The 226,181-nt window shown below is 32.4% G+C and overlaps 8 protein-coding genes, 1 long non-coding RNA gene and 2 other non-coding genes across 27 annotated transcripts; 5 read left to right on the top strand and 6 right to left on the bottom strand.

Annotated features, from left to right (window-relative positions):
- Window positions 1-1,585: 1,585 nt before the first annotated feature.
- LOC117239261 (putative thiamine transporter SLC35F3) lies at window positions 1,586-51,431 on the top strand. Of its 4 annotated transcripts, none has more exons than XM_033504710.1 (11): window positions 1,586-2,060; window positions 3,767-3,918; window positions 10,126-10,367; window positions 10,986-11,132; window positions 29,071-29,418; window positions 29,526-29,654; window positions 29,795-29,984; window positions 32,050-32,139; window positions 32,216-32,345; window positions 43,748-44,178; window positions 51,081-51,176. In XM_033504710.1, the coding sequence occupies exons 2-10, from the start codon at window positions 3,780-3,782 to the stop codon at window positions 44,169-44,171; spliced, it is 1,839 nt and encodes a 612-aa protein (XP_033360601.1). In that variant the 5' UTR covers window positions 1,586-2,060; window positions 3,767-3,779; the 3' UTR covers window positions 44,172-44,178; window positions 51,081-51,176. The 4 variants fall into 4 exon arrangements, with proteins under 4 accessions (XP_033360601.1, XP_033360602.1, XP_033360604.1 ...); XM_033504711.1 differs by lacking the exon at window positions 43,748-44,178 and adding an exon at window positions 41,823-41,852 and having other exon boundaries at window positions 1,589-2,060; window positions 51,081-51,431; XM_033504713.1 differs by lacking the exons at window positions 43,748-44,178; window positions 51,081-51,176 and adding an exon at window positions 33,234-33,320 and having other exon boundaries at window positions 1,589-2,060.
- A 7,852-nt stretch (window positions 51,432-59,283) lies between these two features.
- LOC117239262 (glutathione S-transferase 1-like) lies at window positions 59,284-73,543 on the bottom strand. Of its 3 annotated transcripts, none has more exons than XM_033504716.1 (6): window positions 73,472-73,543; window positions 61,874-62,015; window positions 61,660-61,718; window positions 61,106-61,247; window positions 59,922-60,039; window positions 59,284-59,664 (listed from the first exon to the last, which is right to left on the bottom strand). In XM_033504716.1, the coding sequence occupies exons 2-6, from the start codon at window positions 62,006-62,008 to the stop codon at window positions 59,423-59,425; spliced, it is 696 nt and encodes a 231-aa protein (XP_033360607.1). In that variant the 5' UTR covers window positions 62,009-62,015; window positions 73,472-73,543; the 3' UTR covers window positions 59,284-59,422. The 3 variants fall into 3 exon arrangements, with proteins under 3 accessions (XP_033360607.1, XP_033360605.1, XP_033360606.1); XM_033504714.1 differs by having other exon boundaries at window positions 73,467-73,536; XM_033504715.1 differs by lacking the exon at window positions 73,472-73,543 and adding an exon at window positions 62,658-62,726.
- LOC117239306 lies at window positions 67,520-67,626 on the top strand. Its single transcript, XR_004494412.1, has one exon. It is a non-coding gene; the product is annotated as a U6atac minor spliceosomal RNA (small nuclear RNA).
- A 5,283-nt stretch (window positions 73,544-78,826) lies between the features above and the next one.
- Window positions 78,827-85,850, top strand: LOC117239265 (probable ATP-dependent RNA helicase pitchoune). 2 transcript variants are annotated; one of them, XM_033504719.1, is made up of 10 exons: window positions 78,827-79,042; window positions 79,148-79,252; window positions 81,171-81,239; window positions 82,287-82,547; window positions 82,611-82,925; window positions 83,000-83,301; window positions 83,378-83,530; window positions 83,607-83,777; window positions 84,842-85,019; window positions 85,609-85,850. In XM_033504719.1, exons 1-10 carry the CDS (start codon window positions 78,949-78,951, stop codon window positions 85,695-85,697), a joined length of 1,737 nt encoding a protein of 578 aa, XP_033360610.1. In that variant the 5' UTR covers window positions 78,827-78,948; the 3' UTR covers window positions 85,698-85,850. The 2 variants fall into 2 exon arrangements, with proteins under 2 accessions (XP_033360610.1, XP_033360609.1); XM_033504718.1 differs by having other exon boundaries at window positions 78,949-79,051.
- A 5,076-nt stretch (window positions 85,851-90,926) lies between these two features.
- LOC117239289 lies at window positions 90,927-91,476 on the bottom strand. The gene is made up of 2 exons (XR_004494407.1): window positions 91,342-91,476; window positions 90,927-91,311 (listed from the first exon to the last, which is right to left on the bottom strand). It is a non-coding gene; the product is annotated as an uncharacterized LOC117239289 (long non-coding RNA).
- LOC117239286 (protein held out wings) lies at window positions 91,305-138,018 on the top strand. 4 transcript variants are annotated; one of them, XM_033504767.1, is made up of 8 exons: window positions 91,305-91,908; window positions 109,590-109,723; window positions 115,547-115,663; window positions 116,522-116,662; window positions 117,112-117,211; window positions 118,756-119,058; window positions 128,002-128,129; window positions 133,667-138,018. In XM_033504767.1, the coding sequence occupies exons 1-7, from the start codon at window positions 91,782-91,784 to the stop codon at window positions 128,082-128,084; spliced, it is 1,005 nt and encodes a 334-aa protein (XP_033360658.1). In that variant the 5' UTR covers window positions 91,305-91,781; the 3' UTR covers window positions 128,085-128,129; window positions 133,667-138,018. The 4 variants fall into 4 exon arrangements, with proteins under 4 accessions (XP_033360658.1, XP_033360656.1, XP_033360657.1 ...); XM_033504765.1 differs by having other exon boundaries at window positions 117,109-117,211; XM_033504766.1 differs by having other exon boundaries at window positions 116,522-116,665.
- Window positions 138,019-138,465: 447 nt separating this feature from the next.
- LOC117239283 (anaphase-promoting complex subunit 2) lies at window positions 138,466-142,470 on the bottom strand. 2 transcript variants are annotated; one of them, XM_033504759.1, is made up of 8 exons: window positions 142,213-142,470; window positions 141,596-142,031; window positions 141,256-141,494; window positions 140,964-141,144; window positions 140,654-140,879; window positions 140,350-140,534; window positions 139,175-139,720; window positions 138,466-139,095 (listed from the first exon to the last, which is right to left on the bottom strand). In XM_033504759.1, exons 1-8 carry the CDS (start codon window positions 142,294-142,296, stop codon window positions 138,656-138,658), a joined length of 2,337 nt encoding a protein of 778 aa, XP_033360650.1. In that variant the 5' UTR covers window positions 142,297-142,470; the 3' UTR covers window positions 138,466-138,655. The 2 variants fall into 2 exon arrangements, with proteins under 2 accessions (XP_033360650.1, XP_033360649.1); XM_033504758.1 differs by having other exon boundaries at window positions 142,198-142,438.
- A 7,768-nt stretch (window positions 142,471-150,238) lies between these two features.
- Window positions 150,239-205,317, bottom strand: LOC117239284 (protein real-time). Of its 4 annotated transcripts, none has more exons than XM_033504760.1 (17): window positions 205,029-205,317; window positions 204,842-204,942; window positions 198,093-198,242; window positions 195,995-196,126; window positions 192,075-192,203; window positions 191,893-191,996; window positions 186,905-186,981; window positions 184,451-184,753; window positions 172,006-172,094; window positions 171,739-171,876; window positions 167,630-167,750; window positions 166,351-166,475; window positions 166,006-166,074; window positions 155,278-155,524; window positions 153,442-153,548; window positions 150,675-150,817; window positions 150,239-150,600 (listed from the first exon to the last, which is right to left on the bottom strand). In XM_033504760.1, the coding sequence occupies exons 2-17, from the start codon at window positions 204,902-204,904 to the stop codon at window positions 150,531-150,533; spliced, it is 2,067 nt and encodes a 688-aa protein (XP_033360651.1). In that variant the 5' UTR covers window positions 204,905-204,942; window positions 205,029-205,317; the 3' UTR covers window positions 150,239-150,530. The 4 variants fall into 4 exon arrangements, with proteins under 4 accessions (XP_033360651.1, XP_033360652.1, XP_033360653.1 ...); XM_033504761.1 differs by having other exon boundaries at window positions 205,291-205,309; XM_033504762.1 differs by lacking the exon at window positions 166,006-166,074 and having other exon boundaries at window positions 205,029-205,315.
- On the bottom strand, window positions 182,363-182,470 carry LOC117239305. The gene has a single exon (XR_004494411.1). It is a non-coding gene; the product is annotated as a U6atac minor spliceosomal RNA (small nuclear RNA).
- Window positions 205,318-205,663: 346 nt separating the features above from the next.
- On the top strand, window positions 205,664-207,854 carry LOC117239288 (calcium and integrin-binding protein 1-like). The gene is made up of 5 exons (XM_033504768.1): window positions 205,664-206,045; window positions 206,118-206,152; window positions 206,783-207,030; window positions 207,101-207,299; window positions 207,383-207,854. Exons 1-5 carry the CDS (start codon window positions 205,995-205,997, stop codon window positions 207,402-207,404), a joined length of 555 nt encoding a protein of 184 aa, XP_033360659.1. The 5' UTR covers window positions 205,664-205,994; the 3' UTR covers window positions 207,405-207,854.
- A 3,544-nt stretch (window positions 207,855-211,398) lies between these two features.
- LOC117239274 (homeobox protein aristaless-like 4) lies at window positions 211,399-218,015 on the bottom strand. 4 transcript variants are annotated; one of them, XM_033504736.1, is made up of 4 exons: window positions 217,756-218,014; window positions 215,207-215,341; window positions 213,628-213,950; window positions 211,399-212,014 (listed from the first exon to the last, which is right to left on the bottom strand). In XM_033504736.1, exons 1-4 carry the CDS (start codon window positions 217,837-217,839, stop codon window positions 211,744-211,746), a joined length of 813 nt encoding a protein of 270 aa, XP_033360627.1. In that variant the 5' UTR covers window positions 217,840-218,014; the 3' UTR covers window positions 211,399-211,743. The 4 variants fall into 4 exon arrangements, with proteins under 4 accessions (XP_033360627.1, XP_033360628.1, XP_033360629.1 ...); XM_033504737.1 differs by having other exon boundaries at window positions 217,762-218,009; XM_033504738.1 differs by lacking the exon at window positions 215,207-215,341 and having other exon boundaries at window positions 217,756-218,015.
- Between the last annotated feature and the right edge of the window lie 8,166 nt (window positions 218,016-226,181).

Below are 226,181 nucleotides of genomic sequence, written 5' to 3'. Positions count from 1 at the left end.
TGCATTTTATCTAAATAAATTTGATACTTTTAGTTAAGCATAAAACTGTCAGAGCAACATAATAATGAATCGGTGAATATGAACAATTGCTTGTTTGTCTTCTTATTTTGATTATACATTATATTAAAAACCTGTACTCTACGTTAGCCTTAATTATAATAAGTTAAATACGTTGAATACAACCAATAGTCGTCACGGAAAATATTTCAACATAATGTGCGTTTAAAGTGATACTTGAAATATAGACTAAGTAATAGTAGAGGTAACAATATAATTTGATAAAATAAATAATTCTGATTTTTGCGTTTTGAAAATTATTCCAAAATACATTCCATTCTTTTTTATATAGTATTTTTGCGTATTTTATATAGGATTATTTAGAGTATAATGAAAAAATATTTTGTCAATAAATATTTTATGAAAATTTGTAAAAAATATTTTATGATTCAAGGGGTGAAAAGAATTCACAAAATGAATTTAAAGAAGTAATAAGAGAAATAGAAAGTGCAATAAGTTCTTCTTTAAAAACATCCAAGACTCAAATACACGAATTTTATGACCATTTTTTGTTATTGTGAGTGTAATAATTACTTTTGTATAAGCTTTTGTAATATCTGCGAAAAATAGTCGTTCTTTAAAATTGATTCCAAGAAATATTCAAGAGATATCTTCTATGGGTAATATGAGATATGTATCATGTACGATGTCAAGGGTGCGTATCATACCGATACACGATCTTATAAACCGTCAGTATAGTGAACATTTAGCAGTAAGTGCTAGTATTCATATGTTCCATATAGATACATACGAGTAATAAGGGGATTAAATAAAAATGTATCTACGATTGAAGAAAGATTAAAAATATTTAATTTTCGTGACGAAGATTTAGTTTAGTTTTAGTGAACAACATATTATTTAGCAAATGTATAGTAATATTCTATGCCTATGATTAATTCTGACAATTATTTGTTGTACAAATGATATAAGTAAAGAAGTGCTGACATTAAATGCTTAAAATTACATTGTGTGACTTGTATGTATGTACATATTTATTTACATTTTTCATTTTAATAATGTATACTCGAAATAGAAAAAAATCACTTTTTAAAGAAAGATCGAATCTAAATTATTTTAAAACTTTTATGTATGTAATAATGCTGAATAAAGAAAGGTAAAACTTAAAAGTATATCATTTATAAATGACTGTATAATTAACATGTACTAATGAGTACATAATTGATTAATAAATGATGTTTTTGCCTTTATTATATTACTTAATTGGTATATAAGATTAATCAATGCTTCTACAATAATACTTTCGATATCATAACTTTTTAAATTAATGCTGCTATGTTTATGCTTAGATGCAATGTATTAGACAACTTGTAAAAAGTGGTTTCATATGTTTCCAGATTAGAAACATCAACTTTACTGGAAATTACTTTTTCCAGCAAATTTAAATTTAATGAAATATAAACACACAATAATTCAGTACACTGAATGGTCTCTTAAACCCCAATGAAGTACATAGATAGAAAGTGAACGAAGCGCAGACGCAACTAGGGTGTTCCAAACGGGTGGTAGTACAAAGTTTACTAGTAATCAATGGCGTGACATAGCATAGCACACTTAAAACTACTTGAAGATCATTTGTATAGGTTGTATTGAATTTATATAAAAAGTAACGTCGATGTGGATATTATACTAATGTTGTGTTTCTTCATAACCAAGTAATCGAGTAACTCAAGTTATTTCTTAATAAATAATAAGAATTATATATTTTATTTAGTCTAAAAAATAACAAGCTATACTGAATGACAGTGGAATACAAATTCTCTGCTAGCTACTGCATTATTAGATTCCGTTAATAGGGCAGCCATAAAACATTTTAATCTAAAGAACTGATGGAGCAACAAAGAGTGAAACGATCGTGTGATGTAATTACAATAAAACTAAAATGACAGTGCTTGTGATATGTAATAGCCAGTTAAATGCATAGTGAACGATGGATACATCAACTTTAAGACATGTTATGATCTCCGATGAAAAATGTAAAGAAGGTATGTCAATTTCTGTGATTTGAAAAAACTCGTTTATAAAACATCATACACGTTTCTATATAATTTTACTAACTTGTATGAATCGCAAGCTTTTATGCTTTTTAAAAGATGAAAATATTTAACGTAGAACATAAAAGTTAAAAAATATTACTTACATATTTTATCAAAGTAATTGGGAAAAGTATAGAAGGTAAAATATTTTGTTCATCTTTTGTTAAACATAGAAATTTTAAAGAATTATTTATACATTATTTATGTAGATATAATTTTAATTCATAAGTCGCAAAAATTACATAAATTCTCACTATTGTTATGTCTAATAATTAATCAGTGTTTTCCCCTAAAAACGAAGAAATTGCTTCATGTATATACACAAAAATATAGATTTATAAAATAAATATTTCGTAAATGTTAAATTTATTAGTTCACAGAAAGAAATTTGTTAGATTTCTAGATCTAATATAATATAATCTATAAAAAGATCTAATATATTCCAATGTAAGTAGTATATCATATGAAATATGTGAGTATTATCTCTCATAAGTTACGTTCTATTCGTTGTCAATAGCTATTTGATATAAATTCTGGTAATAATTAATTTTAATAAGTATATATATGTATACCAATTAATATATGTATGTATGTGTATATTATAAAATTTAAATCATTTTTATTTTCTTTTGGATATTGTACTTGTTAATGAAATATTTTGCACATGTTTATAATGTTCATGCGTTTTAACAAGTTTTACATCTTTATGAAATCAAACTGTTAGTATTTTTCTTAATATATGTATTCTGCAGTAAATTGTTTATAAGCATCAGTGTATGGATGCTAAAAAGAAAAGTAACATAGATTATTATTTTTTAGATTAAATTTGGTTATAATAGCTTAAAATATCAATTATTAACTTAAAATAAATTAATAAGTGTCATTTTTAAGCAATACTTTCATTGTTTTGTGTTTCTAGATATGTTACATTTTCATTAATAAAGATTTTTTACACCTATATTATTTTTATTTCTAATTCCCTCGAAATATTAAATATATCATTATAAATAATTTACTATCTTAAACTAAGTGTACACTTATTTATAATTTTCTACTAATTGTATATGTAAAGGTTTATAAATTTAAGTATTATCATTATGATGAAGTTTAATTAAATGTGATTATTAATAAAATTCTAAAATTTTGTGAATAATAGAGTAGTTATTTTAAATAGATACAGAAGTAGAAACAGCCTCCTGTTTAAAGTTGCTTTGTTAATAGTTAATTTTGTATACTACTTTGTATCTTCCAAGTACAGACGTTAGCAAATAAATTTAGGTAGTTTTACTATACATAACTATAGAAAAAAATGAACTCATCAGTCTATGTTGGGAAAACAATATATTACCTATGTTGGAGAATATTGATATTTTAATATATAAGAGATATTTTAGTATATAGCATAATAAGTATGCTAATCTAAGATATTAAATTTCAAAGTTTAGTAAAATAGATTTTGGAATTACGAAGACTTTGTACTAATGTTTATATTACAGTACTGTGTGTACTAACATTTATACTGCAGTACTCTTTTACAACAGCAGACATCATTAACATTTTCATACGTATATCACAAGTATTTCATATGAATTAATGTAAAATAATATTATACTTTTATATAAGTGTGATGACAACAAATGTTACATGTTTCAAAGAACAAACTTAAACATGGGTAGCAGAGGAGTCGGGGATATTCCTACAATATTTCATCCCCAGCAGACTCATACCTCAAGTATTATTCTTGGTGATAATCAGCAGAACCATGGCTCTCAAAACACTGCTGGACAAATTACTCATGACAATTCTGGTAAGTCCATATTAATTGTCTATTCAATGTACTACATATATTATATTCATACTATATTTTATGCTACTCAATAGAAACACATACATTAACGCATAAAGTTTGTATTATATTATAATTTAATTTGTTAATGTTAATTTGTGTAATATGATAAGGTTAAAAAGTCAAAGAAATTTCTCTGTTATTTATATTAAACGGTAGTAGCTTTGTGTTGTGTTTTACTCTGTTATTTATATTTTATCCAATGATTAAAATCTTTTAACTCCTTGGTGATTGTGTCAATGTTTGTTTTAGGGTGCATTCCTCTTAATACTACTTTATAACTTTTATTTTTCTTTAACTGTAATGTATAGAAATATGCATTCTTCTCTTTCAAGATTAGAACAATTTTACTGTAAATTTCAGTGGTATTAGCTTGGACTCTGACATAATTATTTTTTAGTTGTTTAAAATTTTAAAGTGAAATTTTTATGTAAATATACTGATGGATATTTTGATTGAAGTTTAGTTCTTTTTGATGTAGCATGTTTTAAAGATTTTTTTGTCAATCTGACAAAGAAAGAATCTTAATCTTTTTGTAACTGCTATACTCTTTTGAAGGACTTTTATAATTATTATTTGGAATAGGGGTGACCTCATCGATTTCAATGACTTTGAATTACAATAAAGCAAAATTGAGTCAATAATCAAAGCTTTTGTATAAATTATTATTTGTTATCATCAGCTTCATTCAAGCCGTTAAATTGATAAGATGTGTTCAGTTACCTGTGTATTAGTATATTCGTTATTTTCAATAAATATAAGATCGAGTATATCTGTTATTCAATAAATTTAAATTCCGAATGGCTAAAGCAAAGGATATTGATATATGATATAATTAAAGATCACTAAAATTGGTCAAAATTACACTATTAGCAAAGATCAAGGCAGTAACAACACAACACTATAACAATTTAATGGAAAGCGTCAAATAGCGATCGAAAACATGCCACAACTAAGAAACGTAAAACGTAAGAAAAAATCTGCCAATCTAATAAGCTGTCAATGGACATTCAAGATACAGATAGCGGAAAATAATTAACAAATATATCTGTTTAAAACCCATACTGCCTTTATTTTAAAAAGCTAACATTAAATCACATTCTCTACACGAGACGATTTTATTGCTCGATTTTATACTATCGTGTCGACTTTTACCAAACAAAGTTACCTATTTCGCATTGGGCTCGTTCTCATGTGTCTATATCTGAAGAAAATCACAACACAATGGCTTCTCGGATTTCGCATCGGGTTCGTCTACAAAAACTAAACCCCTTCTGCGACTACCTGATTTTGCATCAGGTTTGTTTGTAATCTATAACTTCCTGAAGTCGTATCAAGTTCTTTGCCGCTTACAATAATCTTAGTGGCTCTCTAACTTCTCGTTAGGTTCATCCGTGTACCAGCTAACAGCTAACACATTTACAACCGTATTTCATAAAATACTCTTGCCGACCTCTCGCGCTTCTTGCAGCATCGGCTTGTCCGAGCACTATGGTATTATAGTGATTGCTGAGTTGAACACGTGGAATTTGGATCGATCGTTTCAGAATGTTTTAATGCGGAAATAAAATATTTACGTAAATAAATAAATAATATACGAACAAAATTTAACTAATCAAAAACAACTAAAAATGTCTCTCGGTACAATGGCTTCTAATTCCACTTTTATGCCTTTTTTACTTTTACAGCTTTCATTATATTGCGTTTTTCTAATTTGCGTCTATATATGTATACTAGATATATACTTATGTTATTCTTGTGCGATATTGCCAATATTTTCAATTACTTTTTCCTTAATAGTAGTGATACTAATAATGTATATGTAAGTAAGTAACTTGTAAGTAACAAGTAAAGTAACTTGAACGTTTATGAGAATTATATTTAAATACATAGTACTTTGTAAAATATTCTATTCCATGTCTTACAAATGTCGCAGCTTGTCGTCGAATGTTTCTTTGTTTTTTCGTGTTTTTGTTTCCTACAACAAGAATCGCCGTTTGTTGCCTGTTTCAATTCGAAACGGTAAAGATTAAAGAAAAATGGGAAATATGCGGCACCACGAAGCAAGAGAAACAGATACATATTCCTTTAGTGTATACGTGTTGTTAGTCTGAAACCGAATAGAACCCAAATATTCCTGAGATTAGGTGTCTCAGTGTGAATAAAAAGTTTCTGTAACGCACTGTTTGATTGTTGGAATTATTTTGCTACATGTAGCAACAAGAAGCAAAAAAAGCACAACTATTATATTTATTCTTCCTTTCTATACTTTATTATAATTGTCGATAAAATAATATGTAGAGGTTTATGGATGAGATTGCTCGTTGTTGAAACCGTCGAATATATAATATTTAAAATGATAAATTAGTATACAGATAATGTTCGCAAAGACGCTCGTACTAACCGATTTGTTAAGACAGTGTATAAGTCGTAAAATAGGATCGCTAATGACTCGTTAATTAAATCGCGGATAATTCGTTGATAACTGGTTGATAACTGATCGACAACTGACTGTAATTCATTCCTTGCGATCGCGGCCGTTTATTTATACTGGTGGAGGGAGAACCGGAAAATTCGAATTCGTCTACATTTGACGGTTGTATGTAGGAGTGACATTCTTTTGCCCGGAGTTTATTTGTTCTTATATTACTTGTAACCTAACGGTCTTGATACTCCGAGGCAAAACAACAACAGGATTTGAATTGTTCTCTAAATCATGTGCCGCTACAAATATATATGTACATGTATTATTTTTTGTATACATATATGTATGTAAATAAATATACAGGGTGGTTGGTAACTGGCGGTACAAGCTGAAAGGGGGTGATTCTACGCGAAAAAAGAAGTCGAAAATATATAATACAAATTTTTCGTTTGAGGCTTTGTTTTCGAGAAAATCGACTTTGAATTTTCGCTCGGTACGCGTGCATTTTATCACGTCTCGTTATAACGGATCTCACTGTAGATCGTTGTCTCGATGAAAAAATTAAAAAAAAAAAGAAAAAAATTTTTATTCTATATTTTCGACTTCTTTTTTCGCGTAGAATCACCCACTTTCCGCTCGTACCACCAGTTACCAACCACCCTGTATATACAGCCTGTTCGAAAATGATTTATCATGAACACTTACAGCATTATTCTATATTTCTGACACGGTAAAAATTTGCAAAAAGTAGCAGCAAGATTGACCTTAACTTTGAAATTCAATTTTATATTGTATCGTATTCTAATTATTATGAAGATAAAAGATTTCAAAGAAACAATGGGTTGCAATTCAATCGTTTTTTAAAAAGAATTTCCAATTCTTTTCAATTCCGTTTTGGAAGGAAATGTTAAAGTTCCATTAGTTTCGGAATTCACTTTATTTATAATATGCTTACATTTTGCAGTCAGATATAGAAAAAATAGCATCTATTATTGCATGTAGATATGCCAGATACATTATTATATATATATGTCGGAGAAGAGTCAGGAACAGGGTTGTGGGCGTTTGATAGACCTCCCTTGGAGTTGGCCATCGTTGTGTTATAACGAAGATACGGCCTGATACTACGAGTATGGACACTGCCGATTCGCCATTCTTTCGAGCCAGTAATGCTCGTATAGTTTCTCGAGCGTTTTATCTCAACCTAAGTGCATAATTGACTGTTGCACATGGTTAATAACGAACCACCTAAAACCTTTGGAGACAATGGCAAGCAGAGGGTTCTGCCTTTTCTCTGTATTTTGCGATGAAGACTACCGGACCGTAATTCATACGTATTCGCAATATGTTCCGTGAGCTCCTCGTTCTGCACTTTACTGACGATCTCAGAAATTCGGAGTTCGCGATGTTGTACCGCTAATAGCCAATCTTCGGGGATTTCGGTCGGATTGATTTCCTTCTCTACGACTTTGTTGATCGTACGGTGATCCAAGTCTACGGGGTTTCGCGAGAAGAAACCTACGTGGGCCTTTCGTTTACCTCCTTGATACATAATGTCGAAAGTAAAAGTTTGTAAGTAAGCCCACCACCTATAAGCCCGGTCATTTAAATTCACCCCGTTACTAGATGCCTTCAAGGAATTACAATCAGTAACAACAAGAAATTCTCGTCCATGTAAATAGCGGCGACAATGTTTAACAGCGTGTAACAACTGCTAACGTCTCTAGTTCATATGAAAAATACCTAGATTCCGTAGGGCTAGGTCCTTTACTATAATATCCTACCACTCTATTTTCACCGTCAACCTTATGCATTAAAGTAACCCCATATACATCCAAATCAGCGTCGGTATGTAACCCTATCGAGTAATTAGGGGCAAACATCATCAACACCAAAGCATCCGTTAGGACAGAAACTAACCCTCGCCTCATCCTCTCGCGTTATCTGTCCAAGTTCGTTTTTGTTACCGGAAGTAAGTGTGCATAGAGGCTTCGTTACCTATGAAAATTTAGAGACGAATTCTCGGACGTAAGGAACTAAACCCATGAACTGTCTATACTGTGCGACGGTCGTTGGTTTAGGTAAAGAACTCAAGGCCTGCATCCCGCCCGGGCTGGGGCGAACCTCTCTACCATGAATTACATGTCCCAAATAGAGTACCGATATGTTTGGGAACGAGCATTTAGAAAAATTAGAAGAAAATCCGGCGTTTACGAGTGTATTTAACGCGGTGTACAATCTTGCCAAAGCTTGATCCATGGAGTCGGCAATTACCAGAACCTCATCAAAATAAACAACAACGTACGAATGGCACGTTGGCTGCTACGCGTGTTTTCAAGGGAATCTCAAAAATGATCTCTCGTTTCGTTAGTTCGCCGCATTAAAACCACTAACTGTTGTTGAACATAACGAAGGAACGTGTGGTACAGATTATTCCGACCAAATGGTTCCTTACGTCACCAATATTAGAAAAAGGATCAAATGGTACAGAAGACCTAGCATGCGACTCCTTCTGAGGATTTCTCTGGTAAACGCCTTGATGGTTTACAAAATTGCAGCAAGGAAGAACATAAACCTTAAAACATTTAGACAAGTATTAGTCGCAAAATCATTAGAGTTGTCAAAAATGCAAAATCCTTATTTTCGATAGAGTCAGCGCAATATCGCCGTTCGGAAAAACCGATTCCGAAAGAAACACTAGACGCGCACGCAACCATGCTATGCAAATAAAAGACGTCCAATGGGCCGAACAAAGGCACAAAAGGATTTGAAGAGAACAACAACTTATTGTGAAAATTGTCCATCGAGGGTAACCTACGCTGTATATTTCCTAAAATTAAGATGAATAGGGATTTGGAGAAACCCGCTGGCCATGTTCAGACTAATAAAATATCTCGCTTTTGCAATCTCGCGATTTGATCCGCAATAAGCGGCAAAGGACACCGATCCGCGACCGCATTTTTATTTAGTTCTCGAAAATCTACACTCAATCTACCTGAACCGTCGTTCGTCTTCGCGAGTAACATAGGACTCGCGAACGGTGAATCACTAGGCCTTATGATTTTTGGCTCTGATTAATTCGCTGATTCTCTCACGTACTATTCTGTGCTCTTCCTCGCGAAGTCTATTAGGATTCCTTGTACGGTCATGTTAGGATCAATTAATTGTACTTCCAACTGGCCTGTATTTACGCGAGTACGTAGGAAACCCGTAACGGATGAATCTCTGAATTTTGAAAAAAGATTAATCGACTTTTTTCACTACCACGTACATCAGTGTCGACTTCATTAACATCGATCTCGTTTTCCTTCCTCCAAATTTGACCTTCAATTGAAGATCAAGATCAATTTTGTACCTATTGTTTTTGTAGATCTTCGCTGCTCCAAAAGTGTAGAATAACGATATGATGCTCGTAACAAAATCATTTGCGTATGTCCCTTACATGAAATATTTTTGGAAGAACTATCTAATTTCGTGAACACAAAATTTCGTGAAAACCAACAACGATTGTCATTTAAAATTAAAAAAAAATGTTTTACTCAGTCACAATATAATAAATATTATAGATAGTATAATGTAAATTTTAAAGAATTTATATCTCGCGTCACACATACTTATAATATCAAATTATAAATTCAGTGTAACTATAATAAGACTGGTTTACATGATGTTTGTTACTTGAATTGTAAGCGTCCTTGAAAAGAATTTTATTTCAATTATAATTATTTGATATAAATGTGTAGGTTGTGAACAGCAACAAGGATGTAGCGTTAGTGGTGGCTGTGGTGATTCTGTACCGAGTTGTCGTTCTTTGGAAACAACTAGAAGCGGAGTTGGTTCTGGAGGAAGTGCAGATAATCAAGGGCACAATACAAATCAAACTCAAGTTCAGCCTCATGTGACAGTACCACCAGTTACTTATCAACAAAGGCCCAACTCCTTATCCACTTGTTACGCATCTTGTTGCGCCGAATCTGCAAAAAAGGTCTATTGATTTCTAATATTTATTTATTTGTCTGTAATAACAGAAGAAAACAGGAAATGTTGGATGTATGTATATGATTGAAGCAATCTCACTTTTTAAAAATGAACAAATCTTTTATGCTGCTCCTTTCAGTTTAAAAATAACAATCTATCATTTCATTTGTTTATACCATTTTCTTACAGTGGTTAAAGTCACTTTTACTATACTGTCAGAAAACTTTAGTATGGATCTTCATATAACAGAAGTTTATTCTAAAATTTTAGCTTTAGCTTATTCTTCCATAATCAATAATCATGTTAATATTATATCATATAATATTATTATTATATTATAATAATATTACTTTTATAGCGCTTTATATATTGTTACAATTCCTTTGTTACTTTTTGGAAACATGTTGACTGCTTATTTATTTCTTCTATCCTGACTGATAAGCACTTTCATTCTTTTTTGTTCGTTCTCCTACATGTTACGGAATTATAAAACTTACAAGAATGACAAAAAAAATCGTTTTGATTAATTTTATACATAAATTGAACATGGATTTTTATGGCTCGTAGAATTTGAAAAATATATCTATTAATTACTTTTCAAGATGTTGGTATGTTATGATTTCAGATATATTTTGGAGTGTGCGTCACAATATGTGTCACAGCAAGTTGGGTCGGTGCGACACATTGTATCAGATATTTGTATTTTTACAAATACGAAACTCCTAATTATTCATCGTTTTCTAACTCATCTATTACAGGGCGTCATCAACATGTAAGTATATCCTATCTTCAAATCACTCTTTTTACATTTTTGAATATGGTTCATCTTAAAATAAAGTTTCTATGAAACAAATAGTAAATTAATGCATTATGATAAGCCAGAATTAGATACATTAGTAATATTAAAGGTAATATAAGTAATATTATTACTAATATTAATTATTAATATTAGTAATATTAAAGTAATATTAAAGTAATATTAAATGTGTAAGAATAGTCTGATAATGAATCCACGAAAACTGAGTTTCGGGACGGCACATGGTGCGTTTAGTTTAGACATGGTTTAGGCTATTCCCTCATTCTAGTAAAACAAAAAAATGAAAGTGGAAACTTGTATTTGTTTATGTCTTTACGGCGTATGTGTCACGACCGGCACACTTAAAATCCGATGGATTGATGATGGAGATAAAGATGTGGCAGCACTCGGCGACAATGTATATCGCCGAAGTGCCTAATGAGCCATCGATATCCCAACGGTCCTTCCGCAGAATGTTCTAGAAGAAGGCGTGTGTGGTGTCACGTAATTTTTGGGGTTGGTTGATGAAATAAAATAGCCGAGTCGTAACACACCTATTAATTTTGTTTTAATTAAACTTTATTACGAATTCAGCAATCACAACGGAATACACACTGAATTAACATAAATCACAATTCACTCCAACCACGTTATGTAAGACTTAGTTACACTGATACGTTAAGTACGCGACTGTTATAAGAGTAGAGACCGGTAAAGATATGTTGACTATTCTAAGGATACAGAATAAGTGAAGTCTTACTGACGATACTGTGTCTGAGGAAAGCTAGGGGTGGGTGTGTCTAAGGACACGTAAGGATTTGTTGATGACAGTTTTGGTTAAGGAAGTGAGGGCAGTAGACACCGTCTCCGATTGGATAATAAGACGGTTGGTGAACCAGGAAGGGTTCGCGAGCCGCCCTCGCGAGAAAGTTGCTAACGGAACATACCAGATGTGAAGAAAACCAACTTTCTAAGCTAACACGTGGTAGACAATAAACGTAAAGGGAAATCTAAGACAGGAAATACTCGCTTGGTCCGAAGGACCTTAACTATGAAAATGCCAAGGCCCCTGGTGGGTACTTAAGACTATTGAGGATGCGCACCAAGAATCTGCAGACATCTCGATGCCATCCTCAGTTCGCTGTGGAGTGCCGAAGCGTGCAGACGTGTCTCCAGTGCCCAGTGTAGTCCGAAAACAACACGTGTCGTCCAACCGTCGAAAGTGAACACAGCCAAGTGTTTCCTACCATTTAGGGAGAAGAAAATCCCACGCACCTAACCCCAACCCGAATATTAGCCTCATAGCCTCACGACTAGTTATTCATTTTGAATTGACTAGCTCGATGATGGCCTAGCAATCGCGACCAGGCTCTCCGGAGCAAACTCGCAACTACCCCGCGCTACCTCCTCCGTGGCAGAAGTGTAGCAGAACTCTCCGCACCAACGACGCTAATATTACAAAGAAACGGAAAATAGAAACATCAAAACCAGACACGATCGACACCCGGAACGAACAATCAACGATACAAATAAACACCCACAACAGGTTCGCCGTATTGCAATCCACTAACGACGCCATGGAAATCGCAGACCCGCCACCAAACCAACAATCACAGAGAATCCCCCCTCCCCCACCAATATTTGTGGACGACGTCATCGATATACAGACAATGATCAAGTCCTTAGAGAGAGATATCTCCAAGGAGGACTACAACCTAAAGATAAATAACAATAAAGTAAAAATACTGCCGAGGAACCCAGAAGCTTACAGAAAACTCACCAAGATACTTAGGACTCTGAACTCCAACTTCCACACCTACCAACTCAAACAGGAAAGGCCTTTCCGGGTGGTCCTACGAAACATCCACTACTCAGCAGACATAGACGAACTCAAATACGAACTCTCAAAACTCGGCCACGAAGTCATCAACGTAAGTAATATAAAGCATAGAGTCTCGAAAGACCCGTTATCCTTATTTTTCATAGACATAAAACAAAAGCCGAACAATAAGGAAATCTACAATATCAGTTGCCTAATGAATGCGATAGTAAAATTCGAACCACCGCTTGTGAAAAAAGAAATAGTGCAATGCAAAAGGTGCCAAAGGTACGGTCATACGCAGAAATACTGCAACCATATTTTTCGCTGCGTTAACTGTGCAGGCACTCACTTCACTGACCAGTGCGCCAAATCACCGGAAACCCCAGCGAAATGCATCCACTGTCAAGGGGACCATCCTGCCAACTACAAAGGCTGCTCAGCCTATAAAACTCTATACACAAACAGGTACCCTAAACTCAGAGCAAAAGAGGTAACCAACCAAACACCCAGCCCGCCGAAATTCACGACTACCCCAATCCCCTCAACCAACCAAACACCTAGTCCTACCAAATTCATCACCACCTCAACCTCCTATGCCCAAGCAGTACAAGGCATCCAAAATAACCCGAATAGCCAAAGGGATCTTTCCCAAAATAGTGTCCCCAACTCACCTAACACAGACAACTTCTCTAGGCTTGAAAAGCTAATAGAGAAACAATCAGAGCAAATAAATAATTTGCTATCGCTAGTAACACTCATCATGGATAAATTAATACGCCCCGACGCAAAATAAAACCAAGGCGCATAGCTCTTTGGAACGCCAACGGTCTAGCGCAACACAAACTTGAACTAGAACTCTTCCTAAAACACCAGCAAATTGACGTAATGCTCGTATCGGAAACCCACTTCACCGACAAAAACTATCTGAAAATAAATGGTTATAAATTCTACCATACCCAACACCCCAGCGGAAAGGTCCACGGTGGCACCGGAATCATAATCAAAACAAGTATTAAGCACTACGAACTTCCATCATTCCAGAAAGACTACCTCCAAGCAACAAATGTAGCAATAGAAGACTGTCATGGCACAATCACCACTTCAGCAGTATACTGCCCTCCCAGACACTCCATCGCCAAAGAAGACTTTGATAACTTCGTGGACACCCTGGGCAATAGATTCATAGCTGGAGGAGATATAACGCCAAGCACACCCAATGGGGCAGCAGACTGGTTACAGCAAGAGGCAAAAACCTCTTAAACAGCATAATAAACAACAACCTCAACTACTTCACCACATACGAACCCACATACTGGCCCAATGACACCAACAAAATACCCGACCTTCTCGACTTCTTCGTAACTAAAAATATCTCATCAAGACACGTCCAGATCAACTCCTCGGCTGATCTCTCCTCCGATCATTCCCCCGTGATAGCAACAGTCAGTTCAACAATCATCGAGAATACACCTAATACAACGAACACACCAACTGGCAGCTTTTAGAGAAGTCTTTACACACTCAACTTCAGCCTTAACTTCACTAAAAACTAAGGAAGGAATCGAAGCAGCCACGGAATACTTAAACACGAGCATAATAAACGCCATCCGCCTCTCCACACCGACAAAGACGTCTATCAGCAAACAAGAATATCCCCAATACATACTAAAAAAAATAGCAGAAAAACGTAGACTAAGAAGAGTATGGCAGACCCATAGAACACCGGATGACAAACGCAAACTAAACAACGCAACTAGAAAGCTATCCAAAACCATAAAAAATTATAAAAACGACTGTTTCCAAAAATACCTCGCCAGCTTATCTCCCACAGCCGACTCTAACTACTCACTATGGAAGGCCTCCAGGAAACTCACACGCCCCCCACAAATAATCCCACCAATCCGCCGTCCGCAAGGTGGATGGGCGCGAAGCTCTATAGAAGAAGCCGACCTGTTTGCTAAATACTTGTCTAAAGTATTCAAACCCCATTCCCCCAAAGCTGCCGCGGACGTTACTGAATACTTGCACACCCCCCTTCCAAATGTCCCCTCCTATCGAACCCCTCACTTCTGCAGAGACTATAGAAACAATTAGTCGCCTAAATCCCAAGAAAGCAGCAGGGCACGACCTAATAGGCAATAAAGCAATCAAGGAACTTCCCATAAAAGGGATAGCACTCATCACATCGATTTTTAATGCTATCCTTCGCCTGGAACACTATCCTGAGGCCTGGAAAATCTCTTTGATTACCCTCATCCCTAAACCCGGTAAACCGATATACGAAACCAGCTCCTATCGCCCAATCAGTCTTTTACCTACCCTGTCCAAACTATTCGAGAAGATGCTCACGAACACTCCCAGATCACCAATTCGGCTTCCGAAAACATCACTCAACAGTAGAGCAAATCCACCGCATAACTCATACGATCAGCCAAACACCCGAAAAGAAAAAATATTGCTCAGCGGTTTTCCTAGACATCCAACAGGTATTCGACAAAGTATGGCATCAAGGGCTACTATACAAGCTTAAAAAGATCCTACCTCACCCCTACTACTCCATCCTAAAATCCTACCTAACCAATAGACAATTCATGGTTAAATGCCTAGACGCCACTTCCGCAACATTCCCAATAGAATCCTGCATACCCCAAGGTAGTGTCTTCGGACCCCTATTGTACTCGATCTACACTGCCGACTTACCTATATCAAACGAGATAACAATAGCGACATTTGCAGACGACACGGCGCTATTAGCTACCCACGCAGACCCGGTAATTGCCTCTTTCACTCTCCACCGAAGTCTCGACTCCATGGAAAAGTGGTTTCACAAATGGGGCTTCAAAATTAACGAAAAGAAATCCTCATATGTAACCTCCACGCTCCGAAAACAAACCTGCCCCCACGTCACCATCAACAATGCAATAGTTCCTAGCAGGGACACAGTCCGATACCTGGGCGTGACCCTGGACAGGAGACTAACGTGGAAGAAACACATCTCAGATAAAACGAAGCAACTAAAGGACAAACTAAAAAAATTCTATTGGCTCACGGGCCGACGCTCCAAACTAAACATACAGAATAAAAAAATTACCCTCTACAAGACCGTAATAAAACCCGTCTGGACCTACGGAATCCAACTATGGGGAACAGCAAGTAACTCCAACATTGAAATACTTCAACGCTTCCAATCGAAAACGCTAAGATCCTTAATAGATGCACCTTGGTATGTCACCAACGAAGCAATCCATCGCGACCTCAAGATACCCACAGTCAAAGAGGAAATAGCAAAATATAGCGACAGATATAGCAAAAGAGTCAACAAACACCGAAACCCCCTAATCACCGGACTACTTGATACGACGGATCAGATTCGCAGGCTGAAGAGGCAGTACCCGCTAGACCTAAACGCTAGATTCATTTAGTTATCCAAATTAAGCACATTCACTTACTTATAATACTTATAAATTATACTTATCTATAATAAGTATTAACTTATTATAAATAATCAGCCATGTCACTGCGCCACGCCAGAAAAATTACTGAAAATTCTCAACGCGAGAATTGATTGTAATTTCAACAAATAAATAAAAAAAAAAATCTCGGTGCCATCCTGTCCGCGGTGTGTGGTCTGATCTCTGATGTGAATTGACGTTACAGTGGCAACGGTCGCGGACGCCTAACAAACTGGAGGATAGTGGGGATATTGAGGGGTGACAAAGAAAAAAGAAACAGATCCGATCGAAAGTCAAATTGTAAGAGCTTCAGTCTTGGAAAGTTATGGCTGGAGTTCAGAACCAAATCGTAATTAGTGTAAACCAAGTGTTCAAAAATAAATTCTCTTTTTATTTTTTTTTATATTTTATTTTTCTTTATATCTGAGATTTCCTTTTTTTTATTTTACGTGACAATTGCTTAAGATGTCGAGAAACTCGGATCAATTATTATTGCTAACTACCAACTATCGACTCGAACGGGCGTCTAACGACTGACTTTCCGTCACGATGATGCTGCAGAGGAAGACTATGATGGGGTGTGTCTAAGGATACGAGATCATCGGATTCGTTGAGGAAAGTGAGGGAAATGGACGTTGCTGTTAATTAGTTAATTTCTGTGTTCGTGGTTGGAGAAGGATGCTAACCGCCCTTTAGAGAAAGTTGCTAACGGGAAGCATCGTATTTGAGAAAAGCAAATTTCCCGTATCTTCTCGTAGTAAGTGGTAGATTTAGGGACTCTTAAGACAAAGACTATTTGTTCGTCTGGAAAATCTTAGCTAAATAAATATTTATAAATATTTATTATAATTTATAAATATTTATAGCGGGTCCTTAGGCTAGCTGAAAATATTCTGTGAGGATGTATCGACATCTAGCAATCATGTTGTCCGCAGAATAGGGTCTTTGTGTAGCGAGCCACGGGATAGAAACTGTTGGAAAGTTGTTACTGTCGAGCGCCGCTACAATTTCTTAAAACTAGTGTAAGTGAAATAACTTCCATTAACACGTTGACTGCCACGCGTGTTTTCAACGAAATCTCCGTTAGGCCACGCGTACAGCAGTACCAAGCGTTCTCCACTAGGTGCTCCCACCGATATTTTAGTAATGCGAGTCGCTCAAGTGGTGGTCTCAAGACTGATCTTTCGTTTCACTTGTTCGCAACATTAAAACCACTAGCTGCTGTTGAATATAATGAAGGAAAGTGTGGTATAGATTATTCCGACTAAATGGTTTCTTTGCCACCACAATTAGAAAAGGAATCAAATGGTACAGAAAACTTGGCATTCAATTCCTTCTGGGAATTTCTCTTGTAAACGCTTCAACGAATTACAAAATTGCAACAAGAAAAAATATAAATATTAGAATAGTTAGACAATTATTAGTTGCAAAATTATTAGGGTTGTCTGAAAATACAAAAAACCCTTGTTTTCGACGGAGTCAGCATAATATTGCCGTTCGGAAAAATGATTCCGGAAGAAGCATTAGACGCGCATGCAAACTATGTTATGCATGAGGTGTAGTTGTTCGTGATACTTGTAGCTGCTGGCTGAAGATGTAGACGTCGCTATAAGCTACTGCTGCTTTCTTCTCATTTATGTGCCATGGAAGAAAAATCGGACTACGGGCGCCGGGATTCGAACTCGGGTCCCGAACATTCGTAATCTAAGGCGCTAACACCATTGCGCTACCGTCGTCCGGTCCTAGTTAGTGTCGAGTGGTGGTATTTGCTGTTGAGTGCCGCCACAGTACCCCCTTACCAGTGATAACGTTTCTTCTTTGCGTGGTAAAGCGTCAGCCGATTGTTGTCAAGCCCGTGTAGATGTTGCGCGTTGTCTTCGATGTGGCGGTGGATACCTGTCGGTACGGTGCGGAGCGTTCCGCGTACGGTCGTAGGCCTCTGTTCCTCTTTTTAGTATGAAGTGCTGGTGGTGATGCCCATGAACTTTGCAATAGCTACATCACTCCTGGCTTGGTCATCGTTTCGTGTCCAGTCACCTGCTTGCGTGGGTCGGCGGTGAGGCGTCGAGTTTTGCTGAAGAGGAAGGGCCGTTCCGTGTGCGTCGTAGCGATAGATCCAGATTGCCACAAGTCCTAGATTCGTGATGATCGAAGTCTCGGGTAGCGCTATCACACAGTTACACTTCTTTTCGCTGTCGATCACGTCAGGGTCACCAATTTGAGGTGTAGTTGTTATCCGTGATACTTGTAGCTGCTGGCTGAAGATGTAGACGTCGCTATAAGCTACTGCTGCTTTCTTCTCATTTATGTGCCATAGAAGAAAAGTCGGACTACGGGCGCCGGGATTCGAACCCGGGTCCCAAACGTTTGTAACCTAAGGCGCTAACACCACTGCGCTATCGTCGTCCGGTCCTAGTTAGTGTCGAGTGGTGGTATTTGCTGTTGAGTGCTGCCACATGCAAATAAAAGACATCGAATGAACCGAATAAAGGCACAAAAGAATTTGAAGAAAACAACAACTTATTGTCCAAATTGTCCCGACCAACCTCAGCTATGTATAGAATGCTTTAAAGTTTTACATTATAAATAATTTTTTTAATAAACCATTTTCATATTTTTATTTTATAACAATTCAACAGTTTTATTATTATGGAATATCTTTTCAATTTGACTATTGAATTGACTATTATAAATCACAATCCACTCCAACAACTTTATGTAGAACTTAATTACACTGATGCGTATGTATAACTTAAGTACGCGACTGGTCTAAGGGTAGAAACTCGGTAAAGAGATGTTGACTATTCTAAAGATAGAGAATAAGTGAAGCTTAGTGACGATGATGTGGCGGAGGAAAGCTAGTAATGGATGTGTCTAAGGACACGAGATGAGCTGATTCGTTAAGGACAATTTTGGCTAGAAAAGTGAGGGCAATAAACATTGCTTTCGATTGGATCATAAGAAGGTTGGTGGACTAGGACGGATTTTAGCCGCTCTCGAGAGAATGTTGCTAACGGAAGATGCCGAAAGTGAGAAAAACCAAGTTTCCCGTATCTTCCCGTGGTAAACAATAAATGTAAAGGACACTTGAAATAAAAGAATCTTGTTTGGTCTGAAGGACCTTAATTATGAAAATGCCCAGATTGATGGTGGGTCCCTAAGACTATTGAGAGTACGCGCTAAGAATGCGAAGATATCTGGTTGTCATCGTACCCGCGGTGTGTGGCCTTGGTCTCTGATATGGATTGATGTCACACCGTTGTCATACGCCGCGTTCGTGGATGTCTGCTCGCGTTTCTCTGGATCCAGTTACAGGGAGAATGGCACTTATTTGCGCGGTCCGCCCTCTCTCCGGCGGGTAGAACAGTATGTCCTCGACTAGCTGTATATACCGTTCGATAAGATCCACGGCGGTGGTGTGGAATTTTGCCTTGTCGTTGGTAATGCGGATAGTCTCGAACTGTGATTCCAGCATCAAGAACTGCAGTATACGGAGCGATATACTGACCGTGTCTACTCTGTCGTTCATGTTCGTCGCTTGCTTAGCCCCGTTGGTGCTAGTCACTTCCAAGACTCTTGACTCGCGGAAACACTGTTTAAGTTGCGCTACACGTGCACCTCTTCTCACTTCTGATCACGTCGGGGTCACCAATTTGAGGTGGAGGACGTGTAGGGTGTTATTAAAGCACTCGGTGTTTAACTTCAACAATGTTTATTTAGATGACTAGTGCGCGTGGTTTTAGGTCGGAATACGTAACGTGATGCACGTTGAGCTCATGCGATGTCGATACTGATCGAACTAAACTGACTGACTGAATTGAACGAAGTGATCTGAGTGATTTGAGTGTTATGTCCCGTGGTCTGCTACACAAAGCGGACTCTGTTCCTCGGACAAGATGGCCGCCAGATGTCTAAAAATCTTTATTGCATACACTCAATAAGCTTAAGGACCCACCATACATCTCTACAGTTTTCTAGTTAAGGTCCTTCAGACTAAACAAATCTTAGAGTTATGGATCTTAGAGTAAGGACAAGTAATGATGTTATATTTAGAGTTAAGTTTAGTTTAATAAGCGATACTCAATAACAAAAGGACCGATTACATTATCGTCGTACGTCTTATTATCATACTATCCCGCTCCTCCACTCGCACTCTCTGACTTCTCGATTCACATTCTGTGACCTCTCAACTCACACTGCGCTTCTCAACTCGCATTCTGGCCGTTGTAGCATCTCTTTTGTCTTTTGCTAGGCCCACCACACACGTGTTCCGCAGACGCTCGTGGCCAGGGTCACGTAGGTCTTTTCAACGAAACTATGCACTTGAAAAGACTGAGGACACATTAATAGACCCAACAGCGCCTCGGCTCTCGCGACATTGTCCATGGTTAACTCGATGTTTCTTAGGCCCTTTTCCCTGGTACTACACAAATGTCTTTTTAATTTGAAGTATTCCTTAAATTTATTGTCTACTCCAGGAAAGTACGGGAAGTCTGGGTTTTTCCACATATGATGCCTCCCACTAGCAACTTTCTCTCGGGGGCGGCTAGCACACTTACCAATCTTGTAGCTAAGCTAATTAGCAGAGATGTCCGTTTCCTAACGAAAAATTGTCATCAACGAATCCGCTTGTCTCGTGCCCTTAGATACACCAGTTTTCTTCCGAGGCATCATCGTCACAGAAGTTTGAATTGCTTTACTTTTTTTGACCAGTCAACATCTTAATTTGCGATCACAAATCTTTGTACACGCGATACATTCGCAAACTTGTCATATTTGAAGCTGTTAGAAATAAAGTGTATATTTTAATTTGTTAACAAAGTGTTAGCATCAATTCAACCATCTCTATTATCCTAGCCGAAATAGGGAATCGATCATTTCGTGGCGTTGATTAGCAAATCGTAACGGGAATTTACGACTCTCGTTGGCGCGCTTCCTCGCGATCGCGTCTCTCCGTAAACGGTCGAACATTGAGCTTCTCCAGGTTTCCTTTTTTATATGCGTCGGGGTCTTCGGAAGGGAAAGTTTTCTTCAGGGTTTATTCTTCTACGACGTCCTGGCCTCGGACGTCGTTTCGCACGCCATGCGGCTAACATATGCGCTTCCACCTTGGAACTTTCTTTACGGCCATGGACCCCTATACTGCTTTCTTCCTCCATAACTACATCTGGCTAAATCTGCTCACACATTTCCTATTATATTTAGATTTTCATTCTGTCGTCGACTGCCGAAGCGTGCAGACATATGTCTAGTGCTCAGTTAAGTTTACAATACAATAAATGACCACCTTCCGTTTAAAGTGAATTGAAACAGAAATAAAGCAAGTATTTACTAAACTTACTCGTGGAAAATCCGAAACTTATAATCTTCAATCCAAATCATAGCCTCTCGACAAGTTATTTCGATTTGAATTAACTAGCTCGAAGATGGTCCAAGTAATTCGATCAGGCTCTCATGAACAAAACTATAACTGCACTGTTCTACCTCTTCCGTGGCAAAAGGATAATCTGTCCCATCTTTCAAATCTCAGAAACAACAGCAAAACACGTAAGCTAGATATAGTCAAAAAAAATGTGAACACTAGTCGGAACGAATCGTCAACAAGTCATGTTACTATGTATAACAGATTCGTAATATTAGAAACTACAGAGGATTCTATGGACGTAGTTGAAACATCAACAAATCAACGTACGCAATAAGATCCTCCTCCCCTATCAATCTTCATTGATGATGTCATCGACATACAAACAATGATAAAGTCTATCGAGAAAGATGTTAACAAAGAGGATTACAAACTTAAAATAAAAGATAATCAGGTAAAAATTTTGCCGGCTAATCCAGATTCCTATAGAAAACTAACAGAGTTACTAAAAACCCTGAACGCAAATTTCCACACATATCAATTGAAACAAGAAAAATCTTTTCGTGTGGCACTTCTCAACATCCACCACTCAGCTATCTTAGATGAATTGAAGTTTGAACTCTTAAATCATGGCCACTAAAGTAGCCAACATTAGCAATATAAGACATAGTATCACAAAAAACCCGCTATCCTTATTCTTTATTGATTTAAAGCAAAAGCCAAATAATAAAGAAGTCTATAACATCAATCGTTTAATGAATTCTGTAGTAAAAATTGAACCACTTTTTATAAAAAAAGAGATAGTTTAATATAAAAGGTGCCAAAGGTATGGTCACACACAGAAATATTGTAACCACAATTACCGCTGCGTTAAATGTGCAGGTCTTCACTCCACAGATCAGTGCATTAAATCTTCAGAAACTCCTTCATCCTCTGTCAAGGAGAGCATCCTGTGAACTATAAAGGTTGCACAGCCTACAAGGCCTTGTACAAAAATAAGTACCCTAAACCCAGAATTAAGGACCTAACCAATAAAGTACTTATTCCACAAAAATTCACTACTCCTCCAACCTCCTACGCACAGATAGTTCAAGAAAATCAAAGCAGACCGAAAATCTATAGTGATCATTCACAAAATAGTGTTTCCAGTTCACGAAACACGGATAACTTCAATAGGCTTGAAAAATTAATCGTGAAACAAACAGAGCAAATCAATAACTTGCTATCATTGCTTACAATCATCGTGGACAAATTAACACACTCCGACGTAAAATGAAACCAATACGCATAGCTCTTTGGAATGCCAACGGTCTAGCTCAGCATAAATATGAACTAGAACTCTTCTTAAAACAACAAGTTTTAAAACTCTTCTTCGATAAAAATTATCTGAAAATAAACGGTTATAACTTTTTATCATATTCAACATCCCAGTGGGAAGGCTCACGGCGGCACTGAAATTATCATCAAGACCAGCATAAAACACTATGAGCTCCCATCATTCCAGAAGGACTATCCCCAAGCTACAAATCTAGCGATAGAAGACTGGCATGGTCCAATCACCACGTCAGCAGTATACTGTCCTCCTAGACATTGTATTTCCAAAGAAGACTTCGATAACTTCCTCGAAGACTTGGGCAATAGATTCATAGCTGGAGGAGACTATAACGCTAAACATACGTATTGGGGCAGCAGAATTACCACAGTAAGAGGCAAACATTTTTTGAAATGCATAAACGCCAGCAGACTTAATTACCTCAGTACAAACGAACCCACTTACTGACCCACTGACACTAACAAACTACCTGATTTATTAGATTTTTTTATAACTTTTTCTTTTGCACGTGGAGAAATCCTCATGAACACTTCGCCGCTGCTAATAATCGGTAATAGCAGAGTAGTGTCAGTCTCTTACCAACTAAAACTCCAGGATGACCATCCACGCGTATGAACCTCTTATGAATTATTTTCTGTTGCACCTCCTTCCCGCGTCCTCTTGTTCGAGCCAGTCCTAATAATTCTCTGACTGTTGAATTTGGCATTAGGGGGGGGGGGCATTGCCCCTAGCGCTATCCCCCTTCTAGTCGTGGTTCATTGGGACAGCGACAAAGCGGCTCCAGGCCGCTTGACCGTCATTCCTCTCCATCGCGTTATCCTGCAAGGGTGAGAGTTTTTTTTTCTCTCCCTTTCTGCTCGCTCCTTTGCGAGCATAACTCGCTCGCAGAAGAGGCGGACAGCCTCATATTCCTGTGACCCGCTCAACATCGCTTCTACGATCATCGAGGGGGTCAATTTTTCGCCTATGACGTGCCCCAGGATGTAGCGGGACAGTTCCCACGCCGGACAAAACTCCAGCGTGTGCTGCGCCGTGTTCCTGCCATCCCCGCAGTGGTGACAGATGTCCGTCGTCTTCTGTCCGATTTTCCTCAGGTACTCGCCGAACACGCTGTGTCCCGTGTGTACCTGAGTCATCCTGTAGGTGAGCGGGAGGCCGCGGCGGCTTCTCCATGTCTCCTAGTTTGAGAGGACCGCCTCCGCGCCTCGATGTTCGCCTCCCTCGTTGATCAGCTGAGATCGCCACTGGTCCCACGCGTCCTCCTCGGTGGTTCCTAGGTCCTTTGGGACCGCCTGCTCGGTCGAGTCCTCTCTCGGATCCTATACTCTCATGTGGGTGTATCTTCTCTTGAGCGCCAGTGCTCGAAGCTTTCACGGGAGAGACGCGGCCAGAACGGTCGCTGACGCGTGGGACACCGTTCGGTATCCCCTGACGATCCTGATGGCGGTTACCCTGTGCAGCCTCTTGAGGAGCAAGGTGTTGCGACGACTCGCCATCAGATTGTCCGCCCATATCGGGGCCCCGTACATCACTTGGGACCGAACGACGCCCCCGCATATTTTTTTATAACTAAAAACATCTCACCAAGATATGTTCAAATCAACTCTTCTGTGGAACTCTCTTCAGATCATTCATCCGTTATAGCAACAATTAACTCAACAATTATTGAAGATCAATCTAGTGACATTATTCATGACCAACTCACAAACTGGCAGTTCTTTAGGGAAGTCTTCAATCGTTCAACATTAGCCTTAATACCCCTAAAACAAATGAAGATATAGATGCAGCCACGGAATATTTAAACACCAGCATAATAAACGCAATCCGTTCTTCTACCCCTACTAAGAGTTTTGTTAATAAACATGAATACCCCCATTATTTAATAAAAAGAATCGTAGAAAAACGCAGACTTAGAAGAGCATGGCAAAGTCATAGAACACCTGACGACAAACGTAACCTAAATAATGCAACGAGAAAATTAACTAAAATCTTTAAAAATTATAAAAACGACTGTTTTCAAAAATATCTTACTTATCTGTCTCCCACAGCTGACTCCAACTATTTACTATGGAAGGCATCCAGGAAACTCACTCGTCCTCCGCAAATAATCCCTTCAATTCGCTATCCGCAAGGAGGATGGGCGCGTAGCCCTGTACAAAAAGCCAACTTGTTTGCAAGCCACTTAACTGATGTTTCCAAACCGTATTCCTCCACTATTGCAGCGGAAATAGCTGAATACTTGCACTCACTCTTGCAGATGCTTCCTCCTATTGAGCCTTTCTCATCTCTGGAAGTCTAATTAATCCATCGTCTAAATCCCAGGAAAGCATCGGGGCATGATCTGATAAATAATAAAGCTATTAAAGAGCTTACCATAAAAGGGATTGCACTCATCACTTCTATTTTTAATGCAATTCTTCTCCTTTAATACTATCCTATATCTTGGAAAATATCATTAATTACTCTTATCCCTAAATCTGGAAAACCAATACGCGAAACTAGCTCTTATCGCCCAATTAGTCTTCTACCTTCTTTGTCCAAACTATTTGAGAAGATGCTAACGAAGCGACTCCTTCCACTCTTAGAGGATTTGAAAACAATGCCAAATCATCAATTCGGTTTTCGGAAGCAACGTTCTACGATAGAGCAAATTCATCGTTTAACACATAAAATCAGTCAAGATTTAAAAAAGAAAAAATATTGCTCTGCGGTATTCCTGGACATTCAGTAGGCGTTCGGAAAAATGTAGCATGAAGGACTTTTGTTTAAACTAAAGAAAATCCTATCATACACCTAGTACTTCATCTTAAAATCATATCTAACCAATAGGCTGTTTATGATTAAATACGCTATAACCGCAACATTTCCAATAGAAGCTGGCATACCCAAAGGCAGTGTCCTCGGACCTCTGTTGTTCACCATCTACACTGCCAATTTACCAACTTTAACAGAGATAACCACAGCGACATTTGCTGATGATACAGCTTTATTGGCATCCCACTCAGACCCGATAATTGCCTCCTCAACTCTCCAGCACAATCTCGACTCTATGGAGAAGTGGTTCCACAAATGACGCTTCAAAATAAATGAAAATAAATCCAGTCATACAACCTTCACGCTGCGAAAACAATCCTGCCCATAGGTGACCATAAATAATGTTCTAATTCCAAATAAAGATTCAGCCAGATATCTGGGCATGATTCTGGACAGAGGAATGACACAGAAACGACACATCTTAGATAAATCCAAGCAACTTAAATTAAAATTAAAAAAATTCTACTGGCTCATTGACAGGCGTTCCAACTTAATCGTACAGAGTGAAATAATGCAATATAAAGCTATATTAAAACCTGTTTGGAACTGTAGGATCCAACTACGTGGAACAGCGAGTAATTCTAACATAGAAATTCTTCAATGATTCCAATCAAAACCTCTAAGATCCTTAACACTAGGTTTACGGGACCCGTCAATTTGACGGATTTCGAACTTCGAAATGAAATATCTCAAAAACCATAGCACCAATTTTAACCATTTTACATCGTAAATTAATCATTTCATCTAAAGAATTTATACACAAAATTATTTTTTTCTAGGCTTTCTAATCTTTGAAATCTGTATGTAGTATACCTATCTCTATGGGACCCGTCAAATTGACGGGTAAACGAAAATACACATTTTTCTCTAAAAAATCGATTTATTCAAATTAAGTCTAAAAGAAACAATATTAGGCTTCACATTTAAATAAATTATTGATAAATAAAGTCTTTTTTTAAATTATCACTAAAAAAATAACAATAACATTAACGGTACAGGGTAAATATATCCATTGAGTACATTTTTTGCAAATATACTGAATGTTGTTCGTGCATTTTTTGCATACGATCTTTTTGCAATATATACAATAATTATTACTTCTATATTTTTTGCAATAACCCACTTGGCAACTTTTTCGCACTTCTGACTTTGAAGGTGACAGAAATGAAGCGTCTGATCTTTGGCAAATGTTCTCCTCGTTTTCTCCAGCTAATTCCTCGGCTAAACAAAATATGAATTCCTTTCTGAATAATTTCGGTCTGGTGCACTGTTTATATAATATCCACCCGTTTATCGCTGCCAAATCCAAAATATTGAAAAAGACTTGAAGGGGCCATCGGAAACTCTCTGCTTTCACACTATATTTGCGTGCCATTTGGTCACCGATGTCCACACCAAACTTTGTTTTATTGTAAAAAGCAATGGCTTCTGGAACACGTTTATAATTATCTTCTATTTGTACATCTGTATGTTTGGTGCTTAAGAGGATTTTTACTTTAGGTTTACTTTTATACACAGTATAAGTGTGCAATTTTCTGATTTATATAAATCTGAGGAAAACAAAGTCATCTTGTCCTTTTTTTCCTTTGCTGGTTTTGCCAGTTCTCTTTTATTCGACCGGATGGTCCCAACCAAAGTTGTTTTTCGTGCTAGAAATTTTTTAGCTAGCGGGATGCTTGCAAAGAAATTGTCTGTCGTTATATTTCTGCCTCGTTGCAAATATGGTTCGGCTAATTTTAGTGTTACAAACTCGCTCAACGGTATTGAGCATCGAGTTTCATCTTTCCCCATATAAGGAAAACCATTCAAAATATACTTTGTTTGGACGTCAACTGCTAACCAAAATTTAATGCCAAATTTATGGGACTTATTCGACATATATTGTGTAAATCTGCACCGGGCTTTCGTTGGAAATAATTGCTCATCTATCGAAATATTTTCATATGGCTTATAACAAGCCTGGCTATTACTTATAAACCTGTTACATATTTCGGAAAATGCAAAATGGTCAAAATTAATGCTATGGTTTTTGAGATATTTCATTTCGCGAAATCCGTTAAATTGGCGGGTCCCGCAAACCTAGTGTTAATGTTCTTGTTATTTTTTTTAGTGGTAATTTAAAAAAAAGACTTTTTATTTATCAATAATTTATTTAAACCTGAAGCCTAATATTGTTCCTTTCAGATTTAATTTGAATAAATCGATTTTTTAAAGAAAAATGTGTATTTTCGTTTACCCGTCAATTTGACCGGTGCTCGTAGAGGTAGGTATATACGAAACGCCCGTAAACCTAGTGTTAATAGATGCACCTTGGTATGTTACCAACGAAACAATACATCGCGATCTTAAGATATTTACAGTTAAAGAAGAAATATCCAAATTTAGTAATAGATATAACACAAGAATTAACAACCACCAAAACGCACTAGTTACTCAATTACTTGACACGACGGATCAGATCCGCAGGCTAAAAAGACATTACCCTCTAGATTTAAACATTAGATTCAGCTAAAATCAAACATACGATAATCACTTATTATTCACGTTATAGTACCACGCTAAAATAATTTACTTATAATTCTCAATGAGAATTGATTGTAAAATACATCCAAATAAAAAAAAGAAAAAAAAATATTCAGATTTGGTAACCCGATGAGCGAATCCAGAGTTTTTGTATTCTCTGAACAAAAATAATTTTGTACAGTCTTATTGTAGGTGGGTATAATGTTCTGCTAAAAATCCAATTTTTTTTTGGTATAATGCGAATAGCATGTTTTTTCAATTGCTCATCAATTAAATCTATACATATTTGATCGTTTATCCGATCTGATATAGAATTTATATCTACATTATTGTTACTACTGTACGTACGTAAAATGTACGAATATATTTTCTTGTATAGATCTACGAGTATTCAGAAGTAAACAAAAATGTTGAGTGGGTACCATATTATAAATTGGCAGAAAATGTTTGTGAATTGCAGTACATATTTTTTGAGTAAAGTATGAATAAAATGATAATTATAGTATACAAATATTGGTTGCGCATTTATTTTCTAGCAATTTAGGAATTATAGTAACTAATTTTTTCGATACGACGTTACCATGAAATTTTTATCTATATCTTTTCAGACAGCTTCATACAATGCTCCATTCTTCACAACCTGGTTTTGTACGAATTGGGAAATTCTTTACTTCCCAGTTTACTTCATTTGCCAATCTGCAAGAATCAAATGTAATACTCCATCTGAAATAATTGCAGAGAGTTTACGAGGTTTCCGCGACAAAGGATTTACCGGTGGTCGTTTTTTGATCAGATGTAGTCTTTTTTGTGGTCTCTGGGTAGTTACAAACTATATGTATATTTATTCGCTCAGGATACTACTAGCTACCGATGTAATGGCACTTTTCGCAACCAACGTATCTTGTGTATATTTGTTATCATGGGTGATCCTTCATGAGCAATTTGTTGGAGTAAGGGTTAGTAGATGTTTTCATAAACATTGTCTGCAATCTGTAACTATTAATTGTCTAATAAAACTAACACTGTTGATGAAATTGTTATGTGACAATTATGAATATTGCAGATAGTAGCAGTGATTTTATGCAATACTGGAATTGCACTTTTAGCGTACATGGATGGCATTACTGGAAGTCCAACGTTAGGTGGCGTTGTTCTGGCAACATCGGCAGCAGCTGGTTCGGCAGTTTACAAGGTAAAAGTTAATATTAAGAGATCGATAATTTTGGACAATATCAGTTACATCTAATTTATAATTTGACAATATACATTCTAAACAAACGCTGAAAATAATTCGGTGGAACATATGAGGAAGGAAATATAATGTTAAACTAGGTGCTGTTTAAGAAAGTCATAGGAGAAACAACATTTGGTCAAATGTCTTTATTCTTTTCTCTTATTGGATTGTGTAATGCGGCGTTGTTATGGCCAATTTGTTTGGCTCTTTACTTTTCGGGAGCAGAAAGCATACACTGGGGACGATTGCCATGGACGGCATTACTTTCAGCAAGCATTTTGCACTTAGGTTAGTATCTTTACTAATTTTAATCTTAAACTTCTATCCAGAATACACCACCAAATCAAGATATAGGTTTGATTATATGAATTCTTCGTATCATAATAAAATAAACCTTTTATGATTTTGCAACATAAATATTTTTACATACTTGCGAACATTTGTTTAAATTTCGCCACTGATTGAGCACTACATACAAGCAAGATACAGTGATTATACAGGGTATATCATGCAATTGGGGTGGGTTATATCTTGTATCTCGAATTTGGTAAGAGACAAAAACTGTTAAGGAGAAACTTAAATAGTATAGTAATATAGTATTAAATAGAATAAATAGTAATGCTTTGTTACTTTCCCTTGGAGAATACAAAAGATCTGTTTTTTATATAATCGTTCTTATTCTATAGTTCTTTATCTATATTTAAACCAACCTATCTTATGTTATTGTAAATATATACAGGGCGGTTGGTAACTGGTGGTACAAGCGGAAAGGGGGTGATTATACGCGAAAAAAGTCGAAAATATAGAATAAAATTTTTTTGTTTAATTTTTTTAAAAATCTACAGTGAGATCCGTTATAACGAGACGTGATAAAATGCACGCGTACCGAGCGAAAATTCAAAGTCGATTTTCTCGAAAACAAAGCCTCGAACGAAAAATTTTTATTCTATATTTTCGACTTTTTTTTTCGCGTAGCATCACCCCCTTTCGCTTGTACCACCAGTTACCAACCATCCTGTATACATTATGTTCGGCTACAGGTGTGAAACAATTTAAGGGGTGACTCTTGAAGCTACAATAAGATGAAAATCAAGAATAAAAAAATTGTGTTTTCAGTATTGTTTTTAGTTATTGACAATTAAAAATTAGCCGAAATATCCCTGTGTGCGAAAAATCCTCCTTACATAACTGAAAATAGGTCAGCCTAAGCACCGGTGTGCACAGGGATATGGGTAGCAATTTGCCTCGTGCAAGTTGTACAGAAAATTATGACATTTGAAGACGTGGACCATCCTGCACGACGTTTTCTAAGAAAAATCGTAGATTAAACATTATACCTGTCTACTCATTAAAATTCATTACAGCATATCGACAGCTATTTCATTAGTATTTCTTCTAATCCTTTGCTTCCAAAAATAATTAATAACTAACAGCCCATAAACAATGCTTATACAAATTTGGTACACGCAACGCGATCGTCCCGTCCGCAAAAATCGTTTGCGTTTTATTAATATATTAGTATTTTTTGGATTATCTTTTATCCTTTATATCAAGCTTTTATATGTGATTCATTTGCAAATAAGTGTAATTAATATGAGTTATTAATCGTTTTAAGTATGACCATTCAAGAAGATTTTGTAGTTAATGAAAATTTTGAAATACGTTTCACAGATCTAAATGTTCCAATTTAATTATTGTTAAAAATATGTTTAAGAAATTTGGCATTAACTGATTTGCGATTATCATAAGAAGTGTTTCACAGTAACTTTGAAAATGTCGATTCCAAAGTTGTAAATGTTCGAAAATGAAATGTTAAAAAAATAAGATTCTAATAATATATTTCTTATATGTTTTAGAACCAAAGTACATGAAACGTTTATAACGACTCATACGTATTTAAAAGTCTCTGTCTAAACAGTTATTTTCAGTCCTTCATATATGAATATTATAGATGAATATCTCTAAAAAACGTGCATTCTCGGTACTTAAACTCATGTTGATCACGGTATATAGTCTTATTTATAAGAAATACAATTTGCAAAAGCGCTACAAGATACTGAATTTGTTTCATAGAGAAATTATTATAAATATAGATTCTTCGTTTTACTCATAATTGATGTAGTATGATTGTCTCTACGGTTTCGCAAAACTTAAAAAAAGCTCGTGTTCTATCCCGATTAAGTGATCACGAGTAATCTTATTTCGCGATTCTTTATTCAAACATTATTATTCATACCTTTTTATGTAATAATTCGAAGAATTGGTATGTTTCCTAACATTGAGGTATTCTGGATATATCAGAAATAAGAGTTTGAGATAGATATTAAGGTTACATTTTGTTTTTATTCGATAGTTGCAAACATGCTTGGTAACTTCAGTATTGCTCTGACCTACGACCTGTTCATTACGCTAGGATTGATCACCGCTGTACCTGTGTCTGCTGGTACGGTAAAAATGAGACATTAATTGAGCTAATATCTATAATTACTCAATAATTATGTAATATTATGGTGTTACAGCATTGGATGTTCTTTTATACGGAGCCCATTTCATGGGGATGAAATTGGCAGGAATGATTTTTATAGCAGTCGGCTTCTTTCTCGTGATGTTTCCAGATAATTGGCCAGATTATATAACCAGGCTGCTTCGGTATGCACTTTAAATATATTTCTTAAACGTAATTTTATGGTATGTTTATTACTTCCAAGTGAATTTTTTTCTTAGTCTTTAGTTTTTGTAGATATTCTAAGCGTCCTATGTTTGCTACCTTCTTACATCCACGTGTGCGCACGTGTATGTGTATGTATAATATGTATACATACATACACGTATTTATATATTTCTTCTTTCCACTTTTGCAAGGATATTAAAATGTCATTTATCTTGTTTTGCACCATCATAGAGGCAGCGTGTAGTCTCACTGATGTAGGATATGCTTGATATATAAAAGTGGCCTATATAAATATCTATCTTTCTCTTATTCACTTCTGTATTTGAATCTTTTTAAAGCATATTAAAGTTCATATGTTTCTTTCTGGGAACAGCTTTTATGACAAAAATTCAAAGGCAATCTATTTTTTAATTATGTATGTAAATATATATTTGTACATAACATGAATATTATGCATAAAATTATCACGTGTAGTGCTTCTTCGCATCACATTGACTCTACCAATAATTTAAAGATATTTAGAAATATTTATAAATAATATATTTTCTACATCGAAATTTTCTATTACGTTACATCCTTAATGAAGATCACTTCTTATTCTTTTCTTAAAAATATATCGCAATACTATACTTGCGTACATATGCGCAGGTAAATTCGAAAGATTGATTCGATTAATCGAAATGGTTATATCGCTTAATCAAAATATCAATTGAACATTTGATAGTCCGTTCAATGGTTTTATATTTTTGCTGTGTAGATACAGATCTAAGCAAACTGTAGAATATTTTCTTTGCCATTTAGAGGTACAAACTTTTGTGTTTCATGAATTGATAAAAATAAAAAATAGTACTCATATTATTTTACAGGATGCCGGAAATATGCAACAGGTTTAAAGTATAATTAAATGAATATTTTTTTATATTTAAGAAATAAATCATGATTACATCAAACATCAAATATATTGTATTAGTCGTTATTTATGTAAGATGATATACTTACATATAACAAGTTTCAAAGTCATTCATGCAATTAAGTAAAATATGCTGTCTCGTTCTCGCAGGTTTTAAATATGTAAATACGAATTATAGAAATTATATAGTATTGTAGTTAGTATTTAGAATATGTTACCATATTAATCCTATCAAAAATTATTTAGAGGGCCGTTTCATTTGTTTCCAATTCAATGAAGAATTTATTAAGAATAGATTCTATTTTTAATGTGAACAATGATAAGTAATGAATAGCCACTAATACAGTAATTTAATAAAATTAAGATATACATACAACGATATATGATCTTCCAGAAAACAGTCATCTATTAACTAGTTGCAGACTAGTTAATAGTATTTTATTGATAGTGTGTCGACGACTTTTCAATTCTATTGCCAAAAACACTTGAAAGTATAGACTATTTCCTTAAAACACGTTGACGCCGGCGCCCGAATTCACTGTTTGCTTTTTGGGGCGGCGCTGGGTCACTACCCATTTTGTGAAATACATGTGTGACCCATCGCCGACCCTCGGGACAGACACGTGTGACCCGCCGAAGGGGCACGCCGGCGTCAACGAGTTAAAGAGATGAGTAACTAAACATTTAATCAATGAAAGTCAATAACATGTACCAGGTCACATTTTAGCAGCTATATTTTCGTACAAATCTATATTTTTTTGTCATTATGCAATATACATTGGACTATTGAGTTTGATATGCCAAAAACAAATAACATCTACATTATATGAATTGTGAAAAATTGGCATATATAAAAGTTGTATGTGTGTGCTAATAAAAAAGACGGACGTATTTACTTGTCTTATAGAGGAGATGCTTAAACAATTTTAAAGTTAATTTACTTTTATATTTTTAAATGCAATGTTGTATTTTTTATGTTAAAATTTGGAAATATATGTACTGGGTATATCTTCTAAGATTAACTACCATTTTTTAGGCATTTCTGATAATTTGCCAATGAAATGTTTTGAACAAAAGTTAGTCAGTTTTCGATCCTCTCCAAAAAAATTTTCCCGATAAAAAGTCAAGATCATCTTGGCTTTTTTAAATGACACCACATATTTTCGACTTCCCACAGTTGTACCTGACGTCAAAACAAATTCAACGATTTGCTACACTAGGATCCATGAAATGATCTTGAATTCTGAAATTTAAGTTTGATCATCATTAATATGGAAAATTATTTTATTTTGACCAAATTACGTATTTAAATACATATATGTACATACATATATTTGATGCTTGTATTATAAACAAATTTAGCGGTTCTATAGATATATACAATGTGTTCGGCTACAGATGTAAAAAAGTTGCAAATATTGTTTATATGTGGCATTATTTATTAATTACTTATGGAAGCAATGGTCTAAAGGAAACATTAATCCTCTTTACTTAAAAATTTCATAAGGCGGTTTTCGAAATGCTGTTATGAATTTTAATGAGTGGACAGGTATAATGTCTAATCTACGATTTTCCTTAGGAAACATCGTGCAAGATGCTTTACTTCTTCAAATGTTATAATCTTCTCTACGACTTGTATGAAATAAGTTGCTATCCATATATCTCACGAATTGAGGATCCCTGTACACACCGATGTTTGGACTGACCTATTTTCGGTCGTGTAAGATTTTCTCGCACACAGAAATATTTCGGCTAATTTTTAATTGTCAATAACTAAAAACAAAACTGAAAAAAACAATTTTTTTTATTCTTGATTTTCATCTTATTTTAGCTTCAAGAATCACTCCTTAAATTTGTTTGTTTTAAATTTGCACCTCTAGCCGAACACCCGTATAGATTACACATAGGTTATAGGTTACATATAGCTGCGGGAAATAACATACTTGTAGTGTTCAGGAAAAATTCAAGGAAAATTTCAGGAAAAATCTCTTATTGGGTAAAGAGAGCTTAGAATTAGATCATTTAGAGAATAATAAAAAACAATGTTGCATTTTTTGTAAATCTTATGATATAACATTTATTTATATTATGGAATAATTTATTAGCTGTACACCAGTCCTTGAGCCTATACATATATGTAGGTCTTGTTGAATTAATAGAGTAGATATAAGATGGATTACCGGTGCTATGGAAGATCTCTAATTCATCAACATAAAGAAGGTATTTACAAAGTTATGAACTTCAGATATATCACTTATAAATAAATTAAATAGAAATGGGGCTAGATGGGAGCCCTGGAAAATACCAGAGTTAATCTTGATAATTCTAAAAAAAGAGTTATTAAATTTGACTATTTGAATCCTAGTCCTAATGAAGCTCCTAAATCGCGAGAGTAGATCCCCAAAGATGTCCAAGTACCTAAGTAATTGTACCTAATTAAGTAATTGTAATTTAGTCGTGAGAATTGAGTTGCTAGCGATATTGAAAGCTTTACGAAAATCGGTATAAATCGGATCGACCTATGTGCCTTTATCTACATGATCAGCCAGCTACTGATAGTACTCCACCAAATTAGTTTTAATCGAACGTTTGTTAGTGTTCATATTGTTGATTGATAATTATATTTCTACAAAAATAATATAACTTATGGGTCGCCAATCTTTCCAAGATTTTAGATATGATTTTGAATGCTAATAGGTATCAAATTTTTAACATAGATAAGATTATCATTTTTAGGTATAGATTTAAATAATACATTTAAATAATTTCCATGTCTCAGGAAAAATTCCTGAAGATAGGGATTTATTGAAAATAATCCAACGAATCCTGGACATAATGAATTTGCAGCATTTAATAAGTAGAGAATGGCTATCCATCAGAACCTGAGTTACAATTAGTGTCAATATCATTCGTGCTATCAAATTTTGATCTTTTCTTCAGTTATTATTGATTTTATTACATTAACTTTCACATTAAGAAAATTGTGATCCGAATTAGACTAAATTATCACATTACTATTATATTATATTATATCATTTGTTGAATATGATCAACTCACACATAGATAATAGATATCTATATATGTGTCGGAGTCAGGTTGGCATTTTGGGGTGTTCGATGAACCTTTACTTACTCTACCGTCGCGGACGTAGCTAATATTTATCGGTACAAATGTGGGCTCTACAAGAGGCTATGAGTAATAGCGGCGATAGGATGGTCGAGATGATGGTGACAACGAATTCAGGTTCGATTGCGAATCCACGGTCCACGGGAGGACAAGTATCAACGTAATACTCGATTCGGGTAACTTCTCGATAACTCAATCAGCAATTCGTCCAACGATTAACTAACCAACTAACTGACTGCCCCTTGATCCAAAAGAAACTGCCCTTATATACTCCTGTCCCCACTTCTCGGGGCAATCTTTGTTTTTAAGGAGAGTCATATAATCATTTCATACCTCTGTCAGGTACACGTCCATCCCGTGACCGTGACTACGTCTAGTGACCCGCTATGTCACTTCGAGCCCGAACCCATCGTCATAAAGTCAGATTGGAACATTAAAACTATTTCTTATTTTTATTACTTAAGTGTAGCTATAGTAAAAGTCTGGACTAGGGTATTGGGGTTTTTGCCCACATTCCGGACGGGAAATCCCGATGTTCTTTCATCTCCGACATATGTATGTTGGAATCCCTTTGTTCCAGAATAGAACCTCTTCATTTGAATTTGTAAAGAATTCGTATCTGTAACATACACAATTACACTTTATACTATTTTCTTTCTGATACTATATTATTCAGCATTATCGTTAATTTAAATAACTAATCTACTTTTATATAAACAATAGCACCATCTTTGTGTACTCACGTTGACTACAAATTTAAAAATCCATAAAAATATATGAATTTATTCTATATTATGAACAATTCTTCTTCATGAAGCAAGATTAATCTTCATATTTTTTTTACACGTTTACTTATTGTTCGAAGAAAAAGCTGTTGACTCAAGATTATACCATTTTTGATATCTTTTCACTTGTTTTTAACCAATTTTCAGTGTATATCCGTCAGAAACATAACAAAGTCTGTATCTTTTTCTTGAGAAGTAACACTACATAAACAAAAGTACATCAAACCAATAACTATTATTGCTATATCACGATCGCGACTTTATCTTCAAATTGATGAATCAATGAACTAGCTTGCACTTGTGAAGTTCTGTATAAATATATGTCGGATTAACACTGGGAGTAAGGTTGTGGGTGGCAGATGATCTTCGCGGGAATTAGCCATTGATGCGGTACAACACAGGTGTAGTTTATTGCAATAATGGGGTTGTTACAATCTTGACATTTAATCGCGAAGCTAGTGACAATGGCCTCAGGTTCGTTAACGAATCCATGGTCAACGGAATGACGAATGCGATGCGTTACACGTATCTCCACGTACAAGTAAACTTATCTGCAAGAACTCCAACCCCAAATCCAAGTGGAACTGCCCTTATATATTCTTGTCCCCACCTCTCGGGTAAGTCTTGGTTTTTAAGGAGATCCATATAATCATTCCATACCTCTGTCAGGTATCCTCCCGTGACCGTGGCTACGTCCAGTGATCCGCTATGTCACTTCGAGCCCAAACCCATCATCATAAAGCCAGATTGGAACATTAAAACTATTTCTTATTGTTATTCCCAACATTCCAGACGGGAAGTCCCGATGTCCTTTCATCTCCGACATATACATATGTGTTGATGCCATCAAATACTAAATGCCATTAAATAGTATATTCTGAAAAAATAAAAATAAGATGGAATCTTTCTATATATGTACATTGTACATGTATGTTTTTCTATAGATCTATACAACTGTATTTTATTATTTCTTTTCTTATAATTAATCCCTATTTTTACTTATGAGGATTTTCGTCAATGGAGTTTTTAATTTTTTTGGAAGAATAGTGTACAGTACGTTATATGATTGAATTATCAATTCAAAACTCATTTAACTTGATTTTTTAAGATTTGTCCAAATTAGTTCTTCAGTATACTTAAACGTACTGCTCTATATATGCAGTATTATAATTTTATTGTCTTTGTCTTTTTCTAATGAAAAGTATAGAATGCAGAAAGCCATTTACCAAAAGGATATTAAATTTATTCCATTCAATATGCCAATATTCCACAATGTATCACCGTAACCATATGTGAAAAGCATCTATTGTATTTATAAGCATATCTTGATTGTCTGCATAGGAATAATGAAAAAGTTCCATTCAATTTTGCATAAAATTTTATACGAACAGTTCAGGAAAGTGCTTTGTGGACAATATTTCCTTAACGTATTTTTGATAAAATTTATTAAAAAAACATGAACAAACATTTTACATTTGTTAAAGTTGAATATTCTGTTAAATGAAAAACAGAAGGATTAATTATTTTCATATCTGTTATAAATATATACAGGGTGATTGGTAACTGGTGGTACAAGCGCAAAGGGGGTGATTCTACGCGAAAAAAGAAGTCGAAAATATAGAATACAAATTTTTCGTTTGAGGCTTTGTTTTCGAGAAAATCGACTTTGAATTTTCGCTCGGTACGCGTGCATTTTATCACGTCTCGTTATAACGGATCTCACTGTAAATCGTTGTCTCGTTGGAAAAATTAAAAAAAAAAATTTTTATTCTATATTTTCGACTTCTTTTTTCGCGTAGAATTACTCCCTTTCCGTTTGTACCACCAGTTACCAACCACCCTGTATAGAGGCTGATTCATAAATGTTTGTCAATACTCCATGGAGTAAATCTACACATGAAGATAAATACAAAATGTCTTATGAATATATGCCCTAAATACTTTAGATTTCGAAGTATGGATGTTTAAAGAAATTGTTCGAAGTATCCACCTCTTACCTCAACACATGCTGTTGCATGTCTTTTAATGTTTGAGTGCCAAACAGCACGATCGCGCTGTGTAGCTTTTGTGTCGAAAAGTCCCGGTACATTTGAACGCTACGGACGACTGACGGTATTTTGTATTTCATTGTTATCTCCTCAATAATTTCTATTGAACAAAACTTGAAATATTTATAAACTAATAGCACGCATATATAATAATATATATGTATTTCATAAAAATAACAAATATGACGAGCGCTATTGCGCCGCTAGTTTCTCTTCGCAATCGATTAAGACAAACGTTATCGCGCTGTTCGGGATTTTTCGATCCTGTTTTTTCAAAGACTCCTGGAACTCAAACGGTTAATAATGAGTTTCGTAGTCATTCGAAAGAATACCAGATATTCTTCGAGTAGTTTCAAATCCATTTTGTATTTTTTCTTGTCGATCTTGTACATTGTTCACTTGCGTTGAATATATCATAGATTTTAAATGGCCCCAAAAACAAAAACCTAAGTGGATTTAGATTATGGTAGCTATATAATGGATCTATCTTACCCTATCCATCGGTTTGCGAAGACGTTGTTAACACTTTCTTTAATTATTCGTAACTCGAAAACTAAGGACGTAAGACATATGTCCATAGGGACGTTTTTTACTTATTTTCCTGTGTTTCTACATTATCTTCTTGAAATATTGACATGCATTTATAAATCACTCTGTACATATACGAGTATATCTGTTCGTAGTATTAAAAAGGAGAAAGTGGTAATTAATTAGAAACCGTTTCTTTCCAACTATTCATATTTGATTTCGCATTTTCTCATTTCTTTTTCGTTCTCTCAGTTTATTACATGTCAAAATATCTTTAATATCATATCTTTTGCTTTCTGCCTCATTTATACTTTAATTTCTCAATTATCAGAAATAGCGATGATGAGAAAATAATATAAAAATATGAAAAAATAATGTAACTCCAAGTATATTTTTCACGATTACTTTTTGTTTACTTGTTCTACATATAAACATATTTCTTACTAAGAAAATTCACGAGAAATATTGATTCTACGTTCAAGCTTTTGAATTGCACTAAAAAATTGTTGACAACTTAAGAATATGAAAAATTTGTTGTTGGGTGTATTTAAAATATGTGTATAAATTTCAGAATCTTTATATATTTTTAAAGAATTTAATTATTACGAAAGAAACTTTAATTTTGTATTACGTTAAAATTGCCGACGCAGATTTCATCAATATGGTTTCCACTGATACAAATTCACCAACACCAGTCTTAATCGATGTATGCTTTCTATCAATTATACACTATCAATAACGCATGACGATAAATAAGTTAAAGGTAAGTAAATAGAAACATTCGAAAAAAGCAAGAAGGATGAGAACAAATCTTTAATAAAATAAATTGAAACGTAATGCTATAATATTTATATAGAAATATAAAATATAGATATTCTTTTATTTGTACATATTTAAAAAATAAAGATACAGATTTTTAATTAGTTAGGTTTGGGTTCGGTTAGGTTGTGGTGAACTTAATAGAGATGGAGGGCGACAGCGGGCATAGCGATGTTGACTAGGGTGAAAATGGAGGGTGAGAGGAAGAAATAATCCAAGTAATAATCCAAGAGCACCGTAAGATCTGCTTTTACAAACGCAAATGGAGGGAGAGGAAGGATTGGCGGTGGTTGTTGAAGCACCAGCAAAACAGAAGGGAGATGGGTGATTAGCGTAAACAGCAAAGCAGTAACTATGGTTATGGATGGGAGCATAAAGGTGGATAAAATGGAAAGAAAGAGGAGGCTGTAATAGTAGGGAACATAAAAGGAGTGATTATAACGATTAGCTATTTTTTGCCGATTACAAGGGTTGATGAGTTCAGCGAATATTGGAAGAAAGTGGTGGATTACATGAGGTGGTTTAAGGGAATAGGGATACGGATTGCTGAAGGCAATTTTTGCTCTTTACTGCTCATACCCATACATGGGGACGTGCGAGGTGACAGAAGGAAATGATAGAGAAGCCAATTAGCTCAGAAGACTGGATATGTCTGAATGAGGGTAAGGCATCTTGGCAGACGGCCAGCCTGCGTTCCCACAGGAAAGTTGTACCAACTAGGAGCTTGCCGGTTCCAAGTCTGGCTGAGAAAGGCGGAGAAGCCAAAATCCCAGATGCCATTGCCAAAACATTAGGATCCTTATAACCTAATGCAAAGACATTTACAAATTAATGTAAGGTCTTATATTACTTAACGTTGTCGGTTAAATATTATTATCAATCAAATTATTGTTGGTCGGAGCTATTGTCGATCAAGATTGGTGTGATGAATCATGTCGGTGAAACCTTTGAAGAAACCTATGTCGGAGATTTTAACGTAATCCTTTAATTTTCATTGATATTCAATTGTAACAATATATATTTCGACATTTCTTTTCTTATTTTATTTCAACTTTTAATCTGTACATTTATACAGTCACAGTTTATTATTAATGCTATTTTCAATATGAATCAAAACATTTAATCACATAAGAAATACAACAAAATTGCTTGAGCTGCTTGTTGTGTTGTGTGTGAATCGACGTCAACACTTCATCACTCGCTTCCAAACAATCAGGATCCATTATATGCTGTTACAGAAATATAGTCCTCATGAGTCACAGTTCGAGGTAAGAAAATACATCGCCTTCGTTTTATGTTACTTACGTCGAAAATTCATCTGTTTATTTTATCTCAATGTCACAAGTTTACAATTTAGTAACATAAATCATAATTGCTGCACACTATCGACAATAAGTAAAATAATAAATTAATAATACCAGATTTATTGCTAAAATAGATGTTTCATTCAATTATAGTGTATAAATATTTATCTCTTCCGAAAACATTCGTGCTCCGATTTGGACCAAAACTTTTGAAATATGTAGGTTCCATTTAGATAAAAACAATGTTTAGGAGAAGAATGTTTGGCAACTCGAAGGTAAGACACCTTTTTAACATTTTTTTATTTTTCTTCTATAATATATATCGGCCTATATATCTATGTATGCACGATGGATGATGTTTACATTGCACGTTGGTTACATTGCTTATGGTTACTTTAGTTTGTAATTCAGGGTTAATTCGTCGGTAACGAATAGTGACAATAAGTACAAATGTATTTCGCAAATATCTCTAAAATGTTGCATCGAATTAATTTATTTTCTCTCGCCAAGAAATTGAGTAATCATTGAGTAACAGTCGAGTGGCTAAAGAAACATACAATTAATTCTAAATGAAAAATGGTGTGCAGACCATAAGAAAAAAATGATTTATGTCGAAATATGAGGAAGTTTCAGTTATGTTTAGGAAAAATGGAAAAGTGTTTCAATTTACGAGACGCTAAAAATCCTCCTTTTAAACATTTTTTTTTTACTTACGAAGAATCTACTTTCAAAATTTCCATCGTATCGGAGCATGGACATTTTCGGAAGTTTCGGCCTTATGTCTAACTAATGGAAAAGTTACAATCATTTAACCCTTTGGATTTCTGGATATTTTAAATTTACAGCACAATCTTTAGCGTTTTCAGATGAATTTTCTTTTCTAAGTGACAAGTAAAAAATATGAAAAAATGCATGCCTTGTTGCATGCCGTGACAGTTTTAATCTTTATGTTTGTGCGTGTGTGTGTGTATGTGTGTAAAACCAATTATTTTTTAAGGCATTTGCTTCTTTTAACTAAAAAGCATGCCGTGCACACTTGCTTCTGTATATATAGTAAATCTTAATGTTCACACTAATCCTAATGTATCATATATTTTATTAAACGTGTCCTTTGATAATAAAAGGTGATGTAAATAGATCAATTGCAAGTTCAATTTTTGTTTCGCGTATAACCAAAACAAAATTGTGCATCGTAAGTGCGCTGTAAATTGATACCATTCTGCAATATTTTCCAACACTATACAAATTTTAATGTTCATTGTACGCCAATCAATATTTTATCATGACAATGAATACTTTAATCGACGCAGAAATTCTAAGGATATAAATTGCACTGAAAATCTATCAATGTTGCGATCATTTGTCCTATATTATACGTACAGTATCTTTTTGCCATTAATGAATGTGTCAACAATTCATACAAATGTTTGTGCATATTTATAATTACGTAATTGTGATGTAATTAGCGGAAATACATCGAGTAACATTAGAAATAAACAAAGCATACAGTATTTTACGTATAATTAGCACGTGATTGTGATTCAAAAGTATGCGAGAAATATAGAAAAGAATAAATATTAAAATAAAATAAGTATTAGAGAAAAGTTCGAATTTCTGCGACGACAATTAATTTCAACCCGTACAGTGGTAAATCATGGAAAAGAGCAAAGAGTCAGGTAGCTTAACGAACGCGTATAGTTTGATCTAATGATACGTACGAGTTGAATAGAAAATAAGAAAATGCCGCTACGTCAGAGAAATACCAAGGCAAAGGCCAAATGCTGTCGAAAGAAGTCGTGTACAGGTCCTTGCAGGAAATAATGAAAATACTGATGATAGCCTGGGATTAATATACGCAGTACCACGGGTGGGCAGCAACGCAGGAGTACTTTTGCTAGAGGCCGCTGTCCCTCAATGCAACAACGGCAGTATCGGCTGCGAAGTTACGGTGTGCCGTCGACTCATGGCGATGGTCAAATGTTACTACCAATGAACAACAGTAACAGCAGTCAAGTTAACAGCAACCAGTCAAGCAGCGAACCACCGATGACAACGACCGCGAATCTGACACATCGGCATATTAACTCATCCCAGCAGAACAACACGGCTTCCGAATCCCAACGTCGCCGAGTCCCTATTTCCATCACGACCTCAACCTTGACTCCGATTTCAACTTCCATCACAACGACTATCTCGACTTCGACCTCGACCTCAACCTCGATCACAACCTCGATCACGACGAATAGTCATCAACGTTCCCATCCTCCTGGCCTTCAGAACTAATTTCAAGGTATGGCTGAATATCAAAGCCGCGACTCGAGGTTCTCCGCTTACGTGCATACGATATATCTACTCAAAAAAGTTGCTAAACTTGTTTTCAAAGTCAATTTCACTGATTGATCTTTCTTTTTCCATTTTTTTTTTTGTTTTTTACGTACCATCGTTATAAAAAATAAACTGAAATTACATATTGCAATTAAAAATAATTCGCAATATTCTACAAGAAAGTCACAGCACATAATTATTAATATTATTTCTTAAAAATTGTGTTAAATAAGAGCAAGCAGTAATTATATAACTTTCCATAATTAGTGTAATTAATAGACATCAAACTTTACACGTCATAGTACAGATAAATAATTATAAATTATAGAATGCCTGAAGTAAGAAGCGTATCAATTTTTCATTCTGAAAGGTCTGCCCAATACCCAATTGATATTAATTTAACAAAAAGTTACCCATACACATATTTTTTATTATTTCATAAAAGAATCATTATTCCGAGAACAATGGAAATAACACATGTTAATTTATGCTTACCACTCTTATTTTCAGGTTATAGGAAATTGTAAATATATGTTCTGCAAAAATTTTTCTCGACCATTTTTAACGTAAAATATGTTGTTGACTATGAATATTTATAAAGACAAATTTTTAAAATGAGATAGCAGACGATGTTGACGATATCACATTATGGTTGGCGAGATCAGCTTTTTCTTACTAAAATTATCGTGTTAATGTTATGAAAAAGTGATTGAAGAAGTTATGAGGTTTGATATTATGCTTGGCAAATTATTTTTGTATTCAAATCATCGATCATTTACATAGAATCATATATTTTCAGTCATATAAATTTATAAATGTAAATTCAATAATCTGAACAATATAACCTCCAATTAGGTTATATTATCTTAACACATAGGTCACTTAGGCAGAGAAGACAGAAGAGAATATTAACTTTCGATGTAGCAAGTCAAAATTCTATAAATTTTGCACATTTATGTAAAAAGCTCAAGTTTTGATCGTAGAACAAGCAAAATAGAACAATAACAAGGAAATGCACTTATATTTTGAAGACATAAAGTATGATACGCTTCCATCTAAAAGTGCAGCCTCGTTTAAAAACTGATAATTACTAAATGCATCCAAATTTAGAAGACTTGGAAGAAGGAAAAGATCAACGAAGTATTATATTTTAATAAACATTGTTTTCACTGAAAAAACAAATTAGATGAAAATGTACGTGAAAAGAGCATTTTTGCATTACATACTGTACTCCATGAAAAGGTTTAATTAATCAAACTTACGTGTCTATAGGGTAATCAGTAAACAAGTGTTACGACCACCATAACGCAATTCTACATACACCTTCGGATCGGCTGAGATTTGTTAGAAAGTATTGCTGCGAGATTGAAATTGAAGATTAAAGTTTTGCTTTGCTTATGTCGTAGTACTTTACATGTCACGGGAATCAAACTTGTCAAAGAAACCCCGAGTCGTAACAGTTTACTTAAAAAATAATGTTAAGTTTTCGTTGATTCATACATTGACATTTACAATACGTTTACAATTCGCAGTCAGGTAAAAAGTAAATAACGTGATATATTAATAAGAAAATTGGTAATTATCTCTTAGCATGTGAGATAGTCCATTCTAAATAGAATGAAGTACCTAACTCCATAATTTCAAATACATATTACAAAAATAGTCACTGTATGAAAAGACCTTTCAAACAAGAATCGAATAGCGTTGAGGAAGACACGATTCACGAAGAACACGTAGAGGACATATTAGAAACACCGATATTATTATTTTTTTTTAAATATTTATTAAAGTTACCCCAACCTAACCCCAATCAATTCTCGCGTTGAGAATTTTCAGTAATTTTTTTGGCGTGGCGTAATAACATGGCTAATTATTTATAATAAGTTAATACTTATTATAGATAAGTATAATTTGTACGTAAGTATTGTAAATAAGTAGACGTTACTTAATTTAAATAACTAGTTGAATCTGTCGTTTAGGTCTAGCGGATAGTGTCACTTCAGCCTGCGGATCTGGTCCGTCGTATCAAGTAGTCCAGTGATTAGGGGGTTTCGGTGTTTGTTGACTCTTTTGCTATATCTGTCGCTATATTTTGCTATTTCCTCTTTGACTGTGGGTATCTTGAGGTCGCGGTGTACCGATATTATGTGTTTGTATTTAGGGTGGACTATTTCACGTACTAAAGAATAATTTCCTGTTTCCTCATTAATATTACGCTATTCACTTTCTATCTAGTTGCTAAATATAGACAAATTGTAAATAATGTCAATGGTACCATACCATCATCTTTCAAAAAGGCGGGTTGAGTTACGATTTATGGTTTCTTAGACTAGTTTGGTTCTCATGACGAGTAGAATTCTCAACGCGAGAATTGATTGTAATTTCAACAAATAAATAAAAAAAAAAGAAAAAAAAATGACGAGTAGAATACGATACAAGCAAACCTCCAAATCTCCATCGATCCATGGTGGTGATTGCGAATACAATCAAGAATAAAAGATGATTAATCAGGTTTAAACTTTGATGCCAAAATCGTTTCAGGGTCATATTGCTATAACAAGGTGAATTGAATATCTTAAATAATAGAAAAGTAAATAATTCTACATAAAAGAATAATAAGAGATTTTGCATCTAAAAAAAAAATTTAATCTCGACAAGAATAATTTGACAACCATAATATTCGTCCCCAGCAAATCCTATCTTTTCCTGTTTAAAAATTTGTTTATATTAATAAAAATCAGGGACATTTTGTGTAATCATGTTAATATGTTTCATCTTGTATGTTAAATATATCGTATTCTTTTAATACGAAGTATAACGTATAAATCATTTAACTTGACAACTTCAAATTACTTGCAATCTGTTCGTTGTATTATAATAATATAATGATATTGCAGTACATGGTATACATATTTGAATATAATTAATTTTTAGCTATTCAATCAGTCTTCGGGGCTTAATTGATATACCAATATAAAATGATTTCAATCATTTTTCAATATTTCTGTATTTTTTTGTTATTGGGTGGATAACGACTGTATTGTCGGGGCATGATTCTGAGCAAGCTTTTTCTTACATATAAGTGGCGAACGGTCCTAGTTTCTCAGATATTTGCAAAAAACTATCGATAGCACTACCTGAATGAATCCTGCCTATAATTGTGCGTCTATGGCAGCATACGTCTTAGTACTGGCAACCAACTCTTATCTGTTATATTTATATAACTATATTATACAATATTATATACAGGGTGTTTAGCGACGATTGCCGAACTATCGACGGCAACCCAATGTAGTAATCGAAAAAATGACAATCGCTGCTCAAGCAATGTTGAGTTCGGCGCTCACTCCATTAAGTCGCACACCTCGTAATCAGGCATTGTATCACCTATAAAGAAGTTGTATTTTTTTCTCATCCTTGTGTTTAAAAATTCAAACGTTAGACACACATACATATAAACACATCGCAGTACGTGCATATACGGGGTGGTTGGTAATTGGTGGTACAAGCGGAAAGGGGGTGATTCTACGCGAAAAAAGAAGACGAAAATATAGAATAAAAAATTTTTTTTATTTTTTTTTTAATTTTTCCATCGAGACAATGATATACAGTGAGATCCGTTATAACGAGACGTGATAAAATGCACGCGTACCGAGCGAAAATTCAAAGTCGATTTTCTCGAAAACAAAGCCTCGAACGAAAAATTTTTATTCTATATTTTCGACTTCTTTTTTCGCGTAGAATCACCCCCTTTTCGCCTGTGCCACCAGTTACCAACCACCCTGTATAATCACATGTCCGTAAATTGTAAATAAACCGTCGTAAGGTAGCCGGCAACTTATAGTAATGCGTACATTGTTACGGATGCACAATTATAGGCAAAATTCAACGTAATAGTATCGGCAATTTTTTGCGAATATCTCGAGAACTACATAGTTATGATTATATGTATTGAGATTACACGTATCATGTGTACACCAGGAAAAAGTTGTTGTTGAGGAATCGTGCCCCCGATAACATACTAAGAAAATCATTGAAGTCACTCTATGTTGGTATATCAAATAGTAACTGAATTTTTTTATTACTTTTACCTTGTTATTCAAATTAAGAAAATGTTTATTCATTCATTGTTAATTTACGTATGTCAATATACATATGTGTGTAGATACATTAATGCATTATATACGTTAATCCTGTGCTCTGAACACTAAATTAAATTTCATGAAATAAGTTAAAAATGCTTTTAACTTTGCGATAAATCCTGCGCAAATTCCAACGTTCAAACTTATTGTTAGACAAACTCTATACATTTTTTGTTCTCAGAAAGCCATCCACGTTTCACCTGTCACGGTATCAAGATCTGCATGGGAGAAACCTTGAATATCGTACACAGTTTTGTCGGTGGTTTCATTTATCAAATTAATATTTATTTGTTAGTACGTAGTTTGACATATTACTCAAAATGTAACGTGTTTTATAAGTTATGATATTTTGGCTTTCGTGCATTCGTCTTTCAGTTGGCTTTGATACTTCTTTCGTGTTTGTCCGAAAACTAGGAATTTTATTGAAAAAATAAACAATATCGTAATTTATGTATCGAAACTTATTTCGTTTATAGATATAATTTATATTAAAACGAGTTTATCATGCAATGAAAAGCTGTAAGTACTTTAATGTTGTCGAGTTAGATAAAAATTATTTTGTGTAATATAAATTCAAACAATTAATAATCAAAATGACTTCCTAGAATTTTATCGAATAATGATGTACGTACCCTTATATGTATCTATTATACATGCATTATACATATAGGTAGTACATATCGTTAATTTTGAAATGCTAGTTTCTGTTTTTATGAAAATTCCTACTTAGTATACGCAATATGCCTGGCATTTAGGAATGAGTGGAAACTTTTTCCCGTAGTTAATAGATAACTTTGTTATATAGCCTCTTTTTGATCCTATTCCTTAATGTATTATTCATTTATATGTATGTAAATCATTTTATGGAATGAAGCATCGTGACTAATGTCATGCTGCTTGACGTTACGCGTAAAAATTTTCTGTCTTTGATTTAGTATAATGTAACGTATTATTAAGATTTGCGGACTTTTCCATAAAATGTATCGAGATACAACTGTACGTATATATTTCTTCTAAAATTTCGTTACGTTGATCACTTTGAACTTTAAATGAAAGCTAAAAAAATATGATTTCACAGAAGTTTAGATTGCATATATTATATTTAATCCATTATATACAAGTTATACCAGGAAAGAATATTAAAACTTTACCAGTTAACTCAGAGGGTAATCCTTAATAGAAAATGCCAGATAGAGATATCTTGCAAAATCAAATACAATACATTCGATATGAATACCATCTAAAAACGTTAATTCTTTGCGATTTCGTCGTGTTTTCAGAATTCAAATGTATCCTTTATTAATTAGCCAAATATGATTTTTATTTTCATTCTATCCTTGGAAATAAAGATCTTTCCTAAGCACAATTGTGTTTACTGTAGGGATTTTCTAAATCATATCTTACTTTTAAGGAATTAAAGAGCTTTTAAAATTTTTGCAATTTTTATCGGGAAATAATGTTTAATGAAAGTACGATGATATTGATAAACAGTACAATTAATTGATTTTCATTGTCATGTTCGTTTTCAAACATGTGTTGTTCGCGTGGAACCGAACTATACTCGCAAAACGTTATTACGTGTAAGAGAAACAACACTTATATCAAAAAGTGAAATAATGTTTATTTCTGATTTTTAGGACTGACATAAAGACGTAATATGGCTAAAGATACAAAAAGAATTATTTTTAAAGGTTAAAATGGATTCCTTAAAATAGCTTTAAGTAAAACGAGAACAGAAATCATATACTTATCAACAGATTCGAAGAGAAAATTTGTTTAAATCGATAGAATACTTCATTAATTATGGAACTGGAAGAATTTTGTACACTATTTTTTTCTCAATATCACGTTCTGAATTATCTTCGATCCATCGTGTATCGATATCACTACTCAGAATCTAGAAAATGATGTTATATGCAGGAACAAATAGAAAATAGAAGTAAAATTTCATTTTTATCAAATAGTACGATTTACTGTATTGTAGATTTCGATATAATTGTTTTCGGTCCACTTTCCCAAGTAAGGATAAGATACACAGTTATTTTTTGAAATTTGTTTCACTGGACTTACTCAAATCGCTACCATATTGGTGCAACATCATACATGTAATATCATGTATGTTTATATCTTTTTTACTTTCAATTATTGGATGCTTTTACTTTTTCATAGAATATTTCTCTGTTAGACTACTCACTATAAAATGTCATCTAACTGTATAATGTGATATTACCCGTTATATTTAGTAAAGTTCTCAAACGTATGAAAAATTGACACACAAGTAAGTTAGACCTTTCGTGAGAGAGATTTACATTTAACAAGAAACTTATATGAATACATGCAGTTATTATTATCATAAGATACTTCTGTACATGAAGAAATAAGTAGACTTTTACGGAAATGTTTGAAATTTTGAGATACCGTTTACATATTCAATTCATCGTATATTTTCTTCTCTCTTTTTCATGGAAAAAACAGTCCGCAAATTTTAAAACAGAAATCATTTAAAGCTATCTCTGTAAAAATTTTCTACAATTTATGTTAACTTACAGGAATTCTTGTTATGATTAGAATCATATTTCATGTGAAATATTGTTCTGCTAGAAAATTTCTACAATTTAGCTACTTAATGTTGAAAAGAAAAAAAGAAATATATACTTGCATGCAGACAAAAATGCTAGTCTGAAAAACCTGCAGACATCTCGAATAATCTAAGATTTAATTGCAGATGGAGTAGAAGACACGGACACGGCGTATCAGGAGGCACGCAACGCGACGTGATCGATTATCGCACGGGTTACATAAAATCACACCTTCGTTCACCGTCGGGAAGAGTTCGGTGACTAGGTGTACTATCGCTTCAATTACAGGTAGAATTGATTTGCCAAAGAAATAATGTATGGACTTTCACAACGTTAACATTTTAATCGAAAAGGTCCCAAAGAATGAATGCCGGTAATAACAAATACGGTAAGCAATATCGGAAGGGATTCTTCGTTGCAATAAAAATTCGTTCCAATTTTTTTTTATTGCATTTGTCTTTCAGAATACTAATAAAAGAAGTTAAAAGAAGCTATTATACATTTTCTCTTTCAATAATTCTAAAATAAGTATGCATATATTTTTATTGAAAATCTTAAACCAAATAATGTTCAGATAAGCGATTCGGTAAATATTACCTTTTTTCTTCTCAAGCTGTACGACATTCTTCAACATATTATTTAGATTGTTTGTTTTTGATCAATTAATCCGTATTATTAAGTAAAGATTATAATTATGTGTAAAAGTGAATGGATCCAAATCGACAAAAGTTCTTATCGAAGCATTATAGCAAATCATATATTTTCTATTTGATAAGTATGGAATACCTTTAGAAAATTTGTTATAAAGAAACGTCGTATTTGAGTTCAATAATATTTTTATCGACTTCGAATTTATTTTCAGTTATACAATTACTTCATATTTTTTTATAAAATTCAAATGTATTCATGATAAATCAGTTGATTTTAGTAATCAGTTTCAGTGCGTCTCAAACACTAATATTGAAAAATATTATATTTTACATGCAACGTTTTATCATTTTTCTCATTTATTTCTATATGGACGTGTCTGTTTCCGTCAATCCCTTGACGTGGACACGATCGTTGTACACCGAATAACTGTATGTTATCAGCTACGATGTACGAATCCGTGGGAATGAACTGAAGCGAACCTCTTGTTAATTCAATAATAACAAGCAAAGTTTGAACTTTAACAGAAACATGTGAGAATGAATATAGCACGTGTATATGCGTATATGTACGTTTCTTTTGACTGAGTGTATACCTATGTGTGTTTGATCGATGATTACTTTGAATATGTAAATGTTTAAGAATGTCTGTTTCGTACGAGGGTTGAAAAATGCTGTGTCGAAAGTTGAAACGTATCTGAACTGCTCGAACGTTAGGAATGTCTCGATCTCGGCTCAATCTTTCACATTGCCGTAGCGCATCTTTCTCTGGCAAGGCTGAGGTGCTATCCGAAGTAATGAGAAGTATCCGGGTTTTGCGGAAATTGTGTTTTCTGGGTTTTCTTAGAAACTTGTATCCTTACAATATGCTTCCAAATTACCCTTTGGAAATACCGAATTTATAACATATCCGTGGCTATTGAGTGCGAAATAAATTAAAATTCTAAAGAGCGATTTGTCTATGACCTCCTTAGATTCCAGCTCAAAAGTAGCCCCCTGTATAATCGTTCTATAAGCTTTTCTGACAAAGACTTCGCGTGGCTCTTTTATGTGTTCCAGATAGAACAATTTCTAAATATAGAAATAAGAATTATCAATCATGTATGTGCCACTTTGATCGATGACGTTATTCCATGTTTCTGGTAGTTGAAAGATCTTCCCCTTGTAGAATTCTTGAGACTTAGCGAAAAACTGACCTACGTGGTTTTAGCAGGAGTTGCCATTTCCTTCCTGAATTTTCGAAATCATTGCAGAAAAAACGGAAGAAAGAAAAGAAGTCAACTTTATGAAAATATCGATAATGTATAAAGATTAAGTAATAATTTCGCTTGTGATGCTTCAATTATTGATTTCGTTAGCCTTTCACATTTTGGTGACTCTATATGACACTAAGAAGAGTATATGAACAATTTTATTAAAAATCTTTGTAACATTTTAACATAAAACATTTTAAGTACATAGCACTTTATTTTGGATACGATAAATATCTCAATCATTGAAAAATAAACCTGTCTTTTTATGGCATTCGAATAGTCTACTATCTATTTTATATTTATTATTCTGTTATAGAATAATGAAATTATTTAAAATGAATCTGTAAAAGTGTTAATTACATAATAGATATATTCTGTAAACGTCAAATTGTATGCTTATGTAATACATTCAAAAGTTTGTAAGTACATTTTTTACGTGATATCACAATAATTATACAGCAATTATATGTTATATCTTATTAAATCTATCGTAAAGTAGGAAATTTTGCTTAATAATGCAAGTTATTTTCAGTTAGAGAAATATAATAATAAGAAACACTGTTGTGACAACACCGAATGGCTGAATAGAATTTTTATATCCAATTTTAAACGAAAAGAAATTTTATCGAAATAATTTTCTATAAAAAATGGCAACAACTTGTTTTACTTTACAAAATGGATTTTCGGTTAAATAAGCAAATTATGAGTTCCGTAAAGGATTATTATACAACAATATCGTTATTATACAAAAACAATCCATTCGAAAAAATACCGAAGGTTATTAATATATAACACAATCATAATTGTAACAATTATAATATTAAAATTAAGAGTAGATTATAGGTTTGTTGATCGGAGAGCGAATAAATTTTAACTTGTATTTCAAGTAATAATGTCTTATGTAGAAATTACTATAAATAACTACTGTTAATATGTATTAATTAAATTATTATTAGTAACTACCTTAAATATTATAAAACTATTTAATTGTATCGTATTACATTTTAAACAGATAAACTATTTTCATTAACGTCGTATATTGAACTTTGATAAGCTAATTTGACTATAATAAAATTATATTCGATTAAAGTAATATTTTATTTAATTTTCTGGTATCTAAATAAACAAAGATTATGACATTAACCACCTAGTCAAGTGTCTAACTGATTTTCTAAATGTTGAGTGGAAAGCAAAGTTGGAAGTTAAAAAACATTTTCTTACAATTAGTGTCATATTTGAAAATTGGTTATTTAAATATGTATATGTAAATATATATATTTGGTATTGGTTTGGATTCATAGCTTTTGTAAGATATAAAAATGCTTATGTGTTCGATGTAGACCGTACTAAAGTCTAGTTCAGATTCACATACAATTGCCGCAGAGAATCCGCTGAAAAATATACTTATACTAGTATATAAGTACTTATATACAAACATTGCATAGCGAAATCGTGCTACAGTCGCTTGGCGGACAATTTCTGTTAGTCTGGGCTAGGTTACATGAACCAGCGTACACACTCGTATATGGGATCGTCTAAATATCTGTAATGTATTACCTATATTTAAGCATATGAAAAAATATGTGTATAGAAGGTATATTAGCTTCTTAAAAAGTTTTACATACTTTCAGAATAAAATATTTTTAGGTTAAACGATGGGAACACTATTACATTTCTGTTTATATTCTTTATATGAATGTAAAATAGGATTATGGGATAACCTTCCTTTTGAGCAATTTAATTTGCTCTAAATAGTTTCTTTATGTACTGATAATTAATCAATTAGAGATATTTACGTGACCCCATTGAAATGCTCTACTTGGTACACACATATAATACAGTATGTTTTGTCTTTTTTTAGCAGTATAATCGAAGAACGAAGTTACTTATGCGAAAATTGTTTGATTTGAAAGAGAAAATAACGTAGTACTTCTAAATCTTACAATCTTGTTAATTGGATCGGATGGAACATCGTAGATTACTTTTGTTCTTTTGCATTAAAAATATCATAGCATGAAAATTCAAATTACATTGCATTCATGTTGTACTGTACTTTAAAATGAATTTAATGAGTTAAACTTAAACAGTATTTATTTATTATGAATTGTATCGTTATTAATTGACGTTCAAGTAATGTAATAAAAATAAAACAACGCTGGTAGAAAATATTTATAATTCATCATATAAATCATTATTTAAGTTTATCGTTAGATTTCTTCAAATAAAACATTTTGAATGCTGCATTCTTAAAGTATTATCAATTCTAAATGATGTGAAATTAACAAGATTAATACGGGATTTATATTTTGTAGTAAATTTAATACATTTAATATGTTTGTAACTAAATTTAACTCATACCGTTGGTTTTGTTATTTTATATTTCTAAATTTATGTAAGTAACGAATTACAAATAGTTAGAAATACAGAAAAATAAATCTGTATATATGAAAGTATACAAGTACATACATATACATACGTATACTTCAATTTATACGTATTGTTAGTGATTATACCGTAAAGTGGTTAAAAATCGTTTCTATTAATGTTAAGTACTCGCTTCATCCTTGCTAGAAACTATTTAATTTTTTTATTTATGACAGAAATTTGTTAAAATGCTTTACTATCAGAGAAACGTCGAATTTCGTTTTCTGTCTAAAGTTTCCCATTGACAGTATTAGTATACTGTACTATAGATAAAGTTTATAAATCTAGAAATACGTGATTTATATGTATACTATGTATAAAGACAATCAAATATCACAGCAACAGATAAAATAGACAAAAAGAATTTTTCTTTGAATTATCGCATGTTACAATTATCTTATATGAAGTTGTTATTCCATTATACATGTAAAGTATATATATAGTATCTTGTTATCTTGACGTGATTTGTTGTCTGACTTAATATTTTAACAGTTTAGTCTTAATTTATTAAATAAAATAAAAAGAGCATTACCAAAGTTCTTTACCAAAGTGTTCTTATCAACAAATAGTATCGTCGACTTTTGTTTTAGATGGTAAAAGATTAGAATATTCGCTCAATTATCCATAATCAATTATCAATTATCAATTATCCATAAGTGAATTTGTATTGTACTATAAATATATTTGGATTTTACTTCCATATAAAAATTCGTTACTACTAATAACTAGAAGTAGAGGGTCGCAAAAGTTTGCATGCTTTTGTTTAGTATCAGCGTAATATATACGCATTAAACAACCTATACATAATAAATATATACATATGTATGTAAATTGATAATATAGAATGAATGCCAGATGACTACAAATACATATTTGTAGTGACAATACATTTATCACCTGCAATTTATTAAGTACATACAATGATATATCGCAATTATAAATATATTAATATCCATTTTCTAAAAAACTTCATTACATTTATGTTGTATAAGTAAAATCCACAAATCCGAAGAATTGTCAAACCTTTATAGCAAATGAAGTTGTGTATTAAACTAATTGTTTTTATTACGGTATTATCATATAATCGCATCCCTCCACTCTGAAATTAGATGCAAACATAGTTATAATATCATATTTGTTCGTAATGATACATTTTGATAAAGTTTAAATAACGCTCTTAAATTTTTTCGAACTTGAATGTAAACATAAATTCGTTCAGGAAAGACTTTTATCCTCTGCTGCTACTTTACGTGTTGTAAATTCATGAATATGTATGTTTACAAAACTACCTATATAATAATGCTTAAAGTAATAGATAAGAGCATATATGTATGCATATATATATATTCTGTGTTATAATATCAATACATGTACCTACAAGTATGTGTATATCTTGTAAAATATTTTCTTCGTATTTAAAATAACTAACGTAGGTATCATTTGAAATTCGGCAATTCCACTATTTGTAGGTAAAAATGCATTATTTGTGCAAGTGTTCGTAATCAAACTATGCAAATTTATAATCGATCTTTGTATATTTATCTATTAATAAGCGTTATTTTTTTAGTAAGAAGAATTATGTATTTCTGTAATGAGATTAGTGAAAAATTTGGTACACACATATATGTCGGAGATGAAGAGACACCGGAGCCTTCCCTTTGGAACTTCGGGAAAATCCGTAAAATTGTAATCTAAAGTCTACCATAGCCATAATTAAACAATTGTCGTCATTCTATCCAATTGTATTTGTTTGAGATTTGTAATAATGAGCTTGGGCTCGAGGCGACAATCAGTCGCCGAACGTAGCCGCGGTCTCGGGATAAACGCTTCGTCTAACAAAGGTATGGAGTAATTCTATAGCTCTCCTTAAAAGAAATATTTGTGGCGGCACGCGACAGTAAACATTCCAACGGTTTCTGTCCCGTGGCTCGCCACACGCAGATCCTATTCTTCGAGTATGATGGTTACTAGATGCTGACGCATCTCCTCAGTACATGTTCAGCTAGCCTGAGGGCCGTTATGAGTATTAAGATTTAGTTACCTAAAATCCTTCGAACAGATAAACAGTCTTTGTCCCAACTACGGGAAGATAGGGGAGACATATTTTTCAACGAGCGGCGTCTCCCACTAGCAACTTTCCCTCGAAGGCGGCTAGCATCTTTTTCTAACCACCGATATGGAGATTGATCAATTAGCAGCAACGTCAATTTCCCTTACTTTCTGAACGAAGGCTTTTCTCGACGAATCCGATGATCTTGTCACGTAAAATTGATACTTGGTTTGTAAGAGAAAAAAAGGCTGAGTCGTAACCCAACTATTAATTTTCTTTTATCAAACTTTATTATAAATTTTAGCACTTACAAGAATGACACTGAACCGGAGAAAAGGGGTTGTACGAGAACAGCGACTAGAACAAGGACAAGAACTGCCCGAGCTGGGTGAAGTCTCGGTTTATATACGTTTTGGATTTAGGATGTTGAGGGGCTAGGTGTAGGTTATGATGTGGAAAAGTGTCCGAAGGTCGGGGGTCGATATCCTATCTCTGATGTGGACTAAGGTGTCACAGCCTTGGTGTAGGCTATGATGATAAGGTGGTGATGTGTACAAAGGAGTCCGAAGGTCGGCGGTTGATGTCTTATCACTGATGTAGGTTGAGATGTGATTAATGTCACAATCTCGTGTCCTTAGACACATCCCATCATAGTTTTCCTCTGCAGTCATTCTCTTTTGAGATCGTATTAGCGAGTTACTTAGCGCCTTTACGCTCGGTGGATATTCCACGTTTTAACAAAGAGTTAGTTTTAGTTATACTTCCACCGTAGCCAAGCAAGTCGAGTGCGATGTAACGTCAATTCACATCAGAGACCAGGCCACACAACCCAGATGTCTGCACATCCTTGGCGCGTACACTCAATAGTCTTAAATCCCCACCAGAGGTCTTGGAATTTTCATAGTTAAGGTCCTCCGGACCAAGCGAGTATCTCCTGTCTTAGTGTATCACGTGTTAACATGGAAATTGGTTTTTCTCACACCTGGTATGTTCCGTTAGCAACTTTCTCACGAGGGCGGCTAAAACCCTTCTTGGTCCACTAACCGTCTTGTTATCCAATCGGAGACGGTGTCTACTGCTCTCGCTTCCTTAACCAAAATTGTCATCAACAAATTAGATAGTCCCGTGTCCTTAGACACACCCACCCCTAGCTTTCCTCAGACACAGTATCGTCAGTAAGACTTCACTTATTCTGTATCCTTAGAATAGTCAACATATCTTTACCGGTCTCTACTCTTATAACAGTCGCGTACTTAACGTATCAGTGTAACTAACTCTTACATAACGTGGTTGGAGTGAATTGTGATTTATGTTAATTCAGTGTGTATTCCGTTGTGATTGCTGAATTCGTAATAAAGTTTAATTAAAACAAAATTAATAGGTGTGTTACGACTCGGCTATTTTATTTCATCAACCAATCCTTAAGTTTACGTAACAACGACTTGGACTTTGGAAGGAGGCGCATTCTGTTATCCCGTTGACCGCGGATTCGTTATTGAACCTAGGATCGTTGTCATTAGCTTCTCGAGTGTCTGATTACCACGGTTACTTGTCAAATTCTGTAATAATCGTATTTGCACCAGTCAATGTCTTCTCTATTGCATAACGACAATGTATAATCCAAATAAAGATTCGTTTCACGCCCCTAACCCTAATTCTAATGTAAACCCGACATATATATGTACAAGGCATATGTATAAGACATATATGTGTACAAACGTCTAGGGGATTGTTATCATTGTAACTCGTTTATTTCCATATCAAATCGATTGTACTATACATATAGCTCAAGTAGAATACTTTTTAACTTGTGACGCATGTGGTCAATTATATACATACAAATCATGAACTAAACTTTGTATCTATATAAAGAAATATATATAATTGTCGTTAGAGTATATATTACGTATGTGTATGTAAATACATCATAGTTTTAGCTGGGTTGAAACTAATATTTAAAAAAATATCACATATGTCAATATCAGTAAAAACATTTAATTTATTAGAGAACGTAGTAATATACGTATATTAACATTTAATTTTAAAAATGTGTTAGCATTTCATATATGTAGAACTGTTATAAAATAATTGCATTTTATAGCTTATATGTTAAGCTATTTATTGCTTTTGCGAACTGGATAAATCGGATGATCCAGATCAGACAAATCAGGTGGATTCTTCTCGTAGTAACTAATTTCTCGCATACCTTCTGCAGCGATTTCCCATAATTCTGGATGTTTCTGTTTATAATTATTATACCATTTTTCTATGTAAGGCCACGAATTTAATTTGAAATCGATCGCTTCTAGACACATAGTTGCAGTAACTAAGGGGAAATCGGCGATGGTCAGCGTATCTGTTAAGTAAATGTAATAATTAAACTATTGTACTTTAATAATACGAGCGATATGAAGGGAAAATATAGAATTATCTGTTTTTGTAAACTATATCGGTATTATTAAAGAATATTTAGGTTATTTTCACATTAAAAAAAATAAATCTTATAAGTAAACTAAATTTTTGTGTAACTTAATAATCTAATTAAGTTTCTATAACTGTTACAATACCTGTACGGTTTATAGAAAGTATTCATATTAAAATCATGATACTTACTGCCCGCAACGTATTCTGTATGTTCACGTTGTAAATATGTATTAAAAACATCTAGTGCCATTGTCATTTTCTTCAGATTCAGAGATGTTCTTTTACAATCAAAGAATATAGGAACCAACTATACAAAAATATTTTAATACAAAGTAAAAATTTGTTCAAACATGTTGCAAAATAATTGCATACAATAGATCATGAAACTATAATACTTGAGCATTTATCATAGGAAACTTTTATCACAATGACTAACTTATATCCTATTTGTTCCATATGAACCATAGAAAAAAGATAAGTTTCAAATGGAAAGTAAATATGAAAAAATGCATCGAGTGAGGTAAGTAATGTAAACAATTTAAATGTTTTCATATGCATTAATATCTATATCTTGTGTATAATATAAATATGTATTTATGCGCTTGCAAATGAGCACGGAAAGTAGAATTCATTATTTCATTGGCAATAAACTAAATACCATATGTATCATTTAAAAGCATTGTAATAAAACTTGTTGAGAAAAGTTAAGTTGGCATGATCGTTAGTTACTACAAGCCAACTTGGTACGACTTCTAACGACGCTCTTTTGTCTTAGAAGTCGACCACGTGTTAATAGACTAAGTGTATCATGCGTGTTAAGACGTGTTGTACGAGGCGGAGAAATATAGAAGGAAAAGTCGAATCTGTGTGAATCGATTAATTATCAACCCCAAACCTACATCAATTAACAAAAAATGGTTATTTAACTATTTACTTTATATAATTAAATCGTCATTATTAAAGTTGAAAAATGCAGTAGATGATATCACTAATTGTAAGTGCTAGATATGGGTAATGGATAATAATCAGTAATTAATGGTAATGGTAGTACAATCAGTCTTGTGAAGTATTTGGAAGTAGACATATGTGAAATTATTTGGCTTCGTTTAATTAGTCAATATTGATAATGCTTTAGTATCCAAAATTAATGTACAATTATGAAGATTGCAAACATTACTTGTAGGAAGATATGATTTATTTGTGCATTTTTCTCTTTTAAAGATCAGATGTAGTTCATGATGTACAATTAGGTTTATAATATTTTCGAAATTCTATTTTTTAAATATTTAATTTTTTTAAAGCTCATTGATAACAGCATATTAGAATTTTTAACGTTATATGTGTACATTAAGTTGTGTTTATTATTTACTCACCACATAGTCACAAATACTACGGTAATACATAGCCAAATTAAAGCACAATCGATGATTAACTCTTGCACGACTCTCTGGATCCTTCGGGTATAGTTTTCCTACTGTGTCATATTTGTCGCCAAGATATTGTAGAATAGCATTACTAGCATACACGTGTATTAAAACAGAAAGAAATTTTCTTATTATTTTAATATTATCGTGTCCTCAGTCTTAATATAGTTTATGCGATATAATTATTAGATTATGGATTCAAAATTTTGTTTAATTATCGAATGTGTTCTTCCAATCCATTGCATTTAAGATAAAACATAATTTTTATTACTATGTTCGTATCGACATAATATTTATATATAATTTGTAAGATTGTAATTTAATTTAATTTAATTTATGAATTAATGCATTACTTTAATGTCGTTTTAATATTTAGTAATCAGTGGGTATAATATTATTTTCATAAAAAATTTCATAAAAACTACCCTTTTATAGTAAATCCATCAATGTTTTTCTCTTTACTAAAGTAGACGGAATAATTTATGTTTTAAGTAAATTTGTACCTTTCTCCCATTATAAGATCGTCGTCGACTAACACAGGTATTTCTTTTTGTGGATTTAACTATAAAAATGATTACATGTATGTAGTATAAAATAGATATATTATTAATGTTGAAAATAAGTATCAAATTTAAAAAGTTTTTTACATATAATAAAAATATTTATTAAGTAGCCTTAATTATATTAAATAGTAGTGTGTCATTAATAGAAGCATACTTGTGCATATTCGTTTGTCATGTGATCTCCTTTGCCAAAGTCCATTTCGATTAATTCATATTGAATATTTAAAGCTTTTAATGCTTGGCGACAGGCAAGAGATGGTGGTCCATCGGAAACGCTATACAGTTTCATTATTGACCTGAAACGAAAGATATTTGCTTTACAATAAATATATAGGCAAATGTTTTGTATAATAATTTATTTTTATGTTAATGATATAGTTATTCATACTTATGGTACTTCTTTCATACATATTTTAGTAGTTACATATAAATATATAGATAATTATTATTAAAAAAGTTGGTACAATATCACCAATTTCAATGATCTTGAAATATGTTATTAAGCTCAACGTTATAAATAACTTTTTTCTATACATACATGTATACATGTATGAATCGCCATTCAGTTATAGTTTCTAAGGAATTTGTTTTACAGTCAACGATTCTTGTAATTTTATACGTAATTTTGTTATTATGTATTTATCTTTTGCCACTTTTGCGTTTTCGTGAATAAATAATACTAAAATAATATAAAATTAGATCACAATATCAATAAATAACGTGGAATAACTAACATTTATTGAAACTCTTATTAAAGAGTGACTATATGGTACATATATTTTCCTAACATTTCTATAATTATATATATTTTTTATATTGGATATTCCATATTGATGTATCATATCCATTATCTGCAATTCCTTTGATTATATTTATATGCAAAAATAAAAAATGTAAATAATAAGAAACACTGTAAGTTTCACAAAAATAATACTCACTGGAAGAAGACGTACAGTTTGCAGGATCTGAGAATATAAACTGGCGTAGTGTTCAGGATATATCTCGAATCATACTAACATTTCATGAAACAGGTTACTTGAATTACCTTTCACTTTAACTGTTGCTCAAGGTTTTAATATTGACCTTTAATAAAAAAATTATTCTACGTATAGTAAAGAGTTATCTCGTTGACCATGGATTTGTTTGAACCCAAGAACATTGTTAATAGCGTTCATTAATCTCATTATTCGTTAAACTTATTATTCGTAAAACATATTATTCGTTAAACTTATTATTCGTTAAACTCAATATTCATTATACTTTGTAAAAGTCTTGTATATACGCGTAAATATAATCTCTGTTTTGTAAAACGATGGCTAATTCAAACGAAGAATCGTTATGTTCCCTAAATTCTAATGATAACCCAACATATATATACGCAACGAGCGTAATCATATTGTCTACAATTGTTGTTGGAGTAAAAAGTACGTTATAACCTGTTACCTCAGCGTTATAATTAATTTAATCACCTCTATTATCCTAAACGAAATAGGGGATCGATCAGTTTCGTGGCGTCGATTGTATATCGTAACGGGAATTTACGACTCCCTTTGACGCGCTCCTTTACATCGCGTCTCTCCGCGGACGGTCAATAAAACAGCATTTATGTATGTATAAAGTAGCATTAAATTTAATATATGTACATATGCTGATTTAAGCAGCGCCGAGCACGGGTAGTACTCGGTGGGGTTCGGGCTAGGGCGCTGACGGCTCAGCGCCTCGGGGCCGCCAAGCAGTCTGGTAGGGGAACCGGACTGCCTGGCACAGCGGCTCCGGCGACGAGGTGCGGCGTGACATGGCCACATATCGCTCCATTAGGCGAGGTATTGTGCGGGGGGGGGGGGGCTGTGTGTCGCCCTCACCGGTTCCCGGGCCTCTCTCGATCGCAACCAGATAATTATAATTTTTGCCTAGCGTATTGTACTCATCCGATGTTAATTCATACACGTAACAATTAGCGATGTTTTACAATTTTGTTCATATTTTCAATATAATATTAAATTATGCGTATCAGAATTATTTATACTACTATTATTACATACTGTAACTACATATTATTTTTATATTAATTAGTATGTAAATTGTAAATTGTAAAATATAGATAGATACATTTCGTTGCAATATAAAAACTAGCGTGGAACTGAATAGGTTCTCGTCTATGCCTGTGTGGAAGTGTAGTATCGCAATCATGATATAAACAGTTCTCGATACTCGTATACCGGTGTTCAGGGAAAATCGTCCGAAAATTGAGTCCTGAATAGTTGTGAAATATCAACATGCAAGATACGAAGGTTCACTTTCTGCGCATGCGTAACATGCTATGAGTGTCTCAGACAGAGATAGAGACACTCTATTCAACTCTGTTTGTCTCGCAAAAAACCCGGATTTTCTTGATCTTCCATAGTGACGTTTTTAACTAACGATTAACGACTGGATCACTCAATTCTATAGACGGTCTTCCCTACCGAGTGTCGAGACTTATTTACATGATCATCATATTGCAATTTGTTCTCTGACAACAGCTGATCCAATTATATGGCTCAATTGTTTGGTGTTCAAATGCTTTCGATAGATGTCGGCATTGAGAATAGTATTCCGCGGCTATATTTTTCACACATAGTTGCAAGTGAAACGTACGTACATGTGTTTTTTGACTCCTGTCATATGCTGTCAAAAGAAAAAATATACGTGATTGTCTTACAGGATACAGAATTTTATTACATGGGAATAACAAGCAGATCATTTGGAAACTTATTTGCTTCTTTAAAACATTTGAAATCCGCGAGGAAAATACCACAAATGTCCCTTACGCAAACTAGGATGTCTGAATAAAATCGCACGAGAAAAGCATGACAGGTTGCTAATGGAAAGAGAAATGCGCTTAAGAGAAGAAGACGTTTCGAAAGATTAGAAAAGAGAAATGAGTGAACGAATGTTATTAATACACAGGACACATTACTACCAAACAACTATGTGGCAGCGATAGAATCAAAGATCGTGTCTCACTATTATGAGACAGCACACGAAATGGAGATTAGTGCAGCACGAAAAAGAGATAGAAACGATAGAAAGCAATTGGGTGTACAGTCAGAAACATTCGCAAGAAGGAAATATAAAGTACAAAGCAAGATTATTCGCAGTAGGACGCAACTAGAAATCGGAATAAATTACGACGAATCATTCGCTCCTGTCAAACGATTGGACACAGCAAGGACTATGCTGGCTCTAACATCGATTAATCGAATGAAAATCAAGCAATCTAACGTCAAATCGTCATACTTATACAGAAATATAAAGGACATGGCATATATGGAACAACCACTAGGATTTATAACCGACAGTAACAAAGTATGGGAGCTAAAAAAACGCACATATGGATTGCCTTAATCTGGATACCATGGGATACTATATAACACAATTTGAAGGAGAATCGTGTGCATATAAATTAAGGGACAGAAGCAACCGATCGTTGTAATATACGTAGCTGACTTTTTATAGCAACAAATGATAAGATAGTTGAAGAACTCGCATCAAAATTGAGATAACACTTTGAGCTAAGGGAAGAAAATAATTCCTTAAATATAAAAATTATAAAAAATAAGGATGTGATATAATTATCGGAAATATTATACAAAGAACAAATTTTAAGGAAATACCGCCTAGAAAAATTTGCGATCCAGTAAAATAGCCAGTAAGAAAATTTAAATGCATTTAAAAGAAGATTTAGATGCATATAAGGTTCGCCGAAACCGGTGTCACGTAAAGTGAAAAATGAAATCGAAGGTGAAAATAAAAAAAGAGAGAATTTATTTGCTAACATCTTGTTTACACTAATGACAGTTTACTTCCGAACTCCAGCCGTGACTTTCAAAGACTGGAGCTCTTACAACTCGGCCGCATCCCTACACAAGTGGTTATCTTATGAAGTAGGGAGGACCCCCGGGTGTTGGGTCCGGGCCCTGGACTCCCTCTGCCAGGTGCATTCCCTCGCCGTCCTGTGGGTGTCCGTCATTAGCCTATCGGTTTTGAAGCGTGCCGGTCGTGACACCGGATAAGACCGAATACCAACAGTTACCGAGACCACTGATTAGTGGTAGTAGATTTACTGCATTGGCAACTAAACGATTGCGGATTTCGTCAATACCACCTAATGACAAAATCCGCAATGACTTAGTTGCTAACCCAACATATAGCTATCGGAACGAGACCTGATATTTTTTACACGGCAAGTAAATTGTCACAATATAATCGGAACTCAAAAGCAATACATTTGACCGCTGTGAAAGGGGTATGTAGATACCTGAATTGTAATTGAAAATCAGTAGACGCCAGTTGTATGGAAAACAAAAAATTAAATTTGTAGAAAGAAAGAGAGAAAAAAAAGATCAGACAAGATCAAGTCGTGCTTTATTCGTTTTACAATTGAATATGTTTGCAGAACAGCAATGAATATTTCAGTATCAGCATTTTACAATCAATTTAAAGGTGTCTAATACAAAAATTGAAATGTAATATATCGTAATAGTAAAATAATTAAGAAATATGATAAATACAGGCATGTATGTATGAGTAACGTTTTGTATGTAAATTAATTTTTAAGAAATGAACAGGTGCTATATTTTAACTTTTCAGTTTCGACAAAAAAAATAATTCCTTTAACAAATTTTGTAGAAATTCAAATCAGAAAATAAAATAAAAATGTATACAACTTTCTATTAACTTTCGAAATCATTTTAAAAACAATTACAAATAACATATGAGTTTGTACGAATGAAAATACTTACATCAGAATCATTATCCACGCTAAACCCTTATTTATTTAGTATCAATTCAAATTTTTCTTATAGAAAAGAAATGTAACGTGAAAGTATTTAATGCAAAGAGTTTAATTAAGAATTTTCATGCTATTGACCATTCATTTGCGGACACGTTCGAACGTCCCTTGTGATAGGCTCTTCTTATTATTTTATTTACATCATTCTTAACAATATGAGTAAAACTAACATAGAAAAAATTAGTTATTCGTAAACTACTTGTAGCAGACTGCAGAACTAAAAAGATGGCAGGAAATAGTGTGAAATTAAAAATTTTGGCGGGTTTAAAAAAATGTGTTTTTTAAAAAGAAAAAATATACTTTAAGGTGCTATAACAATTATTTAAATAAACTTTTTGACGAACCTTTAGGGCACTCAACATTACTCTTACTACAAGAAATGTAATAGCAGCAAAAATATATTAAGAGCTTTATAATAGATTTAATAATAATAGTTTTAGCTAAGGGAATTATTTACCTTTGCCCCTGGTATTTTGAGAGGGCTATGAAAAAAGTACATCTGCTTCAAGAGGCTAATTAGAATACTTCCTATGATATACATTGCCACATTAAGAATTAAATACTTTCCAATCAGCTATAACCTCGGCGAGGCAGCCAGCTACGCTCGTTAAAGCTCAGAACTAAAAACGATGCGTCGCGAGTTCGAATCCTCGGCTTCAAGGCTACAAAAAAAGAACGGAAAAAACAAATTTTCTCTTACAACATTACAAACAGGCAAGCGGCCATGCCCCCTCCCTTGCTTATACTGTGAATTTACTTTCTGAGAGTAAATTTGGTTTAATAACGTGCTTGGTGTTTAAGCACCAGGGGCCCGACGATCAACTCGCACAACACTGGCCTACTGTCGGCCCGCCCGTGGAGGTTTTAGCCGGTAAGAATCCGGCACTACCTTCTGCCCAGTGTGTAGGTTAGTAAGGTGTCTATGAAGATTTCCTCCACGTAAAAAAAAAAAAAAAAAAATTTTTTTTGTAGTATGAAAGGAGAGAAATTTAACACTCCCGCAAATAAGGGTGGAACACATATATAAATGGTAAAGCACTGTCGCCTTTCGGCGGCACTTAGCAAATCTTTTTGGAAGAACCGCGGAGGGCTTCCGCTATCCTTCCGGAAAACGCAGGTGCTAATAATTTTTCCTTTTGAGCATTGGATTTCGAACAATATATTAGATGCGAATCTAGATGTTTGATTCATTGACATCATGTAATCAAAAACGAAATAGATAAAAAAATTTGATATACAACAGAATTACTGAGTAAACTTACACTATTAATTACCAAATTTCAGACTTGAACAATATAATCATAGGTAAAACTTGGATACATACTGGTGGTTAGAAAGTGGCGCCTACCGACATTCTGCATCAACTTCAATAAACATATTTCTTTGAATGATGAAATTAAAAATGTTATACGAGTAGCGATAATACCATAAACAGTTTAAAATGTAATTAGACATAGTGTTACTTACAAGCTTGTAAAAACTTTCTATTTGTAAATTGATTCGTTAATTATTTTGTTTTATTTTATTTATATTATCATATATTACTTTATTTCTTTTTATTATATTTCATGTCTTTTATTTCATTTATTTATTTTATTTCATCAACCTAATTTTTGTATGCCCTAAGAAAGCATAAAATAGTCAATGCTGTTATTGTCATTAAATATAAGAAACTATAATCTGTGAGTACACTAATTTTAAAGATTGGATTCGTTATTTACTTTAAAAACAATTTTTTTGTATTCGTTAAATATATATAAAAGCATGCCTCAAAATTCAATAACTTTATTTCTTTCTTTACATTGTAAAAAAAATCACAAAAAGACGCTGTTTTAGAACGTTGTAATTCAGGGCACCCCCATAAGGTCCAAGGGCTGTCTTCGACGAAGTACCCTAATACCAATGTGACCTAATCGCATTCTCGGGGTTACGATGTATCGTTCGATTACCTTGAAATCAGTTGTTTGAAGTTCAATAGTATGGGAACTGTTTGCATCTTGTTCTTGTAATTATAGACTGAGTATGAACAAACAATCAACAGGAAGTTACTTTATCTGCGAAAATGGCTTCATTTTCATGAAATTAGAATTTGAACATATTTAATTAAAAACTGCCCTGGTATACGAGTAGGATAAACTTCTGAATTTATTTATCTCATAAGCGATGTGTCTTCTGAAGAAATTGTATTTTTTTCATTTTTGACTTATTTTCACATGTTGTATAACTTCCTGTCGATTATTTACACCCGTCCAATCCGGAATTAACAATATTCAAGTATATATATTTGATACATTTTCAAATTTGATTTTATCGAAAACCAAGATTCTATATTTTCTTCTCATGTTTTCATAAGGAATGACCTCATCTGCATATCGATGTTATTCAGCCGGGTTTACATTTTTACGGGACTTAGAATTTTTATGAAAATTCATACTTTTGTAAATGTAATTAAGAAAATTGAACTTAAGCAGAGATTTACTTCACCCTCTAAACATCGTAACAACTATTTTATTTCAGATATTTTATTGACAAGATGATTCTAATAAAATAATCGAAAGGGACTAAAACTCGATCCTAGCTGAAGTTAACACTAGAACTACCACACCAGTGAAATTGACTGGTTTTACAATTTTATTTTAAAATTCCTACTTCATGTTATATTTTCTTTCCGCAATGATGTAATGACTTTCGCAACGATAACTAAAAGAATAATATAGTGGATTTTATTTCGTTTTTATATAATCAAACTCAAAATAATTTCGTATCGAGGCTACTTATACCAATACCAGTCAAAATGACCGGTACTTGTCAAAGTATAAAAGGATCCTGCAATCTGTTTATCGAACCCCAATTAACCAATTTCCTCGTTTTCTACAACTTCCCACACGTTTTTCAAATTTTTACCGCGTATCATTCGATATGATGATTGTTGGGTAGATGATACATTTACACTGTACATATGAATGCGTGTGTAAGCGTTAGAGGGTGTTCAGGTCTTAGTTGAGACAAGAGACTGTTGCCAGATGTTAGAAGAATCTGGAAGAGTCGGTTGAGAACAAGCGTGCGTGCAAGAAGGTTGTCGTGGTCTTCAGAGTGTAAGATATATGTATAGCTGCTGTGTGTGAAACAAAGTAAACTATTTGTATTGCCGAACGATTTTTCAAATGAAATAGAATTTTAAGATTTCAATTTCTTATTAAGCTTTTATGTTAATACGAAGATGCCATTTTATTTTTTGAAAAAAACTCTCTCGAATATTATTCTAGTTGATTTCAAAGATATCCTATTACCTTTTGGATCATTTCGTTATAGAATGTTGCAATTTTATCTTTTCTTCCATTCTTAAATATTGGCAAATGGAGGATCACACTCTTTGTTTTTTGGTTTTTGAGGCAACTATCACTAATCGCAATAAATCAAATATGCCGATCAAGAGAAATAAGAAATATCGTCGTACGATGAAATCGAATGTCCAGAAAACATTCCACGCACAAACATTCAACACACTGCCATTGTGATGTGCAAAGTTGTATTAGGTTGTCCGAAAAGTGTCTTTCTTTTACAGACACGTCTTTTACAACGACGCATGAAACCTAATCTGTCGAACGTTGTGATCTTTATTTTGCTGGAAACAAAATGGATCATACGTAATTCGATAAAATAATATAAAACGGGAAATGCTGTGCATTCATTATTTCCTTATAAAACGAAAGGAACTTTTCGGACGATCTACTACCCTAATGGGACCATACAATGTTCAAGTTGATGCAATTGTGGTTCCAAAGAATTACACAGAATTTTCACATAGCGGTTTTATGTCACCGTAACAGCATAGGTTGTCCTCAAAGAAGAGGCAACGATACCAAACAATGCTGCTCCATATCATACGGTAATTTTCTGGGTGTGAAAACCTGAACTTCGTGAAGATTTTCAGGAAAATTTTATTTATTGACACAACCAGATAATACAAAATGAGTCTGGTCTGACATAAGCAGAAAGTTCAGCGCACTATTTACAGTCAAAATTTCAAGTAATTCTTGAGAAAAATTTAGTTGACTTCAAAATTCTACGAAGACTTCGACTTGAAAATAAAGCGCTTGCGTGTCTCCTGGTTGAACAGCGCTGATCTTGTTGCATTGCTATTCTCACACTTTCAATGTCCACCTGTAGAACAAATTTTTTCATATATTCTTGCTTCTGTAACTTTTCTTGCTTTTGTAACTATCCCTTACTTTACTTTACTCTATGAGTTAATGCTAGGAAACTGAATGTACGTGTCAAGTCACGTGTATGCTTGTAAATACAAAGAAGGAAACACAATTATTTATAAGCGTATTCTACATTATTACAAAATAACAAACACAAGTCCATCAAATAAACATAAGTTCTAAAACTATACCTATATTTATGTATTATTCTACGTATATATACTCTCAATTGCAATTATACGTATAATTTATAAATATGTTTCATATATGTACAATACTTGTTTGTATATTCGCTGGTGTAAAAAATTTAAAATAGGATGAAAATAAGAAATAAAAAATTAAGTTTTCGGCTTTGTTTTTTTAATTATTGAATAGAACGATACATGGGCAGCAACTTATCTCGTACAAGTCATAGAGAAGAAGATTATGACATTTGAAGACGTAAACCATCCTGCGTGACGTTTTGTAAGAAACATCGTAGATTAAACATTATACCTGCTTACTCATTAATTTTCGAATGAATGAATTTTCGAATAGAGAGGATTAATATTTCCTCTAATTCTTTGCCTTAATAAATAATTAATAAATAATAGCAAATGTAAACAATATTTATACAAATTTCATACACACACCACGATCGTCTTTTCTGCAGGTGTTCATAAAAAAATCATATGGAAATGTCCAGACTGTTCACAAAAAGTCGGAACGAAAATAGCAATCGTTTTATATTACAATAAATATTCAATATAGCTTATATACGATATAGCATATCGGCGTAACATACATCCACTTAATTCTGAACCTGCGCTCGCGAGAACATTGAAAATGGCAACAGTGTACATGTATACTCACTATGCAAAATATAATATAAGTATAGTGTATACTAATCCAGATCCTCACTTTTACAGTGTTACGATACAATAGAAGAAACCATGATAGGGAGCACGTTCATATATTTATAGCAAAAGACATTATCAAAAAGTTAACCTTGTAGCTCTAGCTGAAAGCTACAAGAAACAGCAACAGAAATCTATTTATAGCTCTTTTGTTTCTATACCTTGTAATCCAAAACATAATTTATATTCAAGGGCACAATAATATGGATCTCTCCTTATTTCAAATTTTTTGTTTCACTAAATTCTATTTTCTTCGCAACAGCGGTCTCCAGGTCACAGATATACAAAAGTAAAGATGTAGATTTTTTCTTGAAGTAATTACTTCAACAATATTAGTACCTAGATACCTTGTCTCGGCGATATCTGACATTGGATCATGTTACACCACTCGATCGTGACGAACCGTTGTCACACGTTCAAAAGCATTAAAAAAAAAAACATAAGTAGACAAAACATTCTACATGCCACAGCCATCGAAACAATAACCAGATAATAACAGAATAGCCGTGTCTGATAGACACCCGGCGACAACCTAACCCCTCCAGAGAGACTAAACCTTAGTATAAGAACGCTCCCAAATTAGCACTCAATACCTATTTTGTTATAACTATCTGAACCGTTACTCTGTTGGATTCGTACAATAAATTTTACTATCATATCTGAAGTTCGAATTTTTACCTTACTTGTGAAACGATCGAACTACGACGCGAGGAGATCACCGGTGACCTACGTGACAAAATTGGCGACCCCTGCCAGGATCCATTCAACGCATCAAGAGGAAACTGTTAATTGATGTAGGTTTGGGGTTGATAATTAATCGATTCACACAGATTCGATTTTTCTCTATATTCTCTATATATACACTGATGGATACATTTGAAAAGGCTTTCAAGATCTAACACATAAAAACTACCTCCTTCCATCCGCAATCTAACGGATCCCTTGAACGAACACATGCTGTAGTAAATGATCTTATTCGAACTTGTACGACCGACCGACAAAACGATTACGACGAAAATTTAAAACTAATATGTATGTGATATAATATTTCAGTACACGAAACGACCGGACATACCCCATTTGAACTAACATTTGGACGACAAACTAACATGCCATCCTTGATATCACCCAACCCCAGCCTAACTAAAGAACAATTATTTAACCTCCGGAAAAATCGACATAACCAAACCATAACCAAAGCAAATTGCCGAATCAAACAAAAAGCGATATCAGAGAGATCAGATACAAAAAGTTATTAAAACACAAACGATATTCCAAGTAAAAGATAAAGTATGGGTACATAACGATCACAAAACCAACAAACTATACCACGAATGGCTAGGACCAGCAGAAATCCTTTCATCCAATCATCTATCTTATATATATTCTATCTTATATTCTATCTTATATTCCAACGGTCAAACTCAAAGAATCCACGGCAATAGACTAAAACCTTACTTCTCAGGAAGAAGACCATAACATTGATAATTCTGTGAAGGGATCATTCAAGTTAGACGACCTACCAGAGCCATATGCTTCATCGAGGTAAAGCGAAGCTAAGGGGGAATGCCACACGCTCAGAAACGGTAATAGGGTAGACGAAACATCCTGCATACCACAACCATCGAAACAATAACCAGATAGTAACAGAATAGCCGCGATGATAACCCCTCCAGAGAAACCAAACCTTAGTATAAGAACCCTCCCAAATCAGCAGTCAACACCTTTTTATTATAACACTCTGAACCGTCATTCTGCTGGATTCGTACAATAAATTTTACTATCATATCTAAAGTCCAAATTTTTTACCTTACTTGTGAAACGTTCGAACTACAACGCGAGGAGATCACCGGTGATTTGTTAATTTCGTGATTTCTTGTGTCTCCCACATGACACCGTCGAGCTTCTCGATGTATCAGAGGAATAGCACTCCTCTTCGTAAAGGTGACGAGTACACTTCGAGTATGCAATTATGTAAAGGATCTTTTTTACAATTATCGAATGTTTATTGAATTCGATAAATGGAAACACGATATAGCGATTTTGAATCTAGGAATTTGAAGCTCCGGAATCCGTTTCACTTGTTCAAAAATTGTACATTGTTAAAGTTTGGTATTTTCTATTAGATTATTCAACTTACTCCGCATGACTTTTTTTCTTTTATGCGTTGCTCGTCTTTGTTGATACTATGAGCGTAACTTGATTGTATCCAGTAGTCTTATGGAAATAGAAAAGTACAAGTAATATTGATTGGGCCACGTATACAACCTTTATTCGAAATGTTATGTGACAAGTCGATTTATATATTGATAGTGAGGCGATGTTTCGTTATTCTGAACACAATATGTGTTTAAGTAAATGATCAAATTTATCGTTTAAATGGCTATCACGTTAAAGTAAGCTATACAGTAGGTTAGAAGTACCAAATTGTAAAAACCCAAAGATTTTAAACCAATGGATTCCTATATTAGAAAGATATAGAAATATGTCGTCCCTATTTTCGTTCAATTCGTTTCAACAAGCATCATCGTACTAATAAAAAGGAATATTTGATTCCATGCGACGATGAAAAAATATTCCTGCCAGTACAATTGACATGTCAAATGCCAAGGATTAATGTTAAATCTAAATGATGTGTGAAAAAATAAATTATTGCATTAATCCATAATTGTTTGAAAGGAAATATTCTCTTTTCTTCTCTAAAAAAAAATATAGTAAACAATCAATTTCTTTTCCTTAGACAACTTACAATTAGTTTCATTATTGCTTGACTTTGTCATTCTCATATTTGTCTATCTCGGATAGAAAAGTAGATATGAAATTTTTAGTAGAACCGTACAATTAAATCGATTCATTCGAACATGTAACTCAATCGGTTCTTGTCTATGCTAGTGTGCAACTAAACAGGGCAGATCCCTAGCTTTAAATTTAAATACATAGATTCTAATTTATATACTAAATTACGATCAAGCAAAGCAGATCCCCAATTTTATAGGTTTTTATATATTCTAATCTTAATTAAACTCATCAATTGGCCGCATGGTGCAGCACTAGTCCGAAAACAATCAGGTCCATAAGCGTGAGCACTCTCATTTCCTCCCTGACCGAACTTCATCGCGTAATTTCAGTAAAGGCACAGGGCCGTGTCTTATCTTCCGATGATCCTCCTTGCTAATTTCGAGTGTCCTACGGGTTCGCAATTTCGCACATTCGTTCTCTTGTAATGAACACCTGAGTCTGGTCATTAGAATCGTTCTTAAAAGTTCCCAAGATCACTTCAGAAGTCAGTGGACGCTCGAACCGCACTTCGACTCCCCGATTCCGAAGGTATCGGCGGCTGCCAATGCCTTGTGCGGCCTGCTGCCGAACATCGGCGGTGCGAGAGTCGCGGTGCGCCGACTATACGAGGACGTCGTTCGGTCCCGAGTGATGTACGGGGCCCCGGTATGGGCAGACGATCTGATGGCGAGTCGTCGCAGCATACTGCTCCTCAGGAGAATCGTCAGGGGATACCGAACAGTGTCTCACGCATCGGCGACCGTTCTGGTCGCGTCCCCCCCGTGGGAGCTTCGGGCACTGGCGCTCAAGAGAAGATACACCCACATGAGAGTATGGGACCCGGGAGAGGACTCGACCGAGCAGGCGGCCCCAAACGACCTAGGAACCGTCGAGGAGGACGCGTGGGACCAGTGGCAATCCCAGCTGATCAACGAAGGAGGCGAACATCGAGGCGCGGAGGCGGTCCTCCCAAACGGGGAGACGCCGTGGCTTCCCACTCACCTACAGGATGACCCAGGTGCTCACGGGACACGGCGTGTTCGGCGAGTACCTGAGGAAAATCGGACAGGAGACGACGAACATCTGTCACCACTGCGGGGAGGGCAGGGACACGGTGCAGCACACGCTGGAGCTTTGTCCGGCGTGGGAACTGTCCCGCTACACCCTGCGGCACGTCATAGGCGAAAGATTGACCCCCTCGGCGATCGTAGAAGCGATGTTGAGCGGGCCACAGGAACTCGAGGCTGTCCGCCTCTTCTGCGAGCGAGTTATGGGGAGATCCCAAAAAATTTTTAATTTATTCATCATCAAATAAATATTCCTTCTGGTGTGCGTTTGCACAATGTTCAAAACAAACAACAAAGGAGCTTTAAGAAGAAAACCAACGCGAAAACTAGAAACCGGACTAGGATCCATAAAAACCTGAAATTTAAAAATTAAATTAAATCTTAGTCTAATAATAATTCTATATGGGGCACTGCCTTATATATATATACACACGCAACACAATATATATGCACGCAAACACACACACACACACACACACACACACACACACACACACACACACACACACACACACACACACACACACACACACATATATATATATATATATATATATATATATATATATATATATGTCGGGTTCACATTATGATTAAGGTTAGGGGCGTGAAGCGAATCTTCATTTGGATTGGACATTGTTATTATGCAATAGAGAAGATATTTACCAGCGCAAATACGATTATCACAGAATTTGACAAGTAACCGTGGTAATTAGATACTCGAGATGCTAGTGACAATGATCTTAGGTTCAATAACGAATCCACGGTCAACGGGATGACGAATGCGATTTGATCCACGATTCTGGTGTGACTCAACGTACTTGTCCTCAGTACAAGTAGAACTTATCTGACTGAACAGAATCTCAGCCCATGTGGAACTGCCCTTATATACTCCTCTCCGTACCTCTCTGTACCCTTTGGGTCAATCTTTGTTTTTAAGGAGAGTTATATAATTACTCCATATCTCTGTTAGATACACATCCCTCCCGTGACCGTGGCTGCGTTCAGCGACCCGTTATGTCATAAATTTCGGGCACCCATACTCGGATTAAAACATAAACAACTATTTTTTTCAGTTTTATTATTTAAGTGCAGCTATAATAAAAGTCTGGATTAAAGTATTGGGGACCTTCCCAAACATTCCAAAAGAAAAGCTTCGATGTCCTTTCATCTCCGACATATACATATACATATATATGTGTACATCAAAATTTTCGACTTTTATTGTCCTGAAAATGAAAACTAATTGCTTATGATTAGAACTATAATAATTACGATTAAGAGTTAAACAAAAAGGCAAGAGAATAAAATGAAATATATGCCATATAGAATTAACTACTACATAATATATACCTTCTACAATACCTGTATATAGCAATTCTGAAATGTGATAAAAATATGTTTAGAATTGTAGTCCCAATTGTTACGACCGTTCGCGGAGAGACGCGGTCGCGAGGAAAACGCGTCAGCGAGAGGCGTAAATTCTCGCTACGATTCGGTGAATCGACGCCGCGAAGTAGTCGTTCCCCTGTTTCGGTTAGGATAACAGAGGTGGTTGATATGAATATGACACAGTAGTAAGTTATATTTCACCGTTTATTCCACAACTTATAACGAGGATAGTTACACTGGTGCGTATGTACGAGATGAGTGACTGAGTGATCTGCGGGTGTGTATACCCGCTCGAAGGATGTTGACCGTTCGAAGGATGCAAAAACAGTACTCTTGGAAGACGATGCTGTCTCGGAGGAGAGCTAAGGATGAGTGTGTCTAGCGCACGGGACCATCGGATTTGTTGGTGCCGATGTTATTTAGGAGAGTGAGGGAATAGGCTTCGTTTTTAATTGGTTAAACGAAGGGCCTTAACCGCCCTCGAGAGAAAGTGGTTAGTGGGAGGAAAGTTGCAGCGGACGTGACAAAAACTGACTTTCCCTTGTTAAGCCGTGGTAGACAATAGTCTCTAGAAATTCCTCCGAACCAGATGTTTGTTTCGTTTGAAGGACCTTTTCTAGGAAATCTATGTGATTTATGGAAGGTCCTTGAAATCATGGAAGATACGCTGCGAGTATCCGAAGACATCTGGTTGCCATATTGCCCGCGGTGTGTGGCCTCGGCTAGGTAGAATGTTACGCGACGTAACACCAATAGTATATACAAAAAACATCAAAATCGGTGATATGGGCGAACTTCTAAATAATTACCATAAATTTTACTCAGTAATGGAAGTAAGATGGATGAAAATCGTAAAATTAATCACAACGTCAAATCTCGTCTGCATTTAATTTGTTCTTCTGTTTTTGTCGTTTCTGTAAATGAATACGCATGCAAAACAGATACATTATCGTCAGAAATATTATTCACAGCCTACCAACTATTGAAATTACTATCAAAATGAAATTTAAGTTTTATTATAACAAAAACATTATTGCGAGAAAAGTAAATTTAATGTTATATCTAAAAAGCTATTGTATATGGAGAATATATTAAAATTATTGCATCATTTTACTGATCCATTATCGTTTGAAAGGAAAGATTTTCTTTTCTTCGTTAAAAAGATATAATAAATAATTAATTTCTCTTTCAAAGGCAACTTAGTTCAATTATTGCGCGATTTTATTATTCTCATATTTGTTTATATCGAATAGAAAAGATTTCCATAGAACCATACAATGAAACAGGCTTTGATGACGTGAACCACAGCGTCACAGCATACCACGTTTTTGGTGGAACTAAATAGGTTTTTGTATATGCCAGCGTGAAACTAAATAGAACAGATTCCTAACTTTATAAGTTTTCATATATTTTAGCGTAGAATACCATCAGTACTTGGTTGCTGGGAACAATATTAGCTCGAGAACAATTAGAACTCATTTCCCCTCTGATGGTACATTGTAAAATAGTTTAGACATTAATTTTTTTAGGTTACCTTTTACTATAAGTAGTTCCATAAACAAACCTATAAAAACGGACAGAAGAGCGCGGTCCTTCAAATAATAAAGTTCAGTTTGGCGTTTAACTTAATTTCATAATATTTGTATTTTTTAATCTGTGATTTCTAAGTTTGTTTAATTCATTTTCTAATAAAAGCTCTGTTTTGGTTCTTATAGTGTTGAAGTTTTAAGCTATTGTTCCTTCATATAAATTAAAAAAAAAGTAATAGGGAAAGATTAATGCGGATAGAATTCCCACCTCCATCTTTTGGCTGATATTTCTAACATTGGATTAAGAATGTCCACTCTCACATGTGTTCTTAGCAACGACTTGAAGCAGGGAGAAGCCATTGATATGTCAGTGAGAGAAACGCTCTGATTGGGCGACCGTAACGCCCACTATCAGTTATTGCAAACTAGTTTTAAAGAAGACATCAATTTTCAATTTAGCACATGGTTAAAACGTGTTGAGATATTTTATTACACTAAAATAAGCATTTGATTTGTTAAACAAATATGTCAGTACCTAATAAAGTTTTAATGCGAAAAATTAAGAAGAAAGAAAGGAAGAAACTTGAAGTATTGAAAGAACGGGAGAAGCAAGTACAAGGTTATAAATGTAGTCATAAAATATAATTTATTATTGTTATATTATAACCTATCTTTACATAAAATTATTAGCTCTTACTGATAATCTATTTTATATTAATGGCAGGTGAAGCCCCAATTGAAAATTTGGAAGATGATATTCAAGAAAATGAGACAGATGTTATAAATGAATCGAAACGACGTCACTCACAAGAAAGTGTGCCAGTAAAAAGTAAGTTAAAATAATTATTTATTTAATTTCTACAATTTAGATTATATTTATTAATATTTTAATTTTCCTCAAAACTGAAAATAGACTGTGTTTATGTTTGTTATATTTCTAAGGTACATATAAAGTATATACAATAGTGAATGCATTGCTATGTAGAATTTAATTTGTTAACTGAAATTAATATATTAACATCTGTTAGAATCAAAACAGATTTATTCAAAGTAATTGCTTTTTATAATTTCCTAATTTTAATTTAAACCATGTCTGGAAAAAATTCTTTGATATTTAAGTAACCTTTTAATGTTCATATTCTTTACCATCTAACCATAAAAAAGTAATAACATAATAGAATAGAAAGTGTAATGTAAATAGTAAAAGAAAGTAATTCTTTCTGTAAATGTGAAATATATCATTTACAATCAGCGTAAAAATGTTCAAAGTTTAATGTTTTATCTTATTGGATGAACGAAAATAATAAATTGGATATCTCTAAAATTTGTATTGTTTTCATACTAATATCCATATAATGAAAAATATATATAATATACAAGATATGTCAAGGAGTTAATGGTAAACCTTAACAGCATGTAGTATTTACTAACACAAGCAAAAGAGTTTTAATGAACATGAATCCAAATGTCATTAGTTTTCAACTTATGGAATGTTTCCATTATTTATCTCGGTTTACATTAATCTACAACATATATTTAACATGATGGTCATTCATTTCATCACATGCTTTGACATGGTATGTGATATGCACAATCATTATTTAAATTATTTAAATTATGATTAATTATTTAAATAGTATAAAAGTAAGTTGAGAAATAATAGTAATTATTTAATATCAGACAATCCCATTGATTCCAATGAGCTTCAAGTGTGTTGTCCAAATCAACATCACGAACAATTTTTCCCTATGCATGTTACCATCGCTTGGCTTTAGTTTCCTAGATATTCGCAAGAAACCTCAAATTTACAGTACAACCATACTTCATTCTGGCATAAATGGACGCAGAGATGGCATAAAGTTTCTATGATCACAAATTTGATCATTTTATCATTGATCATGTTGTGTCCTGGAGCTTTCTTTGGATTTATGTTGAATTAAGAATAAAACCTCCAAATAAAATAATCAAAATCTTTCTTCAAAAGATCGTGCCTAGGAGGGCAGTAAATAATAGATATTGCAGACTATACCAGTCTTGAATCATAACATTAGATGCCTGGAGATAATTCTTTTTATATCATGCTTCTAATGGAGCTTATAATGTTTTATATTTGATTTTATATTAATATCTGATTTACCTGACCACTGGGATGTTGAATGTGATGTATTATAGACATTGATATTGAAGTGATTTTTGTCTGTGAAATGAGTTGCAGAAATGAGCATTATATCTATTTTGTGGCAGCCTAGGATGATTTCCAGTTTGTTTTTATGTTGAACGAATGCAATAGCATTCCCTGTAGTAATACATATCAGCTTCATTATTTTGTACTGAGCATTATTTTATTTATTACCAGTGCTAACAGAGATAATAAGTTGTTTATATGTCCTGTCTGTGTTTCAATTAATTTCTCTAATCTGCTGAAATTTTCTATAGTTCATACATTAGTAGTATGGCTATCGTTGGTATTATATCATGTAGATGTTTATTAACATAAGACTGCAAAGCGACTGAAACATGAGAAATTAAACATAGCCATATGTGCTATTTGTATATTCGAGAGTATGTGACTTTTATTTTATATATTTTTCATCTGCATAAACTTGAGTGATCTGTTTATATAGTATAAAACAACTATTTGTATGTGATATTAAAAAATTTCAAATCTAAATCTTGTTTCATCAACTCAGGCGTTTCCCTTCATAGAATGTGTTTATTGTATAACATGTAATTATTATATGTTACAGAGAAACGAAAAAAAAACGAAGATGATCAAATATCACAAGAAAACAATACTAATAGTATAGATGAAAATTGTAAGTATTTTAAGAAAATTTCACTAATCTTTTAATTACTGTAAATTTCAAAACAAAAACATTTGCTATAAGTGACATATTATTCGGAAGTTAACCATTAAAGTGCATTAAAAATATTTTTATTTAAAAAGTTTTTTTTCATACAATTTTATGGTTTATCCCCTTAAATAATCAGTACTAAATTATATTTAAGCTGTATAGTTCAATGGTATTTACAATTTTTGAACCGCATCAAATAATTTTTTGAAAAAGCTTGATATATAGAGAATTTCATTGCAGGTAATACAACTCGACATGGTTGGATTCCTTATGCAAAAATTAATCGAAAATATAGAACAGTTCATGCATTCATACCTCTACTTTGTATTAATAATTTAGTTTCATATATACAACATTAATTTATAACTATTGTATCACAATAAATGTGTTTTCCAATAGAGAGTTTTCATAACATGCTATTAGAGTTTAGTGAATGCAAAAGAGATACATGCAAATCAGTAAATTTCCATAGACAACAATACTCAAATAGACTTTATCCCTATATAAGATCTTTTTTTAGTTTCGAACAATTTTTGGTTATGTGTAATAAATTTCCTTCAAAAGACTTATTACAAATGATATTATGATATTATCTAAATATTAAATCACTTTCACGTTAATCGTATTCATTTATTTGACAAATGACTAAAGAACTGGATATGTCAATTAAAAATGTCAATACAATGAAAAAAATGATTATTATTAAATATGTTTAATATTCTTTTAGAATCTAGGAAGGAACTTTTTTATGGAGAATATCATATTTAAAGTATATGAATTCATTTAAGAGAATTAAGATCAATTCTTTTTTAATACAGAAAAATATATATATTTAAAAAATCATAATTATTGCAATTTATTATTAATTAACAGATAGATAATTCTATATGCCAGTTCTTTCCAAAAAGACAATTGGCGAAGTTTAGAAATTGTGAACATTATTACATGATACATGCTGTGTATTATATATATATGAATATTAACTTGATTTATCTTTCATTCTTGCAGTACCTGGATCTGCAATGGGTCTAACGATAGCAAATGATACAAATTTTAAGGTATTAGCAGAATCTGTTTGTGAAAATACTTTAAAAGCAATAGAAGACATGGGTTTTACAAACATGACAGAAATACAAGCAAAAGCTATTCCTCCTTTACTAGAAGGAAGAGATCTAGTGGGTTCTGCAAAAACAGGATCTGGGAAAACTTTAGCATTTTTAATACCTGCTGTTGAATTAATTTATAAATTGAAATTTATGCCTCGCAATGGTATGTTAATAATATAAATAAAATATTTGGGATGTAAATATTTCATTATATTACTATTTTTAGGCACAGGTTGTATTATTATATCTCCAACACGAGAGTTGTCTATGCAAACATTTGGAGTTTTAAAAGAACTAATGAAATATCATTACCATACATATGGTTTACTAATGGGGGGTGCTAATAGACAGACTGAAGCTCAAAAACTTGCAAAAGGAATTAATATTATCGTAGCTACCCCTGGTAGATTATTGGATCATTTACAAAATACAGCAGACTTTTTGTATAAAAATCTTCAATGTCTGGTTATTGATGAAGCTGATCGTATTTTAGATATTGGTTTTGAAGAAGAACTGAAACAAATTATTAACATTTTACCAAGTTAGTTCAATCTTTCATATTTTTGTAGCAGAAATAATGATAATGATAAAGAATATATACATATTTTATTATAGAAAAGAGACTAACAATGTTGTTCAGTGCAACACAAACCAAGCGAACGGAAATGTTAACAACTTTAGCTTTAAAAAAAGAACCAGTTTATGTTGGTGTTGATGATGATAAGGAAAAGGCAACAGTAGAAGGTTTAGAACAGGGTTATGTTGTGTGCCCCAGTGAAAAGAGATTTTTACTTTTATTTACTTTTTTAAAAAAGAACAGAAAGAAAAAGGTTATGGTTTTCTTCAGTTCGTGCATGTCAGTCAAATATCACCATGAACTACTAAATTACATTGATTTGCCAGTATTAAGCATACATGTACGGTACAGTGTGGAATACTTTCAATTATTTGACACCTAACAGTTTTATATTACATATTTCAATTATTTAATAGGGGAAACAGAAACAAACGAAGAGAACAACAACATTTTTCCAATTCTGTAACGCGTCTTCTGGTATACTCCTTTGTACTGATGTGGCTGCTCGTGGTCTTGATATACCAGCTGTTGATTGGATTGTACAATATGATCCTCCAGATGATCCTAAGGCAAATTAAATTAAATGTAACATAATGCAAACATTATTAGATTGGTAATGAATATAATAGCTAAGTGCTGTTGCAGGAATATATTCATCGTGTTGGTAGAACAGCTCGAGGAGAAGGTAGTAGCGGTCATGCGTTACTAATTTTAAGGCCAGAGGAACTTGGTTTCCTCCGTTATCTTAAACAGGCTAGAGTACCTGTAAACGAATTTGATTTTTCATGGAATAAAATTGCTGATATACAATTACAGGTAAATATACATATTTTAATTTTTAACTAAAAATTTATAGAATTGGAAATATTTTATGCAGTGTGTAAATCCATATTAAAACTTCACAAAATGAAGATAGCGAAATATAATCTCTAAATTCTATTCAATTTTGTAACAAAGTTAATTTGTAGAATTTGTCAAAACAAGAATGATTATGTTCCATTTTAGGTATATGTAGGAAGTTAATAGTTTTTGATATATTCATAATTAATGAATCATGCCTTATATTTTAAAATACACAACATGTGCATCATGGTTATTACTAATATATGGTGTCTATAGACCAAATATAAAAAATATTCTTTTTTTTCCAATTTTGACCTCATTTTTATGGTAGACTAATATATATACAATATACATATATTATATAATATATATTATTAATTAAATTAATGTATTGCAAGTTCTTCTAATACATCGAAATATATATATATATATATATATATATATATATATATATATATAGGTAATTAGAATAATATAATTAGATGTGATACATATTTGAATAATATAATAAAATAAAAAATAATATAATTATATATATATCTGTATTACTCTAAGTTTTTTTGAGTTTTCTTTTTTTAAAAGTCATGGGTAAAGGATATGTAATAATTGTGTGTGCAAACATTTTCTGTAAACTATAAAATGCAAAGACGACTAAAAATGTAAATTAACTACACGAATTGGATACCTTAAGTATCAGTTACAATATTTCAGATTAAAATAAATTGAATTTTTCTGTTATTTCCATCTACAAATATAAATCATTTTTACTCTAACATTTTGAATGCACAGAAAAAACAGAATGTGTATAACGAAAAAATGAGTTCCTTCTATATTTGTTTTACATTAAACCGTAACTTTCCATAATAAAAATTGTAAAAATTTAGAGATATCTAATAATGTATGATGCTATTAAATTTAATACTTATTATTAATTTCTGTTATTTTAAAGTAATTCTAATAATTATTTCAATATAGTTATGACTATCTACAGTGCTCTACATTAAAATAATTAAATTGTGTTTCTTCATCTGTTTTAGCTTGAAAAATTAGTTTCGAAGAATTATTTCTTAAATATGTCAGCAAAAGAAGCCTTCAAAGCATATGTGAGAGCATATGATTCTCATCATTTGAAACAAATTTTTGACATTGAGACCCTGGACTTATCGAAGGTCGCAAAATCTTTTGGGTTCGTGGTTCCACCAGCTGTGGATTTGAGTATCCTTTAAAACATAGTCTTTTATTGAGATTTCAATAATATTTGGTATTTTAATACTTCATTTGCGTATTTACTATATTCATTTACTATATGTATATGCGTACAATGCACAGAAAACTAGATTTCGATTATATAAAATGTTAAAAATGTTCTTCCTTTATTTGCTATATTTTTATAACGTGCAGAAAATTTTTCATTCTTTATACAGGGTGGTTGGTAACTGGTGATACAAGCGGAAAGGGGGTGATTCTACGCGAAAAAGAAGTCGAAAATATAGAATAGAAATTTTTCGTCTGAGGCTTTGTTTTCGAGAAAATCGACTTTGAATTTTCGCTCGGTACGCGTGCGGTACGTTATAACGGATCTCACTGTAGATCGTTGTCTCGATGGAAAAATTAAAAAAAAAATTTTTTTTATTCTATATTTTCGACTTCTTTTTTCGCGTAGAATCACCCCCTTTCCACTTGTACCACCAGTTACCAAGCACCCTGTATATTTTTGTACGGATTACATATATGTACTTGCTAGCTGCATTTATATATACAAATATTGTAGAAAAATTGCTTCCTTAACATTATTTCATTATAGAAGTGGGAATAAGTAAAAATTCCCGACCACGAAAAAAATTAGGTGGGGGTTATGGATACTCTAAATTTAAATCACGGTCTAACTTTTAAATTGATTATCTTATATAAAATGCAAAATACAATTTACCTAATTTTATGAAGAAATAAGATATATTTCATAAAACATAATTCTTTATTTACCTTTTTAAGGTATTGTACAATATGCAAGATTTGTATAAAATATTACAAAATTTATAAATAAGACATGTGTGGATATTTATTTCCTGGAACAGTTGTATTGTTTGTAAGAGTATTTTAAATGGTAACTAATGAATTATTTATGTATACTGCAATTTGTAAAACTATATAACAACTATTGCTGTATGTAATTATTTTATTATCACAGTATGAAGTATAATATAGAGCTATAGAATCCATCTAGATATATTATAATATTTTTTACAGCTGTATTAAATTAGGTTAGATTTAAATAAAGTTAACTTTTTCAAGGAAAAATTTGATTCATCCGTAAAGATCTTATTTCATGCTACACTAGCAAATATTTAATTATGCTATATTAATATTTCATTTTATTTTTTTATTTTTTGTGACTAAAAGATAAATAGCATACTAGTTAATTATGCTATGATCCATGAAACAGTTTTTAAAGTAATTACACAGAATATATTCTCAAAAAAAAGTGGTAAAACTTGTCTTGTGGCACTATAGCTTATTGATATAAAAGTAATGAAAGACTGTAAACAGATGTAAAGTATCTCACATAAATATATTGTAAAGTACTCAGCGTCACTAAAATATGGTGGCAATAAATTATATATTATGTTATTATATATAGACGGTGCTGCTTAAGTATTATAAAATAACCAATATATTCTTTTAATTATTTATATTGCCTGTCATTTCTTATAAAATAAACAACTAAAAAGAAACTATTGATGGGTGAAAAATGACAAGAGGAATACTTTATGTGTGACACCCACGCTATTTCTCAGTAGTACCATGTATGGCACATGGTGTATGACGTCAACGCTACTTTATACTAACCAATACATATGTGTAGGCGTGTTGGATATGGCACAAAAGGTAACGCTCGTGGGATAACACTAAGGCGACAGAATTTATAATCGATCGCTGTTTTTGAGTCACGTCTTTATAGATTACTATTTGTAAAATTCCTCTTCTCTCTTTTCTAGAAATAAAATTACGATATATATTTTACTTTTTCAATAAGGTGTATACGTTTTTACTTTTAACTTTTATTGTTATCGCCTATGATCCTTTAAACAATTGTAAAGAAGAATTTATTGTCAATAACATCAAATAATATATATTTCCTCCATTTAATAGATATCTATGTTTTTATTCTATACGACTTAACGTACTAAAACTTAAAATAAATTTCAAACATTTAAAAAAGCTACAAAAAAGGTTTCAATACTCAAATTTTCCACATGTAACATTATGTAATAATGTACAGAATTGGACATAGATTTACAAAAATGAACCTTTCATATTTTTCTTATTTAAAAATGGGCACATTTTTTATAAATAATTTGAATGAGCATTTTTGTACAAACTAATCAAGGACAATGTTAAAATTTCCCAATATTTAACTGATATATTATACATCTTTCAGTCCTTGTCCAAGGACTATAATAAAAATTGAAAGAAATTATTGTTTGTGAAAATTATTTTCTAAATAAAACGTTTTTTCATTATCGTTTGATTACTTCAAAAGCAAGGGAATATTTTGAACAACATAACTATTTCAAATAATTTAATCTTGCAAGTTCAAATAACTCCATCCTCCATGTGGCTGTATTTTTAGTTACATTAAATTCTATATATACTAATAGTAATAATTAGACAATAATAAAATATCAACAGAATTTAAATACTGATACGTAATGCCAAGTTTGAACAAATATATTAATCATACATTTATTTCCGTGTAAACTTGCGATATGAATGTGTACAAAAGTGTAACTTATGTTAATGTTAAGTATATTTTGTGTATTTATCACGTAGATTTAAACATTGAAGTAATGTGAACACATCGTTTGAAAATCGAGAGAATTATAGAATAAAAAAAATTATATAAAAAATACAATAAAATTTATCCATTATTCATTGTATTTATGAGCGAAATGAAATTTTCAGTATACGAAGTTCCGTTTTCAATCAAACTTATTTTGAGAACTTTTGTATATGTAACTATTGGTTATTGCATTGTGTCATTTAATAGTAGATTAAAACTTAAAACAAATGCAATTATATACAATATCGAAAATATTACCTTTACGAATTTAAAACAACCCTGTGTAACGATAATGCAAAAAAACATTGCACGATCATAAAGAACTTTAATCATAATATAAAATTTTGTTTAATTCATTCATTCACGGATTTTAACTTTTTCACTTTTATTACATTTTCAATGTTGACTTTCTTCATATCTAAAATTTCCTTAATACAAAATTTTAATACAAAATTTTGTTAAGAGAACTATAATTATTTTAAAGAAACATAATATAAACAAACATCAAGAATAAACATAGATGAGAATAGTATCAAGCAATCAAGCAATATTTTTAATTATAGCATACAGGGTATTAATTCTGAACTTTTTTTCACGCAATTGATAAATTTACGGTAGAAAAAGATAAAGTTACCTATCTTTTATATTTGCCATGGTTTACTCGTAACGACATAGCTATAACTATTTTCAAATGGATAGTTGTAGTTGTTTTTATATTATAAATATATAAAAAATGAAAGCTATGAAAGTTGGGAGAATATTTTAGAGATTTTGTATCACTGCATTTATTTTACTAATAAAGTATCTAAATATGGTTACGAAATTCTCAATAACTGCAGCGGTATCAATTCTTTTTGGATACCAAATCCAGTGAAGAGAGACATTAAATTCCTTCATGTTTATATTTCAATAAAATATAGAATATTATTGAATCATAAGTTGTTCAACCTGTTTCATTGACATATCGAAAAATAAACGTAATGTACTTCCCTATAATGTAAAAAAGATTATAGCTAACTATCGATTTAATAATATTTCTGGTGTATCGTCTTTACGTGAAAAATCATTGTGCAATATTAAAAATAGTAAAACCTTGTTCTTTTGTATTTTTCCTCGCAAATCTACTATTTATAGAAAAATCGGTAGCAACTAACAGGGTTGTTATGGTGTATATTTTAGTGGGAGTCTTACTGGAAAAGAAAAAATATATATATTTTTAAAATTTTTAACGACAAGATAAAATCACATTGGTAATTCGATCAATTGGCAGTACCCTTTCTGCAATGACTTCATACAGTGCAATGTTAATACGATGCGTAATTATATTGAATATTTGATTTCGAAAACTTGTTAAAATTAAAGGAATACGTCTCTTTTGGTAAAACTAGTGTCAAAAAGCGAAAAAATTAATAAATATTTATATTTAAATAATTACTTTTATAATTCATTGTTTTGAATTACTATATACATATGAAGCAACTAACAAAGATATGTTTGCGAGAGTAGATTATCATATAATAAAAATAACGGTAAGGTAGTTGTTATTTATATTTATATTACGATTGTTAATTAAAGAAATTTATATGTTAAGATTAATAAATTTAAAATCACGTTTCCTTTATTATCTAAAATTATCATTTTTAAAATAATGTCTATACATGAAAAATTTAATAAACCTGTTCAGGAAATGTAGTTATTTGTTAATCGGTATTACATTATTATCTCCTATGCGATACATCAATCAATGCGTAGTTCGAATCCATGATACGATACATTGCGTGGCTGCAAATTGAAAGTAGGTAGAAGCATTAATTATACATTCTAAAGTATACTGCTTCAATATTATAACGTATCTAGTTGAGCGCGTTGATACTTCGTATTATTATAATCGGAAGAGTTTTGCATATGGTAAAATAAGTCATATATTCGTGCTATATGTATATCCATTAACGTATAGCGTTAAAACATTTTTTGAGAATTCATCTAATTTTTACGCTCTCTTTTTTCTTAAATTACATTACAATATAGGAAGAGAATATTTTAATTCTTTTAAAACTTAATATATGTGTATTTTATACAATCAACGATAACTCTTTGTTACTTACAATAAAATACAATAAAATTCTTAAATAAATATTTCTACTTGATTATAATAAACAAATTTTTATTTTGTTGTTTGGCCGTTTTAGTAATAAACACGGAAGTTCTTTTAGAAGTAATTGATTTATATTTAAAATGCATAAATAACGTTGCATGAATTATATCGAAACGAATATGTATCTTTTCTGTAATAGCTTTATTGATGGTTCATACAAATTTATAGAATTCATGAAAGAACATTTTCAATAAGTTAAGCATCCAGATTAAAATACATTAATATATAATAATATGTTACATAATCAATTTCTTGTTATTTGGTTTGTAAATGAACATTATTAAACACATACCAACACTTAATACTACGCTCAAATATACTTGTTCTAAATGTCACTAATTAAACGATTAAAGAAACTATTTGATGCAGTTTATCGTCTCGAAAATTTACGTACAAAATAATTTTCAGCTGACTCTAAAATATCGAGTTAAAGTCGAAATCTATATTTAGCTTGTGGTTTATTTAAAGCATTACGTGTGTTTCGTTAGATGATCAGCTAATTTTATTGAATTTAGAAAAGTTTGTCGTAAATGGCAGGCCAGAAATAAGTTAGAGTACCAAAGAAGGTATATAAAGTTAGTAAATACAAATGTTTGATACGAAGAGAATGAGTTTCTCATTTCTCTTTCAGTAATGAGCACGTAATTAAGCGAATAAAGCCTATTCAATAGATCGGTCACATATAGATCAACGTCCTTGATTTTGGTAGTCCCTCACACAACGGCAGGATATACGAATAAACGTGTTTCGTGATGTTCCGTTAACAAAAAGAATTTCATGAAACGGAGTAGCGTCCGACTCATGAATCACAAAGATCGCAAGAGGCAGGGTATGTTAGTAGATATCTACGTCCCTGAATTATCCAACTTGTATGCGGTGATGGTATGGCGCGTACCTCACGATCACGATCAGTACTCGCGCGTACGCAGAGGCCGTATATGGTAGTGGGCGGTAGAAGCGCGCCGATAGAGGTACGCAAGACCAATACACGGACGACGCATGCGCAAAACAAGTGCTGCGCATGCGTTCAAACTCAGGAATCTACGGGTAGCTCACCGCGGCACATGCACGGATAGTGCAGTAGAGCCGAGAGTCCCGTAGCGTGTGTTTGTTTTTAATTTCGCGATCTACGATCTAACTTTTTAACCTTAACAGAATCCAACTCGTGAGAGAGGCTGTATTCTTCTTCTCTCTCTCTTTCTCCCCCTCTCTCTTTCTTTCTCCTTTCTCTCTTCCTCTCAGTGTCTAATTTTCCTGCCTTTCCCTTCCTCTATCTCTCTCTCCTTTTTCTCCTTCCCTCCTTCTTTCTTTTTCTTCCCCCTTCTCTCTTCCTCTCCTTTCCTTCTCCTCCTCTTCCTTCTCAACCCTCCTCGTCTTTCCTTTCTCCTCCGCTTCTTCTCCCTTGTTCGTAATTTCGCTCTCTCTCTTTCTCGCGCGTGCTACTTCTTTCCCTGTCCCACCTTCTATCCTCCCTGTTTCTGTCGCTCTTACATACTTCTCTCCCTCTCCTCCTCCTCCTCCACCTCCTCCTCCTCCTCCACCTCCTCCTCCTCCTCCTCCTCCTCCTCCTCCTTTACCTCCTCCTTCTCCTTCTTATACATAGTATACTGACTCCGCTATTTCTAAAAACGTAACGCAATCGTGGCGACGTATGCGAGGAGCGCGCCAGAGAAACCACGAGTGAGAAGGCGCGACGCACGAACAGCGAGTTGTATTAATTACGAGATAATTGTGCGAAAAATAAAAAGGCAAAGTGATATAATAGTGAATAATTGAAAAATCAGCGTTAACGTTGTGCAAAACCAAAACGTGAAAGGACTACTGTTGTTTTGAATCTTAATTGCAACGTCGTCTGTCTCTTGCTCGTTTACGTTTAACGATCACTTTTTCTTTCCGTTTCCCTCTCTTTGCAATACCTTTTTTGTTTTTGTATCTTTTTCTATTTTCGCGTGACCGCCATAGGAGTAATCAAGTAATTGCGATGTGTGATAATACTAACACGACGACGCAGAGTATAGCGGACTACCTGTCACAGTTACTAAAAGATCGAAAGCAGTTAGCTGCTTTCCCTAATGTCTTCATACATGTAGAGCGCCTACTAGACGAAGGTAAGCAACCATTAATCCACTAATATCTTCTGTACCTTCGGTAATGCATCATTTCACTCGCGACACGCCTTACTTTGGTTGCATGATTAACGCCCACAGCGATTCATACTTGGAGTTCGGTCCAAGCATGTTCTACATGCCTGTGAAACTTTCGCCATAGTTTCTGAGATCTTACGGATTTCGCTACGGCATTCGCGCACGCGAAAAAAATACGCAACGTCGCTTCGCGTCGTGTCGAGGAACGCTGTTCATGCCTGAGATACCGGTTCTTGTTACCTCGTAGTTTCCCATAATCGGCAACGAACTGCTCGCAAACATCGTATCTCGATCATGTGTCACGTGTTACGCGTCCCGGTCTGCTCTTCGTGTCTTCGAGCCTGCCGTTCACTTTATTTTTCCAATTTTCTACGTCGGAGCGAGAAGGACAGGAAATTAACTTATACAATGTAAGTTGATCAAAGTAACTTACAATTTCATGTGACTTACGATCCATATACATAACTGATCGATTCTACTAATCTTGACATAATTCGATTTAGTCTATTCGGCATTCCGCCAGCCTGGCTCAGAATTATTGCATACGGCTGAGGAAACAAGATATGAAATAACGGGCGGGGAAACTGTCATTCTGAAAATCAACTATACAAATCTACTAATGTCATGGATTATGGAAAATTCGTAGTACACAGTTTGCTCACGCCCGTATTTTATGTTTGCGTTTCTCTTGCTCGTTAATATGTGTTTTCTCTATAATCTGCTTCACTCGTATCAACCATTCTGGAGAATAGTTTTTCACTCTCTATTTTTAGACAGTCTTGTGCGTGCGTCACGTACGTGTATGCACTGTACACATGCAGACTTTACGACACGTTTACGGTGCTTTCAGTTTTTTTCTAGACAAGAAACGTAAATTCGTAAATTTTCATATAAAATCTAGTAAAATGTTTAATATATCGCCGCTCTATGTAGTTCTCAACTATTCTGTCTCCACTACTTTGTAAACTGAGAAAACTCAGTCTAAAGTTCATGATGTTTATATTATTGTGCGGTGTTAGGGCTTAACAGAACTGAATATTTATTGCTTTCTAACTGGAATTTTTATTGTATTATCACCAAATTGTATTCTTTATAATAATGAGACATACGTACTTATATGAATTAATCAATTCCTTGTTTTCTTGAAAAATGGAGTTAGGACTAATTACGAACCAGGGCGACGATATATTAAATTTATCTTGTGCATTGTACATTTGAGTATTATTATATGTCATTGGGAAACAAGAAAAGTTCGCAAATTAAAGTTAGTAATTCAGAAGATGAAGAAAGAGATATATGTAATATCCTGAATGCAGAAAGTTTTAAGCATCCAGTCTACATATGAATTATTTCCTATTTTTTGTTTGTAAATTGTGTCTCTAAATTCTATCATCACTTTATATGCGCGATTTTGTGATATATACTTGTTCCAATATATGAACCACTTAAAAGGGAAACTGATCAATTTGGTTTTTTGCAAATGTCAATTTTCATTATCCGGATACACGATTTACGTTCAATTCTCAAGTAGTAAATGACTTAATTTCATAAGCTCATTTTGCTCATGGGCATGGCGTAAATAATATTATCTACGCTCTAAGGCAAATTTTTAAAAATTACGTTCATAATTCTAATTGTCAACTTTCATAGTTAAACAATGTGGCTTCAAGACTATTCATATTCATATATGTATTTTTTGTTCTTTCGTACAATGTAATTTCAGAATATATATATCATATATAGGGTTTGTGTTGAAAACTTGGCATATTGTATTTTTGACTTCTCTTTAAATTACTGAAGCATGAGTCACGTGGAAATACATATAATTTAATAGCACTGTTATTACAATAAAGCACGAATTATAAAGTAAAATATATATTTTTTGTATATCTGGTTAAATTATTATTTGGTTTCTTTACGAATTAATTTATTTTAAGTACCTAAAACTTGAACAAAAACCATACTTTGGAAATAATACCTTCTAATTATGAAATATCATTTTATGAAAGAGCTGCTATTTATATATTTTCTAAAATACTTTAATATCGTTCGAAATATGTTTGTCAATATTTATTTCATGTTTTTAGCATTTTTACTATATGTGTCATTTTGCTATGTATACGCAAACATATTCGCAGTGAATCTAATTGAATAATTTAATACACAAGAAATCATAAAATGATTTTTCTATCGCGACTTATTGTCAGTAGTAAAATTATACTTAATAGGAGCATTTAACTCTCGGAAGGGAAATACATAACCTATATCTAAAGAGCATATTATTACTGCATCGAAACAATCACTTACTATATATGTATTTATGGTTAAAGGGTATATATATTTATTTTTATACTATAATTATATAATAATTATGTAATTGGTAATATTCGTATTTATTTAACACAACTCATAATGATTAGTGTTTAAAAGTAACTTTGTAAATAATAGTTCTGGTAGTGTCTACAATCATAGATTCCTATTATTTGTGATTGTAACTTGTATTTGCATTTGTAAATAACAGATACATAGTTACTTCGTAGTATGTGATTTACATATAGAAAAATAATAAATTTAAAAGTAATTTTTGTCATTTTTGCAACTAAATACGTGTTATTTTAATAACTATAATAAAGTTCTAAATGTATTATTTTAGTAACTATAACAAATAAATGTATGCATAGATTTTTTTACTCAATATTTGGAAAATCAGGTGAAAGCTTCTCTGTTATTTTTGATTTGCTTGAAAATAACATTATTTAAAGCGTATGTGCATTTTAGTCGTCTATACTGTTTCACAGGAAATGTGTCAAATGACGTTTACGACAAGAACCGGTTTTGCGAAAGCTCTCTGATCTCGCGCATTCCTACAAGGATATAGTCCTGTTGATGCAAAGAAATTCATTTTATTCTTCTCTTCTTCGATTAAATTTAGTATGATATTTCATTGATTAATGTTCAAAATTCAGTTTTATGCATTTCTTATTCCTTATATTGATTTATACTTCATACATATCTTAAGTATTATACGAGTATATCAATTCATAAACGAGAAACCTTTCGTCGATAATTTTGTTCAGATATTGTGCTTGTCATATAAGTATACTCGTTATGTTAACTAAATTATATTATTAAAAACAAATCGACACACAGCGCCTTGCTAACAGCCTCAGAATATTAGAGCCTTTAGCAAAAATTAGGATATTATATATCCTTATATTATTATATATTGTCTTGTTTTAACACAAGAAGTTATCGCTAATATCTTTGACAGTTGGTGCGACTTTAAGTAATACAACATCAACTCCAATTAACAGGATTAGAAAATCTGGTAATACGTACATGATTTTGACGCATCTATCTGTGCTCTGGTGTACGACGCCTTCAGACGAAAGTACGGTTTGCATTGCACGCAGTTAGTCTTCTGTTACATTCTAAACGATCTTTTCGACAAGGATTTTAACGTATACGGAGCTTCTTTCCGACCTAAACTTCTCTTGCCTGTTAAAAGTTGAACTAGCTTACAATTGAGGACGGACATGTAGTATTAAACGTAGTGAAAGAAAATTAGCGAAAAACTGAAGAGAACAAACATGTCATAACACGTTATGATGTAGACCTGGAGTCTCTGCACAATGTTGTTCATCGTAATGCATAGTTCATGATGGCTCAACCGTATTGCAATCGTGTTCGAAAGATCTATTTCGAACACGACGTAGCAAGTTTTCTCGGTGACCTAGTGGCGTGAATAGAACTCGTTGTCAAGCGCGTCCTTTCGAAACTGTCTAGCGAAAACTTGGACAGACACGAGGTCTAGTTTTCTTCTGCTACTAGGTCGTTGTGCTTAATCATTTCAAATGGAAACGTATGAAATCATACACGGTCTCAAATATAATAGATTGATTAGTGTCGTATCACATCTCACGGAACAATTCATACATACTTCAAGGAAATCGAGCTTTTCCTATCTATATGTATACTGATAATCTCATTTAGATCAAACATATCTATCTAGATTTTAATGAAGTATGTAAGCCAGATATAAACATTAAAACAATGCATTAAGAATAATTTCTTTAATCTTCATTTGCTTTTTGTTCATTTTTAAGTAACGATTTAATTTCAGTAATGATTATAAAGGGCACTGCTATATTTTGCTATTGCATCTTCGATCAATATCTTTTCGCGTAAAATACATTCACATAAAACTTTTCAAGCAAGTGAGAAGCGATAGTTTTAGAGATTAACAATGGTGTGTACTTACATATATTGAGGTCGATTATACCAATAATATTTTCATATTTTTGGAACTTTTGTTCCGTTTAAAGCTTGTCGATAAGTAAGCTTCCAGTAAACTTACATATTTCACATTCTCATTTTCACTATTCGTTCTCTCCGGTAACTGTTTCCCTGTTATTCAATTTCTTGCTTGCACTTGACCTGATCTGTTTACAAGTATTCAAAACATTAAAACACGACCATAATCTGCCAGAATATGTTACAAATGTAAATAGTCTACTTATATGTATTTCTAAGGACTGCTACTACTAACAATTACTAAATGTAGTAGTGAAGAACTTCCAATGTTTTCAATAAATTTATTAAAGAATTTATTACATCCTAATTTATGTTTAACTTTTTGTGTAATGAAATTTTATGAAATTGTCCTTATATTTGACCAAATTTTTTTTTGTTTGCGGCTTGCATAGTACCTATATTTGCGCTCATTACTATTAATGAAATTGACATAAAGTTTAACGAATAACACTGTAATATCCGGTTGATTTGATTTTCAATATGCATAGATTTTTGGTATAATCTAAATAAATAGGTATATGTGTAATGTTTCCAAGGTTGATATACGACATTTATACTTATTCGATTAAATAAACTTTAGAAATTGTTTCCATATATTCACAAAAATTATATTCTTTTCGCTATAAAAATACAACTGGTGAAATCAGTAACTAGAATTGATATTTATGTGTTACTATTTTTATTCAAAAATATCTAAATTATTTCTCCTGACTTTAACCGAACGAACAAATATATAAGTATGTATATACATATACTTAATTTTGTGCGTATAGTGAATTTGCAGTATGTGACAAGTTATTAATTAGCTTTTAATGAAAAAGACGCTGAAACGATGGTTTGTACGTAAAAATAAAAATACATACACGAGCAAGTACAATTTCTCGTAAACACATCCAATGAGAAAGATGGAGAGAAAGAGTGTATGTGTGTGTGTGTGTTATTAGTCGACAAAAGGGAAGTAAGGTGGGTAAAGAAGAAACGATTTCCTCGAAAGCAGAGAACCACGTGTTTATACTTTCTTCGTTTCCCTTTGATAATCTTAGCATGTTGAATGGCAAATGTTCGTACTCGCAGCTATCACTAGAGTATCAGAAGATAATTGCAAAGACTCTACTCTTCTTTTCTTTTCTGATTGTTTTCTTTAGTATGTCGTAATGATAAGTAGCAAGGCGACAGCAGCAATAGCGACAGCAGTGGTTGCAAAGGCGGTAGCGGCCGCATTCCTTCTTTCTTCTTTGTTCCTCTTTACTTCTCTTCCTTTTACTTCAGCGAAGAGGTTACACATACCCGTTAGCGATCGCGGTCGATATCGTACGTAGGCACAGTTTACATAAATACTTACCGAAACGGAAAGATATTATTATTTTTTCCACTGATATATTTAATCCCGTTCATTCTTAACTTCTTCTAATGTCGTTGGATTACCTAAATACTTAAGGTTTTCGACCGTAATAGCGATTTACATTTAAATAAATTTTATCTGATACGATAACCACTTTATAATGTGGAGATTTCAAGTGTACCACGCGCTTAATGTCAACAGTACATAAGATCGTAATCATTTGATAACAAGTTGTTGTGATAAATCTTCGATAACTGTTAGTGAAGTATTAAATTACAAGTGGTGGATCTATATAATATATTAAATGACGATTAGCAAACTTATATAGTTTACATATAGATATGTACGTTGTACTACACTAATGCGTTTTAGATCATTCTAACAAGTTATGATCGGTTTTAATATTATCGATACAGAACAAAAGCTTAAATCAATATAGAATCATAATACTTTTTTTATAAATGAATATAACTAAGTTTAATATTTTGTAATATTTAGAAAGGTACTATTTCTTTATGATCGACATTTACTTTTTAAAATACGCCTTAAATGAGTGAAATTTTATTCGTAATATGTTGTACGTAATTAGAAAATTTTATACAAAAATCCTTCAGCGAACGCCGAATATTATTTTAAACGTAAGAATATGAATGTAAAATTATAATCAGATAATCAGAAAATTCCTACAATTAATTTGAATATTAACAATTAAATGATATGTAATATGAGAGTTGAACTTAGACTGCACCCAAAATAAAAGTAGAATTTTTATTTTTTCTTTCATATACATAGGTATATAAGTGCAATATCTTTTCCAAGTAGCTATATCATTATATCTTTCTATAATATTCCCTTCTAAACGTCATTATACTTATTCGACTTAATTAATTTCTCTTTTTAATGTTATCTCATTGTTATTATAAATAAGATGAACAATTTTCTGATTTTTTAATTTTTCGAGAAACATATTTATTTTACGTAAATATAGGATGAAAATTGTTTGCTTAACGTGAACATTAAATTCTTCCAAATTACTTGAAACCATGAACGAGATTTAAGATATGTTAAACATAAGAATTTTTTATAATATTAAAATTTAATACATAAGTACATATTTTAAATTTAATCATTAAGTATATCTATACTCCTTATCTGAATGTACGAATGCGGATAATAGTTATTTCATTAAACATTACAAATATTTTTTTTCAGATTCATTCATTTAGAAAGTCATTATAAACATGAGTATAATATCTGAAAACATTAATGCAATTCTATCTATAAGAGTGTATTGTATTGTGAATGAAATTACTATTAAAATGTAGTGGATTGAGTAGTGCAGTGAAAATTGAAAGTACATATATCTGACATTCTATGTCTATATACATATTTATAGATGCATATCGAGAATTACATGCGTATTTCGTATGCAGAAATTAATAGATTTGAATGTTCAAAATTAAAAAAAATGTATTGTATGAATAAATAGTTATTATGTTCAAAGTTTCGTATATTAGTTCATTTAAGAAACAAGTTGAGATATTGACGATAAGAAAGGAATAATATATAGATAACTATATTTTTCATAAACTTTTAAAACAATTTAATCTATTACAGATAATATGTATTTTATTCAAATATTATTCATGACCGTACCAGCATACCTGTCGTAATTTAGTAACTTGTTTACTTCTTTTATTGTAATGGAATTATTATTATTCTAATATTAATTATGACTATTAATTATGTTTTATTTCATTATTATTGTTATATTTATTTATTTAGCTATTTATTGTTGCATCGTCGATAATAATAATCAACGTTTCTTCAAAGTATTGTTTGCACTTCGTCTTTTGTTTCCTTTCTTTGTAGTTGCTTTTAAATAATCTGTTTCTACATTCTTACACATATAAGAGAAGGTTACCTTTTTAAATTTTATTAAATCCCTCGCAGTAGCTGTTCCACTAAGCAAAGACGTTTCTCCGTTTCTAAATAAGGAAATGTCTACGCGCCCCCACTTTTGCAGTCCTCACCGTGGTCGACCTGTCATGTCGTCATTTCGTCTATGTCTATGCCTATGTCGTGGAGACCAGACCACCGTATACGTTCTTACGCACGTATATATAATATATAGGCTGTTCCGTAAGCTTGCCATATATAGATTCCTCAAGTATCTGTGAATGTAGCGTACATTGTACACATACGGTGATACGTTTATCATGCACATAGCTATCGGTCTATCAGCTTTTTTAATCAACAATTATCCATATTGAATGCGTATTTATGCGTTTCTATTTAGTGATCTTCATTTGTTATTACTATTAATTAATATATTAAATTTCTAGAATATAATAAACTCATATTAGATACTAGAAATATAAACCTGGTTAATTTTTCTATTCATGTTAATAAATATTCATTAAAAATGAAATCTTTGGTTGCAAGAATATTCAATTATATACATATATACTATGCATATAATAATTGTTAGGTAACATATAAAAATGTGATAATTTCTTAATGAAAGTAATATACGTACAATAAAATTTTGATATTTTCCTGGCTATTATGCATTTGAGTTCATTGTCAGTAGCGTTTATATGAGTGCGTTTATATTATATAAACGCTTTTAAAAATTATAATGAAAAACTTGCTGTTTGTTTTTAAAATTAACAAAAGATACCTATAGAATATGTCTAGATACAGAACATACCAATTAATAATACAATATAACAAATGGTATAATATTTTGTGAATCTTTGATAAGTGAATGTTTGATAGTGATTTAGTATATTGATTGATTAATTTAATATTGATAATACATAATAGTGATTCAATGTTGACTGATTCAGTATTGATAATAATATATGGTAATGATTCAATGAAATTTGTTAATAAAATCTTTATTGATAAGAGCATTAATGAAACTTTCAAACTATCAAATTGATTAAATTTATTTTTGTTCCTATGTATCTGTTTTACATTACATAACTTTTCGTTCATTAGATTTCGTTAATTATACAAATCTTTTTAACTACATATAATAAATAAATAAACGCCGACTGTAATTAATTGATGCACCTGCGATTAATCGGTCAATAGAATAAACTATGCTGAATAAATTTAGTTTGTGATATACGATTTATAGGTTGATACGGTATATCGATATAGGTTAGCGTTATTTTAAAATGCGTTAGTACGTACGTGCAAAGAAATAATGAATAGAATGATGGGACGGAGATTTAGACAAAAGAAAAATATCATGAAACCCTTAACAGTGGCCCTTGGGAACACATAGGGGCCGATGACCGGATTGACCTGCAGTTCGCTTCATGCCGCATGGCATCCACCAACGGGCTCGTGCCACTTCGTCTTCGTTCCATTCTCGTCATTCTCCGTCTCTCTTCTGTTATTTTGCTCCCTCGTTCCTTCACTTGTTCGTTTGCTCACTCGTGTGAATTTAGTCTTTAACCTTCTTCTTATTTTTTCTCTTCTCCTGCTTCTTCTTCTATTTCTTTTTCCTCCTGCTTTCTTCCATTCTTTGGGTTGATTTGTGTTATATTTTTGTTTCAAAAAGGAAAAATCTCGTATTTTTCAAGCGGTGCAATTGTCATCTCTTAATTTTTCTGTTTCGTTCGAATATCAATTCGCTCAATTATGTCCCCCGTTCCCTTTAACCTTCTTTTTTCACTCCCACAATTTTCGTTCTTTATCATTCTTGAGTATTTTTTACTCTCCTTCCCCCCGTTTTACTCACTCTCCACCCTTCTTGCGCATATCCTCGTTGGTATCCACCATCCGCCCCCCTCCATTCGATTCGAGTCTCTTACTTTAAGCTTCGAAAAGTAGGTAGGGTGAAAGGAATTCTCTACCGTCTCCGTTTCCAAGCGGCACTCTTCGCTCTTCTCTTCGTCAATCTTTCTGCTTGCCTTGAGTTGGGCGTGCACTCACACACGTTTACTTGGGTCATTATACCAAACCGTATATTCCCGTACTGTACTCAGTCTTAGTCGGTCATCTTCGCCTCGAGTTAAAGCAAAGCAGGTTCAACATCTATAGTTGTTGAAACTTCGAGACGTCAGTGTGATTCTCATATCATATATATATATATATGCATTTAAAATGAATTGTTTAAATTTTTATTACAAACCCAGATAAAAATCTTGAAAACAATGATTTTTACGTGTTTCTTCGCGATTTCGGCCAATTGCAATTTTTTTCGACAATTTTTTTTATGTCATCTAGTAAACTAATTCTAATTTAATTTCTGAAAAAAAAGAAAGGCTATACGCGAAAAATCTGCATTGTCCATCAATTTATTTTGGTATATAAGATAGCCTGTAGTCAGTAACCCACTTCTATTGGGAATTAGTCAAATAATATTTGACAAATTTCCAAATTTAATTTTCTTAAAAATGAAACCCACAGCACAGTTTCATCCTTCTTAAATTCCGTCTTATTTTGTGTCATAGAATCACCCTGATTCCATTTGTAATCTGTACTATGATTTCTAGATTAACTTGTGCAAAATTCATATTGTATATAGTGTGAAGAAATTGTTTTCTCTATTTTTCTCTATATTTTATTCATATATAAAATGTATTCCTTTTAGAAGTAGACTAACATGAGATATAAAATTTTATTAATTCTATACTATGAAAATATTAAATAGAAATGATTAGAGGTTATTAGAAATTCTTAAAAATTAAATGAAAAGCAATAAATACTAACGATAAATACAAGTTAAATATTCGAAAATCTGGGAAATGAAAGTAAGAGAATAAAGTGGTAGTCGGTAATCATAGTAATCAAATTTTCGACTTTTCGTGGTGAAAATATACATTTGTGCCAGTTCATTCAATTTGCATTTAAGATTAATTTATATTAATATTATTTTTATACAACATAAATTAATATAGTTTTTTATATAGACGTAAAAGAAATATTTATGTATATGTATGTTTAATTTAATCATGTAAAAGATAATGTAATATCCAGATGCTTTTAGCATGATTCAATACTGAAATGTGATAATAATCAGTAAAATATTTTTGAAAATACATTTCTTCTTGCTGGTTTATATTCTATAAATTATTAACAATATTGTATCGTTAGTATGTTTTTAATTAAAGAAAGTGCGTGCTTTTCTCATATCTGTATTAATAAAGATATTTATATTATTATTGTGTATATTATTATGTATATTTGTTGCAAAATTTATATTTATGTATCTATTTTAACTTCTATGAATAGTAAGAAACTAAATTGTGTTATTAGTGTAACGTTTGTACAAAGACAGTGTGAATAAAAGAGCTAGAAAACTTGACTTCTTCCAAATTGACGTAAATCAATGCAGTAGCATTTGTTAATACTGTTATTAATAGATAAACTGCATTCAAATTATATAATAGTTGTAACATTCTTGCCCTGAAAGATGTTAACCGTATGAGATAAGATATCTGAAATCGAAATATGAAATACTTTGTCATTATTAAGACATTTAATGCAAAGAAGTAAATATTAAGGGAAATACAATATACTTTATGGTATGAAGAATTTTATGAAATATTTCGTGTGAAACTTGTGTAATAAAATATGTACATTTTCAAGAAAAAGCTCTTTCATATAAACGAAAGAAGTTTAATAAAATAGATTTTATTTTATATTTTCGATTTATTAATTATGAAATCTTGAAGCAAAACGTGTCTGAAATATTAGTAGATTACCTTTTTGTAGCTAGTGAAATAAACAAAATTTCTATACTTAACCCTTAAAAAATCTCAAATAGTTTTCACACAAGGAGATTACATCTTGAATGAACTTTTTGGACAAAAGAAAATTTAGAGTAGATGGAGTGGATCATTAATGTAATCAAATGCTAAAATATTACACGCTAATGGATACCCGTTTAAAAATTGTGATGTGTATCCTTTATTGAGTTAAACTAACATAGTTCTTTAATTGTTATCGCGATAAATAGATAAGTAGTGTGTACAATAGTATTTAGGATTCCGGTTTGAATCTTGCTAGGTAAGAATCTTTTTTCTATTTTCTTTTTCGTTATTGAAGTTGTATATTTTTGACGTATCATAATAAAAATGATTTAATTTCGGATTCATCATTTAAACATATGAAATAATAATATTAAATTTAATAGTTGACAGAAAATGACAGAAAATATATATGTAACTTTAACCTTTCATGAAATAATTTCGTTTGTTTTCATTTATACGCATGCACGTAAGAAAAACATAAACGAGGAAGTACTGCGTTGTGTTTCCTTATCTTCCATACGATAAATTTTGGAATATTAAAGTTAAGATATCTTTTAAATTAATCTTTCTTTGATCCAAATACTTTGAAATTTTTTGTAGAGAATTAAAAAATGCATCGAATGGTGCATAAAAAGATTTACAGTTCCGCTTAAAAAAAGATAGGGGTGACCTCCAAATGTTTGAAACGTCTCCGCTTTCAGAGAAGACATATGTACCATCTGATGCATCACTTGAAAGTCGAAACTATTTAATTTCTCCTAATGAAATTTTTTTCGAAGTTTAATTATTTCCTTGCTTTTCATGCTTCAAAGTATGCTACACATACTTGTTACATGTACAATATAATAATAAAATATAATGCAGAGAATGAAAATTCTGATTTAATTTCCATTTTATAAAAAATAAAAAATAAAAATAACGTCTCAAATATTTCTTTAAAAACTCTATCTGTAGCAGAATAATATACGTATACATTGGCTACAATTTTATTAAGGTTAATGATATTTGCGTACTATGATCTCTGATGTACTTGAAATATTATATTCTGGAAAAGTAAAAGGTTGAAAGGTTAAAAATATATGTAACAAAGGTTCTATTCTATTGATTAATTATCAATTATTGATAAATGATAAATAATAATATCGTCAATTATTGATAAAAAATATTAAATGATTTTCTAGTGATCATGAATTGCGTGCTATTTGTTAAATAAGTTTATAAATTAAATTTACCCGTGTTCCATGTTACAGTTTTCAATAATAGAATTTAACTATCGTATATTTTAAACATGTTGTGACATCATTTTATGGGGAAGGGTTAATAATATTGTTATTCTTATATTCCAGCTAAGTATGTAGATAATGTAAATAGTACGCGAAATGTATTTTTCTACATTATTTTTAGCGTTATACTTGTATGTTTGTAAGGCTTGTGTTAGAAATCATAGTTTAGTGTTGGTATAAAATTTCTTGGACAGTGACTTATAAATATATCCTTGTGACTCACTATGTGAAAATAAGTTGTGAATTGCTTAAGAAACTTGGCTACTAAGATATAACTTCAATACATGTGACATTGATTTAAAATCTGTATTTATAACGCACTATTGTGTTAATTCCAGAATTAATTTGTTGAAATCGATGAACAACATAGTGATAATACAAAATTAATATAACATCTATACAATATTTATCAATCGTTTTCAATTTGTTGTTCTTTAATTAACAATACGATTGGGTTATATTGATCTCTTATGATTAGTTACATAATGTTTGCTCTTAATTACCCGAACAATAATACAAATATTTAATAAACACAATTCTGTGTTTCAGTTGTCAACAAGATAGGTATTCCTTTTTTGTCATTTATTTATTTATGCTCATTTTGTGTGTTTGTGAATTAACTTTTTTTATACTTTGTGATATTTCTTTTTATTTTTTTCAGATCAAGTTTTTATCTTTTATTTGAGCTTAACTTAAATCATAACTTAAATATCATAAATATTATCACAAATTTTATACTACGCAATTGATAATTATACAATATTTTGTTAATAATATTTTATTAATTACGTAATATAAATAAAGGAAGCATTCTTTGCGCTCTCTTCAGTATTGTTTTTTTTTAAGTTAATACTAATGACTAGTGATTTATCAAAAATAAATATTGTTGAACATGTACGTACATGCATATTTTTGAAATATTCAGTTTTCAAGCGATCCTATTTTATAGATTGCACCACTATGTTTATTTAATGAAAAACTAATCTAGAGAGAGGGTCTGCTATATAATAAATTTCTAAACTCTCGGAACACACACTCGAATTATGTAAAATTACTTGTATCTATATTATGTCGATATGCAAATGGAATCTAAAAGCTTAATTATTGATTTGATTTGCGGCGCTATATAAAATGATATATAATCGCCTTTTTATTCTTTCAATAAGATCATAATTACCCTTAGATTAACTATATAGTTTGAAATACTATTAAATAATTATTACCACCAATAAGTGTTAGTGTATCTATTGGATGAAAAGCAAGGTTACGAAACTAAATGATTTTATTGAACTATGAAAATTGAAATTCGATGAAATTTTAGGTGCACAGTTTCTAGCAAGAGTAATAGTAGCTTTCATAGCATATAAAATATTATATTATATACATGAGTACAATACGTATATTATAGGACACGAAGTGTAATAAAATATTTTATTATTGTTATTAAATTTCGAGACGATTGCCGAAGTTCATTGAAATGTTTGGAAGTTGTGTCATTGTAATTACAAGTACCATTGTAACGAATTAAATTATTTTTCTTATTGTAAATTAACGAGAAGGTTTGTCTCCTCAAAACGCCATTGTCTTTTTCAACCGGTTGATCTGTGTCATGGATCGTAGTCTTGATGATTACGCCATCGATGATGTCATAGACGCTGCACCTAACCAATACCAACATCGATTCAGCATCACCACCTACGCTACACTTAGATAGATTTTTATTCTCACAGGTAATGAGCATTCATACTTCCCAGGTCTATATCGTCTTGGAATTTTACTTTAGCGTTTTCCCTCGTTTGGAGTTTGATTCCAAAAACAATGATTCATCGTTTGAAAATAATTGTGATTTGTATTTGCAAAATATGACTACAGTGTTCAGCAATATGACAGACAGTGAATAAAATTTTATAAAAAAATATTTCTTTTAATTAACATTCAACGTATTTCCGATTTAGCTTTGTACAATATTCTTGTTTTATAACAATCTCAATGTACATACATATGTATGTATACGTATGTATGTATATCAATACGCATTTCTGTGAGTCACAAGATGTTTCTACGAATGAAATTAACTAATTGACTCGCGATATGAGTCAAATATATATGTGTTTAAAGTTATTATTCAAACCAAAAATATTGTTTACGTCAGATAAAGTTTGTTCTAGATTTCTTCTGATTTTAGATAAGGAAAGAGGTGCAATATCGTAGCATGTGAAAGTTTAAATTAACATATAGTACTCGTTTCTTGTTTAATTGAAAATTTCGTTTCTGAATAATTACTGAAAGCAAAACAAAACAAATGTAATGGAAAACAGGAAGGTAAGAAAGCTACGAGAATACAATACAGCTGATGTCAGCTGTAATGAGCAATGTTGCTAAAAGTGGATATGATGCTGCGTTCTTTCGCTCGTGTGTTCTATCCTCTCTTTTCATTTACACTCTTATATCTGCGCACGCATGCGTAATACGTACTGTGGTAACATATACATACATGCATGCATATGTATATCTATACTCATAACTGTGTAGTCAGTGATACTTAAAAGTAGGTAGAACTGGAAACAAGTTTAAAAATATTGCTTATAGTAAAAAAGAGGCGGAACATACCGCTTTCTACATTTTGCATTTCCACTTAATTCACTTTTTCTTCAGTTGTCCTTAAAATCGTGTATTATTTATAAATAGGCAAAATTTGTTAACTTGATAAAGCTACAACTATAATACAATTATAAGTAGGCATTAATATTTTTATATAATACACACCTATAAATAATGATATATCTATGCACCATTTTATTTTACGATCTCTTGCCATTTTTCGTAATTTATTTATTCTTTTATTGTAAAACTTTTCGTCCTTCTCATTCGAAAATTCAGACACGCGCATCCTTGGACATTTTATGTTTTTGAAAAATCTTCAATTATGGAAATTTTCCAATGTGCAAAATTAAGGTTAGGTAAATATGGTAAGTGGGGTAACACCCACCACTTTTATGTATTTTTAACAAACGATTGCATATTGAATCGCATATTCAAATGCTGTCTAGCAAATTCCTTTTGATTATCACATGCAGAACCCAGATATCATTATTTAATTGTCATTCCAAGTTTATTTAAATGTTATAAAATTGATTTCTTTAAAATATTTAAGTATCTAGTTGAGTATCTTAGGTTTCATTCACTTAATATGGTTATTTACCAATATTAATCTTCATTGAGCTGCCACTTCTTCCTTATCTTCCAGATCAAAATCTCCACTATTAAATCTTTTAATCCATTTTTTAGTGGTATGCTTATCGATATTATCATCAGCGTACATATCATACATTTTCTTTTTATTTTTTCTACATTAATTCGTCGCATTAATTCATTTTTGCATCCATTGTAATCATTTTCGCATTTAATTCCGGAAATGGATATTGCATTGGTTCATGTTCAAGAAGATTTTTACTTTATACAAAACTGAAGGAGAACTGTCTAACGCTGTATAAGTAGATGAAATACTCTTAAGGCTGGATCAGGCACGGCCAGTAATTTAATCTAGTAAAATAGTAAGTAAAGCCGAATCATGTTGAATTGGAGGATCATGGCGGATGAAACAAGAATAAAACTAAAGCGACCTGTTTCGATAGATCATTTGCTTTGATATTGATTATCCAGAGTGAAAGAATATAAATTCCGTTTCACTTACTACTTAACGAAACTGACCATATCTGAACCAACCTCTACACTTTAGACCGCCTTTAACTTGTTTTGATATCTATACATGTTTAACATTTATCCAGCTAGTAAGTATGCACGTATAATGGATAAGCAATAGTAAGCATCTATTACTAGCATGTAGCTAGTAAGTATGCGTATAATGTATAAGCAGTAGTTTGATATGACACTTCTCGAAATATGTACGCGGTTGTGACGAACGAACCTATTATTCAATTTAGTATTTTAATATGAGAAATGCTTTTAACTTTGTTATTAATTAGTTCCATATTTGCAAACCCTTGAATTGTAAGGAAATGCTATTCTATTATTTTCATTGCGATAATATTTTTAAGGTTTCGAACATATAAATCATCTAATATAATACAAGCAAGGTTCTAAATATTTCGTGAAAAAATACTAAAAATATATACATATTATGTGCATGTACATATATATGTGCATATTGTTATAAAAATAAATTGATATTATATATAAATTGATATATCAAATATTTTTGTTCAACGATATTGTTTCTATAATCAAAAATTATTGAATATCGAAATGCACAGGTGGATAAAAAAGGGTTTAAAAAGTAATCAGCAGGTAAAAACATCATAATTTTACAAAGTGGAATTATGATTGACGAGGGCACTGATTAAAAATAAAGATAGGATGTAATACATCTTATAGGATAGATGATTGTTAGGCATGCGGTAAAAAATGTTTAATATAAAAGTTATTAATGTTCATACACATATACAAATGCCAACTCAAAAATTTTTTTTCTCCGCCACTATATATATAAATACATAAGTACATCCATTATTTTATTCACTATAAAATTCTCCTATGTGTATCGCATTTATCTTAGTAAGATAGTTCAGGAAATTGAAATTTAATCGTTTTAAAAACTTACACACATGTCTACATACATACGACTAAATGATTTTATAATTGTCTAATTTTATTCGTCTTTTCATATCACATCTACTCTTCATCACAAAACTAATGTCAATTTACGTGATGAAAGAGTTGTAGATATGATGTTCATCTGTTACGAATGTTCATTAGAGATGATATGTATAATTACAAACTGACTGATTTTATTTATGGTTCTGCATTTCGGTTCTTTTTTTTTTCCAGGTTAATAGTACACTGTACTCGACGAATTATTTTAATTAAAATTGGAACTAAAAATATGTACATGCATCTCTATCTTTGTTGCAGAAATCGCAAAAGTGCGGGCAAGTCTTTTCCAGATTAGTGGCGTCAAAAAGGAGCCACTAGTTCTACCGGAACCAGAGGGCGATATCACAACGCTTACGGAAAAAGTTTATGTACCTGTTAAAGAACATCCAGATGTAAGTATTTCTTATTTATATCGCTATATTATCTTAGATAACAATTTATTGTCTTATAATTAGCGTATGAGTTTTTATTGAAGTATGTACTATTATTAGAGTTGTGACATTGTAACATCTAACTAGATAGCTTAGAATTTACCAATGAAAAGTTTTAATAACATTACATATTCAACTAAATATTTATTCACATGCATCACCATTATTAACATGTCTATTTTAAGAATTTTAATTTCTAATATCATTTTATAATAGAAGTCTATGTTTTATATATAATGAATAATAAATAATTTAAACGTAAAAGATCATTCCATTGTAATATAGTGTATAGGAATGTAACAAATTACTACAAAAATTGAAAGTTGTACTTCCTTCAGTAAAGATCCTTCAGTAATTCCAATCTTATTTGGAATATTAGCAGCAATATACATATCTACTTAAGAAACAACTTTAATACGTTTCGTAGAGATGAAGAAAGTTTGTGTAAATTTTTTCTTTTAAAACATACTCGCTTTCAACATCTTTTTTTTAGACAGGTATTAAATAAAATTCTAAAAATGATTTCTTTTTGGCGACATTGCTTACGCAACTTTATATGAGTCATATTTTACTTTATCTCTATAGAAAATCTTTAAAAAGTCCATGGTACTTTTTATCTTCTTTTTGACTGATTATAGAATTTTAAAATACTAAAGATATATATGCATATTAATATTAATCGGTATTAGTGTCTATAAACATTAATATGATTATTAGGTACTTAAATAAGGTGTTGGTAACTGACATCATCTTTAATACATGCTTGGAAATAATAGTTACTATTTTCTTTTCTATAAGAATGGTAAATCTGGAGAAACGTGCACATTTATACGTATCTTTTTCCAATAATCTGTACTCTTATTCTCTTATCAGTATAAAATATATAGAAAATAATAAACGTAGTACATTATAATATACGTTGTGGGAATACTTTATTCAGATAGGAATTTGTTGTATATTAGAAAAAGTTAGTAACGTAGGTACACTGTTTATGCGCTTTTCTAAATGTGGAATGTAAGTAAATGTTATGTAAAAGTTATGTTATTCCGTTGAGATAAATATTTTATTCTCAAAAGTATCTTTTATAACTTTTGCACTTTTGAACAATTAAAAGTTTTATACATATTTTCAAATTATTGTATGTCAAACTTGTTTCTAAATTAATCATATTTTTAAATTTAATTTATGTGTTAATTGTGTAGTAAATATCTAGAAATGTGGAAATTTGATTAAAAAGTTTATTTTGTTTCCGAAATTTTCTTTTCATATTTAAAAAAATTAAAATTATTTCCTATTTAGGGGCAATAATGATAAAGATCATTCATTGATCTCGGTACTGTATTTTTATTAACGATATAAGATCAATTTTACTTTTAACTTTAACTCAATATCAACTCAGGGAACAAAGGGATGAATTAATAAAAGTTTATATTCTAATATTCCAAGACTTTAAATAACTTGTTAAGGAAAAAAATGTGAAACATGGGAAATTATGATTATTATTTATGCATTTATATTTATACATAAAATTCGTTTAAAATGTAATTTCATTCTTACATTCTTTTGTTGTTATGTTTTTTAAGCAATATTGCGCATTAGGTATATAAAATCTTACAAAACAACACATTTAATTGTATTGTTCAAGCAGCTATTTCTAGTGTTCTTATCGATATATCAAGCTCTGTATATTTGCGATATTACAAGCTAATTTCTAATATTCCATATATTCGTCGATCGTCTAAGCGCGTTTCTGTGTGTTTTGAGCAGTATCAGTACCTGACAAGAAATTCGTCCAGTGCATTGTTGTTCGTATGCGCAATGCATTCCGACTTACCACACAGGAAGCTCACAAATGTTCCAAACGCATTTACCCTAAGCAGTGAACATATGAATTTAGAAATGCAGTGGCTAGAAAAAGTAGTCTTTATCATCTTTTTTCATCTTTATTTATCATAGTATCTACGTATTAATTAATCATTTCAATCAGTTCTTACACATATTAAATTTTCATATCATTCAGTAGTGTAAATAAATACCATGAAAATGAAACGTGGAACTTGATAAGGATACGCTTTATTATAAAAAATGAGAATGTATTCAAACACTTTATCTAGCCAATGTTTGTAATAAAAATTTTTACATATAACGAACACTAGAGAGAAAACAAGGTGGTCTCTCTTTGTTTTCTAGACTGAAACGACACACAGGTTTTTATATTTCCTAATAGTTGCCTTAGGGCTAAACAACGATTATTAATTTGCCTATTCAGTTCAGCAATTATTCTGAAATTAGTCTCCATAGTAATATAAATTAAACATAAATTTGCATTCGTTATGAAATTTCTAACATTCATTGTGACATGAAATTAATAGAATGCATTAACAATCGCTGGTGTGATTTATTAAGAAAATACAAAGTTTATATACTCAGGATAAATATAAGATAGTAAGAGAGGTATCAAATTAACAAATGGTTGAGTCAAATTATGGAAAATACTAAAGTAAACATTGTGACGTGCTTGAACTGCGCCAGCACGGATATTCAAAGATGTGCAAATGAACTGATACGACATCATGGATTCATCGCGAAAGACAATATAGAAGAACTTGTAGAATAGTACAGATGAATTCGACGTTAAATTGAGAAGCTGTTGAGAAATTAGAAAAATTCAGCTAAATCTGACGCGAGATCAAAGAGCCGCAAGAAGGGTTTTATACGGACGAAGTTGATGATAGAAATTGAGGAATCGCGGACGATATTAATAAAAAAGAAAAACTCTAACTAATAAACGAAGATATGATTAAAGCGGTAATGTCGGGAACGTTCAACTGTGATTGCAAATATTAGATTATTATATTATATACTATGATATACTATGGCTAATATATATACTACGAATATTTTGGTTTTGACGGAGTACTGCTAGAACTAGCCCGAAAATAACGCCAAATAGAATTTATTTCGATTCGCAGATTTTTATGGCGATTGCTTCGGTACGGAATTTTGAGCCCCATCTCACATGATACAAGCTTGAACCTTAGGCTGGGGTCACACGAGTGTTGGAATGGCGAACGTTACAACGTCCGTCATAACGTTGTATAGTTTGACGGACGTAAGTAGGCGTAGTCGTGTGACTGACCTGATCCTATGCAAAACGAGATAGAACACTGCGAGACGGACGTTGTAACGTCCGTGTCCGTCATGGCCCGTAACGCCTGTCATTTGACGAAGCAAATAACGCGAAGCATCACCGTGACTTTTCGTAATGATCTGTCTAAGAAGCATAAGTATCCGTTTTCTTAAATACTGTGATAATTTTATGTGGTGGAATAGGCCATGAGTTTATCATCTGAAACATTATCAAACATATGTGCTCGCATATGGATAAACTAATCCTACGGGTGAGATTGTGCTTTGAGGTTTTCGTGAAGCCATATCTGTAACGGTTCCCATGTCTGGTCTCAATGTTATCCAGCCTAATCGAAGCCTCCCGCATTGCGTATGCAAGAGATGTTTAGAATAAAAAGTATTTTTGTTTGCTGAGTGCCTCTGAAGGAATTTTAAAAACATAAGTATTCCTATAACGTAACGATACTAACGTTAAAAACGAACGACACATTTTACAGAAATGTAAATATACATACGCATATATAATATAAAGGAAATCTTGTCTAGAAGATTAATTTCGTCTACTATATGTTTACTATTTGCAAAAAATATGTACACATGAAGAAAAAAACTATATAACGATATGACGTTGCAGGAAGAATAGTTCACCCGAAAAACAGTATGAGAATTTAATAAAACTCAGCCAATTTCTATCTGAACAAAACTGCACCAAAGATTTTAAATTTGAACAGTGTTGCTAATGACCTTCGATGTTGAAGCAACATTAAAACAAATAAAAGAGGTTATATTTACGGTTTAAGAGAGATTTAAGAGGAATGGATCTGATTATCTCAATTATATTATTTTCAATTTGCTGAACTGCTATTGGTATTGGATACCGTGATAAGATAGAGAGAAAATTTATTACAAGCTGAATCAATAACGAGAAGTATTTTGAAATTATTGATGGAAAAATAAATACGTGTCACAAAAATTGCCCTAAATAATTTTACCGAATTATATTGTATTGTATCTTTGAAGATACATAATGCTGCATATGTATTATAACGGTAAGAAAATATTTTCCCACGACACGAAGAGATTCGAGTTTTAAATCGGTTTAATATTATAGAAATTTGTCAATATTATATAATATTGGAGAAATCTTGTCAAAATAGGGTACCAAAACGACAAACACGTATGTAGCCAGAAAATTTTAATGAAATAACATGATATTCATTCGATGCGAATGAAAATAAATAAGACAGAATATTATTAAAAATAACTTTTTGATATAAATTTAGTATAAATTTTGGCTAAATAGAATGGTTATTGTTATTAAATATGAAGGTGTGTTGTATCACACGTATGCTATACGTTCGGTACTGTTGATTAATTTATTTATTATACATTTTTGATTTTTTAATAATTTTGTCATTTTCCCCTCGCATTTGCTTTCTTTAACATTAGTATTTTTTATTCTTTTTCTTTTTAATAGAAGTTTGCAAAAATATATAAAATATATTTAATTTTCAATGTGTAACGGATCAATTTTAAATAATTCTTAAGCTATGCTGTAACTTTCTGAAATAAATTTCCCTTATGAGAGGAAATTGAGCTAATAATAAGATATATATGAATGTTTCTTAATAAGAATTATACATGTGTATAAAGCAATTATTCATCTATTACAATCCACTTGACAATATCATTGTTTAATCACGGAACATTTAATTTGATATTGTATCAGGGGACATAGTTTATAGATCACACAGTCCAAAGGATATTACTTAAATGTAGAACAAATAAATAAATTACAAATAGAATTTATTCACTTACAGAAGAGATTTTACATGTCAACATTGAATCAAGAGAGTACAATTATTATTAAATTAATAAATGCATAACGACGATAACGTTTTATCGTTTAGTTAAGAGAAACTTTAAGTGTAGGTAGTGGAAAAAAGAATAAAATAAGAAGGAAATTATGCTTTTGAAATATAAACAATGAGATTTTCTTAGAAATCTACTACGAAAAAATTATTTTTCTCAAAAAATTAATTGAATGAAGTTTATGTTTTGATCTACTTTATATGAAGACAATTTTGACGTAAATTTGTTAGTTTCCTAAGTAATTAGTTTTGCATCTATGTTTTATTAATCAAAGGGAATTCGTTTAAAATAAGACTCATAAAGTTCGATATTGCAATATGATAAAATTCTTATTTTATTTCCAAATATAATTATCGAACGTACAAGCGTTCATGAGGTAATCATTTTTTTCAAATGAAAGAATAAGAAAAAGATGTATAATAACATTTTTTATATTTATTTATATATTTATATATTTTGCATAGTATCCTACGCTTATTCTTTATATATATAATATAAACGCATATTATATGCGTTATAGGTCTACTTAGAAAAATAACTTATGCAAGTTTTATATCAGGTGAATGTTAAAATGTAAGCGCAGTAAAGTACTTTATGGCAACTCTACTGTTTCTAATTAAATATACTAAAAAATTTCTACTTTTTTCAAAAAATTATTCATGTACATGTGTAAGAATCGCCATTAGAAATAAAACACAATTTTTTATATCATATACTTGCAAACTTAATATGTAGATGTGATGTTTTTCTTTAAAAATTGTCTCAAAATTTGATTTGTTACAGTTTAATTTTGTTGGAAGAATTCTTGGACCACGTGGTATGACAGCTAAACAGTTAGAGCAAGAAACAGGATGTAAAATTATGGTTAGGGGAAAAGGTTCTATGAGGGATAAGAAGAAGGTAAATTTATTGTTTTTACACAGATGTTTTATATACATAGATATAATATATTTTTGCGTATAAATTTTCGAGTAACGTGTACAATTTTTCCTTGTTACATGTGTAAGATTTCAAATTTCTTCCAATTGTAACTAGATTTGTAATTACAATTTACATTATCATATTTATTATATTAGAATATAGGTAATAACCATAATTGTGTGCGTGATTAAGTACTCAATTTTTGTGATTGAATATTTTGTACTGATAAAAAAATGATAATGAAAAAGTTTCTGCCTTGTTAGTTTATACATATATATTTATAACTTCTTTATAATATACACATAAGCAATATGTCAAAAGTACACGATTATTATTCAAATTTGAAGTTAAATATTTGTTTCCAAGCTGCGTATGATCACTGAGAAAACATTTTATCGTAAGTATATGCATCAAATAATAATATGGATATACAAAATTTATTTCCAAATTCTCGTGTTCAACATTAGTTTAGACTTGTCGCAAGAATTTATTTAAGAAATTGTAGCTTTGTGATTTTTATTGAAACAAATACATGTGAATATTGATTTTTTATTTTAAATTGATTATATGGAAATATTAATATACAATATAGAGTAATATCATGGATATATAGACACATAATGTTAATTCAGGAACTAGCTTCCTACAATTAGATATTTGTTATTACACGCACTTAATATTTGTGATATATTTTTAGAATAAATGGCATACATATGTACTTTGTAATATTATAATATCAATAATTCTTACCATAATAATGATTATGGATAAAGTCTTTTACATTTGTTTATTTAAATTGTGTAATTGTACTATATATGATATTAATCCCTTTAACAGGAAGAGTTAAACCGAGGTAAACCAAACTGGGAACATCTGACAGATGAACTGCATGTTTTATTGACAGTTGAGGATACTGAAAATCGTGCAACTTTGAAACTTGCCAGAGCTGTAGAAGAAGTGAAGAAACTTCTTGTTCCCGTGGTGAGAAAGTTCCTATTATTAACTATAACTTCTAATTTTATTGAATTAGTTTCCCCATAATATTAATTACTTCCTATCAGCTGCACCTTTGCATTACTGCACTAAAGTTTCTGCATGTATAAATAAATATTATTTGTTCGTGCAAACTAAAAGAATAAGTATTCACGTGATTTAATTTGATGGAAGCTTAATTTTTAAGCTATAAAGCGATATTCATAGAAAATATTTAATTATATAATGGCATGATTGATAACACACAAACGTAGCTTCTCTTTCTTCAATCTCTTACAAATGTTATATGCCATGCGAAGAAATAAAAAGTTTGAAATTACATTAAAGTAAAATTGCAAATATTTAAAACAAATGAGTAACGTATTTCTTAGATTATTATAATTAATTTCAAAAATATTAATATATTTCTTATTAATTATGTTGACTGTTAGCAGGCTGATGGAGAGGACGAGTTAAAGAAGCGGCAGTTAATGGAACTTGCTATTATCAATGGAACCTATCGGGATTCTAACACGAAAGTTGCTGCAGCTACAGGTATAGATCCAAATATTTATTTACTTTTATTTTAAAATAAAATTTCATTAATATTATTTAATATTAGACACTTTTTTATAGCTATATATATATACATACGTACATGCTATCTATGCAATCATTGTTCGAATTGTTCATTATTCAAAAGATATTTCGGACGATACTTCGAGGGAGAAGTAATTTAATGTAATTAGTTTATTTGTAGGTGGACGCATGAAGGATATATTATCATGACTGTTATTACTTTTTAAAATGTTACCATGTAATTTTTAATGCATTAATCGATCTATCTCGGCATTCCCTATAAAAAGGTAGGTACCCATCTATCTATGTTGAGAAACTTTCATTTTAATTTGTGTGAAAGACAAGAAAAACCAATACAAAAGTAGTTAAGGTAAGCGTCTTTCATACGATAGGCATGGTAAGCATATGTGAGTATGTTATATGTATAAGTGTATTATAATTAAATAGGTTAATAACATTGTATAGAGAATATCAAGATGGATTTATTAGTTCACTTAAAGTTATAAGATCCCATTTAAGAAAAATTAAGTATGTTACCTTCATGTAACTTCAATTCATTCATTTATACTATAATATACTATAGTTGCAGCAGATTATATTCTCCTCGAAATCATTAAATTCCTATCTGAAAATTTGTTTATTCACAGGGTAGATTATTTTATAGGGAATGTCATTCGCATTTTTTATTAAAAATTCATGAAGATTGAACACTCTGTATATGTATATCTAAGTACTATATATACTTCATGAGTGATGGTAATAAATATTTTGAGAGACGTATATTAATTTAAATTATTTTTAATATCTTTTTGATAATAACATTTATAGAATTCAAAATTAAAATTATTCAAAAATATATAAGATTTGATTGAGGAATCGATTATATTATTGAATACAAATAATTTGCAGTAAAGTGATAATATAAAGTAATATAGACACATTAGTATAAAGTAAATAGGTACGAATGTTTCTAACTCTCAACGAGAAGCGTGTAATTCGTTCGCAACATTTTAACGGTTATCAATTTTACGTATTAATTTCTCTTTTGTATATATCTCAAGAATCTCTGCCCTTCTGAATAATCTGCTAAACTACAGCTTCTTAAACGTGATTTAGCATTTTCAAGTATAACTTTATTAAAAATTTATAATACCATAATAATATAAATTTATTACCTAATTCTGTACAGAACAAAATTTAAAAAATATTATACAAGAAATAGGTATACATATTCAGTTTATTGTTGTTCGATTCACACTTTTCTGACACTACCATACGTATTTAAATCGTTCAAAATATTTTTCATGTTATATGTTATTATACATTTATAAATTATGTATATAGATAAATGAATCTCTATAACACGATGGAATAGTTAGAAAATTAATGAAAGAAGGTAAAGGTACTGAAAGGGGGAGAGGAGATGTAAAAAATTGTTTGCTATGGTTGTAACGATAAATATAAATAAATATAAAATCAGTTTCCTTCGTAACTTGAAATAATGATAATGAATGTTTCAGCTTGCGACGAAGAGTGGAGACGTGTTGCAGCAGCAGCGGCGGAAACACAACGGCTTCTTCCAGGCTTGGCCACACCTATGAGGACACCTAGTGCTCCGTTGGGAGCTCCATTAATACTCTCGCCACGGATATCTGTCCCAACCACCGCGGCATCTCTTCTAAACGGTTCGGGTCCACCAGGATCTCTTCTTTCTGCCGGTGATCCCCATGGTTTAATTTACACGCCATATGCCGATTATGCCAACTACGCAGCCTTAGCAGCCTCGCCTCTCCTCGCGGATTACACTACTGCTGATAATTCTGGTGGGTTGTTTGCACGCTGATATTAGTTGCAACAACGTTTTTTATGAATATTTCCTTTTACTATCATTATTATGATTACTGCTATTTGTCCTGTTTGATCTCTTCTCGACCTTCCAGCACAGATTAAATGAAGTAGAATGTGCGAGAAAAAGAAAGAGAACGAGATAAAAAGAAATAATAGAGACAAATGAAAAACAGTTAATATATTTGTATTTTTTATCAATTTTTAAGTTTGTGTTTCTTCGTGGAGAATTTTCTTTAGCGATAAAAAATACTTAAATAGCATGCTGTATATTCCATATATTTATTTACAAAAACAAGGAAATTGTTGCTAAAGATTTATTTTATTCTATTTTATTCTATTTTATTTTATTTTATTTTATTTTATTTTGTTTTATTTCATTTTATTTAATTTTATTTTATTTTATTTTATTTTATCTTATTTTATTTTATTTTATATATTCATGAACGAATACATGAGAGATTAATGGCATAATTCTACATAGAACATCCTGGCTAATTTTATTGTTTAACATTTGATGTTGCACAATAGTAACCAATTAGAAAAAATAGTAATAAAATCAAAACAATATTCCACTAAATACGGGATTTTACGGGAATAACACGTTTTTATTCAGTGTTAAACATTCAATCGCTAAGATATATAAAATAACACGTACAAAGTTTTTATACAAATATTTTTACAAAATTCTTGGATCGAAAAATGTAACTACGGTAGTTACTCTGTATAATGATATTAACGCATATGCTGACAACGCCATTTTATATATATATTTACATAGTATATATATATCTCTCTGCTTAAAAAAAGCTTTGCTTTAAAAATAGAAATATAAAAGGAATGTTCTCCACTATTAAGCAGAAAAATACATATTTACAAATATGTATATATGTATCTTTTTGTTTTTATTTGTATGGTAAGAGCAGTTAATGTCGTCAAATATTTTGTCGCATCTGAAAGCGATTATTATTATTGTCTTTATTTTTATTATTACCATTGATATTACTACCATTACTATATCAATATCGTCATATATTATTATGCTTTTAATTATTATTATGCTTATTATTGTTTTTTATCAGTAATAGGTATTATTGATATTATGTTACTGTTTTCACTATTATATTGCACATCATCCACAAATCACCATTATTATTCTCATTTAGTTTTATTACTGTTGATGTACCATTTTTCAACATAATCCTGATTGTCATCATTATTATTTCCATCATTCATAATTATCATTAGCTGCAATAGAAACATAATGAGCAGATTGGTATAGAAGTCGTAATGATCTTAATGTCAAAATACGACAGGTATTAAAGAAAATAAGAAATTAGATGATATTATTTTTATTATAATATTGAATGTTTATACATACATATTAAGAGAGTCACATCAGTCATTTGCTAGTCGTATCAGTTTTGATAGTTATTTAATACTGATTATGTCCAATGATATTATAACTTGCATTTTTAAAACAGATAGTAGCAAGTAATAGAAATATTTGACATTAAAATATGTGTATCATGAAGAGACAAATCTTTGAATTCCGTATAAAGAGAATTAGTATGTGGTAAATACTACATGTATAATATTTGACAATCTTGTATCGAATTGCGGATCTATCGGAGTAAGACAAACTTTGAATCTCATAAAAAATATTTTCTTATTTGGTTTTTAACGTACTTCTCTTAAGTATTCGATTCAAATAACGTATTTGTATGTATATTTCGAGTAATAATGTTTCTTATTTATTCTATACGCGATTTATGGCTGTTTTCTTTTTTATTGCAACGGTAAAAGAACTATTTTTAAAGAAGAGCATGTTATGTATTGTTAAATTTTTACTGTTAAATTTTCTATATTGTTGGATAGAATTATAAAAAGTATTCGTATAATTATATACAAATTTATCGAAGTATATTATAATTGAAAAAGAATATAATTAATCGTGTTTTTGTTCAAAGTTTATCATAATATTTAAAATGTTGTTTGATCATATTCTCTCAATCTTTTTTAGTAATGTAATAATAAGCTTCGATTTGTATACTCGAATTTCATAAGTTGGTTTAGAACAAACAAGATTTCAATACATGCAGTATTCAAGCTCGTACGCGATAAGTATAAGAAATCAATTCGTATATTTGTATATATATATAAATATACACATAATCGTATAGACTAAAAATTAAGACGACTTCTCTTTGTGAATGAAATACTCGATTATCGTATGTCCAGTTATACACTCATACATTCGTTACCATTTATTACAGTAGATATATATATATAGATCAATGTGTTCAGTAGGTATGATATGTTTGAAAAATGAAGTAGTCCCGACTTAAAACGAATTATTAGTAGAAACTTATTTTAGTAGAAACTAATAATAATTTCGTCCGTGGAATTTACGCACACGAATAAATGATTATGTTAGGTATGAAATTGTTACTTCGTCTTTCGTATAATATCGTATTTGATACGCTATTATCTTAGTATTACATATTTTGAAGAATATTTTTCGTATACTTTTCTATTATGTAATAATTGCTACTTATTATCTGTTTCTTTATAATTTGTATATATTATAATCATTATAGTGGTGCTATTGCATTTATTACAGATAAATATTAATAACATGGAATTATTAGCGATGCAAGTGCAATAAAATTTTATACTTACATTTTACTTTAAAAAATTGATCATTTGTCGAGGCATGAAACATTAAGAGGCTATTCTAGTCTAGAGTGTCACATTTTAGGCCTTTTACGAATTTTTTACAGAGATATCATTAAACTTTTTGATATCGGCGCTTTACACGCGTTATTTATTTATTTAAGAATATTCACCGCTATTAATAGATTGAGTGAATCATATGCTATTTAGCGCGATTCTTAAAAAATGTGTCCCATTGGATGACAGGTTGAACTTTTAATATACCGAAGTTATAGCAAAAATTTGAGATCAATTGATCGAAGCTTATATTAAAAAAACCCGGTTTCGAGAAAAACGTATTTAAAGTTTCTCATACCATATCAGTTAACCGAAATTGATTATAATTACGAATAATCTGTTAAGTGAGGACTGTTCAGAACTCTTGTTCAGGAAAGTCCTGCTCAACCGATTTATTTTTTCTGTGAACAGTTTTAGTCTTAGTCTTCTTAGTAGCTTCTACCGACATTCTGAACGATGGACTCTTTCTTCTTATCGCAGAAATTTACGTATACTTTTGCTTACTGATCAGTAGTTAGTCTCATCACACAGATAAACATGCAGAACTGCTAAGAATCATTCATTAAATATACATTAAATTCACAGTTACTACTTCTGAATGTATTTATATGTTTTGAAGCGAAGGAATACGTCTTTTTTCTCATCCAAAATGTTATTAAAGTGCCATGCTTAAACTTGAGCTTACCATTAATTTTCTCTTTACGTTATCGTACGTCACACGTTGCTAGCTGCATGGCATTTTTAAAACTTTTATTAATTTTATAAATTCAACACAATCTTACCGCAAACATAATACGGAAAATTTATACATTGATTTTGAATTGGGTTTTTAAAATGCCTAAACTAGAATACTCTCTTAATACGAAGTATTACTATGTATTATACATATATGTATGTGTGCGTATATCATACATATACATCTATTATTGTTTTTTATTTAGAATATTAATTAGCAACATAATAAGAAATGAAAAGTATCGTAATAACCTTTTCGTAAAGATGAATGTTGTGGAATGAAAAAATATGTAAATAATTGATAAGAAACAGATTTCAGAGATTTGGGGCTTCCATGGAACGGATTATCACACTAAACACTGTTGTACAATGTCATTTTCGTGCAGTACGTTCTCAGATCCTGAAGAAGTTAGCTGCAATGCTGGCGAAACATCAGGAAGAAATTCCATTTGGACGTAGCTTCTATCCGAGTAAGCCTTGCATAGTGTTGTATAGAACAGTGTTAGGTGAAATCTATTTCAGTTTAAGAAATTAAATATTATAAAAAAGTATTTGTTAGAACATAATCTGTTAAAACAATTCACCTATGTGAAATTGCTGTGAAAATTATTTCAAGCTTAATTTTGTAACTTGAAACCAAATGCGTTTATCATTCTTTTTCTTTATTTTAAATTATTAAAAGGAACTTTCATTTTTCAAACATATCACGTCTTATGACATACTACGTATTCTATTTGTATTATTTAAAGGGATTTGAAGAATAGAATGTCTGCACGCGTTAATACGTCTGCATGATCGATTCTGTGGTGCATTGCCATATTGATTATATATTTAATGAAATAATCAAATATTATTTATTGCTATAACTCTAATATCGATATAGCTAAATATCAACATTAACGTAATTTATACAATAAGAATTAAGAAAAGAAATAAGCGAATTTCTCGTCAAAAAAACATCAGCTACCTATGTACATCTTTACCTTTTTGTTTTTTTACATAATATTATTTTCAGATTGCAACTTTACTCGTATTATTTTATTCGTATGAGTAATTAATATGACTTATCCAGTGTAGCAAAAGATATTTTACTTTTATTTGAAATATTTATTAAACATTCTACGTATTTTCAGAGTTACGGTAACACGATTTTCGTAGTAAGTACAATCGAATAGATTATTCTAGTATTATAGTATTCAGTTTATTATTGCACGAGAAATTTGTTTATTTTCAGCCATGTATGTATGTAATATTTTATGACCTTTGACAAGGTAAAAATGATTTTGAAAGTTGCATCGCAATTGAAAAGTGAAAATATTTTAAGTCAAAACTAAAGCCAATATCTTATATATATGATATTATTATTTATTCAATTTTTATATGACAGATAAATAAACATTAAATGTACGCTTATTAAATTTATGTGAAATTTAGTGTACAGAAGTTTGGCATAACTTATTAATGCACATCTGTATTTCTAGTTCTATTATTCCATGTTAGGAATTGTTTGCACATAATAAAGTTATATGATTAGATATACGTATTAAATATCTAATTGTATATACATATAAATAATGTATTTATAATATACCGAGATATTTTCGGGTTCCTTTTGTAGTCTACAATTACTTTTGATTAATTTCCGCAAGTATAAACTTAGTTTTCAAATCACATTAAAAACTGTACTGCAATCTCAAATCGTAATAAATAGATATTTTTGAAATATATACAGTTATATGTCCGAAAAATTTGATATTTATATATATTAGGACTGGAAAACATGTGTGCAGAAATGAGAAGTAAATTATTTAAGAAATATAAAAAGAAATTAAATATCGCGAGATAAAAAAAATGGCGCTCAATTCTTGTCATATGTTAAATATAGAATATCGTACAAAAATATCTTGTAAATACCTTCCTCAAATGGAAAGTGACGTATTATAGACACGTTTAAACTTAGAAATTGTATTTTATGCATAAATAATAGTTATTACTTAGAAATTAAAGATAGATATTTTTTATATATTTTTATTATATCCATTTCTACTTTCTAAAAATGTTTTACCTAATGTGATTTACAATTTACATCACTAGGTACTAGTTTTTCATATACAATAGGGTCAAGGATCGTTACAAACAATGATCGCTAATGCTTTGAAAATAATTATATCAAGTACATATTATACACCTCTAAAAGCAAATTGGTCTTTTTTATGTACACGTCAGTAGATATTTTATGTTTAATACTTCTTTCGTTAGACAACATTCAATTTATTGTAAGATAAATTATTGTATTACCATGTAAAATATAAGTTACTCTGGTTTATATTTTGACAAAAATCCTTTTTTAATGGTACTCAATATTAATTATTAACGATTATTTGTTTTGGAATCCATTAATCCAAAAAGAATAATTCTCACATTTTCAATATTTTATTAGTGATAAAATTATACTAGATTCTCAGGGAAATCATTAGACATTTCTAAAATCTTTTATATCAATGTTTAATGGCGTCTCAAAACGTGGATTATTGTAAAAATTCGTTTAAATAATTTCACTAATTTTTTTCATAGTTTCTAACAAATTAAATACTTCTCCAATTTGCTATTTTATGTGGCTGTGATTTTATTAATTCCATTATTGACAATATCATTGGCGGATTGTACTCGTATTACGATACCTCAATATCACATACCTACATTTTCTTTTTTTCAGTAATATAATCATTTCTTAAATATAATGAATATCAAATTGCTTAATAAATGAATTAAATTATTTTTTATAGTTTCGGATTCATATTATTTAAAAAGACTAGATTACCTTAGATTTATTTTAAAACAGTTCGATGGATCTGGTTATAGGAAACAATTGTGAAAAGTGATAATCGTTTACATATTAATATTGATTTTGCTATTTTCCTAAATCCATTTTTATGTTATTGTCATGGTACTTATGTTTAAATATTTTACGTTTCAATATTGAAAATAAATATTGTGGCCGTGAGAAATTGGAACACAACACTTTAAATAAAATGGAATTAATTGAAAACACTATTGCTATTCAATTAGTTGTCAACATATTGAATATTAAATATTAGATAGTATTTTATAAATATAAAAATTACTCTTTTATAAATATTTCGATAAGTTAGTTTTACAATATTTCCATCGTTGAAATTCCTTCGTTTAAATTGTTTTACTATTGTGACTGCTAAACATCCTTTCAAGATATAAACTGAATCTTGCTCTGCTGTCAAGTAACGCTCCGTAATTGAAAATTTGTCTTTCTGTAAATTCCTATATACGTTTTCAATACATGTCAAGGTATTAAATACTATCTAATACATAATTAATGTTAATTTTAGGTTAATTTTAACAGAATGTGAGATATAAGATGTTTTTAGCTTATAAGATTTAGTAGTAGTAGTTTGATCAAGATAGTATTATAGTAGTATTTTGTTAGAAATGGCATAATCTTAGGAAAAATCTTAGAAGAAAAGGAACACAAAATATTTAAATTTTATATCGTTTTAGAGTCAAGTGATATTCAATTGGAAATTGTTCTTTTAGTAACTAATTCCTTACCTCTTTGAAAAACAACTGAGTATTAGTTTATAAATAAAATGTATAGAAATTTATTCTTTCATGAATTTCCTTGTGCTAAGGAACTTTTACTCGACATAAAGAAATAAATTAAGAAGCAACAATAAAAATAATATATTAGGGACCAAATACTCTGGTGCAACTATCTGTACGCATGTAAATATTTATTGATCTGTCTAGTTCTATACGTTCGACAATGTAAGCAGTATTTAATAAGTGTTTTTTTTCGAATGAAATCTGAAAATAGCTGTGAAAGATTGTATTGGCCTATTTCGTAAAAAAAATTTTAAGAATTATAAAATCTTTTATATTATAAATATTATTTATGGAAATTATTAACAAACGGTATAGCCTGACTAGTAAAACTATTTGTGCAAAATAACACCATATTAGAGAATTCAGAGGATATGTTTAATTAAGCTTTTTAGTAAAAAGTACTCAATAATCTTATGTGCAATGATGACATTTATGTAAATTACTGTGTATTGTAGCAACGTGATTTGAATAATAGTTTTATAACAGTTTAATTATTACGATTCATTACAAATAAATAAAATAATTAATTACGAATACCTATTATTAACGAACAAATAAGCAATAATTGTCCACTGTTTGTTGACTTCTCTATAGCCATGAAACGTGAAGAATTTTAATATACATATAGCTAAAATTTGCTAAACGTGATAGTGTAATTTCTTAAAAACCATATAAATATATCTGTTTATTGTATTTAATATATATATATATATTTATGTTAGGTGTTAATATATATATACATATATATATATATATCGTATTTTCGATAGATAATAAGAAAAAAAAATTGTAAAGAAAGATAATTTGTAATGCGCATGTCTAATACTTCGATAATTAGTATCATCGACGATTAGTACTAGACATACGTAAAGCAAATATATTTCAAATATCTTTAACGTGTTAACGAAATTTATGATGCTATTTTTTTAATAGCAAGGTATAAGATGAAAATATTCGATTCGCTCTACGTTAAGATTTGCCGTATGGATACACAAATTGCAATAAACTGCAAAAAAATGTTACATATATAGAAGAAATCGATGATCGGATGACGTATAATTACTAAGAATTATTTCATTTCTTACTTAAGAAATAAGTTTTATTTAATAAATACAATCTGCATAATTCTTAAATAGAAATACGTATATGTACGCGCCCGTGTATATTTGCTAATAGCTTAATTAATATTAAAAAGTAATGGATGAAGGAAGAAGACGGTTTAAAAGAACGAACGTATATCTTCTCTAGTTAATCTTTATTTTTACGAACGCAAATATTCGTTGTTGAAAATCTTGTAAAGAAAATTGGAGTTTTAGATCCATAAGATTATTATGCACTATGAATATATACATAGATATAGTAACATATAGTAAAAATTTGAAATAATTAATAATACACGTACACATACATATATGTACATATATATAACGCTTTTATGCTATTTCATTTCAGGGGATAGGATAATACCTATACGATAATAACTTTTCTGTTTCAAATTTGAAGATTGAACGCAAACTAATAAAGAGCATAGGAAAAGTGATTTGTGAAATTGTGCTCGAATGGTGCTTATACACGTTTAAATATAAAATATATGTATAAGATGTAAGTGAGAGCATTGCGGAAACTAAAAGTGAGAAGAAAAGTATGCAAGATAGAAGCATTGGCTATTAGTTTGCGTTTTAATCGTAAACTTGTAGATTACTTTAATTTGCTATTATTGTTTATAGCGGCAGTTATGTGACCTGCCGAGGACTGGATAATAATAAATACATGTGGAAACAGATGAATTAAACACATTTGTATGTTGGGGACAGGTGCAGCAGCCGCTGCAAAGCAACGTAGACACTTGGGTCAGATTCGCGAGCACCCTTATCAAAGGGCTGGTGCTTTGTCGTGAATCCGGAGAGCGCAATCACAATACTGTACGCGCCTCCGTGAAAAGGTTAGTTTCTTAGAAACGTTCCATTTTTTGTATACTATTCCCACAATTATTATTTTCGTAATATCTATATATCCGTATCTACAGTCTATACGTGTGCATAGACAAAGATATTTATCATCTATCTTCTTTTATATTATATTCTATTTTATTTTGTATTATATTCCTGTATATATATTATATATACTCATAAAGAGATACAGATATATAGATATTATATATATTATGTGTATAATGTCTTTCTCTTTCATATAGTGCACACTACATGCAGGAAATGTCTTCTTTTTATAGAATTGATTGATTTTTCTTAAACTTTGTTACTTTCAACTATTATGATGTTAGAATGAAACTAATAACTCGTTATGCGAAACTTATACACCTACTTATGTTTTTATACGGTTGATAGGTCTTTCCAGAAATTATGTGACAAAATATAATGCATCTTTATGTTGTAAACTTGTAAAGACAATTATATGTGCATGCATACACATATATATAGAGTATGTAAGAACAGAAAAGAGCGAACGGGAAACGACAGGTCAAGTCTAACTTTTCTGAGAAGAGAACTGTCAGGACTTATTGTTGCCATTTTAATTCGAATGAAACAGGATCCGCACAATATTGCTATAAAATAGAAAATAGTATAGAGTCAACTGTCGATATAATTGAACTTAATTAAAATCGAGGAAATATGAAACAGAATTAGACTACAAACCTAAGAAAAAGTACCAAAAAGAAACTTTTAGCAAAGAGGATTGAAAACGAATGAACATTTTTGCCATATTCGAATGGCACTGTTTGTGCCAATCGTATGAAAAGAGAATTAAATTTTTTTTCTATTCCAATGTCAAATTAAAGTCATTGTCAGAGATCCGTGTAAAGGCAGAATTGGGTGTACATTCACTTGAAATTGAAAAAGGTAAACGATTATATCGTAGATGTATAATGTTTGAGATTTTATACATTTCTTCCTCTTATACGTTTAATTTCATCTTCTTATAAGTTTATCGCAGCTAACAATTACCTATTTACTAGTCAGTCATAATATCTTGCATCATAATAATAACTGTGTAAATGTCAAAAAATTGCATGCATTCCATAGACATGAATATGAAAGTCAAATTTAAATTGTTTATGGTCATATGAGAAAGATTCAAGGTTCGAGAAAAATCATTTACATTCATTAAAAAAGATCCTTCCCTTTTCGTTCTTGTTCTACAACATCTTTTTTCTGTACTTCTAAGCCAAAAATTTATTCTTTTACATATTTATATTGCAAACCGAGTAATCAACGACTTGCTATTATTATTATTTTAGCCATGAAATAATGTCAGTTTAAATTCAAAATAATTGATAGTAACGGGTATTTATACAAAGTATTATAGTAGAAGTATTTTTCACTTTTTTTTTTAGCATTTTGCTCTTTATAAATAGGTAATGAATTACAATTAATAAATCGTAATGGAGATATCGGTGAGTTTTAATTTTTTTATTATACGTATAAGTATAATGTAACATATAAGAAGGTAATAGCAGAATTATGGTGCCTTTTTAAAAACTGTATATGACAACAATGAAATTATTTACAAATTTTATTGTGATATGTAGAGATACAAATGTGTTGCGTTTACTGAATCTTTTATATGTGGGAATTGATTAAAACGCGTAGTATTCGAATAAATATGTTTGAGTCTTGCATAAAGTGCGAATGATATATCGTACCATTAACCATATAAAAAAATTTGCTAATAAATCGTAAAGTTCTAGACTGAAAGTAGAGACAGGAATTTTTTTGTATGATGTAATATACATCTGTTTTATGTATGTTAAAAACACTTTTAATTCAAATTTACATCTAAATTTAAAAAAAAAATGTACCAATAATTTTATTTTCTCTGTATAAAACATTGCAATTTTTTATTCCTTTTTATTTACTATACAACTTTTTAAACAATGATCTTTTAATATGTTTAACATGTTATATAAAGAATATCTTTGAAGAATACTTTGATCTTCTTTTTTATTTGTAAGTTAATTTATCATATGTTATTTCCTCCGATGTTTATTAATATGTAATCCAATACTGACGTTAATGTAGTAATATTTTCAGTGTTCTACAATAATATCTTTCTTGTAAAATTCATCATTTACATAAAACAAAAATCAAACGAATACGTAATTATTTTCAAATATAATTGCATATTGGTAAAACACGAATTTCACGTAATGTTTCAATTATTGTAATTTGTAAATTTGAAATGTTTTTAAACTGAAAAATATCTATATCAAAGAAAATTTCGAAATTTTTTGTTTGTAAAACTTTAAATTTTTTAATTAAGCGTAAGATGGAACCTCACATTGAAGATTCGTTTATACGCGTAAAATAATCTTGGAAATAGATTCGATCCTTTATTATTAAGAAAGAGTTTTATCAAAATTCTAGTCGATACTATTGTTGAATTATAATATAAAATTTACAATAAATATGAAATTTAGTTAAAAATATTTTATGAAAGACTCAAATCATACTATATTTCGTATTAAATAATTTTTAACATATTACATGTTGAAAGGAATTTTTACTTTGCAAATTAGGTTTTTTTGGAATTTCTCTTTCGACGGTTTGAATAAGTAATAACGTTATTCAGTATTGTAGAAGTGGGTATGGTTAGTGATTTTGTACAACATTAAAGGATCCGATACATATTACCTTTTATACCCTTCACATGCACAATTGAAATAAAAGTTAAAGTTTCAAGGTAATGTTGACTCCCCGCAATTAGGTATAAAGACTAAATATCTTTAAAAAATATATATTACTCCTTCTGTCTTCTTTGCATCATGAAACAAGAAGATAAATGATGGAGAGACTGCGGTATGGTATGGGTGCGCACCTACCCATTCTTTTTCTAAATCTTTTTTACTTCTACACGATTTGTCCGCATTTTTATATTAGTGCTAATCTGAAATCTTCATATTATAACTATTGATAATCAATGAGAGTACCGTTATCATTGTCGAAGGATAATTGATATAGGATGTACATGAATAAAAACAATACTTTAAAAGTAAAAACGAAAAAAGAAAATAAAAAATACGTTCGAAGAAGAGCAAATATAAATATAAAATACAGCTCTGAAAATAATATTGCGTACTACGACTGATTTAATATTTACCTACAACATAATATGTAATCTTTATTCAAAGATCACGTATGTGACCATACATCAAAGTCGATAAATTTTTTGGCAACTTGTGCCTGTGGAACACTTATTCATTCCATTTACGTCTGCCTTTTTGTGCGTGTACATTTATACGATATACATACGTGTGTACACGTGCGTGTCGTACGTGTATTTCAAATAAATATTTATACAAAGTACAAGAAGAGTAGTTTCTTTTTATTTCGAATGAAGAAAAATGACAGGGGTGGTACTACGATACGATGCGAAGGCTTAAGCTACGAAGAAGTATAGTACTTTATCGTATTATTTTTCAACTTCGGATGTTTTCGTTCCACTTGAATCCAGGACATCACTTATATCGCACGAAAATATGCGAATTTAGAAGTACATGTACCTAAAAATTTGCCTGTATATATCGTATTAATTTAATCATTATTCTCTTTAACGTCTCGGGAAACTTACTCGACTAATTTTACCAAAAGTTACAAGTTTTTTCGACGCGTTGTAAACAATTTTTTTTAACAATTTTTGCCAAACTTTATTATCTAGAAATAAAATATTTTATATTTTAATCCTAAAAATGCATCCTATATCCTTTTTTATGTATCATCACTAACAATACCACGCATAATTTACAATGGCACCTTTATTATAGAAGCGATTTCATTTTTTACACAAAACGTATAACTATGCATTGTCTTTATAAAACTAACCAGAAATGCTCCACATGGCCAAGTTGACACTAACTTGATGTTTCTATTCACATATATACATATATATACATATATATATATATATCTTCATGTAGCCTATATAATATTTTTATCAGAATAACAGGCACACCAACAAAAGTAATAATCTGGATGAAAAAATCTAAAGAATATTCATTATTTTGATAAACTTAACGAAAATGTAGTGTGTTGAATTTTCTTTGTTATTTTATGCTTAAATAATAATGCAACACGTTCATCCTGTGTTCACTGTAAGTGTTAATTGTAGAATAATGGAGAATATATTGAAAAAGAAGGGAAGATGGGAAAAAGTGAGGACAAAATTTATCCAGATGATTCTTAGGGGAAACAAGCATTGAAAATATTCAACAACAACGTAATTACGAAATAGTCAATTGTGAGCAGAAATTTTGAGATATTGAATCTACCTGACAGGTTTTCCTTTGTACATGTTTTGCTGGACAATTAACGCTACGTATTTATATAATGTAAACAGATCTTAACACCATATGCAAAGGTATGCTTTTTTCAGAGATTGTAAAATAGACCTATTTTATTGTACGGCACGCGTGTAATTCATTGGCCTTTTGACACCTGCTTGATGATAGGATATTAATCGTTATAGTTAATACGATTCACAGTAATAATATTGCTGTAACTATGGATTTAATATCATACGTACGTACAGTGTCATTTAACGCTACTATATGGTGGCAGGTGCACACCCAAGCTGCCTACAAAATGATATAATTTTTTGGGAAATAACGAATTCCTCGCATTTTAAATAACTAAAAATCATCTTACCACCTACTATTCTAAGTCTGCTTTTTTACACTTGTTTATGTCTTTAAATCGTTCCGTTTTAGAATCTTGTACACAGTTTTATATATTTATCTTCTCGACTATCCTAAGCGCGGGGAGGGCACATGATTATGTGAAACTTATAACCAAAATACATAGTTTAACCCTCTAATGATCGATCGAATTTCTTTTATAAGAGAAAGACAGAAAAAAGCAATCATCATGTCAGATCATGCGCATTGTAACAATAATAACGAAGCTTGGAAAAATGATGAAATCCTCTAAATTATATGTATAGCTGCATACATATATGTCAAGTTTACGAACTTTCGATAATTAGAGGGCTGTTAATTGTAAACGATGAATGACAAGTAACGAAGTATGAGCTTCATTTCATCGATATATAATATTCTGACAATGTTTCTATCACGTGTATCATGTTTTATATGAAATAAATGCTTATACACTAATATTGACCAAAAGGGAGTGCGAAGCAGTTGCTTGTTAATCGTTATTTCTTTGATTATACTCGTTTCGTTAGACGTTAACTTTTACTTTTTATACGTGAATACGTACCTTGAATTAATAAAACGAATCTCTTATTAGGCAATCGGGCAAATGAATTCCTTTTAATCGTTTAATAATTTAGGTAACTTAAAATGCAAAGATATCTAAGGAAAGGCAATGCTTCCCACTAACTACATTTCTTTCAACTATCGAACTGTTCAAAAACTTAATGTTAACATGAATCGATCATAATTAAATTACTAACAATCTGTTTTTCTTTTCTTTCTTTTTAACCTTGGTTGCCCATGGCCTATAGGCTTGGAGTGCTAACAATGGAATCCACTCGCCCCGTGCTAACACCTGGACTCTGGAACAACATCCGCGTTCGATCGGTTCACCAACCAGATGACCACCTTCGCCGTTCGCATCACCAGCCCTGTTGTTCGTCAAGTTTATCCATCCTGTACCCTCTTCGTGTCTTTAAAATTGTACAGCCTTGTTTAAATTGCTTTGCTCGTTCCGCTAGCGTTCGTTTGTGCTGGCGTTTCCAACGTCAGACAGGTAATTAAGTCTCTGATTGTGAGTTACTTACCGACGAAAAAGGATCAATTTTCAACAAAAATCAATCAGGTTCATAATTAAATGCATCTTTATTTTTAACGCAAACAAAGCGATAATTTTGCAACATCTTTTTATCTCGAAGCAAAATTACAATTACTTCGGTTCTACTACATAAATTTGAGAAATTTGTGTGAATTTCAATGAATCACCACTATAAAATTAATGCAATACCAACATTATTTATTATCAATTCTTTTCCTTCTTAAATATAACTATTTTGCGAAGTACATAGTTATTCGACTATTGTCTTTACGTATGTACCATCATCATTTTTCACGTTAAAATACTAACTTATTTATTATTAAAATACTAAATTTCAAATTTTTTCGTATAAAATGTTTCAAGGCGTGATATAACTAGAAAATAATAGATTTTCAACATTACTAAATTCACAATATTGTTCATTGAATAATCTACAAAAAATCGCATATATATGCATAATTTGCAACATGTATAATACATGTAAATAGTGCGTACATCTATAGAAATTCTCCATAGCATATATCATTATGAATTATATTCGCTAAATTTGTGACATGTCGTAATGTGGAACAATAGTACCTATCTTTTAAGTATCGTTCCGTTTATCTTCTTACTGTTATTATTTCTTCTTCATATTACCTACAATTTAAATTGAATATTTGTAAACCTTACTATATTTAGTAACGTCGATGCTTGAACGTATTTTTGCTACATATGCATATGTACGTGTGATTAATGAAAGTTGAGTTTCTAATAATATGCACAATGAAACATACATAAAAACACTATTCATACAACAAACAGAATCATAAACGTTTGTTCTACGAATTTTTAATACCTTGTAACTTCTGATTCCATTATATGTATAGCACTTCTAGCTGAATAATGTTCTCAAAGGCGATTGACTCGATAGTACTTTAATTTAATTGATATGTACGAAAAATTAAAATTTCAACAATACATATATGTACATATGCTATACATTTGTATAATGAATAAGTAGGAAATATTCAAAATTCTTACAAATTATTTTTCAATTTAATTTATCAGTAATATAAGAATCTCATTTTTCTGTTATATCACACCTCTTAGATGACATATATACTAAAAATTCATTTTAAACAATATGCATGTTTCTATTTAGTACAGTTTATCACAGATTATAAAATGAAGTTTTCTGCATAATAGCTATATCAATTTTTTTAGTACTTACGTCCTTATTAGAGCAATAAAATGAATAGGGAGAGAAAAGGGGCTAAAAATTTAAATAACATTATGTATTTTATATAACTTAGAAAATAATATATCCACATGTAATAAGTGCAATATAAAATCAAAATTTGTTTTCATTTTGATACTTTTTAATTGAAATTGAATAGTTTAACCCGCGAAAAGAACAAATCTCTAAATAAAAATTTAAGAATATTTTTGTTTTAATGTTAAGTGAGAGCTATTTACAGAGATAAAGTTTTACAGCAGTAATAGCATGTTAAATAATTGTTATATTAATAGACGATGAACTATAACATAACACAAAAATATACAATTTTACGTGTCAAATTTAATTATAATTATTATTTACTAGATACTTTGTATCTAACTTTCTGAATTTACAACTCATTAATTTGATCAAGAAAAGCTAAAAAAATCAAAATATATTTGAAGATATTAATTAATTATTAAGAATATAAAATGTCTCTTTAAATACGTATATTAGTTTGTTGTGTGGCTAGGAAGAATCTCCACTTTTTAACAAAGAGATACATATGTAATATTTTATTATTTTATAATTTGAAAATTCTGTTATGTAATATTACGGTGCAATTTATTTGTAAAATAATAGACTTTGATCATTTATTGAATATTTTCAATTTTACTTATCTAGATAAATTCACAAAGAAACCATTTATTTTTCTTTCCTTTTTATAAATGTAGATTAGGAAGGGTTGTTTATAAAAACGATATTTCTACAAATGGTGAGCAATTTAATTAAGACAAAGAACAGCATATGGAAGTTGTTTACTACCTTCATCGCTATTTGGAATATATCTACATTTATAATGTTATATAATGAAGTTATCTATATATAATAGAAGAGAGTGTTTATATGTGAGATTGATTTATTTACCAGTCAATAATATCATTTAGATATACAAATAATATTCTGTTAATCATTTAGATTTGCCATATGTACATGTAATAAGAACTTTCTATCATGTTCATTTGTGTATATTTGATGATCTGTGTAACATGCTTGTACTTTAAACAAGCATTTTGAACATTTTCAACTATATAAGGACAAACAACTATTACTTTGTGTAAATAGATTATAATTCATGATCTAATCGTACTAAGAGTGATCTGAATTCTACTTAAGTTTATAGCTTATAGTAGTATATCCACTATATTTTAATACAATATGTAATTCAAAATAATGATGCAAAAAAAACACAGATATTTTACAAAAGTACATACATATGTAGGAGCGGGGGAAGTTGAAAATTGATGAAACTTTTGCCGTGTATTTAGTGCAATGATGATATCATTAATATATACATATATACATATATACATATATATATATATATACACACATATGTATATATGTATCTATCTTTGAGTCACACATAAAATAATAACATAGAAATATATACATATTTTACTTCTTATTTGGTCTTATATAAATGTCCTGGTTTTGAAAATCACTAAAATATATTCTTTGATATTTGGACCGATTGGATTAAATTTGATTGTTGGACTTTAATACTAAGTAAAATATAATAGAGCATTAAATATTAATTGCCCTTTTTAAATAAAAAATAATACAGATTATTTTTAGTGAATGATATTAATTACTGATTATGTATTAAAAATCTATATATTATTTAATTGGGATGATAATTATATAATCAAATTTTTATCATACTTTCCCTTAATAATAAAGGTTTTATAACTGCATCATAGGGAGTAAAAGTGTTATAAATTTCAAAAATTAAAAAGATGTGTTTACAATAATCAATATATAATATTCGACAACTTCTAGCAATCTCAAACAAAAGTTCTTTCTTCTATTTTTTCTTCTATTGATACTTTTTCTTCTATTTTCTTAGAAACAAAAAATTTTTAATCTTACGTATATATAAATATATCATATATAGATTATGAAATACTTACATTCATATGTATCATTACTAGATTCAAGACGTTTGATATGTATCTCAAATTCGGCAAAATTGTCTCTATTTTTTAACTTTCCCTTTTAATATTAAACAAATTATTATATGTATTCATTGACTGTTTATATGTAGATGAACTTATATATTTTTTAAGTCTTATACAGTTACAGGTACATACACATGTTACAAAATACGCATACAAATTTTTAAAAACATAAAAAACAATTTAGAAATAACAATATGATATATCATATTATCACTATGATATATTGTTCTCATATACGAGACATTGTTTTTGAAATGAATGTATGATATATAATCATTAATATTTAATCACAGTCAGAGAATTAACATTGTATTTTTTTATTATATTTGGAAAACTGTAACTTTGAAATGTTAATAATATTAACATTAATAATCTATTTACTATTAATAATCAGTCATGGCAAGAACTAGTTAATATTTGTTTAATTCTATAGTGTTTTAAATTTGGTAACAGTATGTAACATATATGTATATATGTCACAAAACATTAAAGATACTTTCATAAAAATTATTTTAATTGGATTAGATTATTTAAAAATATTTGACATTGAGATCAAGGAGTAAATATCATTTATATTCACAATACTTATTCAAATAACATGTATATGTACCTTTATATGCATATATGTATACATACATAGATTTATATATGTATGTATGTATACAGTTTTGTTATTAAGAATATTTGTATTTACTATTTACGTTTATTACAATAGTTGCTTAATTCTTGTCAAAATTTATAAAATGATTTGTTTTATATTTTATTTTATTGTTGATATTTCTGTCAACAATGCAAGATATGTAGCAAGTATAGGTCAAAATATAAAATAATTTTATTTTCAAATTATCTAAAAGATTTATTTATTAAATGTGTAATTAAGGTTTTCCATTGTTCATTGCAATTTTTCCATACATATCAGAGAAGGGTAAGAAAGATTGCTGTATAAATATAATAATAACATTTTGATATTTTTAAGTATAGAGGAGTATACTTTATAAAAAATTGTGCTGCAAATGATGTGAATGGTATGCAAAGATGATATTAATTTCTTTGAGAAACTAAAATATAATATATAATTAAACTATAATGTGCATGTATATATAATACTTAACTATGCAGGCAACTACATTAATATATTGAATTTATTATATTATGCATTTTTTTTATAAATGCATTACAGAAATATTTTGTTATAACTGTATCTATTATCTGATTAGTAACGATTAAATTATCTGATTAGTTACTGATTAGTAAATTATCTGATTAGTAATTTACGCGTTAGAAAAAAAGTAATTCTCACTTTCATCTTTATTATACAGTACATAAAATTTCATTGTTGCTCAGTATATTAAACTATGGGTTTAAACAGTATTATACAGATTAATTTTTATTATTAATCTTATTGTATGAAATCAGCTTTTAAACATTGATGAGTTTATCGCATATTATACATCATATAATACAAAGAATTAAATAATAATTATGATTTTGGTAAACGATATAAGCCACCTGAAAATAATAGTTGATGTTCTCTCACTTTTCTATCAAGAAATTGTCTCAATTCAGGTAAGCCACATTCCATTGCTCCTGGACCTTGAGACGCGAACATTTTTAACATTTGATGAATTCTTTCTAAAGGCATAGAATCTAAATTGGTTAGCATGCCAACAATATAAGACCAAAACACTTGAAGTTCTTCCTCCCTCTGATCACTTGCAGATGCCATTGCACTTTCTACTTCTTCTTCCAGAACGATGTCTGATAAAGATCTGGTTTTCGTCGAACTTTCTTCTTGTAATATGAAGACATCATTAGAAATTTCTTTCAAAAGACCCTGTGAAACCCAAAAAGATATTTTTCTTCTTAACACAGTTGCAGGGGCATGCATTATTTCTGCAAGTTCTTCTAGAGCCCATTCTTCTGCAAGTTGAAAAATACAATAAATATATTAATATTAAACAAATTTAAGGATGTTAACATGTGCATAAATATTTCTTACTCTTATCTTGAAAATGTAAGATTATTGTAGCATGTATGGGTGTTACATTTATATCTAATTTTCTATCTTTTAATTCAATTTCTAAATTAACATTTCCGAGATGAGGTTTCCAACAAAGTGTTCTATTTCCTTTTAGAGTTTCAAATGCTTTTACATATTTGTTTAATTGGTCCTGTACAATTTTAGGTAACTCTAATTTCCAGTTTTCTTTAAATGGTGGCCAAAACTGTGCTGATAATATCAATGCAGATGTAGGGAAGTGCTCTTTTTCTAAAGTGTAACTAGCATCAGATTGTATATGTCCATCTATTCTTTTAGAATCATATACATCTTTTAACATAACTTCACAGTAATGAAGTTGATTTTCTCCAAAACGCCTTTTCAATAATTCTAAATGACGGATTTCTCGTTCAGTATGATAATTTAATTGAGACAGTAGTCTGTCTGCTAATAATGTACGATATTCATTTACAAATAGATCTTGACTACCATATACATTTACTAACATCGATATTATATCTGACATTCTGCGTTGTGCTGATTTTGCTATAAAAAAGAGATTTAAATCTATTTTAGTAAGCCCAAATGTGCACTTTGTAAGATTTATTACATAATAATGTATAAAAAAATTAGTTAAAATTTAAATAGGAATGTTGTAAAGAAAATTCTATTAAAATTAAAAAGAGGTTGTGCAGCCAGGTATTTATAAAATAAATTTGCAAGTTTAAATATATTGAAAATACTACATACTACAATATTGCAGTAAAACATTTTTTTAGTTTATGCAATAGTTGCATACACAAGATCTTTTGATTGTTTTAATAAATACAGAATGGAAATATTCAAATTAGGTAAATTTTAGTGGTCATAAAGAAGGTTCTTTTTATCACAATCTGCATATCAATAATAATCCTAAATACTTCTAATTCTAAATAATTCTAAAATCTACTTATAATAGATATATAACAGACTTATATATATATAGATTTTGAATTGTTGTCTAAGTATTACGTAATCAGATATGTAAATAGAAACAAATGTATCTTAAATGGAAACATAACCAATACAACATTCCTTGGAGGAGACATATTTCTATTATTTTAGTATAAAACATAAAATTCATATTCAGTGTTTTGACTAATCATCTTAAAACACCTTAGATGTTATAAACATACCAGGATCAGCATCAACAGGATCTGGCATCCATTTGTCCCAATCTTCATTTTCTTCATCGCCAGAACCATCATCTAATTGTAAAGATTCGCCCTTGACTAGTTCATCAGCTAGATCACTTGGTGAATCATCAAGCAAATCACTCACTACGCAACGTACAGTATCCTCTCTGGTTCTTAAATAAATTCTAAATAATATGTAAAAGCGTTTAAATATTTTGTGAAAAAGTTCATTGGTGATTTAACAGATTATAATTAGTACACTTTAATAATTGTTAATAAGATATGATTTTAATATAATAGTTACTTAATAGGTTCTGTTATTGTTTCAAGGAGGACACCTGTAGGATCCAATTGTCTCAATGCCCTTATAGCTGCAATATAAGCTGTTATTATATCTGGTGTATTTACGCCTGGATGTAATAATCTCGTTTTTAATGCTTCTTGTAGACTTTCTATTAGGACTTTACGTAAATCAGTTCGTTCTAGACAAATACGTAAATCATCTATTGCAGGTTGAGAATCAGGATACTCTAAACATAAAAAACAGTATAAGTAACATAAATATGAATGTAGCAAGTATAAGAAGATATATGTGTGAATTATATTTTAATAACCTATTATGATGTCAAAGAGTTGTTCAATTCTAAATCTTGTATATGTTTCATATAAAAAATGAGAAAGTTTCTGTTTAAATTTGTCTATAGCACTACGAGTTTGATTCGTCAAAGATACAACCTTTGAAAAACCACCAGAATATATTCTTATTAACCAACTCATAACAACCGTTTCAAGCCACTGTGAAATAAAATATAAAACATGACATTGATTATATTATTCATTGCATTCAAGAAGTCAGGCAAGTACAGTTTATATTATGTAAGTGGAGTATATATAACAAAATCTTACATTTTCTAATGATTTTAATTGTGACACATCGAATGTTTTATCACATGATTGACTGACATGATTTTTAATACGTATATGTATCAGTGATGTAAGAACATTACCAACTAATCTCTCTAATAGTTCTAATTCAATTAATTTTCTATTTGTTTCGTGGAACATAAATACAATCATTTGACACTGACATTTATCTACTTCCTGATAACAACCCATACATTGAGCAGTATCACTTCCAGTAGTTACTGCAAAGTAAACACTCAGTAGTACAGTAAGTAGAATATATAAATATTAAAATTTTGTTATTTACTTTCTTATAATTAAATTGTAACAGAAAACTAAGTACCTTGCGTAGAACTATCTGCACTACAAAATACATTAAACGCGATTTTATAAAATTGCTCAACTATGTGTTCGTAGTGAAGTGGTAACTGACTTAATAGCGTAGATCGTACAATTAATTTAAATTGACCTAGTACGTTGTTCCCATTTGTTGTAGATTGAGCTGTTTCATTTTGTGTTAAGTATTCTAATTTTTTTAATAATGGCAAAAATTCTGTTAAACTTATATATAATCCATCTACTGCATTTTTAAAATGTTCGAAACCTTGTTGTCCAGTCACATTATTTGTGAATTGTTTCCAAAATGTGGGTGCTACATTTTGCCGAATATATAACTCTATATGATAAATAACTATATCTTCAACAAATTGTGTCAAATTCAACCTCTTTATTTCTTTAATCACATCTGCAAATTCTTCATCTGTACATTCATTTTGAATCTAAAACAAATATTAAGTTACTTACTTTACAAATATTAAGTTATTATTTTAAACACATATTTCAAGAATATTATATGAATTTGATTATGTATTAAATTATAAGCACTCGATAAAGTATTCGTTACTACTAAGTATATTTTCAAGACAAGCAAATCTAGATATTTACCAAATATAAACAAACCTTTTCATATAAAATAGGAAATGCATACTGAACTTGAGGGAAAAAATCGTTTTTATTGATCTGAGATTTATCCATACTATACATATGTAATTTAACCAATTTTGAAATTATAATCACTTTTCATAATTGATTATCTGGTAATATTTTTCTTCTGAATTATTAAGAAATTAAAATATAAAATGTATTTAAATATATGTTAATCAAAAGAGAATATCGATCATACATTTTGGACTCTTTCAAAATAAATACAATATTTTGCTACATAAACTGCTGAAAAACTCGTCCACTGTTACTATTAATACAACAATACCTATTATAAATATAAACAAAAACATACACGACTAGCATTACGTAGTAAGGTTATTTCAGAAATGAATAGGAAGGGAGATCGTCAATACTTATGGACGATACGTATGTAGTAAAATTCAACTAAAGTCTGGGTACTAGTTGTAAAAGTAAGAGCCTCTCGTGGTCAATGACTGAACTAGTCGTACGTTTCGTCTCCAGTGTTTTTACTGGGAGAAATATGAGAATGCACAGCGAAAGAGGAAATGTGTAATCGTGCGACCCTGCTTCACTGCATTGTATCGGTAAATACTGTAAAGAAGAAATGTGCACATGGCACGAAGCAGTATCAGAACAAATATATGTGAATTGTAAGTATCCATTTGAGAATTCCTTCTGATAGTTTCTCGCAAGAGTACTGTCAAGTTGTATGTTCATTTAAGAAGAACTCTCAAAATCGTGTCATTTGAGATTCGTCTAGATAGTGTGTGAATCATATGCTAACATCCCGCAGTTCATTTTGAAACACGAGATGTATACTTGATCCGAAAATAGAAGTTTTATTAATGAGCTGAAACTAGAAAATAAACTATAAGTTGTCAATGATACCAGCAGAGAACGGTGTTAAATTAATGGAAGATTACAATAAATTATTTGCGAAAAATGTGGAATAAACAGAATGTGTTCTTTAAGTTGCATTGAAGAAATATGTTTTATAAAATTCTATACTTCATTTATGATATAGATTATCCTATTTTATACATTATTTACAATTTCATAGGAAACTTCAATGTTAATTAAAAATTATATACATAATTTGATTGATATATTTGTGAGAATGACAGTTTATAAGAACACGCATCCATTATAACTGTATAATAATATCGATAATAATATCAATAATCCACATATATAGACTGGGCCCAAGACTCAGAATCTATAAAGTACATATGTATATATATCTTTTTCTTTTCACAGAACAATATTGATGTATATCAGTGTTATTAATATTATATATATTCCAAAAGAATTTGAAGCAGAATTAACATATATATATATATGTCGGGATAGCGTTGAGGATGGGGTTGGGAGCGTTTGATGAATCTTCATTGAAATTAGCCATCGTGTGGTATAACAAAGGAACGGTTTATTAACACAAGTATGGATAACACAGATTTGACAATCAAACACGGCGATTAAGCGCCATTGGTTGGTTTTCTTCACATCTGGTATGTTCCGTTAGCAACTTTTATTATTCAATCGGAGACGGTGTCTACTGCCGTCGCTTCCTTAACCAAAATTGTCATCAACAAATCTGATAGTCCCGTGTCCTTAGACACACCCACCCTTAGCTTTCCTCAGACACAGTATCGTCAGTAAAACTCACTTATTCTTTATCCTTAGAATAGTCAACATATCTTTACCGGTCTCTACCCTTATAACAGTCACGTACTTAACATATCGTTATAACTAAGTCTTAGATAACGTGGTTGGAGTGAATTGTGATTTATGTTAAGGGGGGGGGGAGGTTAATTAGTACAAAAAAGGCATGTTTTTGTGACGATACAGTTAAAATTTCTTTATTTTCTTTTCTTAAAGTATGACAATATTAAAAAATACGGCAATGGCAGCAATTATTCAGACGTGTCTCGGATAAAAGTATAATTGCGGTGCCCCTCAGAACTTGGTGCTGGGTCATCAGAAATTAAAAAGTTGAAGTTCATTCGTTAGGTAACAGTTTTCCCCAGGTAACGCTGCGAAGATTTTTTCGAAATTTCAATTTTTCACTTTTTTGGAACACTTTGAAGGGAAAAACGCGATTTTGTGCGAAAATTTTCGGCTAATTTGTTATTTTAAAATAAAAATAATTAACAAATTTGAAAAAACTCTACAGCGTCACCTCACAAATTATGTACAGAAGTAGTTTTCAAAATTTCAAAAGGATCGGCGCAGTAGTTTTGAGGTAATTGGGGGAACCGACTTTGAAAACGTGAGTTGTGGGGAAAACGCTTTAAAGTTTTGAACACTAAAAAATCTGGTATAAAACGTTCATAAGCGAATTTTATCGGTTTACCTCTTCACTAGCGTAGCAATTGTTGAAAAGACTAATAAAAAATCAATTATCCTATAATATTTTTCACGATCCTTCGTAATTTGATCTTCAACAGTCACTTTTATTTTTTTAGCTGACGCGCTATTTGTTGAAGTGCCTTCGTATTTACGTTTATGCGGAGGTACAATTTTTCTAGCTTGATATAATCTCGAACTAGTTGATTGTCTATCAGATCTAGTAACTTTTTTAGGCATTTTAGTAAAGATTTAAAACAAAACTTAATGAAAATGGAATATTTACTCCTACACTAAATTTTTTACTCTACACTGACATAAAATATACAGTACAGGTATAAGGAGGTTTGTACTTAAGTCGTTAAGTACTATAAATAAAAAATGTCTGTGAAGTAACAATAGCACGCTCGGGTCGAGTAGGTAATATCATCCGACATGTATAAAAATACTCGTAACTTCGTCAATTTTGCTCCAATCGACTTGAAATTTTGACATAATATTCTTAAGATGTTATGCATTCAATTAAAAAAATAAAAAAAAGAATACAAAAAAGTTTTAAAACCTTCCCCCCCCCCTTAATTCAGTGTATGTTACATTATGATTGCTGAATTCATAATAAAGTTCAATTAAAACAAAATTAATAGTTGTGTTACGACTCAGCTATTTTATTTCATCAACCAACCCTTAAGTTTACGTGACATGTACGACGGACAAAATCTGAGACGTACTTTTGACGCAAGTATTCTCGATTCCTTGTATTACTACTATATCGATCGTTCTTTTACCGGAAAATTTCGGGGCTACGGATTCTTTGATTAATGAGCACTCAGCTCCGGAATCGAAGTAAAACAGGGACGACTCACTCTGATGACTTAAACTACCAGCTGGCGGCTTCACCACGCAAGAGTCGACTCGAAGTTTGTTCTTGGGGCCGGTTTTTCTGTCTTGTTGTAGCGGGCAGTCAGGTGCGATATGGCTCTCCGTCTGACACCTGAAGCAAACCACCTGTGACGATACGGCTGATCGTCTTCCTTCCGGGCGTTGTGTATTTTTATTGCTGTTCTCTACGCATTCTACTGCGGCACTTCCCTATTTTGTGTCCGCGGTTACCACAGTAAAGGCACCTCGCGTGGTGGGCCAATGGCTTGTGTCGTTTGGCTTTAGGTTCCGTCGATGAACTATTCGACGTGAAGGTAGTCTTCACGTGGGAGAAAACTCGCATTTCCTTATGGAATTGATCTCGGGTCCGAATATCCTTCGTGAATGCTATTCTTTCGAAACGCTGGTCATGCCAGATCAGTCGCAGAAAGACGACGGCGTTGATTAGTTCGACGTTGGTTAGATTTTCCCATTTTGCCGACAGAAGGGAGTGGAGACGATTTCCAAAAGCCCCCGTGGTTTCGCCCTCCAGTGGTGATTCGTTGAGCACCTTAATTAGCGCTGAGGTTGCCGTCTCCGTGCCACCATAACGAGTAAGAAAAAGTTCCTTAAATTTTGTCCAAGTAAGACCGTTGACGGGAACTTGCGTAAGCCACTGTGCCGCGGTACCCTCTAGGGCACGACTTATAACAAGGTATAACTCGTAGTCTTGTAGAGGTATTTTGTCCATAATTGCACTAACAGTCGCGCACCACACAGCTGGGTCGGCGCCCGCGGTTTCGGGGTTAAAACGTGGTAGCACTAGATTTACAGGTTCCACACTTGGTCTTTGCTCCTTCTGCTGAGTCAACCGGCCCACGATTTTCAAGAGCTGTTCCATGACTATACGTGGGTCTGATCCCACTTCTGATGTCGGGGTGACGTTGAGGATAGGGTTGTTGGTGTTTGATGAATCTTCATTGAAATTATCCATCGTTGCGGTATAACAAAGGTACAGTTTATTGACACAAGTATGGATAACACAGATTTGACAATCAAACACGGCGATTAAGCGCTCGCGACACTAGTGACAATGGTCTTACGTTCGATAACGAATCCGCGGTCAACGGGATGATAGATGAACGTTCTCACGAAATCTATGTTTGAATAATTACTGATCGTAAAGACGTTACTCTTTAGTCGATGAGATCGCGAGAGAGAATGAATTTCCGTCCCGATGATGCCACGGAGGAAAACTATAATGGGGTGTGTCTAAGGACACGAGATCATCGGATTCGTCGAGGATAGCCTTCGTTCAGAAAGTAAGGGAAATTGGCGTTGCCGCTAATTGGTCAATCTCCACATCGATGGTTAGAAAAAGATGCTAGTCGCCCTCGAGGGAAAGTTGCTAGTGGGAGACGTTGTTCGTTGGAAAATAGGTCTCCTCTATCTTCTCGTAGTTGGGACAAAGACTGTTTGAAGGACTTAAGATTTATAACGGGCCCTCAGGCTAGCTGAACATGTACTGCGGAGACGCATCGACATCTGGCAATCATCTTACTCGAAGAATAGGGTCTGCGTGTGGCGAGCTACGGGACAGAGACCGTTGGAATGTTTATTGTCGCGTGCCGTCACAAATATTTCTTTTAAGGAGAGCTATAGAATTACTCCATACCTTTGTTAGACAAAGCGTTCATCCCTTGACCGCGGCTACGTTAGGCGACAGACTGTCGCCTCGAGCCAAAGCTCACCATCACTAATCTCGAACAATTACAATCGGATTGAATAACTACGATTGTTTAATTACAGCTATCGTAGACTCTAGATTACAATGTTACGGGATTATCCTAAATTCCAGAGGCTCCGGTGTTCCTTCACCTCCGACATATATATATGCATGTATGTAATTATTGCATTTTATAACTCATACCTTATATAGATGTTTTAAAAATATTCAGAAAGGAACAAAGTAAATTAAATTTGTTTATTTCAATAACAACATTCATTTTCAATTATTTTATGCGATAAGTATACCTTACTTTCTTATAATTTTATTACACATGAAAAGTAATATTAATCATTTGGTATTTAAAACATTAAGTGTAAGATATAAATATAATTAAACAGAAAGCTTTAATATATGCTTTTATTTACAATATACCACTCAATTTGTGTTTTAATTTCCAACAGTAGATTATTGCATATATAGGATTTTTTTTATTTATTTATTTATTTAAATTTTACAATTTGTCCAGTAGGACATTTGGTAAAATATTATAGCTTAGTGGTATAATAATATAATATGTGGGTGGATACCTCCGGCGGGGTACCAGCATATATAGGATGAGTGATTTAAACGGGATGTACCTTATGTATTTATCGTTATATAGTAGAACTTGTCATGACAAAGTTGCACTATGTAAAAGAGCAAACATAAACGTATAAAAATCTTATTTTAAGTTATTTTTTTAAGAGATTTGCAGGTCATCACACTTTTAACAAAAATTTTATAATTTTGTGGAACATAAAAAAGCAAATTTAACAGTTCTAAGAAATATACTGTTACAATTATTTTGCTTTCGAGGGTCTACCTCCCATTACTTTTTCTTGTGGGTTATCGATGCTGCTCATTTTTTGGTGTTCTCCTAATCTCATATTTTTGGGAATATTAAATGTCTCTTGTATAGACTATTGCTGGCTATGTATGTTCTTTTAGGTGATCTTTAATCTGACGCTAATAGGAAGTCTCTTTTTGTTTAATCTATTTGGGAGTCCATTTTAATTGACCATAAAAGTGATGTTATTTCTACGCATGCTTTCTACTTTGTACCCCTTCTAATATTGAATGTTTTATTTTAATGTTCTACGTTTTAATATTAATAATGTTTTTAATAGAAAAGTATTCATTTATACTCTACAAAAGTTAAAAATTTGGTGGCAAGGATACAGTTTCAAAAGATGCACGTTTGCAAGATTGCAACAGAAATACGAAAAAAATATGCAAAGAAGACAATAAGGAAACAATATACGTTTTTTTTTTTTTTTATTTACTAGTTGAAACTACAATCAATTCTCGCGTTAAGAATTTTCAGTAATTTTTCTGGCGTGGCGCAGTGACATGGCTGTTTATTTACAATAAGTTAATACTTATTATAGATAGGTATAATTTATAAGTATTATAAGTAAGTGCATATGCTTAATTTGGATAATTAAATGAATCTAACGTTTAGGTCTAGCGGGTAGTGCCTCTTCAGCCTGCGAATCTGGTCCGTCGTATCGAGTAGTCCAGTGATTAGGGGGTTTCGGTGTTTGTTGATTCTTTTGTTATATCTGTCGCTATATTTTGCTATTTCCTCTTTGACGGTGGGTATCTTGAGGTCGCGGTGTATTGTTTCATTGGTTACATACCAAGGTGCGTCAATTAGGGATCTTAGCGTTTTCGATTGAAAGCGTTGGAGTATTTCAATGTTGGAGTTACTTGCTGTTCCCCATAGTTGGATTCCGTAGGTCCAGACAGGTTTTATTACGGTCTTGTAGAGGGTAATTTTATTCTGTATATTTAGTTTGGAGCGTCGGTCCGTGAGCCAATAGAGTCTTTTTAGTTTGTCCTTTAGTTGCTTCCTTTTATCTGAGATGTGTGTCTTCCACGTTAGTCTCCTGTTCAGGGTCATGCCCAGGTATCGGACTGTGTCCCTGCTAGGAACTGTTGCATTGTTGATGGTGACCTGGGGGCAGGTTTGTTTTCGGAGCGTGAAGGTTACATGTGAGGATTTCTTTTCGTTGACTTTGAAGCCCCATTTGTGAAACCACTTTTCCATGGAGTCGAGACTTCGCTGGAGAGTGGATGAGGCTATTACCGGGTCTGCGTGGGTAGCTAATAGCGCTGTGTCGTCTGCAAATGTCGCTATTGTTATATCGTTTGATATAGGTAGGTCGGCAGTGTAGATGGAATACAGTAGGGGTCCGAGGACACTACCTTGGGGTATGCCGGCTTCTATTGGGAATGTTGCGGAAGTGGCGTCTAGGCATTTAACCATGAATTGTCTATTGGTTAGGTAAGATTTTAGGATGGAGTAGTAGGGGTGGGGTAGGATCTTTTTAAGTTTGTATAGTAGCCCTTCATGCCATACTTTATCGAATGCCTGTTGGATGTCTAGGAAAACCGCTGAGCAATATTTTTTCTTTTCGAGTGTTTGGCTGATCGTATGAGTTAAGCGGTGGATTTGCTCTACTGTAGAATGATGTTTTCGGAAGCCGAATTGGTGATCTGGGAGTGTTTTCAAGTTCTCTAGGATTGGAAGGAGTCGGTTCGTGAGCATCTTCTCGAATAGTTTGGACAGGGTAGGTAAAAGACTGATTGGGCGATAGGAGCAGGTTTCGTATATCGGTTTACCGGGTTTAGGGATGAGGGTAATCAATGAGATTTTCCAAGCCTTAGGATAGTGTTCCAGGCGAAGGATAGCATTAAAAATCGATGTGATGAGTGCTATCCCTTTTGTGGGAAGTTCCTTGATTACTCTATTGCCTATTAGGTCGTGTCCTGCTGCTTTCTTGAAACAATATACGTGAACATAGAAAATAGAATATTGATTTTAAAACATTGAACTTATAATTAACAATTTTCTATCAATAATGTTAAATCAGTTTTGACGTAGGATTTTCATTCAGGGAAAATAGTTTAGATATTTCATGAAAGTTGAGTGAGAAGAAAACGATAGGAAAATTAATAGATACATATACATATAAATAAGTTTCGTTGTTTAAACGGAAATTAAAGGAGTAAAATAAACACGAGGGAATATAAATTTCCATTATGTTAATTTCGAATTTAAACTTTTAATTATACTTTAAATTGTTTTACATATTTTATGAATTAAAATTTCGTGCACTCTACCAAGCGATTACAATATAGATAGTTATATACTTATTTAAAACATGATAACAGTGCTGTTATAAACTAAGATTCAAAAATTTAAATATTATAATGTTATTGTAATATTATATTGTAATATATTGTAAATTAATAAACTTATTCAAATAAAGCCACTATTTTCAATGTTTCATAATCCTAATCCTTGGTAAATACTCTATGACGTATGCTTTACACGTCATCTAGACAAAAATGAAGTTGCTTCTGATTTTGTACTTATAGCAGATTGCAAGCTCATCATAGATCCTCTAAAAATTAAATTATACAAGTATATTTATGTGTAACACAGATTATATGAAAATTAATTTGTAAAAAGAAATACCTGTAATGAACCGAAGATAATGTTTCATAAAAATACATAAGCTGGGCCTTATGACCACTAATAGATGGAAGAAACTCTCCTGGATCATCTTGATTATGCCATTGCAATATATACACACCAGCATTTTGCATTATATGAGAACCCTATATTCAAATAAATAATTATTATAAGTATAAAAAATAAAAAAATAATTACTAAAATATGTTGAAACATGTAATCATTGTATGATAAACAAATGACCCCACATAATTGAATTACTTAGCAGACATTTCCTTAATCTCGATACATTGAAATAAGAGTTGTGCTATTCTTTTGCAGTCTTCTTGCCAAAAGGTATCCACGCTTTCTCTACCTCGCGGCTCTCTCTTCTAGAGACAATATTTGTGTCCTTTAACATCCTAAGTTTAACAATAAGCGATAAGCTCGTGACTATTTCGTGCTGCTGAGTCTCGCTCGCGTATGGATATAATTTGGTAATTTGACTGCTTTTTCTCATATTTATATGACATATAATATTTTATAATATCATGAAAGTACATATTTCTTATGTAATCTTAAAAGATAATGGAAAGAAGTAGGACATCTCATAGGAGAAATTCTTTCCAATTAAAAAGAAACGAAACTAGCAGAGCGTTGTATACGATTCCAAAAAGCATGATAATGGAAAATGAATTACATATTTAATTGTATTATAATTGTCGTTATGTAAAATCACCTCTTACTACGATTAACAGAAAAAAGATATACAATTTTTTTTATCACTTTTCTTAATTTTGCTGGTCACTTCACGGGTTAAAGCAACATAACGTCGTGCTATATTCCTAAACTCTCTCACGCCCAACAATTAAACCTTCAGTACCCGATAGCTACGTGATTTTATGAGCCATCATTAGGCATCTGCCACAATCTTATCCGCATCTTCCACGGTTTTTATTTTTTTCCTATCATAATTACATACAAGTAAAATAGAGATGGTAACAGATGGTATAAAATTCTTGATTTATGAGTATTATAAATGTGTGTGAAGTGTACGTTATTATGTGCATAATGTATGTTGTGTTTGTAGCCTTCATCTTCTTTAAGTATGTGGTTAAATTCGAGGATTTAAAGTTAAAGATCAAATGTAATTTTTCTATACTTTATTTTCATTTTAGTTTGGCTTGTGAAAAAACCGTCTTCCTCTGAAAACCCTGTGTATAAATTGTATATTTGCGGAGAATTATACAGATGATCGCATATATAGGCCACGGAAAGATTCGGACACTGCACAATTTTAATTTCTAATTTGTATATTTATACTAAACGTATAAAGATCAACAAAATGTAATACATTATGTTACGCTATACTGTTATAGACAGCAGTAGAAAAAAACTTTTGAGTTATTATTTATTGTTGTCTAAATATTAAAAGTAATACTAAAGAAGAGCGAAATTTGTGCCGCAAAAAGTTTCGAACGAAAAGTATACATTGAGGAATTTTGTATTTTAATTCTTCATTAAATGTTACCAGTATCTGTATATACAATGTTTGTAAACAATGCTTCGTTCAAGTCTGAGCACTTTGGATTGCGAATATGTATTAGTTTTGTAACTAACTTGTTTAGGGTGAATCGCAAAAGCCGATATACAAATTTTAAAATACGACAATTAATAAGTTTAAACAAAATAGTGGTAACTATTTAAAAAAAAATTATTTCCCCTGTGCCAAAAAATGTACACCATGTCATCAACTAAATATTAACTTTCGCGAATAATCATTATTAGTTTTAGTTCTATGTGTATAATTCTATTATTTAGATTCATATGTATTAGAATCCGAAACATTTTGTGATATAAAATATCACTCTTTTTCAGTGTTTCTTTTAGTATTTAGATAACAATAAATAATAACTCAAAAGCTTTTTTCTACTGTTATGCTACCATATATAGTGTAGTGTAACATAATGAAATACACTTTTGTTGGTTCTTGTACATTTACTGAAAATATAATAATATAGAGCTTATAATTTAAAATTGTACAATATCCGAATCTTTTTATGATCGACTGTATGTATAATGCGAAGTAATTTGTATTGTTCTAAAGATCTATGAAAGTTATTTGTTTCTATATAGAAATTGTTGCTCACTCATGCAAATTCTCAAAGAACAGAATGTTGGTAATGTTTTGTTCGAATATTAGCGGATCACAAGAATGTACTACTACATGACGGGAAAATTGCGACAATTGAGATCATTTAAACGTGTCTCTAATTTTCCTTTATTTTAAAAATCATAAAACAATGAGAAAATGAATGCAGAAGTATTTAAAGAGTGATATATACATTGGAAATTTTACTCCTAATATAAGAGATTAAAGTAAACTAAGGTGGAAATAAATCTTTTTATTTATATTAAATAGTGTATATACGTATTTAATCATAATATTAAAAAGCTCCAAGTATCATGAAAGCTCGAGAAATATACAGGGCGAGACACGTAAAGTGTGGCAGCGGAATATTGTGGAACATATTGATGACACAAAAAAATGTTGTTAAGAGAATCTGAAGTATTCTAGGTGTCATAGTCCTTTGCTTTTTTTGTTAATATATATTTTTTAACACACGTAAGTATAGCCCGCATTAAGATAATTTAACGACTATAGTCATTTAAGGTCAATCAACTTGAATCCATCAAATCAGAGAATATAGAATATATGTGTGAATATATTTATAAACGTACTCTATACATTATATTCTTAAAAACATCAATATACTCTTTGTTTACTTACTTGAATGCTTTCACCATCATGACAAACAATGCTCGGTTCGACCTTAATGAAATGTCCTTTGATTTCTTTCATCTCTAATAATTCTGCATCTTCAGCTGTAACAGATTCTGAAAAATTTACATCGATTATTTATACAATTATTCCGAATACAATATATTTATGAAATACGTATTTCTTAATACTTTCGCAATAGAATGTGAAATTATTTTTGTCCCTGAATTGTATCAAAATCATATATTTTTTGTTGAACTGTGAAAAGCCTGCACCCCACCTCAATGCATTCTTTTTGGAATATTTTTGACAACATTATTGTGAAGTATGAATAACGGCAAAATATTATAAGAAAAATTTGTTTCTTTTCGTGCATTTCTTGGCATATACAATTCTACATTATACCATAATGTTGCCAACCGAGAATTTATTTGGTTCGAATTATATACAGGGTGGTTGGTTAATGGTGGTACAAGCGGAAAGGGGGTGATTCTACGCGAAAAAAGTCGAAGATATAGAATAAAAATTTTTTTTTAATTTTTTTTTTAATTTTTCCATCGAGACAGCGATCTACAGTGAGATCCGTTATAAGGAGACGTGATAAAGTGCACGCGTACCGAGCGAAAATTCAAAGTCGATTTTCTCGAAAACAAAGCCTCAAACGAAAAATGTTTATTCTATATTTTCGACTTCTTTTTTCGCGTAGAATCACCCCCTTTCTGCTTGTACCACCAGTTACCAACCACCCTGTATATCTATGTATATTTTCCTTTTTAAAATCAACATTTCAATTGTTACACATACCTAATAAACAATTTTCATTAAAGTTACTATTAATTTTTCTTAATTTTCTCCTTTCGTTCTACATTTTAAGATGTTTTTCACCTTTTTTTCGATGTCAAGGATACAATTGCCCCTTCTTATTATTTTTCGATTATTTATACGTCACAATGACAATTTTTTAAACTCAAAATTAGAATCATCCCCAATGCAATACACAAAAAACAATTTTGAACATCTATCAATTTTTATTCATTTTTGATTAATATCTTAATGTTCTGGTTACTCCGTGGCTAATCGACAGGTTAACGTCAATGTTAAGATTAAGTTCTTTTTCGTACTCTAATTTAAAGGGTCTGATGTGTTCTAATAACACACTCTCTCTCTTCCCTTTTGCCTTTCCGGCTGATTTTGTGATGTTGACATAACAACTATGTATATGTATAGATATAATAAAAAGGATACAAATTTAGCTTTTATATAATAATAATTCATATGTGCTTTATGTATTGCATCATTCAATAAAGTTTAGTACCATGCAGCAATAGTACAGTTATAGTAATAGTAACTGAATTATGATATGTGTACTTCATGTATTTGAAAATGTGAAATTTTCATTGAAGGATAACCAAAAGGTGTTATATTTCTATCTATTTTACATTTTTCTATCTCATACTGCATAACATCAATAATGTTTATAACTTTGAGGTCATTGAAAATATAAATAACTGCTACGTATGTTTATGTGCAATGTTTGTTACAGGAAAGAGATTTCTCTTCATTAATTAAATAATTATAATTTTATAAAATACAAAGTTGCGCTCTTTTGTTATAATTTGGATAATGGATTACATGTTACCTAAAATAATATAATAGAAAAGAGTAGATGTTGTGCAATAGAAATATCGGTTAGACCACTGTTTGAAAGTATTTAGATGCTAATACATTATACAATAAGTACTTTAATAATAGCTTGAGAAGCAGTTGCTGTAAAGGGTCAAAATCAAATCTTTCTAATTTGTAATTAATCTGTAATTTTATTCATATACATATACATATACATACCCAATGAAAGATCTTTGTCATCGTTATAAGCTTGGTAAAGTACGGTGAATATTATATTATGACGCATCACATCAAAATCCCATGTTAAAACTGCTCCTGGATCATTAGAACGGATTATTACACGATGAATTTGTCCACGGCTTAAACTAATGCAATGATATAGATTATGCTCTTCTTGAGACGATGTAGGTTCCAATTCCATTTTATACAGATGTTTCGGTACAATTCCTCCTTCAGTAATGTAGGCCTAACATTAATAAAAAGATATATGTTAAATGTACATCTTAAGAACAGCATAATAAAGTGAATAATGCATATTAACAGGACTGAATCACAGCTAATGCGGCACAAAAATGTGTACGTTAAATTTTCAGATTTGCAATAATGCACATGTATGTGGGCGCATTTGTGCGTGTGTGTCGAATATTATTAAATATATGGTTTTAACAGATAGTATACGTAATTAATGATTAGAGATGTATAATAGTCTAGAATAATAAAAAAAAAAAGATATGAAAATAGTAAAAAAGATATTTAACATTTTGTATGTCGATTTAATTGCACTCAAATTAACTTAGGAAAATTAAATTTGCATATATTTAATAAAACAATAAAATGTTTTACAACAAAATCAAAGGATCTCATTCATTTTTGGCTAAAAAATGATGGATCTTGGAACTACCGAACCTTGCGGGAAAAAGTTGTACCGCAGTTTGTGTGGATCATTTTCTTTAGGTGAGATCTCTACTTTCTCACCTTTAAATTCAATTTGAAGACCTTCTTATACTCGAAAGTAGGACGGTAAAGCGGAGATCATTTTTTTCCGAAAATTGTATGCACTCAAATAACTCTACAGAATTTAATAAACCCGTTTTGCGATTCGTTTTATAATAAATTTGAAGGTAGGAGCGTTCTTTGTAAAATGATCCCTTAAAAGTTATACGATTTTTTCCTACCTTCTTATTGCATTTTGAATAAAAACTCTGCTACTAAAATTAAAATAATCCAAAATTCAATAAGAGAAGATCAAACGTTCAGATTTCTATTTTGTGATCTATTAAACATAATACATATGTTTAAAGTTTAGACGACTTCTCATAGACCTTGTTTCTATACATAAATCGATGTGCGTTTCATTGCTATAAAGGAAAATATCAAACAAAAGGAGAGCGAAAAGAAGTTCCTGTAAATATTGTTCCTGCAAACATATGTAGTATCGTGGAGAGATTGTCTAAGAAAGGCCCGACGAAATATGTACAATGTTGCGAAAAAGCCCAAGTGCCGACAGGTCGAAAGAGTCAGGAAACTTCAACTGGGCCAAGTGGCCCATCAATGTATCCTCGTTCCTTCAAACAAATAGTTACTCGAAAGAAGGCGTACGACCATGAGCGCAGACGTTTACCGAACACGTACGTGGAGGGGGTTATGAAAAGACAACAAAGGGATGTTTGAGGGAGAAAGACGATTAACCGTCAGTTGTTAATTGAGAGCCTAGTTGCGAGGAGTTAGTTGCGAGTCGTGAGTTGAGTTGAGAGAGTTGCGAGTTGTTATGGGTTGTTAATTGTTAGTTGTGAGTTGTGAATTATCAATCTAGTTGTCATAGCTATATCACATTACTGTATTAAGTTTAACTCACTGCAAATAAATCCATTTATCAATAAATTTATAGAATAGAAATCTGGAAATCCTAATTTCTAATAATTCTGATAATGATTCTATACATATGTAAAATATAGTGATGATAAAATCGTACCATATAGCGGGACCAGCATATAATGTATCAATATCTATATATATATATATATATATATATATATTTATATAAACGAAGATTCGCTTCACGCCCCTAACTCTAATTCTAATGTAAACCCGACATATATATATATATATATATATATATATATATATATATATATATGTCGGGTTTACATTAGAATTAGAGTTAGGGGCGTGAAGCGAATCTTCGTTTGGATTACACAATATTATGCAATAGAGAAGACATTGGCTAGTGCAAATACGATTACCATAGAACCGGACAAGTAACCGTGGTTATTAGATACTCGAGAGACTAATGACTAATGACTAATGATCTTAGGTTCAATAACGAATCCGCGGACAACGGGACGGTAGTCGTACGCACTCGCAAAAAATCTAAGTCGGATTCTGTGTTAATATTCGCTGACCGTAAGGAGTTAATCCTTTTTTGTCGATGAGACCGCAAGAGAGAGTGACTTTCCGTCCCGGTGATACCCCAGAGGAAAACTATGACCAGGTGTGTCTAAGGACACGAGATCATCGGATTCGTCGGGGACATCCTACGTTCGGAAAGTAAGGGAAATTGACGTTGCTGCTAATTGGCCAATCTCCATATCGGTAGTTAGAAAAGGATGCTAGCCGCCCTTGAGGGAGGGTTGCTAGTGGGAGACGTCGTTCGTGGAAAAATAGGTCTCTCCTGTCTTCCCGTAACTGGGACAAAGACTGTGTATCTGTTGAAGGATTTTAGGTAACTAGATATTAATGTTTATGACGGTCCTCGGGCTAGCCGATCACGTACTGTGGAGACGCGTCGACATCTGGTAAACATCCTGCCCGGAGAATAGGATCTGCGTGTGGCGTGCTACGGGACAGAAACCGTTGGAATGTTTACTGCCATGTGCTGCTACAAATCTTTCTTTTAAGGAGAGCTATAGGATTACTCAATGCCTTTGCTAGATGGAGAGTTCGTCCCGTTGACCGCGGCTACGTTCGGCGACTGATTGTCGCCTTGAGCCCAAGCTCACTGTTACAAGTCTCAAACAAATACAATTGGGTAGAATTTTTTTTTTTTATTTATTTGTTGAAATTACAATCAATTCTCGCATTGAGAATTTTCAGTAATTTTTCTGGCGTGGCGCAGTGACATGGCTGTTTATTTACAATAAGTTAATACTTATTATAGATAGGTATAATTTATAAGTGTTATAAGTAAGTGCATATGCTTTATTTGGATAATTAAATGAATCTGACGTTTAGGTCTAGCGGGTAGTGCCTCTTCAGCCTGCGAATCTGGTCCGTCGTATCGAGTAGTCCAGTGATTAGGGGGTTTCGGTGTTTGTTGATTCTTTTGTTATATCTGTCGCTATATTTTGCTATTTCCTCTTTGACGGTGGGTATCTTGAGGTCGCGGTGTATTGTTTCATTGGTTACATACCAAGGTGCGTCAATTAGGGATCTTAGCGTTTTCGATTGAAAGCGTTGGAGTATTTCAATGTTGGAGTTACTTGCTGTTCCCCATAGTTGGATTCCGTAGGTCCAGACAGGTTTTATTACGGTCTTGTAGAGGGTAATTTTATTCTGTATATTTAGTTTGGAGCGTCGGCCCGTGAGCCAATAGAGTTTTTTTAGTTTGTCCTTTAGTTGCTTCCTTTTATCTGAGATGTGTGTCTTCCACGTTAGTCTCCTGTCCAGGGTCATGCCCAGGTATCGGACTGTGTCCCTGCTAGGAACTGTTGCATTGTTGATGGTGACCTGGGGGCAGGTTTGTTTTCGGAGCGTGAAGGTTACATGTGAGGATTTCTTTTCGTTGACTTTGAAGCCCCATTTGTGAAACCACTTTTCCATGGAGTCGAGACTTCGCTGGAGAGTGGATGAGGCTATTACCGGGTCTGCGTGGGTAGCTAATAGCGCTGTGTCGTCTGCAAATGTCGCTATTGTTATATCGTTTGATATAGGTAGGTCGGCAGTGTAGATGGAGTACAGTAGGGGTCCGAGGACACTACCTTGGGGTATGCCGGCTTCTATTGGGAATGTTGCGGAAGTGGCGTCTAGGTATTTAACCATGAATTGCCTATTGGTTAGGTAAGATTTTAGGATGGAGTAGTAGGGGTGGGGTAGGATCTTTTTAAGTTTGTATAGTAGCCCTTCATGCCATACTTTATCGAATGCCTGTTGGATGTCTAGGAAGACCGCTGAGCAATATTTTTTCTTTTCGAGTGTTTGGCTGATCGTATGAGTTAGGCGGTGGATTTGCTCTACTGTAGAATGATGTTTTCGGAAGCCGAATTGGTGATCTGGGAGTGTTTTCAAGTTCTCTAGGATTGGAAGGAGTCGGTTCGTGAGCATCTTCTCGAATAGTTTGGACAGGGTAGGTAAAAGACTGATTGGGCGATAGGAGCAGGTTTCGTATATCGGTTTACCGGGTTTAGGGATGAGGGTAATCAATGAGATTTTCCAAGCCTTAGGATAGTGTTCCAGGCGAAGGATAGCATTAAAAATCGATGTGATGAGTGCTATCCCTTTTGTGGGAAGTTCCTTGATTACTCTATTGCCTATTAGGTCGTGTCCTGCTGCTTTCTTGGGGTTTAGGCGACTGATTGTTTCTATAGTTTCAGCAGAGGAGAAGGGTTCGATAGGAGGGGACATTTGGAAGGGGGTGTGCAGGTATTCAGTAACGTCCGCGGCGGTTTGGGGGGAATGGGGTTTGAATACTTTTGACAAGTGTTTTGCAAACAGGTCGGCTTTTTCTATGGGGCTTCGCGCCCATCCACCTTGCGGACGGCGGATAGGTGGGATTATTTGTGGGGGGCGTGTGAGTTTCCTGGAGGCCTTCCATAGTGAGTAGTTGGCGTCGGCTGTGGGGGATAAGCTGGCGAGGTATTTATGGAAACAGTCGTTTTTATAGTTTCTTAGGGTTCTGGATAGCTTTCTAGTTGCGTTGTTAAGTTTGCGTTTGTCCTCCGGTGTTCTATGGGTCTGCCATACTCTTCTTAGTCTTCGTTTTTCTGCTATTTTTTTTAGTATGTAATGGGGATATTCTTGTTTGCTGTTAGATGGCTTTGTCGGTGTGGAGAGGCGGATTGCGTTTATTATGCTCGTGTTTAAGTATTCCGTGGCTGCTTCGATATCTTCCTTTGTTTTTAGTGGGGTGATGGCTGAGGTTGAGTGTGTAAAGACTTCTCTGAAGAGCTGCCAGTTGGTGTGTTGGTTGTGAATGGAGCCATTAGGTGTATTCTCGATGATTGTTGAACTGACTGTTGCTATCACGGGAGAATGATCAGAGGAGAGATCAGCCGAGGAGTTGATCTGGACGTGTCTTGATGGGATATTTTTAGTTATGAAGAAGTCGAGAAGGTCGGGTATTTTGTTGGTGTCAGTGGGCCAGTATGTGGGTTCGTATGTGGTGAGGTAGTTGAGGTTGTTGTTTGTTATGCTGTTTAAGAGGTTTTTGCCTCTTGCTGTAACCAGTCTGCTGCCCCATTGGATGTGCTTGGCGTTATAGTCTCCTCCAACTATGAATCTGTTGCCCAGGGTGTCCAGGAAGTTATCAAAGTCTTCTTTGGCGATGGAGTGTCTGGGAGGGCAGTATACTGCTGAGGTGGTGATTGAGCCATGACAGTCTTCTATTGCTACGTTTGTTGCTTGGAGGTAGTCTTTCTGGAATGATGGGAGTTCGTAGTGCTTAATACTTGCTTTGATTATTATTCCGGTGCCACCGTGGGCCTTTCCGCTGGGGTGTTGGGTATGGTAGAATTTGTAACCATTTATTTTCAGGTAGCTCTTGTCGGTGAAGTGGGTTTCCGACATGAGCATTACGTCGATTTGCTGGTGTTTTAAGAAGAGTTCTAGTTCAAGTTTGTGTTGCGCTAGACCGTTGGCGTTCCAGAGTGCTATGCGCCTTGGTTTTATTTTGGGGCGTGGGCGTGCTAATTTTTCCACGATGAGTGTTAGTAGCGATAGCAAGTGATTTATTTGCTCCGATTGTTTCTCTATTAGCTTTTCAAGCCTTGAGGAGTTGTCTGTGTTTGGTGGGTTGGGGTCACTGTTTTGGGGAAGGTTCCTTTGGCTGTTCGGGTTATTTTGGATGCCTTGTACTGCTTGGGCATAGGAGGTTGGGGTGGAGATGAATTTGGTAGGACTGTGCGTTTGGTTGGTTGAGGAGGTTGGGGTAGTCGTGAATTTCGGCGGGCTGGGTGTTTGGTTGGATACCTCTTTTGCTCTGGGCTTAGGGTACCTGTTCGTGTATAGTGTTTTATATGCTGGGCAGTCTTTGTAGTTGGCAGGATGGTCCCCTTGGCAGTGGATGCATTTCGCTGGGGTTTCCGGTGATTCGGCGCACTGGTCAGTGGAGTGAGAGCCTGCGCATTTAACGCAGCGGAAAGTATGGTTGCAGTATTTCTGCGTATGACCGTACCTTTGGCACCTTTTGCACTGCACTATTTCTTTTTTCACGGGCGGTGGTTCGATCTTTACTATCGCGTTCATTAGGCGACTGATGTTATATATTTCCTTATTGTTCGGTTTTTGTTTAATGTCTAGGAAGAATAAGGATAACGGGTCTTTCGAGACTCTATGCCTTATATTACTTACGTTGACGACTTCGTGGCCGAGTTTTGAGAGTTCGTATTTTAGTTCGTCTATATCTGCTGAGTGGTGTATGTTTCGTAGGACCACCCGGAAAGGCCTTTCCTGTTTAAGTTGGTAGGTGTGGAAGTTGGCGTTCAGGGTCCTGAGTGTCTTGGTGAGTTTTCTGTAAGCTTCTGGGTTCGTCGGTAGTATTTTCACCTTGTTGTTGCTTATCTTAAGGTTATATTCCTCCTTGCTGGTATCTCTCTCTAGGGACTTGGTCATTGTCTGTATGTCAATGACGTCGTCCACAAAAATTGGTGGGGGAGGGGGGATTCTCTGTGAGTGTTGGTTTGATGGCGGTTCTACGATTTCCATGGCGTCGTTTGAGGATTCCAATACGGCGAACCTGTTGTGTGTGTTTATTTGCGTTGCTGTTTCTATTTTCCTTTTCTTTGTAGTGTTAGCGTCGTTAGTGCGGAGAGTTCTGCTACACTTCTGCCACGGGGGGGGGGGGTAGCTCGGGGTAGCTGCGAGTCTGCTCCGGAGAGCCTGGTCGCGGTTGCTGGGCCATCATCGAGCTAGTTAATTCGGAATGAACAACTAGTCGTGAGGCTGTGAGGCTAGTATTCGTGTTGGGGTTAGGTGCGTGGGATTTTCTTCTCCCTAGGGGGTAAGGGGCACTTAGCTGTGTTCTCTTTCGACGGTTGGGCGACACGTGTTGTTTTCGAACTACGCTGGGCACTAGAGACACGTCTGCACGCTTCGGCACTCCACAGCGAACTGAATTGGGTAGAATGACGGCAAATCGTTTAATTACAACTGTAGGTTTTAATTACAATGTTTCTATGGATTTTCCCGAGGTTTCAGAGGGAAGGCACCGGTGTCCTCTTATCTCCGACATATAAAAGGAGTGAAAATTAAATTTTTAACTTATAGTGAAAAAGTATATGTAAACAATAAATTACTGGATTTAGAAAAATGTTTTAAATGTAAAAGTTTTAAAACAGTATTGCTTGAAATGTATGCAGTATGCACAATAATAATGTAGGTATCAAAACTTTTAAACAGTATATTTACTATGAAATATTAAGATGCGCGTGATAAAATATTAAAAAGTGATGAAGTCACTGTCCAAAAAGAATTTACGTATTGAAAGTGTTATTCGAAAAGAATTAGAAAGTTAACAGCATAATTAAATCTCATAAGTGATGAGTCACGAAATCTCAATTTCATCCATACACAATAACATAATAGATAATGTATTACTAAAATTAAATATCATTAAAATGTACAGCATTAATTTTTTTCATAGCGAACCTGACAATTGGAATAGCTGGTACGTATGTTCCAGGAAAATATAAAATAACGCTCGAGATGTTCATCAACAAGCTTTTTATAATACGACCATAAAGAAAGGCTATTTTTGAAAGAAAATATTAAGATATTAATTGCAATAATGGTTTGTTTTCTAACATTATCTTTAGAATTTTCAATTCTTTTTATACCTAATGGTCAGATGTAAATTGAAAACCTACCATCCGAAACGTAAATTAAAAATGACGCAATAGAACTTATAGCCAAGGTTTCGATCTTGGAAGAAATTACGCGATGTTATCGAGAAATTTTAGACACCTCGCGTTTATTTAGGTACAGCTCTCATTCCATCTAAAAAAGGCGTATCAGAAGTTCATGTAGGGATGCTTAGGACACTAAAGATGCCATTGATCAGCAAATTAACATTTTCCGATAGGAATTAATCAACGTGCATTCTCGAAAAACCATAATAACCTGGGATATTTCGAATTCATACGATCAGATTCGATGAAACTAATCCAAACATTCAGCAGGCGAGATTCAATTTCATTTTTAAGCAGTTCACTCCTACATTTATTTATAAACAAGGGTATGATTATAAATTAAAACGGGTGTATTTATTTATTTATTTTGTTGAAGTAAAAATTGTTTAGTTTTCCTGGTTTTCGAAGACGTTAACACTAACTGCCACGCCGAAATCACATGTTTCGCTCAAGACGCCACGGGAGTAATTTTATTATTCAAAGCATATAATGGCAAAATAATAATAAATTGATGATGTAAGACAACATTCTTTCCCAATGGACCGTTTATCTTATTGGTGGTCATGGGTGACTACCGTGACGTCTTGGTAACAGTTGATAGCGACATATTATAACAAGGCTTCGTTTATTTCAACAAACCATTCGCATTCGTTATTTCGTCGTAAGCAAAACGTCCAGAGTATATTGTTGAAACGTGTAGAAGATATTAATAAACGGTATTTGCTCGTTCTATATATAATAGTAAAGTATATTCACACTTCTAACTTCAATTATATGATTATAAAGCAGCATTTACGATTATTTTCTAAGGTGTGTTTATAATAATATTCGTAGATTACCCCTCAAAAATATGGATGCAAATACAGTGCACTGTTAGATGCAAGATTTGTTTTCATTTTCTTTTTTTTTTATTAATATTCTAATAAAAATGTTTAATTGTTCAATGGGGCACTTTTTATTTCAAAGTATCTTCTATTTATCGGTTATATTCAAAATACCCTAACTGTCAATTTTCATTCAATTTTTACAATCGTAAGAAGTTCAAGCGCTCCGGTCACCAATGACCACCGTGGCGTCACAGGAGAAACCGTGGCCGGTAATATATGATTAACGTGGCAGTCAAAGTGTTAAGAGTTGTTTAGTACTAAATCAATTTGAAGGGTCTCAGACTCATAGCCCTTTTTTGGAATATGCCTTGTACAGATGGTGCAGCGAGGTATAGACAGGTCAGTTTCGGAATTATACAAATACCCATAGGCCCACGGGGCTCTGTTGTAATGCAATGCTGCCAGCGTGCGAATCTGGATTGTCTTACACTGTACTTATATTTTTATATTTGTACTTACACTTATACCGAAATATATTTCTGTTACACATTCATCCACACGCTCCTCTAACAGATTTTATCAGTATAATTATCAGTTTACCAGTCAAGATAACAAGTCATCCCTTATCAGTTACCCCAAGTAAAATCATGACTGAATAACTACTAACAGACATTCATTATAAGCTTATGAGGCAGTCAAAAAATTGATGGAGATGGATATAATGTAACATAATGTTAGCTATACGTAAGTATATATATATATATATATATATATATATATATATATATATATATATATAAAAGTATATGTACTTGTTAAAATGCTTCAAAAGAATAAGTAATCATATGAAAAGAATGTTCTATCAGTAACTAAATCAATTTGAAACTAAAAGAAATATATGTATAGAATATTCGAAAATGATTTTTTATACATTATAGCGTTATTCTACACATCTGAATCGGCGAAGATCTATAAAAAGTAGCCACAAAATTAACCTTCACCTTGAAATTCAAGGTCAGACCTTTTTTTATTGCATCGTATTCTATTCGTCATGAAGATGAAAAGTCTCAAAGGAATCATGGGTCGCAACTCAATCGTTCTTTTGGAAAGAAATGTCCAGTAAAGCTCCATTAGTTTCGGAACTCATTTATTTTGTAATGTGCTTACATCTTCCAGTCATACAGAAAAAATAGCATCCGTTGTCACGCATAGATACTTCAGATCCATCACTATATACTTCATATCTTCGTTTCTTTCTTGTTAAAAAGAAGAAGACGGCTGTCTACGTCAGAATGTGTAACCGTTTTTTTTTTATTTAATTTGTACCTTACAATTTGTCCAGCTGGACATTTGGTAAATTTTTCTAACCGAGTGTAATCGTGGGTTTAGATTCCTAACCTAAATTTAAGTGTAGATTTTCGAAACTCGAGTGGCGGTTGTATATACATATAGGAAGAAATTACTTAGAATGTTGACCTTGATAACATTGCAAGGCCATCGAAATCGATAACATGTATCATATTCTGTATATTTTTTTACCCTTTTTTATTTTATTAAACTTTATTTCGATACAAAATGAGGTCAGTATTTCTTAGGTATCTCCTTCAAAATCTCATCTTGCATATGTATATATTATACATACACTGTATTTCATAAAAAGATGTGCGTAACGCGACTGCAGTCACGAACAATTTTCTAGTCTCGAACAATTGGACAATAACTCCTATTTGATAATTAAATACCTAGATGTTTTATATAACTTCACGAACAGCCCCTAAGCAAGCCCCGATTATAAGAACACACATATATATTTTGATTAATTGCTGTTATAGTCTAATAAAATTTGGCTCTTCTATTTCTTATATCTTTGATCTCTCATAACACTAGACTAATAACTATTAGAAGGTGCTACATATAAGTACAAAACAATAATAAAACATAAAAGCACCAAATATCACTACGATTTTTAACAAATAAGACAAAGATATAAAAATCCTTACGTTATTAGCAGTTGCGTCGAAAATATAAAATCTTCGAGGTACCATACCATAAACCTCGCATACATTGTCCTAGTAGTTAAAATACATTATTGCTAAGTAACTTGAAACTAAAGAAATTAAAGACGTTGGAAGTATTACTTCTTGCATGTGTTTTCATATATCTTACATAATGAAAACACGAAGATAATATTATATAAAAACATATATTTACGTGGTATATGCAATATTTTATGGTGTTAATTGTCGGTTACAAAGAAGATATTTTTTATTCGCGGTAAAAATACATTTTACATAAATATAAGATAGTAAATTAAACATTAATAAATTATATATAATTATTCTTACCTCAGATGATCCTCCGAGGAAATCTGGGATAAATTCAGGATCGATATAGTCACTTAGGCTACCAGGACCTTGTTCTTGACAATTGGTGCCACAGTAAAATATGAATTTTTTTCTTGTATTTTCATCTGCGCAAAAGATTTAAATAAATTAATACATTTTTATGTGAAAATAAATATTCATATATGTCGAGTCACGATCCGAGTCCGTGCTCGAGTCGCTATCACGGTGAGGGCTTGGGATAGGTAATGATTATTCATTGAAGCTATCCATCTTCATACAGCACGGAAGTGACTTTTATTGACACAAATAAAGAGGTTACAAAGCTGACGCAAACTCACGGTGGTCACACACTCGCGACACTAGTGACAATGGTCTCAGGTTCGATAACGAATCCACGGTCAACGGGATGATAGATATACTTGCTCACACAAGCTGACTCAAATGTGTAATACTCACAGGTCGTAAGGCGCTACCCTCTCGTCGATGAGATCACAAGAAAGAATGAATTTTCGTCCCAATGATGTCACCGAGGAAAACTATGATGGGGTGTATCTAAGGACACGAGATCATCGAATTCGTCGAGTATAGCCCTCGTTCCGAAAGTAAGGGAAATTGACGTCGCTGTCAATTGGTCAATTTGGGACAAAGACTGCCTGTCCATTTGAAAAATCTTAATTACCAAAAAAAAAACCCAGGTTTCATAGCGGGCTAACTGAACTTGTGTTGTGTAAGTGCCTCAACATCTGGTATTCATTGTCCGAAGGAACCGTTGGAATGTTTTACTGTCAGGTACCTCTATGGGTATTTCCTTTAATGAGGGTCATAATATCACTCCACGCCTTTGTTAGACGAAGCGCCCATCCCATTGACCGCGGCTACGTTGGGCGACAGACTGTCGCCTCGAGCCAAAGCTCACTGTCACTAATCTCGAACAATTACAATCGGATTGAATAACTACGATTGTTTAATTACAGCTATAGTAGACTCTAGATTACAATGTTAGGGGATTATTCTGAAGTTCCAAAGGGGAGGCTCCGGTGTTCTTTCATCTCCGACATATATTTTCAACAATAGTGATGGAGAGAGATGGGATTTTGCTAACGATAACTTTGTGGAATGCTCTACATAACGTTAACGCAGCGATTTGATACGAGATTAGAAATGCAAATGCTGATATTGTGGTATGAAGTGTTTTAGAATTAGTGATGTTTCCGTCCAATATATAACAGTACTGTTGATCATAATAAATGATCTTAAGAAACAATTAAGAAATACTTACTTATAAATGTACTTATCAATGTCCATAAAATAGGGAAGCATCTAGGCGCTCGCATAATTAAAACTCTCCCCATAGTTTCTGGGTAATTTATTTCAACGATTTCAATAATACGTAATAGAGCCTGTAACAAAAATGTATTGTAAATAGTTTACCCTTGTAGTAAGTAATACTAAAATAATATTCAATAAGGAAATGTTTATTTAACTGAAATTACAATATGTGTGTGACATTATGATTTATATATTAAAACATTTTTCTTCTGACAGAGTCTTCTGGCAGATTTCATGCCACATATCATAAAAAATTTAAGACGTGTTTTTGCAAGCTAAAATGAGACGAAACTGAAAATAAGTTATGTTTGGGACTCTATTTATTAATTATTGAAAATGTCAACGAAGTTCGACAAATTTGTCTACATGAATAAATGCTTATGCGACAGAAAATACACAACTACGACCGAACGTAAAGATTAAATGTACATATATTAAATTCGTATATACGCTTTCTACAACGCCATTCCATAAGTAATGTTGTTTCTTATCTTTAAATAAGCATTCATATGATTAAATGATGTGTTTATATAATTTCCTTTATATCTTCGAAAAATTCTGCATTGTTGAATGTAGAGTTTGAAATATTCAAATTAGTACCTTTTACTTATCCAGTTAACTGCGTTTGACGTGTGTATACGTCAATCCAAAACTTTATTTCGGTGCGGTTGACGATACTCGCCATATGAAATAAGAAGTTACCATTTACTATAGAGACTCAAAATGTTAGTAAAAAGTAATGTAAATGACGTTTAGTGGTATGTTTCCTTTATACTTCCGGAAAAGCTATTGTGTATTTTATAAAAAAAAGTTAGATTATTTGATTATTCTCTTTGGCGCGTATATTGATGAATTGTTCTGCGTTTTATACCAGCTTATATAACTTATACCAGCTTATATAGCTTATAACACCATCAAAAGTAAATCCACTACGAAGATATGCTGTCTGCTCAAAAAATGGAATCCATAAGGAATTACATTACTGGTGTTCGACCTTTAAAGTGCCACTTTGTGTGGTACCTTGCAATATTTATTTAAAAAATACCACACTGAAATCAACAATTTTTAAAAATTTTCTTATTTATGAATTGTATTACTTTCTGTCAATTTTGAAGATTTTAATAATAATATCTTTTTAAACAATGAATTGTAAATTTTTTATCGAATAAAAATGTAATCCTTGTTCGTTTTGCTTTACTTCTTTCGTAAAATTTATAATAGGTGCATTTGCCCTGCGTTTGACGTGTATACACCGTATAAATCTCGCAGTTAACAGGTTAACACGTTCGTCACCCAACGTGATTCGGCTAAGTTTCCTGCGGGGCCCAAATCCGTCCGCCGGTACGCAGAACGCAAATAGAGCGACAAGCGGGAATTCATTGTTTATCGCCTTCGATTCATTGTAAAGAAAAGATTACTTAGTTGTGAAATGGAGAAAGCGATAAGCTTTCCAGCTCGAGTATTTCGAGGGATCTCATGGCAGACATCTCAGATCTTTCATTTAGTGAGAAGCATACTTATGAGACATACATCAGTGATTTTTTCATCCTCAAAATATTCAGTAAACAGCGTGAAAATATATTTGAAATTGAGGAGAGCAATGATGACGAAGTCTACAACTATTGTTCGAAGTGCTCAAAATCACCCCAAATATGTTTGAAGTGTTTTAACAAATACCATGCGATATAGTATAATGTAATATTTTATCCAGAATATAAATAAATACAAAGTATAGTATAATGTGTTTTTAATATTTTTATGTTGTATATTCTATATATAATATCCTATATTTAATTAACTCGAACAAGAAGAGTGTCACCCATACTTTGGTGACGGGGCCCCCACGGAAGTATACCCGTCACATAGATATGGGTGACGTGGCGACGAACGTGTTAAAAGAAGATTGAACACTAAATTTTAACAAAAATACACACAATAACGAAGCAAGAACATCTGATCTAAATAGAACCTCATCCACTTATGAAAAAATACCAAAATGGATAACCAATATAGTAATTATTATAGTAGCACTATATGTTAATATTTAAAGCAAATCGGAAGCTTAAATTGAAATTTAAAAGATGTGCATCTATCAACGACGATTTATATCCGACGAGTATACATTTATACTAAGCATTACGTGATCTACATATAAAGTATTATAATTGATTAAATTGCATATTATTAGTGTAGTATCGTGGACGAAAGGCCTAAGAAATATCGGGCGAACTATGAACAATGTCGCGAGAGCCGAGGCGTCGTCGGGCCCATCAATGTGTCATCGGTCTTTTCAAGTGCATAGTTTCGTGGAAAAGACCTACGTGACCCTGGCCACGAGCGCTTGCATACCACGTGTGCGGTGGGCCTAGGAAAAAGACAACGGAATGCGGCAACGGCCAGAGCGTTAGTCGAAAAGCAGAGTGCGAGTCGAGGAGCCGTGTGCGAGTCGAGCGGAGACAGAGGTTGCGAGTGGCGCTGCCGAGAGAGTGTGGATTGCGCTGTTTTCTGTGCGTTTGGCGTGAATAGTTCAGGTTGAACAACAATCGTCTTTTTCTGTCTGATTAACATCTCTATTGTCCACTCTTTGTAAACACATTATATCACGATATTACATTAGTGACGAAAAATAGATTGTATATAGAAAGTGTAAACTATGATGATTATTATATTGAAAGTCTGTACTGTGTCTAAGATCAGAACTTCACTGTCCAAACATTTCATGATGCATGGTGATGAGGTATATATAATAGAATTGCTGCAATAAATACAATTTCCGTCTTTTTATGATACTACTATGATTGTACTTCCACCACCTATTTGTCGGCGTCTTACAAATTTCTCTATCGTCCGTAAATAATGATAATAATACTTCTACTTTTTTTAAATTAACCATTTTTTCATTGAGAAAAATAACATTCCTCCACCTGTTAAACCATTTTAAATGCTTTTTGGCAAATTCTAATCTCTGTTTCCTATGGACATTTATTAATTGGAGAAATAAATAGTATAAAGGATATTGACTTGATCAACTAACAAAATTTCAAATTCCAATAAGATAATGGTCACACTACGCAGTCGGTGAAAAAGTATTTTTTTGAGAAAAAAATCGAAATTTTATGATGGCCAGCAAGATCACGTGACCTAAATATAATAAAGAATTGTTGGGGTGAGCTCCCTGCAAAAGTAGTTTATGAAAAAAGAAAAATAAGACAAAAGAGAAAGAAAACTCTATTTAAATCGCAATAAAAAAAAACGACAGCAGTTGTAAAAAATAAAGGAATACGAAATATTAGCATAACATTTTCTTTAATAAATGTGAGTAAATATTTATTTTTCTGCAGCGTGGGCTATCATATTGTCCGAAAAAATTCTTACAATATTTCTAATTTTGCAAGAAAACATACTTATTTTCTCTTCAGAACTATATAGTGGTACATTAAAAACTAGTTCTTAAGTTAATGAAATATACTTTTGTATCTTTGTTATTCAATAAAGTTTTCCTAATTTATGCCATGAGCTATCTTTTTATCCAAAAGTGTATTAGAAGTATATGTACTTTACTTTAATACAGCTTTGTAGATATACATCACTATGATAATGTTAAACCGCAGATGGCAAACATAATTTTTTGAAAATCACAATTGTGTTCTGGGAATTCCACGATTTATACTCCATGTAAATTATACTTACTACTATAGTATAGTATATTAATTATATTACTAGAGGTCCTTAAAATCAGTATTAAATGATTTCTTCTTATATTTAAAGTATTAAAAAATGTTGGCTCATGAATTAAAAAATTACATAAGAAATAAATATTATAAGAAACAATACATTGATGATCATTAAAAATAAATATAAGTACTAATATTTTGCACTTAAGTTATATATGGTGTAATTTTAATATTATTTATGGGATGATTAATATAAGAAACACATTTATTGATTTTGTATGTATTCAAATAAGATATATGTATATGTATGTGTATGAGTAGCATACATGTACTTATTAAACTGTTGTTTGAAAAAATATTAAAGTATATTAAATAGATTTTATACCTTTATACCAGGTCTCCATAAGTGACGCATATTTAGACCTTCAAGATCTATTAATAAACACCACTGCGAAACTGGATGGCCAGAAACAGCAGTTGCTTCTTCCATAAGAACCAGTCCTTCTTCGCAAATATGTAGTACCTACAATGGCAATATTAATTATGAATATTGTGGAAACCTATAAAATATATGAATAATATAAACTGTTATTTTTACATGATGTGTACTGTATAATGCTGCGTATAATGTTATTATACAAATGAAACTTACTAGCAACAGCAAGTCATCTTCCCCGATAGATTTCAATAATCCCTTTACATCCATTTGTCCCATTCTTAAAATATATAAAGGTTGACCATCTACAAATTAATAAAGATATCGTTATTTAAATTTACATTTATAAGACCTTTCTTGTAAAATGCATATGAAGAAATATATATTGAATTTTTTTTTTTTTATTTATTTCTTGAAATTACAATCAATTCTCGCGTTGAGAATTTTCAGTAATTTTTCTGGCGTGGCGCAGTGACATGGCTGTTTATTTACAATAAGTTAATACTTATTATAGATAGGTATAATTTATAAGTGTTATAAGTAAGTGCATATGCTTTATTTGGATAATTAAATGAATCTGACGTTTAGGTCTAGCGGGTAGTGCCTCTTCAGCCTGCAAGTCTGGTCCGTCCTATCGAGTAGTCCAGTGATTAGGGGGTTTCGGTGTTTGTTGATTCTTTTGCTGTATCTGTTGCTATATTTTGCTATTTCCTCTTTGACGGTGGGTATCTTGAGGTCGCGGTGTATTGTTTCATTGGTTACATACCAAGGTGCGTCAATTAGGGATCTTAGCGTTTTCGATTGAAAGCGTTGGAGTATTTCAATGTTGGAGTTACTTGCTGTTCCCCATAGTTGGATTCCGTAGGTCCAGACAGGTTTTATTACGGTCTTGTAGAGGGTAATTTTATTCTGTATATTTAGTTTGGAGCGTCGGCCCGTGAGCCAATAGAGTTTTTTTAGTTTGTCCTTTAGTTGCTTCCTTTTATCTGAGATGTGTGTCTTCCACGTTAGTCTCCTGTCCAGGATCATGCCCAGGTATCGGACTGTGTCCCTGCTAGGAACTGTTGCATTGTTGATGGTGACCTGGGGGCAGGTTTGTTTTCGGAGCGTGAAGGTTACATGTGAGGATTTCTTTTCGTTGACTTTGAAGCCCCATTTGTGAAACCACTTTTCCATGGAGTCGAGACTTCGCTGGAGAGTGGATGAGGCTATTACCGGGTCTGCGTGGGTAGCTAATAGCGCTGTGTCGTCTGCAAATGTCGCTATTGTTATATCGTTTGATATAGGTAGGTCGGCAGTGTAGATGGAGTACAGTAGGGGTCCGAGGACACTACCTTGGGGTATGCCGGCTTCTATTGGGAATGTTGCGGAAGTGGCGTCTAGGCATTTAACCATGAATTGTCTATTGGTTAGGTAAGATTTTAGGATGGAGTAGTAGGGGTGAGGTAGGGTCTTTTTAAGCTTGTATAGTAGCCCTTCATGCCATACTTTGTCGAATGCCTGTTGGATGTCTAGGAACACCGCTGAGCAATATTTTTTCTTTTCGAATGTTTGGCTGATCGTATGAGTTAAGCGGTGGATTTGCTCTACTGTAGAATGATGTTTTCGGAAGCCGAATTGGTGATCTGGGAGTGTTTTCAAGTTCTCTAGGATTGGAAGGAGTCGGTTCGTGAGCATCTTCTCGAATAGTTTGGACAGGGTAGGTAAAAGACTGATTGGGTGATAGGAGCAGGTTTCGTATATCGGTTTACCGGGTTTAGGGATGAGGGTAATCAATGAGATTTTCCAAGCCTTAGGATAGTGTTCCAGGCGAAGGATAGCATTAAAAATCGATGTGATGAGTGCTATCCCTTTTGTGGGAAGTTCCTTGATTGCTCTATTGCCTATTAGGTCGTGTCCTGCTGCTTTCTTGGGGTTTAGGCGACTGATTGTTTCTATAGTCTCAGCAGAGGAGAAGGGTTCGATAGGAGGGGACATTTGGAAGGGGGTGTGCAGGTATTCAGTAACGTCCGCGGCGGTTTGGGGGGAATGGGGTTTGAATACTTTTGACAAGTGTTTTGCAAACAGGTCGGCTTTTTCTATGGGGCTTCGCGCCCATCCACCTTGCGGACGGCGGATAGGTGGGATTATTTGTGGGGGGCGTGTGAGTTTCCTGGAGGCCTTCCATAGTGAGTAGTTGGCGTCGGCTGTGGGGGATAAGCTGGCGAGGTATTTATGGAAACAGTCGTTTTTATAGTTTCTTAGGGTTCTGGATAGCTTTCTAGTTGCGTTGTTAAGTTTGCGTTTGTCCTCCGGTGTTCTATGGGTCTGCCATACTCTTCTTAGTCTTCGTTTTTCTGCTATTTTTTTTAGTATGTAATGGGGATATTCTTGTTTGCTGTTAGATGGCTTTGTCGGTGTGGAGAGGCGGATTGCGTTTATTATGCTCGTGTTTAAGTATTCCGTGGCTGCTTCGATATCTTCCTTTGTTTTTAGTGGGGTGAAGGCTGAGGTTGAGTGTGTAAAGACTTCTCTGAAGAGCTGCCAGTTGGTGTGTTGGTTGTGAATGGAGCCATTAGGTGTATTCTCGATGATTGTTGAACTGACTGTTGCTATCACGGGAGAATGATCAGAGGAGAGATCAGCCGAGGAGTTGATCTGGACGTGTCTTGATGGGATATTTTTAGTTATGAAGAAGTCGAGAAGGTCGGGTATTTTGTTGGTGTCAGTGGGCCAGTATGTGGGTTCGTATGTGGTGAGGTAGTTGAGGTTGTTGTTTGTTATGCTGTTTAAGAGGTTTTTGCCTCTTGCTGTAACCAGTCTGCTGCCCCATTGGATGTGCTTGGCGTTATAGTCTCCTCCAACTATGAATCTGTTGCCCAGGGTGTCCAGGAAGTTATCAAAGTCTTCTTTGGCGATGGAGTGTCTGGGAGGGCAGTATACTGCTGAGGTGGTGATTGAGCCATGACAGTCTTCTATTGCTACGTTTGTTGCTTGGAGGTAGTCTTTCTGGAATGATGGGAGTTCGTAGTGCTTAATACTTGCTTTGATTATTATTCCGGTGCCACCGTGGGCCTTTCCGCTGGGGTGTTGGGTATGGTAGAATTTGTAACCATTTATTTTCAGGTAGCTCTTGTCGGTGAAGTGGGTTTCCGACACGAGCATTACGTCGATTTGCTGGTGTTTTAAGAAGAGTTCTAGTTCAAGTTTGTGTTGCGCTAGACCGTTGGCGTTCCAGAGTGCTATGCGCCTTGGTTTTATTTTGGGGCGTGGGCGTGCTAATTTTTCCACGATGAGTGTTAGTAGCGATAGCAAGTGATTTATTTGCTCCGATTGTTTCTCTATTAGCTTTTCAAGCCTTGAGAAGTTGTCTGTGTTTGGTGGGTTGGGGTCACTGTTTTGGGGAAGGTTCCTTTGGCTGTTCGGGTTATTTTGGATGCCTTGTACTGCTTGGGCAAAGGAGGTTGAGGTGGAGATGAATTTGGTAGGACTGTGCGTTTGGTTGGTTGAGGAGGTTGGGGTAGTCGTGAATTTCGGCGGGCTGGGTGTTTGGTTGGATACCTCTTTTGCTCTGGGCTTAGGGTACCTGTTCGTGTATAGTGTTTTATATGCTGGGCAGTCTTTGTAGTTGGCAGGATGGTCCCCTTGGCAGTGGATGCATTTCGCTGGGGTTTCCGGTGATTTGGCGCACTGGTCAGTGGAGTGAGAGCCTGCGCATTTAACGCAGCGGAAAGTATGGTTGCAGTATTTCTGCGTATGACCGTACCTTTGGCACCTTTTGCACTGCACTATTTCTTTTTTCACGAGCGGTGGTTCGATCTTTACTATCGCGTTCATTAGGCGACTGATGTTATATATTTCCTTATTGTTCGGTTTTTGTTTAATGTCTAGGAAGAATAAGGATAACGGGTCTTTCGAGACTCTATGCCTTATATTACTTACGTTGACGACTTCGTGGCCGAGTTTTGAGAGTTCGTATTTTAGTTCGTCTATATCTGCTGAGTGGTGTATGTTTCGTAGGACCACCCGGAAAGGCCTTTCCTGTTTAAGTTGGTAGGTGTGGAAGTTGGCGTTCAGGGTCCTGAGTGTCTTGGTGAGTTTTCTGTAAGCTTCTGGGTTCGTCGGTAGTATTTTCACCTTGTTGTTGCTTATCTTAAGGTTATATTCCTCCTTGCTGGTATCTCTCTCTAGGGACTTGGTCATTGTCTGTATGTCAATGACGTCGTCCACAAAAATTGGTGGGGGAGGGGGGATTCTCTGTGAGTGTTGGTTTGATGGCGGTTCTACGATTTCCATGGCGTCGTTTGAGGATTCCAATACGGCGAACCTGTTGTGTGTGTTTATTTGCGTTGCTGGTTCTATTTTCCTCTTCTTTGTAGTGTTAGCGTCGTTAGTGCGGAGAGTTCTGCTACACTTCTGCCACGGGGGGGGGGGTAGCTCGGGGTAGCTGCGAGTCTGCTCCGGAGAGCCTGGTCGCGGTTGCTGGGCCATCATCGAGCTAGTTAATTCGGAATGAACAACTAGTCGTGAGGCTGTGAGGCTAGTATTCGTGTTGGGGTTAGGTGCGTGGGATTTTCTTCTCCCTAGGGGGTAAGGGGCACTTAGCTGTGTTCTCTTTCGACGTTTGGGCGACACGTGTTGTTTTCGAACTACGCTGGGCACTAGAGACACGTCTGCACGCTTCGGCACTCCACAGCGAACTGATATATTGAATTGAAAATTAACTTTATAAACACTAATGAAGACAGTAAGAATTCGTCTATTTACAATATTAATCTATTATAAAATAATTAAGACCATAGTATATGTACTTCATTTCTTCTATTTTTATTGAACATGCTTATGAATATGCAAAAGATAGTTTCGGGAAAAAGTAAAGAAAATGAGAAAATGTTTGACTGAAAATTCTTCAAAACCTTGTGTTATGAAATTCAAAGCGTACTGTTCTTAAAGATTAGAAATAATTATTATAGATATGGCATTTCTGTTACACACGCATTTTCTTGTCGTTATACGTATAGTTCACTATCATCGCTACCATCACTATATTCTCATTTCGCATTCTTATGTATCATTTTCATATTCTCATTGTACAAAATATCGTTCTTGGAACTTTTCCCTTACATTTGTAATAATTGTCAAATGCAAAATCTTCAATTTCCAATAAGTTGTTTTCGGTAAAACTATTCGGAAAAACTACCTTATATCCGGTTTTCAAATATGTTACAGAAATCAAATTTTTAAGTAACTAAACGAATACTCGCAAAAAAATGTCGATATCACTACAATGAATTCTGTCTAAATTTAATTGTGCATCTATGGTAGCGTACACGTCAGTATTGTTTCCTGGCTGGCTTAATCTATAATATATGAGGTTAACTCCCATTTTTTAAATCTCGAACTTTTTGTTGTTGATACTAGTTATTCTACGTTTGTCCTACATCGTTCCAAAGAAATAATTATTTATCTCGAAAGGTTCTAGAAATAAGCCCCCCAAAAAATTAATTTTTGTCCCTTTTTAAACGTCGTAAAAATTATTCTGGATTGTCCTAATTGTTCCAAACATCGTTTCAAAGTAATATTTCAATATTATATTTAGTTTAGGAAATAACTTGAAAAATCTGTATCTATAAAACAATGGACATTTTTCTTCATTTTAACAGCAATATTATAAAGTAAAGGTTTCTTCTTTTGTTACACGAATCCAGGTTGTTCTAGTGGCGTAACTATAGCACACTGATTCGTCGAAACGAATGAAAGAAAAGTCTGACTTGAACAGGACGGCCATGATGCATAATATAAATAACGCAAGAGTCAAACAATCAACGAGCGGTAAAGATGTACTAGATAGTGGAAAGGATGATAAAACCACACTAGTAGATGACGAGGAGTCAATAATTATAAAAGTAGGTGAGCTGAGACGTCTAACCCAGATACTGATGGATGCAGTGGAAAGTATTGGTAGCCTAAAAAAAAGAAAAAAACGAATACATCTGATGTAAAAAAAGGACTCGGAGATACTAAGCTATAATATTTTACCAAATGTCCTACTGGACAAATTGTAAAATGTAAATAAATAAATAATAAAAAAAAAAAAAGATGAAATGAATAACAGCAAAGAAGCTCAAATCAGTAGATGGCAAAAAATGATCGAAGCGGCAAAAAGAAAGCAAATCTCACCAGCCCAGGAGAAGAAAGAAGAAAATAAAAAAAGAGCAAAAAGGGGTGAAGCCACATGCGCCGATGTATGTAGAGCAAACGCCGGAAATGAGGATACGCAAGAAGATGGTAACGGAGATTGGAAAATACAGGAAAGAAGGAGGAGAAAAAGGAAAGAAACAGAAAATATTGGAATAATACGGGTAAATAGTATTAGAAAGGTAAAAGAGAGAATAGAAGGGGAGATAACTAGCAGAAAAAATAGACCGAAAGCAATTATTGTAAAAGTAGAGGAAACTGTTCAGTGAATCGAAACATACAAAATTTTAATGACAGGCAGGGAGGCACCGAGGGAGTCTAAGTGTACTTAAAAAAGCCAAGCAGGGGGATATTTTAACTGAATTAAAATACAGAATATCAGCGGCAAAGGTGTTAAAGGAAGAATGACTGAAGAAAGACTTCAGCTGATACTACTACAGGACAGAATCCTTAGAGATGAAAAATATAGATCCGCTGTTAACCAAGGAGGAATTAATAAAGGAACTCAGTAATGAGTTTAATTACGAAAATTAAGGAAGAAAGCTGGGTCGATATAAAAATGATCAAAACAACGCAATGGGGGACGTAGCAAGCGATTGCAGTAATATCATCCTCATGTACGCTGGATGACGATAAAACAATAAAAATTAGAACAGGATTAACAATCGCTACAACATAATACCCAAAATTAAAAAATGTTACAGATATCATATGATTGGACATACGACTAACCAATGTAGGGCTGTAAGTCAGGGAATGTGGTAGCAGTGACCATAATATTTCGAATTGCAAAAATGAACCAGGTTGTGCTATGTGCAATGAGACAGGGATAGTCAATATAAAACACGTGACAGGTTCACTGGCATTTCCTACATACAGACATACGATCAAACAGGTTAGTGATATAAGGAAAAATCAAAATTACGTTACGGGTTCATTAGCGGGTCAAGATTGAAATCTTCCAAATAAACCTAAATCGCTGCCAACTGGCACAAGATTTGATGTACCAGTACGCCTGAAGTGGATGTGGTGTTCATCTCGGAATCATACCAACAAGAGGCATACTGATACAACGATGACAAAGGGGATGCTTCCCTATAGATCACATTATTCGAAGGAAAATATCCGGATGATAGCACCCTGGATATAAAAAAGGGACTCGTGGGAATTAGAGTGGGGATTAGCAGTTCAATGTTTACCTTAATGAACTGAACTCCACAATTAAAACATCTAAGAGAAGCCATCGTACGATGATGATCGCAGGGGACTTTAATGCCAAGTCTACCGCATGGGATAGCATTAAAACGGATCGTAGGAGAACATATTATTGGATATGCTAAGTAAAAACGGGATTGTACCCATTGGAATAAATAAAAGATACACATTTTACAAGAATGAAAGAACTAGCTCTCTGGATATAATCAGTACCAATGAAGGACTGGCAAAGAAACACAAGGGAAATAAAATACTTAACACGTTGTCAACCTCGGACTATACTTATGCTTTACATGATCTTGAAACTATTAAGACGAGACGTAATGTCGATAATTTTAAATACTCAACGAAGGAAATGGATACAGATAAATTTATTTTAAAATTTCACTTCAATTATCAGAACTTATTTATTCATAATTCAAACGACAAAGAGGCACATGCAGAATGTTTCCGGGTTACTGTAGAAACGACATGTGCCTCCGAGTTAAGAAAAGTTTATCCTCCTATAAGAAAAAATGTAGAAACTATTGGTGGTGTGAAGACCCAAAGATACTTAGGCGGGAGGTGTTTAAACTTTAAAGTTCAGAGAGCTGAAAATAAGAATTGATTGAGGAATTTAGAATTTAAAGAAAAGAGCTTAGTAAGAAGATTCGCGAAAATAAAAAAAAAAGGATGTTAGGAATTTTGCGTCACGTTGGATGGGGACCCATGGCGGAGGCCTTATCGGACTATTATATCCAAGATAGCCCAAAAAATTCCAACAGACGGCTTCCACGTAAACAAGGTCTAAAAAAAAAAATATATAATATAGTTGTTCTAGTGGCGTAGGTAATTGTTCAAAACAGGCAAGCCTGGAACAATTTCCGTTCCCGAAAAAATTGACAAATATCGTCAACGAATAGCGTCGATAATAAAGTTATCCTTTATATTTATGTTTCGGTTTCCAAATTTGTATTCTGGTTAGTTCTAGAGGTGTAAATACGTGTTCCAAAGAAGGATCCTTTACTGTATATCATTACTGTTAAAATAAAGAGAAATGTCCATTGTTTTATGGGTACAGCTTTCCCAAATTATTTCCTAAATTATTACATGTTCGATTTTCAAAAAAAGGGGACTGATAAAAAATTCACTTTTTTGGGGTTATCACCTTCTGAGATAAATCATTTCCTTGGAACGACGTAGAACAAGAGTAGAACAACTTGGAAATAAATTATAAATTATCCAATAAATTTCACGAATCAATAGTCTCATTTCTAAAATCAGCGCTCTTACCAACATCGTTTCGTATCAGATTTTATCCGAACGTTACCGAACGAAATTTGAACTCACTCCCTGTCGTTACAAGTTCGGTGATAGAATAAATATCGTACACCAGAATAAACATTGGATTCGACATTCTGCGAAATTTGTTGGAACTCTGAAATGAATAATATCGCACTATTCGTGGTTTACAATTTAAATTGTGACATCGAACCGAAGATAAAATTACAAACGGAGGCAAGATTCACATTCTACAACTTTTGAAACCCGCACATAGATCCAGCAGCAGTTATCAGCCCAGAACAGAGATAAAAGCTACACAGTGAGTTCCGACGTTCGAACGTTTAATCAGAACAGCGATCGCAGTATATTCTTTTTTTTTCTTTTTTGTTTTTTTAATTAAGATTAATTAAAATCTTTTTAATTAAGATCAATTAAAATCTTTTTAATTAAGATTAAAAGGTCACACAATCATTCGATCTACGTAACATACAACCAACAACTCTTACCATTCTTTGCGGGGGAGACGAAGAACACGAAGGATATAATCTTACAACAAACCGGAATACTATATCTACAAGGACTATATAAAAGTTACATTAATTTCCATACAGTAGAACCAAAAAGGTATGACAAATAAAAACATGACGTACTATATCTCTACAATTAATATTACGGACAGTGATTGTTGCATCGCTTCGCCTCACGTGCATCGGTTGGATCCGAAATTCCTACAGCCAATAAAATTATGAAACATAGATCTAACCGACTTAAATACGCAAACAAAAATCTAGATAAGTTCAATTATCTCGATTATTATTGTGGCGGATCGGTATCAATAGGATGCCGACAGGTCGAGGCATCAACGTGGCGCAACACCTCCCGGGCGATCCGCTGGTACCAACCGCCAACACTAGAGGGCTACGACGACAACGAGTCTGTCTAACTCGCTAGCGGTCGAATATACGAGCGATTGATACAAATACCGCACTGAACAAGATGCAAACAGTTCCCATACTATCGAACTTCAAACAACTGATTTCAAGGTAATCGAACGATACATCATAACCCCGAGAATGCGACTAGGTCACATTGGTATTAGGATACTTCGTCGAAGACAGCCCTTGGACCTTAAGGGGGTGTCCTGAATTACAACGTTCTAAAACAGCGTCTTTTTGTGATTTTTTTTACAATGTAAAGAAAGAAATAAAGTTATTGAATTTTGAGGCATGCTTTTATATATATTTAACGAATACAAAAAAATTTTTTTTAAAGTAAATAACGAATCCAATCTTTAAAATTAGTGTACTCACAGATTATAGTTTCTTATATTTAATGACAATAACAGCATTGACTATTTTATGCTTTCTTAGGGCATACGAAAATTAGGTTGATGAAATAAAATAAACAAATGAAATAAAAGACATGAAATATAATAAAAAGAAATAAAGTAATATATGATAATATAAATAAAATAAAACAAAATAATTAACGAATCAATTTACAAATAGAAAGTTTTTACAAGCTTGTAGGTAACATTATGTCTAATTACATTTTAAACTGTTTACGGTATTATCGCTACTCGTATAACATTTTTAATTTCATCATTCAAAGAAATATGTTTACTGAAGTTGATGCAGAATGTCGGTAGGCGCCACTTTCTAACCACCAGTATGTATCCAAGTTTTACCTATGATTATATTGTTCAAGTCTGGAATTTGGTAATTAATAGTGTAAGTTCACTCAGTAATTCTGTTGTATATCAAATTTTTTTATCTATTTTGTTTTTTATTACATGATGTCAATGAATCAAACATCTAGATTCGCATCTAATATATTGTTCGAAATCCAATGCTCAAAAGGAAAAATTATTAGCACCTGCGTTTTCCGGAAGGATAGCGGAAGCCCTCCGCGGTCCTTCCAAAAAGATTTGCTAAGTGCCGCCGAAAGGCGACAGTGCCTTACCATTTATATATGTGTACCACCCTTATTTACGGGAGTGTTAAACGTCTCTCCTTTCATACTACAAAAAAATTTTCTTTTTTTTTTACGTGGAGGAAATCTTCATAGACACCTTACCATCCTACGCAGGTGGGCAGAAGGTAGTACCGGATTCTTACCGGCTAAAACCTCCACGGGCGGGCCGACAGTAGGCCAATGTGTGCGAGTTGATCGTCGGGCCCCTGTGTGCTTAAACACCAAGCACGTTTAATTAAACCAAGTTACTCCCAGAAAATACATTCACAACACAAGCAAGGGAGGGGCATGGCCGCTTGCCTGTTTGTAATGTTGTAAGAGAAAATTTGGTTTTTCCGTTCCTTTTTGGGAAGGTTCGCTGCCTAGGATTCGAACTCGCGACGCATCGTTTTCAATTCTTTAACGAGAGTAGCTGACTGCCTCGCCGAGGTTCTAGCTGATTGGAAAGTATTTGATTCTTAATGTGGCAATGTATATCATAGGAAGTATTCTAATTAGCCTCTTGAAGCAGATGTACTTTTTTCATAGCTCAAAATACAAGGGGTAAAGGTAAATAATTCCCTTAGCTAAAACTATTATTATTAAATCTATTATAAAGCTCTTAATATATTTTTGCTGCTATTACATTTCTTGTAGTAAGAGTAGTGTTGAGAGGCAAGGAGAGGATCCTGAGTGCCCTAAAGGTTTGTCAAAAAGTTTATTTAAATAATTGTTATAGCACCTTAAAGTATATTCTTTCTTTTTAAAAAACACATTTTTTTAAACCCGCCAAAATTTTTAATTTCACACTATTTCCTGCCATCTTTTTAGTTCCCAATAGAAGCCAGCCTACCCCAAGGTAGTGTCCTCGGACCCCTACTGTACTCCATCTACACTGCCGACCTACCTATATCAAACGATATAACAATAGCGACATTTGCAGACGACACAGCGCTATTAGCTTCCCACGCAGACCCGGTAATAGCCTCATCCACTCTCCAGCGAAGTGTCGACTCCATGGAAAAGTGGTTTCACAAATGGGGCTTCAAAGTCAACGAAAAGAAATCCTCACATGTAATCTTCACGCTCCGAAAACAAACCTGCCCCCAGGTCACCATCAACAATGCAACAGTTCCTAGCAGGGACATAGTCCGATACCTGGGCATGACCCTGGACAGGAGACTAACGTGGAAGACACACATCTCAGATAAAAGGAAGCAACTAAAGGACAAACTAAAAAAAACTCTATTGGCTCACGGGCCGACGCTCCAAACTAAATATACAGAATAAAATTACCCTCTACAAGACCGTAGTAAAACCTGTCTGGACCTACGGAATCCAACTATGGGGAACAGCAAGTAACTCCAACATCGAAATACTCCAACGCTTTCAATCGAAAACGCTAAGATCCCTAATTGACGCACCTTGGTATGTAACCAATGAAACAATACGCCGCGACCTCAAGATACCCACCGTCAAAGAGGAAATAGCAAAATATAGCGACAGATATAGCAAAAGAATCAACAAACACCGAAACCCCCTAATCACTGGACTACTCGATACGACGGACCAGATTCGCAGGCTGAAGAGGCACTACCCGCTAGACCTAAACGTTAGATTCATTTAATTATCCAAATTAAGCATATGCACTTACTTATAATACTTATAAATTATACCTATCTATAATAAGTATTAACTTATTGTAAATAAACAGCCATGTCACTGCGCCACGCCAGAAAAATTACTGAAAATTCTCAACGCGAGAATTGATTGTAATTTCAACAAATAAATAAAAAAAAAATCTTATTGATTAATATCATTTTATATCTTTGTGTGTCTTTAAGATATATAATACAATAAAAAAAAGCAATAGACAAATGTAACAAAGTATGTACTATTAAAAAATATATGAAATATCTAGGGTAATATTATTACCGTTTATTATTGATTTTTGGTATCTACTTCATACTATAATTAATTATAAAATATCTAATTATTTTGAAGATAGTAAAAAATTTTTATTATTATAAACATTAATTAAAAAAAACGATACCTTTATCAAAATGATGCCAACCACCAGGAAAATAATCTTTCACTACTTGTGGTATGTCATATTCTTCAAGTAGCTTATCAATTTGATGTTTCTTCCTCCAATGTAATGTCTGTGTTAGCATTTCCTTTGCTTTCTCAACTGAAAATTCAGTAGCCCTTAAAAATCTTAGGAGAGTCGCATCTCCAGGTATTGAACTTCCCCTTAATTCCTTTATGCTTTGTCTCAACTGAATAAGTTTGCTTTCTTGCATCATGTCAAGCTTTCCTAAGTACCTTTCTATGTAATCTGAAGATAACTGCATTTCTAAAATACAAAGTATATGTAGCAAGTTTTAATAACTTAAATTAATATATTTAAATATTTATATCATGAATAACTAATTCAGCAAATGGCTTTGTTTTAATATATTAATATACCATCTCTTAATCTCCTAAAGCATCCAAAAGAAGCCCAAAAAAGTCTATAGGATTTTAAACAAACGAATTAAATATTAATCAATACGGACACAAAAAGAAACAAAAGAGGTACACTTGATGTTATTAGTTCTCTGTAGGTGAATGTAGAATAATATATACAGTAACTACAGGATATGTGATAGATAAAGGAATAAAATGATCGATAGTGTTACGTCGCGTAACACTCTACCTAGCCGAGGCCACACACCGCGGGCAATATGGCAACCAGATGCCTTCGGATACTCGCAGCGTATCTTCCATGATTTCAAGGACCTTCCATAAATCACATAGATTTCCTAGAAAAGGTCCTTCAAACGAAACAAACATCTGGTTCGGAGGAATTCCTAGAGACTATTGTCTACCACGGCTTAACAAGGGAAAGTCAGTTTTTGGCACGTCCGCTGCAACTTTCCTCCCACTAACCACTTTCTCTCGAGGGCGGTTAAGACCCTTCGTTTAACCAATTAAAAACGAAGCCTATTCCCTCACTCTCCTAAATAACATCGGCACCAACAAATCCGATGGTCCCGTGCGCTAGACACACTCATCCTTAGCTCTCCTCCGAGACAGCATCGTCTCCCAAGAGTACTGTTTTTGCATCCTTCGAACGGTCAACATCCTTCGAGCGGGTATACACACCCGCAGATCACTCAGTCACTCATCTCGTACATACGCACCAGTGTAACTATCCTCGTTATAAGTTGTGGAATAAACGGTGAAATATAACTTACTACTGTGTCATATTCCTATCAACCATCTCTGTTATCCTAACCGAAACAGGGGAACGACTACTTCGCGGCGTCGATTCAACGAATCGTAGCGAGAATTTACGCCTCTCGCTGCCGCGTTTTCCTCGCGACCGCGTCTCTCCGCGAACGGTCGTAACAGATAGTGAATAGAGGAGGAACATTGGTAGTTCTGAAATGCTTCCCTTAAACAAGAAGATGTTGTAGCAAAAATGAAACTAAACAATATAAATCTCCTAACATGCCATGAAATATAAAAAGATCAACTCCCCACATAGTTTACCTAAACCAACCCTTCTAAAAACCCTTCTCTCCTGACACAATCTCACAACAAATGAAAAAAAAAACAGGAATACTGCACTCCAGAATCTATTGGGAGAAATATAATTTCAAACAAGCTTGGGTATTATATTCAAATAATAGATTTGGATGATAAGGTAAGAATAAGAAGGTAAAGAGACAAAAAAAAATAGGTATTGAAAGAGAAAAGTAAATAGGAGGCAGAAGTTAGAAAAAAAGCAAAAATAAGTAGTAGATGGAAGTAAGGTAGAATCGCGATAAATAAAAAATAGAATAAGATAGAAGAAAATGAAGCGGGGAAGGGAAGAAGGTAGAAGAAACTGATGGCGAAGCGAGTGGTGATAAAAGCGATAAAGTTATAAACATTGCGAACACAATAGTAATGTAATAGTTGTACAAATCGTAAATATTGCGTAAATGCGAATAATGGAGTCTAGTCTTAAGTTAGATATAAATACGTTAGTTTAAGTTGTATATAGAAACGGAAGTTCTTGTAAACTCTAAGGGAACAAAATTAAAAACAATGATTTCCGTAGTTCTAAGACTATTCAAATATAAAGAAAGTTTTTTGGAATATAATGTACTATTACCATCTTCACCTGTAAGGAAATTATTTTCATTTGATACAATGGTAAATTTACCATAATTTTACGTTTAATGGCTTATAGAAAACTCTCCATTTATTCAAAAGGATCACTACTTGTCGCAATTTTTATGTATCTTCTTCCAAATTGTATTGATTTTGTCTCATGCGTGAATAATCTCATTTAAGTAAAATAATTAATAAAATTAAATTTACAAAGTTTTTACGACCATACATTTTTTGTTTACAGTTATTTCTTATCAAATTTTAATTGTATTAAGATCTACATTCTTTCTAACATTTTGTTTTTCAAAGCCATTAGCTAAATTTATAAATATTACATATAATAACATAGAAAAATATAACATACCTCTATTTTGTAATTTGTTGTCCGCACAAGAATAAGTTTCTTCTGGAACAAGAGATTCTTGACTTTTTGCAATATCTCTAAACATAAAAAATAATAAATGCATAAAACCGCGAACATATCGAGCAGTAAGCGAAAAAATAAACGATGGTACAACCAATGCCAATGCTCCAAATGTTAATTTTGCCGCTTACCGCTTACTGTCCTCTGGTGGTTCTATGTTCACAGCCTAGTAATATTACGTAATCTCGAAATATTAATAAACAAATGCTAAAAAGAAGGATAGCAAAAATATTTTTTGTTTCGCTTGTACAGAGCTTCAAAAATCGCCCGAAATTCATGCCTCTAGACCAGAATATCCCCTTAACTTAAATACATATATCTTGCTAATTCAAATTAAATATGAATAGTCAAACAACTGTTCGAGGTTTCATTGTACACATAATCGTCATCTATTATTAGATAATACGTTTTAAAATATAAAATATAAAAAAAATATATTTAAAATATAAAGATATTTTATCCATCTCGTTCTCAAGATTACTCATGCAATCCCCCATCCTGTCTGCTAGAGATCACAACGTTCAGAATTAAAAAAGAAGAGCATTGGAGCATTGCACTGTCCACAAATCAAACAGTAAACTTTAGTTAATAAGTTAAAGCGTTTCAGTATCCATAAATTGAACAAGTATTTTTTTTTTTATTTATTTATTAAAATTACAATCAATTCTCGCGTTGAGAATTTTCAGTAATAACAAGTATTTTTGAGAAATGAAAGCAAAAATTAATTTAAATTGTGAATCTAGTGGTTACTTCTCGGACCTTCTCGTCGGCGACTAAATAGAACATAACACCTATAAAAGAGGGAAACGAGGAAAGCTCGACACACAGAAAGTCGCAAGTGAGCAGTCAAGTCGAATCGACAGTGAGTACCAGGCAACAATCCGAGTCCAGTCCAGGTAACACGCGCCAGTAACAAGCCCCCCTCGTAACTTTAATAAACGTCATTGATACATTAATACGTCAAGTATTCATTTGGTACCTTTTACATTCTACACCTCAATAGAAAATTGTTTCACGTCTCACGTTAAATCAAAATCAGACAAAATGGGCGAGGAGTATAAAGCTATCCAATATTTATGCGACGCCTAGAGAAAAAGGTTAGAAATCAAAATTTCTGAAGCAACTTTTAGTTCTTCCTAAGTTCTATTCTACTCTAAGATCCTATTTATGTGTGGCTTCGGTGTTAGTAAAATATATACATGTCGCTAAATCTGTAAGAGGTCATGTGAGAATAGCTTATTTGTGGCGCTGATTGAGGCTCAGACAGTTAGCAGATGAATTAAGTCGGTATTGATAAAGGGCGTGGTTGATACGTCAATTTCCTTGACTCATTCAATAAGACTCATGCAGCCTCGTCGGCAACTGAAGGCCTGTGTGCATGTGCTTCGCGAGGAAGCTTCCCGAAGGTAGCACTTGTGTTGTTGTGAGACTGAAGTTGCTGACAGATGTTTCGTTGGTGGTTCTTCGTCAATTTCCCAGAAGCGTGTGAGGTCCATCTATAGATCCGTCGTGGACGCGTGAAAGATATTTACCGTTGAATGGAAGACTGGGCTCCCGCGATGACCCATTCGAAACACGTTTTCTGCAGACGCAGATCGGGGTTTTTAGAATAATTAAATTTTATTTGACCGGCACACAGCGACGCGAGTGTGGATCCCGCGCTCAATACGACATCGATCAGGGCTGGTATATGGAATCTTGGATCGGCTCATTGGAGATTCCTAGGTATTTGGATTGTCGATCGATCTATAGGCTTATCTAGGATCAATGTCGATATGGTTGGGATAATCAGGAACGTCAGTGTGCGTGGGTATGTGCCGTCCATGGAGTTGATTGTGACCGTTGTGTAACATCTAGCAGTCGTTGATAAGGTGTCGAGGACTCCAATGGGAACCGAACATTTCCTTTGCGTGAGCTCAAGTGAGTTTGCCAGTTTTTCGGTCACGAAATTCATGCTAGAACCAGCGTCGAGCAGTGCTCTACAGCGGACTGATTGTGTTTTGTCATTTAATATATTGATTTGGGCCGTGACTAATAGGCCGTTATATAGTGATTCTGATGCGAAGATTGTTGGTGATTCGGTTCTTTTAGCAGCCGTCGATTTTCACAGTCATTGTCTTCTTCGTCGTTGCAGATTGGATAAGGGTCTTAGGATTTTCCGAACACGTGGCGGTGTCGAAAGATGGCGGTGTCGGAGGAGGTGTCGAAGCATGTGTTGAAGAAGGTGTTGAAGAAGGTGTTGAAAAAGGTGTAGGCGATCGATTGAATGTTCGGCAGGTTGTGATCGGCCGATTCTTGACGTGAGCTTCGTCCCAATGCAGAAGCGCGTGGTGACGATTTCCGCACAAGCGACAGAATCCAGCAGGGCGATGAAAAATCAAGTGCCCTTTCCCTAGGCAATTGATGCACAAGGATGCTTTCTTGACGACTTTGACTTTCGTTGACTGATTTTGTCTTGAAGGTGTCGCAGGCTCACATTCCGTGTGATCCCTGGCAGAGTGGACATGTCGACGGAGAGTGTGCAGCGGTGAATGTGTGCCCCCATGGATCGCCTCGTCGTAAAGGATAATGTGGTTCTGGCGCTCGTCTTGTCGGAGTTGCCATGGATGTTGTTATAGTACAGGTACAGTACTTTATTCCCAGGAAGTCTAATAAATGAGTGTACGGAAGCATTTCTTTGTTGGGTATGGTGAGTTCCCGTTGTTGAACGGAGTCTTGGTTTAATTTGGAAAGGAAGAGTCCTATGATAATGGTGTTTGACGTGACAGGGTCACCTAAGTTTTTCAGTGCGCTGAGATGATGTTTGATAGTGTCGATTAAATTTGCTAAGGTTTCCGGTATCTTTTTGATCAATTTAGGATAGTTCTGCATTGCAAACAAGTGACGTAGACAAGTTTGTCGTGGATAATCGAATCTATCCTTGAGGGCGGCGATAACGTCTGTATAACTAGCTTCAGCGGTGTTTAATGATCGAGCACATTTCGCTGCTTTACCAGTTACGGATTCCTGGAGATAATGTAGATCCTGTACATGTAGTGTGGTTTCTGGTGTCGGATGCTTTCCTCAGATATAGAATCTATACAGCACCCGGGCAACCCTAGAAGCCATCGGAGTTGGGATACGCCCAACCAGCGCACACGGTACCGAGTACCGGGTTACCTCAAATAATCGCCCGCAGGAGGCTCACTCGTCTCAGGTCGAACGGGGCGCTTTCCAAGCCCTTCCGTCTTCTCGGGACGGTATCCGGAGCAGGTGGGACGCTGCTCACCCGCCGAAGGCCATTCGGAGGAACCATGTCCCCCTTAAATCGGCCCTCTTGCCAGCATTTGGCCACAACCACTGCCACCACGAGTCCATACCCATAATTGGCCGAGCCGAGGGTTCGCTACGCCCTCTGGGCTAACACTCGACCGCCCGTGGTACCGTTCATTGTCAACGGTGGGACCGCGCCTGTGGATGTACCGCCACGTCTCTGCTGCACGGCTTATCTGCTCGCCGTGCAGTCAGACCCAGATGAGACTCACGTAAGCGGGAGTTGAGGAAATGTACCTCGGCGGCTCTCCCGACGGTCTCACCCTTGGCTTCAGGATCGTGGGTGCGCTACTACCCAAGGCTCCGTGGGGAAGACTTAGTCTTACACCACAGCAACCTTCCTTGCGGTGTACATAGAGGACTCACGTAAGCGGGACGCTTGTCCCGACGGTCCTCCCTGGCTGCGGGAACGTGGGTTTGCCAGCCCCATAGACTCGCAAAAGCGAATCCTCCCTGCGGAGTGTAGATCCTGTACAGGCGTTAGTTGGTCATGGTGGAAGAGAAGATTTTAATACCCTTATCGTTGAGATCGAAGCAATTCCTAATTCCCGACCATTAACGCCGATCTCCACGGATTCTAATGATCTCCTTGTCCTCACTTCTATTTTTGGAATAAAGTATATATTATAATCTGTTACTTCAGTGTTATAATCTGTCAACCATCTCTAATATCCTAATCAAAATAGGAAATCGACCAATTCGTGGCGTCGATTGTCGAATCGTAACGAGAATTTACGACTCTCGTTGACGCGATCTACGGCGAACGCATCTCTCCAAGAATGGTCGAACAGACTGGGTCTTAACATGATTAGGCGAACTGCAGGAAAATCGGTAAGCTTTCAGACGTTTGCCAGATTCTATAATAGGCCTACATTGTCAGATAATTACGAGTTTGTTACAAGAGTGATATAGTCGTTTATAATTAAATAATGGTTATAAGGAGGTTAAGAGTATTTTAAGATAAAAGATTGTATCAAAGATTATAAAAAAGCGGTACTATAATAATAAAATTCTTGCATTTAAAATTGTACTTTTTCTCTGAATAACTACATAGGTAATCTCGAAAACAAGGCGAATGAAATCTAATTGGGCGATCACACAGACTTGCTTTGAATAAAGTTCAATCGAAATTATATGAAGAGCCTCGTGACTGTATTAGTAATTTCTTCGATTGAGGTTCTTCATATAATTGTGATCGTACTTCACTTACAGGTAAATTCGTTTGATCTTCCAATTATGCAGGTTATTTTATAAAAGATGACGTAAAATTGAAAGAGTTTCTTACAAGCTAAAGTAGCACAGAACTAGAGAATAAAAAAATTACATTTGAGATTGTGTTTAGTAGTTATTGATATTTAAAAGTCAACCAAAATATCTCTGACCTCTAGTAGTCATTACACAAAGCGAATATAAGGCAACCCAAATAACTAACTAAGCAACATTATAGGATGTGTGTAACTTAGTTAACCAAAATTATTTTTGTTATTCAATTCATTAAAAACATTCCTATCTATTTATATAATAAAGTTTATAAAATTATCATTACTGTGTGTTTTCTTCTTTTTGAACGATTTAATAATTTATATCAATCTGAAAACACACTTATTCAAACTTACCCTTCATTTTTCTCAGATATATCATTTGGATCCTCCCATGGAGGTACATATACGATACCCTCTTCTTTTAATTGATTTATGAAGTATTCAATTATCTCCTTGCCCTGTAATGATTTTTATTAGTAACCTTTCACTTAAATAATAAAAGTTACCGAAAAAGGATTTAGTGAAAAGAGTATTACCTTTGCAATATTTTGAGCATATTGTTTCATCGCTAATTTTTCCATTGAGTTTTCAAAACCAAAGAAGTTTTTAATATCTAAACTTGCAGTTTGTTCAAAACACGTCCATTCTGGATTTTCAGGATGAACCTGTAAATATACCATGTTCATTAGTTTTGATGTGGCAAACTGATAACATACAGATAGAATCTTCTTATTATATGCTGTTTCCAGCAATATGTCCAATAATTAAAAGGTGTAAAATAATAGGATCGTCAACGGATATCCGACTCTCTAATCACCGACCGGACTGCCGAACCGGGGTGCCGAATCGAGGCCATTAACAGCGGTAAACACATGTTTCAGAACACACAGAGTCTACACGAGGCTTCGAAAACGAACAATACCTCGGATCCTTGGTCAGGGAGCGCATGAGCGCATGCAGAATCGCCTGAACTGAACCGTGACAATGGCCGTAAGTGTTGTTGTCAGTGTCTAGTACCGCCAGCGACGCACTCTGTGCTGAACGCGCGAGGCAGTTGTGTGTCTTCACCGGGTCGACGTTAGTGAACGCTTGGGCCCTTCTCCCGCAAGGGCAGAGAAATGCAATCACGAATAATGCGTTCTACGATGCTGCGATGTTGTGTCACATGCAACGTGTTAAATGCAGAGCAACGATATAGCGCGTGCTGAGCTCCGTACGTCGGGCATCGCTCGGCTTGGCCCACCGAAGCAGGCGCGCGTGTATGACGTACAAGGCCTGGGTTCGAAATTGGGTGTGATAGGTCACGTTAGTTATGGTGTAAACGGCTTCCAAAAATCGAATGCGGGCCTCGAGGGACGCTTCGAGTTCGGAGCAGGTGGGAGGTCTAAGAAGAATTTCTATTCCTTGAGAATCTTCTTGTCCAATCTCTGCGTGATGACGAAGATAAGAAGATTCTTTCATTATTTGGTCCGTGAGCCCTGATTCGCAAGCATCGCAATAAAACGGTTTATTATATCACGAAGTCGAGAGAGTTCACCAGTTAGCTCTTCGACAGGGTGGGGGGTAACGTCATGAAATCAGACAAGAGCTTCTGCACGATAACATGCTTGTATCATAATGTTTTTACAACGTTCCCCCATTTTGAAATTGACCTACTCGTTTCCTCTCATAAGGGTCTGAAAAACATCACCAAAACCGGGCCAATCGGCGTACTTTCCTAAGAAGGGTGGAATGGCGATGTGCGACAACTGGTCCCGGCCACCGGTGTCCTGCGTTGGAGGCGTCTTAGTAGATGTAATCACGCCACTGAGGTAATCTTGTGTTGCCCAATACGTGTCCTCGATCGACAGAAACTCCTCCTTAGCGGAATAGAGGTAATTTCACTCCCAAGATTTTCTCAGGCTCTCTAGCCGAGCCTTGCCCAAGCCAGGTTAGGCTAGCTCACTTTCTTGCAATTCTCTATAAGACACAGCATCTTACGAGCCATAAGCCAAATCTTTTGGATGAGCTTGTCCATGATGTCTGATTCTTCGTCGCTCTTGCCGATCCAGCTCGAAGGACTCCAAAATGTTCGATAGCGCGATAATAGTTTTGACGCTGAGAATGTAAGTTAGGAACGAGAATTGCGGGATGTGTGTGGAAGTCAATGAGGCGTAGATCTTCTTCTTCTTCTAATCCGCCAGGCGGCTTCGTTTTATTGCAATGACCATTAGCACAAACAAGGTTTTCAAATTTTATAGTGAAACAAATAGCACAATGGGTTCACGACTTATAAGAGCGAGGACGTAGGCAAATACGCAATTCGAATTTATCGCAAGCGATGAAAGCAGCGGATGTCGCCAGAGCGAACGTACATCTTGGACGTCCGAATGTTAATAAATATGTAACCATAGCCGTTGGCACTTACAAAATTCGAGAGAGTGACAGATCCCAGGGCTTATCGGTACGCGTTTAAAATTGCGAAGACTAGTTACAATATTTGGTTCGATATTTACTAAAACTCTGAATCTGATTCGTGACTTCATTTATGAAATTCATGAAATCAAAGAATAATAAATACAATGGGAAGTGTAATAATACAAATGCCAACTTTCATCGGTCATAGAGAGAAGATATTATATACAATTGATTAAATTTTTACATTATAACATACAATATACAGATTCTTTTTATTCCAAGAGTCTAAATGAAATAATAATTCTAAATGCTCTAATACATCCCCACTAAGTTTTTACATTTACCTTATTTTCTGTAAATGTCTTAATATTGTAGTATCGTAAATATAATAATTAGTTTATTAATAATAAATGGATTAAACAGAAAACAATGGTTGTTTAACATGAACTAATCGTAACAACGTATTATAATTAATTAACAACTCTTGTCAACACAGATTCAACTCTCTCTCAACAACGCTAACAACACTATCTCGACAACACAATTCACACTCTCTGGCTTCTCAATTCATACTGCTGTTAATTCGTTTATGTCCCTTAGCAACCTTTTGTCTTTTGTCTTAGCCTCATATCTATTGTTTAAGCCCCATCATGCACATGCTCAACAACAGCTTGTTTATAATTCGCACGACACCCCTCCGCCCCAGGCCCCTCGTCCACGATACTACAATATTATACTAATGTATGAACGAAGGTAAACATATAGACGTGTCTTGTCATAAATGGAACTGATTTAAAAATGTCAGGTTTAGTGCGACTATTAAAGGCTCCCATCGTACAACAGTAAAGTATTTCTTAATCGATTCCACTCTCAATTCAGTATATAGATTTCAAGTTGATTTTCATTCATCCATAGTATACGGTAGAACAGAAGGAGTAATATATTTTTTTTTTAATTTAAATAATATGACTCGTTTTAATGATTCATATTACATAACAAGTAATATGAAGACAAGAAACTTTTTTATTGAAATACCACTCTGAAATAATTTTTAAAAAATTTAAAAATTATTTTTCCAAAAATCAAAAGTTTACAGAAGGTTAACAATAAAGTAGAATAAGATCGAAATATCATAATGACACATATAGTATTATAACGCTGGTGTACAAAAGGGTTTATAAAAAGTAAGTATAAAAAAACACCATAGCGTGATTCTACACCTCTGGGACAGTGGAGATTTGTAAAAATGGTTCGTTAAAAATTGACCTTGAGCATTAATTTCAAGGTTAAAAATTTGTTATTGCAACGTATTCTATTCATCGCCAGGAATAAAAGTCTCGAAGCAACCATGAATAGCAAATGATCGCTTTAGGCAGAAAAAATATAATCACATTCATAAATAATACACTTAATAGTAAAATATACACTAAAATCGTAATACTCGACTCATTTAAAATCTAAATCGTTGGAAGGAAGTTTATTTTCAAACAAAATGTTTTAATTAGTTTAATAAAAGTTTAACCAATTAGCTTTTAATTAAATAAATATGAAAGGGAAATGGAAAGAAGTTTAGTTAAAGTTAAACATTTATCTATTCTGTTACTATTTCACTAATTTCATAATAATTCTCTTCTTTGATAGATACATAATTAAATACGCGTGCTAAATATACCGGTACGGCAAAGCAGTACCGTTAATATAATAATTAGGATTAGGTATTTTGTGGATTATTAAATAGAAAATTGTTCTTAAATTTTACAGATTTTCTATTTTAAACCAAAACACAAGCAATTCACTAAATATGTTCCTAGCTACATATATTGAACTGTTGTTAAAGATAAATTATTGAAGAAATTCTTTTTGTAACTTTTATACAAATCATTTATTTATGAAATGTTTGTTGTAGAACTTACTCTGTTTAATCAAATTAAGTTCTTTAATTACATCATATATCATTTTTTCATAAATTATAAATACGACATATTATATACAGAAACAAAATATGTTAGAAATAGCAATAAAAATGTCAAATAATGATTAAATTATGCTAAATACTTACAAAATATCTGCACTTTTCGATAACCGATACTCTAGATGAAAAACTTTCATTATACGCTTCTATTTCTAGAACGCTATTTCGTCTATTTAAAACATTCCTTTGAATAAAGTATACAAAATCTACTCCAATGATCTGAAACAAATGACAAGAGTAAAAATTTCTAGGGAAGAACGAAAACATATCGGTTAAATTTCTTATAAATGTAATGTTTGGTGTTTTATATGTACATTATTAAAAAATGTATCTTACTCTTACTCTTATGAATAAAAAGCATATAAGTTTTACATATTTGAAGTGATAATCAATTGTTATGTAGATTGCTCGACGAAATAGTACTACTGTTATATTTTAGATTATTTTACATTTCTTGAAACATCTCATTGCGATTAAGGAGGTGACCCAACTATAAAATGATCAGATATCTTTTCTGCGATCAAATAACATTTTTCTAAAGCACATTTTTATTCATATAAATTAACAAATTATTTAGATAATCTATGTATGCGCATATACTAACTATTTTTTTTAAGTTTAACCTATAAACTACGCAAATAACATCCTTAACAATCTTGCCTTGGCTTCCATCGCGATAGGACATATTTGACAATATCACGTATCTCCAGTATGTGCCATCCGGAAGCAAGTGATAGTGGCAGCGAAAGAAATGGTGCTAATATTAGTGATACTAGGATAGTGGTAGTAATATCAATACCACTACACCAACTGACTCTTGGCTCCTATATACGTATACCATACATATTATCATGCTAGAAACAGAGAACCAATACATACGTGATATCTATGAGTATAGGAATCTCACCTAGTCGATCACTGAGCAAAGAACCCAAACCTCCGAAACCGAAACCTCAGAAACTGAACCGAAAACCTCCTACGTGAATGTCATAAAATATGAATACGCACCAACTAAGGATCAAGCCATAATCAAAGAATATGCTTGAGCCATCGGAAATATAATAGGACCTAAATCAATAAAATATTTATTGAATTTCGAACAAAAGAGTTTGCATGTACTTGTACAAAAAATTGACCCTTATAAACCAAACATCGAAATACAGGGTGGTTGGTAACTGGAGGTACAAATGAAAAGGGGGTGATTCTACGCGAAAAAAGAAGTCGAAAATATAGAATAAAAATTTTTTTTTAATTTTTTTTTTTTAATTTTTCTATCGAGACAACGATCTACAGTGAGATCCGTTACAACGTACCGCACGCGTACCGAGCGAAAATTCAAAGTCGATTTTCTCGAAAACAAAGCCTCAAACGAAAAATTTCTATTCTATATTTTCGATTTCTTTTTTCGCGTAGAATCACCCCCTTTCCGCTTGTACCACCAGTTACCAACCACCCTGTATAGGTCTATAACAACGAATAATAAGAACATAGACATTGGTCCCACATCGGATCATACTTTTGAACATTGCACCAATAATCTCCAACTGTACAATCCAGGATATTTAAAAAACACAACATAAAACTTTGGTTGAAAACAACATATTTAAAAGTAGGAATCTCTGATCCCGAATTTTCACATATACTTAGCTTGAGACAAGTTTATGTATACCCAGAGGATGCTAAAATCATACGAAGGTCGTTCACTGAAAACAAAATTTTCAGGGTAGCAGAACGGTTTCAAACAGAAGAGATACATTGCTAAACGATGCCCAAAATAACAACAACACAAACGAGAATAGTAGCTCTAGATAGTTTTCAGACTACCACAAGTCCAAATCTCCTCCAAATTTCCTAGAACATTAAAAGACATCAAACCGACAAAACAGAAAAACCAAGTATAAATAAAATCGGGATTAAAAGACCGCTATTGATATCGTGAGAAGATTCTCATTTCCGGTGGATACAATTAAGAGACTTAATCTTTAAACTTTCAGAATCAATAAGAAAGAGGAAAAAGACACCGAAACAATCCATAAAAAACAAGAACGCTCCATATCATCCATTCCATCTATGAAAAGAATAGAAAAATTACTTGACCCAGCCAGCCTATATCATCCGATATAGAAAAACTACAGAAAAACAACTACATGCTATATTAAACATATACAAATATTTACATACATACCTTTTTTAAAATATACGGTGCTTCAACATTTAATTTACAGCGTCGTTCTGTTATTCTAATTGAGCCATTTTTACTTTCTTCATCTGAAACTATCTCGCAACCGACAAAAACAGGAATTTTTGGACAAGTAGGAAATCTGCGTTCATATGCCTACAAACAAAATTAACATTTGTGAGAACTTATATAACAGTTATACGTTGACATTAATAGTTCATGCAAAATCCGTAAAATATAAAACACAAAATTAAATAGTAAAACAGGGGCACATATTAGTAAATTGATCAAGTTTTTGGTAAAAATAGCAAATAATCCTAAACACTATCTAATTCGTTCTTTCTCCAAGTAAATAGCAATGCACTTCATTGCTACAATATTTTCATATGATAGTTAAATCTCTTAGAACTCAAACTGGTCAACTTCAGTTTTTATACACTTTCTGATTTTTTTCCTAGGCATATGATTAGCACAAACTACTAAAAAAAGAAATTGGGCCATAAAGTTAATTATGAAGTGGAATAGATAACCGTACAGTTTAAGGTAAATTTTAGTAAATAATACAATAAATGTCTTGATAATTGCCGGAAAGCCGAGACACACGATCGCCAATTATTTTGATTTTAACAATAAATACTGGTACGACCCGTTGTTTTGCCAAACGTAGTGAAGAACAGCGCGAGTGAAAAAGAAAGAGATTGACGAAAAGAAACGTATCGGTTAGTTAAACAATGTTAATGCAACAATGAAATGTTGATTTTTTATTTTTGTTGAATAGAACTTTCATCGGTGTAATTCTGAAGTTTTTCTGATTAAAATAAGGCCAAACACGATATATTTATTTATTGCTTATTTAATAAAATTAACTTTTTTTTTGCTTGTTAAGTATGTATGTAAATGTGATTTAAGATGTATCGTATTTCATCTTACTATAATTAGAAAAGTATCACAAATACATTAGGAAAAGTTTAATTTAAAAAAAGTCAAAGATAAAAAATTTTCATTATTGAATTAGTATCGTCTCATTAACATTTGAATTCGGATCAAATTATACTACTTAGCCGTTGAGCTTTGTAATATGTCAAAGGGAACACCAAGACTCCTTGAGCGGAACTCCCCGCAATATTGGGGATGAAGACGTTGAAATTAGAAGGAACATCGTGTCCGGCAAGTATCGAGGTATTACTGTATTTCTAATATTACTATGTCACTCCTTCTCTAATTTAAAATTGATCAAGGCTGGTTCCAAACAGTACTGGTTATGAGTTTAACGAGTCATAACAGAATAATTAACGGTAATTATATAGAAAGGGAGCTTCAATTCCGATTTTGTTGAATCTCGGATATGTTGTAGAGGAGAGGATTCTGAGTCCTGAATAACATACACTTTGTCCAAGGCATGGGACGTTCGTGGTTCAAAAGTTGTGACAAAAAGAAAATGGTACTTTTTACATTACATTTACTTCAATATAATTGCTATCCTAATAGCGGTATGATTAGTTTAGGTTAAGTTATATATGGGGGGCCGAGCGTCCAGATTCTCCAAAAAATCTAACCTAATCTAACTTTTGAATTACGATGATCCCACGCCTCGGACGAAGTACGTGTTACTCAGGACTCAGGGTCCTCCCCTCTGTAACATATCTGAAATCCAATAAAACTAGAATTGGGGCTCCATTTTTTTAAATAATTACCTAATTAACTTGTGAATGCAGAAAGTATTTCACACCACTATTCTTACAAGGCAAAATTTCATTTCTAAATTCAAGATTATGTATCGCTTTAGAAACGAACAATAAATATGTTTATCCTCACTGTTTTACATTTTTTAAAAATAATCTTCGTTTATGTTTACAAAATTTCCAAATTGGATTTTTAAAAATTTTAACTATTTTTTTGATATCTTAGTACATAAAAATACTTCAGTTTCAATATTTATCTTTTATGTCCGTAATCTCTCTTTATATAGACATTCCATCCTGTATCTTTGCACACAGCATATGAGAGAATATGATAATTATAAGTTTGATATAACACTATTATCAATGTCAATAATTTGAAGTACAAAATACCGTTCACCAGAAGCTCATTTACGAAGGTAATTGTATAACAATTTTCAAATTTTTCATGCATTGTTTGTGACAGTTTCATATTCTGATTTGCTTACTGAGATATGTCCACTGTTCGTTGATGCCTAACATAGCTGTCGCAGCCTCAGGAGCTTGCAAGCTCGCACCACGACAGTTAACGAGGGAGGTATCAGGTACGTCAGGAATTGTCTGCTCTTACTTGCCGCTTGCTTTCTTGGATCTGAATTGATGATGAGAGTGAGAATCAATGAGAGTAAATGAGATATAGTGAAATGCAATTTAAATGGTATTCTATTTTTTGTTACTGTCTTTGAAGGATTAATTAGCTCTAAATTAAACACCTGAAACTGTATGTGTGACGTACCAAAACAAGGAATATTGCAAAATTATTAGAAATATCCTTACTTTTTTTATGATGTGTACCCGTAAACGTATTATTCTTGAAAATAACAGATGCACTCTATAGCATTCGTTTAAAAATTAAACTGAAAATGAAGTAAATACAAGAATGCATGTGCATATATAAATGTGAATATTTAAACTGAAGAAATTCTAAAATATGCAAGATATGTAAATGACATTTCTCTTTTTTCGACGAATTTTTAATATTCGAATTTTGGTTAATTACGAGTTACACATATAAAATGTCTCGTCAATATGATATTAATGCACTGTATCGATTCGATTTTCAGAATTAAATAAAAAATTTTAAACTGCTGATAGAAATAATATAATAGATTAATAGAATTCGCTTAAAAATACAAAAGGAAAAAATTTTCATAAACACCAAATACAAGTCGATAGTACTTATATGTATTTGAGATATTTAATTTTGTAATATTTATAGATATTTTAAGAAGTTTAAACTTATTACTTATTACTCAACTGTTTCGCATTCAATATCTCACGTCCTTAAGATTTACAAGATCATTTTATTTCTATATCACATTCTATTAATTAGTAATGTCATGTACATATTTATAATATAAACATATATAGTATATATGTACACAGGGTCAGTAAAAACTATCGTTCGAAATAACTTGTGTTATCTACTGATTTTATCAAAAAATGTTTGAAGTGAAATTTATTGTATTTAAGAATTTTGATCAGATGAATACATTGTGTTTTGTTGATGCCTTATAGTATCTAAGAAATCAATATGATCTTGAGTTTTTTAACAGTTATCTTATATATTTTTTACATTTCGTTGCAGCCGCTAAGAGGACGTATTCAACTACCTACAATAAGGTGACCTTCAGTTGACCTTGAACCTCAGAACGAAACGAAAATTTGTGAAGAATAACTTACTTTCAATGAATCCGTTTAAAGTAGATGTCGAAAAATTATGTCCGATACACTGCGAGCCGTTCGTGTCTCGTACCGACGAGACGCCGTGTCGCGTCATGTGAAAAAATGTCAAGATATGGGCTGCAGTGATTGAATGTGTACTCGTCGTTATTAACCACATGTAATTGAGAGCCATTTTTTAATCGCATTACTATCAACATTGAAAAGTAAGTTCTTTACGATAATCGAAAGAGATCTTCGCAGTGATTCGATAAAGATCAGTTGACTGTTCATGCTTCGAAACCTTGTCACTTTATCCTCGGAAGATATTGTTAACAATTAGTGGAATATAACTGGAGTACTTCACGACTCATTTTAAAAGAGACTATCACAGCTGAAATATACTACCAGTATATCGAAGAAATGCACGAAAAATTGAAAATTCTACGTCCAGCACTCATTAAGTAGAGATGTGCGGGTACCCGATGTTCGAAACAGGTCGAGCAGAGATCGGGTCGGTTCCCGAAAGTATTTCGAGACTCGAAAATATTGGAATTCCCGACAATTTCGAAAACAACGTTTTCAAACAATGTTTTGCAACTAGCTTTGTTATAGAATGGGCAAGCACTATATAGCTAGTCGTTAGAAATATCGTCCGGGTTCTCGAGACTGTCTCGAGTCTCACGATACTTTCGGGGCCGGATCCAATCCCGAAAAAATTTCTCGACCTGATCCGACCCGATATTTTCGGGTTCTTGCACATCTCTGTTGGTAATACTACTATTCAATTATTATATTCCATGATGACAACTAATAGTCAAATATATTTACTAACCAACAATTCTCAAATATGATATACTAAACCTGTTATAATATTTGACAAGATGGTGTTGAATTGCACAACGATATATATAATACTAATTATAAATTATCACAAACATTTTGGATATATCAAAACTGAAGGTTACATATTCTTATTAGAAAAATAATATCTATAATGTAGCTAAATACATTCAATTATATTGGAATACATCCATGATATGTATATTTAAATATATGCACTATTGATAAAGGTTATTGTATCAATATAACTATAATATAATAATATAATACAATATTGAAATATATCCATAGTATGTATATTTAAATATATAGAGGTTACTGTACCAGATAACTATAATATATAATATAATATAACTATAATAGTATAATATAATAATATATTGTATCAATATAAGAATTAGATGTTTCAGCAGTTAGAAAGAAGGGAAAATATTATTTATATCACAAAACAGACAATAAAGGCAAACTAAAATGTGTGAAAAATATATAAAATACATTTATGTTATAACGACATTAATAATAATGTTATCACATGTGTAAACCGTGCTATAAATAAATAAATAATTTGAATAGAATATACATCGTTTCTATAATGAAAGGCATTATAATAGATGCACATAAATTCTTCCATGCAACCTAATATACTATAAAATTAAAAATATGAGTTCGGTTTTAACCTAGGATGATGAGGAATATAGAGCACTATATATTACATATGTGTGTATGCTATTAAATGCAATGTATTATAAATGTGCATTACAAATTATTTTAATTTAATTATTTGTAACATTTTTATAAATGTGCATTACAAAATATTTGTAATTTAAAAATTACATTAAAAGAGAATTACCTATTCTTCAAAATAAATTTAATTTACTAGTTAATAGGCATTTATAAAGATCTTTATATCAACACTGTTAAACATATATAAATGAAATAAAATCAATTATTTTGTTCATGCTCATCTGAAATTCTTTTTTATTAAAACAATGTAATTATTTCAAAATAAGTTGTATTTTAACATGCATTTTTAGCATGATGTAAATAGTAAATAATTTATAATAGAAATACTATATAGCATGAATGAATCAACTACATCTTTAATATCTTCAAGGTATTAATTATTAGGTAGTCCTAAAAGTTTCTTTTGTTTTACAAGGAAATACAAGGAAATAATAGATGCACAACATTTTTTGTTTATATTATTTTACTGAATTAGGTATGATCCAGTTTGTTCTATTGGGACAACCTTGAGTTTTTGGGATAACCTAATACTATATACAGCTATATTAATATGATCTTATTCATTAAAATAAAATGATATGTACATTTTGTTGCCAAAAATTGAATTGATTGTTATATAGATAGAGTTACTTAAAAACTGCATTTTCTAAAGCACCAAAAAATATATTTAATTTACGCTATGTTATGTTCAATAATCATTTCTGTTTGTTTACGTATTAATAAAAGTTTGCATTATGGCTTTAAACAAACCAGAGACTAACATTTCAACATGAAAATTAATGATAAAATTATACTTTCAGCGCAAATCTGTAAGACATAATGAATAGAGCTTGCACTACTATACGAAAGATAAGAAATACATATATTATATTTATAGATACAATTAAACATTGTACAATAAGACTGAACAAGGAAAGAAAAATGTTATAACTAAAACGAATGGAGAATATATAATCAGGTAAATTAAAATTACTTCTAAAATGAAAAACATTAACAATTGATATGCTATTGAAAAGTAAGGAAATTATTTCAATGGAAACTGTTTTGGATACCACAAAATGACGCTTATAGTAATAGGACAGCATAAAAGGAACCATACATTTCTATAACAAATAGAACAAACTGTTGGGAATTGCAAAAAGATTTGTAACCAAAATTTATAGAATAATGTAATATTTCTCAATAATGTTAAAATTAATATATTCAATTTACACAAGATCAAATAATTATTTAAAAAAGATACAGGTCTCATAATCACACGCACAAAGAATTTTATAGCATTATGAGGCTATGTAGTAGCAAATACTATTTTTATATCTTGATTATTTCAGTGAATAAAATTATATTAATATAATTCTTATGCATTTATTGAATGATTAATTACTAACATATGCCTACAACCAATTTTATTTACAAAAAGATCTCTTTATTTGTCATGTTATTTAAACCATACAGATTTCTGTATTGTGTATATGTTCAGTTTTGTAAGTAACTATATACAGCGGTAATATAACATTTTAATCCACACAAACTATAAATTATTAACAAACTTCATACGACATAACGCATTCATGTTTTCTAATTCCAAATTTTGAAATTATGTATAGTTCATTTTATTAATTTGCATATGTACACACGTAATATAATCCTTACTACACATAATATGTACATAATATACACATCATATACATGATATAGCGTGAACTAAATGTAATTCAATAGGTTAAAAAGTAATATAGGTTGCTATAAATAATGATAATGAAATAAAAAAATATACAACAAACGCACCATCATTACGAGCGGAAAAGGATGCTTATACACCCGAACAGGTGATTGATATTGTTGAACCATGTCACAATGTCTTCTTACAAACTGGCTGTTAATTCAGACTGCAATACAAATAGAAATGAATAGAACTATAATAATTGAACTTAGTGTAATTAAATAGAACAAATTAGGTCCACTAATAACTAACCGAAGAAAAAGCAAATTATATAGGTTACAATGTTACAATAAACCGATTCTTAACCTTCTTTTATTTTATTCAATATTTATGTCACTGCACTTTATATAATTTAGAAATAACTTTGGCACGAAGTATTTTAAGTTGTACAAGTTATAAGAAAAGATTCGACGATTAGTGTTTACATCATATAATACAGAAAATAGAAACAAAAAAAACACAAATTGCACAAAAATTATAATGAACTTTGACAAATGGCGCAAATCCAACTTGCCATTGTGTGTAACCAACTGTAACTATTCCAACGTAACTACAAACCAACACAAGAAGTATGACACAGGTCCCTATATTGGAACCAATCAGACCGAAATAAGCAAAGGACGATTAAAACAGACAAATTTTAAATATTCGAATAATTTGAATTGTTCAATGTAAAAATCTTTCAAATAAGGCTCTCATATTAATTGTAACTGTATTAAAAAATGCATATATTTGTTACAATTGAATAAGTAAACTATTTTTACGTAATTATAGATACTATATTATACATAACAATGTATAGAAATTTCAATATGATTTGAATACAATCTTAAGATGTATTGACTTATATCTAAAATATCAGTGTGTATATGTAAATGAATATACATGAACTATCTTAAATTTAAATAATAATTTTCATATCTTTCGCATAAACCAATTTGTAGTAACGAAATTGATATGTTCAGATTCCTGTTATACGATATTAATCGATATTTATTTAAAAAACAGTATATTTATTCATTGTGGATATCATCTTGTATTATCTGCAGATGAATAGTATTCTCTTTAGATAAAAGAAATTTATCGATCGTTTGAGGCGCTAAAGACAAGCATAACATTAATATAGGAGATCATAAATCTAATGCTTTGAAAAAATAAATATTATTGATTAGTAATTGTGTAGAGGATAGTAAATTAATTTTTTGAGTTCCATGAAAGATGGGAGTAGGTAAAAGTCAATTTTCTGAAGAAGAGTTACAAGATTACCAGGTATTTGGTTCTTCTTAATAACTCAATATCCATAAATTTTGTTTAATTATTTAATCTTATCTTATATTATAGGATTTGACATATTTTACGAAAAAAGAAGTTCTGCAGTAAGTATACTTAAATAATTTAAATAATATCTATTTAATAGCTTCTTGTAATAGTTAGGAATATAAAATGATTATTCTAACACATTGGTTTATTTAATATGAGAAAAAGGAAGATGCATAGCTATTTATATTCTGTTTTTTACAATAATAATATAGATATTACTTTAGATTTTTAATCTTTCGATGTAATGTATTTGAATGTATTTATGAAAAATGGGAAACAGATTTACTTTTGTATTTTACATATATGTTTCAAAATGAAGAATAGATCTCTTTTAATGTGGTATTTTATACGTATTTCAAATACAAATATTTTATGTTATTCTGATTATTTTGTAACAATATTTTACCCTCAGGCATACAACATTTGTATTTATTATATCTAAGAACCATTAATGTTCAATATTTTATTAATTGTATCATAGACACGTACATGCAATAAAATATCAATAATTTTATGATTGTGGTTATTCCTATATAGTTATTATGATCATAGAATTAAGAACAGTTCTTATACTCTTATGTATTATTATGTATTATTAGCAACTTTTCATATTTCTGTATTTAAACTAACAGTCTATATATTGAAAGTCACTAATTCATGTGTGAAATTTTGATTTTGTATGACAGTGCACATCAGAAGTTTAAAGCACTTGCTCCAGAGAAGGTTGGTCATAATAGAAATGCAAAACTTCCAATGTCTAAAATCTTACAATATCCTGAATTAAGAGCAAATCCTTTCGGAGACCGGATTTGTAAAGTTTTTAGTTCTAGTCAAGATGGAGATTGTACGTTCGAAGATTTTTTAGACATGATGTCTGTTTTTAGTGACGCAGCTCCAAAAGCTGTAAAAGCAGAACATGCTTTCAGAATATTTGGTAATATTTAAATCTTATTTGTCAGTTTCTTTATAAATTTAATCTATTGATTGAATTATATTCTATACAGATTTTGATGGAGATGATATGCTTGGTATTGGAGATTTAAGACAAGTTGTAGATAGACTTACTGCTCCACAAAGATTAAACGAGACAGATATGCAACAGGTTCTCCAATATATACTTGATGAAGCAGATTTGGATGATGATGGTGCACTTAGCTTTGCTGAATTTGAACATATTATAGAAAAAAGTAGCGATTTTTCAAAGTAAGACATATAAATTTTATTGTCATTTTTATTTTGTTATGATACTGACATTAAATTTATTTTAACATATTCATTACTTTCAGAAGCTTTTGCATACGTTTATGAGACATAAAATATTGATGAGAAAAATAGTAGAAAGGCAACATAAGACTGAATATTATATTAATATCGAGACACTTCAATATAGTCAATAGGCCTAATAATTTTTACCATAAAAAAAGTAATTCTGAGAATTTAAAAAGTGTGTTAATGTTTCCTGAAGGCCTACTACGTGCTAAAATTAGCTTCCTTCTTCCAACATTACGTTATATAATATTTTACTATCATAAATTAATGGTACATGTTATTTAATTAATATTTTTATTACTAATTTTAAAGAAATATTAATATATAATAATTTCATACTAAAACAAAGATTAATATTTATTCATTAATATTAAATTCACTGCCTTAAATGTATCATTTGTTTTGTTTGCTTTATTAATTTTATATAAAGATACTAGAATTAAATTTCCTTCTATATTATGAGATATATAATAAAGAAATGTTTCTGTATGTATATCATATGAGTTATTATCAACTCATTATTACCTGTTTCAATATACTATCATTAGTTTTTAATACTACTTGTTCATATTTATATCTTTTTGTATTGAAAATATTAAAAGTGGGTTTAAAAACTATGTGTGAATAAAATAAGTTATTATAATATTTAATTGTTTTATTTTTTGGATATTGTCTTATGTAGGGAAAGATCAGGAAGACCAGGAAAATATTTGTATTGGATCACCAGGAAAGTTCGTTCCGATCTTTGAGGAATTTGGTCGACATGAAAGATCATATTGAAAAGTTTTTCGCCGAAAAACCTAAGAGATTGTGGAAGGATGGAATATTCAAGTTGCGTGAAAGATGGGGAAAGGTGGTGGAACAAAATGACACCTATATAATTCAATAAATGTATATCAAATCGAAATGAAAATTGGAACAAACTTTCTGGGCGACCCAATACTTGTACACAGCGATTGTACTTAATGTTATTTTTTTGAATTATTTAACAACGAGCTTGAATAACCTTGGGATACTAAATACTATAAGTTTATGTATCCGTCTTGGAGTTGACTATACATCTGTCTAAACCTTACAGGCACTTCTTACTCATAAAAAAATGTTTATCATGAAATGTCTCTAAAATGTCTCAAAAGTTTCTGTATAACAACAGTTTAATATAATCACAAGGAGAAAATATAACGAAGAGTACTGTATGTGATGTAAGATTCTCAAACAATGATACATACCAGCAGCTTACCTCGTACAAGTCATAGAGAAGAATAAATGTTCAATAAGATCAAACAATAAATATTGCTGCATTTTGTAAGAAGAATCATAGAAAATACACAAATTATGAGAAATGGTAGTTACATAATACAATATAATATTCATCTAACTTCGCACTTGTATGAAACAAAAAGGTTGAAAATAAGAAGAACACGGAAGAAATTAAGCAGATATTAAAGGCTTAATTGATTAACTATAAACTAATTTACAACTAAATGATTCCTGAGAGGTTGCTTTAAAATAAGGATAGAATTTGATAAAGATCAAGGATATCCATAGAAACAAATCTATCCTTTAAATCTTTTGCTTTCTTTCTCTATATATCCTGCATTGTTAATTCATTACACTGTTAAAATATCCAATGTGTAAGACAAACAATGGGAAATGGAAGAAAATTTGAAAGTTAAAGCAAAAGAAACACCATAAAATATAATGAAAAATGAATGAAAAATAAATGAAGAATAATTAACACATGCAACGAATAAATATAGCGTATATTATCTCAGAATTGATGATTGTTACTAACATAGTAAAAGTACCAATTTTAGTATTAATTTTACACTTTTTTGTTCTCACCATTTTACGTATTTACTTTTCTTAAGTCTTTTGTGTGATTGATGTTTACAAGTAATAAATCAATAATTTCTTATAAAAAAAGCAATATACACTTATGTTCTCATCAGTGGCAAAAAATTTTAACAAATAAAAAATTACCATTTAGCTAAGGAAAATATAGAGGTTTTGTAAAAAAGGTAAATATTTTACAGCTTTAGTCAATGAAAAATCATATATAGAAGACAAATATATCAGAATGTAGACATTGTTCTCTCTAATAACATGTGGATATCGTTAGACCATTAGAGAATAGTGCTTTGAGACTTATTACTGCATAAAAAGTATATAAACTATAATCCATAAAATTAAACAAGTATGAGAAGAATTTCAGAATGTTGAAATTTAATTACATAATATATAATAAGGAGAAACAATTTGATTTATTTAATTCTCTATTAAAATTACTAAAAAACACTTTGATCTATTTTATAAGTTCAAAATGATACTTGAAGTGCATCATGATAATTGAAGAATCGGTCTGACGAAAGCTATCCTACATCATCAGAAATAATAGAGTTTCTCAAAGAGTAATATGAAAGCGGAACGAAAGCGGTGAGATAATAAAAATAAGCTCAAATAATTTACTAACAAAATACGATTGAGACAATATAATACATGTTATATAACAAGGTAGAACGGTCAGTAGAACACAGAATAAATAATGAGACAATCGTTTGTACGTTAATGGTTTTCGGAGCAAAAAATAATTAGGGAACGGTTCTGTGATTAATCTAGTGCTTCAGAACAAAGCAGGCACAATTACACGAAGAAATAGAATTCATATTCTATTCACACGAGCACAGGGTGATTGAAGCGGTTTGAAAATCATCATTCTATTCATCACGTATCCATAGTATGCATTCACAGCGAAAAGTGAGATACTGATAAAACGACAGTCAATTATTTCATGCTACATTTATTACTATACTTGAGCAGCACTTTCAACTTCATAATATCTACAATATGGATAAAACTGAATTGACGTAAAAGTATAATTATCGTTTTATAATTATTATTATATTAGTCTTTTTATTAACAGTCGAATTAATAGATGATAACAATTTAAAAATGTAATATATTATATATATCATACGAACGTAAAAATCATTTAATGTTTGCATGAAATAATATAAGTAACATATATGTAATGTAAATATAGTAATAATATTGTAAATATATGTAACCCTTACAAGGTCACTATTTTATTTTTAGAATTTTAAAAAAGTGTTTCCTGTGTATGTCCTGTAATTTCAGATCATATTTGTCATACGATTTAAAATGTATTAAGAACATTACATCATTAGCAGTAAAATGTAAATAAACATAGAATTTATTTTAGTAGGTAATTTTTATTAATAACAAAATAAAATTATGACTAGGTGGTAATAACTACATATGTAATTGTAAAAAATAAAACTGACGTTAACCCCGCGAACGTTATAGTGTGGTTCATCGCTGAAAGTGTAGAATGTACTTCACAGTGGCACGAATTTTCTTCCACTAGCGTATACGTATGTATGTCCATTATAATCAATACAGTATCTTGAGGGCTGAATTTACTATTGAACAGGAAAAAATAAGTTTAAAGAAGACAATTAGTGTGATAAGACATTGGAAGGTACCAACGCAGAACAATCTCATAGCACAACGTACTCCACATAAATTTTTATAAACCGGTTATGTTCGTCATTCTTTTTATGAATGCGAATTGAGTTCAGTTTTAACGCATGCGACATAATCGCTTAAATGGTTAATGTATTTTTAGAATGCTTGTTTTATAGAAAAAGGTTTGTTCATTACCATGTGCTTCTAAAACCACATAACTTTTACAAAATCCATTACTTCTCACATATTTTTTAAAAAGAAAGAAACGTTTTGACTATAACAATAAAATAAATAGTAAAATAAATAAATAGTTTTATATAATCAATTATCATTCTTAATAATACATTATATCAATGAATATAATTTAGTAACGACAATAAAGAATACATACACATATTATATGTACATCTCTAGTTATATAGAAAAGAAAATAAATTATATTTTTTTATCTCAATAAAAATATATGAGATAATAAAAATTATGCAACATACAATAAATAATGATTGAGATATTTCGTAATTTTGTAAAATATTGAGCAAGAAGAGAATGTAGAATATATAAGGATTTTTAGTGAGATTACCTAAAATACTGTTTCTAACGAAGCACTTGTAACATTGTCAAGATCGAAAAATAATAATGTTACAAATATAAAGTGAAAGTTATTTATGGAGAAATATTCAATTTTAAACTAACTACTCGAGTACTTTAATATAATTGTAAGTAGCATTTTTATTTGAAATTTTAACGACGTACCTTTAGAACAAAGATTTTTCAACAGCTGATTTGTCCATTGTAGATATTTGATTCTTTCGAGTGAAAAAGTGAAGAAATAATAAGTAAGTCGCGAGTGAGAAACTGAATTATATAAAGCTAACGTAACAAGAAACAATTAATTGTTTTTGTTAGCATTAAGCGTAACGTCCAAAGGTTCGTCGACATTTTGCGATGGACTGAGTTCTTGTTGGGGTAGCTGATGGAATAAAGTAGCGGTTGGTGTGTGTCTGGGTGGACCCTTCACGGTGAGATCCATCTCAGCCTCTTGAGGCCTATCTCTAGCGGTTAAATTGATGTCTCTTTCTACTGGACTGCCGCATATTCTTGGTGGAGAACCACAACCACATTTCATTCTTTCTGGAGACTTTTCACAGGTCAGAGAATATCTGAAATGTAATAGTTGTCCTTTCCATGAGAACGAAATTTTAGGGATAAAAGTGCAAAATACATATTATCACACATATATAAATAATATTAATATGTAAAAAGTCGTAAGCTAGTGCACCTGGTTATAAAAATAAAGTGTCTCCGCATTTACATAAACAGGTATATTGCATAGGTATGTTACAGTTATAATGAACTCAATAATTCAATCAATTCAATATCTGAATGTATGGACATAGATACATCTAATCTCGTAAATTATGTGTACCTACTAGGAATTTTTATACTTGTGCATATTTTTTATATTGTAGATACTAAGTACACACTTCATATCTACTAGCGTTAATTGCTACTATGTACTTATGTATGTATATAGTATTTAGAAGAATATCCCTTATTCTTATTTTCTTGTATTCTTCTTTATCTTGTACATATTTTTACGTAATTTCAATAAATGAAATGTTTCATTTTCTTATGGAACAAAATATCCGTTTCATCGAAGTTAATGAAAATTTTTCTCCAATTTATCATATGTCATAGAAACACTAAGTATATAATTAAAAAATTACGCGTCAATAAATATCGTTTGTTTCTTATTTGTTTCAACTTTACAAATTTAATTAGATTACATTATATTACAATAGATTTGATTATTAGAAAGAAGCGTCAACTTCCTCGTATCGATGAATTTTTAAATATCTAAGATAAAAATTTATATCGCGTGTTAAACTGGAAGCTTGATTAATCGAAATTTTATGTTTGCATTCTAAAGATTATTTTAAAAAACTCAGTACAAGATGACCGATCTTTTTTGTAACTTTTTCAGTATGTAGTAACATGAAATACTTTTATGTAACATTATTAATTACTGTATCCTTTACATAAAGTAGCTATTGTTAGAAAAGTTTAAATAATTCAAAAGCTGAAATAACGTACAATTAATGAATTAAGAACTTTCCTCTTAATCCTTTATTAACTTCGAATTTCGAATAGTACTATTTCTTTATATTATATAAGATCGATGGTTTTGCTACGACAGGCGCGTATGTGTGCGAATTTTTTCATTTGAATCGAAACATAAATGTCAAAAATACGCGAGGATACGGCATATTCACATACTCTGTCGAATATCAGGAAAATTAAATGTAGAAATTAATCAATCAAAAGTCTAATTTAAAACACGCCTATGTATACTTAGATACTAGTTAAAAACGGCATAGCGCAGTTGTAAATTAAAGTTTTAAGAAGGCTATCCATTGATGTAACCGCATTCAGTAGTACATCCATTTCCTAGAAACATTTAAATTTTGGGCTGCAAAAGTTATTTGTAAATTAATATTCTGATGTGAGTTATGATCTTTCATTAAATCTAGAGATATGTGAGGTATTAGGATTAGAACGTATAGCTACTTCCGAAAGGTAGGGAAGAACAGCTAGGAGAGAGAGAGTTTGGGTTTACGCCATGTAATAAATAATACGTTTCGATACTCAACATTTCAACACTGTCCATTGATTTTACGACTGCGTTATATCGTTTTGCGTAAATTCTTGTTCTACTATTTGTACGTTTGAATTAGTAAAAACAGAATGCGATTAAGGAAAGTAATTTTATTACCCGTGAGGAGGTGGAAGAATCCTGTAATCTCTGCAAACGGATAAAGTCGAAGCGTCAGGTATTTTGTCGGCGTTGCTCGCCGTTATAGTTATAGGTGGTCCGTTGGTAGAAGCAGAGGCTGAAGGCGGCGGAGGCGGAGGAGGTGGGGGAGGCGGGGGTGGTGGCGTCGCAGCATCAGGTCGTTCCAAAGATGCTGTAGGTGGCGGCCTTAAAAGAAGGGGTGCTGCACTTCCTAATCCCAAACATCGCATTCTCCATGCATCTTGCAACAATTGTAATCGGGCTTGTTTCCGCCACTTTGCTCGCCGATTCTGAAACCAAACCTAAAATAACAAATAATTCACGTTATTATTTCATAGATAAAATAAGTATTTTCAGCTGAAAAGTAGCTACATACGCATTATGAAGTACCGATAGGAATTTATTTTTGTAAAATGTAGATACTACAGACTTTATGGTTTATAGTAAAAAAAACAGGCGGCAAATAGATTAGTTAAATAATTTAGCAGTATTTATTTTTTTATGATATTTTAGCTGTGTTTAGATGGACGTGTAAAATAATATTGCAGATTTTATTTTACTAATCACGCGTATCGATTATAGAGATAGGTTTTTCAACGTTTTCTTGTCATATTATAAATACAAATTTTAATGCCTATCATTTTAGTCTATTACCAATTTTTCTATCGCTAATCAAATATTTCCTTATTAACTATTTGCTTAAATGTTTCCCACATGGAAATTAACATTAATGCTCCTTACGGAACAAATTATTCGAGTGTAGATCGATGGTTACAAAAAATTATTCTCCACAAAATGTAGATCGATATTCGCTATAAATTGTAACGAAATATTAGCGTCACTTCTGTAATTTGTATAAAACTAAGCACTTTTGTTATTTAGTTACAATAATATAATTTACTTATAAAACATTCTAAAATCATGTACTTGTAAATATCCCCCGCAAAAATGATGATTTTTTCAACTGTATAAAGTATTCTGTTTTATTATATTACCTCTTTGAAGCTCTAAACGCGTAGTGCAGCTTGAGTCCGTCAAATAGCGAAGAATAAAATGGCCGTAGCAAACGAGGTTTTTCAAAGGTTCTGTATCCATCAACAAATTCGAAAGAAATTATAGTAGTTGGGTGAATAGAAAATTTTGACACAGAATTTGAGCTAAATATGGGTAGAATCAAACTGTGGAAAATTATATTTTACAAATAGACTTGAAGACACGTTACATCAATATTCAAGTAGCTTTATAGTTTTCGAATTATTTTTTAAACGTTTTTTCCATTATTCGGATAATTCTAGTAAAACATTTTAGGCGATGTCAATCCCAGATTTAGAAACGATTGGAGAGAGAAATAAAAATCTCTTACATACATTTACATGGTGTCTAAATAAATTGTAATTCGGTTTCGTATAAAGAAGGATTTATGCATAAAGCAACATCTAAAAGGCGATTTTTCTAAAAGTAAAGTACTTTCCTGTTAATTTGATACTAAGAAAAAAAAAAAAACAAAGAAGAATACCTATTTATGGGTTAACAGGGAAAAGTATTTATGTTTATTAACCTGAACACGAGCCTCTGAAAGTGAAATCCTAAGAGCGACTTCTTCTCTTAGGAAAACGTCAGGATAGTGCGTTTTCTGGAACAGCGACTCCAATTCTTGAAGCTGTTGCGGAGTGAAAGTCGTCCGATTGCGTCTCTATTCAGACATGATTAACAATAATTAATGATCGTATAAAAATATTTACTACTACGTTTTATGTCCCTAAACTTATGTCACATAGTTGATCTCATTGTCATAGTACACCTACATGAGTGGCGTTGGAAAATAATAACAATTATTTCTATTGATTTTTCTGTCAAATGAAACAAAAAATAAACAAAAATGAAGAATGGGAAATACTAAAAATATTAAAATATTAAAAATTAATTTAGAGAGATTAATTACAGGGGGACCATGATTATACTAAATTATGTTGAGTTTTATTTCATTTCACTTTCTTATTTCTTTACATCACATTATTTCATTTTACTATTCAGAAAAATACATACTTTATGTAAATATAGGAAAATTTCAATGTTTGATATTAAGTATATACCTATCGTAAGTAGGTACATATATCCTTAGAATCAATCGAATTAATTTCTTTGTTCCGATTGTTCATATTGTTACGTTTTAAAGCAACTGTTTTTTTTTTTTTTAGTTTCACTCGTTTTTCTGTGCTTTTAGATTTCTATATGTATAAATATCAGTAGGTACTTTGGCTGTACCTCCGAAAATCTGTCATCTAAAACCTAACGATATGTTATTCAAATAATGTACGACATCATGAAATTCCAATAAACCTTCATGATATGCATACATACTTTTAATATACAAAGTTTCAAACTGGATAAATATTAGTATATTTTTTGATTCATGTAATATGTTTACACATTGTTGCAACTAATTTCTTTGTTTATCTACTATGGATTAATACATGCATTCATATATTATATATAGGTATATACTATCTATACCTATATTATACATACACACCCACACACACACACACATAACTAATCAATTAAAAGATGAGATAACAACAGGTTTTTTGTACGTTTGGAAGACGGAAGGTAGACAAAATATACATGAAGGCTATAGAACAAAACAATATTTTGAACTGTAGCATAAAATTAATCGACAGGAAAATAAAAATAATAAATGATAAAAGAATAAAAATAATCAATTAATTCTTTTATTTCAGAAATACAGATTACAAGCATTAGCGTACTAGGATAGGTATATACATACATGAATGACGAATATATATATTTTCATTACCTTTTTAAAATTTTCAGTCTTTTTATAACTGTTTATATTATAGAATTTATTACATATAGGTATATAAATTTGAGGTTGATCGTTGTTACGTAATCGCATAATGGTTAAGCTTTTGGCATTTAGAGTATTTTTCATATTTAATGAGAATCTTTTATGGAAGAAATTACATGTATTTTGGGAAGTATATTATTACGTTTTTACGTAACTTGTAACGTTTGACAAAGCTATAGGTATATGAATTAATCAGAAGAGGAGTAGTTCCTTCGTGTTTTTTTCGGTTCATTTTTACATCCCTTGTGCTTGCAGATTAGTGCGTTAGTAGAGAATTTTATATAAATTTTACGCATTGTTTAACTACGATTTTAGGTATAACAATGGTTCATGCATAGATACTCATCTGTTACAAATAAATGAACGTATGTTTATCTCTACTTTTTTGGTTATATATATATATATATATACATATATGTAGGAATAGTTAATAGCCGATAGCTATCGCAGCGAAATACAGCGCAGTTTGATTTTAGTCAGTTGTCAATTATGCACCTGCTTTTATTTAGCGCTGTAATTCTCTTCAGCGATAATAAATCGTTCGTAACGATGGGAAAAACATCTTACAACATTCAGTTAAGTACAAAGTTCATCTTACATATTTGAGCGTAAAAACTTACAATTACCAAAACAAATGTACCAAGTTGGTATAATCTTGTAAAGAAATAAATCGATGATTCATTTATACGGTAAAGCAGAACATAATGGAACATAATCGCAATCAATCGATATTTTACTTACTCGAGTAATACGCAAAAGAATTAAACGGTTCTTTTATAACGACAGAATTTGTTTACATATGGATATGAATCTGACGACAAAATTTTTGTCTTGTACCTACATATGTGTACAATATTTTTCAGTCACTGGTTTCCAATAAATGAAGAAAACCTGCTTCATAACGATTAAGCGATACCTAATTAAAACGAGCTAAACGGCACTTTTGCCGTTAATTGTTATTTTTAATATGTTCCTATCACATATTGTTTTTATAGGAATAAAGCATTGTATCGTTAGGTAATAATAAAAGGTAGAATTATACAAAATATGCATCAGCGAAGATTGTGTACGAAAGAAGGAACACAGCAAAAGCAAATTGCGAGGGAGAAGGGAGAAGAAGGAGATTCGACGGATACTTATCGAACAGGAGTTGGCTGCTTTTAATGATACAAGCACGAATATGTGAAAATATATAAAAAAAAAAGGGAAGGCTAAACAGTAGCAAAAAAGAAACGTACACTGACCTGACGACGTCTTCCAAACATATATTCGGTGAGCAAGTCAGCCTGAGGGCCTAAGGGTGATAAATACGGGCCTGCCATCCTTTTGTAAGTTGTCGGTTGTTTGGCAAAACTAACAAAGGTATAGCTTTGCGTTCTTTTTACCCTGGAATCTCACTGCGAGAGAGTCGCTTTATCGTTCTCGATAGACGACACCGAGAAAACTGAAGTCTCCTTTCGAGAGTTCACCCTCGATCAAGCTCCGAGTTACGTGCAGAACGGGGGTTGGTTTATATCACGGGATTGGTCCACCCGTTCTAGGGGCGGTACCACTTCCATGGAGATAAGTACACACCCCTCTTGTGGAAAATTCACTAAATGGTACCGCGCAGAATTTTTTCTCCAAAGAACGTTGATACCTGAATTTTGATTTTTCAAGATTTTCTCTCGCTTTTTACAATTTGCATTCTCGAAACTCTTCTTCGTTCATGTAGTTTGTTATTCCACTTTGTTCATTAGGTAATTTTCTTGTCCCGTTAGCAATTTTTCTCGTAATAGTCACATCACCTATTTGATATTCATTTTAACGTTTGGTTAAGCTCCGATTTTTTCACCTTTCATTTTGAATCGAGGTTATAACTTATAACTAGAAATTATACCGTCGCTATACGGAACGAGAACGTTATGCTGTTGCTGCAATGAAAATGGAAATAGATGGATGAAAACAAAACGACGGACTGAAACGTTTAACAGAAAATTTCTTTACCCAAATAAACTTTTATTTAGAAGTTGTATTCGAAATACGTACTTGAGCGATTTCAGTAGTTTGGATTACATATTTATTATTACGAATGCGAATGGATTACGTTTCTAATGGAATATAATTAGCGGGTAACGAGTTATATTTTTAATCGTTATAAGTAAAAACTACGAGTACCTATACCTACGTAGATACCGTTTTTATGCGAATAATTTAATGGTACGTCTATAATTTAATGGCCATGCTTATTAGATGGTGTTGGGATGAAGTTTGTAATTTCTAAAATACGGCAAAGTATTCAGAATTCATCGTTAGTATCTACACGTTATAAATTAACTAAAGGTTAAGCACAATTGTAATCGAATTTTGTTTTGAATAGTATTATATTTAGTCGCTATATGCAATCTAACATTGTGATGCGTAGAAATTTTCTTCTTTTAGGTACTTATGCCAACTTGATCGAGCGTTTATTACACGGAAATACCGACAACGAGAATATTATACCTGCTTCGTCTCAAGAAAAATGTGTTCCAGCTAACTTCAATTTTCCCTCATTTGTATTTTATTTCTTCGAGATATCAAACTGAATATACTTATATAGTTGTATAATTTCAAAGTATATACATACTAATTTAAGATAAAACGAGACGAAAAGATATAAGAATTAGGGAAATAGGGAAAACCAAATGGAAATAAAGAAGTAAAAAGTGACCGACCAAAAGTGGGAGAAAGAGAAGAAGACCGCGAAAAAGATGAAGCTGCAAGGGGAGGAAGAGAAAAAAGAGAAGAAGAAGCGTAAGCAGAAGAAGAGGTAGAGGAAGAAGGTGCGCGAGTTTAGTGATAGGAGCCGTAGCGAAATCCAGAAAGTGATGCTCGGTATTCGTATAGCATAGCGCATCAGACAGGCACATACCCCGAAGCCATGTAATTCATTACTAAAGCAATCTCACCCTGCCCTATCTCTGCCCCTCTCCTGAACCCTATCCAGCCCTGCACACCCTCTCCTGACTTCAGCGGTGCGCGCGCGTTATAATATAAAAAAAAGGAAGAACCAGCCGGATGAGGAAGGAGAAGGGCCCGAATAGAATAGCGCCCCTGACGACAAAACAAAATGAAACACAAAGCCGTGTTTTCATAATTAAAAAGATTGCATGCACTGAGTACAGTTCTCTCTTGCTCTCGCTTTTTCTCTCGTTGGCGTTCTATGCTCGCCTCCTGTACGGAGCCTTTCTGTTCGCTACGCTGTATTTCTCTTTTTCCCTTTCCATCTGATTTTCTCTGTGATTGTCCGCCGAGTCTTTCTTTCTGGACGACGCTCTTTCTCTCTCTCTCTCTCTCTCTGTCCCTCCCTCTCTCCCTCTCTTTCACTCTCTTACCCTGACTCCTCTTTTTATATTCTCGCTATTTTAATGATCCAAATACCAGCAAAATGTTTTTATATCAATTTAATTATAGCTGGATTTTATTAATTATTTTGCTTCAACGAACATTCGTTAGGCAAATGCAATACGCGATATAAAATATCGAATCGTCCCAACGTTTTCCTTATTTGGCAAATTATAACGTCGTTTTTGACGAAATGTATAAACGAACAGCACAGTAATACGTATACTCGTTATGCAATATTTATGTGCTTTGTTGTATTATGTTGGTGAAAGAAACTACGGAAATAGAAGAGAGATTGGAGAGAAATTATCAAAACTCGTGCATTTATTATTTTCTCTTTGATCTACTTTTTTGTTTTCTATCTTTTGTAGTTGCGAGAGATATATGGTATATTTGATGGAAATGTAGCGATATATCTATTGCGTACATTGCTTTCGATAGGTATATTTACTTATCGTTTGATTAATCTTCACATATATACATACTTACGTAGGTATATGCACCTATAACAAATCCATATGTATTAAGCGAATCTCTGTAGCTCTACGTATACCAAATAGTGCATTATTTCTTTTTTCCGTGATCTTCGTATACGATATAAAAATGATATGAAATATTTGCTGCGTGTTAGTCAGCTAATATTAAATATTTACAAAAGAGAAGCCACCTCCGATTTTGATAATTTTTTAATATGTTGTCAAAATCACCACCTGAATCGTGTTGCGAAGGTCTTTAATATAATGGGGGTAAATCAAACGCATGGATGGGAGAGGGGCTCTGTTCTACCTTTTCCTACACTCCCGCTTAGTGAAAAATCTAACTTTAGTCAAACTCATTTCTATTTAAATTAAAATTAGATTTAGATTGGCTTAGATTTGTTCGGGCCCACACTTTTATTCCATAGCATTAATCCTATAATACACATGTACTTATGCGATATCAAAGCATAAAATAATAATTTTACAAAACACCGCAGTGTTTTATTTATTTCTGTCGAAGCCATTAGAAATACCATCGATATAGCTCGTAATAAGAGAAGTAAACACGAGCATTCGATTTACTACGTTTACGCTCTATTAGATACAAATGGTGTCCAACAAATTATGTATCTCTGTGTAAACTATTTTTTATAATAAATTTTTAATTTCCAATACTGTAACTTCAGAATATATTAAAAAATTATCGAACTCGGATGTGGCTCTCTTCTTTCAAATGTTTACCGTGTTTTCTTTTGTATTATCAAATAAATACGACCATATCAAAGATCGTATATGTAGTTATTGCAAAGAACAATTGTATTTATCGTTAGGTTATTCTACTACTTTATTCTACCCTATCTATTCTAGTCTACCCTACTGCTCTACTTTTATCGCTCAATGAACGTTATACATTATACGTATTCCTTACCTATGTATGTTTATCTATCCTTCAAGTTGTAAAAGTGCATAATGTGTAGTCATTGAATTGTATGTTTTTCTCTTCAACTTTGGTGCAGAATATAATATATACCTGAACGTAATACCTACTGTGAAAAACCACGTGAATCTGAAACGTCGAGCATTACGAATACATGGAAGAATATCGTATTATGTATTAACAACAGGCGTATGCTTCAGATTGTAACAACACTAGTTTGCAAATATCAGTGTGTAGTGAACATTTTGTCGTCATAAATTAAGCTTTATGCCATAAACTTAATGCTTATGTAGAAATTAACTTGACAAAAATATACTAGTTCGTTTAATCGTTCGAAGAATTTCAACCATACACATGTACAAACAAATGATTACACAAATCATCCTATTTATTTCGCTGCTAATACTCGTTTCTTCTTGAACGATTTCTACAATATATTACTACGAAATGAAACATCTTTGAGAACTTTAAAATCCACTACTATCTCACTATCTAATGGTAAGTATGTGCACAGATAGTTATAATTTATAATGTAATCGACTTACTACTGTGCTTAGCGAGTACTTAGACCTTAAACGATCTTAAAAATTTCTTTCGTTTTATAAGGAAATAATGGATGCACAACATTTTTCGTTTTATATTACTTTATCGAATTACGTATGATCCATTTTATTCTATCAAGATAAAGATCACGACATTCGACAGATTAGGTTTCATGTTTGTGTAAAGATGCGCTGTTGTAAAAGATGTGTCTGTAGAAGAAAGACACTTTTGGACAATCTAATATGTATTATAAGTAGGTAGCCATGTATGCACATATGTATTTCGCTGTGATTTTAAAAAGATATATAGGTAGCCTATAGATACAATTCGATACTTTTACTAATACATTGATTATATTTATTCCCCATTCTTAAGTATAAAATTCTTTTTTCCTATAGTAAAATCGGCTAATCCCAATAGTTATTCTATCGATAATCCCTTACAATTTATAATAAATATCGTGCCCACAATTATGCCAAATTATTTATGTACATATGTACTCACAACATATATATATTATTTAAAAATAATATTTGAGTACGATACATTCAGTAATGTAAGCTAAAAATCGTAGTTTTAAAAAAAAAGTTAGAGATACTAACAAAATTAAAAGTTATTAATAATAGGTATCTATCACGAAAAGATCGAACAAGTTATAACAATTTAATCAATAAAAAGGAATATAACAAATATTAATCGTGACAAATTGTTATTATTAAACTGAATTCTTTCCTCAATTAATGCAAGACGATAAATAAATATTTTGTACTTAGGTACTATAATGTTCTTTTTCAAAATGATAAGTCCTTTCCTCAAGACCATTGTAGAATGAAAATGCGCTTTTTAGTCTGGTTCAATCAGATAATCTAAAGTACAGTAATTTTGCAAAAAGCCAATTTTAACGGGACTTAATATAGACGCGAATTGTATTCCTTTCCTTTATATATATGTCGGAGATGAAAGAACACCGGAGCCTTTGGAATTTTTGATAATCCCGCAGCATTGTAATCTAGAATCTACTATAGCTGTAATTAAACAATTGTAGTTATTCAATCCGATTGTAATTGTTCGCGAGTTGTGATGATGAGCTTGGGCTCGAGGCGACAGCCAGTCGCCGAACGTAGCCGCGGTCACGGGATGAACGCTTTGTCTAACAAAGGTATGGAGTAATTCTATAGCTCCCCTTAAAAAAAATATTTGTGGCGGCACGCGACAGTAATCATTCCAACGGTTTCTGTCCCGTGGCTCACCACACGCAGACCCTATTCTTCGAGCAAGATGATTGCCAGATGTCGATGCGTCTCCGCAGTACATGTTCAGCTAGCCTGAAGGCCCGTCATAAATCTTAGGATTTAGTTGACTAAAGTCCTTCAAACAGACAAACAGTCTTTGTCCCAACTACGGAAAGATAGGGGAAATCTATTTTTTTCAAGAACGATGCTTCCCGCTAGCAACTTTTCCTCAAGGGCGGCTAGCATCCTTTTTTTCTAACCACCGATATGGAGATTGACCAATTACCAGCAACACCTATTTCCCTCACCTTCCGAACGAAGGCTTTCCTCGACGAATCCGAGGATCTCGTGTCCTTAGACACACCCCATATAGTTTTTCCTCTGTGGCATCATCGTGACGGAAAGTCATTCTCTCGTGAGGTCGTATTAGCGAGTTACTTAGCGTCTTTACGCTCGGTGGATATTCCACGTTTTGACAAAGAGTTAGTTTAGTAATACTTGTACCGTAGACAAGCAAGTCGAGTACAACTTGGACTTTGGAAGAAAGCGCATTCTGTTATTCCGTTGATCGCGGATTCGTTATTGAACGTAGAATCATTGTCATTAGCTTCTCGAGTATCTAATTACCACGGTTATTTGTCAAATTCTGTAATAATCGTATTTGCACTAGTCAATACATTCTCTATTGCATAACGACAATGTGTAATTCAAATGAAGATTCGTTTCACGCCAGTATCCTTAATCATAATGTGAAGCCGACATATATATCAAAAGTCAGGACATTGAAGTTCTTTATTGAGTAGAATTACGTTTTAGAAGTTTACGTTTTTGAGTAGAATTCCGTTTACTTTACATTGTATCTTTCATCCCTTCTCTGCAACTATTATACTACGTTATTACTTTGATTTACTTACTTTATATGTGCGAATGTAAATATTTCATGTATAAAATATACCTACTTATCGATCCTAAGTTATTATAATATTTATTGTTATTAAATATAAAAATTATTTCTTTGTTATTACTTGTAAGTACTTATATTCACATATATGTAAGTAAGTGTATATCTGTGTGTACATTGTTATATAAATACGATGCAAATAAGAAATTTTTATACCACTTGCATTTATTTTCAGAAGAAATGATAGATATTATCTAAATAAGACATTTCAAAAATGATTATTTAAAAGATACATTATCTTCTTTAGCAACGTATTATTTTGATATAATTATGCGTTAGTTTCTTCCAGTCATTGTATTATTTATTAAGACTATTATCCTCACGAAGAAAAATAATCATTTTATATAATTTCTTATTCCGCATTTGAATAAATATTTCCTGAAATAATACTTATAAGAAATAATTTATTGTTTATTTCGTAAAATAAAAATTTTCTCACAGTTTCTTCCGCTCACAATTTCAAACGCGTGTTCTTTAAATATTATCGTAATTATAACGATTCCAAGAGCAAATATCGTTATGTTGTAGATAGAATAACTTGATTATGTTGTTTATGACTTAATCGTATGCAAAGTATAAGTGTTATTTAAAGTTCAAATTATTTGTTATTTGAAAGAGTTAACAAAAATGGAAAAGCATTTGAAAATAATTTATTTAACCTTAATATGAAATAAAGTTACACTCTCTATTTCTAAAGTAAAAATAATAAAGTGGTTGGAACTCATTATTTCAGATTGTTATTTTTTATGTTTGTTCCAAATAAAATTTGCCCAATACTATCTATAATCCTATTTCTAAATCGTAACTTACAGGAATAGGTATATTTTATTCATGTGAATTAAAAGTAACAGTTGTAATGAGAATGAAAACAAAAATAATTAAAGAATTAGGATAAAATTTAAGGATAATTATAAAAATTAAGGCAGTCACGTTTAAAGCACGATATTTTTACTTCGTCGATCCTATAATTAATTATTTATTTACATTAAGTACGTGTACTTGCAATTACAATTACGCGTACGCTATACTTGTAAGTATCTACCGATTATTTTTTTTATCGTTAAATTATTTAACGATCAAGGAAATATATAATTTTCCAGTTACTTATTCTCAGTACTATAGGTAAATTATAAATTTATGTTATTACAGTTTATTCAATTCGCATTTGATCTTGTTGAACGGGTGACCTGCAGCTCTTCTCCTCTCCGCCCCTTGTTTTGTCCGATGCCCTTGTCATGACGATTTCCTAAGCCAGACGATTACTCATCATCCCCCGACTAGTGGTACAACAGAACGACTACACTGACGAGGTTATTTTAATCAACGAAACCACGTCCTCCCCTTACCGCCACCGTCCCCAACCCCTTACAACAAGGGTGCACATGAAACCATAGTGCTACCAGGGAGATCAACAGGACGGGCCAGACAACCGGATGTTATCATTTCTACAACATTTCCATTGTATTCCGCATTTCATCCCCCAGAACTTTTTCTTTCTTTCTTTCCTTCCTTCTTTCTTCCTTTCTTTCTTGCATATCCTTTTTTATTCGCTCTTACTTTTCCTGTTATGTTAAACAATTCTATTCTACTAAATATTAATATATCTATCTCGAAATTTGTTCAAAAAATTCTTTACGATTTTAGAGGCTTTAAGATTTATCTTCGATCGATACTTACTACATATGTACATGTTTATCTATAATAGTCGCTTATTCTTTACATAACGCGTATATATTTAAAAAGTAATAATATATCAAGTTAAAAAAATACTAAAATTGAGAAAATTACCTTAATAAATTTGTCTCAGAATTTGAAAATGTTCAAATAGTTAATTTTCGAATTATGTAATCCAAATAGGATATTTCTTTGCGGTCGATTTTAAATAGATAATGTCGATAGTAATCGTTATGTCGCGTGAGATGGTTCGTACCTACGGTCCACAGTCCACGTACCGTCATTCCAAGCCTCGATAAACCTAAGGACCCACCATAAACTTTTTAACTTAATTGTTTTAATACATGGTACTTAAGTTAATCTGTTTATTCTGAAGGATTTACTAATCCTAGAAGTGTTTTCGGTTTATGGCTGGTTCTTAGCAAAGTCCTTAGGTTTATTAGGCGCTCTTAAATATTACAGAGGAAGCAGT

The sequence above is a fragment of the Bombus vosnesenskii genome, unplaced genomic scaffold (assembly GCF_011952255.1).
Source record: "Bombus vosnesenskii isolate JDL3184/JDL3185 unplaced genomic scaffold, Bvos_JDL3184-5_v1.1 scf7180000013913, whole genome shotgun sequence".
Taxonomy (NCBI): domain Eukaryota; kingdom Metazoa; phylum Arthropoda; class Insecta; order Hymenoptera; family Apidae; genus Bombus; species Bombus vosnesenskii.
Note: the sequence above shows the minus strand (reverse complement) of the source record. Positions and strands in the feature narration are given on the sequence as shown.

Bases quoted from the DNA above. Each gene is read 5' to 3' on its own strand.
- LOC117239261 (XM_033504710.1), top strand. From the start codon at position 3,780: ATGGGTAGCAGAGGAGTCGGGGATATTCCTACAATATTTCATCCCCAG. The intron at 29,419-29,525 runs GTTAGTAGATGT...TGAATATTGCAG, and splicing joins AGCAATTTGTTGGAGTAAGG to ATAGTAGCAGTGATTTTATG. The intron at 32,346-43,747 runs GTATGCACTTTA...TAATATACGCAG, and splicing joins TATATAACCAGGCTGCTTCG to TACCACGGGTGGGCAGCAAC.
- LOC117239262 (XM_033504716.1), bottom strand. From the start codon at position 62,008: ATGAAACTGTATAGCGTTTCCGATGGACCACCATCTCTTGCCTGTCGC. The intron at 61,719-61,873 runs GTATGCTTCTAT...TCATTTTTATAG, and splicing joins TGACAAACGAATATGCACAA to TTAAATCCACAAAAAGAAAT. The intron at 59,665-59,921 runs GTAAGTATCATG...TTTACTTAACAG, and splicing joins TACAGAATACGTTGCGGGCA to ATACGCTGACCATCGCCGAT.
- LOC117239265 (XM_033504718.1), top strand. From the start codon at position 78,949: ATGTCAGTACCTAATAAAGTTTTAATGCGAAAAATTAAGAAGAAAGAA. The intron at 82,548-82,610 runs GTATGTTAATAA...TACTATTTTTAG, and splicing joins GAAATTTATGCCTCGCAATG to GCACAGGTTGTATTATTATA. The intron at 82,926-82,999 runs GTTAGTTCAATC...ATTTTATTATAG, and splicing joins AATTATTAACATTTTACCAA to AAAAGAGACTAACAATGTTG.
- LOC117239286 (XM_033504764.1), top strand. From the start codon at position 91,782: ATGTGTGATAATACTAACACGACGACGCAGAGTATAGCGGACTACCTG. The intron at 117,212-118,755 runs GTATAGATCCAA...TGAATGTTTCAG, and splicing joins GAAAGTTGCTGCAGCTACAG to CTTGCGACGAAGAGTGGAGA. The intron at 119,059-128,001 runs GTGGGTTGTTTG...TGTTGGGGACAG, and splicing joins CACTACTGCTGATAATTCTG to GTGCAGCAGCCGCTGCAAAG.
- LOC117239283 (XM_033504758.1), bottom strand. From the start codon at position 142,296: ATGTATAGTATGGATAAATCTCAGATCAATAAAAACGATTTTTTCCCT. The intron at 140,535-140,653 runs GTAACTATTATA...CATATTATTTAG, and splicing joins ACAATAACAGAACCTATTAA to AATTTATTTAAGAACCAGAG. The intron at 139,721-140,349 runs GTATGTTTATAA...TCTTTTTTATAG, and splicing joins TCCTGTTGATGCTGATCCTG to CAAAATCAGCACAACGCAGA.
- LOC117239284 (XM_033504760.1), bottom strand. From the start codon at position 204,904: ATGGTTCAACAATATCAATCACCTGTTCGGGTGTATAAGCATCCTTTT. The intron at 196,127-198,092 runs GTATGTATGTAA...CATTTGTTTCAG, and splicing joins CACCGTATATTTTAAAAAAG to ATCATTGGAGTAGATTTTGT. The intron at 167,751-171,738 runs GTATAAAATCTA...TTTTTGTTACAG, and splicing joins TATGGAGACCTGGTATAAAG to GCTCTATTACGTATTATTGA.
- LOC117239288 (XM_033504768.1), top strand. From the start codon at position 205,995: ATGGGAGTAGGTAAAAGTCAATTTTCTGAAGAAGAGTTACAAGATTAC. The intron at 206,046-206,117 runs GTATTTGGTTCT...CTTATATTATAG, and splicing joins AAGAGTTACAAGATTACCAG to GATTTGACATATTTTACGAA. The intron at 207,031-207,100 runs GTAATATTTAAA...TATTCTATACAG, and splicing joins ACATGCTTTCAGAATATTTG to ATTTTGATGGAGATGATATG.
- LOC117239274 (XM_033504736.1), bottom strand. From the start codon at position 217,839: ATGGCAGGCCCGTATTTATCACCCTTAGGCCCTCAGGCTGACTTGCTC. The intron at 215,342-217,755 runs GTACGTTTCTTT...ATGTCTGAATAG, and splicing joins GAAGACGTCGTCAGGTCAGT to AGACGCAATCGGACGACTTT. The intron at 213,951-215,206 runs GTTAATAAACAT...TTGTTATTTTAG, and splicing joins TTTCAGAGGCTCGTGTTCAG to GTTTGGTTTCAGAATCGGCG.